The sequence below is a fragment of the Scardinius erythrophthalmus genome, assembly GCF_964197995.2.
Source record: "Scardinius erythrophthalmus genome assembly, chromosome: 12".
NCBI classification, from domain to species: Eukaryota; Metazoa; Chordata; class Actinopteri; order Cypriniformes; family Leuciscidae; genus Scardinius; species Scardinius erythrophthalmus.
Genome location: NC_138232.1, coordinates 39210863 through 39493143, shown reverse-complemented (window position 1 = coordinate 39493143; position 282281 = coordinate 39210863). Strand labels below are relative to the sequence as shown.

The 282281-nt window shown below is 37.8% G+C and overlaps 7 protein-coding genes and 1 long non-coding RNA gene across 26 annotated transcripts; 6 read left to right on the top strand and 2 right to left on the bottom strand.

The window, feature by feature from the left end:
* The first annotated feature begins 13584 nt into the window (after window positions 1–13584).
* On the top strand, window positions 13585–81853 carry sema5bb (sema domain, seven thrombospondin repeats (type 1 and type 1-like), transmembrane domain (TM) and short cytoplasmic domain, (semaphorin) 5Bb). Of its 3 annotated transcripts, none has more exons than XM_081380860.1 (22): window positions 13585–13695; window positions 35718–35791; window positions 46722–46933; window positions 50879–50978; window positions 51092–51137; window positions 57519–57581; window positions 57679–57991; window positions 58793–59078; window positions 59919–60054; window positions 60151–60358; window positions 60884–61091; window positions 63420–63537; window positions 65661–65845; window positions 68242–68385; window positions 68695–68842; window positions 68962–69190; window positions 69827–70045; window positions 70462–70632; window positions 71375–71521; window positions 71600–71638; window positions 71727–71935; window positions 79562–81853. In XM_081380860.1, exons 2-22 carry the CDS (start codon window positions 35772–35774, stop codon window positions 79721–79723), a joined length of 3363 nt encoding a protein of 1120 aa, XP_081236986.1. In that variant the 5' UTR covers window positions 13585–13695; window positions 35718–35771; the 3' UTR covers window positions 79724–81853. The 3 variants fall into 3 exon arrangements, with proteins under 3 accessions (XP_081236986.1, XP_081236988.1, XP_081236987.1); XM_081380862.1 differs by lacking the exon at window positions 79562–81853 and adding an exon at window positions 78652–78880; XM_081380861.1 differs by lacking the exon at window positions 13585–13695 and adding an exon at window positions 30971–31017 and having other exon boundaries at window positions 35733–35791.
* Window positions 81854–87163: 5310 nt separating this feature from the next.
* On the top strand, window positions 87164–105001 carry trim25l (tripartite motif containing 25, like). The gene is made up of 18 exons (XM_081380534.1): window positions 87164–87886; window positions 89162–89257; window positions 89516–89749; window positions 99330–99489; window positions 99566–99631; window positions 100307–100345; window positions 100427–100465; window positions 100549–100590; window positions 100799–100882; window positions 101693–101761; window positions 101848–101907; window positions 101992–102063; window positions 102147–102206; window positions 102585–102656; window positions 103359–103376; window positions 103486–103551; window positions 103912–103977; window positions 104079–105001. Exons 1-18 carry the CDS (start codon window positions 87239–87241, stop codon window positions 104651–104653), a joined length of 2466 nt encoding a protein of 821 aa, XP_081236660.1. The 5' UTR covers window positions 87164–87238; the 3' UTR covers window positions 104654–105001.
* Window positions 91925–94144, bottom strand: LOC308700251 (zona pellucida sperm-binding protein 4-like). The gene is made up of 8 exons (XM_081381782.1): window positions 93446–94144; window positions 93181–93368; window positions 93010–93107; window positions 92781–92938; window positions 92512–92704; window positions 92295–92442; window positions 92134–92206; window positions 91925–92055 (listed from the first exon to the last, which is right to left on the bottom strand). Exons 1-8 carry the CDS (start codon window positions 94098–94100, stop codon window positions 91979–91981), a joined length of 1590 nt encoding a protein of 529 aa, XP_081237908.1. The 5' UTR covers window positions 94101–94144; the 3' UTR covers window positions 91925–91978.
* A 726-nt stretch (window positions 105002–105727) lies between the features above and the next one.
* trak2 (trafficking protein, kinesin binding 2) lies at window positions 105728–139229 on the bottom strand. 4 transcript variants are annotated; one of them, XM_081381394.1, is made up of 17 exons: window positions 139118–139229; window positions 130063–130257; window positions 127379–127528; window positions 120100–120156; window positions 118521–118597; window positions 118293–118409; window positions 116617–116826; window positions 116464–116542; window positions 115513–115643; window positions 114167–114241; window positions 112982–113119; window positions 112132–112211; window positions 111851–112030; window positions 110447–110742; window positions 109529–110011; window positions 109345–109444; window positions 105728–108482 (listed from the first exon to the last, which is right to left on the bottom strand). In XM_081381394.1, the coding sequence occupies exons 2-17, from the start codon at window positions 130115–130117 to the stop codon at window positions 107711–107713; spliced, it is 3000 nt and encodes a 999-aa protein (XP_081237520.1). In that variant the 5' UTR covers window positions 130118–130257; window positions 139118–139229; the 3' UTR covers window positions 105728–107710. The 4 variants fall into 4 exon arrangements, with proteins under 4 accessions (XP_081237520.1, XP_081237521.1, XP_081237522.1 ...); XM_081381395.1 differs by lacking the exon at window positions 120100–120156; XM_081381396.1 differs by lacking the exons at window positions 127379–127528; window positions 130063–130257; window positions 139118–139229 and adding an exon at window positions 126003–126096.
* A 554-nt stretch (window positions 139230–139783) lies between these two features.
* stradb (STE20 related adaptor beta) lies at window positions 139784–154139 on the top strand. The gene is made up of 13 exons (XM_081380386.1): window positions 139784–140025; window positions 141015–141080; window positions 141210–141271; window positions 143218–143301; window positions 145840–145936; window positions 146276–146397; window positions 147139–147247; window positions 147322–147445; window positions 148870–149041; window positions 151317–151421; window positions 151505–151752; window positions 153173–153215; window positions 153293–154139. Exons 3-13 carry the CDS (start codon window positions 141260–141262, stop codon window positions 153452–153454), a joined length of 1278 nt encoding a protein of 425 aa, XP_081236512.1. The 5' UTR covers window positions 139784–140025; window positions 141015–141080; window positions 141210–141259; the 3' UTR covers window positions 153455–154139.
* Window positions 154140–156594: 2455 nt separating this feature from the next.
* On the top strand, window positions 156595–222748 carry nbeal1 (neurobeachin-like 1). 5 transcript variants are annotated; one of them, XM_081381432.1, is made up of 53 exons: window positions 156595–156859; window positions 157480–157856; window positions 166477–166568; window positions 170341–170502; window positions 171698–171779; window positions 172831–172958; window positions 174201–174283; window positions 177399–177484; window positions 179474–179816; window positions 180417–180523; window positions 184177–184260; window positions 185162–185260; window positions 188580–189154; window positions 189792–189924; window positions 190043–190162; window positions 191006–191392; window positions 192538–192627; window positions 192739–192913; window positions 193604–193737; window positions 193824–193983; window positions 194975–195077; window positions 195199–195355; window positions 196273–196431; window positions 197770–197929; window positions 198721–198809; window positions 199701–200246; window positions 201301–201476; window positions 203064–203352; window positions 204274–204585; window positions 204720–204869; window positions 205349–205506; window positions 205670–205794; window positions 205893–206016; window positions 207968–208116; window positions 208203–208336; window positions 208510–208611; window positions 208721–208816; window positions 209183–209307; window positions 209798–209938; window positions 210502–210632; window positions 211142–211251; window positions 211583–211700; window positions 212864–212961; window positions 213393–213509; window positions 213595–213684; window positions 214283–214392; window positions 214473–214645; window positions 214822–214916; window positions 215016–215132; window positions 216000–216161; window positions 216248–216396; window positions 218752–218887; window positions 220404–222748. In XM_081381432.1, exons 2-53 carry the CDS (start codon window positions 157806–157808, stop codon window positions 220503–220505), a joined length of 8094 nt encoding a protein of 2697 aa, XP_081237558.1. In that variant the 5' UTR covers window positions 156595–156859; window positions 157480–157805; the 3' UTR covers window positions 220506–222748. The 5 variants fall into 5 exon arrangements, with proteins under 5 accessions (XP_081237558.1, XP_081237557.1, XP_081237556.1 ...); XM_081381431.1 differs by having other exon boundaries at window positions 208510–208623; XM_081381430.1 differs by lacking the exon at window positions 220404–222748 and having other exon boundaries at window positions 218752–220388.
* A 731-nt stretch (window positions 222749–223479) lies between these two features.
* Window positions 223480–239384, top strand: rbm26 (RNA binding motif protein 26). Of its 9 annotated transcripts, none has more exons than XM_081380811.1 (24): window positions 223480–223702; window positions 223795–223889; window positions 224304–224422; window positions 224639–224775; window positions 225319–225407; window positions 225530–225783; window positions 226554–226814; window positions 226910–227149; window positions 227650–227790; window positions 229734–229868; window positions 229985–230096; window positions 230456–230615; window positions 230706–230870; window positions 232621–232740; window positions 232851–232916; window positions 233119–233241; window positions 233330–233404; window positions 235002–235169; window positions 235254–235358; window positions 236173–236376; window positions 236462–236548; window positions 236632–236745; window positions 237805–237855; window positions 238611–239384. In XM_081380811.1, exons 2-24 carry the CDS (start codon window positions 223831–223833, stop codon window positions 238698–238700), a joined length of 3075 nt encoding a protein of 1024 aa, XP_081236937.1. In that variant the 5' UTR covers window positions 223480–223702; window positions 223795–223830; the 3' UTR covers window positions 238701–239384. The 9 variants fall into 9 exon arrangements, with proteins under 9 accessions (XP_081236937.1, XP_081236940.1, XP_081236943.1 ...); XM_081380809.1 differs by having other exon boundaries at window positions 223564–223702; window positions 225316–225407; XM_081380810.1 differs by having other exon boundaries at window positions 223594–223710; window positions 225316–225407.
* A 126-nt stretch (window positions 239385–239510) lies between these two features.
* On the top strand, window positions 239511–266854 carry LOC308699791. Of its 2 annotated transcripts, none has more exons than XR_014031217.1 (3): window positions 239511–239644; window positions 239739–240131; window positions 240843–241776. It is a non-coding gene; the product is annotated as an uncharacterized lncRNA (long non-coding RNA). The 2 variants fall into 2 exon arrangements; XR_014031216.1 differs by lacking the exon at window positions 239511–239644 and adding an exon at window positions 264586–266854 and having other exon boundaries at window positions 239998–240131; window positions 240843–240879.
* Window positions 266855–282281: the final 15427 nt, after the last annotated feature.

The window sequence follows — 282281 nt, the reverse complement described above, 5'->3', positions numbered from 1 at the left end:
TTATTATTATTTTGATAATGCTGTTTGCTGGTACAATAATGTTTAGGAACAACAGATGGCGCTAATGTATAAGTCTTTCTTTCTTTCTCTCACATTGATATAACTTTTTCATCCATCATGCTCCATAACTTTTAAATGACCAAAAAAGCAAAAATGGCTATTGCAAATATAAGCAAAATTGCTTTTTAGCAATTCTGATAAATAATCCTAAAACAATACTGCTGTGTTCGCTTTTCAAAAGGGATGTTTTCTCCTGCAAATGCACAGCGTATTATATCATTGCTCTATTTTAAGTCTATGTCTCTAAAACTAAAAGCAAACTTTTAAAAGCAGTGAGCGGAGAATAGTTTTTATTTTTACCTGCAGATTTCTTGCAGGTCATTGGAGCGATGTGTCCATCACAGGTGCTCCTGCTCCTCTTTCACAGGCGTTTAAAAGCACAGCTTGCGGTTTGACTCATATTTATTTAATAACCACCTTCCACCTCATCATTCTTTTATCTCTACATTCTGTTTTCCTTCATTACGACCCTCAGATACTCCTATGGTGGATTGTAAAACACTTTGCACATCACTTGAAGAAAACAAGTGAACAGAAACAAGTTTCATTCATGCCATTTTAACGCTGTGGAACGCTGACAGTCTTGCTGGAGGGCATGTCATCATAAGGAATAAAATATTTAAAATTATAAAATATATATGGCAAAAACAAACATTCTTTTGAAACAAATAAGACTATAGGATAGACACCACAATGTGTTGAAAATGTGCTACAAATGTTGAAAATATAGTATAAAAACATTAAAAATACTTTCTGTTAAATCCATCTATTAAAATCCTTTTATATAAAAACATTTTACATAGGCCTACATAAAACACTCTGTCTCTCTCTCTCACACACACACACACACACACACACACACACACACACACACACACACACACACACACACACACACACACACACACACACACACACACACACACACACACACACACACACACACACACACACACACACACATAAAATGTCCCCACAAGGACAAGGTTTTTGGCTATTGATATTTTTGTCCCCATAATGTAGGGTTTACCTGGACCACACACACACACACACACAAACACACACACACACACACACACACACACACACACACACACACACACACATAAAATGTCCCCACAAGGACAAGGATTTCAGCTATTGACATTTTTGTCCCCATAATGTAGGGTTTACCTGGACCACACACACACACACACACACACACACACACACACACACACACACACACACACACACACACACACACACACACACACACATAAAATGTCCCCACAAGGACAAGGATTTCAGCTATTGACATTTTTGTCCCCATAATGTAGGGTTTACCTGGACCACACACACACACACACACACACACACACACACACACACACACACATAAAATGTCCCCCACAAGGACAAGGATTTTGGCTATTGACATTTTTGTCCCCATAATGTAGGGTTTACCTGGACCACACACACACACACACACACACACAAGGACAAGGATTTTGGCTATTGACATTTTTGTCCCCATAATGTGGGTTTACCTGGACCACACACACACACACACACACACACACACACACACACACACACACACACACACACACACACACACACACACACACACACACACACACACACACACACACACACACACACACACACACACACACACACACACACACACACACACACACACACACACACACACACACACACACAAATGTTCACTGGTAAAAAAACAACAACCATTTGGAACCTTTATTTTGCACTTATTGTTTTGTTCCCTTTGGTTCTTTTGGTCCAGACCAAAAAAGAAAATTATAAATTTAGTCCGGGTTCTAAGTCCTAAAGATAAAAAAAAACCACACCTTTTCAGCAAGCTCAGTCTACTTGTGTTTTCATCGAACCAAACCTGCCACGTGTGAACACTCTAAGAGTGCATTTGACTTATTTGTTAGCCTACATGTAATTTAAAGATCAGTTGTATATGCATGAGGGGACGTTTATTTATATTATTACCCACCGAAAGCATCAAACTGATTACGTTCATTAGCTCAGCCAAAATGAGAGTGTAGTTTGTTTTGGTGAGCTTAACATGCTTTCAAATACTTCAGAGCAAAGCAGCTCTGTGAAATGACAAGTGATGAATGGCGCATAAATAGAGAAGGATTTCCCCAGAGAGCAATGAAAATGAAAGAGTTTCAAGTGCAGAATGATGTAGAGTCTCACTTCTCCTGATGCTGTTTGCTTTGCTAATGAAGAGCAAACCTCTTAGATTAATTTAGCTGTTTTAAAGGGTTAGTTCACCTAAAAATTAAAATTCTGTCAGTAATTACGTACCCTCATGTTGTTCCAACCCCGGATGACTTTCGTTCATCTTCTGAACACAAATTAAGATATTTTTGATGAAATCTGAGAGCTGGCTCACTCCTCCATAGGCTTTCAGAGGGACCGAAACTTGCTGACCCAGAAAAGTTATTAAAGAGATTGTTAATATAGTCCAAGTGACTACAGTGGCTCAATCTTAAGTTTATCAAGCGACGAGAATACTTTTTGTGCGAAAAATAATTAAAAATGACGACTTTTTTCAACTCTTCATTTTCTTCTGTGTTTCTCTGAGTGAGTTCAGGTAGTGTAACAGCGCAGCGCTTCTGGGCTGTACGTCAGAACGTAGGCTCACTATTGGCCGACGCTGGTCATGTGTGTGATGCGTGTGATGTTGGCCAATAGTGAGCCTACGTTCTGACGTACAACCCAGAAGCGCTGCGCTGATAAGGCCCTTGCACACTGAGTCCGAAATTCGCGTCCAAAATTTTCACACATTAAAAAATAAATACGACCTCACGTTGTGTCAATCACGCTTACACACTGCCTCCGAAACTTTCATCCGTCATAAAAATATTTGGATCGGGTTCGATTTCTGCGTTTTTCGCTTCCGTAGCAAGCATTTTGAATGGTGTTTTGACAATTCAGAGCCACCGAATCACAAATACGGAAAAATGCATGTGAAAATTTCGGACTCAGTGTGCAAGGGCCTTTACACTACCTGAACTCACTCAGAGAAACACACAGAGGAAAATGAAGAGGTGAATAAAGTTGGTATTTTGTGTTTTTTTTGCGCACAGAAAGTATTCTCGTCGCTTGATAAACTTCAGGTTGAGCCACTGTAGTCACTTGGACTATTTTAACGATGTCTTTACTAACTTTTCTGGGACGGCAGAGCTCGATTACCTATCAGCCTATGAAGGAGTGAGCCAGCTCTCAGATTTCATCAAAAATATCTTAATTTGTGTTCAGAAGATGAACGAAAGTCATCCGGGGTTGGAACAACATGAGGGTGCGTGATTACTGACAGACTTTTCATTTTTGGGTGAACTAACCCTTTAATATGTTACAAACGACACTCGTTCTTGGATAAACAACGCTGTATTAAAACCACCCTGAAAATATGAAAATAAAACAGAACAAGTTCTACAAAACTTTTCTAAATGCTGCTTAATTAACTTTAATTCTTGAACAGGAATCTATGGAAGCTTGTTTCCGCCAATGAATAATAAATAAATAATAATAATTGCAACTTCTGACTTTTTTTCTCACAATTGCGATATATCAAGTCAGAATTGTGCCTTTTTTTTCACAATTGCGAGATATGAAGTCGCAATTCTGAGAAATAAAGTCGCAATTAGGAGATATAAAGATTGCGTGTTATAAAGTCAGAATTGCGAGATATAAAGTCAGAATTGCGAGATATAAAGTCAGAATTGCGTGTAATAAAGTCAGACTTTGGACTTTTTTTCTCGCAATTTCGACTTTATATCACGCAATTCTGACTTTATAACACGCAATTGCGAGTTTTTATCTCGCAATTCTGACATCTTTTCTCAGAATCGTGAGATATAAACTCACAATTGTGAGATATAAAGTCCAATTCTAAGGGAAAAAAAGATGGACTTTTTTTTTTACCACAGAAGTTTATCTCACAATTCTGACTTTATAACACGCAATTGCGACTTTATATCATGCAGTTCTGACTTTATTTCTCAGAATTGCGACTTTATATCTCACAATTGTGTCTTTATTTCTCAGAATTGCGACTTTATATCTCGCAATTGTGACTTTATTTCTCAAAATTGCGACTTTATATCTCGCAATTGCGTCTTTATTTCTCAGAATTGCGACTATTTCTCAGAATTGCGACTTTATATCGCAATTGCGACTTTATTTCTCAGAATTGTGACTTTATTTCTCACAATTCTGACTTAATATCTCGCAATTGCGACTTTATTTCTCAAAATTGCGACTTTATATCTCGCAATTGCGTCTTTATTTCTCAGAATTTGACTTTATATCGCAATTGCGACTTTATTTATCAGAATTGCAACTTTATTTCTCACAATTCTGACTTTATATCTCGCAATTGCGTCTTTATTTCTCAGAATTGCGACTTTATATCGCACTTGCGACTTTATTTCTCAGAATTGCGACTTTATTTCTCACAATTCTGACTTAATATCTCGCAATTCTAAGAAAAAAAGTCACAATTCTGACTTGATATATCGCAATTGTGAGAAAAAAAGTCAGAATTGTGAGATAAAAAGTCGCAATTATTATTGTTTATTTATTATTCAGTGGCGGAAACAAGCTTCCATATTATTCTGAAAAAAAAAAAGTCTGTCTTCTTTTTCCTAAGAATTGGACTTTATATCTCACAATTGTGAGTTTATATCTCGCAATTCTGACTTTATAACACGCAATTGCGACTTTATTTCACGCAATTCTGACTTTATATCTCGCAATTCTGACTTTATAACACGCAATTGCGACTTTATTTCACGCAATTCTGACTTTATATCTCGCAATTCTGAGAAATAAAGTCAGAATTGCGAGATGTAAACTCGCAATTGTGAGATAAAAAGTCGCAATTATCTTTTAAAATGTTTTATTCTGTGGTGGAAACAAGCTTCCATAGGAATCTAACGCAAGGCAGTGAAGAATGACTTCGTTCTCACAGAGACACATGAACATCATCAACAAGGCAGTTATTTTAGCTTGTGCTAAATTTACAGCACATTTAAACTCCAGAAATATAAATTAAAAGGCAGTGTTATTCCTTTCAGGCCCTCATGCCTTTTGAAATCATGTGATGGTTTAGCAAATCACAAAACATTAACAATCTAATATTTACTTCAATAAGAAAGAAAAATCCTCTGGAAATGGGGCCGACATGAGTCTTCTTGCTCCTGAAATCTGGAGTTGAGGGGGTTCACTGCTCCTGTGACTGTGATATTAATGTCGACACATGTTAAGAGCCTGTTTGATCACACAAATCCAGTCGCCTTTCATAGTATTAGGTGACTAAAGGAAAGAGAGGTGAAGATTAACCTGTTTTGCTCGTTTAATTCCCATGTCGACAGCAATGTTACGTCCCTTTACAGCAGCATGACTCGAGTTATGATTCACATCGTATAAAACAGCTCTCTTTTGACTTTTGACTACAGCTTTGTTTCTCACAAGGGTCAGAGACTGCTGTAGAAATCTGCGGACAGGCTAGAGAAAATCAACAAAATATATTTTTATATTCAAAAGGGTTCAGACATCTACTAGATGTCATAACATAATGTTATTATTTTTTATTTTTATGTTTTATCACATTGTTAGCATGTCTTACCAACTGCTAACATGTTGCAAGCATGTTTTATCACTTTGCTAGCATGTTTTAACACACTGCTAGTTTGTTTTAACACGCTAACATGTTTTAGCACACTGCTATCATGTTTTAGCATGTGGTTAACATGTTTCCGCACGTAGCTGATATGAATGAGCATGTTGCTAGCCTGTTTTAACACATTTCTAGCATAATTTAACATTTTGCTAGCATGTTTAAGGACATATTAATAGCATTTGTTATCATGTTCTAATACATTGTTAGCATGATTTAACATGTTGCTAGCATGAATTAGCACATTACTAGCATGAATTAGCACATTACTAGCATGAATGAGCACGTTGTTAACATGTATTACCACATTGCTAGCATGAATTTACATGTTGCTAGCATGTTTTAGCACATTGCTAATATGCGTTAGCACATTACTAGTATGATTTAGCATGTTGTTACCATGATTTAGCACACATTGCTAACATGTTGCAAGCATGTTTAACACATTGCTAGCTTGATTTAGCATGCTACTACTATGTTTTAGCCCATTGCTATGAATTAGCAAATTTATAGTATGTTTTAAGTTAACTCATTGCTAGCATGTCCTAAGCTAGGTGCTAGGTTTGCTAGTGATAGATACTTGGTGGATGAAGCTTAAATATACTACTCTTCAAAGATCTATGGGATTTTTCTAAGATTTAATTGTCCGTTTAACGAAAAACGTAAGTCCGATCAGTTAAGATATATCAACCTGAGTCAGAACAGTCTGAAGGTCTGATCCGAATTTGTTGCTGTAGCTTTAAAGCTTTGTAGGAGATATTGACTAAATTTAGTCGAAGAAGAAGAAATAGGATTTCAGTAAGCCAACATAACTATCCCTTTAAAAATGGCTCAGCTTTTGCATGCCACACCATCAGCTTATTTATATTTTCATGACATTCCTCTTTTAATTTTCCTCAGAATTACTTTCTGAACTGCTGACAGGCTCAGAACATTGACATTAGTTATGAAAATGAATAACAGAATATTTAATGGCTCACAGTCATCTGTCCACCCAGATCCAGAGGGAGGTTTGATGGATAATTCACTATTTGACTGAAAAGGAATGATCAATATGTAAACACTAAGAGACTGCTCAACATTGCTTGTATTAATCACAGTCTGTACAGCCTGGCCTGAGAATTACCCAGCAAACTCTTCAAAGTAGGCCTATGAGACTAGAGTTATTTGAGTTGGCAGTGGACTTCTGGCCTCTTGAAACACTGCCGGATTGACTTAGGCTAGTTAGTTACACACACAACCTATAGATATAAGTTGTTTCAGACATTGTGGCAAGGTATATTTACAATCATGTGAAAAAATAAGTACATCCCATGGAAAAGTTGGCTTTTTTGGCATATTTTGACAAGCAAACTTTCAATCCTCTTTGAAACAGTGCCTTTCAAAAAAGATGATACACTCTATCAAATGACATTTTGTAGTAATTTCACAATAATAATAATAATAATAATAAAGTGATTAGAACCTGGAACTGGTTTTATTTAAACCTTTCATATCTAGTGAATGGTGTTCCTTTTGCTATTGATGTGTGCGTTGTCAATATACCACAATCTAAAGAGTTCTGCAAGGCCTTCAGATTGGCTATGAGTCTAGCAAGGGATTTATGAAGATCTCCAAATTATTTTGAAACACAACATTCCACTGTGAGACAAATAATCAACAAGATTTCAAACGACTGACAATTTGTTCAGGATTGGCCGTCCCAGCGAATTCAGCCCAAGAGGAGAGTCAAGAGTCAGCACAAAGAAGTCTCCACGAACCCCAAAATTTCATCACGGATCTGCTATAAGTGCTTGCATCTACAATCAGAAAGAGATTGCACAAATTTGACCTGCATGGGAGGCATGCCAGGAAAAAGCCTTTGCTTTTTGGCATGTTTGGTTGGATTAAAACCAACCCTGGTGCGATTGCTCTTGAATAAGTGTGAACGCTGCCATCCGAACCCTAGTGCACACCAAACAAGAGGATCAAAGCTGAATTTTCAGCATCATTACTCCAGTCTTCAGTGTCACACGAGCTTTCAGAAATCATTCTAATTTCCTGATTTGCTCGAGAAACATTTCTGATTATTATCAGTGTTGAAAACAGACTAGAAAGTTCAAAAGAAGTCTGTCTTTACTGTCAAGTTTGATCATTTCCTTGATGAATAAAAGTATTAATTTATTTAAAAAACTAATTCAGAGAGGTAATGTAACTGTGGCAAAAGGAATCGATAGGTGTGTTTGACTTGAAGTGGTGCGACTCAAACCAATTGGTGTATGTACAGTATATGGAGCTGTCTACTCTCTATATAAATCACTAAATGAACTAAATTAAAGGGTACATAACATGCACAGTTTCACCTAATCTCATGTTAATCTTGAGTACCTATAGAGTAGTAGTGCATCTTTAATATCTCCAAAAAATGTTTAGTTTTATTATTTTTATAAAAGAAAAATACAGTTTTCCGATTCTCTCCGGAAAAAGCCGAGGTCCTGGAGGCGGAGCTATAGAGTCAGGCGGTAGTGCTTGATTTCCAGCAAGATACAGAAATCTGATCCAGTTGTACTTACATGAATGGGGTCTTTTATCACTGGGACCGCTCCACGTTTTAATAGCAAACGATTTGCAAATCCAGCGTCGACCTGGGCCTTGTTAATAAAACATTCGCCACTGAAATGACCAGAACACACAACCGCACTTGGTACACTCCGTTGCTGCCCCAGAAAAACAAACTGCATCCACTGTTCCTGTAACACTGGGTTCTTTGGAAAGCTGAACACGGTAAGCTTTCCCTCACATCCAAAAACACACTTTTTTGGAGACATTCTTGAACAAATCCTATGCAGCGCGGGCGCCGATGATTTCCTGTTGAAGCGCGTTGATGTGAGCGGTCTCGCTCTCCTCTTGTCGACGTGTGCGCGGGCGAGCTTTTCCGAGAGAAATGCTCATATAAGGAGTTCCACTCTCATCTACGTCATTAGATCCACGATCGAAAAAACCCAGCCGAAACTTGTACCAACCCGGAAGTAAGATTTTCGGCACAGAAATTCTCCGTTATTCTTACAAAATATTTTTTTTTAACTTTGCCCATGTTAGATAAAAAGCCAAGTCTAACTCGTTCATTGTAGCGGCCAAAGCCGTTTTAAACAACTGGTGTTCATCCAAAGCCATCTTGCAATGTTTACTAATGACTTCGACGTCACAGCGCTGTTGTCATCTTTAACTCGCCTCTGGCCCGCCTATATCAGATAACCCGATGTGATTGGTGCAGCTCGGAAACAAGGGCATATTTAATGAGCATCATTACTCGACGCCAGAGTAAACTCGCTGAGCAAATTCATCTTGTGCTCTCGCGAGAACTTTTCCAGGGTATCGTTTTGCTGTTATCACTGTAAAGCTGCTTTGAAACAATCTGTATTGTAAAAAGTGACTTGACTCTCTAATCGCTCTTGCGGTACTTTGACGTCACACACCGATCGGTCTAGTCGAACACACCTAATAGCATTTAAAGTGATGGTGAGCTGAAAGAAAATCCTCATTTACTTACTCTCATGTGTTATTGCTTCCAAGAAACACAGGAATACACAGAATATTCAAACTGTGTTTTTTCATGCAATGAAAATAAAATATATTAGTGAACAAGACCTGCCAGACTCCAAAAAAACTCAAAAAAGCATAAACACAAAAGTCCAAAATCTAATATGATAGTGCTTATGCATATTGAAAACTCATCGCCTCAAGTTCACCCAGAAAAAGCTTCATCCATTGAATGACTACTTATGAAGGCTAATTGCAAGGCACTGGCTGAATCATGTGACAATGAACTTTCATAAATCTCCATGTATTTCATGAGGTTAGAGAACAGTGGTGAACTGTGCCGAATACATTCAGAGGACTAACGCTCGATCTTTCGTGCTCATGTAATATTAATGCCATGTAAGTGCAGAGGAGGAGAGAATGATACAGTAAGTGCTGACCTCCTAATGACGCCTCTGTGCCCTACTTCTGCATACTGTCAGATCTAAACACCAACACATCTCTACACAACCATTTAAATCAAAAACATCCCTGGAGAGGGATCAAAAAAACTATTACAATCATATTTAGGAGCTTCAGTCCAAGAAATGATGAAGGAGGGGGCAGGGAAGATGAATTGCATCATTTCTCTTTAGAGAGTTTCTCTTACAGAGAGTTTGTCTGTATGGGATGGTGAGATCATGATATTCACACTGACTCCTATAAATTATATATTTTTTTCTTTTCTACTGGCAGTGTCACACGCTCATACGCCTCTGCCACTCATAAACATATTCCGGCTCCAATCCATCTGTGCAGTATTTCAATATGACATCTCTCTTTGGCTCTCGCCGTCAGCTCTGATTAAAGAGGCTAATCACTTCAACACTGGAAATAGAAGGGCATCAGTGCTGTGTGTGGGTGCAAAGACGGACATCCTATAATAATCATCCATCAGAATTTCTCAGCTAACGGAAATCTGTGCCTGTATGTGTGAATACTCTTAGATCTCCATTGACTATACATCAGCGGTTCTCAATCAGTGGGTTACAATCGGGAAATGGGTCACAGGTCTGGCAAATGCTCAAAATATAACAAACCATATAGTCAAAAGCTATATAGAAAAATAAATAGGCTTAAAGGGATGGTTCGGAGTAATTTCAACCTAGGATCCTTTGCACCATGACCTCGAGCCAAACACCCCCCAGAAGCTTTTTTTCCCTTGGTCGAACATTATTAAAGTTAGAGCTTATTTCGAGATATCAGCCGGATGGCTTAGTGTAGGCGCTAATGGCTCCAAGGTTGTATCTGGTAAATTACCGCACTAATAATGCCCAGAATGGTACCAAACTTTTACAGTAGTACAACTGTACTCATAAAACGAGGCATTGGGAAGTTTGTAAGTACATCAGGAGTTTATTTAAATAACACTTGCCTGATGGTTTATGCTATCGCTAACCCGGACGCCGAGGTCACTTCAGTGAGTTGGGAAAAGCTAGCAAGGTAAAAAACATTCTGTGTGTGTTGACAGGTTTGTGCACCCCAGTTTAACCTTATAACGTTACTCGTCAACATGGCGGTAACAAACTTTACCGTGTCTACACACACACACACACAGTTTTATACATGCTCAAAAAAACAACACATGATCATCAATCAGATATCAAAGATGAGCTTCAAAGCAACTTCAGATCTGTGATGAATTGTAGATAAAATAATGTAAAGACAAGCTCTGGTTGTCGATTGTCCTTTGATAGACTGTTCGTACAGAGATCTGTTTTTAATTCTGAAGGCTGAGTTTATTCTCACCCCAGCATGTGGTTTCCAGGTGTTTACTGTGAGTAAACTTCATCATTCAAAGATTTACTGCAGAAATGTGAGATTCAATACACCTGTGGAAGCCTACTGACAGCTCAATCTGTAACGTTCACTTGCATTTATGCATACTAATACTTCTCATTTCAAATTGACATAAGTGCTGGCACTTATAGTGACGGACAGTTGCTGATTTCTAATCTCCATTTTCTCAGATCTCAGTTGAGTCAACCTGTCAGACATTGCAATACAGTCTCATGTGCAAATGCAAATATCTTTTTTGTAATAACTGACATATCTCTGTTGATTGGCAGATTTTTGTTGTACTGTATTCTATGTTACAGCATGTTTTTGCCCGAGGGCATCACTTCCAATAAATGCATTGCACATGATTTCTGAGAGAGTACAATGAAAAACATATCTGTAGGCCTATACTTACACCTTCTCTCCGCAGCACTCATTGCCTACCCGGAATTTTTGTTCATGTAATCCTTTAAAAGCATCTGATTACACTGTAAAAGGAGCCTTGAAGACTTTCCAGTTGGCAAATTCCCTGTAATAGTGTTTGAACCCCACTATACCTGCCTCAGTTCCTGTGCCAAATACCACATTATCCAACCTCACATGATCTCTCAGCCTTTGAACCTGCTCATTCTTTGTCAAAGCTTTTTTCTTTTTATCACTGAATGCTGATACATGTTTTTATTTAGGATTAATATTGCCTGTCATTGTGAATTAATAATATGGACATGCATTTTTATGTTCAACATTTTAAGGTTAAATGTATATGGGAGTGTTTCATCAACTTGGGTTAGTGTAGCGGACTTTTCTAATATGGAGACAACAGTGTCAGTGAAGAGCAGACTTGAGATGAAGACATTTGAGACAATTATGAGAAATGAGAGATACCAAGAATTCAAAGCAAAATCAAGATAAAATATTAATTAGTCTATAAAGTAATACAAGTGTGAAAAATGTGTTTTAAAAGTACACTGTCAATTTGTAAAGTATGTAAAGTAACAAAATTTAAATAATGAGTCAATACATCATATAACCTTCTTGTTGCTGGGATTCTTTGACGCATTTATGGTGTGAGAGTGGCAGAGGTAAGTTGTCACGATGAGCGAGAAAGGTGAAGCCGCTTGAGATCCTTTCCATTTAAGCTAACTGGTTATATCTCCAGTGAATTAATAAAATATTGCATTTACATGCTCGGATGACATCATTTTTGGATTTCCTTGTGTGCCGCGAAAGATATTCATCTGCAATGTCACAGAACCGAAGCACAACCAAAACAATGTTCTTCCGCAAATTTTTTTTTTTAAGGGCCAAAATACTTGCATAGCTTGGAAGCTTGTTTCCGCCACTGAATAATAAATAAATAATAATTGCGACTTTTTATCTCACAATTCTGACTTTTTTTCCTCACAATTGCGAGATATGAAGTCAGAATTGCACGATATAAAGTCGCAATTGCGAGAAAAAAGTCCGAATTCTGACTTTATAACACGCAATTCTGACTTTATAACACGCAATTGCGACTTTATTTCACACAATTCTGACTTCATATCTCGCAATTCTGAGGAATAAAGTCAGAATTGCGAGATGTAAATTCGCAATTTTGAGATAAAAAGTCGCAATTATCTTTTAAAATGTTTTATTTTGTGGCGGAAACAAGCTTCCATATAGTGTACCTTTAAGAGAGTTAACTTTCTTAAAAGGATAGCTCACCCAAAAATGAAAATATTGTCATCAACCCTCAAGTTGTTCTAAACCTGTATGAATTTCTTTCTTCTGCTGAACACAAAAGAAGATATTTTGAGGAATATGGGTAACCAAACAGTTTATGGGGCCCATTGACTTCCATGGTATGACAACATTTATTTATGGAAGTCAAGGGGGTCCATCAACTGTTGGTTACCAACATTCTTCAAAATATCTTCTTTTGTGTTCAGCAGAAGAAAGAAACTCATACAGGTTTGGAAAAAATGTAGGGTGAGTAAATGATGACAGAATTTTCATTTTTTGTGAACTAGAGTTTATTTTCAACAGGTACAAGTGCTGAAGAAATGTCCATATGAATGGTTCACCAGCTTGTTAAATTGTTAAATAATCTTTTAGATAAATTACAAACATTTCAATAATAGTCAGTTTCACAAATCACAATTAATATGTCATTTATAATAATAATAATTATACAACAATTTATTTGTAATTAAATAGTTTAAGATAAATTATAGCCTGTTCCACCGAGGGCACTTTTATTTGTATCCTGACAGGGGTGAATTTTGTTTTCTTGTCCCAGAGGGGAATTTAGTTATAATTGTTTGTTATTTATGTAAATAAGCCGAACCGTAGCCATAGGGATGCTTCGAAGCAACACCAGCATAAAATCATTAATATTCATGAGGACACCTTCCTAATAGGCAAGTTACGGAGCAATGGCAGCACGACCTAATTAATATTCATGAGCCAGGCGGTAGCATCAGTAGTTGGTTCGTCCCGTCCCGGTGTGAGGCGGTGCTGTCGGCGAGAGCACATATGCCTTCACACTTACACACTCTTCTGAACATCACACACACCGAAACTACCCCTGGATTCACCTGGCTGAAGAGGTAAGATCATTGCTGTGGGTTTCCTTACAGCCAATGTGCAGAATGTGGCAATGTTTACGAGCAGAACCGCGTATTAAAGATAACTTACGCTCGTTACTGAGTTTGAGAAAAAGTTGTTTCAGGAGATTGTTCTCCTTGATGTGTTATAATTTTTTCATTGTTTTTAAAACGTGGTTGCCTGTGGCTTTGTCTGTTTTAAATCTGTTTATTCACGTTACAATTAATAACACTGATTGTTTGAAGATGTAATTGTTGTGGTGTAAATAGTAATGTAAGTCCAGATCACTAGAGGGCGATAGCGAGTCAACAGTTATTATAATTCTAAGCATTGTATTGGATTGATCTCCTGTCATGATTTATAATTAGTCTGCATTTGTTATGCTTATGTTTAATTTATCCTTAATAAACGTTGTACCCTGCATATAAATTATTTGTATTCTTAATTAAGTTTTGAAGTATTATGTAGGTGGCTTTTGGATGGTTTGAATTGGAGACCTTTTATAATGGCAATCAGTAATTCTCCATGGCATGACTTGCACACTGAAAATGTAGTTTTATCAGTATGTCTAGACATGAACGGGCATTTTTCATCTTGCCAGCATAAGCTGGTTTTAGTTTAGGTGATATGCAGAGTTCCAGCATCACTCTTTCATTTTCATACATCTGGACAAACCACCCTCATATTTTCATTAATAACAGCATAACCTCTGGCCTTGTCATAATTACCTCTGCATGTGATTTGTCCCCTGGCCCTCTTCAGCTCGTACTGAAGTTATTTGTTATAGTGCATTCCATCATGCTTAAGAAACCTTATGAAATGTCTTGAGGAGCACATTTTACTTTCCTGTTTACTATTCAAACGAGAATTTGGAGCCTTTAGTTTTTGTTACGGCCATTCCATAGGGTTTTTTATTGGACAGTTTATACTGTATATGTTCCCATACAGACCAAAAATATGATTAATCAATAAATACGACCTGTTTTCCAAGAAGAGAAAGACTGTAAATTTCAAATGCATTCATTTGCTAAACGGTGTGAATAAATTTTCTCACATAGCAAAAAAGATACAAATGAGATTGTTGACTTGCAGTAAGAGGATAGAGCTATAAATTAATGTGATTACAGCAGCTCAGATTTTTGTTTTCTTGGAAAATTTGAGCATATTTTGAGACATTATTGAGATCTCTTCTGAAACGCTATTAAAGACACGTGATATTCATGCACTCTTTTTTTTCTCAGGCAGGAGGAGACTTCATTGAAACTCTATTTTTTTTCCTCTCTATTTAATCTCATTGCTGTGTAGGAGACAGAACCGGTAATAAGGGATTTGTGATTTTTAATGAATAAAATCCGACTGAACAAAACACACTATCACATCATGTGTGTAAAACTTAGCTATTAGTATATGCTTTTCAAATGCTAATCGGCGGCTGTGGTTTAAAATGAATATGTGTGCATCTCACTAGTAATCAGCTGTAATCTGGGTTAGTACAGGGGTTACCCGGATAAAGAAAACCCCAGTTACCATATTCCCCAATGGCTGTGAGCACCATTCCAGCTGTTATCAAACATTTAGAGCTGCATTTTAAAAGTCTGTCACATGAATTATTGCTGCGGCAAGAACAAAATCATGAATGTTTCATGCTGGGATGAATGAACAGAACTGACCCAATAGTCAAGCTATCGAATGATGACAACAAACCTAAATTTACCCGCTTTAGGCTAAATGTCTTAAGAAATGTTCATGGTTAGTTTTTGATGCATTTAGTAAATGTATGCACTATGCAATTAATATTTAATGTTTTAATTCTAAACAAATATTTTTAAATTGATGTTAAATCATCATCACCCCATTCCTAGCCTTATTGTGAACAATTCATCAGTGCATATATTATACTCCAATCGATTTCTGAAGGAAAAAATTCAGTCCAACATTTCTCTTATTGAATATCAAGAAATATGTCACATAACGGAAGCAAAATAGGTCAAACTAGGCGAGTAAAATTTGTGAACAAATTTTGATTTTGACTTGAGAAAGTCTATAGCCTGAAAGTTTGAAGTAGCTTTAAGTGTGAAATAGTTTGAACGTTTAGATAGATTAGAAATACTAGATGTATAGATGGATTGATTGATTGATTGATTGATTGATTATTTGATTGATTGATTATTTGATTGATTGATGTATAGATGGATGGATGGAAAGATAGATGGATTGATTGATTGATTATTTGATTAATGGATGGATGGTTGGTTGTTTGGATGGAAATATGGATGGATGGAAAGATAGATGGATGATAGATGGATTGATTGATTGATTATTTGATTAATGGATGGATGGTTGGTTGTTTGGATGGAAAGATGGATGGATGGATAGATGGATGATGGATGGATTCATTGATTATTTGATTAATGGATGGATGGATGGTTGGTTGTTTGGATGGAAAGATGGATGGATGGATAGATGGATTGATTGATTGATTATTTGATTGATGGATGGATGGTTGGTTGGATGGAAAGATGGATGAATGGATTAATTATTAGAAATATTAGAAATAATGGAAGCTTACATAAATTTAAAGGGATTCAATAACACAGGTGGTTGCTGCTACTAAGCAATAGCGCTAGTGATGCTTGCCTTAATGAATCAATAGTTTCACAACTTGTTTCATTAAAGGTACAATATGTAAGAATTTTGTATAAAAAATATCCAGAAACCACTTGCACAGTGTTATATATTTCTTTCAATTGTGTACTTACATTATCCTAAATGTTTCCAATCATTTGTAAATTCAGAGAAATTCACAATTTTAAATAGTGCCGTCCCTTTTCACTTGTCGCCTGTAAATGACGTAATATCCGCGTTATCCCTGGTTTCCGCATGTACTGCTATAGTAGCCATTGCGACAGATGTGGGCAACTGCGTTACGTCTATAGCGGCACGCTCACGCTGTTGTTGTTTCGTTCAAACATTATGGATGATGGCAAGCAGACTTTGGGACAAAAGGAGAACTAAAACAAGGATCAATATCGGCGTGGCGTTTCCGAGATGCAGAGAGCTTCAAGGCGAACTTTGACTTGACAGAGACCCTGCTCTTGCATGTACTTTATTAGACAGGTGAGCAAATGTACATAAAACAAATCAATGTTATATAGCTCAACATGATGAAATGTTAGAATATGATCAGTATGTTATTCTAATGTTGATCTGGCTTACTGCTAGTCTCATACAGACAGACTAACTAACACATAGAATAACATTATAACTTTCAACACACTCAAATCCAGTTTAGTGTGATAGTGTAGACCAAGTGAAACAGCGCTGCGTTACCTCACAAGTTTAATTCGTCTAATAAACTGACACGTGTTGGTAGTAGGGTTGGGCGGTATTACGGTAATATCGGATACCGCGGGATCTTAAAATAGCACCGGTATCAGTTTCAATACCGTCATTACCGGCACTTATATAGCCTATAATATATATAATTTATTTATTGTCTAAAAATGCTTGTGTGGTTGCAGTTTGGTAATATTTTTGGTTCCAGCCAAATGAGAAGGGAGAGGCGGTAAATACTGACGAGGCAATTTGTAAATTGTGCCATAAAAAGGTGACCGCGAGAGATGTAAACACCTCTAACCTAAAGTCACATCTCCGAAACTACCACCCACTCACTACTGCCAGGATGCATTTTGTTCTCGAGTTCATTAAATAAGCGCATTAAGTTTCGTATTTGTTAAAATATTATAATGTTATTTTTTCCATCTTTGTTGATTATGAAAAGTGAACAGCACAAATAAGATGGGATGCATCGGGATGCATCAGACGATTTGACCACTTCAATAAATTTCGTTTTGTAAAAGGCCTCTTTAAAACGAATTTCGTTTTGTATAAATTGTATCTTAATTTTAATAAAATTTTCATCAATCAAATTGCCTGGATTTAATATAATCATGACATGATGGGCGCTGGCATGCCACGGTCACTTGCATTGAAATCTCATAAATTAACCAAAACTCAGAGATGGCGATCGTCAATTTCTTTAAACAAAACAATTCAAAACGAAAAGAAATATAGGGTAGGCTACTCTCTGATTAATCCATGATGTGCATTTTTCTCTATAGCGTTCACAGAGGTTCACAGACGATTGATGCCGATCGTCAATTTCTTTAAACGAAACAATTCAAAACGAAAAGAAAAAGGCCACTTTGATTATTTAATCCATGATGTGCATTTCTCTCTAGGCGCGTTCATACAGAGATGCGATCATCAATTTCAGTAAACGAAACCATACAAAACGAAAAGAAAAGAAATAGACTAGCCTACTCTCTGTAATCCATGATGTGCATTTCTCTCTATCGTTCACTATGGAGATGGCGATCGTCAATTTCTTTAAACGAAACATTTCAAAACGAAAATAAATCTGATTGATCAATGATGTGCATTTCTCTCTATAGGCGCGTTCACTACAGAGATGGCGATCGTCAACTTCATCTTTGCAGAAAAGTTTTATTAATAAAAATCAATGGACACGCGTCACCGGATTACGAAGGCACTTCTTGCTTGTTGCACGCACACAGATATTATGTTGAATAATGGTGGGCTCGGGCTCATAATAACAATGCCGTCGGCCCAGGGCCGGAGTGGGGCCACTTTTCAGCCCGGGAGTTTCAGGCCCAAGACCGGCCCACTTTTTCCATGGTGGAATTCCAAATTAGCACTTTTTTAAAATTGGATAAATGAAGCAACAGTTCAGCTCGTACTATTGTGTAGTTAGTATTAATACCATGGGTTAACAAATAATGTAAAGGTTAAATAATAATTCACTTAGACTTTATAAGAAGCATAAGAAGCAATTGCAACTTTTTCACACAATTCTGACGTTATATTTCGCAATTCTGACTTTATATTTCGCAATTGTGACTTTATAACACGCAATTGCTACTTTATATCACACAATTCTGACTTTATATCTTGCAGTTCTGACTTTATAAGCAATTGCGACTTTATTTCACACAGTTCTGACTTTATAATTTGCAATTCTGACTTTATAACACGTTTTATGATTTTATATCACACAATTCTGACTCTATATGCAGTTCTGACTTTATAAGCAATTGCGACTTTATCACGCAATTCTGACTTTATATTTCGCAATTGTGACTTTATAACACGTTTTATGACTTTATATCACACAATTCTGAGCTATATCTTGCAGTTCTGACTTTATAAGCAATTGCGACTTTATTTCAGGCAGTTCTGATTTTACATCTTGCAATTCTGACTTTATAAGAAGCAATTGCGACTTTATATCACGCAATTCTGACTCTATATCTCACAATTCTTTATAACACGCAATTGCAACTTTATTTCAGGCAATTCTGACTTAATATCTCACAATTCTGACTTTTTAACACGCAATTGCGACTTTATTTCAGGCAATTCTGACTTTATATCTCGCAATTCTGAGAAAAAAAGTCAGAATTGCCAGATGTAAACTCGAGATAAAAAGTCGCAATTATCTTTTAAAATGTTTTATTCTGTGGCGGAAACAAAGCTTCCATAGCTTACCTCCTGGCCTCTTCCTCCCATCCATCCTCCCTGACGCGTACCGTTACGGCCGGCCCAGCTATCAGTAGGCGCCGGCGGAGCCGCGGTAGCCTCTCTGAGAAAACGTTTTGAAAAGACGGGCTATGGACCCAACCATTTCTATAGGAGGGGAGGGGAGAACTCCCTCACATGGTACAACCCATGCTGAGTTGCGCGCTGTGGTGGCAGAATGCGGAACGTGTGTATCCTAATGTAACTAATGTGACATTGAAATGTAAAAAAAATAATAAAAAAAAATTCCTCGACCGGCCCAAAAGTGAAGCGGCCCACCGGGAATACTCCCGATTCTCCCGATTACCCACTCCGGGCCTGCGTCGGCCGGACTCAGACACAACGTGCACGGCTTGATTTTATTTTTTTTTTATTTTTTTTGATCTGGCATTCAGTTTCTGAACGGTGTAGGCACAAGCCAACAGTTTGGTGACGCCATCTGAGCCCATTATGTCATAATTTTTAATTAGTCACGGTAATACCGTATACCAGGTAAAATAGGGAGGAGGTTTGACGGTATCAAAATTCCAATACCGCCCAAGCCTAGTTGGTAGTAATTCAGCTCTTGCGGGTGAGTTAGTTCGGTAGAAGGAAATGTCCTCATTCCTTTATATCCGCAGGACTCGCATGTAGTGCTGATATCTGTCTCTATTAGCAATCACGCCCTGCTTCATACCACAGTCGTGTTAAAAAACATCAATGTTGTCGACACCGATAGCCTCGTGGTCAGCACGCCGACATATAGCGCCGTTGTGCATCGGGCAACCCGAGTTCAAATTCCGGCTCGTGGACCTTTCCCGATCCCGTCCCCCGTCTCTCTCCCACCTCGCTTCCTGTCCACTCTATACTATCCTATCACAATAAAGGCAAAAATCACCAAAACACACAAAAAAAAACATGAATGTTTTCACTCATCCATAAACATTATTAGATCCATGAGCATGACAGCAAGTTCCATGATTCCGCTTATTCACTGCGTCATCAATCTACACATTTGTTATTGTAAGAGGTTAGCGACCCCTAGCTGCAAATTGTTTTTTTACATATTGTAGCTTTAACGCAAGCGTCACTAGCAAGAACCTTTAAACTAAAAAGTTTACTTGGTGCTGTCAGAAAGTTGCTCTATGACCCTTGTAGAGTCTGGGCGATTCTGACAGGTCACCATTGAAATGTGATACCAAAGTAGAGAGTTCCCTCTGTCAGCTCAATTAGTCTCCTCGACATGACCCTTCAACCCCATTCTGTCAGCCCTCGCTCTCTGTTTCTCTCATGTCTGGCTTCGGCAAGTCACTAGAGTGGAGACTGTGTGCAATTTGAGAAACGCAAACCTTGCAGAGTTGGACAAGGACATGGAGGAAAACTTGCTCTCTGAAAGTGTTCGTAACCTCAAGGTTGTTTCAGAGAGCCAGCCGAACCCTGGTGTCTTGATTTAAATTATCATTCAGCAGCTGCCAGTCCATTAGCTGTCCCAGACACACTTATTTTATGTGGAATCAATCAGAAATGCCCTGAGCTCAGGGCACAAGACACAAGACTTGAGGAGAATTTCCTTGAAGTGGATGTCCACTCTTCTCAGGTGAATAGAAGGGAATCTGAATTAGAATGAGGTGTGGATTTGAAGGTATGATTAAAAACTGTAACACCATATATCGCCGACACAATATCTTGAGATTGTTTTCGCAGGAAACTTTGAAGTTGAACCTGCACCTCAAATTGTTCACTAAAATGGACCAGTCAACTTTAAGCTTGAAGCTAAACTTCAACGATAATGGTTGTTTTAAAAGAATATATATGTTAGAAACATTATATATTAACATTATACACTACCGTTTAAAATATTTTTTTACATTTGCCTCATATGCTCTCCAAGGCTGGCATATATTTGATCCAAAATACAAAAACAGTAAAATTGTGAAAAATTATTACAATTTAAAAACAGTTTTCTATTTTAATATATTGCATATTGATGTAATTTATGATCTGTCAGAAATCATTATAATATGCTGATTTGGTGCTCAAGAAACATTTCTGATTATTATCAATGTTGAAAACAGTTGTGCTGTTTAATAGATATATTTTGGGGAAACTCTAAGTATAAAACTCTAAGTATTAAATAAATTAATTAAATTACTAGATGTATCTTCTTTTTCTGGTCATGTTGTAAAAAAATTAATTAGTAACAAAATATTTTCAAGAAAAAAAATTGTCTTTGTAATAATATGTCTATACTGGTCAGGTTTCACTTGGAAATAAATTACATTACAGTATTTAAATAGTTATAAACCAGAGACCAGAATACTGCTATATTCACACTGTACGCCTTAATGCTCATTTCTAGAAAAATGGCAGTAATTCAAAACATTTTGTGAAGTTTTGCTTAAAACATGTGAAAGCCCAATATTTCTGGTGCTGTCAATCTCCAAATATGACAAAAAAGCAACATAAAAGTATAATTTCTACTCATAAACCACGTAAATTTCTCTCTTGACCTCACACAGAGGATTATAGTTCTGTATATATAAATATAAAAGTCTTTCATGATACTGTTATAGTTCATTTTGCCATCATGACTTGCCCTGGTCACTTTTTTTTTTTAACTTTCATTGTATGGAAAATGGCTGTAATATCATTAAAAAAATTGTTTGTCTAAATAAAATATTCAGTAATCTCTTAAAAATGCTTTATGAAATGGTAGCTTCTGAAGTGAAGGACATTTAGGAAATTTTTCTTAAAAACAGGACAATTGATTTGAATTTTTGCAGTGTACATGAACGTGATCAGTAGTCAATGCCTCCGTGCCAACTCATTTATCAAGGTCATTGTTTTGCTTTACACTAAAACTACTAAAGTTAATGAATATGCTTCCTACAGAACTATGCATGAGTACCCTGGTAAATATTCATGTGGAACAACGTAGAGAATGATTATGCTTGGGACTCAAAATAAGGTATAAGATGTGATCAGTGCAATCAGAATGTATTATTCATTCAATTGTTCAGCTAGATGTGCAATTATCAAGAAACTTGAGTATACGAAAAAAGAAACCGCTAGAGTGCACTTACGGTACCAGCCCAACATTACCTGACTGAATCTGTGTTTCTCATGATCTTAAAGACTTATGCCTAAATGTTTGAAATTAGCTTTGTAGACAAATATAAATTGTGGCAACATATAAATAGTTTTACGAAACTACAATTATTATTATTTTTGGACAAGGAATTGGACAAGATTTGTGAGTTTTGCTAGACTTATCTCTGCGTTGAACAGTTATGTGTGTGTGTAACATAGCAGGTGTGCTTTTAATATAAAGTAGTTAGTGCATGATTGGGTTTAAGTGAAGCTGCCACAGTAAAGGTTGAGGTCAGGTTAATCAAGTCAGTGAAGACTGAACCAAATTAGAACCATAATTATCCTAGAAATGGTAATTTTTGTTGATTACAGTGGGGGAAAAAATACAGTAATTCCACCATTTAATTAGCCTATAGGCCTAAGCTTAAAACAAGCGAAAATATCTGCGTAGAACAAGACAAAATACGTTTGGTAAGATTTGATTTAAAATGTAAGACTTTTTGGTGAACAAGGGCTGTTGAGCTCCAAAAAAGAGGAAAGTATAAATCAATGAAAGAATTAGAGTAAGAAGTAAGGAATAATTGATGATTGAGTGTTTGGTAGCAGCGTCTTTACTAATAATAGCTGTTAACTCTTCTACTGCTAATAATTTCTACTAAATAAAAACGAAAATCGAAGGTAAGGTAAGGTAAGGTTTCCATTAGTCTTCAAATTGCGCAAATTGAAATTGCGAATTGAAAATGCGCTCAATGGAAACACGTCAATTTCGCAAAAACTCCCATTTATCGCAAAAAAGTTTTTACACTCGCATGAGGTGGTTTTTCAGGCAATTCGAAAAATAAATATTTTGCAAAACTGCAATGGAAAACTGCATTTACAGTCACCTGACGTAGACGACGCGGTATGTTTGGACTGAATACGACACAGAGTTCTTTATTAAATACATAAAAGACAGAAGAATTACAGGAATACTTCTAAACCTCAAAGAAATGCCACAATCAAGACCTTGAAGCAGATATGCTCTCAAGTATAAGGGTCTTTCCTTGCCATTAATGATTGGATAACAACACACATAGGCCTACGTCTCCTTTGATTAATAATAATGGCCAGTGCGGTGGCTGAGATATACATAAACCTACCAATGTCTGTTGCCATGATTATTGGTATGACTTATCGCGCGAGAAAAAAATTAAGTTTAGTCGCATAACATCGGTTAATGGTAACGCCGTCATTTCACAATAGTTTTTTGTCGACATTTAGAAAAAATCGCAAATTTTTTGCGCAAATCTGTAATGGAAACGCGCCTACTGATAGGCCACGCACGGACACGGGCCGTAAACATTCTTAGAAACGTTTGGGATAATGTAAGGACACAAATCAACAAAATATACAACATTGTTCTAATGGTTTTTGGATATTTTAATCCAAAAATCTCAGTGTGCCTTTAACTGTTTTACTGCTAATAACAATTCTACAGAATAAGTGTGTGTATAGTGTCTAATATACCCTCTCTTGCTTCTCTTCCTCCTCACCTGCTCTTCTTTCTTCCAACCTCAGCATTCTTTTACAGTAATCTAAACCACTAGCTGAGCTCTAAACCTCAGGTTAGACCGAAAACACATCACCCTATACTAGCGCCACTGTTCTCCACTTCAGCTGGCATCGCTTGTGGTCGGGAAGTGGAAGGAGGATGGAGAAAAGATGGATTGGGGAAAAACTGGATGGAGACCCACACCTGTGATGAGGAACTGGGGGTTTTCCATATATCGGTTGAGACGGTGAATGCATGAATTGGGCCGGAGGATCTGTGTTGTTAGGGGTCGTTTGTGAGAAGCTGATTGGAGAAAACCACAGAAGCTCTTGCAGCGAGACACTGCCAAGCTTGTGTGAAATGGCTGGGTCAAGCTAAATGTTTTAAATATTAAAGCAAATATTGCTGTTCCCAAGGCCCCGGCCGCACAGTGACGCCTCTGTCCGGCACAAGAGAGTCATTGATGCCTCTGGCCGAGGTGGGGTGTGTTGTGTTTTATGGGGGTCTGTGCACCTCGATTCTGGGTTAGTCAAACAAGCAGGTCTTTTTCAAGAGGAAAGTGTTTATGTAAGGCACGGTAGCTTTCTTTCTCCCTATCTGTCAATCCATTTGGTTAGTGTAGAGGTTTTTTTTAAGCTACTGCCTTAAATGGGAAATACCAAAAATCTAATTTGCATATAAAATTTTGGGGGGACCTGCTTGCTTTTTGCACTTTCCATATGCATGTGAATCTTAGAGTGCATGTTTCCTGTGAAGTGTTATGTAAACATTTGTTTTCAAGGGTGCTTTACAAATGAAGTTATGCTACTTACCCTATTGGGAGTAGCTAAAAAAAATCTATAATATATATGTTAGAACGTTATGGGTAATTATTAATTACGTTTGCTTAGGCAGAGTTTTAACAAACCCTTAAAGGGTTAGTTCACCCAAAAATGATTATTTTCATAATTTACTCACCCTATCGTTCCAAACCCGTAAGACTTTCGTTCATCTTCGGAAAACAAATGAAGATCTTTTTGATGAAATTTGAGAGATTTCTGAACTTAAGTTGGAGATGTTGGAAATATTTTTTTGCGCAAAGCACTCGCATCACTTCATGAAATTGAGGTTAAACCACTGGAGTCACATGGATTACTTTAATGATGTCTTTACTACCTTTCTGGGTCTTGAAAGTGGTAGTTGCGTCAATGGAGGGACAAATAGACGGTCAATGGAGGGACAGAAATCTCTCAGATTCATTTGTGTTCCGAAGTTGAACGAAACTCTTACGGGTTTGGAAAGACATGAGTGTGTAAATAATGACAGAATTTTCTTTTTTGGGTGAACTAACCCTTTAAACTTAACTCTAAGTCCTTAAAATCCCAGATTATTAGTGCTATGATGGACATATCAAATTGTCTGACACAAGGCCTGTTCACACCAAGAAAGATAACAACAATGATATTTATAACGACAACTACATTAGCGTCAATAACATTCAGTTTATTATAACCATGCGCTGCAGTTTTGCCGTCTGCCAGTCTAAATGTTTGAGCTCTTTATTGTCAGGTGGATTCTGATTGGCTGTCAATGTTTTTACCGTTAATCAGATGGAAAAAATGCTCTGAAAGTGATTCCAGCAGTATCGTTCCTCGGTCTCATTGTTGGTATAGTTGTGACTTCTCTATTCTATTGTTACAGTTTATCATCCCAGGTGTGAACAGCCCATTACAAATTTCATCATCCACCAGGTAAAAAATAAATAAATTCCCACAGATTTATATTGAAGTAGCCTATGTAAACAAGCCATGACCAGAATACCATAGATATGCCCTAGTAACCAAACCAGAACACCCTAGCCACTAGTAGTACTACCTGGAAATATACTAAAGGATTTAAAACACCTTCTGGCTTAATATTTGCCTCATCGAGCTTTATATATTGCCTTATTAAGTATTTTATTTGCACTGTAAGTGTTGTAGAGCTATAGTTTAACTCTAAACGTGTCTAATGCATTCCTTACAGATGTTATCGACTGCTGTCAGAGTGTGAATTGCAGTGAAACTTTCGACTCTGTGGTCGAGATTCACACTTTTGCCGTAGGTATTCCCATATTAATTTGTGAGTTGTTTTGACATTGTGGTGGTGTGTGATGAAGCCACAGAGATGAGTTGTGTTTTCTAGCAATGTGAAATAAATAGTTGATTAAGAATTTCTTGCACAATGAACATGCTGCATGAGATTTAAATTAATATTTTATCGTAACATGATTATTCTGGCATCATTTTTATTTATTCTGTCGAACAGACTGTTATTTTAATATCACTGAGATTTTGGTAATGTTTTGAATTAGTTTTATTTTTAAATTTTCTGATTTATTTTAATTGTATTGTAAGTTTTAGTAACTCTGTTGTGTGTTTTTTGTCATATTTATTACTAGTTTTGTTTTAAATGTCTATTATTACAAAAAAAATCCATTTGAATTTATTTTAGTATTAAATTAAACAAAATGAAAATAGGAAATGTGTACTTGGCAATCATAGCTGAAATAATCTTTTTAAAATATTTTATGAAATGCTTTTCCCCCCATTTTAGTTAACTATAATAACTAGAGATATGTCACATCTGCTAATTTCCTGACGTTTGACGTCATCGATGTCAAATCTTGCATATCTTGTCTACACAAAATAATTTAATTATTTATTAAAATTCAGTTTATTTTACAAATCTACCTCAAAAGACTTGAAATATAGTGTTCATGTTATATGCACTACTTTTATGATACTTCTGTGGTGCTTGACAACCCCTGGTCACGGTGTGTTTTCATTGCACAAAAGAGTCGTGTAAATGTTCTTCAGAGCATCTCCAAAGAAAGTCATATGAACTTTGAACGACATGAGGGTTAGTAAATGATGACAGAATTTTTACTTTGGGCGAACTGTTCTTTTAAATAAGATGTGAATCATACTCCCAGGCCATTTTTTCCCTTCCAAATGTGACATAAAGTTTCCTATGTGCATAAGAACACTAAGTTTAGTGTGAGCGAGGGCAGGAAAACTCTGCATCTGTTTTCATTGGGAGGAAAAACAGCGCTGTATTCATGACGTTCAAATAGCCCCAAACATCGTGAGTTCGATCCCAGGTCATGTGACCCATGAACTGTAGAGTTTCTGAAATCTCCAATCATTGTAATGCTCTTAATTAAGGCACTTAACCCCAGCTCGCCCCTGGAGGGGACGGTCCCTACTATTAGTGTACCCCAAATTGCTCTGAATGAATAGTATCTGTGCAACTGAGGTTATTTTGCTTGCTCTTCACCGCACGTTCACCTTCCCAGTCCACATTTGTCTCAATCCTACTGAAATTGGTTTAACATAACTCTTTCTACTGGGGCGTCTCACTGTTTTGTCTGTTTTTGGAGCGTTGCAAAGGAAGATGAATGGTGCTCTGGCTGATGGCTTTAAAGGTTAAGAAAATGTCAGAACAGCAGAGCTATTAGTCTCCCGGGCTCTGGTGGACCCTTGAAGGGGCCGTCGACTTCTTCCTGAGATGCGGGGTATGATCTATGTGCGCGGGTAATTGCTGTCATGTTTGTCGTGTCCGACAGGTCAGGCTGGGCCTTGTGCTCTTTTCTCCCATCAGCCATCTGGTTTCAGGACTGGCATTTCACTCTGTCACTTAGTTGGTGCAAGAACAATGGTGCAGGGCTGACACTAGTGATTATTTTGATAATCGATTAATATGCAGATTATTTTTTTGACAAATTGATTAATTGGATGAAAACAGCCATGCCGCTCTCACACCACACCATGTTCTCACACAGTGGAAATACATCGCGGAGCAGAGAGGACACTGACAACGCGCTGACAGACAGGACAGACCAGGTTACTTTTGATATGAAACAAAGTCTCAGCTTTGAAATTTGGTTATTTTTTAAAGAAATTTAAACAATAAATACCGGTTTGTGGCTCTTTAATGTGTCTGATAGATCGCTGTAGAGCCTCAGTTAAAGCTGCTCGTGAACCGATCATCTCTTCCTTCTAGGTAATTTATAGCCTCAAATAAACATTAAAGAACAAAGAACAAAGTTTTTCAAGTTCAAATCCTCCAACGTAATCTACTAACTGTCCTGACTGCTTTGTCAGACAAAAATGGCAGATTATGATTGGTCAGATCGCCTGTCAATCAAACTCCCTGCGAAGGGTCAATTCCACTGAATCTCTTTCTTTTTCAGAACATTGACTTCAACACCGTCTGAACAAGCCCGACATAGAAGTTACTCACCATAGAAGAGCACCAAAAAATAAGTTTGAGAACCACTGCAATTGACCCAGTTCATTTGCTGGCTTCCATGGCTGCAATACCCTGTGTTCGACCAACTGACTACCCGAGGTGTCGAAACACTATTGGATAAACTGGCAGTGGGCGGGATCACACAGACCTTCCGACATTGAACGCACATTTCAAAGTAGAATAATTGGCTGTAGCATTGCTTTTCTGAGAATCAAGTTTTTGAAATTAGCGTGTTTCCTAAATCTCTACAAACAAATCATGGTATTTTTATGCTTTAGTACAGTAAAAAAAAAAAAAATTACATACAGCACCTTTAACTCTTTCCCTGCCATTGACGGATATTTCCGTAATTTATGAGACAATGCTTCCCTGCCATTGACGGAATTTTCCGTCTATCCTTGTTTTCACTGTTATACGGGAAGCTATCACGCAACTTCTGAATGAGTACAGAATCTCCTGATCAAAACACAGGCAAAGAAGAAACAGAAACAATCGATAGAAGCATTGCTTATGCATGATGTAGTAGTCTTTGAATAATAAAAAAAGTTTTTTTGTTTTTTTTTTGTTCAGAATGTTGCTTTTTTTATGAAATTACCCACATTCAAGTGTGATAAAAAAAGAATGCATAGGATAAAACTAAAATCAGAGGCTTTGCTCTTTGGTTTTATATCTTGCATGTTCAGATATTCATACAACAAAATATTCAGGGGGCCATGAAACTCTGATGAAAATGATTAAAAACCCTGGCGGGGAAAGAGTTAATGTCTAACAAGAAATATTTTAGTCATAATTATTGCTGCCGTCTGGTTGCATGTACATGCTGAAGTCTGTGAAGGTTAACGGAAAGTGGAAATATTTGTGGACTTTTAAACATTTACAGATAAGGATACAACAGAGGAAATCGTGTCTCAAACGCATTAAACGGCACATGCATCCATCAAAGCAAATGAAAGGGCAAGTTGCATAAAACTCGACACTTTTAGTTGAGGTGCTTAATATGACACTCAAGTTTAGGGAAACGTTCTTGCCCTTTTCCCGCTGTAGCTCAGTGTGTGTTCTCCACCATATTTCAGAAATGTTTTGTCCATGGAAATGCGTCATTAAAGTGACATGACCGTTGGATGTTTCCCGTGCACAGTGAACAGATGCAATTAATCGATAATCAAAACCATTGTCGATTATTGATTATCATCGAATTTGTCAATGTTATGTTGCAGCTCTACATTGGTGGCAATGCATATTAATGGACAATCTGGTCCTTGTGTCATTATTATTGGCCTACGCAAAATATTTGACATGTTTTTGGGACGTTTGTTTGACTGTGTATGTTGTGAATACTAGTGCACAAAGAAGCCTTGATTCAGGTTTGAAGTCGTTGATGTTTCATGTCGTCAGTTGTGTAACACGTGACTGATCAAGTTGGGATTTCAGAGTTACAGCCCAGGAGAAAATATAAACTTAAAGTGAATAAAAAGTTAAATTAAGGTCTCATCCTGTTTCTCTTTCTCTCTATTTGGATTTAATGTACTTTATTAATGCTCTTGTGTGGAGATCAACCACTCTTTCTGTTTTGTCTGACAGGGGAATCTTCATTCTTGTTATTTTCTCTCATCTTTTTCTTCTCTCCTGTCTTTTTCTCTCCGCCTCGGAGGAATCATAGGCTGTAGTAGTAGTTACCACGTGAACATCTCTGTGTCTCAGGAGAGTGTTTTCCTCTCTGGCAGAGAGATCAGACCTGACTGAATCCCACCTGAGGCTTGAAGGATTCTCTAAATCGCACCATCATTCACTTTCTCCTCCTGTTTTTGTTTTGGTCGCTCTCCGGAGGATGATTTTATTGCTCAACAGTTGCTCTCTCACAGGAGACTTAAAGGAGATCACAGTTTTATTTACGTATCTACTTTATTTGGGATGTTTCACCTTAGGGGAAATAAATATAGATGCAAATGAGACAATCATTGACATTCAAGATTATAGATCTATAAAATCAATGCACTGCAAAAACTGTTTTTAGTCTTGTCAGTATTACTCTTCTTCTTTTATACTACTAAATGTTGTTGTATTTATTCATTTTGGTTAGAAACTTAATAGTAGGTATATTTTCTAAAAACAAATCTGTAGTCAATAATTTATGTCAGGGATTCCCAAACTTTTGTCTGCCAAACCCATTTGACCTACTTGAAGTTCCCCTGAGAGTTAAGGTTTCAATAATTCAACAACATTTGTTCATAGTTCTCTGATGTTGGTTAATGGTCAGACAAACAAATACAATATTTTATCTTTTTCTATCAAGTGTTTTAATCTTGATTTGCATTTATTCAAAAAATTCTCATTTTGCATTTTTAATGATTTCATTTATTATTAGCTTTTCATCAGTGCTCAAACCCCCTGCAGTTCTTTCATTCACAATGGATTTTAAATAATTTTTTCTTTTTTTAATGATGTTTTGATGAGAAAACAAGACAAAAATACCAATTTGAAAATGATTTCTAATAATGCGAAACGTCAATATGCAAGGTAATGCATATTGAGATCTCTGTAATTTTTATTGATCTCCTCTGAACCTCTAGTTGAGAAATGCAACTAACACATCTAAGCATGAAACTTCAACAAAACTCTTCATTTGCTCTCCCTTTAATCTCATTGTTGTCTTGAACACAAGTTATTTCAATTGAGTTATTTATCCCATAATATGTATTTTTTTTTCACCTTGCATATGGGTCTTCATCATGAGTTCCTCAAAGAGGAGATGGACTAAACCAAGTGGTCCCCTGATGCTGTCTTGTGGACTTCTTGTGATCGCAACCATCAGATTAACCACAGGAGTTCGGGAATGAACAGCCAGTCCTGTGAGGTGCACATAACATGAGCTAAAATAACCCAAAATACATAAACCAAAAGACCTCTGTACTCTTGTCCTTGAAAAACGGTGTGCTCAAACACTGCGACTTTATATTTGACAGAAATAATCTTTTTATTTTTAATTCATTTTGAGTTTGACTTGGCGTCCCAAAATTTTTACCTCATTTCCTCAATCCAACTTTCTTTCACAAACACCCACATTCAGTGCCTGCAGAGAAGAGTATGGCACATACCCAGCATACGACATGTGTTTATAAAGAATGATTTGTAAGAATCAAGTTAAATCATTGGGAGAAATAGAGAGTAGAACGAAAAAAGTGTCCAGAAATGTGTGCTCAACTGAGATGATTACAGTATAAGTCATGCATTTCACAATGAGATCATGTTGGCTAAATCTGTTTTGTGTTTCTTCATCCAGTGCTCTAGCATGACTTAAGATACTGGCATCTGTTCAGGCATGACATGTTCACAGTGAACCCCTCGAGAGGGAACACACCCGCAAGGGGCGGAGCAAGCACTAATTAACACCAGACTACCTTGATTCTGAACGCTAACATACTGTACAACTCTTTTGTTTTAATAATATTCCTCTTCTTTGGGATTTGATAAGATAAATTAGTTGGTCATTCTGTATGTATTTCTGTTTCTCTATTCTATTTTATTGATGTATTTTTGTTTCTCTCTATTCTATTCTATTCTATTCTATTCTATTCTATTCTATTCTATTCTATTCTATTCTATTCTATTCTATTCTATTCTATTCTATTGATGTATTTTTGTTTCATCATATTGTTTCATATAAAACAACATGAATTTCCATGCAGGTTCAGGGTGATTTCTGCTGATTCAGGTTAGTGCTGATTTGTAAATGGTTGATGCTGGTTAGTGTTGTTTTGGCACTAGTTCAGGCTGGTTTAGTGCTGGTTAATACTGGTCTGGTGCTTGTCTAACTGGTGCTAACCAGCCTAATCATTTTGTTCACTAGAGAAACAGAACAGGTGAAATTGGTCAACTATCGTGATTGATTAAACTAGTAAAGCAACAGGTTCTTGCTGGTTTGAGTTTGTAAGCTATTGTGATTTTGCTGGTTTATTCTGTTTCAGGGTTAAGAAGTACTGGTTTGGTGCTCGTTATGTCTGGTTAGTGCTGGTCAGGCTGGAGGACGAGCAAAGCTAAGCTGTCCCACAACAGAACAGCATGGTGTTCCTTGTCAAGCTGGTTGACTTTCTGGTTAAACCAGTAAAGCAGAAGGTTCTTGCTGGTTAAGCTGGTCAGCTAAGGTTTTTTCTTTTCTGGTTTAGAAGTTTGGTGGATGGTTTATGTTGGTTAGTGCTTATCTGGAGCTGGTTTATTCTGGATTAGAGTTGAGTAGTACTGGTTTGGTGCTGGTCTAGCTGGTGGACAAGAAAAGCCAATGCTGTCCAACATCAAAAAAATAAATAAAATAAAATTCTTGTCAAGATTAAGCAACAGGTTCTTGCTGGTTAAGTAGTTAAGCTATTGTGATTTTGCTGGTTTAGAAGTTTGGTGGTTGTTTTATGCTGGTCCATACTGGTTTAGGGTTAATACTGGATTGGCACTGGTTAGTGCTAGTCAAGCTGGTCAATGACCAAAGCCATGCTGTCGCACAGAAAAACATTATGGTTGTCAAGTCAAGTCAAGTCATCTTCATTTATATAGCGCTTTTAACAATGTAGATTGTTTCAAAGCAGCTTTACAGAGATAAGCGTATAATTTAAGGTAAGATTGTTTTGGCTTTATAGCGGTTCTTTAATAAAGTTATTTTCCAGCTAAAAAAGGTCAAGTTGGTTGACTTTCTGGTTAAATGAGTAAAGCAGAATGTTCTTGCTGGTTAACCTGGTCAGCTAATGTGATCTTGCTGGTTTAGAACTTTGGTGGCTGGTTTATGCTGGTCAGTACTAATATGGAGCTGGTTTATCCTGGTTTAGAGTTGAGTAGTACTGGTTTGATGCTGGTTATGGCTGGTCAGTGCTGCTCTAGTTGGTGGAAAAGCAAAGCCATTCTGTCTAACAGCAAAAAGAACATGATCTTTCAGGTCAAGCTAAAGCAACAGGTTGTTACTGGTTGAGTTTGTCAGCGATTGTGATTTTTCTGGTTTAGAAGTTTGGTGGTTGGTTTATGCTGGTCCATTCTGGTAGGTTTAGGGTTAAGTAGTACTGGATTGGGGCTGGTCAAACTTTTGGATGAGAAAGGCTATGCTCTCCCACAGAAAAACATTATGGTCTTCCTCGTCAAGTTTGTTGAATTTCTGGTTAAATGAGTAAAGCAGAATGTTCTTGCTGGTTAAGCTGGTCAGCTAATGTGATCTTGCTGGTTAAGAACTTTAGTGGCTGGTTTATGTTGGTTAGTACTAATCTGGAGCTGGTTTATTCTGGTTTAGAGTTAAGTAGTACTGGTTTGGTGCTGGTAATGCCCTGGTCTTGTTGGTGGACAAGCAAAGCCATTCTGTCCAACAGCAAAAAACAAACAAAAAAACATTGTCTTTCAGGTCATTCTAAAGCAATGGGTTCTTGCTGGTTGAGTTTGTCAGCTATTGTGATTTTGCTGGTTTAGAAGTTTGGTGGTTTGTTTATGCTAGTTCAAGTAGTACTGGATTGGTGCTGGTTAAATCTGGTTAGTGCTGGTCAAGCTGGTGAACGAGCAAAGCCATGCTGTCCAGCAGCAAATCATTATGGTCTTCCTCGTCAAGCTTGTTGACATTCTGGTGAAATCAGTAAAGCAGAAAGTAGTGATTTTGCTGGATTAGAGATGAGAGATCTTTCGACTTTGTTGACTTTTCATGTTGTGGATCCAGCACAACTCCTGCATAAAATATCATCCTTTCCCTCATTCACCTCAGAGAATAAATGAATGAACATGTAATTTCAGTCTGCTGAATTAAACGACGAGTTGAATGGAGCTACAAATGAATGGATGAATGAGTGAGTGAATTGGTTGGTCTCAAGAGGAAGTCGTGCAAAATTTGAATTCGAAATCAACCGCCCCATTGCGTATTGTGTTGGAGATGGAGGGAAACGGAATAATGATAGAGGGAATTGAACATGTTTCTTGATCTCTTTTCACCTAGTATCACTGTGAAATGTCAAATCTGAATTGACTGAAAAGAAAATTACAGCTGTATTATGGGATGTCGTGGGGGGAGGGGTGTTGTTGCCACAGAAACCAGACCACTGCTTCTCAAAAGTGCTGTTCTCAGCTTATGTGTGAGCAAAGGTTTCATGTTAAATTGTCCCAAAAAGACACCGAAGTCACACTTTAACATTCCTGAGTGGAACTGCATTAAATAACGAAGTACTAACCCAAATGGCATTTATTTTAAGGAAAAAAGTATGCTTATTAAGCAGAACATTTACCAGATATTTTTTGTGGAGCTTAGTCAGGGAAGATGGCATATGTAATTTGACATGCATGAAAATGAGCTGTGATGGATAGACGTCTGTTCAATGGGTTGTAATTGCGTTGTTTTGAGGTTTGAGGTCACTTTAGACAGAGTTAAAGACATTTTATGTTTAGACATTTGAACAGACTGTGCTTCTGTACCGGACAGCCTTGCTTTTTTATTCATGTCAAATTATGTAAATAAATACAGCATCTAAGATTGATATATTATATAAGGCTGTTAAATATTCACTAATTATTCACAAAGATTTTTGCTGGCCATGTAAAATAATGCAGGATTCTTCTGAATATAGTGATGATGGACGACTTTTTGGGTCAGTGAGATTTTTTTTAAGGAAATTAATATTCATCAAGGACTCATTAAATTGATAAAAAGTGACAGTAAAGATATAAAGATTCCTATTTCAAATAAATGCTGTTCTTTTGAACTTTCAATTCAGTAAAGAATCCTGAAAAAAAATTGATCATGGTTTCCACAGAAATATTAAACAGCACAACTGTTTTCAACGTTAATAATAAAAAGAAACCATTAGAATGATTTCTGAAGGATCATGTGACACTGAAAACTGGAGTATTGATGCTGAAAAATCCGCTTTGATCACAGGAATAAATTACATTTTAAAAAATATATTCAAATAGAAAACAGTTTTTACTGTATTTTTAACATTAAAAAATCTTGCAGACCCCAAACTTTTAAATGGTAGTGTATAAATAGGACATAGGACACCTGTGGGATCTTAAGGAGACTTGATCTGGTGTGGTTTTTAGTCTTTTTTTTTTAGATTTTTAGTGGATTTATGAAAAAAAAGTGTAGCGTTCGAGCACAGTTTTGTAACGAAAGCAGTGACATCCAGACATTTTTAAGTGTAGCATCAGTGTTCAAATGCGTACCGAGGCTGCTGTACGCATCCGAGGTGCACCAGCCTCAGTTTGGGAACAGTTAGAGGAATTTTAACCCTTTCTGTACCCGCGTCTGCTCGCCACAGATGCCGCACACACACACACACACACACACACACCCTCGTGCACAGCCGTCGTGCCCCCAGCAGCCTCCCTCCATTGAGAAAGTTAACAGTTTGTTTTTCACAGGGCTGAATGCTTCACTGCACACATTACCGAAGCCCCTTCATCTCCCCCTTTACTCGTCCGTGAGAGGCTGACTAAAATTATTCTCTCTCTCTCTCTCTCTCTCTCTCTCTCTCTCTCTCTCTCTCTCTCTCTCTCTCTCTCTCTCTCTCTCTCTCTCTCTCTCTCTGTCTGTCTGTTTGTAAGGATTCTGTTAAACAGATCTGAAGTCTATCGGATGCGCTCCTCTGGAATGAGCCCATGCTGACACCTTACTCCTGGTGAGTACACTCTTTTTTATTTTTTCTAATGTATCCATCCGTGGTGAAAACTATCCACTTATGTGAATCTTTTCATCTTGTTGCACTGTGCTTTCCCTTCTTCTTTTTGTCCTGGAAGCAATTTTGCCCACATGTCTTCCCTCCCCTCGTGTCCTCCTGTATCTTTTCCAATTTCGTCCTCTCTCCGCTCCATCCCGTCTTCCGTCTCTCTCTGTCCCCTCCCTCTCTCCGTGTCTTTGTTGAGGTATTCTGATAAACAGTTTGGCCGTCATCTCCAGACCTCCCCCATTGTGTGTCCAATTCTCTTTGTTCTCTCAGCCTGTGGCGCTGGCCTCTGAGTGAGTGTGTGTGTGTGTGTGTGTGTGTGTGTGATTGACCACTTCAAGTGTGTCTGTGTTTGTCTGAATAGATGGAGCTGCTATGCAAGAATTTATCCGTTTTGTCCATATTGTCACTGACTCACTGCATTTTGATTCTTTGTGTCTGTTTGTCTGCCTGTCTCCCCTCTTCTGTCTATTTCAGTTCTGTTAAATTCTGTTCAATTTAATTTGTTAATCAGTTTTTGTTGTCATTGCAGTCTCCTTGTTCTGTTTATTTCTCTCAACTGATTTCAGATCAGGTTTTTTTTACTTGTCTTGAAGTATTTTTTTTCAATTTCAGTGTAATAAAATTAGTCTTTGTTGTCATGACAATTAATTTTGTTGTTCTGTTCCGTCTGTAATTCTCAACTAATTTCAAATCAGTTTCATTTTAATTGTTTAATTTTTTTATTTAATCATATTCATGTTTTTATTATGTAACTTTGTGGTCTTCTAAATCAAATTAAATTGATTAAAAGTGACATTAAAGAACTTTATAATGCTACAAAAGATTTCTATTTCAAATAAATGCTGTTCTTTTGAACTTTATATTCAGCAAAAAAACCCTGAAAAAAAATGCATCACTGTTTTCCACAAAAATATGAAGCAGCACAACTGTTTTAAACATTGATAATAATCATAAATGTTTCTTGAGCAGCAAATCATCATATTAGAATGATTTCTGAAGGATCATGTGACACTGAAGACTGGAGTAATGATGCTGAAAATTCAGCTTTGATCACAGGAATAAATTACATTTTAAAATAGATTACAATAGAAAACGGGTATTTTAATTTATAATAATATTTCACAATAATATTGTTTTTTATTAAATGCAGCCTTGGTGAGGATGACAGATTTCTTAAAAAAAAAAACAATTAAACAATCTTACCGACCCCAATCTTTTGAACGATATTGTATATATACTTTTAATATAACTTTAAATGTATAAAAATATATTTTTTTACAGCATTTATTAATCTTGGTTGATGATAATTTGATAAATGGCATTTCATGCGATTCATTAACTACAACATTTAATGTTAGGAAGTTAACTATCGGTATATGTGGAAACCAAGTTTATTAAATGCTATAAAAGTTATGTTCATCATTGGATTAAACTGACTATTGCATTAACTAACGTAACAATGTAGTTTTTCTTTTGAAATGCTATAAATATAAATAAGTGGCTGTAGGATTTATTTCACCGCACAGAATTAATTGCTAAAAGAAAACCTAAACAACCATGATAATGAAAATTCATGGATCTGCACGTCCATTATTCAGGGCCGGCCTTCGATGTGCAACGATTCAGGGACAAATATGCAAATATCATACAGCTGTAAGCAGTGAGTTTAGTTTCAAGCTCCCGAAGTTAATTTAAACCTTCCTTTTCCATTTTATATCTGTTTAACACACCAATTCTGTTTAGACAGATGCTTCTGTCACAAATCTCACGTTGTTGACGGCACAAAGAGAACGAGAGATGGACGGAGAAAGGGAGAGTGAGAGAATGAGTGAAACGTGAATGGCGTGAGGATGGACACAATAAAAGGCCGGTCTTGTTGCGGCGCTGTTTAAGATTCTGCCCGGTGTCGGGTCCGTGGTCAGCGCTGAGGGAGAGTGTGCTCGCTCACAGCGCCTGTAAAGCTCAACGGACTTCATTCACGTGCTAAAGAGCCTCTGCTTTGGCAGATAGTTGGCCGGTCTCACAGAGAAGGCTTTCACGCAGAGACAGCGAAGGAGTGGAAGGTTTTGGGGCAAAAAATAGCAAACAAGGGACACATCTGAAAAGGCAAACACTTTCAGAGATACAACAAATATCCGTGGAACTGCTTGATTGGAACTGCTAATTCACAGCTTGGATCGTGTATCTCAGGTTGGCGTTGGCTCTTGGTTGGTAAAGGTTGCTGGCCCGTCTTAGTGCCCTAACTAGGGTAGCGCACGGACCTCCAGCTGTGTGAATGGGAATAGAGTTCATTTGGGGTCTCTTTTTGGGGATAAAGGTTTTGGTTGTGGGACCCCTTTCAGCGCTTAGAGGAAATGTTGGGGATTGTGGCCGGACTCCCATTGGCAAAAACATGTTCTCTATAGGCGATGTCAAAGGGCATGTTTGTTGAGGAGAAAAAAAATCTCTTTTTTTTTATTTATCAGTGACAGTGAGTCAGACAAACTAGTGTAAATTGCATGCACTCTGCAAATGATGAATTTTAAGTCTAGTGCATCTGCATATTTGAAGGCAGTTTTTTGTTTTCTGTCATGTTGACGACACTTGTTATCACAGGCTACGCATGGACTTCATTCATGACATGCAAGCAGAATGAATTTCTTATGGAAAATGTTGCACTGAATGGATAATTACAATTTACACAAGCATGGTTTCACAAGTGAATTATACAGAAAACTGTGCTTGGATTTAATGAACGAGGCTGTAGATGCATCGATTGTCGTTCTCCTAACAACATGGTCTTGCAGTTGTTTTAAAAGAGCCATTGTTTTCTATGCTAGACGGACATCTTTGACCGTTTCACTCGCATCTCGCTACAGAGAGCCGCATGTAAAGACATGTAAAGTTAAAAGAAGGTTAACTTTTTAAAAAACATGTCTCAAGACTTTGTGAGGGTTTTGCCATTCCATTGCATCTCACCATATATTTAAATGCAAAAAAATAAATAATCGGGATCGGCACTCTTTATATTAAACTATGCATAAATACAAGATGCTGTTTTGTATGGAAGCTTGTTTCCGCCACAGAATAAAACATTTTAAAACATAATTGCGACTTTTTATCTCACAATTGCGAGTTTACATCTCGTAATTCTGACTTTATTTCTCAGAATTGTGTGTATAAAGTCACAATTGCATGTTATAAAGTCACAATTGCAAGAGATAAACTCACAATTCTCACGCCACAGAATAAAACATTTTAAAAGATAATTGCAACTTTTTCTCTCACAATTGCGAGTTTATATCTTGCAATTCTTACATATTTTCTCGTAATTGTGAGATATAAACTCACAATTGAGAGTTATAGTCAAATTCTAAGTAAAAAAACCTCTCTATTGCAACTTTTTTCAAAAAATCTTTTTTGTGCAAATGACCAAAACAGTAGCTTATACAAGGTAAGAAATCAATGACACATATTCATACAGGAGAGAGAAAAACAAAAACAAAGAGAGAGAAAACAGATATCGATATAGTGGTGTATGCAGGTACATCGCTATTGCAACTTAACATAATGTAATTCTGAGATGTAAACTCGCAATTATGAGAAAAAAAGTTGCAATTACCTTTTTTATTTTTTATTCTGTGCCTGAAACAAGCTTCCATAGTTTTATTCATAATTGTTTATGTGATTTACAAAATTATATTTGATTTATAAATGTTATTTTAAACGTTAAGCACTTTTTTTTTTTGGTACAGACAGTCATGTTATTTCATTGCTTTGAATTTGACTAAACAATTTTATGCAGTACATTAATATTTCCCTCAAAAGGTTTTTCCTCCTAACTGAAATTATGTCTTTTAAAATCACATATAATTTGAATATTAGTAATATTTAAGTATAAAATTTGAATACAATTTTTCATACATTTTGACAGCCCTAGCCACTCAAAACAACTGCAGGAATTAAACACAGTCAATTTTGATTTCATATGATTTCTTTAATTATCTTAATCAGCTAGACTTTCTTGTTCAACCAAAAAATGAATGAGACCAGCTCAGTTGTTTTTGTAACATCTGAACTAAACTGACATCTGGACTTTCCTGAGTTTCACCTTGAAATGTCTCCTGCAATCACAGCTGCTCATTATCACCTTACTTGTCTTCCTTTATACCTTCCCTCCCACTTGCTTTTTTTCCTGACGGAGGACAATTAAAGATGAATAGAGTCCATAAATCCTCAGTATCAGCATCCTGATGCTGCAGTGGCTGTAAAGCAGTGTCACAGGGAGACAGTGTTATCTACTGTGGATTAGCATTAATCCTTGTGTTTATTCCAGACTGTTTACACAGGTCCGTCATGGATTAGTTGTCTTCCAGTAATGTGCTTGAGGAGAGCATCTGTGATCAAGATCTGACTTTTGGCAGACTTTTCGTTCAACGCCCTTTGTATATTTGCACTTTCACTCATTGTCCTTGTTTCACGCGAAACTTAATATCCAAGGAATTCAGTTGTTTATACATTACATAATCTCAGGAATGTAGCGTGTTGAAAACAACTTCTATCAACAGCATCTGTGTTCTGCTTGTGATAACCACATCATTTTTGGCTCGTCCCTCAGTTTGTCGAAACAAATTTACATCATACATCACTTACGATGGAAGTCTGTGAGACAACAAACAGGATCATGAAAGCTTGTATTTTCTGTGGAGTCTGTATAAAAGTATGTGTTTGCTGTAAATTCGAATCGCATCTCGCATCGAAGACTAACGTCGTTGTTATGCTTTACTTCTGTAGACACAGTTTGCTTCATTTAAACAGTACTTTGTGGACGGTTATTCTACTTTTCAAAGATTTTTTTAAAGAAATAAATACTTTTATTAAGCAAGGACACTTTAAATTGATCAATAGTGACAGTAAAGACATTGATATGTTACAAAAAATATATATTTTGAATAAATGCTGTTCTTTTGACCTTTCTATTCATCAAATAATTTTGAGGAAAAAAATTTATCACGGTTCCAACAAAACTATTAAGCATCACATCTGTCTTCAACATTAATAATAATCAGAAATATTTCTTGATCATCAAAATCATCATATTAGAATGATTTCTGAGGGATCATGTGACACTGAAGACTGATGCTGAAAATTGAACTTTGATCACAGGAATTATTGCATTTGACAATAAATTCACATAGGAAAAAGTTATTTTTAAATATTTCACAATATTTCTGTTTTTACTGAATTTTTATGAAATAAATGCAGCTTTGGTGAACATAAGAGACTTCTTTGAAAAACATTGATTCTCTCACAAACTGAGAGAACTCAAGATCATGTTCTGTGGTAATTAACAACATCGTATTGACCGGAGCATTGCTTCTTTTTACACATAAATCATTTAGGACACACACGCACAAACACCATAGCGGTCATTTTGGGCTCACGTCTTGAACTTTGAACCTTGCGACACTGCTTTAGAGGGAGCCATGGGTGTCCAGGCCAGGAGCCGCCGGTTCAGTTTGTAATTCCACATAAAGGCCTTTAAATCTTTTAGTCTGGATTAGACTGGGCCGACAAGACGACAACACAACACATGACCACAGAGAGCTCCAGGACCTCGTCCTGACAGTCACAACCTTTGTGTTTCGCTGAGCTTTAGAGCGACAGAGAAAGAGGTGAAGTCATTTTGGTCTCCCATTAGATATTAAAGAGCTACTTTGACTAAACCTGCGTGTGGGAGAACAGAAACTGAGGTGGGAAAGCATCTGCAAGACTTGAAAGTACAGTGTGTCTTATAAGATTTATAAGTCAGAATCTGATACTGCCTTTGGTGACACTTTATTTCACAGTGTCCTTGTTACATGTTACATGCAGTTACTGTTGTAATAACTATAAATTGTGCATAATTACATGCAACTAACCCTATAGTAAGTACATTACTCAATACCTAAATGTATAATTACACTGTAACACGGACACCTTAAAATAAAGTGTAATGCTAAATTGTACAATTCATTTTTGGACAACTGGATATAACATGAAGACAGCTTTATTATATGAAGTGAATTTTCAGCACCATTACTCCAGTCTTCAGTGTCACATGATCCTTCAGAAATCATTCTGATATGATGATTTGCTGCTCAATAATTTTTGCTCCATATTTGAAGAAACTGTGATAAATGTTTTTCTGGTTTCTTGAACAGAAAGTTAAAAAGAACAGCATTTATTTGAAATAGAAATCTTTTGTAACATTATAAATCTCTTACCTGTCACTTTTGATCAATTTAATATGGCCTTGCTTAATAAAAGTATTTTTTTTTTTTTTTATCTTACTGGCCCCAAACCTTTTAACGGTAGTTTATGCATTGATATATATTGACCAGACAGCCAAAGTGTTTCGACAAAACCTGAGTAAAAGTGAAACCTCATTTCGGCTAGTTCATAATCTCATGTTCAAATCAGTGATTGTTTTGATGGGTTTTATAATACTTTGCAGAGGCAAGAAACAAACTCCCTCTAAACCAGACATGACCTCATGCAATGTCGCAATGTTGTGTAGAAACAACACGGGGACATTTGACGTTGGTCTGAAAAATTAAGGTACCCTTTTGAATTACCAGCAAACATCTTAAAATATCTGGAGTAACACGCATTGTGGGAATTGTTCACTTAGTCTAATCTAGTTAGAAGAGTTGTCAGTTCATTATTAACCTGTTCTGACCCCATGGATATCTGTGTGTGATTGGTGCTTGTGTGTGTCAGCCATCTTTGACCTTATTTATTCATCTTCTTCTTTCATATCTCGTCTTTTAATAAAAAATGAATTGGCCCAGACGGGCCGTCAGCGGCCCACCTAGTCTGCCCATTGTGTGACCCGGGCCTCCCCTTTGGTGCATTTGTCACTGCCATCATGGCTTTCATGGGTCTCCATCTCTCTCTGTCATCCCTCCACCTCTGTGGCCTCTGATGAGTCTGAGAAGGTGGGCATGAATAGGGTGCTGAGGGGTATTAAGGGGGATTTGGGGGATTGAGGGTCTTTTGCTATTGAGGTACATTAGACATGGTCGGCAATGAAGTGTCTGTTGCACAGCGTCACGCTTCCCGAGCCAAGAATAAGAGCCTGGATCCTGCTGCCAGGGAATTACACAGAAAACTATACAGATTTACAATGAATTCAAACACTCACCATTAACACAATTCTCCCCCATCCACTTGCTGTCTGTTTTTCCTTATTAACTGGATTTTGAGAGTTTTGAATAAATGTTTTACAGCTGAAGTGTGCAGTTTCGTCTCCACTAATTGGTTCAACAAGTGGAACTGCAAAAAAAAAAAAAAAAGGGTTTCCCAAACACTCTTCCATTGATCAGAGTTACTCATAGCCCCGCCCCCAAGTCATGCCATTGGCTGAGCCAGTGTTGCTGGTCAGGATGCATAAATAAACAAATCACAATGTGTATGTTTTCATTTGTGATCAAATTAACCCATGAATGGCTTATTTATAGTTCCTTTCTACTTATTAAATAGGTATATGAGAAAGTATTTAACCCAGAACAATTGACACAAATCAGCTTATTAAATAAAATATAAAATGTAAATATATTTGACCTATCTTTAATGTAATCAATTTCAGCTGAAAGTTTTCTCACAATATTTTATTTTGAATATTTCCATATTACTATTTTTTGGGGATATAGTATACTCCCCTCCAACCCAACCCCATCTAATAATAACATTTTGATAGAGTTTTGAATAAAAGATTTTTGAAAAATAGGTAAAAATTTAAATGATTTTTGGGTTATTTTAGTATTATAATTATTAACTATTTTAGTATTTATTCATATTTCGAATTAGAAAGGTAAAATGTTAAATGATGATTTCAGCATTTATACTTAGTAATTATTTTAGTATTATTGATATACTAATATTTTGAATGAGCTTTTATTCTTAAATTTCATTTTTTATTTTCATTTTAGTTCATTTTTGGTAACTTAATTATGTGATTTTGTCATTATTATTATTATTATTTAACTATTTCTATTTCACTTTAATTACATCTTTTTAAGCATTAGTTTTAGTAATTGTAGAACTTCTTAAACTTATTTCAGTTGCCAAGGAAACATGATTAAAAAGGTTTTTACGTTTACGTTTTTTTTTATTAAATCTTATTTCAGCTTTGTATCCGTTACCATAAATGCTCTTTAATAGTTTAAAATTAAAAAGTTTTAATTTTAGTTTTACTCAATTATAATAATATCACTGCATGTTTCAGTTGACTGAACTCCAATGAACACAGTTTTCCATATTTAAATAGTTGATTCAAGCAATTTTCCAAATATACTAAAGTATCACCATGGCAACCATGATATTGGTTGAATAACCTTGAAATATTATGTAAATACCATGGTACATGAATATGGTAATCCTTCAGTACCATGGTACATACACAAGAAGACAGACTATATAAAGGAGGAGACTTGAAACACTAATGTGCGACAGTCAATATATGGCAGCTTTAAGACTAGCCAAGAGCCAATCATCTGCTAAGAAAAAGCACAACCTGATTTACGATGTTATTGATCATAGTCTTGACACTTTTGGACATGTTGGTCTTTCCTCTTCAGTGTATTTGTATCCTGGAAAATAGCTTTTCGGGGGTGTATTCAAGATGATGTGGACTGACTAGAAAAGTATACGAGTTTTTCCAATTGATGCTATCATATGGTATCAAGTTTAAGTGAATCAGTACAAAAATGTGGAAAAAAATGTGCTTAGTTACAGGACATCAGACCACCTCTCTAGTTTATACAGATTGGGTAATGTTTGGTGTTTGTGTGTGTAAAGCCAAGACAGATGCTTCAGTGGTTTCTCTGTGACGCATCAGGAAGTGTATGTTTAAGTGTGATTGAGTATGTGTTTGTGTGTGTGTGTTTACTAGGAGGCTAACTGGGAAGTGTGTGTTAGAGTGAAGCTGTGTGTGTCTTAGATGAGTGTTTACACGTCGGGTTTACCTGAGCCTCATGCGCTGTCACACACCTAATGGAAAGATTAACTGGGTGAACCGTCCGAGATCACAGAGACCCATTGTTTCCCATGACAGGCTGAAAATAGATCAAAATCCCTTCTTCAACTTCTAATTAAACTTTTAATGATCTGCTGCCTCATCGTCCACAGGCTGACAATTACAGCAAAATCAATGTTGTGTTTTAGAATAACATTATGTGGAACCGCTGCAGGTCTTGGAAGAGGTCCAGTCATTTACAATGATGAGAGATGGAGGTTAATTAGATTAGAAATAGCAAAACTAACACATCAGGAGAAGATGAAGCGGTCTCTCTGCTGCTCACTGTGTATCTGTCTTTTTATCTGGATGTCCATCTGTTTTCTAAAGTTTTTTAAATCTGTTATCTGTATTTCCATCGTTTACTCTTCCATATGTAATTCCAAACCCAATTTACTTTCTTCCCTGCAACGCAAAAGGATTTTTTCCCCGAAGAATTAGGCCTGTTCACACCAATAACTGTAATGATTAGAGGTGTAACGGATCACAGTTGATCCGTGATCCGTACGAACCAGGCCCCACGGTTCGAAACGCATGTGATTAATTGCATTTAAAGATTATCTAGTGAAAGTTTAATATTTGCACGTGTTAGCCAATTTAAAACACTCAAGCGTTTTTACACAATTCAAATGCATGAAGAGGCAAAAGGGATATCGATTTGTAATCGCACTGTGCACACACACGCTCACTGAGGCGCTTTTCAGATCTCAAGATCAAGCTCTGTTTCGCGACTCCTTGATCTTGAACGGACACATACACACACAAAATTATCCACAAGTATTCTTGTGTACAGTCGGTTATAGTGAACGTAAAGTTGATAAAGAAATCGAATGTGTTTCATCATATTGGTTCCGTGCATTTACTGACTGCAGTCTAAAAATAACTACTATGTAATTACTTGTAAAACTGATGAATGAAAAAAACATTGTCAACCAATCAGAACCCATCTTTCTTTAAAGACCTCAAGCATTTAAAGTAGCAGACCACAAAACTCCAGCGCATGCTTAGAATAAACAAAACAATATCGTCTTGATGGTGAAGATGCTAATATAGTTATCGTTATAGTTATCGTCCACAGCCTTTATACTAGTCGCTCAGTTAAAAATAGAGACTGAGGCTTTTAAGCTTCAAAAAGTCCATATTTTTTCCAAGATTACAATTTTAAAGGGGTGGTTGAATATGATTTCACTTTTCTAACTTTAGTTAGTGTGTAATGTTGCTGTTTGAGCATAAACAACATCTGCAAAGTTACAACGCTCAAAGTTCAAAGCAAAGGGAGATATTTGCTTTTAAAGAAATCGCTTTTTAAGGACTACAACAAACGGCTGGTAGAGACAACACGACATTCCTCCCGGGTTAGTGACATCACCAACCCTAGAGTTTACATAAACCTGAACACGATTTATAGATTATCATGACAGAATATGCTAATAAATGACTAGAAGATAACTACACATAAGCTACGAAAATTAATGAACTAACCATTCAGAAATGTTGTCTACATGTTGTCACTTCTTCTTGAGTCTCTCCATCATTGTCTGACTCGGGTTTGAACATAAAAGGCTAAAAGATTTTGACATTTTCAGTGCGTGTCTGTGTGAGGTAAAAGGACACAAGCTGTTGAAGCTCCACCCTCTGTGCCGGGAGCAGCAGCTCATTTGCATTTAAAGGGACGGACGCAAAAACGGCAAAAAGTGACAATTTTAACATGCGATATAAAAATATCTGTGGGGTATTTTGAGCTAAAACTTCACATACGCACTCTGGGGACATCAAAGACTTGAAAATGGCATTATACCACCCCTTTAATAACATAATGATTTTTTTCATCTCTCGTCATGTCAGGACCCTCTCACTTTTCCTAAGTTCGGGAGTGGTTGCTGCGGGAACCATGACAGGACCACTGTTCTTCGCTGGACTTGTCATCTTCCGCCTCCTCTCTCTGCCTCTCGTCTCGTCCCAGACGCCATCACTCCCAGCGACCTCTGACCCCGAGCCTGTGCCCTCTCTGCCTGAAGAGTGCCGGAGAAAAATGCACCCTGTTACCTCCTACACAGGTGGGTGTAAAATACCTCGCTCTCTCCTGCCCTTTTCATCACTCGCATTTGCAGCCAAAGGTTAAAACGATAAGCTTTTGAATTATTTTCCCCCAAACATCTCTGTGCAGTGTGTCGAGCGTGTAAAACTGCTTGTGTTTGCATCCAGACCAGAAGAGTGAAAGTGCAGACAGCATAAGGAGGATAGAAACAGAGAAATTAATGGGAGAAATCATATTGTTCAATTTGGCGGCTGTAACCTTCAGATACAAGAGCCTTTTTAAAAAAAGTTTTATTCTACACAATGCATACAGTAGACCATACTTATTCACTGGGAATGCATTATATTAATCAAAAGTGACAGTAAAGAGATTTACAATGTTGTAATGAAAAAGATTTCTGTTTTATATAAATGCTGTTCTTTTGAACTTTTTTTTATTCATTTGAGAATAATGAAAAAACACCGGAAATCTATGTATGATATGAAGCCGCACAACTGTTTTCAACATTGATAATAATAATAAGAAATGTTTCTTGAGCACCAAATCAGTATATTAGAATGATTTCCGAGGGATCTGTTATTTTCAAAATGTTGAACTATAATGATATTTCACAATATTACAGTTTTTACTGTATTTTTGATCAAGTAAATGTGATGGTAAATGGCCTTGGTGAGAATAAGAGATTTCTTTCATAAACTTTAAAAAATCTTACTGATCCCAAACTGTTGACATTGTTGAATTTTATTCGTTCTACATTCAATCCGATATAGGAGATGTATTAGCTTGATATTGAATCCTGACAGGAACTTAAAAACGTGTGCGCTTTGTCTCTTGGAAAGTGCGCAAAGCCAGTCAACAGAGCTCTCTGTTTTGAGAAAACACCCTTTGTATGGATAATACATCAGTCCGTTCATTAATGGTCTGTTGCCGATCCAGCGTATGTTTTCATCTGAGACTAGTTAACAGCCTGCAGCTTTCTTTTAATCATATGCTGCCCAGATGTTAAAGGTTAACACAGCTGTGTGTAATATCAGGAGTATGTTCACACACCCTGCAGTTTCAATATCACACATTAATCGACTCAGTCTGCCCTGCTAATATGCAAGGCTACACTGTGTTTACGTCTCATAATTCCTCCATTACACAAGTGTTAGTAAATCGCACTAGTAGCTGATGTACTATTGAAGACATTATGAGACCCATAGATTAACATACAATCCCCCATCCCTTTAAAAACATGCTCTTTCTCCAAAAGACAAGCCAATGTCAACAAACCAGAATGCACAAACTTATTGCCAGATAGAGAGCGTTTCTAATTGGCTAAATGTTCTGATTGGCAAATAAGCACTGGTGTGATATTCCAAAATTACCTTTAAGTGATCAAATACTTTTTAGGCCTTTTGTATCTTCTCCTTTACCACCAACAAGAAGCACAGCAGCCAATGGCATTGTCTTCACTGACGCTTATTGAAGTCAAAATGTTTAGCGATACAAGTACAGATCATTAAAACGTTTCGAAAAGAAGTAGTGTGAATGGTTTCTAAGGTTGTATTTAAAGTTTAATAAGAATTTGCCAGCTATTCCTTCACCTCCTCACTGCCTTTCTGTATGTGGGTTGTGTTGTTCTCTCATTTGTGGCTGATGTTGTGACTGGGCGTCTGGTTTCATTGGCATCACACCTCATTAATGGTCCAGTGTGTGTGGTTTGGACTCCCAACCGTCACTTTCCCTTGTGTCTCTCTCAATGTTTCTCTTAAACAGGACAACATATATTAAGTATCTTCACACACACAGCTGGAGTTCACCAGGTTGCTAGCAGCTGTTTCTGCCTCTGAATGCACGACTGTTGGTGGGCTCTGTATCTTTAAAAAAATCTGATTATTCACTACAGTCCAAAAGTCAGGGTCAGCAAGGATGCATTACATTGATCAAAAGTGAGAGTAAGTACATGTATTAATGTTACAAAAGATTTCTATCTCAAATAAATGCTGTTCGTTTTAACTTTCTATTCATCAAAGAATCCTGAAATATATCAGTTTCAACAAAATTATTAAGCAACAATGTTGTCATCAATCCAGCAATGTTCAACATTGAAAACAATAAGAAATGTTTTTTGAAAACAAAATCAGAATATTAGAATGATTTCTGAAGGATCATGTGACACTGAAGACTGGAGTAATGATGATAAATTCAGCTTTGATCACAGGAATAAATTACATGTTACTATATATTCACAATTTTATTAATATTTAACAATATTACTGTTTTTACTGTATTTTAAATAAAATAACTACAGCTTTGGTGAGCAAATAGCTTCAAAACGTTAAACAATCTTACCAAGCTAAACTTTTGAACGATAGTGTACAGTAGATGTCAGTAACTAAGATGTCATTCAATAGGGGTGGGGGAAAAAATCGATTCTTAGATGAATCGCGATTCGGGACGTGGACGATTCTGAATCGATTCACAAATGTCAAAAATCGATTTTCTAAAAAAAAAAAAAAAAAATTCTAATAACGTAACATTGACGGAACGCAAAAGGCGGAACTCTGAAGCGGACGTGCACGTGCGCGGACAGTCTGTGGCGTGCACATAACAGAGACGCGCACATAACGGACGCATGATGGCTAATGTGCGCCAAATGTGCAATGCCAGTCACAAAAAGTTACATTTTGACTGTAAGTTACTCTCTGCAGATGTTCATTCACTTTCTTTGTATAAGCTGTTTTTGATTGTGGTATACAGCAAACATTTCAAGTCATAACTCTTTATTATTTAGTTGTGTACTATAAGTCAAGAGCGACTTTGTATGTTACTAATTATTCAGAATATGCATAAGTCCACAAGCATTATATGTTATGATAGCTTCTGGTACATAATTCGCTATTTTTGAACGAAAACTGTTTGTGAATTTGCTACAGCAAAATGTTTTTTTTTTTTTTGTATGAAGGATTATATTGCTAATTGGAAATAACAAGAGGATGTTGGTTAGAAGTCTATTATTAAATGCTACTATGCTAGAGATTCAGAATATGCTGAAGTTTGTATTAATTTACTACAAGTATGCTGCTAGTACAAGCACACATTTATTTTCCTGTTGGTTCTCAGCAATGTTGGGACATATGCTGGCAAATGTAACCTTACAGTTGACTTGCCAAATCACTTCCATTTGTTTTATTAATAAAATTAATATAGGAAGTATTAGAAGTAAGTTCGTTATGGGTCATCATAAATACTTTGCTTTAAAAGTACCAAGTAAAAACATTTTTTCAATGTTTTTGATAAAAGGCATTTCCCTGAGAATTGAACTTAATAAATGTGAAAAAGACACTTTAATGTCTGTCATTATGTTTGTCATTCTGTATAGCAAAGCAGATGAGAGTAGATCATGATCAGAAACCTGATTAGAAATCATTATGAATAAAATCGAATTGTTTTGAATCGAAAATCTTTTTGAATCGAAAATCGATTTTGAATCGAATCGTGGCCTCAAGAATCGAAATCGAATCGAATCGTGAGATGGTAAAAGATTCCCACCCCTATCATTCAATCACATTATGCAGGGAAATGGCGTGTTTGCATGTAAATGTCATCAGTGGATAATGCATCTTATCATGAACAAGATTATTAATGCATGAATCAGACTCACTTACAATCTTCACAGTTTGCTAAACATCAACACTGTGTGTGTGTGTGTGTGTGTGTGTGTGTGTGTGTGTGTGTGTGTGTGCAGAGACAAATCATACAGAACAGTGCAATCGCTCGCAGCAACATGAAGAGGAAATGCTGATAGTCGCCACTCGCCACATTATCATTTGCATAGAGTTAACCAGTGGGATTAGTTTAGCACATGTTCACCAACATCTGTCTAAAAACAGTGGAAAACAGCAGCTAGACAACAGATCGCACGTCCCGGCTCACAGCTAACTGTGTAAATGTCACCCGTGGCTCTTTTCTGCCGCAGCTTTGAGCCCGTGGCTGTTCTCTTTCTCTCTGCCTGGAGTGAATGACTACTCGCCGCTCGCACTCGACCTCACCAGGAACCAGCTGATAGTGGGAGCCAGGTAACACACACACACGCACACACACACACACACACACACACACACACACACACACACACACACACACACACACACAAACCTATCAAACCTAAAATATCTCTCTCTCTTTTTAGGAATCATCTCTTTCGATTGAGTTTGAGCAACATCTCTCTCCTGCAGGTATTACTTTCTCTTTCTCTCTCTTCACACTCCTTCCCATCTGTACATTCAATCATCTTGACATCTCTAGAAATGCAGAGCCAGCACTGTCCATTTAATTCTTCTCATGCCAGACACGCACAGACTCAGTCTTTTATTATGATTGTCCACATGTTCAAAAGTGCTGATGCACAGAAGCTGAAATATCACACACACTCACACACACCTTCAGTAGCATGTTATTGTGCAGATGTTTGAGAAGCATTGACTTCCAAGACAGCTGCGTCCTGATTTGACCTCCATCTCTTGAAAGGAGGAATCTAAAATAATATACAAATATATATAAAAAAAATTATTATTATTTTTACTATTTAATTTAATTTTGTTCTTATTGGAATATTTTTTTTTTTAAATCTGAAGTCTAAAACATTATAATTTTCTTATCTTTATGCAGAGTATGTTCATAATGATCAGACATAGGGTAGAAAATGTTTGGGACCAGGGTAATAATAAAATATATTCATTAAATATTTTATTTTATTTTATTTTTTATATATTTTTTTAGTTCTTAATATGTTTATCAGGAATATTTGGATCAAATTCAGTGTGAAAATCATGAAAAGCATTCTTTTTGGTGCAAGAAACCTTCACTAGCAAATAAAGTGTAGTAGAATATAGTCCCGTCAGCATGCAGACATCTGTACTCGTGTGTGTGTGTGTGTGTGTGTGTGTGTGTGTGTGTGTGCTGCTTCAGGCTGTCTGCGTGTGAGGTGAGAATCCGCCAGTAGACAGCAATCTCATCTGGGAGTGGATTCAAATTGCCGTTGTTCATCTTGAAGGATGATTCGCGTCCACTTACTGTGTAACCACAGCTGCACCTCCTGTGTGCTGGGAACGCTGGGATTGTGTTGCGCTTGCGTGACATGCCTGTTGAAAGCTTTGAGCGGCTGTGTGATATTTAAGAATGACTTTTCTGGTGTTTGTTGAAGACCCTGCTGGTGAACTCTATAAACGTTCACCGTAACCCTGAGAGGGGGTGTGATGCCCTGGAGGAAGATCGCTAAAGAATCTGTCAGAACCCAGTGATTTAGGGTGACCTCATGACCCTGTGTCCACAAGAGTGACCCACAATCACCCCTCGAGCTAACACACACTCAAACACACACATGGCAGTATGACAAGCTCCTCACTGCGGCCCTGTACATCTCTCTTCTGAAAAAAATCATTCAGAATTTACTTATTTGAATGACTTATTACTTATTTACCTTGCCTTGCCTCACCTTGCCTATGATGATCCTATGATTTCATTTCTCCATCATGAAAAAATTTCATTTCCAGTCTCCATCTCAAATCATCATTCATTCCGCAAATGACATTTAAAAAAAATAATTAAATAAAAAGACATAATCCTTTGCTAGCTTTTTATGTATCCTGAACTCACACAATTAAAAATGAATTAAATGTCAAAATTACAGCTTGAGTGGAAATGACACAAAATGTAAAAAAAATAATAAAAAAAAATGCTAGACTAGCTGTAATTTTGCTCAAAATTATTGTATATAAGTATTGACTTTCTTATCATTTTTTGTTTATCACTTTACTTTCACCACCTATAAACAAATATGAAAAGTCCAATAATATGAAGATCACTGATTAAAGCTGAAGTTTCGAGATGCAGCCGTATTGAAGATGTGTGTAATCTGCAATCTGAGTTTAGAAAATAATGACTTTTCTAACTGATTTTCTGGAAACTCTCACTGTATTCCATTAGTCAAACATACAGAGCACCAAACTCATCATTGGATTCTCCTCCTTCTCTTACATACATCAGCCACGTCAGTATATGAAAGATATGATAACAAGCAGTGTTGTGGAAAGTTACAAAGTAAAAGTTACAAAGTAATGCATTACAATATTGTGTTAATCCCCTAAAAGTAAGTAATTGCATTAAGTAATGCGTTACTTTACTTCAGTCTAGCGCTACAATAAGCATCATGCTCTGAACTTACTCACGATTTCTCTCAACATGAGGACAGGAGAGCTGTCAGTCAATAAATAAGAAAACAAAGTTACTTGCATTACTGATTTGAAAAAGTAACTCAGATATTTTGTTGGATATATAAAGTAATGTGTTACTTTACTAGTTACTTGAAAGAAGTAATCTGATTACTTGTAATGCATTACCCCCAACACTAATAACAAGAGGTTTGGATCTGTTGGATCTCATGTTCATTAATGATTTATTTGTAAATTAATGATTTATTATGTCTCACTTGAAATATATCTGGTGTAATGATGGCTCTGCGTCAGCCGCTTCACTGTTGAGAGGAATAGATCACAGAGAGAGATAGAGAGAGCAGATAACAGTGTTTTAGCTGAGGTCAAATGATCGTGACTGGTAGGGAAGACGAGGATGAGAAGATCTTGAGTAAAAACACAACCCCCTCAACATCCAGAGGTGACGTGAGTCTGACCCCTCGAGATCTTTTCAGGGTGAATCCTGCTCTTCAAATGAAGACGTCTTTCACGTGTTGTTCAGTGACCGACTGCAGAGACACAGTTAGATTGATGATTGCTTTCTGAAACCTCTCTTTGTTTCGCTCTTTCTCCTAAACAACAAGAATGAAATGTAGTCTGCTGAAGTCAAATGAACAGATGCAGTTTGTCAGAAGATGTGTAATCGGCTCCTTTGTAGATGGGTTTGCTCATCAGAAGCGCCTGGTGCTTTTCAAGAGTGTGGAAGCACAGATGTCACTTATCAAATATGTACTTCAACCTCATTTTTGAAAAATGTTTTTTAGTATATGCAATGTTGCTCTTAAAACTTCTCAAACTACCACTAAACAGTGAAAGCACTTAAAGTCCCCCTGTAGTCAATAATTGTATTCATTAAAACTCATCTTTGATCACCAAAAAGACATATTTAAAAATTTTTTCATGAAAAAAAAAAAATCTTCATGCGTTGAATAGCTTGAATGTAACTCTACACTTTTGCTTCATTTAGTATGCGTGGTTCTATGAATATGCAAATGAACCCCGCCTCCACTCACTCACTCAGCTCAGAGATCCACTCGTTGATCTGATTGGTTACAAGGTAGTTTGTGACGTCAGAAACACCAGCGATTTCAAACCATGTTTTTGAGACTGTCTTTGGTTCACTGCAGTTTTGAGGAGAAAATACTCAGCAATGCTGTCGACTTATGAATTTACACATGGTTTGTCATAAAGCATATTAAAAACACCACATAGACTTATAAACAACTTTAAAAGCTTGATTTTCATATAATTGATCCTGCTCAGAATTACATTTTTACAATATTTGCAGATGGCAATTGGAACAAGATTACGATACTGTCAAACTAAATTGCTTCCATTAGTGTGTCAGTCTCTAAGCGCTCCGTCTACACTTCTGTTTTTACATTTCTAGCTGTCAATCATGTGTATCACGTCAGTTATTGCCTGTTTGCTGCTAAATTGTATTTGGAGCCATCAAAAATATCGCAGTTGTAACGATTCTGAGAATTTTACTTTTTCAGAATTTCGCTTTTTCCAATTCTCATTGGACTAATTATTGTAATAGAGTAATTATTTTCTATATTATGGTCAAAATGACTGTAATACAATGGTATTTAAATATAAATCAATATAATTCAACATACATAGATCTTTACAATTTAAATAATATACCTTTTTTTTCACTTTACAGTAATGATATTTACCTTTTGTCATTTAGCAAGCATTTTTATCCAAATAAATTGTGAATGGATTATTATTATTTTATTTTTATTATTATTATTAGTTGGGGCTTAATTTTCATGGAAACAATGCAAAAATAGACTTTTCTTATAATTAAATATTCTTAAAAATATATATTTTCATATTTCTACACTACCATTTAAAAGTTTGGGGTCAGTAAGATTTTATGTTTTTGAAAGAATGTTTTATGCTCTCCAAGGCTGCATTTAATTGTTAAAAAATACAGTAAAAAATTGAATTTATTGTTAAATGTAATTTATTCCTGTGATCAAAGCTGAATTTTCAGCATCATTACTCCAGTCTTCAGTGTCACATGATCCTTCAGAAATCATTCTAATATGCTGATTTGCTTCTCAAGACACATTTATGATTATAAGCAATGTTGAAAGTATCAAGATCACATTTGATCAAAAGTATTAATTTCTTTCAGCAACAAAAAAAGTCTTACTGACCCCAAACCTTTGACCTGTGGTGTATATTTTGATTTTGGGATGAGTTTTGACCCGGTTCACCCTAATGTGTGAAAGTGTGAGTTTAATAATCTAGATCTGGCTGTGATTATCTTCCCCCGTTAATCTGTGAAGAGCTGTTTTATCTGGGACCTTTCCACTCCTCTCACTCTATTCAGGCTCTGCCGGGATCCTCACAAGGGTCACATACAATACAAAATCATCGTTATTATTTCAATCTATAGTGTGTGTGTGTGTGTGTGTGTGTGTGTGTGTGTGTGTGTGTGTGTGTGTGTGTGTGTGTGTGTGTGTGTGTGTGTGTGTGTGTGTGTGTGTGTGAGAGAGAGACTCTGGTCTACATCATTATTTTTGAGGCAATGACAACACAGATAAACATGACAAAGCAGCCTGTGAAAGGAGAGGGAGGGAAAAGGAACAAAAGAGAGGAAGAACGTATAAAACCAGTGAAACAACACATTCAAGGGTTTTCGTTTCAGATAAGAGAACGAATGCGATTAGGACAGACCGTCCAGTGTTGCCTAATTAAATGTCACACAATTGCTCTTTCACACATCTGCCTCGCCATGGAGTCATATTGTGTATTTGCAGCGAAACCTTCCATCTTCCATCTCTTTGTCTTCTTTTATTGTGTGTTTTGTACTTTCTTGACATTAAGGAAAGAAGCTGAACGAATGGAAGAGCTTCCCACGACTGAATATCTTTCATAGTTTTACTGCATTAAGAGGATGTTCTGTTATTCTGCTTCCTTAAATGTAAATCAAAGCCATAGTAACTGGAGATGTGTTGTCATGGCTGTTTAGGTTAAAGGCATGTTCACTTTAGCGAGTTTGTTTGTTCGGACAGTTCGTTTAAATGAAACTGGCACAAGTAAATAATTTACAAATTTGTTTGAATCATCAGTAGACAGTAGTCCTTGTGTGACCTTTAACAATTTTTGTAATGAAATCAATATTTAAATGCAGTTGTTTATTAATGTGTTTATCTTTCCAACATGTCACCCACATCATTGATTCATTCGAATCGTTGAAAGGATTCCAGTTTTCTGATTTGCACAGGAAAGCTTGACTTTTAAATGTCAGGGTATTTCTTGTACATCCTCATGCAAACACGCGCTGCTCTGCTGTCTTAAGCAGACGCTCATGCTGATGTTGCTCTCTACTGTGTTAATGTGCTGAGTCCAGCTCTGTCTACTCTATAACGTCTCCAGCAGTCTGCACTATAAACAGACAAAGTGGCTTAACAGTCACTGTGAGTTGTGACTGTTACAAAGTGAATAGTTTCTGTAACATTGCTGCAAAGTGCTAATGTTATAGGTGTGCAGAAACCTTCAGATGCATCCAGAAATGTTGAAGTGCTGTTTTATCATTTAAAGCAGGGTTTCCAAACTGGTTTTGTCAGCTAAACCATTACATTTTTGATGTAAAATGTTTACTCTAATTTCAATAACACCTTTGCATGTTCATGCTAGGGTTATTATAGTTAAAACAAAATAAAATCATAAAAAAGAAATGTTTACTTAATAAAAATCAAATATAAAAAGCAACATTTATATTAACTTAATGTAGTAAATTAACTTAAAGTAAAACTGAAATAAAAATAATGAAAAACTATATCAATATATTTAAAAAAATAACAAAAATATATATATAAACTTCTCATTACTGTACTTTGAATATATATACTATAATGTATAAATGCTTTACAATTTAAATAATATATAATTTTTTTTTATAAAAATAAAAAATATTTTTTTTTAAGCTTCTGTCATTTTGCAAACATTTTTATCTAAAGAAATTGAGCATTAAATTTGTTTTTGAGTATTGAGATGGGGCTTAATTTATGCAAATAGACTTAATTTCTTATAATTATTTAATTTCATATTTCTACACTATGCGTCTATGGTCACATGACAGGCAGGTAAACAAATAAAATATTTCATCTTTTGATTTATTTTCATTTGTTTTTGTTTTAAAATGACTATTTCATTTGACTTTTATATTTTATCATTTAATTAATTATTAGATTTTCTTCAACTCACAAACCCCCTTTAATTCCCGTGAGAACCCCAGTTTGGGAAGCCCTGAGTTAAGGGATGTGTGAGTATTGAGCGCAGGACTGGATGCATGTCTCGACAGCTTATCTTCTTCCAGTAATGTTAATTGTCTGTTGATTGCAGGCCACAGAATGGGCCGTAGACGAGACCACCAGGAGGTCCTGCCAGAGCAAAGGAAAGACAGAGGTGAACCCTGGGATGAAAGATCTGTGAATGAATGAGTGTATGTTATAGAGTGTATGTGTGAAATGAAATCTCTCTTCTCTTCCTCTTCTCCTCTCAGGATGAGTGTCAGAACTATGTTCGTGTCCTCCTGTTGAACGGCAGCCGTTTGTTTACCTGTGGCACTAATGCTTTCATGCCCATCTGTACGACTCGCCCCATTACTGACATGGCGAGCGTTCTGGAGTCCATCAGTGGGGTGGCGCGCTGTCCCTATGACCCTCGGCACAACTCTACGGCTATGATAACTGAGAGTGGAGAAGTCTATGCGGCCACTGTGACTGATTTCTCCAGCCGTGACCCTATTATTTACCGCAGTCTGGGGAACATGCCACCCCTGCGGACCGCCCAGTACAACTCCAAATGGCTCAGTGGTACAGTGGGACGACACACACACTTATCAGAGAATCTGACAAAACCTGTCAAGAACACGTCCATTCCAAAATCAAAATTCCTGTATACGTAATTATATTCTGCTAAAAGAAAATGAAGCTTTTCTGTATTGTGAAATTATTTTCATGATGATTAAGCTCATTTTGACCTACAGTATATTCTCATCACTGCAAAAATAATCATTCTTAAATTGTATATTCTTGGTAGTATTTGTTGTTACCTTTTATATTTATATTAGAAATAGCTTATTGTATTTATTGTAGCAACAAAATACTGTATTAGAGAATTCACCAATGAAAAAAAAGAAAGAAATTAATCAAATTTAAAAGCTAAACATCTGGTGACATTATGTTTATGATTTAAAAATGCCTTTTTTAAAGAATTTATTTAAAAAATATATAATTAGCTGATTGTATTTACTGTTATGCATCATAAAATACTGTATTAGAAAATTCACCAATAAAAAATGAAAGTTAAACATCTAGATACATTGTTTTTTACGAATGTTGTATTAAATATTGTATTTTACTGTAATAAAAAAATCTGTATTACAGTGATAAGTGATACATTGGTCAAATTTAAAGTCAGTCATGTTAATAGCGTTAAATATTCTTCAATTTCTTTAAGATACAGTATAAGAAATACTTATATCTTCTGATTTTGGGGTGAAATGCGACTTGGACACGGTTTTGTGAGTCACACATCTATTTATGGCTATGTATTGAAGAAAAGTGTTTTGATAGTAATATATTCTATCATCTTCCTTTCCTTTCTCTCCACAGAGCCTCACTTTGTCTCTGCGTATGAGGTGGGCCGCTTCACATACCTCTTTCTTCGAGAGAACGCAGTAGAGCAGGATTGTGGGAAGACTGTCTTCTCTCGTGTGGCCCGCGTGTGTCAGAATGACATCGGTGGTCGTTTCCTGCTGGAAGACACATGGACCACCTTCATGAAGGCTCGACTGAACTGTTCCCGCTCTGGAGATGTTCCCTTCTACTACCATGAGCTGCAGAGCACCTTCTACCTCCCTGAGCAAGACCTCATCTATGGAGTCTTCACCACCAATGTGTGAGTGGATTCTTCATCGCTTACTGAGAATGCAATGCATAGAAGACCAACAGTCGCACAGCAGGAACTTCTGTAGTCCAGCACAAGTTTAAAAATGAAAGTTAATGTATTATAATGATTTATGTATTATAATGATATATATATACAGAGAGAGAGAGAGAGAGAGAGAGAGAGAGAGAGAGAGAGAGAGGTTAGTAAGATTTGTTTTTAAAGAAATTACTACTTTCATTCAGCAAGGACACATTAAATTGATTAAATTGAAAAGTGTCATTATACATATATTTATAATGTTACAAAAGATTTCTATTTCAAATGAATGCTGTTCTTTTGAACTTTCTATTCAGCAAAGAATCCTGAATTCATATATATCATGGATATAAATACAAAAATATTAAGCAGCACAAATGTTTTCAAAATTCATAATAATCAGAAATGTTTCTTGAGCAGCAAATCATCATATTAGAATGATTTCTGAAGGATCATGTGACACTGAAGACTGGAGTAATGATGCTTTGATCACAGGAATAAATTATTTGATATTTTTATATTTCACAATATTGCTGTTTTTACTGTATTTTAAGTCAAGTCAAGTTTATTTATATAGCGCTTTTCACAGCACAGGTTGTATCAAAGCAGCTTCACAGTATTAAATTAAAATAATACATCAATCACATAAAAGCAGGTGAGCACAAGAGACTTAAAAAGTCTAAAAGTCTCAGATGCAAAGAAACTGAAAAAAAAAAGTTTTACTGACCCCAAACTTTTGAATGGTCCTGTTTTTCTATTCAAGATTTTTAATGTAGAATTTGGTTCACTTCCCTCTCTCGTTTCTCCTTACAGGAACAGCATTGCTGCGTCAGCAGTGTGTGCGTTTAACCTCAGTGCCATCACACAGGCCTTTAACGGACCCTTCCGTTATCAGGAGAACCCTCGGACCAGCTGGCTTTCCACTCCCAATCCCATCCCAAATTTTCAGGTGAAGGAAATTAAATGCTGCAGCATTTTTTTTCTTGAAGCCTTCTGGCACCAAATACAGTACTCAATTAGTTTTTTCTCTCTTTCTCTCTGCCAGTGTGGGACAGTGAATGATTCGGGCCCAGGCGGTAATCTAACGGAGCGCAGTCTTCAAGACGCCCAGCGGCTCTTCCTCATGAGTGAGGTGGTTCAGCCCATCTCCACAGATCCTCTGGTCATGCAGGACAACATCCGTTACTCCAGGCTGGCTGTGGACATTGTTCAGGGGAGGGACACGCTTTACCACGTCATGTACATCGGCACAGGTACAGGAGGCAAAGAAATCCGACGTGCATATCCTGCAAAGAATTCAAAGCATGTCCTCAATTGTGTTCTCCAATCTCTGCTGGAAATCCAGCCTATATCAGCATGATTTCCATGTTGGTCCAGGCTGGGTTATGATGGATAGAGCTGGTGTAGTGCTGGTCTAACTGGTTTTCTCATGCTGGGAACCAGCATCCCATCCCAGCAAGCCATTTTGCGTTTAAAAGACGTCTAATAGCCGCCCAAACACAGCCCAGACATCTAAATCTAATCGATGTCTAAACCATATCCCAAGAATAGACTAGAAACGACTAGTTTTTCACTGACAGATTTTCAGTGACATCCCAAACTTTGTCTTGTTTTAGACGTCTGGGCTTTGTTTGGACGGCTATTAGACATCTTTTAAATGCAAAATTGCTTGCTGGGATGCAAAACACACCTTATGCTGGTGACTGGATTTTTCAGCAGGGATGTTTAGAAGAACTTGCGCTTCTAATTGTAGCTGTTTTCTTTAATTGACCAATCAGAGCACGGCACCATCATTAAGGCCTTGTCCACCAATAATAAGAGTCTGCGTGGATGTTACTTGGAGGAGATGAACATTCTTCCAGAAAACATGCAGGAGCCAATCCTAAACCTACAGATTCTGCACAACGATAGGTCGCTTTTCGTGGGACTTCCCAGCAGAGTGCTGAAGATCCCTCTGGAGAGATGCTCCAGCTACAAAACTGAGCAGTAAGTTACACACATACACACACTAGGACTCAGACTCATGAGGTCAGAGCATCCTAACCTTGAACATGATTGAGCTGTTACTTTCACTATTTCAGAACTCCTTAAGCCACTATACTCATTTGCCGTCGTTTTGATCTGGTCACACATGACATCTAAATGAACACATGCTGTTAAATTACGGCAAAGTATGATGACAGAAAATGTCCTTCCGAGCGTCTAATGCCCTTGGAGTCAGACAGGAAGTGAAGCTCGAGGAGGTGAAGTGAATGACAGTACTTATGAGTAGTCAGAGATATTATTATCTCGTTCATTTTCCACCACTGGCCGAGAGGCAGATGAATGATGATCTAGGTCATTTAAAAAAAAAAGAAATCGCTGTATCGTGTTCTCCGTCAGTGCTATGAATAGAACACCTATAAATTGTCGAACATCATTAAAAATATATAATGCATGCATCACTCCTCACAGGAAATGACTGCTTTTTTACAGATCTAATTAGATATCAGATCCATAAAGTACTGTCCTCCTTCTGGACTCCACATGGATGAATTGGGCTTCTGAGCTGGATTTGTAAGGCCTTTTTTGTGAATTTGTACCCTAAAACATGTTACATTGGGTTTTAAAATCAAGCAAAACATTGTTTCCGATCTGTTAAACGCCTTGAAGCTCTGATGTAGCATGTCACTGTATTTAAAATACACCATGTTACGTCAGTTTTTCACATTCATCCAGCATGTCACGTCAGGAGAAGTTTTGCACGTGATCTGTCAGTTTAGCGGCGTGTGTGTGTGCTTATCATTTGAGGTGGAAGTGTGTCATTATGTGAGGACTGTGATGCCTTGGACTCTCTCCCTAAATTCCTGCCGCAGATGTTGTTGCACAACACTCAGAGTTACACAAGACAGAAACATTTGATATTAGGTGCTGTTACTGGACATGATGAAACTGTGTTTGTGAAGCCGCTCAGTGTTTAACATTCTGATGCGGTTACAGATTCTTCACCACACACACACACACACACGTACACACAGGTGGCAAAAGGTCAGATCTCACAAGGTTGTTGCAAATAACTAATATTTTATACCAATGTTCATCTATGGAGACTGATTGAGCTGCAAGTGTTTAGTCATTATCATTTTATCGAACCTTTAATGAATGTAAATTTATTCTCGGAATGGCTTTTAGCATCTCCAGCACGATTTGCAGTTTTCTCTTGTTGCCGGTGTGAAGTAAACGGATGTTCAGTTTGTTAGTGAACTCTGAGACATATTGTTATGTTTGATTTTTGTCTAAAATATGACATTTTTTAATGTTTTTAAAAGCCACCATGGCTGCATTCATTAGATTAAAAATGCATTAAAAACTGTAATATTGTGAGATATTATTAGAATTTAGAAGAACTGTTTTCTATTTTAGTTAATATTAATTTTAAAATAAAAAAATTAATTAAAATTGTAAATATTAATTAACATTCTATTCCTGTGATGTAAAGCTGAATTTTCAGCATCATTACTCCAGTCTTCAGCGTCACATGATCCTTCAGAACTCATTCTAATATCATGATTTGATACTCAAGAAAACATTTCTGATCATCAATTTTGAAAACAGTGAAACGGTGATAAAGTTAAAAGATAAAAAAAAATCAAAAATAATTTTACTGACCTCAAACTTTTGCAAGATAGTGTAAATATGCTGGTATTTTACTGGTAACATACGTTGCTTGATTTTTTAATACTTAATGTCCTTCTTAAGAATGACACATCTTTAAAATATTGAAACATGCTTCTGAATTAATAACACTGCTAAAGGACACAAGGAGAAAAGGAGAAGTCTGTTAGCTCTAATAAATCACCCGAGGTGCTGTCAGATATTCTTTATCTCCCAGAGCAGGATTTGATGCTTATTGTGTTTTCTCTTTAGTTACTGTAACAGTCAGATCATATCACGTCTTTGATCAGATGCTTAGATTACATTTACACTTGATCAATCTCTGACGTGGATCTCGACATAATAAATGTGTAGATATGAGACACAATTTGCAAAATTCATTATTGATTCAGTGTTCATTATCTGAGAGTCATCCAGTATTAGTGAGAAGGGCAGAATTAGTTTTAATAATTAATTAGTATAATGTATTTTCTTTGTTTTTTGGAAATGTATGCTTGAATTGCACTGAGATTTATTCCCTCATTATGAAGCTGTGCCGTATCCTGTAGAATTAAATCTCTCTTGTTAAGTTCTCACGACACACTCTTCATGGCTTTATGGTGGTAGTTATTAAGATGTTGTCATTGATTTGTGACTGTATGCATGTGTGTGTTTCTGCAGGGATTGTCTGGGTGCCAGGGATCCGTACTGCGGATGGGACCGGAAAGAGAAGCGCTGTACGACGATTGAGGACAGTTCCAACATGAGCCAGTGGAGCCAAGACATCACAAAGTGCCCTGTAAGACCAATATCTCATCACACAGAACAGAAAAAATCTGCTTTTAATTGGTGGAATTGGTGCCGTTTCATAAAGTTAGCGCACCAGCCGGTATTCACGCACTTGAACGGCGTTGCAACGTCTGCTTTCCGTTATTGTTTTTCTGCTGAACCCCACACTTTGAGAACCACTGGAGTACATGTTTGATTGAGTCTCCTGGGCCTGTATGACAGAAACATCCTAAATTAGAATCATATCCGATTCCAATCTGTCTAGGAACCATGGAACTTTTTCAAATCTTAAGTCAAGAATTAAGAGTGGAAGTTTTTGAAAAACAGCCCGTCACCCTCTGTTCTGTTCTATTCTGTATTTTGTTCCATTCTATATTAACCAAAAATGTTCTCTTCTATACTATTATTTTCTGTTCAGTTATATTATATTTAATTATGCTCTATTCTGTTCTATTCTTTTCTGTTCTGCTGTATTATGTTCTATTTTGGTCTATTCTATTCTGTATTCTGTTCTATTTTATGCTCTTTTATTATTTTCTGTTTTGTTCTATTCCATTCTGTTCTAATCTATTCTTTTGTATTATGTTTCATTTCTATTCTGTTCTAATCTATTCTATTCTGTCCTGTTCTATTCTGTATTCTGTTCTATTCTATACTCTTATTTTCTGTTCTGTTCTGTTCTATTATATTATATTCAATTATGTTCTATTTTTTTCTGTTTTGGTGTATAGTGTTCTATTCTGGTCTGTTCTATACTATTATATTCTGTGTTCTGTTCTATTCTATACTCTTTTATGCTCTTTTACATTTCATATCATTTTGTTCGTTTCCATTCTGTCCTATACTACTCGGTTCTATTCTATTCTATTTCGGTTCTATTATGATCTATTCGATTCTGTCCTGTTCTATTCTATAATCTTATTTTCTGTTCTGTTCTATTCTATTCTATTCAATTATGTTCTATTCTGTTTGATTCTTTTCTGTTCTGCTGTATTATGTTCTATTCTGGTCTGTTCTATACTATTCTATTCTGTATTCTGTTCTTTTTTATACTTTTTATTATTTTCTGTTTTGTTTTGTTCTATTCTATTATGTTTCGGTTCTATTCTGTTCTAATATGATCTATTCTATACTGTTCTATTCTATTCTATATTCTGTTCTGTTCTATACTATTACGTTTTTATTCTAATCTAATATTATCTATTCTATTCTGTACTGTTCTATTCTGTATTCTGTTCTATTCCACACTCTTATTAATTTCTATTCTATTCTATTCTATTCTATTCTATTCTATTCTATTCTATTCTATTCTATTCTATTCTATTCTATTCTATTCTATTCTATTCTATTCTATTCTACAAAGATTGTATTTCCAGCTCAGAGATTCTGAAGACCAGATTCATAACAACGTTCTTTGAGTACACCAACAATCTCTTATGAATTTTTGAATCAAGAATCAAGTTTGTGCTGAAGAGCCTGAAGGTTAACCCAGCTGATCCAGACTCGACAGTGTCAATTACACGCTGGTGTTCTGCACGACGGCTGGCCAATGTCACTCCTGGTCCCTCTCGACACTTCATTAGGTCCATAATTAGACATCACAAATTTCCTATTATCTTTGATGGTTGGTGTCCTCAGAGGAGCAATAATAAACAAACCTCATTTTCTACCACACTGGAAGCTTTGGCTTCGTCCCAAGTTGAATACTTGTACTTTGCACTAAAAGTACTTTCTATCATGCTAATAGGCAATACCCACTGTTTCCATAGTTACGACTTAAATGACTTTGATAGTTAGTAAGTGTTTTCCCAAACTTTTGCAAACTTTTTGTTGGCTGCAGTGCAGAAATCATTCCTAGAGTCCCGCCAGGCTTGATCATTGATGTTACTGTAAAAATAAGGATATGCAAAATGGTTACAAAGCCTAGTCGTGGTGTAAATCAACACTAACGCCATTGAACTAAACTAAATATTAATGCAAGCTTCTGATCAGGAATAACATGGAACAGATACAATTACAGACATGTTTACGTTTTAAACATAACATTTCAGAAAACTTGTAATACAAAACAGTTGTCCTAATGTACTGTAATAAATCAACTATGGAAGCTGTGGTTTGCGTTTAACTTCACAGGAGCGGAACCTTACCCAAGATGGTGGATTTGGCCACTGGTCCCCATGGCAGGCTTGTAACCATGACGACGGAGGGGAAGCCACCAGCACGTGTCAGTGTCGCACTAGATCCTGCGATAACCCTCGACCCCAGTGTGGAGGGATGAAGTGTGTCGGGGCCAACATAGAGGTGGCCAACTGCTCCAGGTACACTTACTGTACTACACCGTACATGTGATCATCAACCCACCCAGCCTTTATGTAATCATCAGACGATCTCTTCTCAGTGAACCGTAAGCCACTGATATAACAATAGATGGCAGTAATGCAGAAGTTTAGTTTGTGATCCAGTAAGAAGAAGACACTGCGCTTCGCCAGGTTCGTCAAAGCGAAAAACAGAATGTAGCATTGGTCACGCTACGCCGCTACTTGCTGGAAAAAGTAGTTAGCTCCTGGAAAAGCTACACTGTTTTAAAAGCAATTGAGCTTCTGTCAAGCAACTTGTACGTGGCTACTCCCCAACACTGAGTCATATGGATATGGTGATGCATCTATGTGATTTTTCAAGTTTGATAGCATCCCCTTATTCATTGTCATTCCACAGAAAAGAAAGTCATAGGGGTTGGTAAGCGTATGAGTCAGTAATGTAAATGATGGCAGATTTTTTTTTTTTTTTTGGATGAACTAGCCTTTTAAAATCTGGGACTTCTCATATTGAAGTGGCAGGTGTAAACAGTGTGGCCAGAGTGATGTATGAGAGCCAGAGCGATCAGCCTGAAGTCTTCAATCACGGACAATCAAAGTGTCAAAAGCTTTTATTCCCTCTGATTCAGCTCTTCCGTGAGAGAAAGGAACCACCCAACGCTAACAGCTGCAGAGCCTGAGACCTCGAGTCCATCAATCCCGAGCACTGATACAGACGTGCTGCGTGTAACGTGCGGATTTATTCATTAACCACGAGATGCTGACGCCACAGTTCTGGCGGAGCAGCTCCTTCTTTGCGTGTCCCATTATCCTGCAGTCAGTGAATCAATGTTCCAATTATTTCTTCACCTAGAGAGCTTGTTTAAACACACACATCACCGGGTCTGGGTGCAAGAAACTAACAGGACGCAATGTTTCAGTATAACACAAGAACAGCAGCTGTGGCAGATATATGATAAATGACAGTTTGAGTGATGAGCTGCTAATACATCTTTGTCAGAGTGCCACTGTTAAGTTTAATAAAGCCGATGTTACCTAACAGCTCTGAAGTTGTGATCACAATCCTTCAAAGTCATTATCGGGCCTTTAGAAGAAGTCACTTGACTCCAGGCAGCACCAGAGTGACTCTCATTGTTATAAAGGTGGTCATTTAAAGGAAAACTGGGGTTTTCTTGCTCTTTTGAAATGAATGCTCTAATTTTGCAAACTTTGCAACTGTGCAAAGAGCGTGTCCTGACCCTACGCTTCATATCGTTTCAAACCCGTATGACTTCTTTCACACAGGATGAAAGTCTTGGACCCCATTTACTTTCATTGTATGGACAAAAACATTTCCATAGATGAAAGTGTAAATGCTGTTATTGTTAAAGTCTCCCTGTGGTGAAAATCAGGTTTTTACTGTTGTTTATATGTCTTTGTGGTGTTTTTAATATGGTTTAAGACAAATGTGCAAAATTTTGCAAATTCATTCAAGTATTTTCTCCTTAAAACTGCGGTGAACCAAAGACAGTCTCAAAAACACGGTTTGAAATCACTGGTGTTTGACATCACAAACTATCTTGTAACCAATCAGATCAACGTGTGTGGATCTCTGAGCTGCTGTGAGTGAGTGGAGGCGGGTATAATTTGCATATTCATAGAACCGCGTATACTAAATGAGGCAAGGGTGTAGAGTTACATTCAAGCTATTTTAAGGCATTGAGGTTTTTTTTTTTAAGGAAAAAACATTTAAATATGTAATTTTGGTGATCAAAGATGAGTTTTAAGGGATACAATTACTGACTACAGGGGGACTTTAAGTAAAACTAAAACTGTTAAAACCGTTTTTGGTAGTTAAAATAAAAGCTAAAATAAATTATGAATATTAGATGAAAAACTACCATACTATACCATAAATACTAAAGCTTAAACTTAAAATGAAGGTAAAATATTAATAAATACTGTAGTGGTATATCAATAATACTAAAACAACCCTGGAAAGTATGGACAAAAATAATTTGTGTTCCACAAGTCTTGTGTTCCAGAAGTCATGCAAGAATCACTTACAATTTCTTCACAAAAATCTAGTTGAAACAACTACAAAAGCAGTTTGATCAGATACCATCACCGTTATGACATCACAACCCTGCTCACGTTAGCACACAACCACTCACTTTACATATCAACTCCTATTCAGCATTTAGCAGCTGCCGTGATGAACGATATAATGAAAGGGTAAATGTACACAGAGGTTGGCCAATCATAATCGAGGTCATTTACATATAGACATCTTATATATACACTACCGTTAAAAAGTTTGGGGTCTGTAAGATTTGTAATGTTTTTTAAAGAAGTGTCTTATGCTCGCTTAGGTGTGTTTTATTAGATCACTCCTCTAACTCCTGCTTCTGTGTGTTCAGGAATGGAGGCTGGACCCCCTGGTCGTCCTGGGCCGAGTGCAGCACCAGTTGTGGCATTGGATTTGAGGTCCGTCAGCGTTCCTGCAACAACCCAGCACCCCGACACGGAGGACGCGTATGCGTAGGTCAGGCGCGAGAGGAGAGGTGAGGCCAGAAGAGAGATGGACAATAAGGCTGTGCTGTATGCTTTTGATTTGATATGATTTAATTTGCCACAAAAAACACTCTTAGTGCTGGTTCACACAGAACACGTTTTTTTGCAGGTCAGTGGAACGGAAAAACTGCAACAAAAAACAATTACTTGAGTGTTTGTGGAAAAATGCATTCTGTGTGAACGGCCCCTTGAAAGTATTTTTTTAGTGTATTCCAGCCTTAACTATTAAAGAACCAACTTCATAAGTGTAGACGTGTTTGTTTGAGGTGAGATGTTCAGTTCATATTTGTGTGATTCAGATTGTGTAACGAAAAGAATCCATGTCCTGTTCCGGTGTCCTGGGTCTCCTGGAGCGCTTGGTCCAAATGTAGCGTTGCCTGTGGTGGTGGAGTCCAATCCCGCGTTCGAACCTGCGAGAATGGCAACACGTGTCCTGGTTGCCCTCTGGTAGGGTCTTCAACTAGTCATATTAAATCAACAAAAACCCTAATATAAACATGAGAAATGAAAAGAGATTTATTTGAAAGACTGTCATTAGCATCTATCATGTGTGTTACTGCATCCAGGAGTACAAGGCGTGTAATTTGGACGCGTGTGCCGAGGTGAGGCGCACCACGCCGTGGACCCCCTGGTACGCTGTTAACGTGACTCAGATGGGTGCGAGACAGGAACAGAGGGTCAGGTACACCTGTAGGGCTCTCCTCGCTGACCCTCACGACCTGCAGCTCGGCAAACGCAAGATAGAGACCCGCCTCTGTCCCACCACTGACGGAGCTGCTGTCTGTGAGACTGACGGTACATACACACACACACAGACGCACACACATATATATCACACACACACACACAGCCTCAGACACATATGCACACTCCTCCTATAAGCACGATTTGGGAGGAAAATCTATAAAAATTCTGATTTAAAATGTGATTAAAAAAAATCCATGTTTTGCTTGTTTGTAGGGCTACATAATTTGTCCCAAATTTTTGATTATATATTAATATGACAATAAAATAATAATTAGAATTAATTAACTAAAAGGAATTAATTAAAAATACTATTATAATTCTATAGTTATAAAATACAATAATATTTCACTATCAAAAACAGAGTATTTAAGAAAAATAATATAATAGTGATAATAAATAAAATTAGTAAATTAATTAATTTGTAAATTATTATTATTATTTTTGCAGTACAACTGTAAAATTGCAATACCAATATTTACGGCTGTCTTAATTTCTTCCTTTTCAAACATGAAACCATTAAACTCTTATTTGACGGAAAACTCTTCCGCTGGTCTATAAGGACTTCCCATCACAAGTTTGGGAAGATGGCTGGTGCATGTTGCGTTCCCAAATGCACGTTAAACCGACCCGAAGTGATTTTGATTAGTTGTGCAGCCGTCCTATACAACACTTTTATGTTTGTAGGTCTAGTTGAGGACTTGTTGAGAATGGGTCGACCCGTTACACGAGTGCAAGGAGCCGCCTGGTCATCATGGGAAACGTGGTCTGCATGTTCCAAAGAGTGTTCCAAAGGCTTTCGCACACGCAAGCGCTCCTGCGCCACTCCTGATGGGAAGAGCACGCCGTTCGCCTGCAGCGGAGCGCCCGTCGAGTATCAGGACTGCAACTCTCAGCCATGCCCAGGTCAGGGATTTTTCAGTTTCCGCGGACATATCTCACTCATGTCCTGTTATTAAAGGGTACACACACACACAGTTTCTCATGTTAATCTTGAGTACCTATAGAGTAGTATTGCATCCTTCATATCTCCGAAGAGTCTTTAGTTTTATCAGATTTGTAAAAGACAGATATGCTGTACTGATTCTCTCCAAAAACAGTTCATTTTTTTTAAAACTTTGGCCATGTTTAGCATATGAATCCAACTCTTTAACAGTGTAAATAAGTCAGAATGCATGAAATAGCATTAGACATCCCCTTTAAGTAAGGGATAATGTACATCCAGCTGACCAATCAGAATCAAGTATTCCCGAGAGCTGTGTAATAACTGACTTTAAAAGTCTTGCGGCAAGGAGTAGTGTGATACAGGTGTTGTGTTTCAGTGAAGGGGGCGTGGTCATGCTGGTCTTCCTGGTCCCAGTGCTCTTCTTCCTGTGATGGCGGTCACTACCAGCGCTCTCGTTCCTGCTCTAACCCCACGCCTGCTCATTCCGGAGATATCTGCATTGGTCTGCACACGGAGGAAGCTCTCTGTAACACACACGAGTGTGAAGGTGAGAAAACACTCGCAGCGATTTCTCTTAAAGTCCCCCTGTAGTCAATAATTGTATCCCTTAAAACTTATCTTTGATCACCAAAATGACATATAAAAAAAAAAATTCATTCTTTAAAATAGCTTGAATGTATCTCTACACCCTTGCCTCATTTTGTATACGCGGTTCTATGAATATGCAAATTAGCCCCGCCTCCACTTACTCACAGCATCTCAGAGATCCACTCGTTGACGATCACACGTTGACCTGATTGGTTACAAGGTAGTTTGTGACGTCAGAAACAATTCAAACGATTTCAAAGTGTGTTTTTGAGACTGTCTTTGGTTCACTGCAGTTTTAAGGAGAAAATACTCAGCAATGGTGTCGACTTATGAATTTACACATGGTTTGTCTTAAAACATATTAAAAACACCACATACTCATATTAACAACAGTACAATTTTAACATTTTATAGCTTCACTAATGTTTCTTTTAGTACTTTTTAAGAAATAAATATATGGAAAAAAGAAAAAGTTGGCATTTAATAAAATTAGCATTTGAACAAAGAGCTTAGAAAATTGTGTTATTGTTAAAGACTACGTCCGGATCGGATGCAGAACAATGATCAAAACATAAATGCGAAACATAATAAACATGGATTGCCGGAAAATTCCGTCAATGGCAGGGAAAGAGTTAAATACTCGTTATGACTGCATTCATGATAACTAATGATAACACGTGTGTTCTGTTGATGTTTCTCAGGTGTGTCAGGTGGGTGGGGGGCGTGGTCAGAGTGGGCGGAGTGTAACGAAGAGGGGCAGCAGCTCCGCGCTCGTATATGTGAAATAAACTCCTCTTGCCAAGGAAACTCGACAGATCAGAGAATGTGTCGGCCCAATGAGAGCGCAGGTTCGTTCCTTTCCCTCTTCTCCTTAAATCATGCCCGCCATCTCAGACAGTAGTTTCACATCGTTTTCTTAATTCTAGTGCTGTCAAAGGGACAGAGGAGGAACTCAAACTGTGGAGGTAATTGAAGCTTCAAAAAAATCAAACAGCATTGAGGTTTTCATGTGGCTATTGACCGTCGGTAAACATTTGTTTTTGTCTCCTGCAGGGTTTTCTCTGTTCCACTTGGTGCTGACCGGCGCATGCTGTTTTCTGGGAGCTGTTTTGCTGTCCGTCCTGGTGTACGTGTACTGTCAGAGACTCCGCAAACCTCCTCAAGAATCCGCAGTTATTCATCCCAGCACTCCCAACCACTTACACTATAAAGAGAACAGCTGTGCGCCCAAGAACGACTTATACACACCCATGGAGTTCAAGGTATCCCATCATGCCACGGGGTCTCTCTGTATCTATTGTGCAGTGGTCCTTAACCTGTGGTTTGCAACCACAACACTGATCAGTGCAAATAATAAAATGCTTTTATAATAGAAAATATAGAATATTCTATATTGTTAATATAGAAAAAGAAATAGGCTTAAACCATTAAAGGGAAGTCCTATAATTCAAGGAACCAACATTTTTAATTGTGCATATTGGTCTGTGAAGTTCTTGATAAATATATGTATTTATATATATTGATCTATCTATCTATCTATCTATCTATCTATCTATCTATCTATCTATCTATATATATATATATATATATATGAAGAGTTCAGATGCAAAAGCCTCTAAGTGCCATCTGAAATTTTCTTCTTGAATGATCATTTTTATCAAGCTCGTATATTTAAGTTCAGTAATTTCAATGAAAGCGTAAGCGAAAGTTCTACTAGAAAGACTCTACTGTCACGTCATTAATTCACAATTACACGCTACCAATCACAGCCTGACATCAAATATATAAGACTGTTCTTACCGCCCCATTTTGTTGCCTGCAGGTGTCGTAGTAAAGTTTCAGCTGCCAATTACGCTTCCATTCAATTCGCAGAAACAGACGTTCACTTACTCGCGTTTCGATTCCAATCATAACAACACAAGTCATATCGTTGATTTGATCTCAGCTCTCAGCAACTTTCGCGGTGCGCGAGTGCGACACGCTTGTGTAGGAAACAAGGACGTGGCGGCTGAAATTTCACGAGAGACGATCTCTTCACAGGGTAGTTCAAGGCTTTTACGTTGGTAGGCGCTTCCAGCGGCCACTGTTTACATGTTCCCATTACTATGATTAAACTTCATTCAGGTAAGTATAAACTTGCTCTTCTGCTCCCTTCATCAGTGGTAAAGATCAAATGGTGACTATGGTGAAGTGGTAGTTTTCTTAAACTGCCGATACATGTAGGCTACAGCAGTCTGCAACGCAACATACTCACTATAACGCTTTAAAAAGTAGGGCTGGATAGCTCGCTGAATGGGTTGTAGTAAGTGTAAACAAAGATTCACGTAACTGATTTCCTCAGCGAGCGCAGAGGTAATCTGTTTTTAGCGTTGTCGATTCCACCCACTCATGGGTAGTTGCAAAATTCTAACAACTGGGTTGCTGAATAGATTTAAATTAAGCTTAAGAGCAACTAAGTTATTAAATCGGCTTTATGTATGCCATATTCACAGTCCGCGCTCCTCATCTGCTCATTCACCACGTGAGAGTGCCTTCTATCTTAAAGGAGCGGTAACTGTTTTACGCCCTTCTCTGATTTGGTATTGCTTCGGCATTTATGAGATGTTTTAGCCAAATCACTTCCCGACCGCCGGGAAAGTTATTATTTAAAAAGGGTTGTAAAAATTTGAAAATGAAACATATAAATATGTCCATATCATAAAGAGAAGCTGAACTTTAAAGCAAGTTGGTCATTGGATATTATGCGTATGCCGTTGTAGACATGGTTATGAAGGGTAGGAGTTATATGTTGCAGGAGTATTTAATACATTGGAAGTAAGTGATACATTTACGGTGCTCTACAACTGTTCTACTGTTTTCTTTTTCATATCAAGATCTTTTAATACTTATATTTAAATTATTCACTTACATAAATATGGTACAATCGCTGTAATACAAATTTTCTCGGTGTCTACTTAATCCACCGATATGTGTCATAGAAATATACATTTATAGGTAGTTGATATTAAATGTACAAAGGCAGACTAGGATTCTCAGGTCAAATGTCACAGACTAAAACGTGCTTAACACCGTAGAACTATCCGTTACAAGTTTAGACCATACAATTCAAACCAATAGCCAGACAAATCACAGTCAAGAAGACTCGAGTGACATTATATTTACTCATCTGTATGATTTAAATGTTCACTTATTTTTCTGTTCAAGGGTCTCCCTTGGTTGCCATGGCCAGTGATCTCTCGGCTGTGAATAAAACTTCACTCATACAAGAGCAACTAGAGAGTAATGTCAGGCGTGCGCTGCACAGCTGAGAAATACATTCTACGCTTTAAGTCAACAACAGAATATCTAGAGTGATTGAGGTTGTATTTTATCGGTATGCATCACCTTACTTCAGGTAAGTATCGAACTAATATTAATAAGAATACGATTTAATGGTTATTTAAAATGAGTAAAAAAAAAACAAACAAACAAACATGTATCTCTTCAAGGCAGGCTCATCTCTCATCTGTTATCACTGGCACTCAGTACTAATTAAGCGATCCGATCAGTCGCTTTGCTTAATCCAGCTAGACCGTATATATCAGAAGATTCCCTTATTTCCCATCCTGATCACGGCCAGTTGTTCCAGTTGTTGCTCTACAACTACAAAATCGATGTGTGGTGGGTACTTCAGTGTCCCCAGGGTGCGTGTGAGGGGTTTTGCTTGGAATGCCCCTAAGATATTTTAATATACTGTTCTGGAATTGTCATTGCATTCTGTTTTGATATGCTATAGATCATATTCCGGGAGCTGGATTTATGTGACTTCGGGGTTTGTGATGCCACTAATCCAGAGGGAGTGCCGCTCAGTCTCTCTTAGCGTTGTTGCAGCCCTTTAAAATCATCCTCTTTAAATTAAGTCTTCCATGCTTGAAGTTTGAGCGTTGTAACTTTTCAGATGTTTATGCTTTAACAGCAACATTACAGAAAAGTGAAATTCATTTAACCCCTCTTTTATTACTTCCCATCCGTTATGGTCTCTTCTCTTCCTATTTTCATATTCAGATTGTAGCCTACTAAATGCTCAACAAGCCCTCTCAACCCAAAATCGAGGTTAATTTCTTCGCTAGCTACTGGTGGTGGTTAACGATCCATACATTTATCATACTTCCGCTTTTCGCTGCTAATTCTGTTTAGTTATACACGCAGTCAATTTCTTTATCTCGTTCTTTACCGTCATCTCAGCCCATAATTGATTAATGAGTATAGCTTTGTAAAAATACCATAATAACAACACTCCAAGGTTATTCGTATCCCTGCTTGCTTATGTCTATCATGACTTTCTTTTGCTTGCTTTCTTCTTTGGCTTTCTTTGGCTTGCTTTCTTTCTTTGGCTTTGGCAAGCCTTTGGCTTGCTCAGTTAGGGATATTTTGGGGATATTTAATTAGAATTTTATCAGTCAATAAATTTCACTAAAAACAAACCTTGTTGTATTATTTTAATTTAATACCATGAAGCTGCTTTGATACAGTCTGTATTTGAAAAGCGCTATACAAATATATTTGACTTGACTTTCGTTTCTGATATCTGCAATAATTCTAAGTCTATCGCGGCTTCTGAAATTCTACGATTACTGTTTTTTTTATGGCCAATCGTGGCCTATTTCATTAATGCTATCGAAGCTTTCGACTTAATTTTGTTCTCGACGCATGAACTCTGCCTATCGAGGCATCACTAGTATGAGCTTTCATGATTGTACTCTAAAGGCAAATATTTCATGGTCGATCGCGACCTTAGTTCATAAACGCATATCGTAGCTTTCCTGATTGTAATCATCTTAATGTCATATCTCTGCCTATCGTGGCTCCTCCGAAAAGTCGCCCTGGCTTCAGCCTTTATCATTATAAATGTAAGGTCAATTATGGACCTATTTTCCGATCACTGGTTTTGTTTCATGGCTAAACGTAGCCTATTACATTAATGTTATCAAAGCTTTCGACTAATCTTGGTTCTGATGTATGGCATCGGCCTATCGGGGCATCGGCCTATCGGGGCATCGGCCTATCGGGGCATCGGCCTATCGGGGCATCGGCCTATCGGGGCATCGGCCTATCGGGGCATCGGCCTATCGGGGCATCGGCCTATCGAGGCATCGGCCTATCGAGGCATCACTATTGAACAAGCTTTTATGATTGTACTCCAAAGCCAAATATTTCATGGTCGATCGCGACCTTAGTTCATAAACGCATATCGTAGCTTTCCTGATTGTAATCATCTTAATGTCATGTCTTTGCCTATCGTGGCTCCTCGGAAAAGTCGCCCTGGCTTCAGCCTTTATCATTATAAATGTAAGGTCAATCATGGGCCTATTTTCCGATCACTGGTTTTGTTTCATGGCTAAACGTAGCCTATTACATTAATGTTATCAAAGCTTTCGACTAATCTTGGTTCTGATGTATGAACTCGGCCTATCGAGGCATCGGGCCTATCGAGGCATCGGCCTATCGGGGCATCGGCCTATCGGGGCATCGGCCTATCGGGGCATCGGCCTATCGGGGCATCGGCCTATCGAGGCATCGGCCTATCGAGGCATCGGGCCCATCGAGGCATCGGCCTATCGGGGCATCGGCCTATCGGGGCATCGGCCTATCGGGCATCGGCCTATCGAGGCATCGGCCTATCGAGGCATCACTATTGAACAAGCTTTTATGATTGTACTCCAAAGCCAAATATTTCATGGTCGATCGCGACCTTATTTCATAAACGCATATCGTAGCTTTCCTGATTGTAATCATCTTAATGTCATGTCTTTGCCTATCGTGGCTCCTCGGAAAAGTCGCCCTGGCTTCAGCCTTTATCATTATAAATGTAAGGTCAATCATGGGCCTATTTTACGATCACTGGTATTGTTTCATGGCTAAACGTAGCCTATTATATTAATGCTATCGAAGCTTTCGACTAATCTCGGTTCTGATGCATGTACTCAGCCTGTTGAGGCATCAGCCGTCGAGGCATCACTATTGAACAAGCTTTCATGATTGTACCCTAAAGCCAAATATTTCATGCTGATCGCGGCCTTCATTCATAAACGCAAATTGTAGCTTTCCTGGATGTTATCATCTCAACGTCTTATATCTGCCTCTCGTGGCTCCTCGGAAAGTCGCCCAGGCAACAGCCCTCATCATTTATAGATATGGTCAATTACGAACCTATTTTATGATCACTGTCATTGTTTCATGGCTAAACGTAGCCTATTATGTTAATGCTATCGAAGCTTTCGACTAATCTCAGTTCTGATGCATGAACTCAGCCTATCGAGGCATCACTATTGAACAAGCTTTCATGATCATCGCAGTCAATCATGGCTTCTTGCTTTATTTCGATCTTTACGTCAACTCAGCCCATAGCTGATTAATGTAGAATAGCTTTGATGAAAATACCATATTTAACGCTTCAAGGTTATTCGTATTCCTGCTCGCTTATCTTTATCTTGACTTTAATTTTGATAGCTGCAATATGTCTAAGCCTATCGCGGCTTTTGAAACTCTACAATCATTTATTTATTTATTTATTACGGCCAATCGCGGCCTAATTCATTAATGCAAATTACATTTAATCTCGGTTCCGATGTATAAACCCAGCCTATCGAGGCTTCAGCCTATCGAGGCACTAACCTATCGAGGCTTCAGCCTATCGAGGCACTAGCCTATCGAGGTACTAGCCTATCGAGGCACTTGCCTATCGAGGTACTATCTTATCGAGGCACTAGCCTATCGAGGCACTTGCCTATCGAGGTACTATCTTATCGAGGCACTTGCCTATCGAGGCACTTGCCTATCGAGGTACTATCTTATCGAGGCACTTGCCTATCGAGGTACTATCTTATCGAGGCACTTGCCTATCGAGGTACTATCTTATCGAGGCACTTGCCTATCGAGGCACTTGCCTATCGAGGTACTATCTTATCGAGGCACTTGCCTATCGAGGCACTAACCTATCGAGGTATTAGCCGATCGAGGCATTTGCCTATCGAGGCTCTAATCTATCGAGGCATTAGCCTATCGAGGCATCACTTTTAACGAGTTTACGATCGCATTTCAGTCAAATATTCATGGCCAATCACGGCTTTACATTAACGCACATCGTAGCTTCCGTGATTGCATCATCCCAATACGTTATCTCGGCCTATCGTGGCTGCTCTTAAAGGACAGCATTATCATTTATTAAGGTAAGGTCAATTGTGGTCCTAATTTTAAGTAAGATGGGACTAATGCATATGCTATTGAAATTTGTTCTCATTTATATTTTATTTCTCTCTTGCTTCATACCTCGGATGTAGGCTATATGCATCTTAAAATCTCAGCCTATCGAGGCTTCATTTAAAATCTCCACCACAAGTTTCGCGGCCAGACGTGGCTTTTGTTCTTGGTTTAAAGATGATTAGCTTAGTTCACATATAGTGTCATTTCCACACTCGATCTTGGTTAAGTTACTAATCAATCATCTTTATCTCAGTGTATCTCGTAGTTATAATTTCTCACATATAGATATTCACATTAAATAAGCATTAAAGAAGTTGTCTAATTGTCTTTCCTATTTTACTAATTCTCCTGCATGCTTTTCAGAATCCTCATAGGTACGTACGGAATTCATCTCATATTTCTTTTTTTGGGGGGTAGGCTCCGCCCCTGCCTCTATCATCAGGCAGGACCTACAAGCTAACTTTCAGACCCGGACGGAGGACGGGGCCTACGCCAAAGAACTGAGACGGAGCTTGTCGTGCATCTATTTTATTTTGTCTGTAAAACCTTTCATAAAATAAATTCTATCTCATTCGAGAATCCTCCTGAGTCTTTTTGGTAGAAATGAAAGCGTAAGCGAAAGTTCTACTAGAAAGACTCTACTGTCACGTCATTAATTCACAATTACACGCTACCAATCACAGCCTGACATCAAATATATAAGACTGTTCTTACCGCCCCATTTTGTTGCCTGCAGGTGTCGTAGTAAAGTTTCCCCCCATCCTCCCCACCACCACCAGAATGGCTCCCGTCCACTCGTCAGGGGGTAGGCTCCGCCCCTGCCTCTATCATCAGGCAGGACCTACAAGCTAACTTTCAGACCCGGACGGAGGACGGGGCCTACGCCAAAGAACTGAGACGGAGCTTGTCGTGCATCTATTTTATTTTGTCTGTAAAACCTTTCATAAAATAAATTCTATCTCATTCGAGAATCCTCCTGAGTCTTTTTGGTAGAACTTAAATGGCAATGAAAATTACCTATTAATTGTCATTTAAGTGAAATTACTAAACTTAAATATACGAGCTTGATAAAAATGATCATTCAAGAAGAAAATTTCAGATGGCACTTAGAGGCTTTTGCATCTGAACTCTTCATATATATATACACACATTATATTAATTAATATATATTATTTATTTAATAATTTTAAGAATAAAAGTTTAAGTAAAAAGACAATAATTTTTAAATTAAATATAAATAAATAAATAAATAAAAAAGTAAAAAAAAAAGCAATTATATTAGTTATAATTTTAAATAGTAATATTTTTATATACATTATATTATTATTATTATTATTATTATTATATTTACTTTTGTTCAATAAATAATTCTGGTCTGGTCTCATGACATATTTGCTGTAAAATCAGTATCTGAAGCAGTTGAGATCCACGACTCTCCCTAATCTGTCTCGGAGGAAATGGCTCTCGTTCCATAAATCCGTCTTATCTTTCATTCTTCATTTTCCGGTTGCATCTCTTCCCTCGGAGCGTTGACATCAGAGGATCGCTGCAGCATGATGCAAAACACGCCGTGGCCTTTGAAATATTGAAGAGACTTGTCCAACATCCGTGAGCTCACTTTTTGTGTTTTCCCTCTGTTCCCGCAGACTCTGAATAAGAACAACCTGCTTCCCCCGGATGAAAGCTGCAACTTCTTCCCATCAGCCTTGCCACAGACCAACGTCTACGCCACCACGTATTACCCGTCTCCTCTGGGCAAGTACGACTTTCCTTCCATGGATCCACCTTGCAGCTACATGCACAGCTGATGCACAAAGACACACATCATGCTTTCTTAGGGGTGTGCGACCACGGTTACACACCCTTATCCGTCCATGCAGACGCATTGGAAAATGCATGGATCCACAGGAAGGTCGAGCGCATAACCTGCATCTCAAAAGATGCAGGAAAACGCAAAGGATTGTTGTTCGGATAAGACGGGCCCATGTAGTTTTCTTGTAGCATTTCCTTTCCTAAATGTCATCTCAAACCGGAAGTCACGGGTTCAGTTGATCACACGCGTTGTAATAACTACAAACCGGCACTCACAAAGCATGCACACTTCCTAAAGCGCAGAGGAGCGAGAGGAATTCTGGCATCTCTGCTTCTCACGTAAAGCTCAAACTGAATGGTGACGCACTGCTCTGTGCGCTGGCGTCTTCAGCTTTTGTGTTGTTTTCCACACTAGAAAAAAATGCAACGCAGAACTCGTTTTGAGTCGAATGGTTCCTGGCAGCTGTGATGTCTCACAATAAGCCTGAACATCTGTTTCCCGTATCTTTTCCTGGTTTATGTCCTTTCGGCTCCAGAACTCAAGCGGTGGATGTGAGATACATGGACTCAGGATTACTGGTGATGCGACTGGTTAACGTCACGCCGGTCGATGAGCCGCGTACAGTGCAGACTGTTATCTTCATCGTCCAATAAAAGACTTGAGCTCATGGATATATGGCCGTCCACACACTCTTACACATGTGTTCACCAGTGTCAATGTCTGTCAGGCACTTTTTAAAGGGAAAGTTCGCCCAAATGATGACAGTTCTGCCATCATTTACTCACCCTCATGTCACTCCAAACATTCACGGCTTTTTCCCAAGGCAAGACACTACAGGTGAGGTCGGCGGGATATAAACATAGTCCTGACCCTATCCCTATTCCTAAACTTATCCCTAAAATCAGTGGGAAATGATAATGATGTAGAAGCATCTTGTTGTAAGCCTAAACTTATAAATCTGACTGGTTGATTGGAATGTTGAATGCAGGAAAATGTTCCAGGTAATCACGTTCACACTACAGCTGAATAGGGTAAAACATTTAATTAGATAATATAAATCAGAAAATACTGTAAACTGCATATTTTTAGGAATTAAATGCTATATAAAACATGTACATGATATATTGAACAAACCTTTCTGTGAAAACCTTCAGAATACAGATATAGATACAACAGGAAAGTTTGCTTTGAGAAAACAGGTATATATTATAATTGAAATCTACACATGCAAATAGATGTAATGAAACACACTTAAATGTGTAAGGATGTTGCTGCTCTTTTCCATACAGTGAAGTATTCCTGTCAAGCTCTCTAATGCACAAACCACCACTATAAAAGTGTCATGAAAGTAGTCCACTATAATAGTACACTATATTCCAAGTCTTCTGGATCCATACAATAGATTTGTGTTTACTGACTGATTTTTTTTTTAGTATTTCATGCATATGTATTTGAACGTGGAGCATGAAGATTGCATAAAAGAGCGGCTCACACATTCTGCTAATCTTTTTTTCCTGTTCCACGGAAGAGAGCAAGTTTTTCACCAACATGAGGATGGGTAAATAATGACAGAGTGTTTAATTGGTTAATTATTCTTTTAAAATCAATTACTACTGGAGCATGGCAGTATGAAATAGTGTTATTGAACCTAAAGGGATGTACGTTTATAAGTATGTATATTTGTAGCTGGCATTATATATTTATACACAAATGATGATTTTTGTTGTTGATGGAATCGGGTGTTTTCTTCCCCTGCTATAACTCCACAGCCAACATAAGACAGTGAAAGAAGTAACTTGTGTATGACAGCTTTTTCTTCTTCTGTCCAGCGGTGAGTGCGTTTAAATGAAAATATACGTTTTATTAAATATTTTGTTAATTCTTTACTATGAGCCCAGATGAAGTTTAATGTAGCGCTGGACACTCGCTGTTGCGCTCTCTTTCTTTCGCTGATGTTGCATGGATGCTGCACTCTCTCAGTGCAGAACGTTCTCTATGCAATAAAAAAGAAAATTAATTTACAACACATGATCACTGCCTTTATACACTGTGAACTTTTCTATGTTTTTCTATGTTGTACATTGCAAAAAATAAATAAAAATCCATCTGGGTGTCAAAACACCACAATAGACTTTCTTCTATCTGTCTGTCTATCCATTCGTCCATCATTTCTATCTATCCATCTATCTATCTATCTATCTATCTATCTATCTATCTATCTATCTATCTATCTATCTATCTATCTATCTATCTATCTATCTATCTATCTACATCCATCATCTATCTATCTATCTATCTATCTACATCCATCATCTATCTATCTATCTATCTATCTATCTATCTATCTATCTATCTATCTATCTATCTATCTATCTATCTATCTATCTATCTATATCCATCATCTATATCCATCCATCTACATCCATCCATCTATCTACATCCATCCATCCATCCATCCATCCATCCATCCATCCATCTATCTACATCCATCATCTACATCCATCTATCTATCTATCTATCTATCTATCTATCTATCTATCTATCTATCTATCTATCTATCTATCTATCTATCTATCTATCTATCTATCTATCTATCTATCTATCTACATCCATCATCTATATCCATCCATCTATCCATCTACATCCATCCATCATCTACATCCATCCATCCATCCATCCATCTATCTACATCCATCATCTACATCCATCTATCCATCTATCTATCTATCTATCTATCTATCTATCTATCTATCTACATCCATCATCTATATCCATCCATCTATCCATCTACATCCATCCATCCATCCATCCATCCATCATCTACATCCATCCATCCATCCATCCATCTACATCCATCATCTATCTATCTATCTATCTACATCCATCCATCCATCCATCCATCTATCCATCTATCTACATCCATCATCTATATCCATCCATCTATCTCCATCCATCCATCCATCCATCCATCCATCCATCCATCCATCCATCCATCCATCCATCCATCCATCCATTGTACACTGCATGATGTGACTTTTCATTTTAACATTATCAGGTTGATATCTGCAGTTGTGTATTGTGTGTGAATGGTAAAGGTGAATAACTCTGGTCATTAGCGGCCGTGTAGAGTTGATTACAGAGCGTCAGTGTTCTCTACGTCGTGTCCTCTAGGCCGAGTCTTCAGTCCCTCTGATGAATGATGTCTGCGGTTCTAACAGTGGGTAAGTGATATGGCTTTTTAATGAGCTGTTTGCTGTTTGGAGGTTTTCCTCTCTAATGGGAGGAAACCAAGCATTACCCAGCAGCTGGAGAGAGTTATCAGAGCAGACCTGTTGTGGCCTCCAGACACACCACTAATGAAAGCTGTTCAGAGGATACACTCCTGAACTAACACTCACACTCACATTCACACATGCAGCAGAGAGGGGAAAGCACAGTCAAATCAAAAGAAATAAGTTTCATTGCTGTGCAAAATAAGCATATTTCACCAAAACGCATTAAGACATTTCACTTCTGAGTCTTTGACATGAAAACAAGAAGGAATACCTGCCATTTCTTTATATACCCGAGAGGTGAATGTTGGATTTTTGGAGCAGTCAGGATGAGCATGTTATGTAGAAGTCAGCTGAGAAGGTCCCGGATGTGTTGATTGATCACAGCTGAGAGGTTTTGGAGCCACAGCGTCAACTTGACATGCATGACGCACCATACTCACACGAACAAGAAACTTCTCAAGAACATCACGCGGATTCTAAGAAATGCTGATTATATTGCCAAAGTATTTCGATTTCTACAGATGTAATGAACTCGCTCCACACACACACATAATGCTGGTGCAAGTAAAGATATCTTTTATAGTTTCTGAAAGTCCCTGAAGGACATGTTCGGTGTGATTTCATCAGTGTCAGAGAGCAGACTGACAAAAACTGAGTAAAACACGTCGCTGTGGGAATGAATAATCTCTGCACAGAGACTATTGACTATCTGACTCCTCACAGATTCAACAGACATAAAGTCTCATTAACTTGCCTGATTATTTATGGATTCAATTTATTCTGTGATATGTTGTTTGTGAAATGAGTAAACAGTAAATGCATGGTATAAATCTCCATTCAGAGCGCTTTATTAATTGCTTTGGAACATAATTTAGACTTTTTATTACAGGGCCCATCAGAAGCGCTCCTTATCATTTATCATAACACATAAACACAAAGAGTGTGTGTTTTAGCTTTTAATCTTCAAAAACACAATTCAAGAGCAAGGAGAGTGAATTTATAGGCACTCCTAAATTACATGGCATTGTCGTTGCTCAGTTTACCTGAATAGGTTATGCCTAAAATAGGTTATACCCAATACATTAGCATATTAAACAGTAACAGTCATGTTAGCTGCACAGAACATTAGTTTCATAAGAGTGTTTCGTAAAATCCCCATAAAAACAAAGATTTCGTTTTTTCAGATATTTTAACGTTTTAAATAACATTTAATCAAAGCAGTGATTCCTGGAAACATCATTTAAATGGTATATAAAAAATGTCATTACAAAAAACATAAATTATATATATATATTTTTTTTTATTGTAAAAGTGGAAGTGTAGAACAAATAACAGTATTTTGCAGGAAAAATGCTTTGTCTAAATTCATTGTTGAATTCAAATGTATGTATATTTTACATTGTTTTTCCTCTGTAGAATAGAAATGACTTTTACAGAGCTTTTTTTATCCAAACTGTGATTAAAGGGGTCATATAATGCCATTTTTGTACAAGCTAATATGATTCTTTAGGGTCTAAATTAAAAGTTTGTAATATACTTTAATTAAAAATTCTCATTAGTATTGTAAGAAAACACTAATTTTACCTGGTCAAAAACAGCTCTGTTTTCAGCACGCCGTTTCAGTGCATGTGTCTTTAAATGATAATGAGCTTTGCTCACCCCGCCCCTCTGTTCTGTGCGTACACCGTATTAGACATTCTCTGACCGTATCTAACACAATAACCACGTGTTATTCGTTATAAACGTGGGATTATGAATTATATTGAGAACGTCGTACATAGAAAACATGCTGTAATGTACCCTGAGTGTAAACCTTAGACGCATTCATCGTGAAGCCTGCAGCAAGGTTTGCAAATTTCGCAAAGATTAATATAAATACTAATATAAAGGTTAATAAAACATTACACTCACATCTTCTGGAGGTTCAGCAGGAACACGTTGGTGCCGATCCGTTTTTTCTCTTTGTAAAGCTGTCTGGTGTGAAATGATTCACGCAAACAGGAAAGCACAGATGATCGTGGGGAATCCCCGTGAGGGAATCCCCGCGTCAATCCTTTGGGCATATCGCTTCAAAAACAAAACTCAGCCACTGCTTCTTCAACGGCTCGGATTTAGGAACATCCAAATGACTGCTGTGTTCCTTATTACATCTAAGAACAGAACACTACAATCGCTTAGACGCCATTCTACTCCAGCATATCCACAATGGCGGACTACTATGACGACGGCTGTCACAGCTCGCTCAGGGCGGGTCTTGTGTTGAAACACAGCTGTCAATCACAATAGCGGGAGGGGCGTACGATCTTATGACGTCACAATATCGAACGGCTTGATTTCAGAGAGGGTCAAACATATAAGGAGATTAAAACAAAACCACTGGATGGATTTTTAGCATGATAGGATGGTTGTGTACAGGCACTGCCAACAGACATTTCAGTGCAATCAACTTGTAAAAGTGCATGTACCATTATATGACCCCTTTAATGGGTTACATGCTTAGTTCATTATACTCGTTGATATAGAATCATGGAAGGCATTTAATTTGCCAGAATATTTGTTGTTTAAATCATCTCACAGGCATGACTTTGAATGAACTTTTTGTGTGTGTGTCTCAAATCAAGCCTTTCATAAACATGCATATAAGATTCCTATTTAAGTATGTAACATAATTTGGAGCCGCTCCTAATTGGAATCAGATCCTGGATATACTGGAATTCCTTTTCCAGGATTGATGTTGCTGTTTTCTTTCAAGCTCTGACAAACGTCATCTGAGCCAGTAATACTGTCTCCTTCAGGTCCGGTGGGTGATGTTGTGGAAATGAAATAATTCATGAGAGATTCGAGGCTCGTTCCTCTCTCGGCATTGCAAGCTCAACGCCGCCCTCTGCTGGAACACTCTTACACAACAGTAATTCATGGCTTGTGTGATTGACTGTTGGTTCTGGGGAGAAAATAGACTGTTTGCTATATATTAACATGCATTTGTGAGTGAGAGAGACTTTATTAACATTTATTAGTAGTAGCCTATTTGAAAAATACTATTGCTGATAGTTAGGGTACTAGAGTATGAATTACACACTATTTCAATATCCTACAATTTCATAATCGACAGCTGGTAAAAATAAATAAATAAAAGTCCTTTGGCGGAAGTGGTAATCATTTATTTTTTTAACTATCTGAAAATGATCTATTTGCAGTTTTAAAGGGTTATTTCACCCTACAATTAAAAGTTTGTCATTAACTACTCATCCTCATGTCGTTCCAAACTCATAAAACTTTCGTTCATCTTCGGAACACAAATGATGAAACACTTTTTGATGAAATCTGAGAGATTTCTGTCCCTCCATTGACAGTCTATATACGCAACTACCACTTTCAAGCCCTAGAAAGGTAGTAAAGACATCATTAAAGTAATCCATGTGACTCCAGTGGTTTAACCTCAATTTTATGAATTTTACATTTCTCTTCTCCCTCTTGGTCCTTGTCATAATTTCTGCACAACAGCCATCTAGCAGTTTTATCATTGGCGGCCATAACTGTAGAGTAAAATATTTCAACCCAGTCATTTCAGTCAAATATAATGATGCAATATGTTACGGAGACAATAATACGGGCCACTTGCTGTAAAAATGGTGAGATAGCCTACTTTCTCTCACAAAAGTATTCCGTTCCTCAGAAATTTTAAGCACTGAAACAGCCTCAATGTTTTCTCCCAATGCACCATTTACACAAAAATAATAAACCAGCAGCAAATATTTAAAAGTTACCCAAATACTGGCTATTTCTCGACTCTAACTGACTGGACTTAAGATTTTCACCGGGAAAAAAGGAGCTCAGAGACTTGGGGAGGGACACTTTTGACTTAGCCTACCCTGGAAACCGCATAGCAACACCCTGGCAACAGTCTAGTATGACGCCAAATGTTGCAAAGGCAAATATTCTCCTCAGAAGATATAGGCCTATTATTTGTATTATACTTTATTTGGCTTTATTCTTTCATTTACTTCCTACATAGGCCTACTTGTAATGCAAATGAAGAGGAATGCACTGTACTCAGGCCTGCTTTTCTCCCCAAACCTGCTCAGTGAGTGTCTCACCCACAGCCAGTCAAACCGGAGAGACAGACAGACACTCTCACAGCTGGAACATTCACACTGAATCACAGGTGTGTGTGTGGAGTAGATTAGGTTCAGCTTTATTTTATTATAGCATTAATTTGAATTTACACCCTCGGAATGAGTGGTCGTGTGTGGACAGAGGAGCAGTTTAACTGCCCCGTGTGTCTGGATCTGCCCACTGACCCTGTGACCATCCCGTGCGGCCACAGTTACTGCAAGGATTGTATCGCGGATTACTGGGATAATGAAGGCAGGAAAAGCGGAACCTACAGCTGTCCTGAATGCCGGCAGGCCTTCAACCCTCGTCCCACTCTCTGCCGGAACACAATGCTGGCTGAAGCCGTGGAGCAGCTCCGGCGCGGGACCCTGAATCCATCCGGGCGCGAGTCCATCAAGAGCGCGCGGCGCGCGGCAACCTCCGCGTCAGAGCGCGCACGGAGCAAAGGAGCCCCGAAACCCCTGCCCGCCTCCGCCGTGCCCTGTGACCGGTGCACGGCGCCCACAGCGGCCGTGAAGACGTGTCTGGTGTGCATGGCATCGTTCTGCGAGACTCACCTGAAACCCCACGACATGCAGGACAAGATGAAGAGCCACGAGCTGATCGCGCCCACCGGGAACCTGAGTGAGAAGATCTGCCCCGAGCACAAGTACCTGCAGGAGTTCTTCTGCCGCTCGTGCCAGATGTACGTGTGCTGGCTCTGCACCAGTAACCAGCACAAGGGCCACGAGAGCCTGTCCACACAGGCGGAGCGCTCCGAGAAACAGGTGGGGGAACCACATTCACACACACAATTTTCACGTTTTATGGGGACTTTTCATAGACATAATGATTTTTATACTGGACTGTAACTGTATCCATAACTGTATCCATCCATAACTGTATATTATATCCCCTAACCCTAAACCTATCCATCACAGAAAACTTTCTGCATTTTTATATTTTCAAAAAAATATAATTTAGTATGTTTATTAACCCATTTCCCTCGTGGGGACCAACCAGCCAGCCACAATGTAGGTGATCTCAGGTTTTACTATCCTTGTGGGGACATTTGGTTCCCACAATGTAATGTAAATCACACACACACACACACACACACACACACACACACACACACACACACACACACACACACACACACACACACACACACACACACACACACACACACACACACACACACACCCACACATTCTAGTAAAAGGTTCATAGATGGGAGTCATTTTGGTACATTGATAACCCTAACATGGTTTCAGCATTTATCGTTTATGTTTTTGGCACTTTTATGCACAATACCATATTGGTCATATTGGTTTATAATTCTTTTTTTATAAATCTCCATTATAAAACCATAGTATTATTGGATATAAGTATAGTAAATAAATTGTATATGACAATGCTTTTATGCAAAGGAAATTTCAGGCCAAGTCACCTTTATTTCTATAGCGCTTTATACAATACTGTTATTCATTTCGGCTGTTGTTCAACTGAAGTCACTTCAGTGCTGATTCAGTTCAGTTGTAATGATCATCAAATATTAAATTAGTTCATCTAAAAGGCAGTTCTGCAAAAAATATGTCATCATTCAGCTCAGTTCAGTTCTCATACAACAGCATCAGTGCAGTCAGATCAATAATACTGGTGAATATTAAATGTTTATTGGTCACATTATTGTTTTCAAAAGCTACAATATACAAATATACAGGTTACAACAAGCCTCTCTTATTAAAGCAATTTTCTATAAGGTACACGAATGCCAAGCTTTTTCCATTTGAATAACAACCGCTTTGAGGACATTATATTTTTGACATGGGAAAATGATCACGTATGCAAGGAAGGCAGTGACATCATTCAGAATAATGCTCTTTCACTGCCACTGTATGAAAAACATGACTCACCTTTAACTCTGGAGTGCTGTATTTATGTGTAAGTGTGGTTTAGTATTCATGACCTAGTCTTGTTCTACTCCATATTCATTCCAGTCCACATTCCAGTCTATTCTGAACACTTGTTTTGTGCGTTGATCATTGTTGTTGAATTAGAAAGAGCTGGGCGCAGTTCTGTCTGAGAACCACCAGAGACTCCAGGACAGAGAGAGAGAACTGAAAGACATGAAAAAAGTCTTAGACACGCTCACGGTAAATATTTATGACACTCCCACAACAAAACAACATTATATATGCATATTCTGTTGGTTTTATGAGTTCCATTGCTCAAGATCACAGTCTGGATGATCCTCACTGTGTGTGTGTGTGTGTGTGTGTGTGTGTGTGTGTGTGTGTGTGTGTGTGTGTGTGTGTGTGTGTGTGTGTGTGTGTGTGTGTGTGTGTGTGTGTGTGTGTGTGTGTGTGTGTGTGTGTGTGTGTGTGTGTGTGTGTGTGTGTGTGTGTGTGAAGCGTTCCTCAGACATGGTGCGGGACGAGGCTGATTCGGTCCTGTCGGAGCTCCAGGAGTCAGTGCAGCGGATGCTGGATCTTGTCCAGGACGTGATGCTCTCCGCCGGGCAGGAGAAGCTCAACGAAACCCAGGATGTCGTGACCAAACTGGAGGCCGAAGTCAAACAGCTGAAGAGTAAAGATGGAGAACTCAAAGAGCTCATCAACTGCCAGGACAATATCTACTTCCTGAAGGTCAGATGATGGCTTAATCCAGTGGATCTCAACCTTTTTGACTTCAAGGCCCCTCTATTGTCCACAGCAAGATCTGAAGTTTGTTGAGAACCACTGGTTTAATCTATTTTGGGGACATGTGGGGTTTTCTAAAATCATTGTTTGCGGGTTTCCATAAATTTAAAAGACAGAAAGGCCACTTGCCTGAGGCGCTGTTTACTCCTGGTATCAAGATGCGTTTTGGTTGATCGGATCACAAGTAGACGAGGGAGACACATTCCTGTTTACACCTGGTGTTTTAATCCGTCTCTTTTGTCCACTTTCAACCACTTCTGTCCTGATTTCTTTAAAAGTCAATTTTTCCCTTTTGAACATACATAAAACCACATTGAGCTGAATTCAAAATAGTATGCTAGTACTATTTCTGCCATTCTGAATTCAGCCTTTTTTATATTAGATGTTTTAGTTATTCTGGATTGTTTTTTTATCTTTGAAACACATCATAGTTTTCTTATGGCAACAGGCCTGTATAATTTAAGAAAGTTTAAAGGGATACTTCACCTCTGGAACGATGAATGTGTATTTAAAATGGGTCATTTATGTAGTAGAAATGTGAAATTATTTTTGAATTTGGAGCCTTCTAGACTGAGAAAAGCCAGAAAATGTATTTTTGGCTCATGTGGATGAAAGACAACAACTCCCAGAATGCAATTGCTTCGCTGCCCTACGAGGCCACTCCCAAGCCACGCCTACCGGTAAGAGAGCGCAGTTAAACAACTAGGCTAGGCTACCAGTTGACTCAAAACTTAAAAGACGCCGTTTTATCGTGAGTCTCCGTGACGAGTCTGCCCGGGATTTCGAGATCTCCCAAAATGTCCGGGATTCGGCTTTTGCGTTCTACAGTCGCCATTCATTATGTTTACTGTGGCGAGCAGGACGAGGCTGAGGGGCGCGGGAGAACGGCGCGAGGAATTTTCTTAGCAATGCTAAAACGCACATCAACTGATCACTTGTTTAGCGTTCATGTAAACACTACATTCAGATTCACCAATCGGAATGAATTCATTTAGATTGAATGTGTGCATGTAAACAATGAATGGCGACTGTAGAAAGCAAAAGCCAAATCCCGGACATTTTGGACGATCTCCACGGCCGAAAAAAAAAAGGATGGTAACCCCTACTACTCAGCTTTCTCCACAGAACAAGAGCCTGATAGCTTAGCTTCTAAAGAAAGATGGCTGACACAATTTGTACATTCTGTGAGTGAGATCCCACCCCCTATGGGCGGGTTGAAAACATGCGGAACTAGCTCCTAGCACTGGCCGTAGTTTCTAGCCTCTGGCCAAAAAGTCCTCAGATGACGCAAAATGACGTTTTTTGCGTCATTGGAGGATTTTTTCCAGATAAAAAATACAAAAATCTCTCGTCTCAGGGGGATATGAGGGAGGGAAGCACAGTAATTCGAAAATACTACAGGTTTTCTACTGATAGCACACCCTTCAAATCACACCTGCTAGCACACTTAAATGTTTACGTACTAGGTAAGCAGTAGAGTACACCATTTTGTGGCTGTTCGAACGCAATCAACCACAAGCATCTACTCTATGAAAGCAATCTGGTCGAATGTGTTGGACTACCTCTTGAAGTGGCCAAAAACAAGCCCCTTTTTACACCTTCATTTACCACAGGCCACCTTTGAGCCAATTTACAAAAATGCTTCTTAGTACCAGGTGTAAACAAGGCCTTGGACAGCTACCTAGTTGGGATACAGTTAAGGGATTAATGCTTAAATGAAAGTCAAAGTAGTCTACATTACTGGGACTAGCCTGAAAAAAAAAAAAAGAAAAAAGCACTCATCCTTTATCCCAAGATATGATTCTATACTTGCATGACTGTAAAGCATTCCAAAAAGCCAATGAGTGACCCCAGAGGAGTTTGGGCATCAATATATGCAGTTATGCTAGTCCAGCCATAGTCATATGTAAAGCCTCACAGACAAGCTAAAACCTTATATGTGAAACATGAACAGGGGCCCAAGTTAATGACTAGAACTTGGCAAATAGTAAAGTTAAATGGCTTAGGCAGAAACTTGGCTTGTTTAGTTCAAGTCAAGAATCTCAATGCACAAGACAAAGGTTTAGTAGTGCAGAAGTCAAACTGAGAACAGTCATGAAACATCCAACGCCAGACAGAAATGAATACCAAAGAGAAACATGTTGAGTTTCATAAAGTTTATTAAAACACTTAAATTCACTTGACCAGGTTAACTTGTCCACTAGACACCACAGTTTGCCCACTAGAGATGGTCTTGACGTGCGTGTCTCTTCCTGTAAAAAGTGGTAGAAGCATGAGGGGCATTTAAATAAATTCTCAGTTCCTGAAGTCAACTTACAGCAAGCACTCACTTTTCCTAGTGCAACTTTGCTCACAGGAGCCAGAGGAGGGATGGCACACCGCTGTACTACAGTGGATGAAGATCTAACAGAGGGGGAAAGGGTTAAGCCATAGAATTCACTGTAAAAAAATGCACTAATATTAAGGGTTGTGGTAAGGCTGCAGAGCATACGGTTTCCTGCAGAGGAGCCAGTGATGCTGGATCTACAAATGTGAACATCTTCACAATAAAGCGCTTGTAGTGGGTTGGGAACTGAAGACCAGATGATCCAGCCACTGGAACCAATGTGGTCAGGTAACGATCATCCTGGTAAGGGCATCTGAAAGGCAAAGAGGCAGTCAGAAATGCCTTACAGCACACTAGATGGATAAAGACTGGCCTGACTCACCCATCAACCAGAAGATCCCATTGGGGTAGGCTGAGTGGACTTGGGGTTGATGTCGCCCAGCAATGTCCCAGCATCAGGACAATGTTGGGGTCGGTCCTCTCCAAAATGTGCACCTCAACATACACAGGCTCCCGCAGGACTTTTGTAACTGGATAATCAGCATCACTGTAGTAGGACGTGTACGCCTCGTCCCCTGAGGAAGAATGCAGTGTTTAACTAGAAACTGGAGTTTTAGAAAGGCTTTAGGCATACTTGGGACCAACACTTACCTTCTGCACAGCCTTTGGTGACACATTGACCATTCGCCAGTCTAAGCTCCACCCTGAGGGGTCCAGGAGCTGCTACTGGTGGAGGTGGAGGAACAGTGTTGACCTCCACAACCAGAGCTTCCACAGAGGTACCAGAGTACCTACACTGGAAGAGAAGCCTGGACAACAAACAGTGAGCTTGTAGCATTTGTCAATGATTCACATTTATGATAAATCATACATCACTTACTCAAAATGGCTGTCCCTTGTAATGGAACCAAGTGGTCCGATACCCACTTCATATGAGGAGGTCATTCTGTTTTCATACACCACATATCCACTGTCCTCCTGCAAATAATAACATTGTTAGCATCCAGTCCATTCTAAGCCATGCAGAACAAAGCCACAAGCAGCTACTCGCCATCATGCTTGTGCCACATGCAGTGACAGGGAACTGGTATATAGCAAAGAAAGGTGTGGATCCCACAGGACTGCAAGCTGGATCACTTCCTCCCAGGAGACGGACTGAATCCAGGCTCAATCGAGGCAGCGTAACATCTCTAGCCACCACTACCACAAACTGACCATCTCTTATACACTGGACAGTCACTGGAACAAGTTACAAGAGCAGGTTATTGCTGAGGATCAGTTTAACATGAATGCCTCTACATTGACTAGACTCTTACCTGCCTTCCCATAGTAACACTGCTGTCCGTTAAAGCAGCAGTTGATAGCAGCACACTCAGCACCACTGATACCAGGTGGTCCACATTGAATCTGCTCATAATCAGCTACAGTACATTTGTCAAGGGGCTCTGCCTGTGCCACTAGCTGCTTAGGCTGAACCTGCTGAGGAAACTGCTGACTACCTTGCTGTTGAACTGACTGAAGAAACTGTTGACTATCTTGCCACTGTTGACTAGCTTGCTGTTGAACCTGCTGAGGAAACTGTTGACTAGCTTGCTGTTGAACCTGTGGAGGAAACCATTGACTAGCTTGCTGTTGAAATGGCTTTTGAACCTGCTGAGGAAACTGTTGACTAGCTTGCCACTGTTGACTAGCTTGCTGTTGAACCTGCTGAGGAAACTGTTGACTAGCTTGCTGTTGAACTGACTGAGGAAACTGTTGACTAGCTTGCTGTTGAACTGGCTTTTGAACCTGCTGAGAAAACCATTGACTAGATTGCTGTTGAACTGGCTTTTGAAACCACTGGTCAGTTTGCTGGAACGTCAGAGCCTGAGGATTCTGGGGCAGATCACTCCACCTCGGAACAGCATGACTGAACGCACAGAACCAAACACAAAGTGCCAGAGACTGAACAGCACACCAACTTCCTGCCATTGTTCAATAGCTAGTCACACTGCTGAGGTGCTGCCCTTTGGTCTATTTGTACTCTACAGACTTTGGCTAATTAATGATAATCCCTCCCTCTTCATTAACAGTCATGATTCTCCAGACTTGCACGAGTGGGAGTTTATGCAACTAGGTGATTCTATTGTTTCTTAAGGAGAGGGTCTATGGGCGGGTAAATGTATGTTTTTTTTTTTCAGATCTTTTGATCTAATGGACAAAATAAGATTGCGCAATTTACATATGAACGTGACCGGAGACGACAGAAAAACATACAGAGAGCATCAGCTTTAGTTTCTGCTCTGACAGACACAAGGCCAGCCGAACGCTCTGTGAGTGTGTGTTAGAAATCAGGAATGGTGAGAGAACATTGTGCTTGGTACGTTTTTCATCTTCAAACCAAACTTGGATCTTGTTGAAAACTTTTTCTTCGTCGAAGCAAGGGACCAGGAGACGTTGGGGATCACGTTCAAACAAAGTTATTCTTTATTGAGGACTTCGCTGTACGCGGCTGCAGTTCTTCCCAAATCATTCTAACTAACATACTTCACATGGTTTCTTTATAGGCCTTTCAGTGGGCTGTCTTTAAAGGTGCTAAACATACACACAGCCTTAGAGGTAACCACTAAATCTAATCATCTAAAGACAATAGAGGTAATTGCCCCCAACTGACTTCCCCAAATGTTATAAACACAAATGGTCCCGAGAACTAAGACTAGGTAACATTCACACACAGTCCAACTCTTAGTTGGAAGATCAAAGGCTAACAAAACCCCTGACTATTACAATGTTTAGACAGCTGACTTAAAGCTGACTTCTGATCAGTAAATTGATGCCATCATGTTCACCTTGAATGCCCAATACAGTGTAATTCACCTTAGTTTTTCATGTGATGTTATGTAAGGAAGTAAGATCAGCAGATCTTAAACATATTCTTAAATTTGGATTCTTCAGTCCCCCATTTGAGAGTTCTTAAAAACTCTCACAAAATACAAATTTAAACACATAAAGTTAATTCTTGTAACTGGTGTAAGTTACAGGCACATCACATATGTTCATTCTTGTAACTTGTGTAAGTTACAGGCACATATAACTTGCTCTGTGTTGTGTCCTTGATTTACATGAGTGTCATAGTTCTTCTCAAAACCATAACTGTTGACACCTGCGACGCAGGGTGTAAAATGTCACATGATTACACAGAAAACCATGTAGCATAAGAGTGGAAGTCTTGAAAGTCCATGGCGCCTGAATAGCTGTGAAGTCTGTTTCCTGTAGAGTCCATTTGTCATGTAGAGTCGCTCTGATGACTCATGGCATACATCATGGCATACACACATACCTGCAACACAATAAAACAAAGAAACGGCAGACCAGCAGTATTCATGCATGGACTTCATTCTTCCATAAGTCGCACATGTTCTGTGTTGATTTTCTGTAATTGCATGTTGACACAGAAACGAACATGCGATTAGGGTCCGTGGTGTCTCTGCGCTGTGTATTTTTCATTTTCTTTTATGGTTGGAACTAATTTTCTCGTGAACAAGTTTCTGAACCATGAAGAATTATCTTCAGTCATCTGGGGTGTCATTTTGTTGAAAGATCAAAATTGCTTGTTGGTTAACTTGACATTAACCCGGTGCAGCACTCAGATAATGGTGCAGGCTTGTAGTCTTGATCATATCGATGGATGACTGAAGGTTCTTTATCTCTGCGTTGTGTATTTTTTTCTTTTTCTTTTGTGATTGGCTCGTTCAGCAATGGGTGTAGTTGTCTTCTTGAGGTTGTGGCTTCATATGCAGGTGAGACGTCATTGCATATGGATTTTTGGAACAGCCATCAAGTGTTTATCTGCACAGAGGAAGAAAGAAAACAAAACAGAGCAGTATTTCTTCAAAACACTACGGTTGTAGCAGTTTAACCACTATGGTTCTATCGTTTTCAGAGTCTACTGTTGTCGTTTCATTCTTTCCCTATTTCTTAATTTATTTGACACCTATGGACCAGTGAGGTAAGGATGGACTAAATGGGGAAAGGCCTATGAGGTTGTCTTCACCCTGGATTGGCCCCTGACGCCTGTTGCGTCAGTTCTTTCCAGGGCCCTCACTGAACCGTGTCCTATTCTGTCCCTGTTGTGTGCACACTGTACAGTGTGTGAGAAAATTGACACATCTCCATTCTCCAGTGAAACATCAGTCCTAATAAACATCATTAACAGAGGATGGTTGTCTAACTGCAATATTCTGTGGTATAACATTTTAAGGCTGTGAGTTTTCTGAATGTCCCCCAAACAAAGACTGTGACAGTCACTTTTCTTTTGTTCTATTAAACAAAAATAAGTCTTTCATCTTTGTTGTAAGTTACTGGGGAGATTAAGCAATCACAGCCCAAATTGTTAACACCTCAAAAAGCTTACCCACGAGTCCAGTGACGAGGGGAGGGGTTGCTTCAAAGTTGCAAACAAATGTAGTAAATGCTGCATAACATTGTTAACTTGTCTTAAGTTATTTTTATTTTTTCGACATTCTTTTCCAAAATGTCCGTGCTTGCCACAGTAAGAACAACTGGCTTCTCTAGGACTTTTGCGTTTCTTTGGCTTCTCTGAGTTAACCTTAAAGGATGCTGCTGCAATTTTTACTCTTGCCTTGACATCAAAGTCTCTTTCCCAAATAGCTAAACTGTCCAAGTTGTCTTGCAGGGTTCTATTTGACCATGTAAGATCTAAGAAAGGCAATGCATTTCTATGTTCTGACAAAAGACCATCGGACCATGTGCGAACTAGAGGACCATTATGACCTAACACTTTCTCTGGAGTGTCGGCAATTCCGCTGTAAACGGCAGCGATCTGACAGAATCGTTCTGTGTACTCACAAACAGTTTCATCCTTCTTCTGTACACAATTAGTGAGCTTTGACCAGTCCACTTTCGGTCCAACAATGTTCTTTAACACTTTAACAACTTCCTCTCTTAATTCATCTTTACTGGCCTGTTGCAGTTCAGAATTATTTACAGCACTTTCAAAATCATTGAATTCTGACTCAGTCAAGATCTGTGATATTAGCTGGGTGACTTCAGCTAGAGTCATATCATAGAGCCGCATTTTGCTGATCAATGCTCTTCTAAACTTAGAAAAATTTCTTTGCACTGATGGCAAACTTTCAGCAATTCTCTCAATCTCTTTAGGACCTAAAGATGTTTTGATTGCTTGTGGCTGCAATATGGGGGTTGCACATGGAACTGTATCAACACCTTTTCCCTGAGGCTTTTGTCTGGCTACGCACACTTCAACTGCATTTACATCTGCATTGACATTGTCCTCTATACTATCAAAAGACTGTAAATCAGGATAGCTTTCATCTGACTGTTGGTCTTCTAAATCACATTTGGTTGAGGCTTTGTTATGGCCCACCTTTGTCTTGAGACAGGACATGTGAGTCTGCAATTGTTTGTTCTGATCGTTTAACGTAGCAATACAACGAGCTTGTTCTTGTGCAATGGATAAGCTAAATTCTCGGTAACAACAGATAATAGCTTTCATATCGTTCTTGCGAATACTTGCTCCTAGTACCTTCTTACAATCTTCAATTGACCAAACTTTGACTGCATCAATGCCAAATTTCTTTGTTAAATTCAATCTGACTTCCTCAGTCACGATTGAGTCCATGCATTCTCCTAACAAGGACTTAAACTCATTGTCTGTCCATAACGGGCTAGCTAATCCACCTTTCTCTGTCGTGGGTATCAGCCTAGCATTCCTTCTAACCATTTTGTGACTTCCTTTGTTACTTAATCACAAAACACTAAAAAAAATTCTCTCTACTGTCTTGCAAACAGAGGGTACAATCTTATTAGCACATGAGGCTAATCTAATTCTAAAGCTAATTCTCTAGCTTACAGATAGGTCTTCTCTAGCAAGAGCATACACACAATATTAACATGTAACTGTTAATCTTCCCTGTCAACAACAGAGGATCAATTTCATCTCTAAAAGAAAACTTTTTAGAGGCTTATCTTTAGTTAACCAAACTCTACAGCTGTTTGTTAACTACTTCTCTGAACGGCGCAGAGGAAAACATTTGTACTGGTCTGCATTGGTTCTTTTAATGGAGTGAAACTCACAGAGTCTTTCATTTGTAGAGAAAGATTCCGTCTGGAAAAATTCAGTCTTTGAGATTTTTTTGGAGCTTGAAGTTTCAAGATGCAGTCTGGGACTCAGTCACCTTTGTTAAGATCTTTGAGCTTGAAGTTTTCAAGGTTCCGTCTGGAAAGTTCATTCTTTGTTGAGTTTCAGTTTCTCCATCCGGGTCACGGCACCAAATTGTTGAAAACTTTTTCTTCGTCGAAGCAAGGGACCAGGAGACGTTGGGGATCACGTTCAAACAAAGTTATTCTTTATTGAGGACTTCGCTGTACGCGGCTGCAGTTCTTCCCAAATCATTCTAACTAACATACTTCACATGGTTTCTTTATAGGCCTTTCAGTGGGCTGTCTTTAAAGGTGCTAAACATACACACAGCCTTAGAGGTAACCACTAAATCTAATCATCTAAAGACAATAGAGGTAATTGCCCCCAACTGACTTCCCCAAATGTTATAAACACAAATGGTCCCGAGAACTAAGACTAGGTAACATTCACACACAGTCCAACTCTTAGTTGGAAGATCAAAGGCTAACAAAACCCCTGACTATTACAATGTTTAGACAGCTGACTTAAAGCTGACTTCTGATCAGTAAATTGATGCCATCATGTTCACCTTGAATGCCCAATACAGTGTAATTCACCTTAGTTTTTCATGTGATGTTATGTAAGGAAGTAAGATCAGCAGATCTTAAACATATTCTTAAATTTGGATTCTTCAATCTTCATCCAACAAAGTTTAAATCCCGTCTGGCTAGAGCTCTTCCCATAATGTGTAAGCATTAGTTCAGTAGACGGAGAGTAGACGGTCTTTTGTGGCTGTTTGAACACATTCGATCACATGAGCGTTTACACTACGAAAGCAATCTGGTCTAATGTGTTTTCGACTCCCTCTGGAAGTGTCTGAAAGTGGACAAGCTCAAAATGTTTTAGACCCCGTTTATAGCTGTATTTAGCGTCTCCACTTGTGATCTGATCAACCAAAACGCATCTTAATACCAGCTAAAAAACAGGACCTAAGAGACGCAAATGAATAATCTCTTTATACTGTCTCTGATGCCGTGTTCTTCTCCTGGTCTCCACAGACGTATCAGTCTCTGTGCTGTCCGCTGGAGGGGGGAGAGCTGGGAGCTGTGACCGCCAACCCTGAAGCCACGTTTGATCCCGTCAGGAGCGTCATTGTCCAGCTCCGGGAGAAAGTGGAGGAGATGTGTGACCAGGAGCTGGACAAGATCAACAAGACAGGTACACACAAACACTGAACTAATGCTGTCAAGTACAGGGTCACTGGAGGGTCATTATTATCTGTGTTTCTTCTCAGTGTTCAACACCACATCGTTCACGGTGGCAGAGCGCAACGGCCAGAAAACAGGAGGCTTAATGAAGCGTAAGTCAATTTTCAAAAAAAAAAAAAAAAAAAAAATCTGATAGTTTTTCAATTTCAAAGTGGAATGCCAATACAACAATATAAATAACAAAAACAGAGACAGATAAAATGATGCCAGTCATATAAATAAAAATAATTATAAGAATACATAAAACAATACATAAAATACAGGTATAAATTCCTTTTAAATTGTTTAATTAAGGTTTATACATGCTAGTTTCCATGACAGAGTTCAAGATAAATCTTTCATTACTACTGGAGCTGCCAGTTTTCTAAGTTTCAAATGATTATTAAACAGCAAGTACAAAATCAGCCGCTCTTCCGGTGCACTCAGTGTCCGAATTCACTCACTCGTTTTCATTCACTCCTTCAAGTGAACTATATTAGTGGAGTAATCGAGGGGATAGTGAATGAGGGTATAGGGGGCGATTTCAAACACAGCCCATGTCTACATGCCTAAATGCATTGAGTTGCTGCCATGTGATTGGCTGATTAGATATTTGCATTAATGAGCAATTGAACAAGTGTACCTAAAAAAGTGGCCAGTGAGTGTGTATGTAACACAAAATTGATATTATAAATAATATGATCAACACAGTGTTTGGTTGAGTCCTAGTTTCATCTGTCATTTGTCTATAAACCTTCTCAGCACTTGACCTTGTTTCTGCATCACAGTGTTTTCTGGAAAAGGAACCAGAGCTGCTCGTGTGCAAGGTATGAAAACAATGAATAAAACCAATGCATTGTTTTTTGTTTTCTGTCTTAGAATATCTAATGTATGTGAATATGTTTCAGGACCCCCACCACTGCCGTCAGTAAGCACACGAGGATCTGGTAAAACTTTTAAGCTCCTAATATAATTAAATTTAGTCAAATATCAGGTGTGCCATAAGTTTTTTCTTTTTTACTTTCTTCAGTGAACACGCGTCCACAAGCCGTGAGAAACAGTGAGCCAAGAGGTGAGATGATATGATTTACTCTGACAAAAATGACTGAATGTAGGATTTTAATAGTTTTTATATTTGTACAGCAGTTAACAGAGGTGTTACAAACTCCCAAAGACCAGCCAGACCAGCGAGAGAGGAGAGAGATGACAGTAAGACACGCGTCTCACACACTCGTACTCCTGTCTCATGTCTGTGATCATCTGTAGTTTGTCATTTATAGTTTCTCACTCTGTAGCCGACAGGAGTCGCAGTTCATTGAGACCGAGAGAGACACAAAGAACAGAGGAAAGAGAAAACACTGAAGGTGAGAAGGAGAAATAAAAATCTGTTGAAGACAAACATCTGTCCGGTGTAGTTTTGATCACTGTGTGTTTGATTCCTCAGCAGACACCCGGAGTTTAAGTTCAGGAAGAGGGAGACGGAGAGGAGAAAACAGAGAGCAGGGTGGGTTTCATTGGACGAATCTCACAAAGATGTACATGTCATATCCTATTTTTTTTTTTTAAAGCCTATTTTTATAACATTAAAGTATTTTTCATTACATACTTTTTTTTTTAATGATAACCAAACACATGTTCTTCACGGTCTCATTATCATACTGTGTTACTAGATATATTTACTTTTGAATGATTCAACTATTATTTATTATTAATATAATACATTATTTATTTCCTTTAATATTAGACTATGAAAATGACTAATAAACTTTAATAAAATATATTTTTAGCACTTCATCATTGGCACCATGATCTTCATATGGAAAAACAATTCAAATACTTAAAAACTTTAAAGTACCATTTCAAATACTTTATAAACTTTAAAGTACCATTTAAATACTTTAGAAATGTAAATATTTAAATATTATAGATGCAATTTAAATAATTAATAAATTCATATACTAATACAAATGAGAATTAGAGGATAAAATATCTCAGTAAAAACTCTAGTCTAAATGGTCCCAGAAATACAATTTCTTTTTTCCCCCGTTTGATTCTAGAGTAAAAAAAAAAAAAATAACTCTGACATTTCCTACCATTCACCCTAGTGTCACTTCATGTGTTATTGTTCACTTTTGTGTTTTATCAATATGATTTTAGTCCTAATTCTGTTCTAGAAAGAGAAAATCAAAGCTCTCAGAGACGTCAGAGCACACAGAGCAGAAGCACACGTGATGAAGAGCAAGGTGAAATCACGTACAGACACACACTGTCATTTGGGTTTAAATGAAGGCTTTCATTGTTTTAAAGCTGTTTTACTCTCAATTCTCAGCGGACCGCTGGAGCTTGAGTTCAATCAGACCGAGACTGAGGAGAGAGGACAAAGAGCAAGGTGCCGTTTGATTCAGGTCCCATCATGGACATTCAACAGACTCCGTTGGGAATAACATGTTTATGCCTGTTTTCCTTCTAACAGTCAATGGAGAAAGTCCGAGTCCCTCACAGCAAAGCTCAAACGCTGCGGACCGACAGCAGCCGGCCAGACAATGTGAGTGACTCACACACTCTGCCTGGAATAAGTGTTGAGTTCAGGATTTTATTCTTAAATTTCCTCATTCTCTTCTTCATCAGCGGACAGATGGAGTCTGAGCTCTCTCTTACCCAGAAACAGGAAGAAGAGACAGGACACGGGTGAGCTCAAGAATACACACGTTTACTTTGCAGTCTAAATGACGACATATGATTTCTATTGCTGTAATATAAAGCTTACTAACCTCTGGGGACAAATGTGTGCCCTAAATATACCCACATAAACCCACACACAAAGAAACCTAGCTAAGGCTTGTCAAGAAATCTTTACTGGTCATACTGGTTTGTCTAGCATCCAGATGAACGCCTGTATTTCCTGCTTAGTCTCATGTGAACTGAGGTCAAATGTCAAGTACCTCAATGTCCTTATTTTGTCTGCTATGGTGTGTTGTTTTCAGGCACGTTTCAAACAAAGCAAAACCTTTCGACTAAATTTAGATTTCAAGCCTTTTAACATGCGTCACATTTGTACCATCACAGTGAAAGAGGCCACACCCACTATACAGGAGGCGGAGTCAGTGATGCCACGAAGCCCCGCCTCTTCCAGTGTCTGTAAGTCAATCAGTTTATGCAGATGATTAAAGAATTATTTGAAATTATACTTTACAGTTTAAATGCTTTATTAATGTGAATAATTAATCATTTAAAATACTTTATACATTTATAAATTATGTAGATTGTAAATTATTTGAATATATAGATTAAATACCGGTACTCTACATTGAAACAACAGTGAGAGGATGAAAATTGGTCATGGGGAAAAACTAAATTGTACTGTTTAAATAATAAAAAATTAATACAATTAATAAACAAATTAAAAAAGCATACACAATCGTTCAAAAGTTTGAGTTTCAAAAGAACACATTAAATTGATAAATGACTCAAATAAATGCTGTTCTTTTGAACTTTTTATTCATCAAAGAAAAAAAATGCATCAAGGTTTCCACAAAATTATGAAGCTGCACAACTGTTTGAATATTGATAATAATCAGAAATGTTAGAGCATCAAATCATGATGTTAGAATGATTTCTGAAGGATCATGTGACGCTGAAGACTGGAGTAATGATGATAAATTCAGCTTTGATCACAGGAATAAATTATATTTTACTATATATTCACAGAGAAGTTATTTTAAAGTGTAATAATATTTGACAGTTTTTAGTATATTTTTGATCAAATAAATGTGGCCTTGGTGAGCAGAAGAGACGTTTCAACAAAATGCATTTATAAATGTGTTTCTGTTTTCTCTGCAGGGGGAGAGCCAGCACAAGGTAATGTCTCATGGGTTTTGGGGTTGTAGCTTTTCCTATTCCATCATGATAAGGTTTGTTAAATTAATTACATGAAGGAAAACAACTGTTTCTGTCTTTCTCTGTGCAGTGAATCCCTCTCTTTTCCTGGACTCACCAACTGACAATTCCTTCATCAATCCTGCTTTTCCCACATGTGAGCATTTACAACGTTATCTTTTACAGTTTATGCTATATGCATAACGATGGATGGATGGATGGATGACAGACAGAAACACACACACACACACACACACACACACACACACGCAGGTAGGCAGGCAGATAGACGGATAAAATGACAGACAGATGATAGAGAATGACAGATGACACACTAGAAAGAAGACCGATCGATAGATAGATAGATAGATAGATAGATAGATAGATAGATAGATAGATAGATAGATAGATAGATAGATAGATACACACACACACACAGATGGATAGATATTTTTAAAAAATGTTTGAATGATCATATTTTCTCACAGCTGTTGGTTGTCTCAATCTTTCTTTACAGTGAGAGAAATCAGCATTGACAGTATTCAGGCCCCAGAGCCGAGGACCAGAGACGAGATCCTGCAGTGTGAGTTTATTCCTCCTCATGACGTCTGATTATCTTCCATCATCTATCACTAGCTTCAGTCCAATCTTTCTCATCTGTTTCTCGCTCTCGGTCTCCATTAGATGCTTGTGATTTGACCCTGGACCCAAACACAGCCCACCGGCGCCTGGTCCTGTCTGACGGAGACACTGTAGCCACTCTTCATCAGACGTCCCAGGCGCTCCCGGACCTCCCTCAGCGCTTCGACTGCTGGACGCAGGTGTTGTGTGTCCAGGTCCTCTCCTCTGAGCGCTGCTACTGGGAGGTGGAGTGGAGGGGGCGGGGCTCGTCTCTGGGTGTGGCCAGTGCCTCAATGCCCCGCAAAGGGGCGGCTCCAGGGGCGGGGCTTGGGTATAACGGCCAATCGTGGAGCTTGGAGCTGTCAGACACGTGCTGTGCTGCCATGCACGCCAATCAGAAGGAGGAGATCCCTGTGACCTACAGTCCCCGTGTAGGGGTGTTTCTGGACCGGCCCGCAGGAACTCTGAGTTTCTACAGCGTGGATGATGGGCTGCTTCCTCTCCACGTCTTTCACGGGTCGTTCCCAGCCCAGCTGTACGCTGCGTTCGGGGTGGGCTGTGGGGTCGGCGTCGGGCTCGACTTCGCCATGGGGCAGTTCAGCTCCACGTCAGACAGCATTAAAATCTGTCCTTTGTGAACGGAGCGAATCTCACAAAAAACATTTCCGGGGCATATTTCACCGCAAAATCAATAAGAAAAAAAAATATTTTGGGGATAGAGAAAATCAAGTCTATTGGTAAGAGAATTATTTTTTGGTCACACTTTAGATTAGGGTCCAATTCTCACGATTAACTATGACTTTTGCCTCAAACTCCTAATTACTGCTTATTAATTGTAAGTAAAGGTTAAGTTTAGGTATTGGGTGGATTAAGGGATGTAGAATATAGTCATTCAGAATAAGGCATTAATATGTGCTTTATAAGCACTAATAAACAGCCAATATCCTAGTAATATGCATGCTAATAAGCAACTAGTTAACAGTGAGAATTGGACCCTAAACTAAAGTGGTACTCATTTTTACTTTTTTAAAATAAATTCACATTACTGTAATGCTTCGTTTAATTTTTGTTTGTAATTCTAATTATACAATGATTGTTTTCATTACTGCAAAACAGCAATGATATTCATACTGTCCATACATAACTGTAATAGTAAAAAAAAAAAATCTTATTACTTTAATGTGAATTAATGTTTTATGCAATATTTTTTTACCTTATGGTAATTAGAATTGGTATGTAATTTTGCTTAATTGTCAGAAACAAATGCCACAATATAAAAATCGTACAAAACATGCTTAATTTTACATCTGCAATAATATAAATATTTAATTCCCATCACAATATTTTTTTTTTCATTATTCTGATTGGATTTGGGCTGTAACTTTGCTTAATTGTCAAAAATACAAATGTCAAAATGCAAAAATGGTACAAAACAGATTCTTTTGTATGTATTTTCCCAGTTTTTTATTTCTTTGTATGTTTATGGCAAATAATTACTAACATAATTTAACAATTATTAATATACATTAAAATCAATCTAATGTAACTTTTGCACAATTTAATAAGGGAAATGAATCATTCTGTTACTTCGATATACTTAAAACATAAAATGAACATAAATAAAAAGCAATTTTTCAGCTCTTGTGTAGTTTTCAAACTCCTTAGGATGAAATGTCAAGGACACCAAAGTTGATTTTGTTTGTTTTATTATTAAAAAAACCCAACATAATGATGCTGATACAGGGTTCTGACAGCTAAACACAGGAACACACACCAAGGCTGTGGTTACTAGGTCAACCGCACAAAAGAAATCATTTGGTGCTTTATGTCACAACTTATGGCATCATCTTCAAGCATTAACCTTTGACCTGAATGGCAGCCGAGAGCTTGATGACATCAACAGCAGGATGGAAATAAGGACACTTTGATACTTAAATCAAATCATGCGTTTAGTACCATACACTTCAGCTCAGGTTAGAGATAAAGCTAATGATGTATATATGCAGCAAGCATGCTGGTGTTAGTCTGTCGTATGATGTGATCCGAAACCGACGTTTATTTGAGTCACGTTTACTTTGTGTTCTTGTTCACTGGCATAGCTGACAGCAAGCTGATGCTTTTCCCCGCGCTGTCACTGTGTTTACTACAAAGCATAAAAGTCAGTTTACCACAAACACAAAACACAAGTTTTAGCTTATAAAATGACAATTCATATTTTAGTAAGACAAATAATTTTGGTTTAAACCCAAAAAGGCCTTTGAATCTTGAGTCCCTTCTCAAACTCCACCAAAAACACGAAATATATATTAATAATTCCTAAGTAAATCATATTAGATAGCGCTCAGGATAAATCTATTAACATACTCTAGGTTTACCTCATTGTTAGATAACACATGTAATGCCTATTTACTAAAAACACTATTTTAATGGGTTAAAAACGAAAAGTGCATAAAATGAGAAAAGAAGTGAGGATGACAAGGAGGAAGCACAATTGGAATTCATCCAGGGGTCAAAGGTCATGGGCAAAGTGTCAAGACCATCTCTAGGGCTATTTTAGTAGGGATTCTGTATTCACTAAAGATACAATTTGCATGTTTTATATTTAAGGGATGTAAACGCAAAAGAGAATGACAATAGAAAATAACAATCAAATGTATCCTACTCTAATAAATGGGAAACTGGAGCAAAAAATCAGTGATCAAAAGAATCAAAGAATAATTAATGTTTCAGTCGCATAATCGTCTTAAGCCAAACTTTAAAGAGTATAATCTGCAGTGATGCCTTCCAAGTGTACATATGGACAGATCACTCTTTCCCTTTAATACACAGTCCCTGAATAGCATAATTTAAATAATACAACATTTAGTATAAGGTTACATGTAACATACTCAAATCAATCCAGATGTGCTCTTTTGTGACAAACTTTCCTAATAACCAATTAATTCAGTGCAAAAAAAACCCGAGAAGCTTATGTCCATATACACTATAATGATGAGGGACACAAAATCTTCCACCTACACCTGCAATGATGCAAAAATACAGACAATAAAAAAGACAAAACAGGCAGGCCGATGTTCTACTAAACGTCTATAACGCAGGACAGACTGGCCAGAAACTCAGGAACTGCTGAATGAATCGAGACAAACTCCTAAAATGAGGCTGTGGAGACGCTAACATTCATTTCACTTGCGTATTCCATTCGTGTTTGTGTTCATCACCTCAATCTCGTTTATATGATTCACTAGGATGAATCAAAGTGACAGAAAATTCTAAATAAACCTACAGAAACCTTCATATTCCCAGAACTTTATAGCATTCTTTTAAACTTCCTTCCTTCCATCCAACATTCAACATCCTTCCACACGTACGTATTCCTTCCTGCTCTCCGCCACCTCACAGCTCCACAGCCTCATGAGTTAATGGACAGAACAGAAGTGCGATGAAGTGTTAATGAGAGTAAATAAGGATAAAGGGGTGAAGATGAACCATTAAAGAAAAGACGGGGAAAAAAAAATAGTATTAGAAGTCTGTATTTCCTCTTGAGTGCTATGATAAGGCCTTTAAATTCTTCATCAACACTTTCCCTTCATTTTTTTGTGCTTTAAAAACAACCTTAAATGTCTTTCGGCTTCTTTTGGTCTGTTTACGGGTGGCAGGAAGGGGAACTGACGGTTTTGACCCCTCCCACATCCTTATTAATTATGCAGGTGGGGGGGGGCCTGAGAGAGGGAGGCGGGTCTACGTGTGCGGCGTGGTTCGTTTGGGTTCCCCCATGGAGGAGTGGGAAGGGCCAATGAAGTCGGGTGAGGGGGCGGGACAGGAAAGGGCGGACTGGAAACGGATGCGCTACGGCGGCCAACCATAACAGGTAGACTTTGATTTCGCCTAAGCCCGTCCAATAAGCTGCCGCCTCCTGTTGCTAGGAAGGTGGCAGATTCCTGTGGATGGGCACCATCGGCATCAGACCCTTGGAGCACTTTTTTATCCAAGCCTAGCTTGCGCAGATGCTCCACGAGCTTGACGCCGTGGCGGTCCGGTTTGGTTGACTGGCCGTGAGGGGGTTGATCAGGGCTGAGGAGATCCGGTCGAGAGGCACGACCGAGTTTCAGCCCGTAAACGTCTTGCAGGAAGAGCTCAGCGGGACGGGATGCCAGAAAGTTGTCCGAAGAGGTGGATCGGGAGTCGAAGGGCACTGGGGAGGGGCATGGGGAGTGGGAAGGGGAGTTTGGAGGAGTGCTGGGAAGAAGACGGAGAGAAAGAGGCTTTTTAGGTGCCGCCTCAGCGACGGGACCCTGAGCAGAGATGCCCTTCTCCAGCAGGAGCTTGGCGAGACCACCAGGGGGCGCCGCAGGCCGGCGAACCGGGAAACAATCACCCAGACTCAACCTGCAGGGTGTCACTGGAGTACTGGGACCGGTCCGGAGAGAACTCGGGGTGTTAACGCTGACAGAAGGACTACAGGCAGAGCTGATGAACAGAAACAAAACACAGGAATACAATCAACCAGATCCATTCATAACCAGTGTTGGGGTAACGCATTACAAGTAACCTGGTTAAGTAATCAGATTACATTTTCAAGTAACACATTACTTTTAAATGACCATTTTCAAAAAAATAATGCAAGTTACTTTGTTTTCCCATATATAGACTGACAGCTCTTCTGTCCTCATGTTGAGAAATCATGAGTAAGTGCAGAGGCGTTGTGTGTGAACATGATACTTATTGTAGTTCTAGACTAAATGTGAGCAGGCGTTTACTCATCGCAGATGCACAGATTCAGTATTCCTCAGAATGAATACAAACAGTCAAATGCAAACTCAGAATATTAGCAAACCAATAATTAAATGTTAACACAAATATAATTTATGCTTTTAATCTCACTTTATTAAGCAATGTGTTTGCTGCTGACCATTGATGATCCAATTCGACCATACTAATAAGCAAAAATGACTAGAGTTTTTATTGCTGAAGTAAGTGTTGAACTCTCTTCTCCTGCATCCTATTCTTCTGCAGTTCAGAATGAGCGGCGCCCTCTACTGTACAGGTGTGAATTTATATTTCCTTCACCTAAGGCTCATTCAATTCACTTTTGGTGTGAAAGGGCCTTTACATTTGCCAAAAAATAGAACTTTTGTGTTTTTTGTGATTAAAAAACAATCAAGAAAGCCCAGCTCAGATGAGAAAAGGTTAGTAAAAAGTAAAATAATTTTTACCTATCTATCTTAGGTCAGCTCCTTACTTCAATAAACTGCACATTTTTACTTATGTCACCAAACAGAACAGCAAAAATAATAACAGTTGTTTTTATTAGGGCTGGTCGTTGTTTTACCTGTGTGTAACCTGCGTGCTGTCACTGGGATGCAGGATCCGGCAGGTAGTGAAGGTGTACGTGGAAAAAGTGGAGCTCTGATATTTCCCAGGGTTTATAGCTAAACAAACAAAAAAGTGATCATCAAACATGCATTATTTATTATTCAGGAACGGACACGTTGGTTGCAATGACAGCCGTTTACCTGTAGAGGACGCTTTAGAGACGACATTCAGGTCAAACTGCGGATCTGCTGATCCTGAGACTCCAGAACTGACTGTAGGAAAAGCTGTCTGGTTAACTGCTGTTGCTATGGAGACAACCGTTGCTATGGGCACAGGGGAGTTCCTGAGGGATGCAGGAAGGGGCGGGGCATTAGCTGGGCTTTGGACACGCCTCCTCTCGGTCTTCTCTTCCGGAGTGGATGATGACCGCACATGAAATGTGATTCCTTCCTCCTCTTCCTCCTCATCCTCTTTTGTTTTTGTGGCCTGTGTCTCCTCCTCTTTTCTCTTCTGTTCCCATGAGAGTTTTGCCTGGTCTTCATCTTCTTCAAGGTCATTCAGGTGATAAACGCTGTCCTGAGGGAGGGGGCGGAAGCCTTTGGTAACTACACCTGGATGGGGGTCTAGGATAGTGGCCAGGTGGGGTTTAGCCAACTGCTGCCAATGATGAAGAGTCAGAGAACCTGCAGATCCAGGACAACAGGGACAAACATTCATCATATTAGACTGATTTCTGAAGGATCATGTGACACTGAAGACTGGAGTAATGATGCTGAAAATTCAGCTTTGATCACAGGAATAAATTACATTTTAAAAGGTATTGAAATAGAAAACTGTTAATTAAACATTAATATATATTGATGGAACATTAACAATAATACATGCTTTTAGTTTATTTAAATTCAGTTAGTTAAACAATGCATTAACTAATATTAATGACCTTACTATAAAGTGTGACAGTAAAAATGACAAAATCCTTTTTCATAAAAAGAGAAATGTATCCAAATGCTCATAGTCCATACACTGACTATCTTAACGGACTGTTTGAACATAATCAACTAAGAAGTACATGCCGATTTCAGAAAAACATTTTTTAAGGCACGCTATCCTATCCTCACCTTCCATTGGTTTAACAATCTGCAGTTTTTCAGGAAGAAATGTCTTGAAACAGCTGGAGGAAAAGGAGAATTCTGATAGGTTGGTGAAAGAAGAGACGGTGCTTCCCATTGGTGAACTGCATCCGCTCGCGCCCGCGTCCGACTCCTCCGCCAACAGCTTCAGCTTACGCTCTCGCTCCGCCTGGAAGAACTGGCGCTCGCACACGAAGTTCTGCCTCCGCAGGGAGAGCCGGTTCACGGCTGACGTCAGGTCGTTTCCTCCGGGAGAACCGGGCCGACCTCGACGGGAGTTCTCTCTGCAGCGCACACACACGCGTATCAGAAACACACAAAAGCATTGTGGGTATAAATTAGGGCTGGTGCGGATGAATCCAATGTTTTGAGGAGAGCGTGCGGCTGTCAGTCGCCGCGCCGGTGTGGATACTGGCATTCGGGATCACAGATTCTACTTTTTTGGAAGTATGACCAACATAAGAATTTTCACCGGAAAATGTCTGAACAAGCAAGTAACATCCACTTTTGTTCTGACCAACTAAGGAAAAAAAAGCATTGCAGTAAATCGCGCTGATTAAATCTAACGATCGCTTATCATATCACGTCAATGCCACTGGAATTAAAAACATTATTACAAGCTTACTCTTTTGAATCGAGCTACGGCAAGCAGAGAGTTTTGAACACTGGCTGGTTATGTACTTGCTCAAACATTTATTTTGGATCATTTTTAACCCAAAAAAGTTACGGACTGCAGCTTTAATGTTAAGAGAAAAAAGTGCTGTATTGTCTCCTATGCCCACAAGAGAGTGCAAGCGAGCGCAATAAGCATAATATAAACCAAATCTAGCATCCCATCTTTTATTTAAATGAAATAACATTCACTTTTTAAAGTGCATTAACTTTTGAAACAATTGTTCTTAAATAAAATATAATTTCCTTAATGTGCGTGCAAGGAAAATTAGGTTACAATAGTGCATAAAACCTGAGAAACCTGAGTCTAAGTGCATCAGTAACCTGAGAAAACACGCTTCAGCAGACAGCATGATGATCTACAAAATAGAAAACTGCCATTCAGAAACAATCCAGTTCTACTCACTACTTCCACATATTGTTCGTCAAAAACACCAGTCAACTAGATCTGCAGCGAGTGCTGAGCGCTTTGTTGACAATGTATTTCAAATGAAGAACGCAGCCGCACCTGCTGTATACTGGATACGCTAACAAAACCATCATCATGTCTCGCGCGCCTCTTGACCTTTTACAGTCTATGCTCCTGACACATAAAAAATTTGAATGCACGGTTTTCGCATTTGAATGTGCAGGTTTTCTTTTTAAATTCAACGAATATTCGATATTAAAATTATTTATTTGACAGCCCTAAGTATAAATACATTCTCCAGTCCCACTCACTTGGTGACGTCCACATCTCCAGCTTCTTCCTCTGTGTTGTGTGTGTGTGATGGATAGGGCACTGGTGTCATGATCACGCCGCTGCGAGCGGATCCAGGGATCGGAGGCACAGCGGCAGCCGCTCTCATCACGGCCCGATTCACTGACTGTACCGTCTGGAACACACGCTTATGGGTCGACCTTCAAAGACAGAGTGGACGGGGTCAAAGGTCAGTACTGCTGAAGGACCACATGGCTATGGAAACGTGATGGTGTGTGTAAGGGAGAATGGTGAGTGTCACCTCTGGTCCTCAAAGGCGATTTCTTCATCTACACTCAACTCTCTCCTCATAGTACCTTCAATCTCAGCTGCCAAAGAATCCTGAAAAAAAAAAAAAAAAAAAAAAGAGAAGCAATGATTATAAGACCTGTTAACCCAAAGAGACAGAGTAAAAAACAAACAAACAAACAAACAAACAAACAAACAAACAAACAAACAAAAAAAACAACACTAAATGAAATTAAATAAAAAACAAAACAAAACCAAAACTGAAACAAGAAAAAAAAAACTAAAAAAACTAAACAAAAAACAAACAAACGGAATTAACTGAAACAAATGAATAACAAAAAAACAAAACAAAAAAACAAAGCAAAACAAAAACAAGAAATAAAACAAAATTTAAATGAAACAAAATGAAAAACCCCAAAAATTAAAACTAAAAACTAAATTAAATGAAATAATAAAAAACAAAAACTAAATTAAATAAAACATAAAAATAATAAATAAAATGAAAACAAAGCAAAACAAAAAAACGAAATGAGAAATAAAACAAAAACTAAACAAAATAAAACAAAAAACAAAATAAAAAATGAAATACAATGAAAATGACTAACAAAAAAAAAAAAAAAAAAAATGAAATACAATGAAAAAGACAAAACAAAAACTAAATGAAACAAAATAAAACAAAGCAATCACAAAAACAAAACTAAATAAAATGAGAAATAAAAAGAACAAATGAAATGCAATGGATATTATAATGCTTAGCATGTGTAGGTTACTGAATAAGTTTCTTTTAAGAACAGATGTGATTGTAAAAGAAGAAATGTGTGTGAGAGAGATGGAGGTGTGGAGCAAGAGATTGTGTTTCTCACCATGGGATAGAGTCCATAAGACAGGTGTCTGCGCAGGCCTGCAGACGGAGTGCTCTTACTGCGCAGCTCCTTAATCTCCTCCTGAGACTCGTGTAACATTCCCACACACTCTGCATTTCTGTCCGACAGCTCCTTCAGCTAACACACACACACACACACACACACACACACACACACACACACACACACACACACACACACACACACACACACACACACACAGACCGATGTTTATATTCCGCAGGCAGCTGGTGTGCCTCATAATACAGCAGAGTAGGCCTGTCATGAAAATGACTATATTGTATGATATATGGACATGATTTCGATCATTTTTGAGGAACTCGACATTGCCCATTGTGTTTACATGCTTGCTGTTTGTTAACATAAGAATGAATGTCACCAACATTTTAGCCAGTCTTGACTACATCCCATCCCAAAATGCCATAACCAATCAGAAAAAAGTGGAAAATATATATTCTTTTCATTTTAAGTCAAAGGATCATCATTTTCATGATCGAACATTTCTGGTACTCATGCGCATTCCTAGATTTATTTATTTAGGATATAAATTTTTTTCTAATTCCAATACCTGAATATTCTTAAGAATTAAAAATTGCTCTTTGATGCACTTGGGTGTACTTGCATTATTATGCTCTTATATATCTATATTTCTATATCGTCATTATATCAGTGAGACAAAATGGTCTTAAAAATGACAGTAATATTGTTGATTGCAATTATTCCTGGGACAATTTATTAGCCCAAAAAATGAGAGAGAGTTTGATATGCTGATATACAAAGAGATTAAAGACATTCTTGCCATAATACTTCCAGTGAAATGATCACAGCATTTCTTATTAACTAACACTGGCCTGTGACACATTATAACACGCCAGCATCTACGGTCATATTTCATAAGTTCAGCAAAAGTGCAATGATAAGACAGACACACCACATGCTGGATAAGTTTATGGCCTTTTCTAAATCACAGTGACTAAGCTGCTTTGCTGTAAAACTTTAAAACTGATATTTAAAATGCTTTAAGACCTTAAATCAAGCGGATTAATCCAAACAAGGCCCTTAACCTCGCATTTCTGTAAAACAGGGCTTTTGAACCGTCTTAATCCAGATTTGCAGACGGATTGGTTTACGGTTCATTACATCAGTATGTGTGTGTGGCTTTACCTCAGCTGTAAGTTGCCGTTGTGCTTCCTTTGAGGCTTGAAGGTGAATTCTCAGCTCTTCTTTCTCTAGCGCCAACTGAGAAAACCAAGACATACTCAATTATACATCAACATACACTATTGTTCAAAAATTTGGGGTTGGTAAGATAAAAAAAAAAAAAAGTTTGAAAAAAGTTTCTTTTGCTCATCAAGGCTGCATTTATTTAAAGGATAACTGTCGCCAAAATGTCACCTTGGGTCTTTTTTGTTAATCTACCCGAGGCAAACTTTCGTTTAAAAATTAGAATGGAAACGCCACTTTTAAGTTTGACCGTATTTTCGTTTTCGGTCAAATTGCCTTCTGAATGGGAGTGCTTGGGGCACGACTATAGCTGCATTTCCATTACTCTTCAAATTGCGCAAATTGAAATTGCGAATTGAAAATACGCCCAATGGAAACGTCAATTTCGCAAAAACTCCCATTTAGCGCAAAAAAGTTTTTACGCTCGCATGAGGTGGTTTTTCAGGCAATTCGAAAAAGAAATATTTTGCAAAACTGCAATGGAAAACTGCATTTACAGTCACCTCAGCTGACGTAGACGACGCGGTATGTTTGGACTGAATACGACACAGAGTTCTTTATTAAATTCATAAAAGACAGAAGAATTACAGGAATACTGGATTCTAAACCTCAAATAAATGCCACAATCAAGACCTCGATGCAGATATGAGGGAGAAACACCCAAAAACACCTCATATGAGCCGCTCACAAGTATAATAAGGGTCGTCCTTACCATTAATGCTTGGAAAACACACATACATCTCCTTCATTTAATAATAATGGCTAGTGCACTGGCTGGGAAATACATAATCCTACCAACGTCCTTTGCCATGGTTTTTGGAATGATTACTTACTTATCGCGAGAGGAAAAAATTTAGTTTTAGTCGCATAACATCAGTTAATGGAAATGGTGTCATTTCGCAATAGTTTTTTGTCGACATTTAGAAAAAAATCGTAAAAGTTTGGCGCAAATCTGTAATGGAAACGCACCTTATGATAGCATCAAAATCGCTATTTTTAAAACACTAAGAAGGCTCGACACAACATGAAACTTTGCTCGAAGTATCACCAGGGGCTCTACACATGAACTCGAGCATTGAGAACATTGTTAAATTATCAATGTTAAAACAGTTTGGAAACCGTGATACATTTCAGGATTTTTAATGAATAGAAAGTTTAAAAGAACAGCATTATAAATGGTCACTTTTGGTGAAAAAAAGCATTCTTAAAAAAAATAAAAAAATTCTGTCTGACCCCAAACCTCTGAGGAGTAGTGTAAAAGTAGATGTGGCGTGATGTATGCTGACCTCTTTGACTCTGTGCTGGAGCTCTACGATCTGTGTGAGGAGTTGGGCGATCTCCTCCTGATGTCTCATTAAATCCTCGTTCTTCAGGGAGAGCTCTTCCGTCAGTGACACCATCTGACTGTTTGACTCGCCTGTTAAACAAACACACTGAATAAACAACTCTAAATTAACCCACATCACATTCAATAGAATGTTTCCATGCACTAATTTTCATCAATCCGAATGAATCCAATCTGATTTCAGATTCTGAAAGTTCTGTTTACATGAGACCTATACGTTGCAATACGATTCACATAATCGTTAATGTGCATTACAAGTATTCCGAACAAAACCACAGCGCAGTCTCAAATATGAAGAATGCTTTTGCAATAATGTCAGCAGAGCAACCGTAAGCATATATAAATACATATATATATAAATCTGACATATACTGTATGTATGAAGAGCTTTTTTAGCAAATATTTTGTAAATATTCACAGCACTGCGAATGTGCACAACGTATGTTTGAATCCGATTGAGAAATTGGTCAGTTGAGTGGATTATTTTAGGTCTGTCTCACCCTTCCAATCAGTTCAAGCGCTTTCAGATTGATTGCATGAAGACGTTTCAGTCCGATTGAGCCAACAATCTGATTACTAATGGATTATTTGGATGCATGCAAGCATATCTAATATTTTTTTATGTGCTGAGGCTCTGTTCCAAACCCTAGAGAGACATTTTTAGGTATCATAGTGGTCTTTGAATGCAGACGCTGTTTTAAAATGCAGCTGCAAAATTGCATTTTGGCCAAAATCGATGAATGACTTTTTTGTGGAATCCTAGAACGCATCACAAAAAATGTCATCCAAATGGCAGACAAATTTAGTGTCCATTAACGAGGTTTAATTTGGTTTATGATGCTGCTGATTATGCAGAGTCATTTAAGTTGATTTGGATCTTGGAAATACTCACGTAGCTCTTTAACGCAGTCGTTCACCAGCTGCTGTTCTTTCTCCTCATAAGTGAAGGTCTCTTTCTTCAGGTGACAGGCCTGTAAAACACCAGAGGTCACGCTTTCGTCAAACCCTTCAGCTCCTGTAATATCAGGCAGAGCCCGTGCCGCACCTCAGATCTCAGCGAGAGGTTCTCGTCCTCCAGCTCCTGGAGTTTGGACTGAAGGGCCTCCAGCTGGCTGAGGGCGAGAGCGGCCCCTGAGGGCCCCTGCTGGCGTAACGGCGTGGAGCAGCTGGAGTCGGTCTCGCTCTCCTCGCTGGCGCTCGCAACCATCCGGAGGAGCTCATCCTTCTTCGCCAACTCATGCTGAAGCTGATGAACCTGATACAGAGAGTTTGTGTGTAGCTTATATAGGGCACTTTAAAATCGGTTTTAGTTAACAAAAAGCATATCTAATTAATTGAATGAAACTTGTACAATTTGACAACAACTTATTAAAAGTTTAACCAAAATGACATTTTTAGGACCCTATGAAATCGTTTTTTCTTTTTTCTTTTCTAAATTCCATTTTATTTTTCCCAAATTAGCTTTTCCCCCTCCTTTTAACTTTCCTGGGTTCCATTTTAATTGATTCAATTTTAATGATCTAAAAACACAACTAATCAATTGAATTCATAAAATAAATAATTTTTTAGCCACAATATGAACATTTGGGCCGATACCGATAATCCTTCATATTTGAAAGGCGATAACCGATATATTGGCCGATAAATCTAAATCCAATTTTTTTTAATCATTTTTGAGAGCATGATAACAAAAACAAAAGTCTCACCATTAAAAGGCATGTCTCAAGCACACAATTCTAATAATGTTTTCATTATAATTTGATGTAGCCTATATGACTTGAGCAGCACATAGCAGTATGAAAAACATTTTTTCACTTAGCAGTATTTTCCATTTTTTTAAGTGATTCCAAGCATATTTTAAGCAATTTAAAACCATCAGCTGAAGGAAATAATCCATTATTTACTGGCTTTAAAGGTCCCATATTGTAAACCTTTCTGAAGTTTTATTTGAGCTTTTGATGTCCTTAAGAATATATATTTGCGGTTTAAGTACCAAAAACCATCTCAATATATTTTTACAGCTCCTTTCTCAGGAGCTCTGCTAAGAACAGGTCGATTTTGGCCTGTCTACTTAATATTCATGAGCCTTCCTTCTGATTGGCCTGTTGTTTTCTGAGTGACGCACCATTGGTGGGGGTTGTGACTGAAGGCGGTGACTGAGTAGTTCTGACATCACACTTATACGGAAGTCACAACGGCACAGTGAAAAGGCACAGTTACTTTATGCAGGCTGTGTGCATTTGTCTGTGGATCGACTGTTTTGAAACTTATATGGTAGTTTCATAGACCCTAGCCCTGTGTTATCATGAAAAAAGCCAGGAAATTACAGTTTTGACAATATGGGACCTTTAATATATCGGCCAAATTTATCAAAATGATAACATTAAAAATGAACATATATCGGCCGACACTGATATCCCTATTTATTTTTTCAATAATAAGGCCTTATGAAATCTGTCTTTTGATTTTTCTGGATTTATGATTTAATACAAATGTACTATCAAAAACGTTTTTTTTTTTTTTTGTCAAATATATGCATAAAACATTAACGATTTAACACAGAGACAAACAGAACATACAGACTTCATATTTCACTAGCGGTCTTTTTGCGGTTAAATATTCACAGACACCAGTCCATATCGCAATTACCCTACTTTTGATTTATTCATCCAAATTCGAAACCCCACTTGTACATGTTTAGCCTGTGAAAGCGTGTTGTACCTGGTCTACAGCCTGTGCTAGCTGCTCCTCCAGAGATTCGTTTCGCTCCTGCAGCACATGGTTCCTCTGCAGGAGAGACTGACCAATCCGTGCGGCCAATTCCAGATCGCGATCCCTCTGCGGGACGACATCGTAATGCAAACAGACAGCCAATCAAGAGACATTACGATCAAAAGCAAACTAGACAAGGCACTTTATCACAGTTTGCTGAACGATCACATCACTCACTTCAGCCAGGAGGTGTGTGACCACGTCGATGTCATTGTAGGTCTTGGTCATCTGCTCCACCCGCTCAGCGCTGAGGACTACAGAGAGAGAGAGAGAGACAGGCAAAGAGTCACACAAACAAAATCCTGAAAGAAATCCTACAATTACTGGCAACTACACTAGCGGTGCACGGGAAAATAAATCGTTTTTTTTTCTATAAACAAATAGAAAAAAATAATAGTTCTTCTTGCTCTCTCGGCAAGACAAACCAAAATAGGAAGGTGTAGAAACACCCACACGCCATATGGCAAGCTCTACACATGCACCACACACACACTGCAGTGATGTCATGCACAAACCCAAAGTGCATTAAAAAACACATGTATTCAGATTCACTATTGATTGCATGCACTACACACTTTTGTAAGAGAGAAATTACTATTTGTATTTAGAAAGGATGCATTAAATTGATCAAAAGTGACAGTAAAGACATTTATAATGTTACCTGTTTTCAACATTAATAATAATAATCAGAATTGTTTAATGAGCAGCAAATCATCATATTAGAATGATTTCTGAAGGATCATGTGACACTGAAGACTGGAGTAATGATGCTGAAAATTCAGCTTTGCATCAGAGGAATAAATTATAGTTTAAAATATATGAGAATGGAAAACGGTAAACTTAAAATCTAATAATATTTCACAATATTACTGTTTTTTACTGTATTTTTGATCAAATAAATGCAGCCGTGGTGAGCAGAAGAGAAAACCAAATCTCAAACTTATGACAGTAGTGTACACGGATCGAAATCTAAAGTGAGTTTACTCTACACTACAGATGTACTGCTGTCTACTGCATATAAACACTACAACTTTAAAGGGGTCATTTTTTACTTAAGGCCAACTAATAATTTTTGTCAAAGTTGCACCAAATGTTATTTAACAGGGTTTCCTTTTAATTTCCTATTTGTGCGAGAACCTGAGTCCAAACCAGATGCACTGCAACAAATAGATAATCAATGAAACCTGGTTGTCCCCGACAGATTCAACAACAGCAAGACATTTTGTCGACCACCTGGTATCTAAAGCTGTTTGCTCAAAATTGCAAATTTTTGCAATTTTCAGGTTCGGCATTGATAGATAAATTGCTTGCTGCGACATGATTTGACTACTGTACCTTTAAGACTTTATGTAAATTATATCTATTACAGATCTGTGATTGGCTAACCTCTTCACATATGAAATGAGTAACAATGCCAAATTATGAATACCAAATACGTGTTTATGTGTTAATGTAGCTTTTCTTATGTTAATGTGCTCATAGTTTAGTTTCAATAAATGTTGTAAATAACAGATGTTTACATATTAAATAAGAGTTTTATCCACGGTTTTCCATGATATGACCCCTTTAATGTGAGTTTCAGATGGCTCTAGGACACTGCAGTGCATTTAACACACTAGACTACACATGCTGGTTGTCCGAGGTCAAATACTAGCTCAAAAATAGAAGCAGAAACTAGAAAGGACAGGCTTTCTGTAAGAATAGATGACAGACGAGTGGAAAATAGACAGATAAAGCATCAGACAGACAGTGTTACCTTTAGAGAGGCTGTTAGAGCCATTATGGGGGTAAGAGGAACCAACAGCTAGAAATGCTGCAGAAGGAATGAGAGAAAGAGAACGAGAGAGAAGGAAGAAGGGAAGCAAGGGAGAGAGAGAAGTATTATATGCTGAGGAATTCGGGTAAACATCCAGTGAGGGTGACAGACCAAATGAAAGACACCATCACCAGTGGAGAGAGAGAGAAAGAGAGAGAGATAATGGAGGAATAATGAAGCACATGACAGCAGTCACTGTCCCGTGAGCAATCCTGAATTAAAATAAATGCATTCTCATTAGGCTTAAACACACACACAGTTGTTTGACTATATTAGTGAGGACACTGCATAAGACTTCCATTGATTTTATATCAGGTTCATGATGTTTTCTATGGCCTTACTCAACCCATCACAGAAACATGTGCAAAACACTAGATTTAAAGAAAAACATGTTTTGGCTGATTTATTAGCCTTTAACTAGTGAGGACCAGTAAAATGTCCCCACTAGCTGGTTGTCATCACACACACGCACACACACACACACGCACGCACGCACACTGAAGTCCACTTGAAAAGTATGATTATAATGCCAGTGATCTTTGCTCGCTTTCTTAATTTTATATTATATATATATATATATATATATATATATATATATATATATATATATATATATATATATATATATATATATATATATATATATATATATATATATATATATATATATATATATATATAGATAGATAGATAGATAGATAGTGAAGATCGAGAGAGGACCAGGCCTGGACTGTTTTATTTGCTGTTGTTTATTTGATGTTTTATTTTATTTGATTTTGTTTTATTATGTGTGTCTTTACTTTCGTTTTTGTATTTGTTTATTTATTTTATTAAAAGTCTTTGAATGTTCGCTGGTTCTCGCCTCCTTCTTATATATACATATATATATATATATATATATATATATATATATATATATATATATATATATATTTTTTTTTTTTTTTTTTTTTTTTTACGCTGCTAACTATACAACACGATTGACAATGATAACCATAGCAATGTGCGGAACAAAACAATCTGATTATGTATGTCAAATTATTATGTTCATTAAGACTTGGTATAAACACAAAATAATATACCCGACACTTTTTTTCTATGAACTTTGTTGTTCACTTTTTACATATAAATGTACATAAAGTTAAAGTTAAATTTACATAAATAGTTCTAGGCACTTTGTTTTTATGATCTAAGTTAATATTACAAACTGTTTCTTTGCATTTATTTTGAATGTATTGTCAGTCTTGGGCTTACAGGTCACATGGGCAGAATACTTTGCACTGTTTGTGTGTGGATGACCGTGTTTGTCCGCCACCACCGAAGACCATTTTTGACCCAGGAAAAACCCTGTTGTTATACTATATTATAGACAATATTATCCTGTAATCAGAGTCATCGTCTGATCATTTAGATTGAAACACAGATTAAAAGATTATCTGGTTTATGGCCTACACTTAACTAGATTTAAACAAAATAAAACACACAGTAGATTTGCCTCCAAACTATAGCTAAGTTAAATTTGGTAAATATTTAACTTGTAAATATCCAAACTCTAACCTGACTCAAAACATCTTAATATCTAACCCATGTTACTTCAGCCTAACAAGAATGACTGTAAATAAACAAAAGTGCACACACTACCATTCAAAAGTTTGGGGTTGGTAAGATTTTTAAAATGTTTTTGAAAGTAGTCTCTTCTGCTCATAAAGGATGCATTTATTTGATCAAAAATACAGTAAAAACAGTGAAATATTTATATATATTTTTCTATTTTACTACAAATTTTTATAAAATGTATTCCTGTGATCAAAGCTGAATTTTCAGCATCATTACTCCAGTCTTCAGTGTCACATGATCCTTCAGAATCATTCTAATATGCTCCTCAAGAAACATTTTTATCATCCACATTATTTTACAGGCTTCTTAATAGAAAAGAACAGCATTTATTTGAAAGAGAAATCTTTTGTAACATTACATGTGTCTTTATTGTCACTTTTTCTCAATTTAATGCATCCTTACTGAAAGTATTAATTTCTTTCCAAAAAACAACAACTTTTGAACGGTAGTGTCCATCTCGTGCTTGTGTACCAAATTCCATTTCCATACATTCATTAAAATTCCAAATACAATCACTGGAAATCTGGAATAATCAATTCCCATTAAGGCTGCACGATATTGAAGAAAAATGCTATAACTCATTAAAATAAACTTAAATTATCTTTAAAATATATTTAAAATTATATAACCTACATACGTGTTTCACATTCTTTTTGTGACAAGAAAACATACAACTGAAAGTGAACAGCAGTGTTTTACTGAAGCATAAGAAGTGTTACTTTAACATCAGTGTAAACCACGGGGTTCAGGGTTTCAGGTTATCCTACATTAGGTTTATTTAACAACAGAAACTGAATAATCAAATGTAAAAATAAACACTTCTTAGTTTTCACTGTATAAATGAAATATATACTGATTGTTATTAAAGCAACAAAAGTTATTCAGCCGAGAGCAGCGAGTGATTTTCTCTTTGTCTTTTGTTCATGACCCCAGTTATTGCAAGCCGTTGTGATATGCATATCGCGATATATACATTTGCGGTATTTCAATAATTTCGATATATTGTGAAGCCCTAATTCCCATTCTCTAGCTCTCTCTAACAGACACACACACACACACACACACACACACACACATACCCTTACCTGATGCGAGATGGTGAGCTGGGATCTCTTCACTCAACTGAAGCATCATGGCACTACTTCACTGACATCAACACATACCGCTATCCCGACCCAAACACACACACACACACACACACACACACCAACTAAACCTCCATTCCCACAGAAACCTCAAGCCTCATAAACACTCCTCATGAGTCTGCAGTCCAGCCACAGATGCTCTGATCCGCTCGGTCAAGTTCAGACGTACATATATAAACTGTTGTATAACAGTGTCATGAAGAGCCTCAGCAATAAGTGACGCATTAGTTGTCAGACACAAGGAGACCTTTGATCTCCAGTAAGACATCAGATGTGTCAGTCCGGTCAGTTCACTTCCACTATCAGCGGCCCTTGCAAAACTGTTGGCCACAAATTTGAGATAAATTGAGAGCTCTGGGATTTTTGCATAATCAACAATGACAGAGCACAACACAATAACACTGCAACGCGGATGTTTGACCTGGAATCTCGAATGAGCCGTCGTACTTTTACCGGTGTTGTTAATGTTAAGTAATGATAAACCGTTAACTAAAAACTATTAAAAAGCTGAAATAAAATAACATAAAATATAAATATTAGATGATAACCCTATTTAATGCAGTTAGTTATTTTAAGTTTAAGTTAAAGTGCTAAAATTAGCGAACAATTGAAATAAAAATACAGCTAAACAGAAATATTAAAAATGACAAAACCACATACAATTATTAAAACACTGAAATATATCAAATAATAGTATATAAATAATACTAAAATATTGCCTATTACAGATAGAAAAGGAATCTGATTTGACTTGAAATTGATTTAATTAGATAAACTTTAATTGCATAAGCACAGACTAAATTGGCTGATCTCCTATACAAAAAAAATGTACTGTAATGGCTATGGTAATTTTGTGAAAATCGCTAGTCGATTCATTCAATATAGTCTGAAGTGAGTGAGGATCAAGTTTTCACCTGCAATAGCAGCAATACTGTTTTTATAGTCTTACATTAATTAAAACATGGTAATGAGCAGCTATCCATGGTTTTGCACTCATCTCACTACACAAACACTAGGTTGGTTATGAAATAAATGTTCAATTTTCATCAAGACCTTAATAAATGGTGTACTAGGATCTTCTATTATGTCTGTCCCTCTATAAATATGACATTGAGCTCTTGTTCATGCACTCTCATGTTCAGCCCTCCGTTTACAAACCTGAAATAGCCTCCATCTGCCCCTTCTCAGGTTATTCTTAGCATCACATCATCATCCAGCTGGGAGAAACTAGGGCAACAAGTCTCTCCGCAGGACTCTGGCTGTGTGCTCCTCTTTTCAGAGCTACCCTAAACCCACACACCCTCACTCATACACATGGTGTATCGCTGAACCCACTGACTTGATGTTTCAATAGTATCCAACAGCAGAGCCACAGGTCCTGACTGTTTCAGGACAGCCGCACCAGGCCAGCTGTCTCAGACGGGGGATTATAGCCTCAGTAAGAGTAGGGTTAGTGGTGGGGTGAGGTTAGCCATTTGCTAGGGTGGAGTTTAAAGTTGTAGTGAGGTTAGGGTTAGTGGAGGGTGTGTATTATAGGAGATCGTCAGCTCCGCCCTAACTTCCGGTCTGAGACAGCTGGCCTGGCACTGCGGCTCTGCAATGTTTGTGTAGTTAAAGATACAGTCACTTTAGATACTTAAAAAACTGTTTCAAAACTTAGTGAGCAGAATTTCAAGTCATCACAGGAGTGCTCTCGACATGAAGTCTGATTCGGACAAATTTGTACGTTTATTTGGCATCACACACATCCTTCATCGAAAGGACGAGCACTGCGAAAAGTTCAGTGAAAAAAAAAAACGAAGCGAGAGAAATTGTGTTAAAATTTGCATTTAAAAAATGCATATGAAAAGTATCAATAACAAAAATATTTGTTCAGCATTAATAAAAATAGATCATTTCAACAACTATTGCATGCAGGGCTGTAACTAACAACTGTTAATAAATCGATGAATCTGTTGATTATATCTTTGATTATTAATTATTGGCACAGTGAATATTTATATCTTCGCAATTTGCAAACTATATTATTGCACAGGTCTATATATAATGTTGTATATCTAACTAACTAACTAACTAACTACATAAATAAATAAATATATATATATATTTATATATACACACACGCATGTAAAGCGTTGCTATATAGCAAATCTCTATCAACTGCTAGAGGTTTTATAATATAACATAATGTAAACTACTTTATTTCCCAGCTTAATCTGCCAAATGCAACTTAAGGAAGATATTAAAATATTAAAAACATTAACTTCATGCTTTTATTTAAAGCTGCTTTGAAACAATAGACTTAAAACTTCTTTGATTAATTGGATGAAAAAAAATAAATAAAAAAAAAATAATAAGAAGAATTTTAACCCATTATTTACAAAATTGTTATTCCACATCCTGGCCAGTGTTGTCATCCAAACAATGTGCAATTTAAAGATAATGAATGTATCAGTGTAAGCTATGTGCAAAAAAAAAAAAAAAAAAACCCTGGATTAAACTAACTTTAAAATCCATTTAAATGAACGGTAAGTTGAGTCTCCCCTGCATTTTCATTGTTGGCGACTTCTGAGGTTTTATGACAGCAACTTCCATGACTGTAGACACACTAGGTTTTGAAACAGAGCTAATTTAGCATGTAGTATGGACAAGTATAAATCCTGCAGGAAACACACAAAGCATGTCACGTCATGTCGGTCAGCTTAAAGATGACATCAGCACAACATGAACTCTCAAAGATGACATCAGCACACTTGGCTGATCTCAGAGACACAGAGATAGCTCTCACTTCATGAACACACTGCAGAATCGCGCCAGCACACACCCTCAACAAAACTGCCACAACAACAAAGGAAGCATTTAACAATGCCTGCATGCAACTATGCAAACAGACGGACACAACACACAATGCATTCATACAGAAACACACACGCGCGAGTTCACCCCACATGCCCTGTCCGTTATAGATGACCTTGAATTGTCAGAAGTCCTGTAGTGTCTGCACAAATACTTAAAAATAAAACAACACGCTCACACACCTCTTTATGATGAGTGCATGTACAAAACTCGATATCGTCTCACCTTCTGCAGCACATTGATCATAGAGCTCCTCATGTTGTATGTTTAGCACCGGCATGACCTCTTCTCTCTCTATTCATCCCTCCATCCATCTGCCCCTCTCCCACCCGCCCCGTGATGCTGTCAGCTGCACTTAAGAGACCTGACCACTGAATTCCTGTGCCCTTGCCAGGGACGGGCACACACACACACACACACAAAGCATATGCGCAACCGTGTGGGGCCGTCAAAGCAATGCAACTAACTTAACTACATGTTTCAGCTGTAGATTTGAGATAATGTAGATTTGCCACTTTTCCCCCCGAGGTGTCCCGATACAAAGCAACTATAAAATAATTATTCTGATACCATATAAGTATTACAAGTAATAAGTAATACAGTAAGTATTAAGTAATACACATTTGTGTCACACACAGCTTTATAGCAGAGTTGAAGTTAAAAAACAAACATTTCCTAAAATTCCCTCTCTCCATTGTGTAACATTGGAAGGTTTGATTGATTTTAAGGAATCGGATTGTTCTGGCAACTCATGTAAACGATCCTTTTTAAAAGGTTTAAATCTTCTAAGGAGCAAGGACAACATTAATTATTTACTCTTTTTAAATGAATTATAAAACTGTAGGACTGTATAAAACTGTAATGTACGATAATGTTTTTTATTTCATATTTTTCAGGGAATTTAACGGTACTAAATTATATTCATGCAGCAGTTATAGTCCATTTATTACCCGTTAACAACTATTTGAGCATAGACAAATGAAATTTCTTAATGTTAAATCTTAAATGCTTTAGAGCACAGAGTTAAGTTTGAAGAAAGACTTGGCAGATTATTGCTGCAGTGAAAAAAGCAATTAAAAAAAACTTAATGTTTAAAAGTATCAGAGTTTATTGTTCTGAAAAATGCACAGAAATACTATTTCTAAATTTTTATATGAAATATATATTTTCCAAAATGTGTTTTGCTCTAAAACGGCAAGTAAATCTAAGCAATAATTATTTTGATTTATTTGTGTTCAGTACCAAACGTTTCCACTAGTTGAAATTCGATTCCCATTCATTTCCAATGCAGTCGTTTTTGACCATGAGAAGTACAAGTGTGACTAATTTTTTCAGGCCATCTAACCTTTTTGAATCACATCCATGTTTTTTTTTCCCTTTTTTTTGTGTTCACACAAGAAAGTGGTAAAAACTTTACCAAGTTTCGTACCATTCCAATGAAGTAAACATTTTTTATAAAACAAAACGTAACATTTTTCGTTCAAAAATGCCTGAAGATCACCAGCGGTTAGCTTCCACAACAATGGCAATCCTGACAGACATAGCAACCAAACAGTCATGCACACGTGTTTGGCAGCAAACACACACTCAGAGTGACTTACTCATGTAGCGGAAAGTTTCCTCGGCCAGCATGGGTGAGATGGCGCTGGGTTCCTCTGGAGAGCAGGAGGGGGAGATGACCCAGTCCTGACCCTCGTAGAGATACAGCGAATCCCTGCTGACACCCCCGTCACACACCTTACTGCCCTCATCTACAGGACACACAGAAATAACACATTCAATCAGGGGTTCAATGAACTTCACAGGTCAGAAGAGACACGGTTGCACATTTTGAATCCATGCACGCCATCTGCTGTTCATTCAAGTCAGGATACACGTGGCCATAATTAGAGGAATCATAATTGCCTTGATATGTTGAGATAAAAAAAAAAAAAAAAACTTTCAGAACTCTAAACTCCCTCCACAGAGCGTTCTTCTGGCGTAATGTGCAAAACATGAAATTAATTACTCAATGGATTTACTAAACGACTAGTTCATTAGTCTGCGATGACGAAGCATTGTATAATTATTCTGTGCCATGACAAATGAATCATCCTGACCAATCCCTAGATGTCACTGCAAATGACCATCCACGTTTACATGTCAGTGATGCCTATCGGGTGATCAGAAACTTGTTCCGCACAGTCTAGGATTGTGTATGGAAAGGTTCACCAAACCTTGTGTTTTACCACCTGCCGCTCAGCATATCCTTCCAAAGAATCCCAATATTATAGACGTTAATTTATAATTTAATAATTAAAAGTATGATGTGATTTCAGGTCAATTACGACATCAGTTTCTTGAAAAGTAATGCATTTACAGCTATGCACAGCCTGAAATCTTTCTAGAGAAGATTCTCAACCACAAGATGGCTTAAAATTATTTAAAATGAGACAAAACTAATTTAAAATAAGCTAGAACACATTTTTATTCATTATTCTAATTTGTTCCCTCAACAACTATCATTTTTAGTTCTCTCAGTCTGGTTAAACCTGGAAGTCACAGACATTTTCATAAAGAATATACATTTTCCTAGTTTTGTCAAGCTCTAAAATATTTTATTGGGTAGAAATTTCTAATTGTGAGTAAAGATTATTTTTTAAAAACTCATGCTCACGAATGACTAGAAATGTTACTTAGCCTAATTGTTAATAATGAATCATTATAATAATATTAACAATACTTAATTATATACACAAGTATCTGTATATAATATAGTATATGTATATAATATATATAATAATGAATAATCATTTTAATAATTATATTTAAATACCCTTAAGTTAGTAATTAAATCTGACAATCCCAGATTCTAAATTTACTCTGAAATAACTCATTAGAGAGCAATTACATGTTATACTACAATAATGCTAAATATTCAAGTACACACATTCAGTCTGAACAACACAAGACAAAAAAAAAATACACAATATAACAATAAATGTCAACCAGCAAAACCACAATCAATGAAAAATTATCATATGACATATTGGACAGGTTGGAAATGTTGCATTGATTTTAAAATTAAAGGGGAAATTATATGGATTTCTATTGTTATTTCAATATGTTCCTTGATTATATAAGTAATATATTTTGCAAAAATGTTAATTTTCAACCCTCATTCTGATCCTCTCTCTGAAACGCTCTGGCTTGTCAGTAAATGGCCACTGCTGATTGGCTAATGTCATTGCATAAGAAAAAAGTATCAACGCCCACTCACTACTGCACAGGAATAAGTGTTTTGAAAACATTATCCATATGAAACCATAATTTACAGACAAAGCTATGGAGCTGCTGTCAGATCCAATACAGTTGCTGCTTCATCTTTCCCTAAATGTTTCTTTGCGAACTCTCTATTACACTGTGCCTCGTTTACAAGACAATCTGCAGTCAAACGCTCCCAACAAACATATAATCCTCAGACGTGATCTGGGACGCCATTAAAAATGAAAAACGCTGGGATTCTTCTGAAGTCTCTACTACAGAGATACAAGCGAGCTGTTTAAACGGACAGGTTAAAGACACCATGAAATCAAAATTGAAAATTATCATTTTTTTATGGAATATTGCAGTCTTATTTATCCATACACATCGTTTTTTTCTTTTTAATTCATGTGCTGTTAAATTCAGCAACATCTCTTCTCTGATGACGTGTTTACTGGCGTGAGGGCGGGGCAACCTGTCACTCACACGAGATCGACCAATAGCAAACCACAACCGTCCAATCAATTCCTCACAGACCAAATCAAGCCCCGCCCTACATTTTCACTCAGATATACGTCACAATAGGGAAAAAAAACACAACTTCTGTTTCATGTCGACTTTAAGCGACTGAACGCCAGTGGGCGGGGCCAATGGTGTGATGACGTATAACTATTCGACTGTTGTCTTGCTCCAGTGGCAATCATATGCAAATGTATTTGCCCATGTGATGTCACAAATCCCCACATGTTCAAATGAATTGCTCTTCTTGTACGGATGAGGACATTTTAAGTCATGCAATTTTGGAAGTTTTAATGGTACAAAGACCTCTTATTTGTCAAAAGATCAAGGCAAATTAGATTTTTATCATGTCAAGAGCCCTTTAAGTTTAATTTCCCTCTCTTCCTTTTCTTGTTGCTCTGTAACATATTTCCGGTTGGGTGAATATGTGGTTCAGTGGAGCAGTTTACTGTAGTAACTCAGCCTGATGTGACTTCCTCTTTCTGTGTCTCTCACACACACACACACACACACACACACACACCTGTTCCCGCAGCTGTGTCCTTCTTCTCAACGCTCATGGGCTTCACCTCGAACATTCTGATTGGTCAGCTGGGCGAATGAGGGCGGGGCTTCTCACTCATGCCCAAACCGCACGAGCAGAAGACGTGAAGGCTGCTGATGTCACATCCTGTTTTGCATTAAGACACCATGGAGATGCGCAGACTCCAGCCTATACCTGAAGGACACAGAAAATACCATGACATGTACAGTAATAATCATATGCACATGTGTGTTTTCATCCGTCCTCATTCTCTCTCTGCTGACATTTCAGTGTTTCTCCTCCAGCCGTTTGGCAGATTATCTCTCCGCTCCAGCAAGCCTGTACGAGACAATAATCCAGGCTAACATTTGAACCATTATGTCATTTGGAGAGCTATGTGAAAGGCTTCAGCTGTCCCTTACAAAAAAGGTTTAATATTTTTTTAATGGTGATTTTTTATGTTGAAGTATACAATACATGAAATTCAGAACCAATTTAATTAGTTTTATTAAAATTAAATTAAATATGCATAAAAATATGCATTATGAATAACAACAGCAACAACAATAATGATTGAATATTATGATTATAATTATTATTTTTATATTCATAATGCATTTTTTTTCTATTTTTTTGTTTCACATTATGTGATTATTACTGTATTATTACTGTTATTATTGCTATTTATTAATAAAAACTGTATGCATAATTCATACTTTTACTACTACTAATAATTAGAGATGCACCGATTACAATTTTCTGGGCCGATTCCGATTTCCGATTTTTCATTAAGTTTGACCTGCCGATACCGATTTTAGCCGATTCCGATTTCATTTTTTCTAACCACTTTACAGCACACACAAATATTTATTTTATATCATTTCTATAATAAAACATTTTACAATTTGCATAGTTCACACACATCTAAAGTGCAGTGTTGTGGAAGAACCATTTCCTTTTCACATTCAATATCCAATAATTTTTGTATTTATGTATTTAGCAAACGAAACGTCTGTATGAAAACAGGGAATGGCAATAAAATAATATATAAATAAAAAACAAAATAAATATAGCCTTGCAGTATTAAGATATTTCTCAAAGCACACACACACACAGGCCTATTGCAATCACTTGTACAAACTGAATAATAAAACAAGTTTAAATGGGTACATTTTCTATAAATATTAGTCTTTGTTTTCTTTTCTGACATAGCCTACTCCAGTTCTTGTTAAAACACGCAAATTCTGTGCATTTTGGGCACTTTTTTATGGGATGATTATAGTCTCAAAAAGATTAACACGTGTAAGCACACTTATTAATGAACTTGATACATGTTGCAGAAATGTTTTATCCATGCCTTTCAACTTGCGTGTGCAAAATTCAAAATTGAATGAATGTGAAGCAATTTGTACAAATAGAGACATTTTTGTGAATACAAATGTTTTCCTTTGTATTAGTGTATCATAGTTTGCGCATGCAACACAGAAGATGTGCATGTGTGGATCAGGTGACACGCGTGCATTCATTGACGTCTCCTCTGAGTCAATCTCATTTGATTCATTTGGATTTTGAGACTTTCTTTTCGCGGTTTTTAAGCATTTCACAACCCACACACAAACAACTACAAATGAATAGGCCTGGTGCTAATTATTAATGTGTGCACAACTACCCATCTATTTGACAAATTCACAAATGTGCGTCACTACATTTAAACTAATACAATACAACTTGTGTGTGCAAAATCCAAAATCACATGAATGTGCAGCATTTTGTACAAATAGAGACATAGCTGTTAATACAAAACCTCGATCTTGTATTAATGTAGGCCAGAATTTGTGCATGCAACAAGTAAGATGTGCATTTGTGGATCAGGTGACACGCGTGCATTCATTGACTCGTTTCTGAGTCGATCCTATTTGATTCATTTGGATTTTGAGACTTTCATTTCGCAGGTTTCGCCTCGCACGATCCACACACAGATGTCTGAGAAAACCTGCTACCACTAGATGGCAGTATTCTGCTAAAACAGACAACGGCAGCATAATAAAGCGTTCTTCCCCATTTAAGACGCTTAATGAGAGTGATATTGAAGCACCAAATTTAGTCCTACCTTATTAATAAAGCATACTTTATAGAGGCAAACAGATTACATCAGATTATGAACAACACCCATAGAAAACCACTATAAAACGCTTAACGTGCAATCGCGCGTTGCATGTTCAATAAGGTGTATAGGCTACTGAGTTTAAATATCACCGTCTTACTGCATTGACGTTAAGCTTTTTCTTTATAATATGCTCTATGGGAGGAAAACTATATAGCCTACAGACAAGCGCCAATGAACGCGACGCGCGGCGTTTCATGTTAATGGCATTTCCCTTCCTGAGCCTGTAAAAAGAAGCTTAACATGAAATTCTGCAGCGTTTAACTTTGCATGTGTATGGGAGAGAAACCGTCCGAGAGCGCAGTGAAGTACGTTTTAGGTTTGATATTCGCGCATTTTCTAAAGGGACCATCTGCAAATTCCACTCACAGTCAAAAAATATAAACGTCCAGTCATTCATTCAAATTAATACTTCCAAGGTTGTGGTAAATGCCTAGTGGGCAGACTGACTTAGCCTACTGTATGTCCAGCCAATATCCCGATTGAACAGTACGATTTTTTAAATTAGCCTACTGTAAATTGTTTTTCTATTCATGTTCCAAAGGTTGTAGTACGTTAGTGATAGTCAGGTGAAATGTTGCATTATTCACCTTTAGTAGGCTAAGTCACCAAAAACCTGTTTGGTTAATTACAGTAATTTTTGTTTAAAAAAATATTGTTTACTGTAAATAGGCAAGGGCGGTATTTGGACAATTTCACCTGTAGTAAGCCAGTCTAGTCACTAGGAACATAGCCTACTACAGCCATTTTGAACATGAAAAAACCCTTTTAGTGAATTACAGTATTTTTCTGCAGAATACAGGCTACATAGCCTACAGTACATGAAGTAAAGTAAGAAAGTAATTAAGTACATTTTATTTATAAAGCACATTTAAACATAGCAGGGCTATCCAAAGTGCTGAACAAAGTAAAAACAAATAGAATAAAGCATAGGAACAACCAAACAGAACAGGCAGAAACAGCATCAGGAGATCATTAAAATGCCAGGGAATAAAAATAAGTTTTCAATTTAGATTTAAAAATAGCAATTTAAAAATGAAGGGAAGACTTGTCCAAATTTTACTTGTAAATCCGTCTTACAGGAACCTTCTACAAGCTTTGGAATTTGAAAATGTCTGTTTTTAAATATTAAAAGTAATTTGAATGAAAACAAATTATACGTTTTAACGCAGTGGAATTGGCCGACGTTCCCTTGTGCATCACGAGCCGTGGTTAGCGCGTCAAAGCATTCTCATGTAGAAATATGCAGCTACACACGTAGGGCCAGTTGATTTTCAATTAATATTTCATGTCGATATACAATGGTTGCATATAGTTAAAACTAATCGTGCTATAGTAAGACTAGCCTATAATAATGGCTTAAGGGTCAAGGGAAAACAAATGTAGGCTACTGTGAAAATCGTCTTTAACATTTAAAAACAGACATTTTCAAATTCCAAAGCTTGTATACTATGTACATTATGTGTAGTCAGATAAAAAATAAGCATAATATGAACGCAACTGCGAAACATTTTTTTTTAACAGGAAGGAAAATGCCATTAACATGAAACGCCGCGCGTCGCGTTCATTGGCGCTTGTCTGTAGGCTATATAGTTTTCCTCCCATAGAGCATATTATAAAGAAAAAGCTTAACGTCAATGCAGTAATGACGGTGATATTTAAACTCAGTAGCCTATACACCTTATTGAACATGCAACGCGCGATTGCACGTTAAGCGTTTTATAGTGGTTTTCTATGGGTGTTGTTCATAATCTGATGTAATCTGTTTGCCTCTATAAAGTATGCTTTATTAATAAGGTAGGACTAAATTTGGTGCTTCAATATCACTCTCATTAAGCGTCTTAAATGGGGAAGAACGCTTTATTATGCTGCCGTTGTCTGTTTTAGCAGAATACTGCCATCTAGTGGTAGCAGGTTTTCTCAGACATCTGTGTGTGGATCGTGCGAGGCGAAACCTGCGAAATGAAAGTCTCAAAATCCAAATGAATCAAATAGGATCGACTCAGAAACGAGTCAATGAATGCACGCGTGTCACCTGATCCACAAATGCACATCTTACTTGTTGCATGCACAAATTCTGGCCTACATTAATACAAGATCGAGGTTTTGTATTAACAGCTATGTCTCTATTTGTTCAAAATGCTGCACATTCATGTGATTTTGGATTTTGCACACACAAGTTGTATTGTATTAGTTTAAATGTAGTGACGCACATTTGTGAATTTGTCAAATAGATGGGTAGTTGTGCACACATTAATAATTAGCACCAGGCCTATTCATTTGTAGTTGTTTGTGTGTGGGTTGTGAAATGCTTAAAAACCGCGAAAAGAAAGTCTCAAAATCCAAATGAATCAAATGAGATTGACTCAGAGGAGACGTCAATGAATGCACGCGTGTCACCTGATCCACACATGCACATCTTCTGTGTTGCATGCGCAAACTATGATACACTAATACAAAGGAAAACATTTGTATTCACAACAATGTCTCTATTTGTACAAATTGCTTCACATTCATTCAATTTTGAATTTTGCACACGCAAGTTGAAAGGCATGGATAAAACATTTCTGCAACATGTATCAAGTTCATTAATAAGTGTGCTTACACGTGTTAATCTTTTTGAGACTATAATCATCCCATACTTTTTTTGTGAAACCCTATAAGGCTATTTTCCATCAAAAGTGTGCTTTCCCTTTAATTGAGCGCGAGCAGTGCAGAGCAAATAGACTCTGCGCCGAAACACGCGCTTCACTGCTCGCGACGCTCCTGCTTGACGCTCACGCGCTGCTCCTGCTTCCGTTGTGAATGCACTCAATGATTAACATGCACGGCGAAAAAAAATACGCGCTTGCGGTCTGAACGGACGTAATTCACGAGGTTTTCTACATGTGCTCCGTGTGCACGTGTGATGCTGATGTTGCGCGATGCTAATCATGCGGCGCCCGAGTGCATTTGACCGGCATAAAATCGGCATTTGTCAGACTGACCGGCCGGTCGCCGGTTACGGCCGATCACGTGAAAATCGGCCAATTCCGGTCACCAGCCGATCAATCGCATACCTGTCAACCCTCCCGTTTTTCCCGGGATTCTCCCGTATTTTACATTGCTATCCCGCTATCATCCCGTTTAAATATTTTCCCGTATTTCTCCCGTATTTGTAATCTTTCTATAATTTTTTTTAAAAAATCCCAAAGGGCGCAAACCAGTTAAGCGGAAATCCCGCCCTGCAGCTAATTTCATTGGTTAAGGTTACAATGACGGGTAGGTTTAGGGGTCAGTGTTTGGTGTAGGCAATCAGTACTGTGATTCACATGACCAATAAAATCTTTAGAATCGGCTGTAGGGCGGGATTTCCACTGAAGTAGTTTGGGGGGAAAAATCGCGCAAAGATCAGCAGCATCCGAGGATGGATGAACATGAGAGAGATGGCATTAACACACGCAATTATGTCAAAATGTCCGTTTTGTCGAGTATCCTCATAAGAACAGTCTGAGCAGTCTATTAGTTAAAAAAAAAAGTCGTAAATGAAAGTAAAGAGTTGTGAGAGAATGAGACGCGTGTAAGATCCGTCAGCGACTGTTTTTAAAGAGACAGTAGCCAATAAAGCTTTCTGTCAGTAAAGTTAATCAAAGAACAAAGGTAACAGAGAAAAGCACTCACTGCTCTTGACTAAAGATCTTTTTTTTTTTACTTTAATAAGGATTAATCTATGTACAATTTAAATTGTATGCAGTGCAAACTGTTTTATAACTTCAATTTCTGTATATTTTTCCTACCTGTTAGACAAATATTTAAAATATACTGTTTTATGTTTTTCTACATTAATTTGGAGATTAATTGTGAAATTATTACATTATAAAATGTAAGTTTTTTTAATGGCAATTAATCGTGATTAATTAATGTAGTTAATTGTTGCAATTGATAAAAATAAATAAAGAAACATGAATAAGTCTTAGGCCTATGTTTATTTTAATTGGATAGTATGTATGTATTTATTTATGTTAATATCTGCGCAATTAATGTCTATTTAGCCTGCCTCTGCCATCCCCATCCCCCCCGCCATTCCCCCAAACCCCCCCACCCCCGCGCGTTCAGATTTCCCGTATTTTGGTATCCAAATGTTGACAGGTATGCAATCGGTGCATCTCTACTAATAATTATTATTATGATAGTGTAACATATACATAGTTATGAGTGCAGATTGGATCTAATGCAGTGACACTGATACAAGTGTGACTTTAGTGTCTTGATAGTTTTTGGTGCGCCTGTCTGTCTCTAAAGCGCGACTGTCTTCCTCAGGACAGGCCTCAGAGGGGCGAGTGAGGGGCACTTCCTGTTGTTCAGAAAAAGAAAGGCTCCAGAACGGTTTAAAGGAGTACACATGAACTTCCTGTCTTGAGGTCTGGAGAGAAGAAAATCCCATAGAAGTGTAGGCCTACATGATGAGGTGTACAGAACACGGTATTCATTTGGAAAACAAGGGTTGGTTCTATAACGGATAAAAGACGAGAGCCAAAAGTCTGCTTACACAAATGTACAATAAATCACAAGGCAAAAAAAAAATACAAATAAAGATAACAGAGAAGTAGGCTTTATTATATTCACATTCACATTCACACAGACCCTTTTATACAGCACGACTTACAAACAACCTCAGTGTGAGGTTTCACTCATGTTTGCAGCAGGCGATTCATGGAGCGAGTTGGTAACATTGCTTTTATGTTTTTAAAAGAAGACTAACACAGTATAAATGTTAAATATCTGATCCATCGATGAAGTTTTTTTGTATTCACATGGTTTTGTAACAATGTGCATTTGTTTGTTAAACTCAAATGTGTGTTTTTGTGTGTATAGAGAGATCAAAACAGAGCTACTGTACCACAAACAAAAGTGAAAGTGAATAGAAATGCATTACAATGTATTACATTTAATAATGGGAACAATTTAATATAACAAATGCCTTGTAATGACCATTACTTGGCTGATAAATTTCAAGTTAAACTCCAGCTTCAGAGTTTAGACATTTTATTTATATTTTGTCAATATTATACTGTAACTCTGTACTGCCCATCTCATCTGCTTTGACTTCCAACTAATCCTCAGATCAGGATCCCAAGCACTTAATCCTCAGTGCTGTACCGTCCCTCTCGTTTCCCAAAAACTATTTATTAAACCTGAAAACTTGATTTATTCTCTTGTTATAGTCAGGAGATAAGCAGCTGTGCAAGGCCTTTCTGTCAAATATAATTCCCAACAACGATATTTATATTCTTCCTCTTTTTGTCTTACTTCAGGAAGTTATTGTATCTTGGGAAGTGCAGAGATTGTGATGACAACCTCTGTTCTTTTAATATCGATCGAGCCTCATGCCCACAACGTCTGACCAGCCCATTACAGGAAACAGATATTCAAAACCATCAGATGGACACAGGGTTATTAATAATCTCAACCTGACTCAATGCAAAACCAGTATCACTGGAAAAACAAGCATATATCAACACATCAGACTGACGCATCCCAAAAGTAAAGGTATATTTGTGAAGGTGTGGTTCAGACGCTCCTCAGGACTTTGCCAGCATGACTTCCAACAAGCTCCATCTAAATGACACCTGAAATAAGCTATTACACGTCGTCCCATATATTCTCCGCCTCTCGGATGCTTAAGGGCGAGGAGAACCGTCAATAAACCTCCATTAGCATCTGTCCATCAATCTTCCCAATCTGCAATCATGTAATGGTTACAAACTACAACAAAAACCACGTGAGAGATCAGAGGGCTCGCGTTTAAGTCTGACATATGACTGTAAGGAAACTATTAAAGCCAAACACATGAGGCCTGATGTCTGCTACTGCAATTCCTGCAATTAATGTACGGCATCATTAAAGGAATCAAAATGTTATATAAACAAATTCATTTTTAGCTTACATTCTTTTATTTTAATTAAAGTAAGTTGTTAAATCTGTTGTCAAACAATAAACAAACAAACAGATAATACAGTATAAATGTGAAATATTATTAGAAACATGTAACGTTATTATTATGAGTTTAGCTATAGGTCTATATTTACTCTGGGTGTGTGTGTGTGTGTATATACATATATATACATATTATATATACACATATAATACATGCACACACACACACACACACATACATACATATATTTATACATACATATATATATATATATATATATATATATATATATATATATATATATATATATATATATATATATATATACACACACACACATACATATAGTGTATACACACACACACACACACACACACACACACACATATATACATATATATATACATATAGTGTATACACACACACACACACACACACACACACACACACACACACATATATATATATATATATATATATACACACACACACAAACACTTAATACTTAAATACATAATCGTAAAAGCACTCATGTATGAATTTCTTATAATTAAAAGTCAACAGGTCGTGTTCATAAATCATCAGATGTTAGATGAATGTGTTTAGGACGAATGTGATGGAAATCATGTATAACATCTGTACACAAATACAGCAGAGAGATGCTCTATGATAAAGCCCATTTGATCTGATGCAACAGATTTCATAATCCCTGCAGATGTCACACAGATTATCCAGATCTTTAAAACGCGCAGAATTAGAACAGAAAACACACCAACGCGTCTAGTGAACACTCGCTTAGAAACATACAGAGAACAATATGCGTTAAACTAGATGCATTGTTCTGCATCCTAACGGCCATATGAGCAGCAGCACATCCCGTGACCCGTCAAACTCATCCACTCATCCTACACACACACACACACACACCTCTGTACACCAGCTGTGAAAGAGCGGAAAATATCTCCCTCTCTTACCTTTAGTTCACGTAAAATCCGTTTATCCGAGCGTTAGTGGTACATGAGGCTCCTGTCAGTTCGAGCGTTTGAGACAATAGCGAACAGAGCGAGGAGGGAGGGGTATTTGGGGAAGAGTTGGGGCAAATCTGGCGTCAGTGATCCATAAATACGTCATATATTCCGCGACATTTATTTTGTGATAAAAGTCCTAGAGATATTTATTTATTTAGATATTTTGAATGGGTCACACAATTACAATAATTATTATACATTTTCAGTGTTTCATAAACAGCACATGTTAAACAGACACAAACAAATAAAATAATTATAATTATAATTATAATAAGATAATAGAGAAATTGTAAACATTAGAGGGGTCAGGAATTATACTATTTCTAAATATATATTTTATATATTTATTTTGCTTATTATTTTAGATTTATTTTGTGATAGAAGTATTATCTTATTATCTTAATTATTTACATATTATAGGTCCCATTTGAAAACAAATTAATTTAAGATCGCCTCTGTTTTTAGATCACTTCCTATTATTACAAAAATATTTAAAAGGTAGAGGGGAATTCATTGGATAGAGAATGTGCTTTTATTATGTATAGCCTTCTAGTTTAGTGGAATTATTAACAGACTTTTATTATATACAATCCTCTGGTGCTCATTTACGACATGTATGAAAGACCTTTATTATGTAAATATCTCCGGAGCGTGATCAGCTGGGACTGTGAAGAAAAGCTTTGGCAAGTCAACTTACAAATGTTATTAAATGTTAGAGGCGCCGCGTTATTCTATTTTACTCATAGAATAAAACTGTGATGTGACTGTAACTGCCCAGAAGTGACGCTCGCCGTCAAAACCAAGGGTACAAAAATCAATTTACAAATGAACCTCCATCTACATTCATAACAATGGTGAGTTGTTTTTATTATATATGGCTTTGAGCGTCACATCAAACCCAGCAAATTATTGCTATGCATGATATGATAAAACAATAGTTATGGTAGCACGTGCAAATAATGTTAAACGTGCATTATTACTGTCATAATTCCTTAGTACAGTCACCAAATGCACTAATGCAACATTATTTAAATTTATATGAAACAAGTTGGGTTTAATGTTAAAGTCCAGATTATTTTAGAGCCTTCTAGTAGTGCACCATGGCTCTTTCTTGACTATTGTTCTTTTCTTAACCCTGTTAACCTACATGCATTCACTGTCAAGGACTAGGAAGGGCACCATCAGTTGCTCTGATAATTACATTATTAATAATTAAGATTTCATCCAATTTGGGGATGTGGATCTATATGTCTGCTGCATTGTGCATCAGTATGCATTTATTTAATTTACAATTGCGATCTAACTAAGAAGTCTTTTGCTGTAAATATGTAATAATCTTTAATATTTTCCTTATTAAATAAATAAAGTGTAATCTGGCAAGCATGAACTCATTTCGATGCTGCTAATAGTTATTACATAACGACACAAAATGGACAGTAGTTCCCAATGTCATCTGTGGGCGATATCAGAGCTGATGCGTCTAGACAGATGTGACATCTTATCAGCCGAGATAACTGAAGAAGATGAAGAAGATGATGATGATGATGATGATGATGATGTCTGGAGCAGAGAGGAGATCAGACTCAAAGACTCATTCAAGCGGAGCAGACACTGAATCCGGCTGCTCTGTTCGTGGGCACGGCGCCGGTCCATGCGTGGATGCTGAGGAATTTCAGACAGGATATATTTGAAATCAGACTGTTGAGAAATAATCAGCTCGATAAGCTTTCGGTTAGAAAATAGTGTGCAATTCTAATGAAAGCTGCGGATTTGGATCATATGCAATGCTATTTAAGCCCTGGAAATCTGATATTTGCTTGAAAGCGTTTGGTTTGTTTCATAGGACTCTAATGGAGCAGCATGAAATGAGATGAAGTCTTTTTATGCAGTGAAATCCGAGCAAAGCCAGGTAAGCGGAAAAAACATTGTGCTTTTCATGCAGTTTTTTTCTTGCAATGACAAATGCAGCGTGGCACACTGGAAACAGCCACTGAAGTATTTTTTGCAGATGCACTGATTTTTTTTTCACTGTCTCCAGAATCAGATAAATGAACTCCAGTGAAGCATCAGCTCAGCCAAAAGCACCTCATGTCGTTTCTGGTGAGAGTCGAGTCTTTTTACACCCAGCTTGTTTGTGCTAAGCTCATGATTCATGCTTTCTGTGTTTATTTCTACAGGTTTTTAGGTATCAGAAATGTTTGGTTTTGATTCTGGAGTGGGTTTAGTATTCAGTATAGTAGGAGCACTTTAGGGATGTTTTTTATGGACTGAAGGTGTTCACTGAACAAAATCCATGGCCTGATTCTTCTGTAGTCCCTAGATATCGGCACATTTAATAATAAACGCCCTCATTAATATCCACCAATTCTCCACCTCACCTCTGAATCCAAGAGGATCGTGTCAATGTCTCACTCATGAAGAAATGTTCTACAGACTTTATTCAGAGCAGCGCCATGACAGGTGTTAGGGATGCACCCAAATGGAAATTTTGGCCGATACTGATAATTCTTTATATTTGAAAGCTGATAACTGATATATTGGCCGATAAATCAACATTTTTATATAATTTTTTGAGAGCCTGATTACAAAAACTAAAGTCTCACCATTAAAAGGCATGTCCCAAGCACTTCTCAAAGTTCTCATTATAATTTTATGTAGCCTATATGACAGACTAGCGCTGCACATGTTGCACTTTACTGTATTTTCCTTTTTTGAAGTGATTCCAATCATATTTCAAGCAATTCAAAACCATCATGTCCAACAGTGCGCATCTGAAGTGTCTCAGCTGAAGGACATAATCCATTATTTATCAGCTTTAAGATTCCAAGGGAAAGCAAGAACTGAGAACTGATAAGAATGTAAAATGTGTACCTTGAAATGCAATGTAAGTCGCTTTGGATAAAAGCGTCTGCCAAATGTAAATGTAAATGATGATATCGGACAAATTTTCTTATTAGACCGATAACGATAACATTAAAAATGAACATATATTGGCCGATACTGATGGTGTCTGATATATCGTGCATAATTAACAGGTATGAAAGCGAGGCTGTGAGTGATAGATAAACGTGTCGTGTTTGCAATCGGCTGTAAAAAGCTGTGTAAATCTCCTAAATCACTTATAATTTTCCACAGCTCAGGTTTTTTTGTCGACTGAAATATCTTGGAAAGCTATTTTTGCTGTGTTTCATCAGCAAAAACACAATTAAATAACAGTACTACCCACTGAAGAGTTGTACGTCTGTCCCTCACAGCCTCGCTTTCATTCGCTTGGATGAAAATCAAAGATGGCTGTTGTGAATAAGGTCTATATTAAGCATGACTTTTTCCTTAGTGTGTAAAAACACACAAAAAGCGTGTTTGCTGTAATACACTTACATTGGATCCTGTTTCACTCAGTAATACATAAATAAATAAATACTGTAATACATAAATAAATAAATACTGTCAGAGTGATTGAAAACGGATGTTAATTTGGCATCAATACAAAATGTCCATTGCATTGTTTTTAACTAATGTTATAAAAGAACATTTTGACATCAATTCTATTTTAAAAGAACATTCTGGGAAATGACCGTTAAGCGTTCTTCCACCATTATTCATAATAATCATAATTCCTAATTATATATAAATTCATTATTAATATCATTACGTGTCGCTCCTAATGTTCCGGATTCAAAACTGGTTCTACAAGCATGATTCGTCCCTCGGTTTGTAAAAGCGAACACAAATCAGGTTTAAAGTAATGCACTTACAATGGACAATGGATCACAAATATCGTTTTACTCAGTAATGCGTCACATTATGAAAGTAAAATGTATTTGTCTATTTTTTTTTTTTCATGTTGACTTTTTGCATTGGAACATTCCTGTAACCAAACATGGCTAGTTTGATTTCCATAATCATGTCTTCCTTTTGCCTCGTCTTGCTTTGCCCTTCAGCCCACCCTTTTAATGCATAGTCATACTTTGGATGTTCATATTCATCTCCATATTCATTTGTGGGGTGGGGGTTGTGTCTCATCTTTCCTCCCCTCTTCCCCTCAGGACTGCTCCTGTATCTCGTCCCACTCACACGTCCAGTCCATCAGCATAGAGGAGCAGTATGAAGACATCAGCCATCAGTGCTCGGTCAGTAGAGTCTAATAATAGATCATGATGGCTTCAGTGGTGTGTGTGTGTGAAGGCATCAGGCATTGACTTTCACTCTTGGGGAAGTCACACAGACCGTGATTACATTACTGCACTGTTGATCGCTAGCAGGACTGAGTCAAAATTGTACATTTAAGAATTGGCTCAATGTGAATTGAATTGGCCACAATTCACAGGGTGTTGAAATAGAGTTTACATGGGAATAACAGGAAGAGTAATGACAGGAAGTTGCAATTCTAAGAAGTGTAGTAGTCACACAGTGATTGTGTGACGAAATATGACTGATATATTTTTATTTATTTAATCTACAAGCAATACTGTCAATATTATACTGTATTAATTTGTGTATGTGTTTATATCTATCTGTCTATATATATTATAGCGCCACGGTTCTGGATAAATTAAGAATGTTATTGGTTTCATATAAAGATCACGATTCAACCTCGTTTCTGAACGGACAACTTAATAAAATAAAAATTTTCTGGTTCTGACAAATTATTAATTGCTGCAGGCTATTTAAAAATGTTTAATTAATAAACTAAATTGGTTTGAATGAATGATTTAATGACTCACTCATAAAGACTTCTCTAGAATGAAGGATTAAAAAATAGACATTTTTAACACTCATTTGAAGCATTATTTGAAGTGCCATGTTACTATCAAAAGGGGATTTGCTATATATTATATATATAATTTTTGTATATACACATACATATACATATATATACACACACATATACATATACACATATAATACACACACACACCCACATAATATTAATGCTCACCAAGGGTGTATTTATGTGCATAAAAACAGGATGCAGTTACAAAATATAAGGTGAAATTATATTTTATACCGTAAAATAAGTGTTTTCTATTGTAATATATTTTGGTAACACTTTACAATAAGGTTCATGAGTTAACATTACTGAACTACCTTAGTTAACATGAACTAAGGATGAACAATACTTATTCCTCATTTATTAATCTTAGTTAATATTAATTTCAACATTTACTAATACGTTGTATTTGTTAACATTAGTTAATGCACTGTGAACTAACATGAACTAACAATGAACGGCTGTATTTTCATTAACTAACATTAACAAAGATTAATAAATATTGCAACAAATGTGTTGCTCATTGTTAGTTCATGTTAGTTAATACATTATCTAATGTTAACTAATGAACCTTATTGTAAAGTGTTACCTATATTTTAAATCACATTTCAAACATTATTAATATAATCATGTTTGTGTTAATAATAATAATTCCATTTTAAATCTGTGTCCTGTTTGATACCTAAACATCCATTATGAAATTTTTAACTCAGCTTAACTTTGTCGCATTGCCAACGGCCTCTGTTGCCCACGTCGCTTCAAATCATCAACTCTTATTTAAAATGAATGACTTCCAGTCACTTTGTCGCTGCAGATAGTTGTCAGTGTGAAAGTCCCTGTCTTAGACACTATGTCTTGCGATGGACACGTCACTCATGCCTATTGAAGCGTCATTGGATATTCAGCACACGCTCCAGTGAGTTTCAGATTGTTGTTGTGCTCAAGTGTGTTCTGAGTCGATCCATTGTGTTGGGTGTCACAAAGCAGTTTTTCTGTCCCATCGATCTGGATGAAAGCTCACTTGTGTTATCGTCCCATGTCTTTGTCTGAATGTTGAAGGCGTCTGTGATTCCCCTCCTGTGACAGAAATATTTAGTCTTTTATTGCAGCCCTGCTGAGTCACTGTCCCGTTCATGGTCTAGAGTGATTATACATGGTCTACTAGTGTTATTCAATAATAAAGTTATGAGCTGAAGTTAGCTAAAGTATAAATTGTTGTAGTGTTGACATATTTATAGAAGCTATGTGAATAATATCAAATCTGGCTTAATTGCAAATAGATTTGAACATGACTCAATAACCCCTTAAAGTTCACAGTGATGCAATGCATGTTCTTTTTCTGCAACAAGACTTGCTTATGAAATTCAATATGACAGTATTATTCAAAGAAAGAAAAAAACCCAATGTTTAAGACTTGTACTAATGAGGAATTGAGTGAACTCTCATAAATCATTATGAATTATGTAATTAGTTACATAATGAATTTAACATTTTTTCATTTCTAATTACAAAGCACTACTACTGTAGCTCAATGGCAGTCGCAACACCAAGACAAGGCAAGATTTCTAATTTTGTTAAACTTTTTCATCAGATTCCATTAGATTTTATTTTATTTCAGCTTTACGTGTTTTTAATAGCTTTAGTTAACGGTAATTGCCCTGTTTCTCAGTCATTATACTATCCTGCAGGATAAAACTGATCTGAGACCTGTGAATATCTTCTGCTCGGTCCTCCTGCATCACATGAGTGTCATTCTCAGGACAGAAAGTGTCTCATTATGTTCTGCTGACATTTGAAGTCTTCACCAGAATTCCCTTGCGAACATCTAACACACGTATGTGTGACGTGTTTGTTCATATGTGGACGTGTGTTGCTGTCGTTTGTGTGTGTGTGACAGAGCAGTGACGTCTCTCCGTGTTCTGTGTTGACGGATGGAGATGACATCACAGATCTTTCTACTGACTCCGCCCACTATCAGCTGCTGACACAACTGGGTAGGGATCATGTCTTACTTAATAGTATGATATAAGTTAGGGTAACACTTTATTTTACAGTGTCCTTGTTACATATGTTACATGTACTTACCATAGTAATAACAGTAAATTATGCATAATTACATGCAACCAAACCCTAATCCTACCCTAACCCTATAGTAAGTACATGTAGATGCTTAATATTACTCAGTACTTAAATATATAATTACACTGTAACAATGACACCTTAAAATAAAGAGTAACCTAAGTTAGTTATTCCCTGGAATCTTGTTTATATCATGTATTACCATATGTCTTGCTCTGGTCTTAATGCTTATGTGTGTGTGTATTTTTGTGCAGGCCGGGGCTTTAATAACCTCAGTCAGGTGAACATGGCACGTCACACACCGTCTGGCCGGCTGGTGGCAGTAAAAAACACAAACCTGGACGAGTGTACAGAAGATGAGCTGCTGCAGCTGATGGTGTGTAGTACACTTATAGTCAAAAATATATAATTTAAAATCACATTGTCTATTGAAACTTTAGAAAAAAATATGTAAAAATATTTTTTGGTAATTTTCAGACTTTTATGGTATTGGCATTTCTATTGATTTAATCTGTTTTTGTTTATGAAGGGAGCTTTTAAATGTGAAATGTTTTATTATTATTATATAACATTATTAGAAAATAATATACATTTATTTATATTAATATTATTTTAGCATGAATGTTGTTGATGTAAAAATCAATGAGATTATATTAATGAAAGCAGACATAAAAAATACATATATACTGTAGTACCGGTTCACACTCTTAGTAAAATGAGAAAAAGGGATTTTTTCATGATCATTTTTGTAACATGAGGCTATTTTCATAGTGACTGTTGGTGTATGAAATAACCGTTAAGCTCCAAAAATGACCAAAAACATTATAAAAAGTAGCCCATAAGACTTGTGTATTATATTTTAAGGTTTTTGAAGCCATACCATGATTTGTTTGAGAAACGGTCTGACGTCATTATTCAGAAAAATAACAGCATTGGTGTTTGCAACAACACGAGAGCAAGAGAGGTTTTTTTTTGGCCCTGTTATGATGATTTTCCTCAAGTTGGTTGAAGAGGATTGACTGTAATTGTGAGGGCATTTTCAGATTTTAGACACACAACTTTTTCTCAGAAAAGCCTATGTGCTTGTGCATTCATAGTTTGTGCATATTAATCGCAGAATGAGGTTCTGCTGTCCCGACGGTTCCGTCACCCGAACCTGCTCACGTCCAGACTGGTGTTCAGCTCCTGCTGTCAGCTCTGGGTTCTGTCTCCTCTCATGGGTTACGGTAAGAGTCCACACTCATCTGTCTCTTACCTTCTTTTTCTAGCCTCATGATTTCTCTGCACGTGTCTCATTCAGGTTCTGCAGACTCTCTGCTCAGGTCGTACTTTCCGGATGGAATGAGCGAGTCTCTGATGGCGTACCTGCTGTACGGAGTTCTCCGAGCGCTCGAGTACCTGCATCACATGGGCTACGTGCACAGGTGAGCGCATGAGGGCTCGGTTTCACAAAGGCTTGAATTAAAGGGATAGTTCACCCAAAAATGAAACAAAATGTCATGCCAAACCCATCAGACTTTTGTTCATCTTCAGAACACAAATGAGAGATTTCTGTCCCTCCTTGAAAGTCTATTCACCCAAAACTCTGATGCTTCAAAACTTTCATAAAGAGATTGTGAAATGCTGCATCCCAATTCGCCTTATACTTATAATACTTATACTATGCCCTAAAAGTATTTACTGTTTTTGTGAAGAAAAGTACATACTTTTGAGTGTGTAGCAGAAGAGTAGGCAAGCTTTGGGACAAACTACTTCATCAGAATTGTGTGTTTAACGGATCTCTCTGTGTATTAGTTACATGCATCCTGTCACCGTATAAACTGCCCTGTCAATCATCTCGTCACAGTTAAAATCCTCCATATCAGTTTAATCAAATTTCCTACTGTATCGGAGAGAAACGCATAATGCTGCATTTAAAAGTTACCGACCAAATGTATCTTTATAAAAGTTCACAATGCTGTTGCAGACGAAATATAATGTGGATAACATTGAATAAATATCTTTTCGTTAGGTAATCACTCAAACCCCTTTATCTAAACCTCTCTACTTAACTATCGGTCTCGCCCATCCGCCATGTTTGTAGTTTTTTTAAAACACTTATTTGTGTTTGTAGTTCTAATCGAATCCTCGTCCAAACCACAATTTGTTGTGGGTAATATTGGCCGTTAGGGTGAGCACGGATCAGGATCTGCACTTCGTATTTTAACCGGAAATGGTATCAATGTAATACACATTACAACATACTATGATTTAAACACATTCATTCTAATTTCTAATACTTTTTAGGATGGATAGTATGGGAATTGGGACGCAGCACAAGTCTTCTGAAGAGATACGATCGCTTTATATGATTCATTTAGGCTTGTATTCACGTATAAACATTGATCAGCGTTCAAATATGGTAAACTGAAGCTCAAGCATGCTTGCTTGATGCGTGAGAACCAATGAGGTTCATTCTCGTGTTTCACGCAGCGTGTTTGAGCTTCTGTTGATGTTCGCTGATCAATGTTTAAATGTGAATAAAAGCCTCAATTTAATTTGTTCATCATATAAAGCGATAGAAGAATTGGATTAAACTGCTCAATAAATATGAATTTATTGATTTTACAATCTCTTTATGAATAATTTGAACCGTCCGAGTTTTGGGTGAAAAGTCTTTCAATGAAGGGACAGAAATCACTTCAAATTTCATTAAAAATATCTTAATTTGAGTTCTGAAGATGAACAAAAGTCTTATGGGTTTGGAACGACCCATTATGGAACAACTCAGCATTTTTGAGTGAACTATCCCTTTAATCTGGCCTCGTCTCCTGTCGTCTCTTCTCATCTCATCTCTTTTCTCCTGCAGAGGCGTGAAGGCGAGTCATGTGCTGCTGTCAGCTGAAGGCCGTGTGTGTTTGTCAGGGCTTCAGAGTGTGTACAGTCTGATGAAGGATGGCAAGAGGATGAGAGCTGTGTATGACATGCCTCAGCACAGTCCGTCTCTCCTGCCGTGGCTGAGCCCGGAGCTTCTGCGACAGGTGACAATCCTGATGAGAAAGCTGATCCAAACAGCAGCATTATAGACAGTATAAAACAATAAACAATATATGAAAAAAAAAAGCATCAGATTATGACAGGAGCAATCTAAATGTAAAAAATGACCATGCACAATTAAATATCCAAAACTGTCTGATATACATGCTACCTTTCAAACGTTTGGCGTTAGTAAGATTTCTTTTAAAGAAATTAATAGTTTTATTCCACAAGGATGCATTAAATTGATCAAAAGTGACAGTAAATACATTCCTAATTATACAAAAGATTTCGGTCCCACTTTATATTAAGTGACTTTAAGTACTTACATTGAAATGAATAATTTTATACAATGGACTTATTGCGTACATACATGTTTTTACATTGTTCTTATGTTTTAAAAATACCTGCATGTAATTACAGCTGTAATTAATGTATGTAATTACATTTGTAATTACACTGTTTGACCCTTCCCATACCACCACACCTGTCCCTAACCTTACCCGTATCACACCTCAATAGCAGCAAAAGTGTTTTACAATACAACACAAACACAATTAGTATATTGTACATATTTTTCAATGAAAGTACATAATACTTAAAGCCGCTTAATATAAAGTGGGACCAAGATTTCTATTTCAAATAAATGCTGTTCTTTTGAACTTTCTATTCAGCAAAGAATTCTGAAAAAATAAAAATTAAGATTTACACAAAAATATTAAACTCTCTTTTCATCATTGATAATAATAAGAAATGTTTCTTGAGCACCAAATCAGCATATTCGAATGATTTCTGACATATACACTACTGGTCAAAAGTTTGGAAACATGAAGGTTTTTTAATGTTTTTGTAAGTAGTCTCTATGTGTGTGTGTGTGTATATGAGTGTACACTCACCTAAAGGATTATTAGGAACACCATACTAATACTGTGTTTGACCCTCTTTCACCTTCAGAACTGCCTTAATTCTACGTGGCATTGATTCAACAAGGCGCTGAAAGCATTCTTTAGAAATGTTGGCCCATATTGATAGGACAGCATCTTGCAGTTGATGGAGATTTGTGGGATGCACATCCAGGGCACGAAGCTCCCGTTCCACCACATCCCAAAGATGCTCTATTGGGTTGAGATATGGTGACTGTGGGGGCCATTTTAGTACAGTGAACTCATTGTCATGTTCAAGAAACCAATTTGAAATGATTCGAGCTTTGTGACATGGTGCATTATCCTGCTGGAAGTATCAGAGGATGGGTACACGGTGGTCATAAAGGGATGGACATGGTCAGAAACAATGCTCAGGTAGGCCGTGGCATTTAAACAATGCCCAGTTGGCACTAAGGGGCCTAAAGTGTGCCCAGAAAACATCCCCCACACCATTACACCACCACCACCAGCCTGCACAGTGGTAACAAGGCATGATGGATCCATGTTCTCATTCTGTTTACGCCAAATTCTGACTCTACCATCTGAATGTCTCAACAGAAATCGAGACTCATCAGACCAGGCAACATTTTTCCAGTCTTCAACTGTCCAATTTTGGTGAGCTTGTGCAAATTGTAGCCTCTTTTTCCTATTTGTAGTGGAGATGAGTGGTACCCGGTGGGGTCTTCTGCTGTTGTAGCCCATCCGCCTCAAGGTTGTGCGTGTTGTGGCTTCACAAATGCTTTGCTGCATACCTCGGTTGTAACGAGTGGTTATTTCAGTCAAAGTTGCTCTTCTATCAGCTTGAATCAGTCGGCCCATTCTCCTCTGACCTCTAGCATCAACAAGGCATTTTCGCCCACAGGACTGCCGCATACTGGACGTTTTTCCCTTTTCACACCATTCTTTGTAAACCCTAGAAATGGTGTGCGTGAAAATCCCAGTAACTGAGCAGATTGTGAAATACTCAGACCGGCCCGTCTGGCACCAACAACCATGCCACGCTCAAAATTGCTTAAATCACCTTTCTTTCCCATTCTGACATTCAGTTTGGAGTTCAGGAGATTGTCTTGACCAGGACCACACCCCTAAATGCATTGAAGCAACTGCCATGTGATTGGTTGATTAGATAATTGCATTAATGACAAATTGAACAGGTGTTCCTAATAATCCTTTAGGTGAGTGTATGTATACACAAAAATCATCCTATAGCAGTTCATTAAAAAAATGGGTTCACTGATATTTTGTCCATTCCTAATTATAAGGCCCGGTCAAGGTCAGGACCGACATCAATTCTAAACGTATAGCTTCATGAGTCATTATGATGGATTTTTTTCGTGTCTCTCTTTCTGTGGTGAAGGATCTTCATGGCTATGGAGTGAAATCAGACATCTACAGTCTGGGAATCGTGGCATGTGAGCTGGTCAGTGGCAGAGTGCCGTTCCAGGACATGCCGCCCACTCTGGTACTGCTGTTCTTCACGTGTGCCATCTGTGAGCAATGCAACTATGATTACTGAACACTCACTTCCTGTTTCTTCTTCTTCAGATGCTGCTTCAGAAGCTGCGGGGTTCTCACTGTTGTCTCCTCGACGTCCCCCCTTACCCGCTCGGAGACATGGGGGCGCTCAAGGTGTCTCGCTCTGGTGTGGATTCTGGGATCGGCGAGAGTGTTGCGACTGGAAGTTTGACTCGTACTGCCACTGCGGAGAGACCTCAAAGCCCCGCCCCCAAAAACCACTCGGTCACACTGCACAACCTGGTCCAACTGTGCCTGCAGCAGCAGCCTGAGCGCAGGTAGAGACCGCGAGACCCTTCGCAAACACACGACACTGCGGAGCTCAGAATGGACAGATCAAGCTTTTAGAAGAATGTCAACATGTTTTGGGTCTGTAAGATTTCTTACAGAAGAAGACTTCTGCTCACCAAGGCTGCATTTATTTGATCAAAAATACAGTAAAAACAGGAAAATTGTGAAACTGTTTTCTATTGTAATATATTTTAAAATATAATTTATTCCTGTGATACAAAGCTGAATTTTCTGCATCATTACTCCAGTCTTCAGTGTCACATGATCCTTCAGAAATCATTCTAATATGCTGATTTCTTCTAATTAAAAATGTTAAAACTTTACTAATAGTGTAAGGGGACTTCAGTGGAAAATTTACATAATACAAAAACCTAAACTTTAGGGTTATATTTTATTAGTATTGTGGACATGAATAACCCTTCTAAACCTGACATTACGATTACATTTTTGTAGTCAAATTGTCTATAAGAACTTTACACAAAATATGTCAAATATAATATATATATAATTTTTTTGTGTTTTTTGGGGTTTTATAGTAATTTATTGATCACAACATGATGTTACTATTCTATTACTGTGACTTTTTTTGCACAAAAACTTAAGTAACATTAGAAGTGGGAAAATGTAATAAAGTTTGATATGGCCCCTTTATCAACAAAAATGTACTCTCAGAAGTTTAGTTTATACAATGTGACACATTTATCTGTTGGGGTTTGCTGCAAATATACAAGGTGAAAAACGGGCGAAATAATTCCATAGTCATAACACAATATATATATAGAATTGTAATGAAATGTAAAAAATATATTTATTTATTTATTTTTTAAAGTTTTTTCTTTATTCACCTGCTATTGGTATGATGATAAAAAAAATGTTCACCTTGTCTAGAGCAGATACAGATATCTCTTCTACCTTTTTGGGACAGATTTACTAACAGCTTGCACAAGCGCAAACCCTCTTTTGGCATTAAAACGCCACTGTCAGGATTTACTAAAGACACGCTGTGAAGAATGAGCGCTGAAAGGCGTGGACAGATTTTGCGGCTGACTTTATTGCATATGCATTTGTAGAAGTTTCCCTTTCAGACACGAAATGTATGGGATGAGAGTATTTAAATGAATCGTGCAAGGTGATTTACTAAGGTTTGCGCGTGTCAAATTACTAGTATTTGCGCGACATTATTTATTTACCACCTAAAAAGCTTAAACCAGATGGCAATTTTGCTGCTCTTGGTAGATTGCGTTGTTCATTATGGAAATGTCTGTTCTTTAATTTACGCACAGAACTCTCCACTCCCATCTGCTCTTATATAGAATTGTGCTCTCATGCTAATTTGCCCTGTTTATGTGGCTAATGTGGCTCTTTATGTTTACTGAACCCCATGCATTGTGTGTGTTTGTTGTTCAGGCCGTCTGCGACTGCTCTCCTCAGCCACCCCTTCTTCAGACAGGTACATTCACCCTTTCATCAAGCTTTCACTAAGTCTTCAGTCTGAGTAATTCATGCATTGATCTGTGTGTTTTCCAGGTGAAGAAACACACGAGGGACTCTTTCCTTAGTTTGATGTATCCAGCCGTGCCAGTGTCCTGTCCTCCAGACACACCTCCATCAGGGACACCGACCCAGACCTGCAACACCCCGTCTCCCACCGACACCGAGCCAGAGGACGGCATGTGGGACTTCTCCTAAACCTCGCCGTCCCTCTCTAGTCCAATTCCTTTCTCACGCGAACCTTGACCCAGGCAACTAGCGATACATGTATTCCATGTTAATCCATCCTAACCAGCTGCTACATTTTGTCTTTCACTTGGTTTGCATACTACGGTAGCCCACCCACAGTGAAATCTCATTGGTCTAAATTCCCTCTCTTTTGTGGACCAAAATATTGATGACATCATCTTGCACTTATGGGCGTATCTAAATTTTTAGCCAATCAAATGCTCTCTAGAATGAGCACATACCAGCTGCCTAGACATTTCCTGACTAGCAATAGCAAGTATAAAATCATCATTGATGCCTATGACCTAAACTAAAAGCCTGTTATCTATGGCTGCACGTTTATTAAAATAAAACCCAAATTGTGATATAGTGCGGTTATCAAATCACAAAGGCTGCTATTTATTTAAATAAATATATGCACTGCATATGTTTCCGAGCGGCTTGGTTCGCAGTAAATTTTTCTTAAATACTTGATTTTTTTTACAGTGACATTACAATAGTAATATTTTGTTTAATATGTAGTGACATTATTATTATTACGGTATACTCATAATGATATATAATCACTACGTTTTTGGCAAAATTGTGCAGTCCTACAAACTAGCACAGCAAACTTAGTTTTTAAATTTATTCACTATCTCCGTTTTTATATATAAAAAAAAAAAAAAAAAAAAAAAAACACACACACAAGTAGATTTTATTCCCCTAAATCGTGCAGCCCTACTATTGGCTAGTTGGGACAAGCAAGTCCTTTTGATAAACAGGAAGTTAAACTGCATTCGTCAAGCCATTTGATGGGTCTTTAAAGTGTCAAATACTGTATGCTCAGATTGACTGTGATTTTTTTTTCACTTTATGCAACGTTTTTACTTTCATTATGGACAGGAAAATGAAAGAAAGACACGCCGTGACTTGTGTCTTATTCAATGCTGTGCGCTCATCTGTATGCTGCACATTCTGACTAATGTACTAGGTCACCTAAGTATTCTATGCACACTGTGCATATACTACAGTATGTACTGTTAGTATGCTATTCCCGTTAGACAATGGCTGCATCCAAAATCGCACACTCTCTTGAGAAGGTACTTATTTTTAATAAGTAATTATTTCACAACCGGTAAAAAAGTATGTTCTATATAGTATGAGTGTGTGTAGTATGAATACTACATTCGCCATGTTGTCATTAACATGTGACCTACCAGTATCAGTTATGTCACTTCACTGTCATTCACTAATCCTCTCCCGTGGCCTCATGGGATAGTAAAGTGTCCATCATATGCACACTTCAGAATCTCGCCGGAAGAAGTAGGTCATCCGGGTACTTTTTTCCTCCTCTTTTATGAGTACTGTGAATTCAGACATACTTCTTTTGTCACATACTGTTTTTCACCTACTATAGTATACTATAGTAGTATAGGAAGTATGCGATTTGGGATGCAGCCTGTGTCAGTGTGTGATCAGAGCTTCCTGTTTGATGTTCACAGCAGCCAATCACATCATGAACTAACTGCAGATCACTGGATTTGATCCAGCTCCTATGAGTGAGGTCATCAAACTGAGCCATGAATGCTGGGAGCCAGATGTCACGTATTTGAGTGTTTGTGTGTGTGTGTGTGTGTGTGTGTGTGTGTGTGTGTGTGTGTGTGTGTGTGTGTGTGTGTGTGTGTGTGTGTGTGTGTGTGTGTGTGTGTGTGTGTGTGTGTGTGTGTGTGTGTGTGCGTGCGTGCGTGTGTGTGTGTGTGTGTGTGTGTGTGTGTGTGTGAGAGAGAGAAGGTTATTAGTACATCACCCACTCAGCCTGTGACTGTGAAAGTGTGGGTGTGTGTACAGTGCATGTGTTTGTGTGTATCTCTGTGTTCAGATTTCCAAAACCCTCCTCCTCCTCCTCCTCCTCTTCCTCTCTATGAAGAAACTGCACATGTTTTAATCCTGTGAAGAGATAAACCAAACCATCAACGCTGTGCTCTTCAAACGGCCTTCAACACTGCCTCAACATGTGCTCTGGAACTCAATCATGATCAAACTGAAGGCCTGAGCAGTTTTACCTGTGACCGATATTGTATTCACTGATTTTTTTGTTTCTATGTTAACTGTAGACATATGATAAATATATTCTTACTCTGTTTCTTAACTCGTTGGTGTCCAGTCATTTTTTTCTCTTTGCATTTTCTTATTTCAGTAGAATCAAAGTCAAATTCTAAACTTAAAGTTCCTGCCAAATAAATAATAATGTCAGATAAACAATTACCGGCAACACTTTACAATAAGGTCTCATTTGTTAACCTTTAATTGTTCTTGATCATTTACTGACCTAATTTCCCTTGTAACTTTACTAGTTTATCTAATTTGTGTCATTTTTATTTTTCAGATCACAAAAGTAATATTTAATTTCCAGAAATTCGTGTTGCATTTGATGAACTGTACTGAAGTATTTCTGTGTTTGCGCTCTTTAGCCAGCAGGGAGCGCTCATATATCATATAGAGTTTCTGCACTTTTTCTTTTCTTTTTATTATATTAGGCCCTACTCTTGTAAGTGTGTATGTCAAAATAACTTAAACGTTACAAAGGAGTTACCGGATGAATTACTCGAATTTTAGAATTAAAAACAGCGACTAACTAAGGCTGAACGTTTTTTTTTTTCAACAAAATATACATGTAACATTTCGAAAGATACAAATGAATTACATAAGATACAAAAGAATTCCATAGCGTCATAAAACATTAATAACATGTTAAACATCAGCTATTGCATATGAGGATAACATTCATATCAAAGATATTAAAGAAAAGTATATTCACATACTTTTACCTGTCCTTCTAAATTGAAGGCATCTTATTAATATTAATTACGCATGGTCATATTTATGCAGTGAGCCTACTTGATTGGCCGGCGGGCAAAGCGTTCTGACGTTGGCATGTGGTCGCTAATCAGTTGAGGAATAGATAAAATAGTGATCATGAATATTAATTAAATTACGTAATGAACGCGAGTTTCAGCCACGCCTTTGCGACTCACATGAGCTCCACATAGGCAACGTAAAGGAGTACGGCCTGTCGTAAAACATCTACGAAGAAAAACATACACAGGCGCGCGCGCGTGCCCCCCCCCCCCCACACACACACCTTCAAGCTTCCCGAGCCCGTGCTGTGGCTTTGTAATGAGCCGTCGCAATCCAGTGCAATGATATTCGTCAAATGCACCCGGGCTGTCAGGCTGATCTGGTTACAAGATGAGTCAAAAGCCAGTTTGGGGTGTTTAGACTGACCGGGTTTAAATGTCAGTGGCGCTTTCGGTTCATGCAACATTCCTGGATTGGTAACCAGAACACAAGCTTCGGCTCGGGAGTTTCGACGGGCTGCTTTTGTCGAGGCAGGTGAGTTTCAGACTCATAGGAAACTGATGTATTAATGCGAAGATCTTACTAGTCTTGTATATGCCGTTGCCATTTGTTATTATGATCTAATGTTTATAACATGACAAGTCTTGACATTACTGGGGGTTTCATAAGTGTTACATCTAAATCTAAGTCAAGAAATATGCCGTTGGTCATATCTTTACAGAATTACACAAGTGTTGCATGTTTTGACACCCTCAAAGAGTCTAAATAGAGTATTTCTGTCTAGTATCTATAGAATACAATAACAACACCTAGAGTTCTAGATCAACTCTTTTACTGTTTGCACATTTTTGGGCATATATTAAATAATAACTGTACACATTATAGTATGATCTGATATTGGCAATGCTGGAGGTAAAATATAGTTTACATGACTTGCTCTTTCAAAGTCAGGAATATAATGTTGGCTCTGTGAACATGTTGAGTTGGCTTGAGATGATGTCATGGGTCTCTGTTTATTTTGGGATTTTTTTTTCCTTCTCTCAGAGTCATGCATTGCAAATTTACTGTTATCCGTGGCATGCAAATGTGCTTTTGGGAATTGCAATGCATTCATGCAGCATCTTGTTTTTAATGTGTGCTCTATTTGTCGACAGGGCTTGGAAGAGCAGAGGAATTTTTGGAATATCAGAAAGCTGCTGGTGGAAAAGTGCCGGAAACGCACAAGTCCAAGCCATCTGGGATTCGTATCGTTCACATGATGGATGAGATTTAACCGTGCACAGAGGAAATGACACGATCTGTCACCCTGGATTAACACAGACTACTATTCACCCATTGGTGGGATTTGTGATCCACGAGCGAATGTGGTTTTTGGGCAAACTCCTTCCGCCAGGATGTTAACACCATGAGGACTCGGGAATATTGATCACGTTATCATCAGGAAGGTTTCTGCCTACATGCTCACAGCTTGCAGTGCAGAATGGCATCGACCGAGAGACTGTATGAGGTTTGGATGCTGTACTGCAATAAGGTAAACGGCTTGCAGTGGATGCACTTTCACAGAGTTAATGCATTTCTTTTCTCATGCAAATGCACATCACTAAGCATGACCAAATAATCCCTTTGCACATAAGAAGGAGCGCGCTTTTATTTCTTTATTTCTTGCGCATTGCATGTGGCTGGTACATTGTGTCCTCCTATACAGTGTGTGAACGCTTGTCATGACATCTGAATGCCCTCTGGAGAGACCTCAGGTGGTTGTGAATGTTCAGTCCGTCTGATCATTGATGGAGATTCGACCAACTCCCTCTGTGATGTCATGTAATCAGATTTAACTCAAAATAATTCAGTGCATAGTGTTCTGGTTATTCTTCCTCGTTGACCCCAGATGCATTTCTCTTGGGTTGAAGAGAAAATATGTTGTTTTGCACTATATATAATACTTTCTCTGATCCCAGTTTAACTATATGTAAAGCTTTAATATGGCAGTTTCCCCTAAAAGTGACATTGGCTCAACCAATGCTGTGAGTTTGGGGGCGGGGCTAATTGTTGGGCTAACCAATGGCAGTGTTCAGGGGGAGTGTTCAGACAATCTATTTTAAAACATTCTTTTTGCAATTCCATTTTTGTTAGTGGTTCAGAAACTACACATTTTAGCTTTAAAGGTCCTTATATCTACTTAGAAAATTACTTTACTAGATAATTTGGACGTCCTCTGAAATTGTGGCACCCAGACCTCTTAAGGTACATATACATGACAACGCTGTTCTATAAATGGAAAAGGTTTTCCTTTGTGTTTTTTTTCGTAGAGGCAACAATGTTGTCAAAACGATCTCTGTTCACACTGAACGACTAAAATCGCTGTATTATTCATGCCAGGCCAGTAGTTGGCGATGTCACTTTGTAAAGAAAATTTGTGCATCTACTTTTTCACCCTTGAGATTGTTTTTGCAATATCGCGTCAGTGTTATTTTAATATTATCCATATATTATTATTATATATATTTTTTTGATTTTCAGTTTTCATGTTGTATTAGTTTTTATTTTATATTTCTAACTTTATTTCAGTTAAAGTAGTTTTAGTACTCCAACTTGAACTTAATTAATTCAATTATTAATTATTTTCCATTATTAATTTCTTAAATTTTTTATTTTTTTATAGAGTTTCTGCACTTTTTGATTTATTTTTATTTTTACATAAGACCCTTAGGCCCTAGTAATGTGTGTATGTCAAAATAACTTAAACGTTACAAAGGAATTACAGATTGAATTACTCGAATTTTAGATTTAAAAACAGCGACTGTTGAGTCTGTTGAACGAATTGTTGAGGCTGAACTCAAGTATTTTTAAAACGTTTACTTTTAACAAAATATACATGTAACATTTCGAAAGGTAGAAAAGAATTCCATAGCGTCAATTAATTCAATTATAAATTATTTTCAATGATTCATTTCTTCAAATTTTCTTTTCTTTTTTTTAGTTGAAGTGTAATCTAATATAATTTGCTTTATTTCAGCTTTATTTTAATTGCAGATTTGTAATTATTTTAGTTGTAACAATATCATCACTGTTTAGCTGCAGACTGATCTTTGGCGAGAAGTTAAACACAAAAGCACACTTCCTTGTCTTTGTGTTTTGTGTTGCGAGTCCAGTTAGAGCCCTGCTCGTATTGTCAGATCCTTGTTGTTATTGAGACTGTTGTGATCATCAGACTGCGACAACGTTAGGTCGCTTTACAGGACATTTAACACCGTAATGTAATGATGATCTAGAACAAATGCAATAATAACACACTTTCCTTTGCGTTATCATTTCCACCAGAGAGGACATTTTGCTTCCCTTAGGAGAGTCTGCTGTTGTCAGCAGTGTCTTGTGGGTCTGTCATGTCAGCGTAATACAGTGATTAGACCCTGAGCCCCTCCGAGCCGCTGCTGTCCACAGGGACTCAGGATTTATCCAGATGACCTGTCACATAAAATCTGAACATTAGCCTTCGGTTGTGGCAGCGGGCGTGTGATTTAGGTCTAAAAGGGATAAAAAAGCTGGAATAAGCCATGTGCACGTTTCACTGATCAATCAGGTTTTAAATGATTTATTTTTATATATGGTTTATTTGAATAGGGACAGAAGAAGATTAAGAAGTTTTATTTATATAACGCCTTTCCGTAGCTCAAGGTCGCTTTACATTTGTACATTACAATACATTTACACACCCGCACACACATTACAATCACATAAGGACACATATAGTCACAACAATATACATAGATAAAACTGAAACAACAGCCATCCAGTGGAAATATCATTAGTGATTGTAGCGAAGACACTTGTCCCTAAAGCTTAAAGGGATAGTTCACCCAAAAATGAAAAGTATTCCATAATTTACACACCCTCAAGCCATCCTAGATCATCCATCATAAAAGTAATCCATACGACTCCAGGGGTTAATAAAGGCCTTCTGAAGCAAAGCCATGTGTTTTTGTTAGAAAAATATCCATATTAATAACTTTATAAACTATAATGATTGGCTTCCGGTAATGGCCATACGCAAGTCTAGTGGTGCGTTCAAGTCCTCCTGGGAAGTTCGTACGTACGAGGTGGGAAGGCGTGCTTATAACAGCATGTGCGTTCAAGTCACTTTCGTCGGAGCAAAATGGCGAAGTACTTTCTCTTAATTAATTAGACAAAAATACAGTAAGGTTCTTAAACTCTTGTTCTAGAAAATGAAAAACAAAGAAATGTGCATCAGGTATACTTTGTATTTTTATGTTTTTAATTAATTTATGAAACCACTGCCAACACATCATTACATGTTGCATTGTTATATTATAATACTATCATATTCTGTGTTGGCGATTAGCTAACTGCGCTGTAAATAGAAAAGCCTGACAATATCACAGCTAAATACCTTTACGTATTGTGTATTCCGCCATGTTAATAACTGACACGCCCCCAACTCGTAAAGATCGGAGCTTAGAGAAAATCCCGAGCTCCCCACTGGTATTTACGACATTGTGGTGGCGTTCAAGTGCGTTCAACTCGTAAATACGATCTATACGAGATGACTTGAACGCACCATAGTTCTGGCGTAAGAGTGACCTCTGACCCGACGCATGACGAGTGACCTCTGACCCGACGCATCTGACCCGATGCATGATGTATTGACGTATTGAATGTATGTATGTATGTTTTGAACGGCGAAACAATTCTTAGAAAAAAAGTCAGAATTGCAAGATATGTAAAGTCGCAATTCAGACTTTATTTCTCACAATTGTGAGTCTATATATCGCAGTTCTGACTTTATTTCTCGTAATTCTGAAAAAAAGTCAGAATTATGCGATATAAAGTCGGGATTGTGAGAAAAAAGTCAGAATTATGCGATATAAACCCTGAATTGTGAGGAAAAAAAGTCAGAATTGTGAGATAAAGTTGCATTTATTTATTTACTTATTTGACACAAGCTGCCATAATATTCTGTGAACAACAGTTTTGTTTCAGTTTTTACTCAAATATTTGCGCAGTCTTGACGCGCTCACGATGAGATGTTCAACCCGCCAGCTCGTCCTTAAACATGATTTCCCTCGTGAGCTGATAGTCACAAGTCCAGTGATGTTTTGTTTGCTGCAGAAATGACCTTTGCTTTTGTTTATGGTTTCTGCTCTCATGCATTAACCAGCCTGTGATCTTCAGAACGCAGCGTGAAGTGACATTTCCTCTTAAGCACGCTAATGCAGCCTAATCATAACTTTTATATGTCTGTCAGATTTAAATTTATGCATGTCGAAAGACATTAATACAGCGGCTTTTGCTGTGCATTCTGGGACGTGTGTTTGGAGCACAACCTGCTCAGCCTCTATATGTTCTGTTTAATCTCTTCACAAAACGTAGAGAACATACATAGACACAGAGGAAATCAATAATCTCAGCCAGTACTGAAGAAAACGAACATATACTGGAGAATCAGACAGGAATTCAATTCAATCCAGTTAGTCAGAAACCAGCAGGCCATTTGGATCAGGTTATTTTCTCTTGGGTTGTGGGAGAAGAAAAACACTGATGTTTCCATTTCAGACAGTAATAAAATTGGCAGCTAGCACGTGTAAATAATAAAACGCCATTACAACCCCATAAAAACAATTATTGTCCAAATTGGGTTAGTCTCCATGGTCAGTGTTGGTGGTTTCGTGTGATTTAGCCTCTTTGCTGTCTGCCTGAATGACAAGAATGCCAGATGGGCAAATGTCGACACTGCAGATGAGTGAATGAGACAGAGTTGAAAACGATTGAAGGAAGAACCGGACGGACTGAAACTGAATGAAGCATGCATGATGAAAGTGCTCTTTTCATGTGGTCTGTTTACTCGAGCAGTTTAATAGAAGCTGGTCTTTGTGTTTCCTGGTTACAGTCGTGATCCCATACACACACCCTCTGAGATAATGATAGACTGCATAGAGTCACTGAACACACAGTGTGACAGCAGCAGTTGTCTCGTGAATGGGACGGAGCTACTTGTGTGCTGACCTTTGACCCAGTTAAGACCTGTGATTATCAGGGCTTGTCCTTCAGTGATGGCTATAAACGGCTTTTACAGGGCAGTGCGCTATTTATACACGTACACACTCGTACAGTACTCACCCATTAGTCCTATTTAAAGAGGCACAATTATGATTCTCTTCAACTCTTTCCAGTTGTTGTCTAACCTCTCTGAGATCAGGTCAGAACTTCTACACACTTGTGCTGTTGCTCATACAGCAGATGTTGATGAAGCGAATCCGCATGTAGATCATGAGCTCCATACTGTAAATCAACTTGGCTGGTTTATATTGCCTTGTTATCCTTTCGCCATCTCATCTGGTTTGCAGCTTCATAGGGCAATACACACACACACACACACACACACACACACACACACACACACACACACACACACACACACACACACACACACACACACACACACACACACACACACACACACACACACACACACACACACACACACACATTCTTCTACATCTATCTTTATGAGGACATTCATTGACACAATGCAATCTCTAGCCCCTTACCCATCACAACTAAGTGCCTAACCCGACCCCTGACCCTAAACCGACCCTTAACCTCATTATAACCTTATCCCTAAAACCAAGTCTCGACCCTCGAACAGGCCTTTAAAGGGCGATCTTTGTCCTCACTCCAATGGTCTAAAACTCAAACTGGTCCTCACAAAGATAGTTGTACAAGTGTGTACACACACACACATGGCAAGAGAGAGGGAGAGGAGATAAGGACAGCGGGATACAAAATTAAGTGTGAGAGAAAAGTAAGAAAACCGAGATAGTGGGGTGAGAAAGAGGAAAATGTGTGTGTGAGAGAGAGAGAGAGAGACTGGAAAATGCTGTGCCGTCTCACTCAAAATACCCTCTTTCCTCACCATGGTAACAATCCCTATACGATCCTCACAGGAACTCGAGTTCCTGTTGTAAAAGATTATTTGACTACTGAAATGAACATGTAAGATATTAGATGAGAAAGAAGAAACGTGGATATGTCTGTTCAAGTGACCTCAAGTCAGATAGGATTTAAAAGAATTGCTTCAGAAAATAATTTCTCATCTTTTAGGGTTTAAAAACCGTTCTTATGCATTTTATGCAAGTTATGCATGCATTAATATCAATTTACTTCATGTGAATTTACTTTTTTTTTGCTGGTGATGGCATGAATTGAAGAATATGGCCTAATTTTGCAACGGATATCGCTTGGGTCTCGTGCTAAAGCATGGAGGTTGATGTGTAGGTGTTATATGAAGTAGTCGCTTTGTTCCAAAACCTGAATTGAGCTGCCCACCTAGACAGCATTTTAAGGCCTTTATGAAGCAGTAAGCATCATAAATTGTGCTATCTTGTTTCTCCCAAATACGAAGGCAGTATGCATCCTTCATGGAGATACCGACCCCAGAATACAATGTAACCAGATCAGTAACAAGATACGATTTTATATTATAATAAAAGGAATATATATATATATTTTATATTAAGTGTAGGGAAGCTGTTTTGTCTGTGTTAGAGTTTGGCAGGGATGATGTCATTTTGTGGGCCAGCCCATAATTTGAAGAGCATCATCCTGGTTCCCTGGTTGGATTTTTCCATCTGCTCTGTAACCAACAAATTTCTCTGTAACCAAGATAAACTTCACAAATTAACACAACTTTTATGATTTTTTTGAAGCCTAAATATAATCGGCAGAAGTAAAAAGCTAAACGTAGGCTATAAACGAACTACACAGCACTTGCACAATGTCAATGTCACCGTAAGCTTACGAAAACTCTTTCGGTTTTTATTTAAAATGCATGTTGGAAAGTTTGGAAAGAGTGAAAATAATTAGCAAGAGTGCAATTATAAACAAAACGAGGCTGTAAAAATGGACTAGCAATTAGATGAGTTTAACTGTTTGCCTGATGATGTTTCATTTTCCAGACAACCTCTGTAGTCCCATTTAGACACTTGTTAGCATTAGCAATAGCAGACACTTTTTTAAGGCAAGTAAAAGCTTCATGAAAAGTATTACTGAATGTATTTAACGTTGTAGGATAAAACATGAAAAAAAAAAAAAAACATTGAGCTTGTGATAACCACAAACCATATTTCAGACATTTAATACCAAAAAAACTGAACCCGAACTCATTACTTTGGACTTATTCCTGCTGCACTCTGAGTATCTGCTTGTTAGCTTAGCAACCATGCTAACACAACAATGCCTTTAGAAGGCTTCTGCCTGTAGACAGCGAGTCAGGTTTGAGAGGTTTAAACCTTTGCCTAGTTGTTTGCTAGGCTTGTAAATGCATGTTTTTACAAATTGAGGGGTGAGGCAGCAATATTTTCTGTGGAAATATACAACATCTCAAGCTTGAGCATGTAATTTCTTGAAAGAGAGGATAACAGACAGGAGAGAGACTATCCTGCATACTAGAAGTCAAATTATGATGGCATGTCGAATGGACAGGATGTCTAGCCCATGTGATTAGAGTGAGCTCAGTGTTGTGGCTGTAGGTCATATGCCTGGCATTAGTGAGGGTTTGGATTGCCCAGTCTCTTTGCCAGAGTCTATGAATACATAACCATTTCTGAAAGAAGCCTTAGGGATGAGACTGTTAGTACTAAGTAGTCATTTATCAGATGCTGAAATTACAGTTATTAAAGTCATCATGAAATCAATTTGACAATTCTTAGTCTTTTATGGAATATTGCATTGTTTATAATAAGAGATTTATCCATGCACACATCATTATTTATTTTTTTATTCATGTGCCTTAATCAAAATAACTGCAAAAAGCATTATCTCTTTTCTTTTCTTTGATAATGAGGGCGGGACAACCTGTCACTCTCATGAGATCGACCAATAGCAAACCACAGCCATCCAATCAATTCCCCATGGACAAAATCAAGCCCCGCCCTACATTTGTTATTGTAAGAAGCCGTTCACTCGGATATACGTCACAATAGGGAAGAAAATATTATTATTATTCGCAACTTCTGTTTCTTGCCGGCTTTAAACTGTAATCTACACTGATTTTACAAGATGAAACAAATCAAGTAACAATATTATCATGCAGGACTCATTCGGGTGTGCAAGTTACAACAAAATACTTTCCCCCAGGGCGTGCAATACAGCATAAAAGTCTACTTCGAGTTAATGTTTAGTGCTTAAGGAAGAAAAAGCCCTTTAATTGTGAACTTGACATGCATGAGTAGGAGAATGTGACTGAATCGCCACACACCCTTCAGCTGGAGAGGGCATCAGGAGCGAGGCAGTGTCCGTTCTGTGGCGTGAGCTCTAAATAAACAGGGTGTGTGCACCTTTGGCCACATTCAGACATCTGTGTCTTGCCTCTGGATCCCAAATGACTATAATGCACATATTCTTTCTTTTCTCATATTCTCACTTTTTTGTGTTTTGAAGAGTCAAAAACTGACTTTTTTGTGCTGTGTTGTTCATGTGTCTTATTGGTCAGCTATTGCGAGTTGTTTTTTGGCATGGACTTGCATAGCTGTTCTGATGATCTCACCGAGAGGAATTTTTGAGCATGATTTCCTGTTCTGGATGTCTGAGTGTAACACAGCTGAAGCATTGACCTCACAAATGGCCACATTGAGTCGTGATACACTCCAGCCACATCAATTAGAGCGTGACGTGTTTCATAAATTCATTAGATTGCCGTCGGCTGTTGATCGAGATTTAATTCTGAACGGGGTGAACAGGTTTGTATGTGGACATTTCTAAGGAGCGTTGTTCTTGGTCAAACTACTCTTGTTTTCTGGAATGTAGGAATGTGTTCCAGGTAGAAATGTGGTCAGGCCAGTTATCCGTCAGGTATCATGTGTTACACCTGATATAATCCACCCACTAACCTCAAACATTTGGACACACCTTAGATAACTGTTGATAACCAAATGCATTCCTGTAAGTCAACGTCAACGTCAAGGTCAAGGGTTTGATTCCCAGGGAATGCATGGACTTATAAAATGTAGGCTATACCTGAATACAATGCAAATAACTTTGGATAAAAGTTACATCTGCCAAATTAATAAATGTATTGTATTTCAATGAATAATTCTTTAAAAATTTCTCTTTCTGTTGTTTTCTGAAACCTGTAGAAGGACCCGGACTACCTGAAACTCTGGCTGGAGATCTTCATCGGCTCCTATGAGAGATGCATCGATGTGGATTTCGAGAAACCGCCAACCAGGTAGACTTTACTGCAGTCCAGATACGTTCATCCATCAGTCTGAGGCACTTAAACCTATGAAGACAGATCAGGAATGGGGTTACGTATTAGTTCACAGGTCCTAGTCACCAATTGTCAGCTTTGTCTAGACTAAAATAAGGGCTAGAATCTTGCATGTCCAGATTTTTGACTGTTTGCATCAAGTCTGGTCCACCTTATTCAGGCAGTCCACTGACTACTCAGTTTTGAAAATGTGTAGTTTTGCATCCTGAATCACTTGGATTTTCCTGAAACTGTGCAGAAGTAGCCATGCGTGTCTGTGGATAATGACCCATAGTTAAAGGCACACTATGCAGTTTCCATTTTTGCCAAACAGAGTCGCTGTGGAGTACTTGTATTTAACGTTACTGTCGTAAATACCACTCACGCAAAGCCGTCTCTGCACTCTTCCGACCGCGTTTTCTTCGTCGACTCTGCCATGATTCACGTCTGAAATGCGTGCTAGTAATAATAATAATAATAATTCATTACATTTATATAGCGCTTTTCTCGACACTCAAAGCGCTTTACATAGAAGGGGGGAATCTCCTCAACCACCACCAATGTGCAGCATCCACTTGGATGATGCGACGGCAGCCATATTGCGCCAGAACGCCCACCACACACCAGCTTACTGGTGGAGAGGAGACAGTGATGAAGCCAATCAGTATATATGGGGAGGATTAGGAGGCCATGATGGACAGAGGCCACTGGGCAAATTTGGCCAGGATGCCGGGGTTACACCCCTACTCTTTCGAAAGACATCCTGGGATTTTTAATGACCACAGAGAGTCAGGACCTCGGTTTTACGTCTCATCCGAAGGACGGTGCTCTTTTGGCAGTATAGTTTCCCCGTCACTATACTGGGGCATTAGGACCCACACAGACCACAGGGTGAGCACCCCCTGCTGGCCTCACTAACACCTCTTCCAGCAGCAACCTGGTTTTCTCAGGAGGTCTCCCATCCAGGTACTAACCAGGCTCAGCCCTGCTTAGCTTCAGTGGGCAACCAGTCTTGGGCTACAGGGTGATATGGCTGCTGGTGATATGGCAACCAGTCTTGGGCTACAGGGTGATATGGCTGCTGGTGATATGGCTAGTGTCTTCCATAGAGGCTGCTTCATATGCTGTTGATGTATGTGACGTCGTGCCGTAAAGTAAGTCGTGATTCTCGCGAGATTTGTCGGGACGCCACCTCTCAAACCTGCATTGCTGGTTTTGCCAGCGGCGTCTCAGCCCCCTGCCACCACCCCCACCCCCCTGCTTTGCTATCGGGATGATTCGCCCTACTACAAGTTCGTTTACCATCGAAATGATTTTGAAGCTGTTATATTAAGGTACAAATCTTGCATAGTGTGCCTTTAACAGACGCCCTGCCATCATGGTCATGTTCTGATGCAAGTGAGAGGCAATACTGAGAATTCAGCCAGCCCAGTCTTTGTGTGTGTGTGTGTGTGTTAGTGTGTGTGCACATGAATGCATGGAAAAATAAGAGCGGGGAACTAGATAAAGGGTTGGGGGATAAGAGATTTGCAGAAGGACAGAAGGAGAGAGAAGGATTTATGTGGCGGTAGTGCAGATTGTGTGGCATGAGAAAATCACTCTGGCTCTCCCAGCTGTGGTCATGTGATCATGAAGTGCTTATACTGTCAGATGACATTACGTAATGCAGAGCGAGAGGAGAGCCAGGAACCGACAGACTGAGAGAGAGAGACTTTGGATTGTAATGGGTTTATTTGTCTCAGCGCTCTCTCTCCTTCAGCTGTGCTGCTCTCGCACAGATCTGCTTCATTACTGTACAGTTCTCTCTCTCTGCTGGAAGAACACACTCGTATAGTGCAGTACTTGCCTTTACAGTCACGATTGCAGAATTACAAATCCCAGAGGTGCTATAAAGAAGTAGTCCGCTCAAAAATTACTGTTCTGTCATCAATTGCTCATTCAAAACCAATATGCTGGTCTTTATTTTCCATGCATCTACTCTGTAAAAAATTGTTTATCACAGTTTTAAATTAAACAGATTATTAGACCATGTTTTACAAGAAAGTAATATTTCAGTCTTTCTTCAAAATTTCAAGTTTAATTCAATGTGTTACTTGCTGTTTCTTTGCATTTAATTGTAAATTTGTGAAAAGAGTGATTTTTTTTATTTTTTTTATTTTTTGGTAACACTTTATAGTAAGATTTGTTAACATTAGTTAACTGCATTAGTTAAGATGTAATGAAAAATACTTTGTAAATCATTTATTCATCTTAGTGGGTGTTAGTTTTAACATTTACCAATGCTTTATTCAATATTCAACTTAAATTAATATTATTTAATGGACTTGAGCTAACATGAACTAACAATGAACAATTTAATTTTTATTAACTAACATTACAAAGATTAATACATACTGTATCATATATATTGCTCATAGTTCGTTAATGTTAATTAATGCATGAATTAACATTAACAAATAGAACCTTATTGTAATGTGTTACCATTTTTCAGTCAAGCATCACAAAATGACACAAAGGCCCTGTTTACTCCTGGTATTAAGGCGTTTTGGTTGATCGGATCACAAGTAGACGAGGGAGACACATTCCTGTTTACACCTGGTGTTTTATTCCCTCTCTTTTGTCCACTTTCAACCACTTCTGTCCTGATTTCTTCAAAGGGAGGGTCTATGGGCAGGTAAATGTTTGCCGTTTTTTTCAGATCTTTCGATCTAATGGATCACACAATATACTTATGAACGTGACCGGAGACGACGGAAAAACATACAGAGAACATCAGCTTTCGTTTCGAGTGTGTGTTAGAAATCAGGAATGGTGAGAGAACATTGTGCTTGGTACATTTTTCATCTTCAAGCCAAACTTGGGTCCGACAAAGTTTAAACCCCGTCTGGCTAGAGCTCTTCCCATAATGTTAACTGATTAGTTCAGTAGACGGAGAGTAGATGGTCTTTTGTGTCTGTTTGTACACATTCAACCACATGAGCGTTTACACTACGAAAGCACTCTGGTCTAATGTGTTTTCAACTCCCTCTGGAAGTGTCTGAAAGTGTACAAGCTCAAAACATTTTAGATCCTGTTTACAGCTGTATTTAGTGTCGTCCACTTGTGATCCGATCGACCAAAACGCATCTTAAAGGGATATTTCACCGCTGGAAAGATGATGTGTATTAAATTTGGGTCATTTATGTTGTAGAAATGTGAAATTATTTTAGAAGTTGGTGCCTTCTAGACTGAGAAAAGCCAGAAAATGTATTTTTGGCTCATGTGGATGAAAGACAACAACTCCCAGAATGCACTTGCTTTGCTGCCCTACGAGGCCACTCCCAAGCCACGCCTACCGGTTACAGAGGGCAGTATCGGAAGAAATGACACAACTAGGCTACTAGTTGACTCGAAACTGAAAAGATGCCGTTTTATCGTGAGATCCCCCTATGGGCGGGTCGAACACATGCGGAACGAGCTCCTCCTACTGGCTGTAGTCTCTCGCCTCTGGACAAAAAAGCCTCCGATGATGGAAAATTACGATTTTTGCATCATCTGAGGGTTTTTCCAGACACACAATACAGAAATTTCTCGTCTCAGGTGGACATAAGGGAGGGAAGCATGGTCATACTACCAGGTTTCTACTGATACAAAGCTGAATGCTAATCGGTGAAGTATCCCTTTAATACCAGCTGTAAACAGGGCCTTAAGCACCACACTAAAAACATATGGAGCATTTAATAATGGCTGTGCATTTCTACTGGCTCTGCAGGTTGGAGGAGACGCCCCCCGTCATGACGCTGCTCCCTGATAACATCCTGCAGGTGTTGCGTCTGCAGCTGCTCCAGTGTGTGCAGAAAGCGTCCGAGGGACTGGAGCCCGAACAGCAGACCTTAGCCCTCCTGCTCCTCAAGTTCCTCATCGTCATCTGCAGGTCAGACTCTGAGACTCACACCAGTGGCCTGATGGGAGGGAACTGGGTGACGAAGAAAAAAACAGATATGGATCGCTATTTTGGTTAGAAAGGCAAACTAACTAAAGTCATTTTTAACAGTCTCTTATGCAAATACGAAGTGCTTTGAATCTCAGTGAAACAGAAACTGGACCCTCGTGGTCCTGCTGAATGTTTCATGAGTTCTCCGAGCACCTGCTGCTGAAGGTTCATGTGTGGTTTCCACTTTCAGCGACATCTCCAGACTTTTCAGAGTCTGACAGTGCGATTGCTCAAATGGCAGCTGCTGCTCATTTGCACACACACACATTTTTAAGGACATCTCTTAGACTTAAAAAAAGTCATTTATAGTGTTATAAAATATTTCTGTTTCAAATAAATGCTGTTCTTTTGAACTTTCTCTTCATCAATGAAAAATAGTATCACAGTTTCCACAAAAATATCAACATTGATAATCAGAAATTCGTACTAAATTTCTATTTCAAAGAAATGCTGTTCTTTTGAACTTCCAGTTTAGCAAAGACAGAATGTATCACGGTTTCCACAAAAATATGAAGCTGCACAGCTGTTTTTAACATTGATAATAATCAGAAATGTTTCTTGAGCAGCAAATCAGCATATTAGAATGATTTCTGAAGGATCATGTGACACTGAAGACTGGAGTAATGATGCTGAAAATTCAGATTTGATCACAGGAATAAATTATATTTTACAATATATTCAAATAGAAAACAGGTATTTAAAATTGTAATAATATTTCACAATTTAATTTGTTTTTACTGTATTTTTGACCAATAAATGCAGCCTTGGTGGTCAGAAGAGACTTCTTTCAAAAACATTAAGCAATCTTACCGACCCCAAACTTATGAAAGATAGTGTTGCTCCTGGGGCAAATTTCTCTTCTTCAGTAAACATTCAACATGCACGTCCACTCTGTAACACACACACACACACACACACACACACACACACACACACACACACACACACACACACACACAGCAGTCAGTGTGTGATGTATGATCATAGGGGTGGCAGAGGAATCTCTCTGACAGCTAGAACTAATGGTCCTGTCATACGGCGGTCTATCCAATACAGCTTCAAACACACACACACACACACACACACACACGGACAGAGTTTCTCCTCACTGACAGCTGTGTGATCTGTTTGACAGGAACCTGTCAAATGTGGAAGAGATCGGCTCCTGTTCCTACATAAACCACATCATCACCATGACGACGCTTTATATCCAACAGGTCTGACGCTCCCTCTAAACCAAGCTTTCTGTTTAACATTCTTCCATTTCTCTTTTCTTAAGCCCCTTTCACACAGAGATTCCGGAAAATACGCGGATAATCTGTCGTTTGATTTTGGTTCATTCACACTGCCAGTGATTTTCCGGAATCTGTGAGTGCGTTCACACACATCTCGTAAACATCCCATAAAGACGCGTGACGTCAGGATGTGACATGTAATGTAGCCTTTGTGTTCACACACTCTAGAAATTTTACGGCATTTTCCCGGGATCAACGCGCTGTGTGAAAGGGGCTCTACTGTGACCATTATTTGATGGTGGTCAAACTGTTCTATGTGTTTACCTCTTCCTCTCCCGCTTCCTTTTTCTTTTCTTTTTCCTCGCTTTTTTCTTCCTTTTTTCCTTTCCATTTCCTTTTCCTCTTCTCTTTTCCTTCCCTTTCCTGTCATTTCCTCTTCCCTTTCCTCTCCTGTTTTTTCATCCTTTTCCTATCCTTTCTTTTTTCTCCCCTTTCCTCTTCCTCATTTCTTTCCTTATTTCTTCTTTTTTTGCCATTCTGTTTCCTCTTCCCTTTCCTCTACTATTTTTTGCCCTTTTCCTGTCCTCCTCTTTTCATTTTCTCTTACATTTCTCTCCTCTTTTGTTTCCTTTTCATCTTTCTCTTCCTTTCCTTTTTATTTTCCTCTTTTGTTTTCTCTCATTTTCTCTTATTTTCCATCTGCCTTTTCTTCTTCCTCCTTCTCTCTTTATTCCCTTTACCATTTTCTTTTATCTTCCCTTTCCTCATCCTCATTTATTTTCCTCATTTCTTCTTTATTTGTTCTTTGTTTCCTCTTCACTTTCCTCGACTTTTTTTTTGCCCTTTTCCTGTTCTCTTCTTTTAATTTTCTTACTTTTCTCTCGTCTTCCTTTACCTGTTTTCAGCTTTCTCTTCCTTTCCTTTTCATTTAGCTTTTTTCTCTAATTTCCTCTTCGTCTTTCTTCTTTCTTTTCTTCTCTTCTTCCTCTTCCTCAGTAATAAAGTAAATCAACAATTCTGTCTCTGTATTTAGCTGAAGAGTAAGACGAAAGAGAAGGAGCTGGCTGATCAGACACAAGCCGAGGAGTTTGTCCGTCACGCTTTGTCCTTCTGTGAGAGTCTGTATGATCCTTATCACAACTGGAGGCATCGCATTCACGGGTGAGATGTGCAACCAATGCCAATGCCTCAATGGTTAATCCCTTTGTGCGAGCATGCGCTAATCCAGAAGTTTCCTCATACACACTGAATAGGGCATTATTGGGCTGCTAATCTGTAGAATAAACCAGTGTTGTTTGGAGAGCTGGAATGTGTCAAATAGCTGTGTTGAGTCAACGTTAAATGAAAATCCTTCCCTGAATAAGTAAATCATTTACTTTCTTAATATACATTCCTGGTCCTTTTGTGAATGATTTGTCAGTGCATGTTATTTTAAAGAAAAAAAAAGTTTGCATTTGTAATCTTTTATCAAAATGTTTGAACTTTTCACCTCTGAAATAACTTCATTTCACCACATACATTACATTGTCTGCAGTAAAATGCTTTGTAAATGTTGTTGCTTCAGTTACCCAACACTACAATAATGACAGGCCGGTGAAGAATCTGTATGTGAAGGTGTGTTACAAGTCATGGTGTATATGTTGCCAACCAGAAACACTCAGAGGCAGTTCCCTGTTATTCAGTAATATGACCCCGGCAGATACAAACCGTCGAATGAGGCAAACGCATATAAAGTGAAAAACACAGCTGTGTTTGACCAATAAACACATGTAGTCTAGTCTGGTTCTGCAAGTTCTGTGAAGAGCTTTTCTCCTTCCACTCTGTGTGTGCGTGCGTGTGTGTGTGTGTGGTTGTGTGTGTTTTAAAGGTTATTTGAGGGCAGGAGAAATTAACCTGGACTTGTGGCACACTGGCCACTTAAAGTAACAAAATATTGCATCTGTTTTGAATTAATTTATGTTATCTAACATTTTCTATCTGTCGTAAAGTTTTATTATTAATTAGTTAAAGTAGTATATTATGATTAAAACAATCAATATTTATATTTTTTAAATATTAAAATAATCCAACTTAATCTATGAAAGACTTTTTACACTTTTGCATTTATGAACGCTTTTGAAATGTTTTATTTGTTTACCCGCATGTCATGTGACCATTATCTGACCCTTATCTGGTTCATCAGAGAACTGTAAACATGCAAATCAAATGTGTTGTAAAATTATTGAAATATTACCTTAAAATCTCAGGATGGACTGTAAGTAAATGTTTTAGATCAAAGGGGTTCGTTTGGGAATCTTTGCTCCATGGCATGATTCATAATCGTGTGAAATGACATTGACACCAAGTGAAGTGTGAGTAATGGGTCTGTTTATCTGGTTTGTGTTTGTTTGCTCGCTCTTGCAGACAGCAGCTCAGTACTGTGGAAAGAAGCAGACAGAAATATAAAGCTGCACCGCTCACTGTAGAGTTTGTGCCCTTCTTCTACCGTAAGTCTATCTCTTTGGATGAACCCTGTGGGGCTTGTGGTTTGTTTAATGACTGATCAAATCTGCTGTTTTATCATTTGGCCTTCAGCGATGGCACATAACCAGCGCTCTCTAAACAAAGCAGACTCAGTGTCTTATAACCTCACACTGCTTATCTCTATGTCAATGGGTGAAGCCAGAGACATGAAGTGTCAGTGTGTTGGTGACAAAGGGTAACTCTCGCCAAAATTGAACCTAGGCTCTTTTTATTAATCTACCCGAGTCAAAATTTAGCATAATTAGAATGGAAACGGCACTTTTAAGTTTGACCTTATTTTCGTTTTAGGTCAAAATGCCTTTTGAATAGTTTGAAAGGTTTTGAACAACTCACTGTAGCTGTTGTTCTTCCCGGCCGCCGGCATTTTGTCAGTCAAAAATAGTCGATCTGTATCACTGAATCATTTCATTATTATATGAGGATCCTTTTTCAAATACAAGGTAAATATTGATTTTCACTAACGACAAAACAACAAATTATCCGTGAATTTATATGGAACTAAGCTTTAGGAGCTTTCCATCTTTCTTCTCCTCCCGGTTACGTTGCATTCGGAGATCGACTATTTTTGACTGACAAAATGACGGCGGCCGGAAACACTAACTGATAAAGTGAGTCGTACAAAACCTTTCTTTTTAGTAAACTTTGTGTACACAAAAAATCAATGCTGGAGTTCATGTGTAGAGCCCCTGGTGATACTTCGAGCACAGTTTCATGTTGTGTCGAGCCTTCTTAGTGTTTTAAAAATAGAGATTTTGATGCTATCATAGTCGTGCCCCAAGCACTCAAGTCAAGTCAAGTATATTTGTATAGCGCTTTTCACAATACAGATTGTATCAAAGCAGCTTCACAGTATTAAATTAAAATAATACATAAGGTTTGTTTCTAGTGGAATTTATTGATTGATAAAATAAAATTAAATATCCCCAAAATATCCCCAACTGAGCAAGCCAAAGGCAACAGTGGCAAGGAACCGAAAAACTCCATCAAGTGACCTAATGGTGTCCTAAAACTCCATCAGGTGACCCAATGGTGTCCTAAAACTCCATCAAGTGACCTAATGGTGTCCTAAAACTCCATCAGGTGACCCAATGGTGTCCTAAAACTCCATCAAGTGACCTAATGGAGAAAAAAAAAACCTTGGGAGAACCCCGGCTCAGTCGGGGGCCAGTTCTCCTCTGGCGTTTATGAACTAGAGGCCGGATTGTAGTTTGAACTGTAAGATTAAAAAATATTATATGAATGCCTGGCCAAAAAGATGCGTCTTTAATCTAGTTTTAAACTGGGAGAACTCCCATTCAAAAGGCATGTTGACCTAAAACGAAAATACGGTCAAACTTAAAAGTGGCGTTTCCATTCTAATTATGCCTTTACACCAGGGAACTACACTGCGACCAAAATGGTCGCATATGCGACCTTTTGAAATGCCATTGCGACCAAAATTTTTAATGGGTCGCAAATGTATCACTGATTATTTTTGTACCTATGTTTTAGGCAATGTGCTATGATTTACTACGAGCATTTATTAAAACAGAAATGTGTATTTTAAGAATACGTTTTATAACGTGCTCTGAGCATTCAACACATCAAGTTGGCTTCAGCCCCGCGACCGTTACTTAGATTAAAACGTACCATTGTATCTGCGCGACTCGCGAGCTCTCTCTCTCTCACTAATACGGACGCGCGCGCGCACACAGATAGAAGATAATTGTAAAATGAAAATTGACGGGCTATAGTTTAAATTTTGTTCTTGCTTGGGTTTTTTTCTGTCAAAATGTCGGAAAGCATATTGTATTATCCATCCGTGTTTTTAAAATTCGTTAAATGACGGACGTTTTACAACACAGCCCTCGTTATATGTCGGATTCGTCAAACTTAGCCTACTACTTGATATTATTTTTAGAATAAGTGATTCGTTATGCTATTATTGGACTCCATTCTATTCATTGTCAACTGTTTTATATAAATATGTTTGTATGGCTAACATTTATGCAGCTAATGCCTGTCCTGTTTAAAATGTGCAATGTTCAAATGCAAAGACAGCACGTCACAAATAGAAGTCCCTTTCCCTGTGCTATTTAGTGTCATATTTGGTTATTGGAATAATAAATTAAGTAGCCTATCTTTATTGTACACCTGTTTTGTTTTTTTTGTTGTTGGTGTTTTTTTTTTTTTCCTTTGTTTTTTTTACTGTTTTCTAGGGGTTTCTTAATTTTAGACCAGCACACATTATATGCAATGCAATGCAATATAATGCATGTGTGTCCTATGTGTGACATATTTTGCACACAGGTAAAGGTGCCCAACACAAGTCATTTCTAAAGTGTAAAAAAAAAAAAAAAAAAAAAAATGTTTTGGAAAATTTCTCTTTATTTGATTATCAGTCAATTTGTTTTCTATACAGAGATATCGATATCGGCCATAACAGCAATATTAATATCGGTTATTATCGGTATCGGCCACAATTTTCACATCGGTGCATCACTACTTAAGAGTTCAGGAGTCTGCCCATCTGTGCCAACCATAGCATGTTGAAATCCATTTTGCACTTTGTTGTGTACTGTATTTTCTATTGCAGTAAATCTATCCCAACCAATGTTAAAGAAAACAAAAACAAGAAGGCATGTGCTTTAAAAGATGGCAAGTAAAATAAAAAGCACATCTGTATGCAATACAGTTTCATTATTGTTCATTATTATTCAGAGCGGCTTACTATAAACAATTTGTGCGACCAAATCATGTTTTGCGCCAGTAACTGAAAAAGTTAGTAGCGCAAGTGCCACCAGTGGAAAAGGTTAGTGTAGTTCCCTGCTTTACACGAAAGTTTGCCTCGGGTAAATTTACAAAAAGAGCCTAGGTTCAATTTTGGCGAGAGTTACCCTTTTAATGCAGTCAATACTTCACTCTCTGTAGCGCTGAGGAATGTGTGAAAAACATTCTGTACCGAAGAGACCCAGAGTAGTAAAGTGTCACAGGATGCATACAAGAAAATAATTCAGCGTGTTGTTGTTGCCAGTTGTCATTTGCATAAAAAGCAGACACCTCTTCATTCATGCGTGTGTGTCTGTGTGTGTTTTTCAGAATGTTTTCAGGAGAGTGAGCACCTGAAGGACAGTCTGAAATGTTGCCTTTTGCACCTGTTTGGATCCATCGTCGCGGGTGGACAGGTGAGCTCATATCCACATGTGTACACCACTGCAGCAAAAGAGTAGTGTTAAAGTTTTAGATCAAATAATAAAGTGACTTATCAGTTATGGTGGTAAAATGAAATTTCCACCAATCACAATTTGGTATGCAAATAAATTTACAAAAGAAGACCAATTCCAAATTGAAATTCTGTATTTGGCTAATTGCAAGAAAGATGATCGGAATTTAGTACAGTCTTTTACAATTAAAATTGCAATCAAACGTGATTAGGGATAGGAATCGGATACTTCGATACATTAAATTTCCTCTTTTCGGTTCCTTTGTGTGCATTTTTAATATGAATTTAAAGGGGTCATATAATGGTACATGCACTTTTACAAGTTGATTGCACTGAAATGTCTGTTGGCAGTGCCTGTACACAACCATCCTATCATGATTAAAATCCATCCAGTGGTTTTGTTTTAATCTCCTTATATGTTTGACCATCTATGAAATCAAGCCGTTCGATATTGTGACGTCATAAGATCGTACGCCCCTCCCGCGATTGTGATTGACAGCCGTGCTTCAACACAAGACCCGCCCTGAGCAAGCTGTGACAGCCATCGTAGTCCGCCATTGTTGTTATGCTGGAGTAGAATGGCGTCTACGCGATTGTGGTGTTCTGTTCTTAGATGTAATAAGGAACACAGCAGTCATTTGGATGTTCCTAAATCTGAGCCGTTATAGATGCAGTGGCTGAGTTTTGTTTTTGAAGCGATATGCCCAAAGGATTGACGCGGGGATTCCCTCACGGGGATTCCCCACGATCGTCCATGCTTTCATGTTTACGCGAATCATTTCACACCAGACAGCTTTACAAACGAGAAAAAACGGATCGGTACCAACGTGTTACTGCTGAACCTCCAGAAGATGTGAGTGTAATGTTTTATTAACCTTTATATTAGTATTTATATTAATCTTTGCGAAATTTGCAAACCTTGCTGCAGGCTTCACGATGAATGCATCTAAGGTTTACACTCAGGGTACATTACAGCATGTTTTCCATGTACGACGTTCTCAATATAATTCATAATCCCAGGTTTATAATGATCAACGCGTGGTTATTGTGTTACAAACGGTGTACGCACAGAACAGAGGGGCGGAGTGAGCAAAGCTCATTATCATTTAAAGACACATGCACTGAAACGGCGTGCTGAAAACAGAGCTGTTTTTGACCAGGTAAAATTAGTGTTTTCTTACAATACTAATGAGAATTTTTAATTAAAGTATATTACAAACTTTTAATTTAGACCCTAAAGAATCATATTAGCTTGTACAAAAATGGCATTATATGACCCCTTTAAACCATTCAAGCGCAAGAAGACTCGCACGCTGTTTTCTGTGCTGCACACATATCCAAAGTGCACAAACAGAAAAAGTTATTTTAATTTGATTTTAAACCATTCAAGCGCAAGAAAACACGCACGCTGTCTTTTTGCACTTAAACGGACAAATACACACAAAAATATGTCAAAATATCCTTGTAAACACAGTCGGTTATGTCTTAAGTGACAAAGAAAACGCATAACAGTATATTGGTTTCGTGCAGCAACAAAAGACAAGGAGAAAATTCACTCGCTGTTCTTGACTGAATAACTTCTGTAACTATATTTTTAATGTTTTATTTATGAAGTGCAGTGTTATTTTCCATTTGATTACAGTTTCTGAATACCTGAAAATCTGAAGAAACGGTTTATTTCATTCGTATCTTTGTTCAGTTGTATTTATTTGTGCGATTGCTAATTTGTTTATTTGTTCTTTTTTCATTATTTTAAAGCTTGTTGATTTTTGTTATGGTATTCAGCTACAATTAAATATTTTGCAATAAAATCTAGAATAAATGTGAATATCTACGTAAAAAAAAAAAGCAATCTACCTTATTGGAATCGATAAGAATCAACATCGTTATAATTCAAACCCTAAACGGGATGTTTTCTATATCTCTTTTAATGTGTCTTTTGTCTCAACAGCGTAACGCTCTGCTGGCCATCTCGCCGGCCACTATGGAGGTTCTGCTGGGAGTGCTGGGAACAGGCGAGTGTCTGAGCGGAGGTGGAGATGGGGAGGACTGGGACAGCGAGGCTCCTGACAGGAAGGCTCTGTTGACTCTGGGCTGTTTGAGGGAGGTGGTGCACCGGCTCCTGGCCAGCAGCTCCGATCAGAGACAGGTGGAGATCAGCTCCGTGCTCGAGAGCTACTTTAAACTGCTCAACTCAGACCCCGCCGCCACAGCGCAGGTCAAAGGTCATCCGCCGCCGCCCCGCTCTCGGCACTGGGAGAGCCGCTTTGTCGGGTTACAGGTGAACATGCTTGGTGAGTAGATCGGTCTCTCGTGTTGTGTTCCTTAAAGAGCACCTGTTACACTCTACATATCCAACTTTCTCAAGTCTGCAATGTTAATGAAAGGTTACAAATCACGAAGTCCCTCCAGCGGGAGTTATTCTCTATATCAGTGTCACTGTTTCTGAACTCCTTGAAACGCCTCGATTGAAGTCTTGAATTTTCTTCTGGGAACGAGCATGTCACAATAATTTCTTATTTAAATAATTGATGCACAAGGCATATGCTAAAAAAAGGGGCGGGGCTTGGTTGAGTTAGTCAGTAGTGTGTTGAAACTCGCGGTTATTGTAAGGGGCGGGACATTTCCAAAACATGCTCTAAGTGGTTGACCAATCACAACACACTGGTCCAGCCAACCAATCAGAGCACGCTGCGCTTTTCTTCATAGAGACAGGAACTAAACAGAGAGTTACTGACAGACTGGGAAGAGAGGTGCTGCAACAATGTCAGTTGTGTGAAAAATAATGTAAACCTATTCTAGTAGACCCAATTTAAAAAGAAAAAGACTTCCTATTTTAATTGTCTGCACTTGACCGCAGTGCTGTTCTGAATCCTGTTCTCCATTTCACTCAGAAACCATTCAGGATATGTTTGAGTGCTCCGACCGACCAGTTTTGCAGGCCATCTTTCTCAACAGCAACTGTTTCGAGCATCTGACCCGACTCCTGCAGAACAGTAAGGTGAGTTCCCTTTTACAACACTACACTACATTACACTGCACAAATAGAGCTCATCAATAACTTAGTCAGGCCCCTTTATTTTGGAAGCATTCACTTTAGTAAAGTGTTATGAGTCTTGAAATCTTCTAAGCCACTCTGAGATGAATCAGTATTTGAAAATCAGAAAAAAAGGCCTGTGGGGAAAGACTTTGTACTTGGTGTCTTTTATGAGGGAATGAATTAACTACTATTCCCATAATAAGCCATTGTGAATACTTTATTATACAGGTTTTTGTGTATCTTAATATATTTTCTTATCAGAAAACACCTCTGCTGTCTCTTATGCTCTAATGCTACGACTAGCATCTCATGGTAACTATCACATTGGTAAGGAAGCTGCTGGCTAACATTACCTATAATACTATTCAAAAGTTTGGGCTCAGTCAGAAAGGTTTGTTTTAAAGAAATTAATACTGCATTAAATTGATCAAAACGACAGTAAAGACGTTTATAATATTACGATTTCAAGTAAATGCTGTTCTTTTGAACTTTCTATTTATCAAAGAATCTTGAAAAAAAAAAAAATGATTGCAATTTCCGCAAAAGTATTAAGCAGCTCAACAATATTTTCAGCATGGTTGATAATAATAAGAAATGTTTCTTGAGCAGCAAATCAGCTTATTATAATGATTTATGAGGGATCATGTGACACTGAAGACTGGGGTAATGATGCTGAAAATTCAGCTTTGCATCACAGGAATAAATTACACCTTAAATTAATTCAAATAGAAAGCGGTTATTTGAAATTGTAATAATATTTCACAATATTCCTGTTTTTACTGTTTTTTTAATTTATTAAATAAGTGTCTTGGTGAGCAGAAAAGACTACTTTCAAAAACATTAAAAACTTTGACGCCAAACTTTTGAACAGCCTCTATTAGCCTGCATAACAAGATACTATATAATTATAATAACTTATTATCCTTGTAAAAATATAATTATCTAACCCTAAAGAGTGAAACTACCCTAAGGGTGCAAAGTAATTCCCTAAGGGTACTTATTTAACATACTAATATAATATGCATCCTTTAGGGTTACAGTAAATACATACAAGCTGAAAGATACAATTTTTGCACTTTTTTTTCAACAGTGTAAGAATTCAGCAATTAAATGTGATTCTTTAAACGTTAACAACCTTAAAGATCTTGATTTAAAGATGGTGAATTTGAATGGGATTTTTCCAGAACCCAATTGTTGAGCTCTATTGACACTAAATGACTTTTACAGGATGTTAATAATGAATATCTGACCTTCATTACAGTGTTTGACAGGAACATCCGTCTGTTTGAGTGTGTTTTAGATCCTGTCAGAATCGATTGTCATTTAAATGATTGTTCAGTTGCAGGATTTTCTGTGTGTGTTTATGCACATGAGAGAATTCGTCTCGCCAATCATTTTCTTGTGTAAATGTTTACAATCCTGTGTTTGTTTTTCTTTGCCTTAAAGAACCGTATGCTTTGTGCAAAATTGTTTCAACTGTCTCTTTAGGATATTGCCATTACTGTGCTTATATAGTTACCACTTTACAGCATGTACACGTATCTAAACTGCAGCACTGCCTTCTATCCATGCATGTTTCTGTCCTTTAGCGACGGAACACTTAGGCACTTAGGGTCATGGCCTTTGACCTCCTACCGTTTAACCTTAACCCTTTGCCCTTTCCTCTCATCTGACCGGCTGTGCTTGCTGCGGTCGGCTCTGCCCTGCAGCTGGTTAACGCTAGGTGCACAGCTGCAGACAAGGACCAGAAAGATTTAACCAACAGGTTACTGACAGGAGAGAGTGAGATTCAGGTACCGCCCATGTGCTTCCTGTCACTCCCGCTCACCTACGCCCCCCGCCGCCCGCATGACCACTCCAGGACAAGACCACCCCCCCCCCCCCCTCTCTCTCTCTCTCTCTCTCTCTCTCTCTCTCTCTCTCTCTCTCTCGCTATGAGTCAGAAAAGTCACATATAAACTTGCAGGGGTGGGTGATATACTGGTTGAAACTAGCAGATTATTATTATTTTTCTTTTAATTCTTGGAACTTGCATCTTAATATAAAATAATATATAATACAAATAATATAGATATAAAATAATTTTAAATAATTACTATAATTACTATTATATAATATAAATACTGATAAATATTTGAAACATTTAATTCAAACGGTATATATAAAAAGCAGATATAATGTAAATAACATACTTGTAGAATAGATAAATATACTGTATAAATAAAAACATATTTAAATACTTCTTTGTAAAATATAAACAATAATAAATATATATTATAAACAATCCAGTTTAATAATGGAAAATAACATCTTATTTGTAATGTGCATTTAAATAATAATGAATTAGATAATAAAGCTGAATTTAAATAGCTGAAATTAAAACTAGCTTTTAGAAGTTGTACTAAAATATCTTTTAGAAGCTGTACTAAAATACAAACATTTTATGGAATATATATTCTGTTTCTGTTAATATATGTTAATTTGGCTAATATGCTGGTCTGTCACTAGTTTTAAGTTTAAATGAACTTTCTCAGTGGTTTTTGGATCAGTTTTCTATCAAATGTTTATATTGTGATATATCAACCAAAATGTTTAAGAATCTCGTAATAAATTTTGTATTGAAAAAGTATATGTTTTTGCTTATATTACCCACCCATATTGCATGCATTTTTCGTACTGTGGCCTGACAACACAGAGTGTCACATCTAAATCTATTGCCACCATACAGTAAGTGATCAGCCCTTTTTCACAAGCCATTCAGCACTTCCCTGTTTCGGTATCAAAACAATCATATAGAAGTCCATTTCTGCATTTAAAGTGCTGTGAATGTGGAAGCTTGTAATGGAGTGGTCTTTAGTTTATTTACTCAGTCATGCTTTCAGTAATCATCATTCAATCTCATTCTGTTTATTTTGCTTTGCTTGTTTCCCTCCCGTTCCGTTCCCCCTTCGACCTTTCCTCTGGTGGTATGGTTATGGTAACAGGGTTGAATGCTGTGACCTCAGCAGTCTTGTGTTGCTGGTGGAGATTATCGGCCTATAGCTGTGTGTGCTTATCGCTGTATAGAAGGACCTCCGTGATTTCATGTCTTATTCTGTTTATTGCTGTTCAGTTCGTGTTACTCTCCAGCCGGTCTTTGTCTTATTCTTATCTGTTGTGAACTAGCCAATTGCAACGAACATCACATGATTTTTGCAATCAGCCAATCAGGAGTCTCATGATAAGGCGTGGCTGGACAGAGTTCTTTTGTGTTGTGGAGGGGTTTTGATGTCTATGTATGTATATATAGGATGTGTGTGTGTTTGGTGATGGGGAGTTTTTAGTTTCAGATCTGAGCAGTGATGATGATCTGACGTCATCTTAAACTCAGAACTCAAACAATTTCACTCAGATAATCAACATAAATGATCATTTATGCCTGATTCTATTCCTGCCTATTCATGTAAGCATGGTTCTGGTGATGAACAAAGCTCCTCATCGTGGCTTTTCATTCATTATTTGCATGGCAAAGTGAACCGACAGGGCAGGAATAGAACAGGACACACGGCACACTGTAAGTCTTCAGCCATTGGCTGTACAGTATTTCATGATTGACTGCGTTTTCCTCCAATCAGGTGTTCCAAGGGAGGCTCGACTCTCTTGCCGTGGCAACGATTAAAACCCTCTCGACAGTGATGCACAAGTCTCCTGCTGCAAAGGTTTGTAATAATAGAATTCCAACAAATTTACATATTTCTTTATACACTACCATTCAAAAGTTTTGAGTCAGTATGTGTTTTTATGACTTCTTTCAAGCACAGAAGTCTCAACAAGGCTGCATTTATTTGGTAAAAAATACAGTAAAACAGTAATATTGTGAAATATTATTGCAATTTCAAATAACTGTTTTCTATGTGAATAAAATGTTAAAATGTAATTTATTCTTGTGATGGAAAGCTGAATTTTCAGAATCATTACTCTTCAGTGTCACATGATCCTTCAGAAATCATTCAAATATGATGATTTGCTGCTCCAGAAACATTTCCGATTATCATCAATGTTAAATTGAGATTTTATTTGTAACATAATTTTTTTTTGTTATAAATCTGTTATTTAAAACATGTAACATTATAGCACTTTCTCTTCTGTCACTTTTGATCTGTTTAATGCATCCTTGCAGAATAAAATTATTCATTTCTTTAAAGAAAAAAAGAAAACTGACCCCAAACTTTTTTGAGTGGTAGTGTAGTTATGCATATAATTAGCAGTAGAATAAATGGGACCTTTAGGACAGGATTTCCATGATCGTGAAACTATGTGGGATTTAAAAAAAAATATTCTAGGCCTGGAAATATCATTAACATTTATGTTGTGAATATAATCTTTTTTTCTGTTATAGATCTGTTATAGATCCAAGATTAATAACCATTAGGAATCTTTATTTGATTCATATTTGAATCCATTAGGATTCTTTTGGACTGGTTCCAGATTATTATTATTATTATTATTCTTTATTCTTTCAGGATATGTTGATTATCTTGAACTAGTGAATTTGAACCATTCAGCAACTAATTTAAACTTATAAAATAATAACTAAAAGCCAACTTTGTTTCCTTGTAGGAAGTGTTTAAGGAGCGGATTGGCTACACTCACCTGTATGAAGTGTTGGTGTCACTGGGTCAGCCGTCCAGACACTTGCTGAAGGAACTCATGAATATGGTGAGATGAACACTTCCGGTTTTCTTGTGAGTCAGTCACATGTTTTCTGCCTCTTTCTTTCTCATCAAGTCAAGTCCCCTTTACACAAATAAAGTAAGGTCCATCAGTAGTATTCAGGTATACAAATAAAAATAATTGTTCCCTGTATAAATATAACATAGATTCATCTTTGTTAAAGATGTGTTTTGTTCTGTAAGACCTAATGAACTGATCCAATGATCCAACTGTTTAAGTTCACTAGGTGAAGGTGCCCTAGAATGTGAAATTGAATTTATCTTGGCATAGTTAAATAACAAGAGTTCAGTACATGGACATGACATACAGTGAGTCTCAAACACCATAGTTTTCTCTTTCTTATTTAAATTCATAGACTGTAAAAAAATATGGACGTAGTGTCCGTGACGTCACCCGTAGGTTTCTGAAGAGCATTTTTGAAGCCTAAAGTGGGCGGAGCCGGCCGTCGCCATCTTGGCCTTGCGTCACTCCCGGATAACAGAAAATGGACAAACAGGCGGGGGGGCGTGAGTGGAGCTGAGGAGCCTGGCTATCTGAAATCACTTAGCTCGACGTGATCGAGTTAGCTGATGATGTAAAGCCAATTAAACGTTCCTATTTTTGCCCTTCGAAATATTATAATAGTTAAAAGACATGGCTACAAGTGAGACTGTGTATTACTTCGAGAGTGTTTGTGTGTGACAGTGATTTATGTCCATACATGTCCGTCACTCTTTCATGGTCCGTCAGCGCGGCATCGCTCAAGTTCGTAGAGAGCTTATTCAGTCCATTTTAAATTCTGATGTTGGCCGTCTCTCAAATGGGTTATGGTTTAACCGTTAAACCATAGATATATTGCCTTTGAAGTGCAAGTAAATGCGCTAGAAAATCCGCGCTCATTCACGGACGGAGAAAGCGCCGACGCCCGCATGATTTCATCTGACGGTAACCTAAATAAGCATATTATAATCCATCTGTTCCATGGGAGCAGAACGAACGAGCATTTATTGACGTTTTAAATTTGAAAACCCCAAAAAGCAACGAAATTGTCAGACATCCATTAGTGCATGTTCACAGAGGAAAACAACTGAAATACAGCGCTGGTTGTTCTCTCGAACGATAACGACGGAATCCAAAGACGTGAGCTTTGTAACGTTACCCAAGTATTAAAATTGTATGAAATGATAATCCCGAAAAAAAGCACAAACACTGCAGAGATGGCAAGTTCAGCAGCTAACATTGCTGAGGTGAAGTGACGGCTAGTAACAGCAGACAAACGGCTAGCACTGACAGCGGCAATCCATCTGTCACTCAAGTGGCTTGGCCACACCCTTAAATTTAAATATTAATCAACTAAACGGACGAGTTATAAAATAATTCACCCCCCTCACAGTTGTTATGAAGGGCAAAATTAGCTGTATAGACCAAATCCACATACAGACACCAGGCTTTAAACACGTTTTTTTCTGCTGTAAAGTTGGTCATTTTAACATGGGGGAGATACAGATTTGACTCACTTCTGACAACAGCCTCAAGCGGCCAGTCAACGAATTACAGTTTAACTCACTTCCGTGTTGGTTTCAAGGGAGAGACGGGGAGGTTGCCGCTTGTTTAAATCTCGTTTTTGAAAAACACCCCTGAAAAACAAGCGAATCTCCACATAACACCAACTGTGACGCAACAGTTGGGATCATTAATATGTACGCCTCTAAATATTTGCATAAGCCAGCCCATGCTCAGTGCCAGGCGAAACTGCACAGCCGAATCATCGGAAGTTCTGCAGCCAGGTGAAGAAACAAGCGAGGATCATAGAGAAAATGGCAGATCTATCTATAATCTATCTATAATCGGATACCGCTACAGTTTAATTCGAAGTTGTTAGTTGCTCTGCCCATTTCACCACGGACTGTTTTTCTAACCTGGAACAATATCAAGCAGCCAGGCTTCTCTCGGCGTCTCAAACGGACGAAGGGTGCAATTTCAACTAACGTTATATTCCCGCAAGCGGTAAGTAGTGATTTTATTAACGATAATTTACACTGTGTTATCTAGATCCAGCGCGATATTGTTTTTTCCTCGAGAGACATCGTGGCTTGCAGACGAGCGAACGAAGCATGGCAGTTGTTCAGTGTTTGGATGTAACTACAAATGAACACAAAAATATTTGTTTAGCTCCTTCATCCGAGCCTCTGGAGAACCAGTGGGTTATGTGAATTTCTGATGTGTAATTGTTCAAGTCCAGACAGATAATCTTTCTCTCAAAGTCGTTCAACACTGTTTATGCATCAGTAAATCGCGTTGCAGTGATAAGATCTTCATTCACGCGATCAACAGGCTGTCATCTGCTCAATGCTGGAATAGATCTAAATACTTAAAAAACTTATCATGATTCGTTAATCCCGATAGCTGTAATAGTAAAAACGTATAATCGTTGTAATAGTAAATGTTTTCCAGATAGCTCTACATGTAATGCCAGATATTTCATATGCAAGCATGTCAGCCAATCACAGCAGTGGGCGTTTACACTGAAGTCTCACAGCAGACACGCCCCTTCAAACAGAGTGTCCAGATCAGGGTATGAAATCAGGCTAGGAAATATGCCTTTTATTTCTAAATTATAACAAATTTTGATCTAATAAACATACTAACATTATAAGGGCACCCCAGGAAACATTATAAAATAATAAAATAATCCATTCTACGGCACCTTTAAGACAAAACTGACTGTGTTTATGAGAATACTTGTCGAGACGGGTATTATTTTAAAATCATTTTGTGAGTATGTGTATGTTCAAGGACAAGGAGATGCGAAATAATAGCTCAGATAACAGTGCGTGATTGAGTTCTCTTTTGCCTCTTCTTGCACTTGAACGGCTTGAATGTGTAAATAGGCAAGGCAAGGCACGTTTTTTTATACAGCAGATTTGATACACTATGGCAGTTCAAAGTGCTTTACACAGAAAGGAATTAAAATAATCACAAAATAAAAGCAAGGAAAATTAAAACAGCTATAAAATGAATTAAAAGAGATATATGAGCCAAAAAAAAAAAAAAAAACGTGCAAATGATAAACTTTCAGTCTGTGATGGTTAAACTTAGCAATTAATCCGCGAATCGCATGCGTGCCGAACCGTGGGGCCTGGTCCATACGGATCACGGAGCAAACCATTGCACCCCTACTGTTTACATTTGGTATTAGCATATGACTCGAGTGATCTGACTATTTATCACGTTGATGCCTTTAAATTTACCTTGAGTGGGCAGCCTACTACTTTTGGAACGGAGTCATCTCACGTCCTTTCTTTTCGTCCTTGTATTCCCACAGGCTGTTGAAGGTGAACATTCATCCGTGGGCCTCCTGGGCATCAGTAACGTGGACCCTCTCCTGCTCCTGATCCAGTGGCTTCCCGAGATGGACTCTGCCGAGCTGCAGATCTTCACTGCGGACTGGCTCCGGCGGATCTGCGGTCTGAACCGGCGGACGAGAGCCACCTGCGTCAACTCTTCCATGACTCTCAGATTGCTGTCGGCTCTGGAGAGGCACGAGAGGCTACACCGGGCCTGTGCCGAGAGTCTGGTGGGGCTGTTGGGTTCTTTAGGCAGTCAATCGCTGAGTTCCTCCGAGCTCCAGAATCTACTGCGACTCCTGCGACAGGACGAACCGGGCCGCGCTCACCCGTATGTGGGTCCGGTTCTGCGCTCGCTCCTGGGGATGGTGCGTAAACAGGGCATGGAGAGCGCCATGCAGTATTTTGATCTGTCACCGCCCATGGCTGGCATCTCCGTGCCGACTATCCTCCGATGGCCAGGCTACGCCTTCAGCTTCTTTGCTTGGCTGTCAATGGACCAAGATCAGCTGGACCCGTCCAGTAAAGGAGAGAAGAGGAAACAGTTGTACAGGTTAGAATGGAAATAAAAGAGATTACTGGTGTGATGGTGATTTTGGTGGGAAAGGAAACAAGATAAATTAGTGGGCAAAATAATGTTCATACAGTACCATTCAAATGTTAAAGTTAGGTTAGTTTTTGAAAGAAGTCTCTTATGCTCACCAAGGCTGTATTTATTTAATTAAAAATACTGTGATATTATTGCCGTTTAAAATAACTTTGAATTCTTCATATTCAAGATTCTTTGATCAGTAGAAAGTTCAAAAGAACAGCATTTATTTGAAATAGAAATCTTTTGTAACATTATAAATGTCTTTAGTGTCATTTTGATAAATTTAATGTATCCTTGCTGAAAAAAAAAATGTACTGACCCCAAACTTTTGAACTGTAGTGTATTTGCACCAAGAGTCAGTATATTTTATTTAAAAAAAAAAAAATTAACGTAAACATATTAAATATAATGTAAAATTATTGCAAATATTAAACAATCCAGTAATTGAAATTGTAATTGCTCATCTGTTTCAATTTAGAAACTTTTTTTTTTATTTGCACATCCTGTGTTTGCACCTCCTAAAATGTAATATTTAAATAATTTTCACTATGTGGACTGATTTGTAAAAGCTTGTTCTTATCTTTTTCTATGTGCATAGTTTTTTCACCCCGGGCGGCACCGGGTTCGAGGCCTTTATCAGTTCAGCTGGAGTGCTTGTGGTTGCCGTGTGCACTAAGAAAGAATATGTCACCGTCATGCTGCCTGACTACTGCTTCTGTGATTCGCTCTGGGTGAGTCACATGACCAAAGAAATATTTGTGTTTTTTGTTACAGCATGGACAACCCAGTTCTTTGTCCAAGAACAAAGTGAAATTGAGTTGTAATGAGATGTTTGTATCTGACCTGCAGCACAGCATTGGTGTAGTCCACGTGCCGGGGAAGAGGCCGTTTGGCCAGAGTCTGGTTTACATCTTTGTGGATGGACAGCAGAAACTATCAGCACCTTTAAAATACCCAACCATGACTGAGGTGAGAGAAACAACCAATTCTGTACCGTTTCTTATTGAAAAACCACTTAAAAACCACCCTAGCAGCATTTCAGAAAGTGAAGCGGAACAGGGGAGCTATTATACCCTTTTTCAGAGTTTTGATTTTGTTTTTGGCCTCTACTAAAATAGATTTTCATGCTTTATTTTTCAAATAATAAACGCTCTTGGGTGCGTTTCCCGAAACTATCGTTAGCCAACTATGGTCGCAAGTTCCGTCATTATCAGCATAGTTCAATGAGTCTTTGTTTCCCAAAACCATAGTTCCAAAGTTGTGTGGTTGGGATGACAGCTCTTCACCTGTGAAGCAGAGTTTCTGGTTTTTATGACATGTGGGCTTAATAAATCCTCATCTTGAGCAAAATAAGCAAGCTGACATTCAGTACAATCTGTATATGTTACTTGGAATACATGCAAATGTCATTTAAGTCTTTTAGTTTGTTAAGAGATTTAAAGCGTCGTTTTTGAAGAGTGTGCATGTGTGTACAAGCTCTAGTATGTAAGAATGAGTCTATGATTGAATCTGGAAATAAACCAAAATATCTTGAGAAAAATAAGAAATATTCCTCGGATGCCATGTCCGTAAGTCGGGAGTCATTAAAATAAGTTATTACTCCACCAGTTTCAAGGAGTTCAGAAACAGTGACACTGATATAGAGAACTCCCGCTGGAGGGACTTTGTAACTTTGCAGAGCTTTTTCATGCTCAAACAGCAACATTACACACTAAAGAAAGATGAAAGTATAAAAAAGCAAAATAGGACCTCTTTAAACTCTGTGTCTGTTCAGTCTATTCATTTATCTTTGTATCTCTCTCTCTCTCTCAGGCCTTCACGTCATGCTGCATTGGTTCAGCGGGTCACCGCACCACGACCCCTCCTCCCTCTCAAATCCCAGATCCTCCGTTTTCCGGAGGTAATTCCTCGGGACGCACGTCTTTGGGCGCCATCCTCCCGGGCTGGGGTGGGCTGCTAGGGACCAAACCTGAGTCCGTCACCAAACTCATTTCCGCCGGGACTCAGGACAGTGAGTGGGGGAGTCCCACCTCACTGCAAGGGCAGCTGGGAAGTGTCATGGTCTTCCACGAGCCCCTCCAAGCCAGCCACATCAAAGCCCTCTGTAGCGCAGGACCAAACTGTATTTCTCCCTTTAAAAGCCAAGAAGCTGAACTCGGAGACTTGGCACCTAAACTTCTGCTACACTATTCTCCAAAGGTGAGGTGTGCATGTAGGTCAACATCTAGGTCACCTAGGACTGAGCTGTACAAATTATGCACAATAGAATGTTATATTTGCATTTTTTTTTTTTTTACTTAAAGGGTTAGTTCACCCAAAAAATTCTGTCAGTAATCACGCACCCTCATGTTGTTCCAACCCCGTAAGACTTTCGTTCATCTTCTGAACACAAATTAAGATATTTTTTGATGAAATCTGAGAGCTGGCTCACTCCTTCATAGGCTGATAGGTAATCGATATTTGCCATCCCAGAAAAGTTCATCGTTAAAATAGTCCGAGTGACTCCAGTGGCTCAACCTGAAGTTTATCAAGCGACGAGAATACTTTTTGTGCGCAAAAAACAAACAAAAATAATGACTTTATTCAACTATGAATGAGTGAGTTCACGTAGTGTAACAGCGCAGCGCTTCTGGGTTGTACGTCAGAACGTAGGCTCCCTATTGGCCGACGCTGGTCGTGTGTGATGCTGGCCAATAGTGAGCCTACGTTCTGACGTACAACCCAGAAGCGCTGCGCTGATAAGGCCCTTGCACACTGAGTCTGAAATTCGCGTCCGAAATTTTCGCACGTTAAAAAATAAATACGACCTCACGGTGTGTCAATCACGCTTACACACTGCCTCCGAAACTTTCATCCGTCATAAAAAAATTCGGATCGGGTTCGATTTTCTGCGTTTTTCGCTTCCGTAGCAAGCATTTTGAATGGTGTTTTGACATTTCAGAGCCACCGAATCACAAATACGGAAAAATGCATGTGAAAATTTCGGACTCAGTGTGCAAGGGCCTTTACACTACCTGAACTCACTCAGAGAAACACACAGAGGAAAATGAGAAGTTGAATAAAGTTTTTTTTTTTTTTTTTGCACAAAAAGTATCCTCGTTGCTTGATAAACTTAAAGTACTGGGATGGCAGATATCGATTACCTAGAAGCCTATGAAGGAGTGAGACAGCTCTCAGATTTCATCAAAAATATCTTAATTTGTGTTCTGAAGATGAATGAAAGTCTTACAGGGTTGGAACAACATGAGGGTGCGTGATTACTGACAGAATTTTCATTTTTGGGTGAACCCATTTTTGGGTTTTATTTTCGCATCACGTGTCTCATTGTTCCCTTGCATACACAGGCATGTAGGAACCCAATTTGTCTGGATTTGTCCCCTAATATGCTGCATGGTCGCATGACAGGAAATAAAGTGGTCAACTGGGATATCAAAGTATGTATACCGTTCCCGTCCTTTATTAATTTTTGTAATCTATCAGAGTTCTGTCTGTAACTCTCCCTCTCCTTAAACACCTGCTCATACTCTCTCTCTCGTCTTTTGTAGGACATGATCAACTGTGTTGGAGGGCTTCCTGTGCTGCTTCCAGTCTTGGAACAGTTGACTCTGTTAACCCCTGATTTAAATCACGTCGACCGCTCGGGGTCAGAGTTCATCAGCCCTGACTCAGTCACACCCGCTGAGGGAGACTGGGTCATACTGCCTTCAAACAGGGCGTCCGGTGAGCACACGCTCATCATTAGACAGTGTTGTAACTAAAACTGTTAAATGTTCATATTGATTGACAGAAATAAAGCTGAAATAAAATATAAATATAGCATAATTTTTTTAATAAACTTAGTTAATTCAACTAAAACTGAAATAAATATAAATGAAAGCTAAAAAGTAACAAAAAAAACTAGTAAAAATGTCAAAAGCACATAGAAAAATTACTAAAATTAAAATGAAATGTGAAAATATAAAAATGAAAGCTAATTTAACCTTTGAACTGAACTAAAAAATAATATTTTATACTATATATTATATAATTATTATTATTTTTTTTTTTTTTTTTACAAAATAATTTGGACTCTAAAATTGCTAGAAATTCAAAGCCATTTGTCTAATTAATTTGTGTTCCAAATTTGAAGTTTTGTGATAAATTGTAATAAAAGAACAGTTTCCATTGCAAAGCAATGTCCAATTTCAGTGAATTTTGAGTGTTTAAGCTTATGATTATTACTAAAATATGTGAAAAGAGTATGTAAATAATCCTAGAATAACACTGTTATTAGCTGTTGGTGGACAGAATGAATGTGTTACTGATCTTTTGCATCTGAAAGATCTTATCACTTGCCCCTTTTCTGTATTTCTGATTATTATACATCTTAACAATGTTCTCGTGTGATGTTTATGGACATTAATTATTCAGAGGCCAGACTGGAGAAGAATCTCGTAGCGACGTTCTTGCTGGTTATCAAGCATTTCCTGCAGCGGCATCCCATAAACCAGGAAACACTTCTGCACTCGCACGGTGTGGCCACATTAGGAGCTCTGCTGCAGAAGGTAGCCATGATTCTCCCGCTCTTGAATTCTCAGACTTTCCCTCTGCATGTCTTGATTTCGCCGTCCGGTTCTGTGTCTGTGTGCAGTTGCCAGCGTTCCTGGTGGACGTGAGTGTGTTGGTGTCGGTTCAGCTGCTGATTGAGCAGATGACGTATGAGAAGAACTCGCAGCTCCTGCAGCAGCTCCACACACACCTGCTGTTCAACTTCAGCATCTGGAACCAAGGAGACTTCCCCCTGCGCATCGGTCAGTCTCGAGTCCTGTCCCACTATGCACTGCACTTACACTACACTATGTATTCAACCATGTAGTGTATGAATTTAGAAGGCTATTTTGTCATTCAACATCAGCGTCTGATAGCCCCTCCCCCTCTGCTATGTAATTAAAGCTGCGACTTAATTAAGTGGATCATCCTAGTATTTAAAGTGCACTTTTTTCTATTTAAAATTTTTTAGTGTGAACACACTACATTATCATAGAATAGTGTATAAATGTGAATTGGGACGCACATTCTGTTTGTGTGTGCTTAATTCATGCTGTAATTTATGTTTGTGCAAAATCCCATTCATTTTCTCCATAGCAAAATGTATTTTTTTATAACTTGTTTGACAATGCATAAAAAAGCAATTAGCAAATGTGTGTGTTTTTTTTAAATGCAATATACATTTTTTTTGTAATAATTTATGGTTTCTACTTTATGGTTTTATTAACCTACATTTTAAAACAGTTTTATACAGTATATGAAAAATTATTCATTCATTTAAAGTTTAATTATTTTATTTAACAAAATTTTAAAACATGTATAAGTTTTATGATGTCTATTAATTTGTCCATTTAAATAGTGATTTATTTATATTTATTCTTATGTTTGATTTATTACATTGATAACTGATTCCTTCATTTTATTTTTAAGTTCCACTCCTAGACCTCCTTAACCATTAGCCCTTGGGTTGCTTTATTTTATTTTATTTATTTTTATTTTTATAGATTTTATTTTGTTCAAGATATTATAAATATAATTCTGTAAAAGCCTCAAGTTAGTTAGTTAAAAATCATATTTAATTCCCCATAATCTGGAGGAGAGATTTGAAAACTCTGAAATCCCTATGAAGAAAATGAATGTGAGAAATACTAGGCTGAAAAAAAGTTGTCGGTCACTGTTGTGCAGTTATGATGTGTACGTTTTGTGAGGCTCCTGTACATTTGTGATGAGCATGATGTGTTTGTCGTGGTAAAGGTCACATCCAGTACATGTCCACCGTCATCAAAGACAGCAGGAAGCAGTTCAGGAAGAAATATGGAGTGCAGTTCCTGCTGGATACAGTTCGCCTTTACTATGGGTAAGACTACATCTCCCACAATCCCTCAGTCCTCTGCTGTGTCACTTTCTGTGATGTTATCACCTCATGACTGTTCTGCCTCTTTCTCATCACTTCATCCATTCTCTCTTTCCCTTTCTAGTTCTGGAAGTAAAGATACAGATCTGAGTGAGGACGACATTAAGACAATCAGAGCATCTCTCTGTGGCCTTCTGAAGTATTACATCAGCAAAGGTACCACCCAAGATGAGATCCAGAGCATTCTGGGATACATCGCTGCCATTGGAGATGAGGAACAGGTGAGAAGAGGAAGATATTAGCGGGATTAGGATTAGTGTGTCCTGAAAACAGTACACTACTGTTCAAAAGTTTGGAGTTGGTACAATGTGTTTTATTTTTTGTCTTGTGCTCACCAAGGCAATAAAAAATACAGTTAAAACATAAATATTGTGAAATATTATTACAAATTAAAATAACTGCTTTCAATTTGAATATATTGTAAAATATTATTTATAATTATATATAATAATTTATATAGCTGAATTTTCAGCATCATTACTCTAGTCACACGATCCTTCAGAAATCATTCTAATATGATTTGATGCTCAAGAATCATTTCTGATTATTATCAATGTTGAAAATTCTTAATATTTTTGTCAATATGTATTTTCAAGATTCTTTGCTGAATAGAAAGTTCAAAAGAAAATCATTTATTTGAAAAAGAAATATTTTGTAAAATTAAAACTGTACAATCTTATTTCATACTTAAAAAGAGTGTACTTTATCATCACCACTGCAGTGCATTATTTACATACTATAAGTTAAATAGAAAAAGACTTCATTTCAAAGCTTTGGATTATTTTGACTATCAATTTCTTAAGAATTTATTTTAGCTTTACTATATGAATTAAGATAGCTTTTAGTTATACGTGATGTTTGACTGTTTGTGTGAGTGTTTTGTGCATGTGTCCAGGAAAGAAGCACTCTCTTTTATTGCTATTGATCTGCCCTTTCTAATCCGTAGAGCAAACGTCTGTCTTCCTCTATTTTAATTATTCCTAAACCTCAATGTGCTTAACCACAAACTGGATTTACTGACCCGCCAATTCATTTAATCGATGACTCTTCCGGTTTCTCCTGCTCTTATCACTTACTAGCAATAAGCATTAACTAAACATGAAAATGAAATGAACGCCGTGCTTGTGTTGTGTTGTAGCTGTGTGTGATCCTGGAGCTGTTGCTGACTCTTCTTCAGACCAGCGCTGCACGGGACCAGCTCTTCCTGCTGCTGTTTGAGCCGGGATCGGCCGACTCCTGCTACGCCCTGCTGCTCAACAACAAACACTCCGACCGCCTCCGAGAGCACGTCTTCAAGGTGCGCTTAACACTCTCAGCGTCGGTGGCACACACATTATTATCAGAGGTGTTTGCTTCTCATGCTTGAGGTTAGAGATCCAAAAATAACGATAACGTATGTGCATCACTTGTTGTTCTGCAAGTGAAACCTCATGCTGTTAGATTTCTAACCATTCAAAACAGGCCCACAAATCCCATAGACTTACCCTGAAGAAGAGAGCTGAGCATGTCTAGAGACCAGAATATTCAGACTTGCGATTAGTCTTTTCGTCCCTGTTGTGATGTATATCTGAGTGAAACAGCTTCTCCAACGAGAACAAATGTAGGGCGAGACTTGATTTTGTCCATTGGAAATTGATTGGATGGCTGTGGCAGGTTGCCCCGCCCTCGTGCAAGTAAACACGTCATCAGAGAAGAGATGTCACTGCAAGAGGGAGGGGAAGGTTTAATGATTAAAGATTATGAGGCACATGAATATAAAAAATATAAAAAATATAAAAAATAATGATGTGCATGGATAAATCATTTAAAATAAATATTTTCCAACAAGAATTTTCCATTTTATTTCCTGACTTTAATGTTCATTCTAATAGTTTGAAAAGTCAGAACTTGGATTTAAATATATTTTGATATGTATTCATATTTGAATACTCAGCAACTGTAAATATGCTTTATTTTAAGGGATATTTCACCACGGGAAAGATGAATGTGTATTTAAATTGGGTCATTTATGTAGTAGAAATGTGAAATTATTTTAGAAGTTGGAGCCTTCTAGACTGAGAAAAGCCAGAAAATGTATTTTTGGCTGATGTGGATGAAAGACAACAACTCCCAGAATGCACTTGCTTCACTGCCCTACGAGGACACTCCCAAGCCACGCCCACCGGTTACAGAGGGCAGTATCGGAAGAAATGACACAACTAGGCTACTAGTCGACTCGAAACTGAAAAGACGCCGTTTTATCGTGAGATCCCCCTATGGGCGGGTCGAACACATGCGGAACGAGCTCCTCCTACTGGCTGTAGTCTCTCGCCTCTGGACAAAAAAGCCTCTGATGACGGAAAATTACGATTTTTGCGTCATCTGAGTTTTTTTTCCAGACACACAATACAGAAATCTCTCGTCTCAGGGGAACATGAGGGAGGGAAGCACGGTCATACTACCGGGTTTCTACTGATACAAAGCCTAATGCTAATCGGTGAAGTATCCCTTAATGCATAATGCATTATTTAATATTTGAGGATGAAGTAAATTAGTATTAAATAAAAATGTAAGATACTGTCTTATAGATGTATTATTAGTACGTATATTGACATTTGAACAGCTGCTTTAGTCCAAACTCTGTGTGTTTTTGCAGTTGTTTGAGCGGATGCTGAAGTGTGACCGTGTGTATGAGAAGAGTAAGCAGAGGTTGCGTTTGAGGGATGTGGGATACTCTGGCCTCAGTCTGCTGTTCTCTGAACTCCACCTCACTTCCACCCTCATCAAGTGCCTCCTTCACCAAGTGCTGTCTACTGGTCAGTCTGGTTAACTCTAATCCACACACCACCTAAATCCGCACACACTCTGAGTCCTTGCTTGGCTTGGGCGGTTCAAATATTGATGATACATTTATAAGAGTTTTGGTTGCAAAATAAATTGTTACACTTTATTTTGATGGTCCACTTTAGACATTCTACTGACTATAAGGAACTTTGCAACTACATGTCAACTAACTCTCATTAGAGTATTAGTAGACTGTTATGGTAAGGTTAGGGTGAGTAGAATAAGTTGACATGTTGTTGCAAAGTTACTTAAAGTCAGTAGAATGTCTAAAGTGGACCATCGAAATAAAGTCTTGACATAATTGACATATTTTCAATGCAAATACATAAAGTGTGTAATATATAAAATATATAATAAAATAAAAATAGTAATCATTGTTATATACTTAATAGTGCTGTCAAATCGATTAATTACATCTAACATAAGTTTTTGTTTTATACTATATGTATGTATATATTATATATATCTGTGTTACACACCCATTTATGAATGCATATATGTATATATGAGTGTGTGTGTGTGTGTCTGTCTGTATATTTACTCATGCACACACATTTAAAACTTTGATTTAATTATAATTATGAGTATATATAAATTATATTTATACATTTTAAAATTTAGATTTGATGTATTTATCTATATTGTCCAGCACTTATCTATGCACATGTACTTATAGAGAACGCAATTACTTGATAAGGCCACAGTGAATTTGTGATGTGAAATGTTGTTTTTCTTTTTTGACCTTGAACTCTTTGTCCTCCAGATACTGTGGTGAACTATAAAGATCTGATGGCTGTGATTCAGCTGACCCATAAATCTGGGCCCAGTGTTCGTCTGACCGTATGCAAGAGGGTTAGAGCACTTTCTCCAGTTCTCACATGTACATATCACAGTTATTAATGTTATTGGGTGGATAAAATGCATTAAAAGTATGTCATTTTTTTTATTGAAGCACAAAGCTTCTTTTTTCAAAATGGTTTCTTTTCCATATAAAAAGACTGAATACACTTTAGAAGTACCAAAAATAATCCATATGTGAACCTGGATCACAAAACCAGTCACAAGTCGCACGGGTATATTTGTGGCAATAGCCAACAATACATTGTATGGGTCAAAATGATCGATTTTTCTTTTATGCCAAAAATCATTAGGGTATTAAGTAAAGATCATGTTCCATGAAGCTATTTTGTACATTTCCTACCATAAATATATGAAACATTTATTTTTGTGAGTGAATGCAGCAGAATCGCCAACATAAATGGACAACTTTAAAAGCGATTTTCTCAATGTTTTGATTTTTTTGCACCCTCAGATTCCAGATTTTCCAATAGTTGTATCTCGACCAAATATGGTCATATCCTAACAAACCATACATCAATGGAGAGCTTATTTAATCAGCTTTCAGATGATGTATAAATCAAAATTTTCAAAAAATTGACCCAAGTGCCTGGTTTTGTAGTCCAGGGTCACATATGATACTTGAGCTTTACATTTAGGCTTTTAAAGTTGATGAATGATTGCCTAGTGTAAAGAAACAACCAAACATTGTTGTTGTTGTTTTTTTCTTCATACATGGGACATAAATATTTTTGGGTGAACTTCCCTTTAACTAAAATAAAAACATGAATTTGCAAAAGAACGAAAACTAAACTGCAACTCAAATGTGCACTAAATGAAAAAAAGGAGAAAATATTTATTTATAATGATCTCAATTTGTACACTTTTTGTTTCTTTTCCCCTCAGCTGTATGCGCTGTTGCAGTCTCATCAGGATGCAGCGCTGCAGATCTCCAAGCAGACGTGTTGGCAGGGCACTCTGATGCGCTTGCTCGTCCGGAGCCCCGGGAGCGACGGAGGATCTGGTTCGGGTCGAGGTGACGCGGCCAGCCTGGGGAGTTTGGAGCTGAGTCGCGGCAGCGGAGGAGTGCGCGTGGAGCCTCCTCTGGAGCGCAGGACTCTCGGCGGCAGCGTGAACGAAGAGCGAGACAGCGTGTCAGACAGCAGGTCCATAGACAGCCTGGACAACGGAGACCTGATGTCTCTCTCCGACACGCCAGGGGACGCGCCCACACCCAAACCCTGGGGCGGGAAAGCAGGGGTCTTGAGTTTGGACCTTTCCCATGTGCATCTGTTCGATCACGGGGACAGTGGCAGTCAGACTCCTGGTAGCATGCCTAGCACACCGTCTCCCCTAGAGAATAATAAACCTTTCCTCGGAGCTTCCTCTCTGAATGATGACAACTTCCTGTTCAGTGACAATGTGTCCCTGGGAGAGTCTTTTAACAGCGAGGTGAGTCTAGAGATCTGATGTGTGTTTCCAAGTGCGTAAGTGGAGCATTTATCACTTCCTCGTACGAATAGTGTTGTCATTTTTCATCCTCTGTAAGTTCTCAACAAGAAGTAACTATTATAATGAAGGTATCAAGCGATTCTAAAACAGAATTTATAGATGAGTCTCATTGAAAGACGTGGTACATTAATGCAAGAATGTGCAGATTTTACAAAGTTGTTACAGGGTGATTAACTAATTTACTTGGCAGAATGGTTGTTTTCCAGTGATTAATAATAATGCATTTACATTTTTAGGTAACACTTTATTTTACAGTGAGCTTGTTACAGTTGTTACATGTACTTACTATAGTAATAACAGTAAATTATGCATAATTACATGCAACTAACCCTAAACCAAACCCTAATCCTACCCTAACCCTATAGTAAGTACATGTAGTTGCTTAATTTTACTCAGGACTTAAATATATAATTACACTGTAACAATGACACCTTAAAATAAAGTGTAACCCATTTTTATTAAACATTTTTGTCTTTTATCACAGTGTTATTTCTGGTATTTTATACAAACTTTTTCTTACCTATAATGCATTACATTTACACTAACATTATAATTTATACATAATTCATATTTTTATTGAGCAAGGACTCAGTTGATTAAGTTGATCAGAAGTGACAGTAAAGACATTTATGATGTTACAAAATATTAAAAAATAAATGCAGTTTTTTAAAACTTTCTATTCATCAAAGAATCCTGAAAAAAAAGGATTGTGGTTTCCACAAAAATATTAAGCAGCACATCTGTGTTAATCATTGATCATTTTTTACCTTACTGTTTTTGATCAATAAATGCTCTGTTGAGCATAAGAGACTTTATTTAAACATAATTGTATTAAATATAATTTAAATGTAGTTGTAATAAAGTGAAGGACTTAGTAGGTTAACACACCAAAAATTTCTAATTAAATGAAATGGAAAAAATACCTTTATTAGCCAAAGCCAATGTTTTTTTTCATTTGAAATGAGACTGACTGATTGATTGATTTTCCACCCAGCGTACGGAGGAGGAGTTGTCTCGTCTGCTGTTGGAGATCGTGTTGTGTGTGATGTGGAGAGGTGTGGAGGGGTCAGATGACACTGCCTGGCTGGAGAGGGGTCAGGTGTTCTCTGCCCTCACCAAACTGGGCACTGCCAATGAGCTGCTGCTGCCCGTCGACCACATCAAGCTCAGGTTAGAATACAGATCAAGATCGTTTCCTTGCAAATGCTAATGATGCACAATATTTTTTTTTTTACTGAAACCAAAATTAAAGTTTTTATTTAAGTTTTCATTTATTATCAACAAAAACAGAAATACTTTATTTATTAATCAATTTATTAATTAATTAAATGTAACAGTTTTTTATATAAGCATTTAAATTGCACATAAGGCAGTTTAATATCAACTTTTTAATGATAGTAATAAATATAATTGTCTATTCCCCAATTAGTTGTTGAAAAATAAACATTTAAATGGTGGCTGTAATTGTTTTCATGACAGATTTATTCACATTTGATAATTAAATGACGCATTAAATAATGAAGTAAAAATAGAATTAATATGTAATATTGTGCATATATTGTGCTAAATTCTCTTCTCTAGAGTTTTTTTTCTAGCTGACTAACGAGTTTATGGACATTGAATGGCTTTTCTGAATTAAATGTAACATTACCTAAAATATTGTTTACAAGCTGTTTTATTGACGTCTTTCTGCAGTTAAAACACTGATTGAGCACTTACATGTGACATATATTATATTTATTATATTATATTAATTATATTATATTCGATGGGTTGTATTGTTTCTTTCAACAACTTCTGATGTTTATTTTGTGCTATAATGATGATTATATGAAGATGATCTGTTCATGTTCCGCTTGCACTGATGGCGATCCTTCACAAAACCACATTTATTGTTTGAATTTCATTTTAAAATTGACATTTTTTAAAGCTATGACTTTGTTTCATATCAAAAGATTACGATTATTAAAGTACAAATGTTTGGTGCAGTTTTGTTCATGCATCAACTGAAAACAGCAGAGAGTAAAAGCATAGATCTCAGTTCATCAAAATGAAGATTTTGATGAAAAATCTTCAAGATCTCGATTTAAATCTTCAAGATCTCGATCTTAAAGATCTCGATTTAAAATGAGAAACCGATATTGTCAGCCTAGCCCTAGCGTCCACACAGCTGACGTGTTTACCTGTCGTATCGTATCCACATTGTGTGCACGTAAATACACAGAAACAGTCAAAACCAAACGCACCATAGAAGCGCTAATTAAACGTCACCATTTTAGTCAGTGATTTCGGCCCTCCAAAAGCCTTTCAGCTGAAACCAAAATTTCCATTAAATAACATTTTTTGCTTCTCATTTTAGCACTCAGAAACAATCTATAACTAGAACTAGTGTTAAGACCCATTCACACAGAGAATGATGACTATATTAGCGTCCACACCAGCAGATATTGTTCTGTTTATTTTAAGCGCTTGCTGCAGTTTTGTCGTCTACCGCTTTGAATGCTCGAGCTCTTAAAGCAGGATTGATTCTGATTGGATGTCAATGTTTTTATCATTCATCAGCTGGAAAATAATTGTTCCGAAAGTGACTCCAATTATATAGTTTCTCTGTGCTGTTATCGCTATAGTTGTAGTGTGGACTCTCTCTGCTGTTCTTTTATATTCAGAACGATTTCTAGAACTATATCTTCATCGTTTTAGTTACCGTTCCTGGTCTGACTGGGCTTTTAATGCATTTGCTAACCTCTCTCTGTCCAGTCTGATGGAGAGGATGTTGGAATGGGCCGTAACGGATAACCGCGAGGCGACGACGGCCACGCTGCCACAGCACACAGAGAATGCAGTGCGTTTGCTTCACGTGGTGCAGGACTTCCTACAGGCCGAGGGTCTGGTGAATCCCGCCCTGTGGACTGAGAAGGTTCTGGATGAGACGGTGACTCTGATGGACGGGCTGATGGTGTGGTACGCCTCAGGGACGCAGTGGCTCCAGCTGTCTCAGGTGGGACTACGGCTGCTGCTCGGGTTCATGGCTCAGGAAGATCCGCAGGTGAGACCTCATTAGCCTCATAATTTTTGCTGAAAAGAACCTGTTGTACACACTCTTCAGTTACACTCGATTTTGATGGTCCCCTTTAGACATTCTACTAACCATAAGTAACTTTGCAACTACATGTCAACTAACTCTCATTAGAGTATAAGTAGACTGTTATGATGAGGTTAGGGTGAGTAGAATAAGTTGACATGTACTTGAAAAGTTACTTATAGTAAGTAGAATGTAAAAAAGTATTAGCAGATATTAAGCAGACAGTCTACTAATACTCTAATGAGAGTTAGTTGACATGTTGTTGCAAAGTCACTTATAGTTAGTAGAATGTCTAAAGTGGACCAAATCTTCTACATGCCTTCTGATTGGTAGTTCATATTTTTTTAGCAAGTAAAAGGTCTTATAGATGAATTTTAAAAACTTTCATCTTCAGGTCTTGGTTCATGATTTTTTAAGTCAACATAAGAGTAACTACTAGTATATTGTTAGTAATATTTCAAGATGAACATATTCTCGATGGAAGCAATTTAGGTTTACTTGATTATCCATAAATATTTTAACATGTTAAAATGTGAGTTTCCAATATGATCCATCAGGCTTTTGAGGTGAGGAACATTTATTTGTACATCTCTTAATAATCGTTGTATTGCATTGCATTATATACGTTTTTCTCCCACAATAAAAACTACAGAGCTTTGATCATAAAACTAAACATGCATCTTACTAAGACATATTATTGGGAGATATAGAGTGACACCTGGTATTTATATGTAAATAGTCTGCTCCAAACTTTTATCTTACTGACCCCACATTTTTGAACAGTAGTAATTATTGGTATTAGTACTCCTAAACATTTTCCAGTACCAATATCTGATACTAAAAATCTTTAATTAATTCACGCTGTTTGTTCTTCATTTCCGGCAGGAGTGCGCCATGGCTACGGCCAAACTGAATGGCATCTTACAAACCAAGACGGTGGACTCTCAGGACGAGGCCTGTTATCTTCTGGGCCGCGTGGAGGAAATCCTCAGGCGCTCCGTGAGCAAGGAACGGACGGAGGAGACCTACTCGTTTTTAGTGCCTCTTCTCCGTACTCTCCTGTCTAAAGTCCACAAACTCCTGTACATGGAGCTGCACCTCCCTTCCCTCCCGGACACCAACGGAAGTCCATCGTTCTTTGAGGATTTCCAGCTGTACTGCAGCTCGCCGGAGTGGAGGGTCTATTTGGATAAATATGTAAGAGCTGTAAATGAAGTTAATTGTGATTTCATGCCGGTCGAGCTCTCATGCTTATTTTCTGTTTCAAGTAGCATGCTCTTCGTCGCCCCCTGTAGTTTGTAAAGCTAAATTTTGTTTATCTGTCTCATCAGATTATCCCCTACATGAAGCAGTATGAGATCGAGACGTTCAGTCAGGGTCATGAGAACATGGCCCTCTTTTGGAAGGACTGTTATGAGGCGTTCATGCTCAATCTGCACCGCAGGGACCGAGAGAGAGGAGAGAGCAAGATACGCTTTCAGGTACCATAACATCTCCACACACATACAAAAGTGTTTTCATACATTTACATTCTATTTCTATTTCAAAGAAATGCTGTTCTTTTGAACTTCCAATTTGGCAAAGAAGTAGAATGTATCAATTTCCACAGCTGTTTTTAACATTGATAATAATCAGAAATGTTTCTTAAGCAGCAAATCATCATAATTAGAATGATTTCTGAAGGATCATGTGACACTGAAGATTGGAGTAATGATGCTGAAAATTCAGCTTTAATCACAGGAATACATTACATTTTAAAATGTATTCAAATAGAAAGCGGTTATTTTAAATTGCAATAATATTTCACACTTTTACTGTTTTTACTGTGTTTTTGATCAAATAAATGCAGCCTTGGTGAGCAGAATGGAGGCAGCGAACATTATTTCCCTTCAAATTGAATGCAGAATTGAATGGCTATTAGACATTCACAAACATTTTCATTATCCTCTAAAATCTTCAGGAGCAGTTTGTGGAACCGTTCAGTCGTCGAGGGCGTCAGGAGAACCTGAGGTACAACAGCATGCTGAAACAAATCCACACGCAAAACAGCGCCACCCTCAGGCAGTGGAGAGCAGCGCGCAGAGGACTCTTCTGTGAAAGAGGACCCTGGGTGGACAAGTGAGTGTGTAGATGTCGCAGAGTGTGCATGTGTATACTTTTAAAGACTATTAAAATGTGGTTTTCCCAGGGTGTAACAGACACCAGACAGAGCTATTGGCTTTTAAAAAAAAAGAACAAGAAAAAAAAAGTGGTCTGTAAAGCAGCTGTGTGTGTTTGGCAGGCAGCAGAAGGACACATACTGGAAGCTCTCTAGCGCTGAGAACTACTCCCGTATGCGACTCAAACTGGTGCGAAATTACAACTTTGACCCCCACAGGGAAGCCAGTGCCTTGAGAGACAACCTGGGTAAGACATACACACGTATAAAGATGGTCACCTGGAACTTTTTATGAGTCTTGTGACTGTATTTGGGGAAATAACTGGTTCTGTGTGTGTTACCTCAGGTGTGCAGCACCAGCAGGTAAACGCTGAGTCACTGTTGTTGGAGGCGGTGAAGCAGGTGAAGGTCAGTGATCTGGAGGATGACATCCTGGAACTCCTGGAGGAGGATCCTGCATCGGCCAATCAGTGAGTCAGGAGCAAAAGCCAATCACTTTTACACAATAATTGGAGATGGACATAAAAAAATAAATGTGCAATCTCATGGAAACACCTTGTAAATTGTTCTTTAATGTGTAAATGTGTTGATTTTAGCTTAAAATAATTGGTACAATTCATTTGGCTCTTTGCATATAAATGCCTTTGTTGCTGTTTAAACAGCTTAGTCTGTTTATATTTTGACATTAATTAATTAGATTTCTTGCATTAATCAGGTTACTGATTTGTATGTTCACTACTGTTCAAAGATTTTTGGAAGCTCCCCAAGGCTGCATTAATTAAAAAGCAACGACAACAACATTAACCCCCGGTTTTGCAGTCAAGGCTTAAAGGGATAGTTCACCCAAAACACCCTCAAGTTGTTCCAAACCTGTATGAGTCTGAACCCTAAAGAAGAAATTTTGAAGAATGTCGGAAACCAAACAATTGATGGACCCCATTGACTTCCATTGAATGGAAAAAATTACTATGGATGTCAATGGTGTCCCACAACTGATTGGTTTCCGACATTCCTCAAAATATCTTCTTTTGTGTTCAGCAGAAGAAAGAAACTCATACTCAAACTCATGGAACAACTTCAGGGTGAGTAAATGATGACAGAATTGTTGAGTGATATCCCTTTAAACCTAAGATATCTTAAAATATGTCAGTGCCATTGTTTTGTCTCGAGATGCACACCAGTAATGTTTATTTTTTATTTTATCTAAGGCACGTTTATAAAAGCTCCTTAAATGTTCTAATTAAACTAAGGTCTAATCCTGGCTTAATCTAAGCCCTGTCTGTGAAACCGGGTCTATTAATGTGAAATATTATTCCAATTTAAAATAACTTTTTTCCATTTGAATATAATGTAAAATGTAATTTATTCCTGTGATCAAAGCTGAATTTTCAGCATCATTAAGCCTTCAGAAATCTTTCTAATATGCTGATTTGCTGCTCAAAAAACAATTATTAGGGGTTCAAGCATGAAATGCTGAAACCCTATTGTAATTGTAAGGATTTGTAAAACGCATTGTGCAGGCCAAACCGTAAGGCCTAGAGACTTGAAACCTGGCCAGATGGTAGGCCTCAATTTGGGGACAACCTATCAGAGTATGACCCCGATTGGCCCATAGGTGGCGCTACAGCAACCAAAAGTTCAAAATCGCTCATAACTCTTAGACCGTTTGACCCAGACTCAAGTGTCTTACACCACTGTGATCCCTGGCGCAAGGCGGACAAAATGGATATCTCCAATTTCGATTTAGGTAGGAAAAATTTTCTGCTACGTCGAATTTTGTCCAAAACCTACTTTTGCGAACTAGTCCTAGGTTTTTCGCCCGATCAAAACCAGACCAATCTAGGACAGTTCTATTGACTCTCTAGATCAATAATTATCAAAAAAAGTTGCACTTTTGCATTTTTCGCATGGCTATAATTGGGTCATAAAGAAAAGGGGCGTGGCAAAATACACTCAAAAGCCTATAAATCCTAAACGAAAACTCAGAACTTCACGAAAGTTGGTGAGCATATGAAAATTTCATGGAGATCGGACCATAGGTGGCGCTATAACTGTCAAAAAGCTTTGAAAACCACATCTTTCCTATGGTAAATTGCCTGTATTGGCTGTAAATGGTCTTTTCCATCTATTATGTCAGTGGTTACATGCTTGCTAAATAAAACTTAATAACTTTTGTTGCTTTCATGCTTTAATTGCTTGAACCCCGATAAATGCTGCTTGCAGCTTTAATTATTATTATTCATGTTGAAAACAGTTGAACTGCTTCATATTTTTTGTTGAAACCATGGTTTTTTTTTTTAGGGTTCTTTGATAAATTAAAAGGTCAAAAGAACAAAAATTATTTGAAATGTCTTTATTGTCATTTTATTATGTTTTTTTGGAATAAAACGATTCATTTCACGCTCGCTGTCATTCTCTAAGGGCTGATTCAGAAGAGGCGGGTCAGAAGGAGAAGTTGGTGATCTCAGAGGACTGTGAGCTGGTCACTGTGGTCGACGTCTATCCGGGTCGGCTTGAGCTCACCACACAACACATCTACTTTTACGACAGCAGCGCAGAGAAAGAAGAAGGTGAGGAGGAACGGGGAAAGTGCAGTGTGAAGGTCAAAGGTCGTGCATGTGAGGAAAGAGATGGTGTTGATGTTCTCCATTTTCAGGTGTAGGTCAAGACTTTAAATGGCCTCTGTCTCAGATCAGAGAGATCCACCTGCGCAGATACAACCTCCGGCGCTCGGCGTTAGAGATCTTTCTCATCGACCAGACCAACTACTTCCTGAACTTCAAGAAGGAGGTCAGAAATATTTCAAGTCATCATGAAACGGAAGTTGCGATAATCTTTTCTTCTCCATTGTGATGTATATCCAAGGGACTTGAGTTTGTCCATTGGAGATGGATTGGATGGTTGTGGTTTGCTATAGGTGGATCTCGTGTGATTGACATGTTGTTTCTGTGTTTGATTGACAGGTGCGTAATAAAGTGTACAGTCGGATGCTGCTGCTGCGCTCGCTCTCTCTTCAGGCCACTCACTCACCGCAGGAGCTGCTCAAAGCTTCTGGACTCACACAGGTCACTGCAGACGTATGAGGCACTCTCAGTTTAGGGATTTGATGTTGTGTATGTAGACTGAACGTTTAGAGCTGATTAAGTACTGACTTTCACTTCTCTCTGTCATCAGAAATGGGTGAACAGGGAGATCTCAAACTTTGACTACCTGATGCAGTTGAACACTATAGCAGGAAGGACGTATAATGATCTGGCTCAGTATCCTGTGGTGAGTGACATTTACACACGCTCGTCATTCTCTTTCAACTGCAGTGTGGTCACGGGATTTTGCCAAGTAAGACATGTTCCTGGATCAACATATTTTCCTTCCTGTCTGAAAATTTTGTCCTAACCCTATCCCTAACCCTACCCATAACTCATCCCTAAAATCAGAGGGAAATGATATGTGAATAACGCTGATGTAGAAGCACCTAACTCTGGTTGTAAGCCTAAATTTGACATAAACTGCAAACTTGTCCCTCAAATCTGATTGGTTGATTATGATACAACGATGTTGTACTTGGTGAAATCACGTTCACTGTATGGTCACACATCAGCATTCATTCATTTCCTAAATGATCTTACGTGTTTTTAGTTCCCCTGGATCCTGTCGGATTATACGTCAGAAGAGCTGGATCTGTCAGACCCGCGTGTGTTCAGAGATCTCTCCAAACCTGTTGCAGTGCTGAACGAGAGGAATGCAAAAGCCGTCAGAGAGAAGTGTGTTTCTGTCTTACGTTTATGTCTCTGTCTTGTTCTCTCAGTCCTAACAGATCATATTTACTAAGATAGAAATATCAGTGTTTACTGCAGGTTTCACTGTTTAATGTATAATGCTGTTATGAACCAGTGTTATTTATATACTATTATAGTATTTATAAGTATTTCTAATCATTTTCAATTTTTATTTTAACTTTAGTTAGTTTTAGTAATTTTTTTATGTGCTTTGTTTTTCTATTTAGCTTTTTTTTTTTCATTAAAAAAAAAATTAAGTGCTGTCAAATCGATTAATCGCATCTAACATAAAAGTTTTTGTTTATATAATGTGTATTAGGTTCCATTTCAGTTGTAGGGACCTCGTTTAGAAGGAAGCTTCCTATTTAGACAGTGAAGCCGCTCACTAGGTTTTGGAAAAGAGCAAATGTTTTGAAAGTCGATTTTGCGGCAGCAATAAATGCAGTTGATAAATGTGCTTGTAAATGATCTGCAGATATGAGAGCTTTGAAGACCCCACGGGCACCATAGACCGTTTCCACTACGGCACGCACTACTCGAACGCTGCGGGAGTCATGCATTACCTCATCAGAGTCGAGCCCTTCACATCCCTGCACATCCAGCTGCAGAGCGGCAGGTCAGGCTTCTCTGCTTTTACCGCTGTTTGCCTTTTTATTCATTGTCAGCGTTTTTCTGTCTGTTCTCTTGTGTCTTTTGTCAACCAAATCACAACGTTTTTCTGTATGCTTTGAAAAGAAAAGGTCACTGAAGTGAAATTCATTTAAAGGCGTCATATTCTAAGATCTTCCCTGAAGTCAATATACTGTTAATCAAGTTTTCATGTACTAAAATCAGGATTGTTTTAGTTTTTCATGGACATTTTCCAGTCTCTCTCTCTCTCTCTCTCTCTCTCTCTCTCTCTCTCTCTCTCTCTCTCTCTCTCTCTCTCTCTCTCTCTCTCTCTCTCTCTCTCTCTCTCTCTCTCTCTCTCTCTCTCTCTCTCTCTCTGATCCTTAGAATTAAACAGCCTGTTTTTGCTACTGTACCTTTAAGATTGGCATCTGTAATGATTGGCTATTGATTGATTGATATTTAAACATGGGCAGTCATATGTAAATGTGTTTATGGCTTTCAAATCATATCTTCGCAAAATCCTATTTTCTATTAAATGAATAAAGTTGGTCTGATTGTCTGTGGCAGGTTTGACTGTGCTGACCGTCAGTTTCACTCCATTCCCGCGACCTGGCAGACCCTCATGGACAATCCCAACGATGTCAAAGAGCTCATCCCAGAATTCTTTTACTTCCCGGAGTTCTTGGAGAACCAGAACGGTGAGCAGAGTAAACATTTCCCAGAGAAACTTTGCTAAGAATTGCAAACTTTTTTTACATTTATTCCAACACAAGCTTCCATCCCAAAATCACAAGATTGGTTGAGCTAGTGTTCCCAGTCAAGCTGGAATAGAAGAAAGCTTCTAAACCCTCCTGTTGTGTTAAAAAAACTGGGTACAACTTTTCCGTTTCCATTGGTTTCCATGCAATTTGCCAAAAATTGCCAGTGTGAAAAACACTGAAGAGTCAATATGACCCAACACAAAAGTTGTAACAAAATTTGTGCAGCCTTTCCAAAGCACATCTACATGTCGAAACGTGCACATGAGCATGCTAATTTCTGACAAACATTTATAAATAGAAATAAATAGTTTAAACAAGTGTTTCAAGCTGTTTGAAAATTGACCACTCATTTAGAAAATAAAATGATACTTGTCTTTTAAAAACTTAATTTCAACTTACTAAGTGTCATGTTTCCCTTCATCGTCTCGTTCTCTCTTTCATTGTAGGATTTGACCTGGGTCGCTTGCAGATCTCTAAAGAGAGGGTAAATGATGTCATCCTGCCTAAATGGGCCAAATCTCCCGAGGATTTCATCTACAAGCACCGCAAAGCCCTGGTGAGCCCGTTTCTGATGACCTCATCACAGCTCTTCTCCACTAACCTCAATAGAGAGCCTCCAGGGAGGGATGTGTAATTGAATACGCTCCTCTCTTATTATCCGTTTCTCTCTTCTTCTCAATTCCTCTGTTGCTTCTGTCCTATTAAAGTGATAGGTTTGTGAAAGGTTACAAAACTAGAACGACAAAAGAGTCTTTCCCAGTCACCTCTCGGCTGCAGATTCCTCCCATAATGGCTGATGGCCTCAGGTCTATCCTTAGAGAAATAATGGTTTGGAAGCATAGCATGTGACCACTTTCTTGATGTGGATGTTGTGTGTGTCGGCTCAGGAATCAGAGTACGTGTCGGCCCATCTGCATGAATGGATTGATCTGATCTTTGGCTATAAACAGAGGGGCCCAGATGCAGTGGAGGCCCTTAATGTCTTCTATTACTGCACTTATGAAGGTATGAAGTCATAATGTCGATAACATCCTTTGCTACCAATTCTTGTGTAACAATGAGTGTGTTACCTTCTTAAACGCATGTTCTTAAACCTATTATGCGGTAGGGTAGGAGAAGAAATATATCACAAACTCTGACTTTTTCTTGACCCTAGAAATATAAAAATGGGTTCTCATCTCGTGCAGCCAAAGGTCAAGTGGCACAGTTGTAGAAACTTCAAATATGAGAGGAGAATGAGTCCTGCTGACATTTTGAACTACTCTGGGGTTTTTAATGTTTTATTTAACATCACAACTCACAATATAAAAATAGAATACTCTGAGGGAAATACACGGATGCTTGCATTTTGGCCTCACCACCGGGGAATAACCTATTGTTGTTGTTTTTTAGCACAGTCTTGTAACCACACGGTTAACTTGCATTGCCAGGTCATTGATTTGCATGTCAACCGGTAAATCGAGTTATTTCAATAAACTGAGTTTTGGTAGTTATCAGCATATTGGTGTGCGTGTAAACATGCTCATTAACTAGTAACCGTGGCAGTTTAGTGGATATGTTGTAGTTTAATTTTATGACAGACTTAATTTTATTACAGTAACAGTTTATTAAATGTTTAAACTACCATTTATACAACAATAAAAAAAAAATATATAGAAACCATAGTTGCATTGATCTAGACATGTTAAAAAGGCACCATTTATGTACAAATACCACAATAACTATGCTAGAATGATGTTGGTGAATGAATATTGTCCTTTAAACTAATTCTTAAAATTAATAAATGCTATGATACTATATAAATAATACTAAAATAACACTGTTAAACTGTGGTCTCGAATTTCATACATAGCTGTGCTAATTTCATGTCTTTTCTGTCTCTTCTCACATAATGAAATAATTTTAACATATCCATAATTTATGCACACTTATTAATTAATTCATTTGGTAAGTAGTCATATAATAACCAAAATAATGTATTTTCACAAAAAGAAAGTCCTTTAGGGTGAAATAAAACGTGTCTGTTTAACATCAGGGTCCTTATCAACCTGTTGGTGTCTATTTTGCGATAATGACTACAAATTATCACTTATGTTTATAGTGTAAATATAATTAATACAGTGCAACATTTAAATTGAGCAAAACGAGACTGTCTCTGGCTGTTCTAGGGGCTGTTGATCTGGACGCCATCACAGATGAGAAGGAGAGGAAAGCTCTAGAAGGCATGATCAGTAACTTTGGACAGACACCGTGCCAGTTACTGAAGGTACGACACTCCGGTGCTTGTGTTATTACAAGCTCAGATGGAGGTCACTGAACATTCGCAGCATCTTTAAAGAATTAGTTCACACAAAACATTTTAATTTACTTTGTTTTAAACTTGATTTGTGAGTAAATGATGGCAGAATTTTCATTTTTCAGTGTTAAATGGGTTTTTACAGTACGTGAACTTACCTCGTTTTTACAGTATACCTACCTAAGAAAGTGCTGGGCAATACAATGTAAGTACATGGGTTAAGGTTAGGTTTAGGAGTAGGTTCAGGGTTAGTACCTAGTTATTACCCAGTTATTAATACTATAATAAGTACATATTATGCACATGGGGAACAGGACTGTAAAATAAAGTGCTACCGTTAAATGCATAGCATTAGTGTACAGATGACATAAACATGATGCTCTGTGTTAATGTGCATTCAGGAGCCCCATCCCGCGCGTCTCTCTCTGGAGGAGCTGGAGAAGAGGAGAACTCGTCTGGACTCCTCTCCTCTCAACATCTTTGATCACCTCACTGAACTCAAATCATTCTTCATTGAGGTGACTGAATTAGAAGTCCTTCATTGAGCTGTTGTTCTGTTGAGTGACAGCTGTGGACTGATGGAGGTTCTTCTCTGTGTTTTAGGGTATCAGTGATAATGTGCCTCTGGTTAAAGCTGTTGTCCCTAAGAACCAATCACATTCATTTATCTCGCAGGGGAGTCCAGATACTCTGGTAAGTCTGGGCTTCATTGGCCTCGTCTTAAAGACAGGTTTAAAGACGCATAACATCTGAATTGACCCTTTTATGTAGTTATTTATTTTTGATTAAGGTCCCTTGTCTTATTGTGCACATTTAATCAGTGCATGTAGTAATACATTTACATACATTTATATGTACAAATAATTTTGACTCAAATAATTTATATATAACTTAAATATAATTTAAATAAATAAAAGTAAATATGTTTAATTATTTGAGTTTATTTATTTGGTATGCAGCCATGTATTAAGTGAGATAATGCACTGTGGGTCCTGATCACTCCAACATACATTTGTTTTATGATCCTCGCTCATTGTGGACAATTTATCAATGCACATTGTAACAAATTTAAAATGTATAATAGAAATATTTGAGTCAAAGTAATTTTATATTAATATAAATATCATTATTTTATATTATTTTCTATGTACTGTTGGAGTCCTGATCACCCTAACAGTGTTTATTTTCCAATAATGGCCATTTGCTAAATAAATGCATTGCAAATACCATTCCACATTGTCTTCTTTAATGCCCTTACTCTAATCATAAATAATGTATTTGGGTCATCAAGGTAACGCTGAGCCACAACTGCTTGATGGGAACTCATGGCTGGCTGCCCTACGACAAGAACATATCCAACTATTTCACCTTCATCAAAGACCCCACCGTAGCCAGTCCAAAGTGAGTCTCTCTGACGGTTAACGTCTCACATCCTGTTCCTAGCTTCCCTGCACTTCCTTTAAATCTTTCTCTCTCTGTAGGACTCAGAGGTTTCTATCAGGGCCGTTCTCTCCCGGGGTTGAAGTCACCGCTCACCTGTTTGTTGTGTCTCATGACGGGAAGTTGCTCTTCAGTGGAGGCCACTGGGACAACAGCCTGAGAGTGACGTCACTTGTCAAGGGCAAAACAGTCGGGCAACACATCCGCCACATGGGTAATGGAAACTCTCTGCTTCTCTTGACCTTCCTCTTCTTCCCCGCTTTCTTTCCGCCGGTCTGTTTTTATCATGAATAAACGCATCCAGATTGTATGTTCTCACTTTAACCTTGAGTTGCAGGAAAGAGTTCTGCTAACTTGTGCATGTTTGTGTCTATGTTTCTGTGTCGGCAGACATCATAACGTGCCTGGCCACAGATCACTTTGGGATTCACCTGATCTCTGGCTCCAGAGACACCACCTGCATGGTGTGGCAGGTGTTACAGCAGGTGCGGATCATTTGAGTCCTCTCCTCATATAAAGGGGTTTGTATTTCTACTGCTGTGCTGGGACTCTGTTTAACTTGGTGTGTGTGTGTGTGTGTGTAGGGAGGTGCTCCGGTGGGTCTGTCCTCTAAGCCAGTGCAGGTATTATACGGACACACAGATGAGGTTGTGAGTGTGTCTATCAGCACAGAGTTGGACATGGCAGTCTCTGGATCAAGGGTGAGACTCGTCTCTCACACAGTCACTCAAAAACACTTGCTGCGTCCCAGTTCGCCTACTTATACAATGCCCTAAAAGTATGTACTGTTTTTGTGAAGAAAAGTACATACTTTTGAGTGTTTAGCAGAATAGTAGGTAAGCTTTGGGACAAACTACTTCATCATAATTGTGTTTAACAGACCGCTCTGTTGCATAGGTACATGCATCCTGTCACTGTTTAAACTGCCCTGTCAATCATCTTATCACAGTTAAAATCCATATTCAGTTTAATTTAATTTCCTACCGTATCGGAGAGAAACGCACGAGCACGTTGATCTGCCAGCCGTGTGTCTTTCATGCAGCGACTCTCCTTGTGTTTGCATAATGATGCGTTTAAAGGTTAACGACCAAGCGCATCTTTATTAAAGTTCACAATTGCTGCAGATGAAATATAATGTGGATAAAATTGCAGTTCTAATTGAATCTTCGTCCAATGCTCAATGGGTTGTGGGCAATATTAGCTGTTAGAGTGTGAAATGATCTGCACTTCGGTTTCTAACCAGAAATAGTCTGAATAGACCATCTGGGTATCAGTGGAGTACTCATTACAACATACAATGATCTGAGACACACTAATTCTAATTTTAAATACTATTTAGGATGGATACGTGAATTGGGACGCAGCAACTGTTTACTTCTCACACCTATTCAGGATTCATAAACTTGACATCAACAGTGGCATTGTGTTAACCAATAATAATACAGCTCATTTACATATATAATTCCTTAAAGTATTTAAAGAAATTATCTGATTTTTTGGGCAGAAAATGGGATTTTAAGGAGGAAAAAAAGTAGAACCATAAAAATGAAGGCATTTGTGTGTCACAGGATGGAACGGTGATGATTCACTCTGTTCGGAGAGGTCAGTACATGCGCTCTCTGCGGCCGCCGTGTGAGAGCTCTCTGCCCATGTCCATCATGCACCTGGCTGTGTCCTGGGAGGGACATCTAGTGGTGCACACCTGCATAGAGGGCAAAGCCACCCTGAAGGTATCAAACGCGACTCAGTTCCTCTTCTCCCCGCACATATTTTTGTGCTCATGTAATGCGATCCTCTTTGTGTGTGGTGTTTGCAGGATAAGAACGCCCTGCACCTGTACTCCGTGAACGGGAAGCATCTGTGCAGCGCTCCTCTGAAGGAGCAGGTGACAGACATGTGTGTTTCAGGAGAACATGTTGTCATCGGCAGCGAGCAGGGCTTCCTGTCTGTCAGAGATCTGTACAGGTGAACTCAAACAAGCATCAGCTTTCTAAAACCAAGCAGTTTCAGCAGTTAAAGGATTACTTCACTTCAGAATTAAAATTTCTTGATAATTTACTCACCCCAACGTCGGTCAATATGTTCATGTCTTTCTTTCTTCAGTCAAAAAGAAATTAAGGTTTTTGAAGAAAACATTCTGCATATAGTGGACTTCAATGGGGTCCAACAGTTTGAAGGCCCAAATGTGAGTTTCAGTGCAGCTTCAAAGGCTCTACACAATCCCAGCCGAGGAATAAGAGTCTTATCTAGCCAAACCATCTGCCATTTAAAAAATAAATAAACATTTATATACTTTTTAACCACAAATTCTCATCTTGCTTTAGCTCTGCGATGCGACACGCATTACGTAAAGGTCACGCGTGACGGAGGCGGAAGAACCGACTTAGTGTTTACAAAGCGAACGTGCAAAGACTCATTCAAACGGCATTTACAAAATAATAAATAACAGGTAAAACAACGATGTCGGACGATTTTGAAGTTGGAGGAGAAAATGAGATGAAGTTTTTCGCCCCTACCCTACCTTTTTGAACCGGAACACGCGTGACCTTTCAACTTGATTACGTAATGCGTGTCGCATTGCAGAGCTAGTGCAAGATGTGCATTTGTGGTTAAAAAGTATATAAATATTTATTTTTTTATAAAATGAGCGATGGTTTGGCTAGATAAGACTCTTATTCCTCGGCTGGGATCGTGTAGAGTCTTTGAAGCCGCACTGAAACTCACATTTGGACCTTCAAACTGTTGGACCCCATTGAAGTCCACTATATGGAGAAAAATCCTGGAATGTTTTCCTCAAAAACCTTAACTTCTTTTCAACTGAAGAAAGAAAGACATGAACATCTCGGATGACGTGGTGGTGAGTAAATCATCAGGACATTTTAATTCTGAAGTGAACTAATCCTTTAAAGGTCCCATGACATGAAATTTTCACTTTCTGAGGTTTTTTAACATTAATATGAGTTCCCCTAGCCTGTATATGGTCCCCAAGTTTCTAGAAATTTCAATCGGTGTAAATCGAGCTTTTGCTATCTTTCTCTGCCTTTGAGAAAATGGAAGCTCAATCGCGCTGATCTTGAATCTCCTCCTTGTGACGTCATAAGGAGGAATGTTACCTCCCCTGTCTCTGCTTTGCCCGCCCAGAGAATATTTCTCGCCCATGAGAAAATGAGCTAGGAAGGAAGTAGGAACACGCGCGCGCGATTTTAGTTTGTCCACGAGAGATATCATGGCCTTTGAGCGAGCGAAGCATAACAATTGCTCAATAATTGGATGTACAAATGAACACGAAAGGGTCAATACAGAGCTGGGCTTGCTGAACGTCTGAAACTAAAGTCTGGATCACTCTCTTTGGCTCAGCTACACACCTCGGAACAGTAAGTCAACTAATGATATATAAGTGTGTTGCTTTACTGTTTATGGTTGCCTAGACTGTTACAAGTAGAATGTGGCTGTCACATTAGCTATGCAGCTATGCAGTTTATGTGTGTGAATACACACACTGTAACGCGAGTGTTGTACACTTCTTTGTTATTTGGATAACCGTTTTCCTGTTGGTTATACGGCACGCGCGATATCCGCATTTCAAGATCGCAGAGCTTGATGATGTAATTGTAATAAGATAAATTACAGATGTTACAGATCTCTCATGAAAAGGCAACAGTAGGTTCGCGTTAGCTACGTGATAATAACTGTAAACCATCCGAATAAAGTACCGTATCCAGACATAATATTTTAAACTAACCATTCGGAAATGTCCTGCTGGAGCCGCTGAGTTGCAACTTCTTCATCCGTTGCTTCTCCATCCGGATCAGATTCTGGGTCAAACTGAAATGCTTGAACGACTGCGTGTCTCCGTGCCATTGCAATATATCCAATGTAAACATGCATGGTCTACCGTTGCGCAAGATGGTCAAGGCCACACCCACCCTCCACCTTGCGCCGCCTTTCTCCTCCTTTCTCCTCCTTATTAGTATTTAAAGCTACAGACACCGAAACGGCCTGTCTGAAGGAAGCTCATTCTGGGACTGGCTTATAGTGGCTATAATTCTGCACTGAGGCTGAATTTTTGAAAAGAGATTTCAGATACAGTACTAGGGACCACTAAGGCCTATATTAAAGCCTACAAAAAATAGCATGTCATGGGACCTTTAAATTCCCTGAAGCCAGAAAGTAATGGCTCTTAAGTGTCATTAGGACTGTCACTAATGATTATTTTGGTAATCGAGTAATTTTGTTTGTTAGGTTTTATGATTGCTATCATATCGTAAGCATGCCTGTAACATGATCATAACACACCCTTTCTCCTGGTTATCACGGCAGCCTGACTCTGTGTGTGTCGCCGATGGCGATGCGGGTGCCAATCAAGAGCGTGTCTGTGACCAAGGAACAATCTCACATGCTGGTGGGACTCAGTGATGGCAAGCTGATCGTGGTGGGCGTCGGGAAACCCGCGGAGGTAAAAAACTCCTTCAGGAACTACATCACCCAGAGGATGGAGGGTTCGCCTCTCATGAACACACTGCGGGTGCGATCGCCCGCACGCCTGCTGCATCTCAGAGACCAGAACACGTTCAGCCATGACGTCATCTGAGACAAATACACACACTCACACACTTAGCAGGTGTCAAGTTCAGATACATTAAGTGCACATGTTTACCTAGCTATCTAAATAGGGACTACAGACTAATCTGAACCCAAAACCATAACTCCAATCTGCATTTTTAACATGATTTACGTTTTTTTTAAGACATGCCCAACAATAGTACTGTCAGATTTAGCTGATAACATCTGAACACATTTTTCAGCAATTTCATACCCAAACTATCAATCAGTTAAACATAACAAACATTACACACAAACATAAAAATGTAAACGTGCATTGAAACTATTGCCAATGATTTTTAACTTGAGCATTTGTTGTATAATCAGTGGTAATTGTGTAAATGTTGTTTACTTAGTTTTCTATTAGCAGTTGGAGTTGTAGCCTAACAGGAGATGATACTACTAACAATGCCAACGACAGCAGTAATAATAAATAACTCGTAGTGTCATGCTAATTCTAGAATAATTTTAAAACTGTAAAATCATTAGAGGAGGGTTTTGATGATTGGTGTTTTTTTTCTTTACGGACATTATTCGCTGTATTTGAATGCACAGGTATTCATGCCAAACACTGAAGCTATTTTTTAATATTTCAAACAATGCAAAGCGTTCTCAAGGATTTCCTCTTAAATATCAGTAGCTTGAATAGCAGCATTTGGGTTTCTGCATTAGATGAGTTGATTTGTTTTGATTGGAGAATACAGCCAGAAAAATTCTCTACATCAGTACATAATCACAGACGCTTCTATCTACGTTAACTTGATTTAACACATCAGTGATTTCCGAAATGAAACGTAACCCAGAGCATGTACGTTTGCCGTTCTCAGCATTTCCACAAGGGGTGCTATAACGGACATTAATACAAATGTTTACGTTTTTCATAGTGGAACATGCTTGTAGAGAATCTTTCTTAGCAAGGTTAAGTTAATCACACTTGATTTCCTTGAATTATCACACATCATTTGACGTTAACTCATTGATTTCTGAGGTTAGTTAAGGCAAATGAAGTCTCGGCCTCAGGCAAAAAAAATAATTCGCTTGAAATGGACCAACAGGACCATTCGCTTGAAATGCATTCGCAAAGCATTTCCGTCTGTGTTTGCGTACTTGCATAGAGTATATTTCGGGCCTTTGGGTTTGTATACATACATAGTCAGTACATACAATTATCATTTCCTTATCTCATCTTTTTTTGAGTTGCCTCACTTGAAATGTACCTTTTGATTTTGCACTAACCTCAAAGAGAATCCAGCACAGATGATCTCACATGCACTCATCAATCATCTTTTTCCCCCCACTGTTCACCTCCTCTTTCCTTTTATCCTTCACTGCCCCTTCCTCTCCTCTCTCCTTTCCTCTCCGTTCCTCAGATGCGTTCTGGCCAGATTACGAGGAAACTCTGGGGCTCCAGTAAGCGTCTCACTCAGATCTCGTCTGGAGAAACAGAGTATCACACCCACGAGCAGCCCTGACCCCGCCCCTAAATCACAGCCTTCCCGCCTGATTGGCCCACTGTCCTGTCAATCACCCAAATCCATTGTTTCAGTTCAGAGGATGGTTCTCCTCTCTCTGAATCAATAAGAAGGACCTTTTTAGCACCTGTATGCAAATCTGTGTGTTGTAGAGCCAACCGTATGCATGTTCCCTCGTAAATGTCGTATGTGTTGGCGTTAACGTGTAGTTGGACTGGTGCGGGCACCATCTGACTATGTGTGTCTGAATTCTGTGAAAACCCTAATGTTGACCCTCCTGACCCCGCCCTCTCTGTCTTTTTCCACCACGCCCACATATGCCCCACCCATTTTATGTTAATCACCATTTCCACACGGTCAACATCAGCATCATTACAACAATACCCGTCTATGTCCGGATATGCATTTTATGTGGTTTTTATTCATTTAGTTTCAGTGGCCTTTCATAGGTGATCTTTTGTATGTTCCTCGATTTGTTTTATCAGTGGACACAGGCATTATTTATTTGCACAGTCTTGCTTTGGCACAGACCTCGACAGGTGGACGATCATTTACACCAGTATAATTCACAATACGTGTGACGTATTCTGTTCCAATAGACCAACACATCATACACAGCTTAATTTTATAACAAAACTGATGTGTGTGGAGTGCTAAGGTTGATTTTTTTGTGTGTGTGTGTTTGCATAACTGTTGAATGCTCATTACTTGAATTACGATGTAGTTATTTCAATGAAGAATACAAGATTTGATTTCAATGTTGTGGATGTATATGCAGTACTACAGTTTGATTTGTTGCATCTGCAGTTATTTTTTTTTTTTTCGGGATAAAACACTACAAATACAAAGTGGGAGAAGTTCGAAGGGCTTTGTGAGACAGTAAGCAATACGGTTCGTCCCTCTGATGACACTTATTGAAGCATTCCACTGGTTAAACGATGCTCCGCAGTCTTCCTAGTATCCAAACCGAGCACTACATAGGGGAGCGGGGGTACTTGTGTACCACGGGACAGCTAGAACCAATGCCGTGTAATTCGACAGTCAGGTGAGATGCTGTTTCCCCTCCTCTTTTCTATTTCTAAGCCATGCAGTCTTGGTTTACTATGCAGGTAAACTTCCAGGCCTTCTAGAGAATTCACACTTACTGATTGACGTCTGAATTCTTGCAGTTTTTATTTCTTCACCGTAGGATTTGTGTTTTTGTTTCCCTTACATAGTAACCATAGTTTCTGGCAAAATGCCGTAGTTAATTATAGTCACAATGGTAAAACCATATGAAGTCTAAGAAGCCTTTTCATTTACATTGTGATAATAACTGAGGTATTTTGGTGGAGGCTATCTTTTCCATAGTGTGTTTTTTTTTTTTTTAAAGGGCTTAGTTTGTTTTAATTCTCATTTTCTTACACTTATGTCTTTCTAAATGACACAATGCATTCCTTTACTAAAGGACGGTTGTTTTGAAACGTATAAGTGATCAATAATATGAAGATATTAATGAAGATACTAATACCAAAACGCAGACGTCTTTATCAGGATGTTGGTTTTGTTTGGCGTGTGTTGTATGTTCTTCCATATTTGTGCTTTAGTTTGCAATGGTGCTGGAGTTTAGATTTGAAGTCTAAATCGGGATGTTGTTTGTTTTATTTCCTGTCACAAAGTGCTCCCTGATTCTGCTGGTTGCTCATATAGTTATACCGAGAGATCTAGATTGATGCTATGATTTCTTTGGATTTGTTCTTTTTTTTAAATCCTGCTTTTCTTAGATTCTCAATGTCTTTCTTTTTTTTAAACCGGAGATTCCCAAGGTGGCTGTTTTTATCCACACATCCCTTTATATGTGTATGTGTTTTTCTTCCTTTAAACGAATGGAGTGCCTTTTATTCTCTTTCGTCATGGACATTCGACTCCATGAGCTCAATAGCATGACCTTTCGTGACCCCTGTGGACAGCCAGACAAACTTCAGCAGCGACTCGTCCGTCATGTCAGAGCTGTGACTTACTGAGCTGCTTTTATTTTAGCCGTCACTAATGGATGTGTGTGTATATCTGTGCTTATTTATGAATCCAGTATGAAATGTACAGCATGAATTTTATTTCTGTCTATGAATTGTATTTTTTTTTTTGGCACTTTCCAGGTACGGCAAATTGTAAGAGATTTGTTTTAAATGTCTCCTTGATCTGTACAGAGAAAATGCTTTGTTATACGTGAAGATTTATCATTAAAGTCCTGTTGAAAACTCTCACTGATGTTTTTTAAGTTGTTTTTGAACTGAATGATAGTGAACTGAACTGATTATTTGTGTAATTTTACAACATCATTAGAATGAGACATTGTGAATCATTTATTATTTTATTTATCACAGAGTCACAGTGGCAAATCTTTAGATTTTGTTTTCATTAATGAGTCATATATGACATGACAAATATATTTTAGTGTGAAACAGGACTATGCATGATACAAAAATAATAATACAGACAAGAGTGTCCTAAAAATAAAGAACATTAGAAGAATACAGGGTTGCGTCACAAAATAAAATAGTTGTATTAATTGTAATAATTAAATACACACACATATGAGTTAGTATATACTTGTAAGTACTTCATATATATTCAAAAAATGAAGTGCGTGTGATTAGATTGTTACATTTCAAAATGCTCTTAATCAAACTACAATTATTTTTAAATTTCCTCTCGAAAGAAATCCTACTGCTCTACTTTAAGTACCCCCTGATATTTTAGCTAATAAGTTAGGTCAATAATAAAAGTTAGATAATACTGATAATTATTTTAATAATAAAATTAAGTTCACGGTTCTCTGATGTCGGTTAATGGTCGCATGCCATAGTATGTATGAAATAAATTCAAATGACACAAAAGTTGAAATGTTTTTTAAAGAAACATATTTCCACACAGTGTAGCAAATCTGATTTGCTGCTGCCTGCACCTTTAAGAAACTCTCTGGTAGTGACCGTGTGCGGCGGCGTGCTCTCGCGAGATCTGGCCGCGAGAGTAAACAGTCGCCATTTCTCGAAAGTAAGAAAGCAGAAAGTGTGGCGGACAGTTCGTTCACATCGGCAGAGAAACCAACCCCAACCAACTCTTAAATTAAACACCGTATCTAAGCTCTCAGTTACCGGCTGTCTTCCCTGACTGCTGTACAATTAGATGTGATATTCCAGCCGGAGTTTATGAGGGCGGTGAGTGAGTGAGTGAATGAGGCCTGACAGTACAAACACATTACTATATCCTGACTAGACCACAAACTCACTGTTGTTGACCACTCTCACAGGGGCACAGCTGCAGAAAAACAGCCCTCCCCTGAAAAATGATCATTGAAAACCTCGATGCCTTGAAGACATGGCTCTCGAAGACTCTTGAACCCATGTAAGTGATGCACTGTGCATTAAAATGAGCCTCGCACATTGATGCTGTAGAATTATTTTTACTGAAATCTTCCTGAATGTCAGTGGGTTCAGTTTTATGCGACTATAACTGACAAATGCATTGACTCATGATTTAACTCTCTTTTTGTATATTAGTTTTTAAGTTGTATTGCTGTTATATAGTAGTATTAACTATATGCTTGAATGCTAAATGCTTGAATCTGGTTTTCTTAGTAGTTATGAGTTACTAGCAGTTGATAGTTGAGTCTATTGTACAGATTATTTAAATTTGCTGTAAAGATATTGTAGGATGTCATATCAAGGACAGAACTGCATTTTGTACTCTTTATGTGCAGCTGAAGATCATTTAAGTGAAATCTTCTAACTAACTGAAGTATATGTATCTGTCCCGCAGATGTGATGCTGACCCTTCTGCTCTTGCGAAATATGTGGTTGCCTTGGTGAAGAAAGACAAATCCGAGAAGGAGTTGAAAGCACTATGCATTGACCAGTTGGATGTATTCCTTCAGAAAGGTACTGTGCAGTTCCCTAAGTGATAAAACCAGGGGAAGAACCCTAACTAGTTGGATCATGTCAAGGTGGTTGTTGTTAATAATTTTCTGAAGTTACTTTGATGATATTTGGCTGACAGCTGCTTCACTTCCATGCCACTTATTTCTGTGTTTATATTGCTGCATTGTCAGAGCCGAACCCTTGATGTTGTTAACGTACGCTTGATTTTGTTTTCAGAGACACAGTTATTTGTGGATAAACTTTTTGAAGCTGTGAATGCAAAGAGTTACCTACCTCAACCAGAGCAACTGACTTCCACAAGCAGAACCGAACCTCACCAGCGCACTGAGAAAGATGAATCAAAGAGAGAGGAGGTAACAGTCCTTAAACGATGCTACACTACCAGTCAAAAGTTTAGGGTCAGTAAGATTTGTTTTTACTTTTGAAAGAAAGAAATACTTTTATTCAGTACTAAGGATGCATCAAATTGATCAGAAGTAACAGTAAAGACATCTATAATGTTACAAAAAATATCTTTCAAATAAATGCTGATCTGAACTTTTTATTAATGAAGAATCCTGAAAAATGTATCACGGTTTCCACAAAAATATGAAGCAGCACAAATGTTTTCAACACTGATAATAATCAGAAAGTGTTTCTTGAGCAGCAAATCATCATATTAGAGTGATTTCTGAAGGATCATGTGACACTGGAGACTGTAGCAATGATGCTGAAAATTCAGTTTTACTATTTTTATTGTATTTTTGATCAAATAAATGGGTGAGCCTTAGACAACAACTTTCAAAAACATAAAAAAAAATCTTACCAACCCCAAACTTTTAAAGTTTTATTGTGAAATTTTACCTTAGATGTCTGTTTTCTATTGTGTTTGATGGTTTTGATTATTTTACAAGCAGCTCAGCCGAGATGAGGATCGAGAAAAGAAATTCACCCGGAGAATAAACCACAGTCCTCCGTCTAGCTCCAGGTACAGCCGAGACAGCAGGTGAGACTAACATTATACACATTTAACTTTCCCAAAATGCCTAACACACACACGCATATATTAAGCTGCCTTGTTTACTAACCTCATCTGTATTTTCTGTTCTATTTAAAATGAATGTACAGGAGAATAGATGAGCGCAAGAAAGATGACCGCACCAGGAAACGAGAGTATGACCGTAACCCACCCAGAAGGGACTCGTACCGAGAACGCTACAACCGCAGAAGAGAACGCAGTCGCAGTTTCACTCGGAGTCGTAGTCGCAGCTGGAGTAAGGACCGCACTCGTGACCGAGACCGAGAAAGAGACCGGGACCGAGACCGGGACCGCAGCAGATCGCGAACTCGCTCACGGTCTCGCACTAGGAGCAGAAGCAGAGGTGTGACGGCACTTTACTTTTGTGGTGATATTTATTTTCATTTGAATTTGTATGTGTACACTTGACATGAAATAGTGCCATCTAAAACTATTTTAAACAGCATTATATTTTGTAACTCGTATTGATATTGACTGCATGAAATATTTTTACTTAAATACTTTAACTAAAACCAGTAATTTTAGTTGAAGTGTTACGTAAAAATATTGCAAAAATGTTTTTGAAAGAAGATTCTTATGTTCACCAAGGATGCATTTATTAGATTAAAAATACAGTAAAAACACACGTATTGTGAACTACTACTATTTAAAAATCATTGTTTTCTATTGGAATATATTTTAAAATGTACTATTTTCCTGTGATCAAAGCTGAATTTTCAGCATCATTACTCCAGTCTTCAGTGTCACATGATACTTCAGAAATCATTCTAATATGATATGATTTGCTGCTCAAGAAACATTTCTGATTGTGCTGTTTCATATTTTTGTGAAAACTTTTTCCAGGATTCTTTGAATAGAAATTTCAAAAGAACAGCATTTATTTGAAATCGAAATCTTTTGTAACATAATAAAAGTCTTAACTGTCACTTTTGATCGATTTAAAGCATCCTTGCTGTATAAAAGTATTAATTTAGTACTGAAAACTGACTCCTTTTAAACTGTACAGTACTTACATAACTTGCATACAATTCTCACACTACAGAACCATTTACAGTGCTTGCTTTTTTTTTTTTTTTTTCACGCTCCTGTTGAATGCTCTTCTTGCCTTTCTAGAGCGAGATTCTGTAAAGGCAAAATACGACCACACCCGCCCTGAACGTCAGGAGGGCCCGACCACCGATGGCTACACCGCCACACCTCTCACACCCGGGACCTCCTCTGCTCATTTCCCAGTGCCCACCCTCAGTAGCACCATCACTGTCATCGCCCCCACACACCATGGGAACAACACCACTGAGAGCTGGTCAGAATTCCCACAGGACCACACACCGTTCAGAGGCGGCCCACCAAGGAAACGCTGTCGTGACTATGATGGTATAGAATTTTGAACACCCTAATCGGTGAACAGTGTTCACAGACTAACCTTCTTTCTTATGTCAGTAACATCCTGATTTTGGTTGCCTTGACAGAGAAAGGCTTCTGTATGCGAGGAGACATGTGTCCTTTCGATCATGGAAGTGATCCAGTGGTGGTGGAGGATGTTAATCTTCCCAGCATACTACCTTTCCAGCCTCCGCCTCTTCCTGGAGTGGATGGCCCTCCTCCTCCGGGTCTGCCGCCCCCTCACTCACTCCTGACTCCACCAGTGAACCTCAGGCCACCTGTGCCTCCACCGGGCACCATGCCTCCCAGCCTACCGCCTGTAGCAGGTGTGACACTATAGTAACACTTTACTTGAAGCCATTAATTTAGCTTTCTAATGCACCTAATATTGCATTGTATGATCTTATGAATAATTGCAACCACATTTATAATAATTTTCTATTTATCGTAGCCCTTTATAAAGTGTATTTCATTAAATGGCAAACAACCAATTTCAGATGTAACAAGGAATCTGCAAATGCTATAATGCATTTTACCTTTGGTTACAGTCATTTATAAAGAGATATAATGCATTAACATACATCATGAATGCCTTTATAATACCCCATTACACGTAAAGTCTTTAAGGATGATACCAAAATATTTCACCTGGTCTAGATATTTCAATATCAAATATGTGAAAAGAATGGTTTTTTTTTTTTACATTCAAGCATGGAAACCTATTCTAGTAGACCTCTACAATAAAATAAAATAAAGACTTTGAAAAAGGGCATAATAGGTCCCTTTTATTGCTGAATGTCATAAATGTTCTGTTCCTCTCTCTCAGGTCCTCCTCCTCCTCTTCCGGCCCTGCAGCCCTCTGGTATGGACGCCCCTCCGAACTCCATGACCAGCTCTGTGCCGACTATAGTCACGTCAGGGATCCGGCCTCCGATCACACAGCCTCCACCACCCCTGTTCACTTCAGGTTAGTGCTCATAGATGGGTCATAATACAGTGATTGCTTGACTCTGAAGGTGTTTATGTAGACTGTCATATCTTGAGCCTGAACTTATATTAACTGACCAATATGAGGATATATGTAAATTATGACTGGTTTTGGTGAAAGAAACCTTGATTAACACTAAGTTGATGGACAAATGGATGAGGAAAAACACAACACTACAATGCTGTGGAAAATCTCAGGAATAACATATAGCCAGCCTGCCTTCATTTCAAAATAAATTCTTTTGATTACGACTCTCTTGATAACGATCTATTGATTAAAGGTTTTTTTTTTTTTTTGTTGCTTTATAAATAGGTGTTTAATTGTGGTCAGCAGGCATGAAGATGGAGATTCGAAAACAAAACAGGCTTTACTAATAATCCAAACACTGAATGAACGTGCAGGAGAATAACGCAAACCACACAATGCATAAACGAGACCACGAACAACTGAAACACAGGGCTATATAAACAGGGTTGGAACAAAGAAAAGTAAAGTAGACATGTGAAACTAAAACATAACTATAGAATCAAACAAGGACATAATCAGTAACCAATGAAACCGAAACAGGAACTAAAGGAAACAAACAATGTCAAAATAAGGGTCCACATAACAGAACATAAAACTGACAATAAGCTTGTTGGTCTATTGTTATATGTATAACAGTTAGTTCCGATCCTCGAATCTGACTGGACCAGAGGCTTTCTAAAACTGCTGATATTTCGCTAGTATCAGCACTGCTCGTGCATTTAGACAGGTTGTCAGTTAGTGCAGGTTACATTATTACAGCAATAGGTGGCGGCAAGGGACTCTCTTGGGTTTGCACTTTGCAGACGGTCCCTTTGGACTTGTCTCTCAGCCGCCTGATCATAGAGACCAATTTATATTATAAAGCTCGTTTTTGAGGAAAATTGGGTTGTAGCTCGTTGTCTACGTTACTATGATTGGAAATAGGTGTCATTAGTGTTTTTACAGCGTTTAGCTCACGAGTTATTGATCCGGGAAGTTCGAATCTCTGTGAATATATTGCCAATTTTATTGAACTCCTTGAACTAAGCCAGTGTTCTTCAACCCTGCTCCTGAAGGTCTCCCAACACTGCACGCTCACAATGAGCTGATGAGTTGAATCAGGTGTGTTTGATTAGGGAGACAAAGAAAACGTGAGCAGGAGCAGGGTTGAAGAACACTGAACTAAGCACTGACCGCATGTCTTTTAATTTGAGTTAAGTTAAAACACTATGAACCGCTCCATTGTTAACATACGGAGCTCGAAAACATTAAACAGGAAGTGTTTGTCTGAGCTCACAACAGGTTTTGCGAGGGAACGCAAAGTTTTCCGGGGGAACGCAAAAGATTTAAAATATATATTTTTCTCCCATCCCATTTTTTCCACCACCCTGTCCCTTTAGGTGTTCTTGTTGGTTTCTTCTTATAATATCCATGCTTAAAACCGATGTGATGCATAATATTTTTGTGAAAACCATCATACATTTTTTTCGATGAACAGAAGGTTTAAAAGAGCAGCATTTATTTAAAATAGGAATCTTTTGTAACATTATTGCTGAACTCACAATTAAATAACATATTTCAAATCAGCAACAAAATCGTACATGAGCTGTCCCATAAATGTTGTTTTTATGCTCAAATAGTGCCAAAAAGGCTTATTTTTCAGGCTAGACCAGCTAGTGCAGTCCTAAGCGCAAGTTTCAGGTTTCGTTGGGAACCGGAGCTTTTAACGGCAGCTGTCAACCTTGGACATATTCCTCCATATTGCATGTTGCAGTTTCTCCCATTCATAAGTTATAGGAGTGAACCGTCTTCGCATATCCATAGTCTTTGATGGTAGTTTACATACTAAATAAATAAAGATGCTGATGATTGTTTTTTTTTTAATTATAGCTGTTTTTGTTGTTATATATCTGTAGACTCATTTGAGCCTGACGTGTATAATCCTGAAGCCCCAAGCATGACCTCGCGGCCCATGTACAGACACCGAGTCAACGCTCAGCGGCCCAATCTGATTGGTCTAACCATGGGTGAGGTGGATCTGCCCCACAGAGGTAACCGTGAGCACTGGCCTCTCTGTGTAACCCCCTCTTCATGAATATAATACACTTCCTATTAGATTTTTTTATCTTTTAACTTCCCTCTTTGTGTGTGTGTGTAATTCTTTCAGAGAAAATGTCAAACAACAACAGCACTCGGATAGTTTTAGAATCAGACTCCAGGAAGAGAGGAGCAGGACCGCATGATGGAGCAATTCTTGCTAAGAAACCCTGGTTTGACAAGTAAGTTGTTGTTATAAACATTATCTACATAAACAATTAACGATTTAGCATAAAACTAAGATGCACATATTTTAGTTTCAAAATGTAAATATCAGTCCATGATTGGTGCATTTATTTAATTAAATGTACCAATATGTTACCTCTGTAGCCTCTTAATTGCATATGTTGCTGCAAATTTACAGTGTATTTACAAAAACTCTCTTTGCAAATGCTTCAGTCCAAATCTCAAGTTTATACACCCAAATAAAATAATCATGATTTTTTTTTGGTGCAGTTTTTTGCATGTATGGGCTGTTTCATTGTTTTTTGTTTTTTGACCTTGTGTATATATTTTGAGACGTCTCCCTTTTACTCCTCAGACCAAACTTCAACAAACCCAACCACCACGGCTTTCAAAGAAAAGTGCCCTACTCTTTAATAAACACCAAACTGGCCATCCGTCAGATTCCTCATGAGCTCAACAACATCAGCAAACTTAATGAGCACTTCAGCAAGTTTGGAACCATAGTCAATCTCCAGGTACTTTAGATCAGATCAGCCTGTGGTTAGAAGTCAACAGTTGTGATATGTTGATGTTACAGGCTTATAGGCATATCTCCTCTGTTTCAGGTGGCGTATAATAATGACCCAGAAGGGGCGCTGATCCAGTTTGCCTCCCCTGAAGAAGCCAAGCGGGCCATGCAGAGCACAGAGGCGGTACTCAACAACCGCTTCATCAGAGTACACTGGCACAGAGAGGACACAGTGGAGCACATGCACACCACGCCACATCCGGTATGAAAACCTCCAGTAAACATACTAGGACTTGGTGTAATTGAACTACTAGAACTAGCGGTCGAGCAATATGGGGTTGATTAGTGACCAGTGCCACTAAAAATATGAATATATATTTATTCACAATTTGATTTAAAGATGGTACTAACTAACATATATTTATCACAAATTGATTTAGTAACAAACACACGTGCACACACACACACGCGTATAAATAAATACAATAAAATAAACACACATACAGTACCTGTCAAAAGGTTAAAACATTAAGGTTTTTGAAAGTAGGCTGCATTTATTTGATCAAAAATACAGTAAAAACAGTAATACTGTGAAATATTGTTACAATTTAAATTAACTGGTTTCTGTTGTAATATATTTTAAAATGTAATTTATTCCAGTCATTTATACAGATCAGTGCTCTGATTGGATCTTGGGCACAAAAAACTTGATATATATATAAAAAATAACTAGGGCTGCACGATTTGGGGAAAATGTCATATTGCGATAATTGCGATTACTATTGCGATATAATAAACAAATGGTTTCATGAGTCAACTTGCTTGGTTCTCGAGGAAAATAAATGCACACACAGATTAGTGATAATCAGCCTAAAGAAAAAAGTTCTTTAGTCAAGTGTGTTTTTCTCTGTTCCCTTTGTTCTTTGATTAACTTTAGCGACAGATTTTTTTTTTTTTGATTGCATTTTAACAAGACCAAAACATAATTTACATACAAGAGTACATAAAACCATACATGTCAGGGGTAAAGAAAAAAAAAAAAAGAATAACTTTAGCGACAGATGTAATTAGTGGCTACTGTGTACTATCCCTTTAAGACCAGCCGCTGTCATAGACGCGTATCTCACACGTGCCTCATTCTTTCACGAGTCATCACAACTCTTCATGTTCATCATAAGACTACTCTTATGTTATGAAGACACTCGACAAAAAGACATTTTGGCATAATTGTGTGTGTTATTGTTCGTTCAAGCTCGAAAGAGAACTGTATTCTGTCATGCTGTTTTGTGCGCACGCACGATATTAGCGCGAGTCTTTCTGTGTGTCACAGTCAGACATTCACAGGCAGCGCGTTCATTTTGGCATACATGTGTGTTGTTCGTTCTACCGCGAAAGAGAACTTGATACTGGCGCGTGTCTATCTGTGTGTGTGTGTGTGTGTGTGGAGGACATTCACAGGCAGCTCGTTCTTTTATGTAGGCTATTATCGCGCATGAATGGTTTAAAAGCATTTGCATTAATAAGTGCGTTAACAGCGCTAATTTGTTTATTTAATATAAAATCGCAACATTTTGCGTCATATAATCGCGTAGGCTTGACATCGCGATTGCGATACGATTAATCGTGCAGCACTAAAAATAACACATGCTCAATACATGCAATCACGTCAATACAATTCATATTTATTTGACAAACTAAAATCACTTGAAAATTTTAAAACCTTTTTCTGTAATCCTATTATAGAATGTTTTAGAATTAAAGAATTTGTTAAACACATCATGAATAAAAATTAAACTAATTAAACACTATAACGAACAGTTCACTTAGTTATCGTCCTTGGCTATATATTAATGGCCCATTAATTACAACCAAAGGGCAAATTCGTACAATATTGTCACATGATCTTAATGTGCCGGGCATGATGTTTGCCCAATACTCAGCAGTGGTGCTTTTAATAGCAGATGGTTGCAGCTGCAAAATCTGATTATAGAAGCAATGTTTGTTGTTTGTAGAGCGTACAGTCTCACCAGGAGCCTGCAGGGACCACACTGAAACAGTCAGTGAAAGACCGGCTCGGACCCCTACCCACAGCTCACCCTGAGCCCTCACAGGGTCCCAACGTCCCTCCACAGGTGATTGTGTTTCTGTTCATGTGGATTTGTCAGGCTGTAATGTTGTTGGATTCGCTTTGTCTTCCATGTTGTTTCAGATCTCAGCATGTCTGTTTTTCTGTTCTCTGCAGAATACAACCAAAGCTTCAGTGAAGGAACGTCTTGGCTTCGCTAAACCAGCTGGCGTTGGAGGAAAGGTTTGTTTTCGTCTAGTTTTGCACAGCCAGGCTTTGTACTGTTATTATAAAGTCTAGTCCACATTTCAGCTTACTTTGACATGTTTGTGTAGAATATGTTCTGACTGTTCATTTCAGATTGTGAACCACTGGCTTCTTTTGAGAAACTTCTAATTGTTTATATGCAATGTAAAGGTTTTTATTTTATTTGATTTCTTTACAGGTCATTTCCACATCACATGGCCTGACTAAGACTGTTTATAACCCAGATGCACTGAAAGCTGGCCAGAAGGGGGTGCCATATGGGACTAGGGTCAGCACTGAAGATAACCTGAAAAGAAAACAGGTTTGTTTAATTGTGCTTGTTAGTAGCTTGTTTTTGTTTGCTTGTTTTGGCAGTGTTTGTGAACTCTGGTTCTGTTGTTCTCCACCAGGAGGCGCTGAAGCTTCAGCAGGACGTCAGAAAAAAGAAACAGGAGATTTTGGAGAAGCACATTCAGACTCAGAAGGTGCGTCATTAATTGTTGCCCTTTTGTCTTGTTGTGCATATGTTATATTAATTAGTGACAGCAACCAAATATTTTTTTCTTTTCTGAGTTGAACAGCTGTTTTAATGATTTTGATGAAGTTAAAAAGTATTTTTTATTCAGCATGTACACATTAAATTGATCAAAATTTAACTTTTTATTCATCAGAGAGTCATGGTTTCCACAAAAAAAGGAAGCATCACAACTGTTTTCAATCTAACATTGATAATAATCAGAAATGTTAACTTGAGCAGCAAATCAGAATATTAGAATGATTTCTGAAGGTTCATATGATACTGAACCTTCACTAAACATACATTTCATTTTAAAATATATTCAAATAAAAAAAAAAAGTTATCCCTTACCCTAAATGGCAATATTTCACAATATTACTGTTTTTACTGTGTTTTGATTCAAACCAAAGCAAGGCTACGTTCAGACAGCAGGCAAATGTGGCCCAAATCAGATTTTTTTTCGCTCTCATGTGATTCAGATTTGTTTTATCTCATGACGGTGTGAACAGCTATCCTGGAAATCCAGACCTAAATCTGAAAGATTAATGGTCTGGCATCGACTAATGAAAATTGGCCAGTTCGAGGGACGGCACCAAGCATGCATTTGAAAATCTCAATGCACGCAATTGGATAACACTACGACCAATCACAACAAGCCCCATACGCTTAGCTACCAGCGGAGCTAACTGGTAGATTAGACTCTTTCCGTATCCAGTCGGCAAAACAGCAAAAACGCCCTTCTTGCAAAGGAACGATTCGAGCGGCGTCTTCTGTTCCTCTTTTAGAGAAAAAGCCAAGTCTAAGTCGTTCTTTGTAGCGGCCAAAGCCGTTTCAAACAACTGGTGTTCATCCAAAGCCATCTTGCAATGTTTACTAATGACTTCGACGTCACAGCGCTGTCGTCATCTTTAACTCGCCTCTGGCCCGCCTATATCAGATAACCCGATGTGATTGGTGCAGCTCGGATACAAGGGCATATTTAATGAGCATCATTACTCGACGCCAGAGTAAACTCGCTGAGCAAATTCATCTTGAATTTCAACTCTGGATTTCCAGGGTAGTGAACCGCACAAACCACATCTGATCTTTTCCATTCCGATTTGTGCCACTTCCATATGTGGTCCTGAATCCGTTACAGGTCGGATGTTTTGCAAAGCGACCGCAGCCTGAACGGTCACATCGGAATTCATGTGACTTTTACGTCACTCTAGAACAACATTCGTCACAATTCTGCGCTTATGGGAGTCACTTCAAAAGATTTTACATACCCGAACTTATCAAGACTATTGCGAAAGGTAGTCTTTATAAGGACAGTGATGTGTCAGAGCTCATAAGTATTACAGTGACAGCTCTATATACAAGCAAAACCGTATCATAAATGTTAAAAAACGCTCGTCTGCTCGTCTCTGTTTTTGTTTCTTGGCTTCCTCGGCAGATAACACTACACATAAACGTGTAATCACTTACTTTAATGTTCTCCATGTTTACTTCCGTATCACAGCGTGCTGCTTTTCGTCTTTTTTTGGCTGGGGTTTGCATTAGTAACTTGTGTGTGTCATATTCAGCTGCTGATATCTAAGCTAGAGAAGAACAAGTCCATGAAGGTGGAGGATAAAGCTCTGATCATGCAGACCCTCACCACCCTCACCAACAGCATCACCAAACTCCAGGAGGAGATAAAAGGACTGTCCAGTGCTCATGTCCTGAAGACCACGCTCAAGAGCAAAGCCCAGGTACACACACACTCTTAACAAAACATGATAATCAAGACATGAATTATCCTGCACATGTATATCCTGATGCATGTCCGATTGCAGGCCCAGAAGGAGCTCCTGGACACAGAGTTGGACCTTTATAAGAAAGTACAGGCAGGAGAGGATACTGCCGAACTCAAGATCAAATACACTCAGCTGCAGTTAGAGGTATTTCACACGGAGACAAAAACTCCATTCTTCACCTCACTTTTTGTTTTACTTCTTGTATTTATAGCTAAAATGTAAATCTCTGTATATTTTTCCAAGACAATATTGAAGATATATCTTGATACTTTTGCATTTGCTCTTAAAAAGGTATTACTTTTTTGCTCCTCATGAAAAAAAGACATGGTCTGGATAGAAGAGCGATTGTTACATAGAACTTAATTCTTTACTGCAAAATCAAAACGGTTAAAAATTAATCTAGTCACCACTTACTGCCCCCCCCCCATTTTAAAGGAACAATTAAAGTCATATATACTTGAAGGCACCACTGTACCAGTATAGAAAAAAAGTGCAATCTTTCTACAAACAGTGGTGTTTGTTGCAATAACAAAGCAAATTCTTTAATGAACAAAGAAACCCCTGAAGAGCAAAGAAGCACATCACACATTACATAGAACAAGTAGCAGGTTTATTAGATTGCAAGACTTAATTCACATATCTTTTTTGACTTGTAGTATCTAAAAAAAAAATATTTATTTTTTGTCTCATTGCAATGGTTATCAGTGACAACACATTGCATTTTCAAATTCCATTTTACATTTATATATGCATGTCAGTCCATAAACTTTGCAGTGTGTAGCTAGTAACATGAGAAGTAAAACTTTTATTCAAATTGTGATTTAGATTGTAAACAAAGCTGGCAAAGAACACTGGTTTTGGTTTATTTCTTATACTCATACTCAGACCTTCCACCGGGTGGCACTACAGTGCTACTTAAACTCTGTAAGCTTGTATTAGATCTTCTCTTTATATTCAGGCTGCCAAAAGGGGGCTTTTGACCTCAGGACGTGGGAGGGGGGCCCACTCCAGGGGTCGGGGGTCCATGAGGGGCCGCGGCCGAGGGATTCGAGGGCGCGGGAGAGGAGCTCCAAATCATGCAGTGGTGGATCATCGACCCAAAGCTTTAGAGATCAGCGGTTTCACTGAGGCAGATCGAGTCGACCTGCTGCCGCACTTCGCAGTGAGTATCTTTAAAGGGCACATTGCATCACACTGCTTATGAGAGATGTCTTTGACTCATAACCACTTTTCCCACTAACCTCCAGCAATATGGGGAGATTGAAGATTGCCAGATGGAGGATTCTAGTCTCAGTGCCATCATTACGTACAAAAGCCGCGCAGAGGCTGAACAGGTACTAACATATTCACACACATGCATATGTGCATGTGCATGTACGCCTTCATGTGGACTCTAAACTTCTACTCTGTTCCTCAGGCGGCCATCCACGGCATTCGGTTAAATAACCAGGAGCTGCGTTTGGCCTGGCACAAGCCCACGGCTTCCCTCAACACAACAGACCTGGATGAGGCTGAACCTGAGGATGAGGAGGTACGCCCTTCATCACTGTTCACTTGAAGTGTATTTGGTCAGTCTTTTTTGTAGCTGTTTGTATTTCTTTTATTAGGTATGAAAGTAATTCAACTGTATGTATTACAACATAATCATTTTTGCGTGAAATTAAGCAAAATTGATGTACACTACTGCTCAAAAGTTTGGAGTCAATAAGAATCTTTTGAAATGTAATAGTTGTATTCATCAAGAATGCATTTAATTTAGCAAAAGTGATGGTAAAGACATTTACAATGTTACGGAAATTTCAAATAAATAGCATGCATCACAGTTTCTTCAAAGCATGAGGCAGCATAACTTTTTTTAACATTGGTAATAATAATAATCAGAAATGTCTTGAGTATCCAATCAGCATTTTAGAATGATTTCTGAAGGATCATGCGACACTTATGAATTTTCAGCATCATTACTCCAGTCTTCAATTACATTTTCAACCATATTAAAATAAAAAGTATATTTTTATGCTATAAAAATATTTCACAATATTACTTATATTGTACTTGTATTCTATTGTTACCCAGCCCCCCAATGTTTTTGATCAAATAAATCCAACTTTATTGAGCATAAGAGGAAAAATAATTTCAACCCCAAACTTTTGAACGGTTGTATATATGTTGAAAAGTTCTGCGGTATACACATTTTTGGATTGTTCAGTAGCTTAAATACTTTACATACTGAAAGGTTCTTCATCTTAATTTTGTTGTTGTTGTTTGGAACTTATTAGTCGCAAACCAAAATGTCAGATTATTTATTACAAATGCATTCATCAGTGCATGTACAGCTTTATCTAAGAGAACTACTTTTATAAAACAGTTCTTATTCTTAATTCTAATTGGATGAGCCACATTTACGCCTGTTTACCCCGGTCACTTCATGGGTTTTTACTGATTGGATAGCTTGATTTGTTAAAACCGTTCCATTTATGCCACTTGGCCGCATAACTAATATAAATCCGAACTTCAATTTCCGCGCTATATGCAAATTTTAGTTCACGTCAACGAAAGCAACAGATATGAGCTGCATTTTATTTATCATCAGCTAATTTCAAGATCAAAGAGCGCAATAGGAGAGAGAGCGGCATCAGCACTGGTAAGATCATCTAGTCTCACTTCTGTTAATGAAGATGATTGTGTTTTGAGCGTCTGCGACTTCATTTGCGGCCGTTTGTGCGTTGGCTTGGTGAAGAGATGCTCAGCTACTCATCTGCACTGATGCATGTTACAGCAGCGCTGTCATATCTGGCTATAACATGTCATGTAGCCTAGAAACACGCTCTCACACGTTTATTTATTTTTTAAATTTTTGGGAGGAGTAAAATTTACAAATGTGGTTTCAACAACCAGATGCATTTGCACTCGTCCAGTTTCGTCTGGAATGCATCTCTAAAGCGTTTCGGAGGGCATTTACACCTGGTCTTCTCACGATCGGATAGCTATCCGATCAGAGAAAATGCATGAAGTGACCAGGTGTAAACAGGCCCAAATTAGCCAATACATGTCATGCACACCTGTGACCACACAACCTTAGAATTACTTTCTATTTTGGGAAAGTTGTGGTGTTTCTTAGCAACTGTAAACATTTTTGTATTGCCTACAACATGCTTTAATAAATACAGGACACATGTCACTGCATATTTTCGTATTACTCCTTGTTTCATCGTTGTTATTGAGTGTAAATAACAGTTCTGGTTACATAGAGCTCACATATAGAGTGAATGTACCCATGGTGTAAGCACAAAATGGTATGTAACGCCACTTAGACCAGCAATTTGTGACTGACCACCTGGAAAAGTTTCATCATTGAGCATGCATTTGGTTCTGAGTGCGTTTTCTGATTGGTTACAGTTTCCAGAGGATTCGCTGGTGGACGATTCCCTGCTGCAGGACGATGATGAGGAGGAAGACGATAACGAGTCGCGCTCATGGCGTAGATGAAGATGAAGTCTTCTGTCCAGTCCTGCTGCACTGCACCACTCTTGAGTTCTGTGTTTTTGAAATGGTTGTTTTTAAAATTCTAATTTACATTTCATTCGCTTTTTTATTTTACTTATCAAACCTGAGTAGCACATAGAGAGCATCTGTCAAAAGGCTGTGAATTTGAATAACTGAGTTGTGAAATTTCATGAGTGATTTGGTTTTTCACCCTCATCGATTGTTTTGTATCGTGTCAACATTGACTAACTTTTGCTCTTATTTTTAGTTTTTTATGGTCAGTATGTTGACCTAAATTTCTTTTGAACAGTTCTGGAAATGTTACAGTTTGAAAGTAATATGGAGAATGTTTCAATTTCAAAGACCACAGTAGAGCATTTTTGAAGCATTGTTATGAAACATGTTGTACGCTTTCCTTAGTATAATCAGCCTGATGAGGATGTAGCTTTTGTGTACATATTTTATGTATGAATTTTAATGGTTTGTATGAATTCTTTGCTTCTGAATTCATCACCTGAGTTTAATTTTGAAATGTAAAAAAATAAAGAATTGAAATGGTCTAGAAAAAATAACAGCTGCAAAAAAAGAAAAAAATATTGAGAGCTCTGCTGCAAAAGCAGCATTGAGAGAAAAAAAAAAAAAATCTGAACAGCTGAATAAAGACCATTTCAAACCCCCACCCCCAAATCCTCACAAAAAGAGCAAATTTCCTAAATTCACCATGCACTACAGTACCAGCAGGTATGTAGCATGAACAGCATACAATGAGGTAAGCAATATTATTTTTATATACTATACATTTCTTTTGAAATCTTTTTTCTGTTTTGGTGACTGACTGTAACTGTTGTGCATTTCTGCCCATTAGGCCATGTGTGATGATGCAATAGCAATACAATTATTATGGATGAAGGTTGAACTACATCGGATCACCGAAACATAACATGTCGGTATGGATTTCGTTGCGTTCTTGATGGCCTCTCTCTAGTTTTTGGACATTTCATTGTCAACTTATGATAAAATTGCCCACCTATTTTCCCACAGGGACACTAAAACCTGTTTTTACAATATTTGTTGACCCTTGATGCCATCGCACCATCTTGGTTACTTGTATCCGGCGCCCCCTACAACCTCCGAGCATCACATTTGCATAGTGGAGAACGAATTACCCAATCAGAGCTGTGGCAGTCGGTGATGTGGCTCTCCCACCTTGGTGCCTGTCATGGAAACTCAGCTAATTGTGAAGAATTGGATTTGCACTTGGAGTGTGCCATGAAGCTCAGCTTTACCCCACCAACTAAACCTCGCCCCGGCCCAGCAAGGGGGCCCTTAAGTGGACGCGATCCCCCTCCTACACGACCTCATGCTGCAATCTTCTCCCAATCCCCCCTCCGTCCATGGCCAGGACCTGATCTCTCACCAACGCACAGGCCTAAAGTGAGTGTGTGTGTGTGTGTCCCATTCCTCCCCTAGTTAAAAGTTGACCTTTGACCTCTATACCAGTGTAATATAACATTTTAATAAGCTTTGTTGGGTCAGTTAGTGTGTCGTTACTATGGAGATTTTCACGGTGTGAGGGATGTAAATCGCGATTCTTAAATAGAGCTATTTAATCTGAGGGACTCCCGCAGCCTGACTACTCTGTAATGAAGTGATGTATTTTTTAAACTGGGACTCATCGTGAGCTGCGAGTCCGTGAGGCGGATGCGTTTCCGGCGGGATAAACCACGTAATGTGTTTACCACAGGAAACGTGGGCTAACGAGTTTATAGCGTGTCAGAGAGCTTCAGCTAACGCGTTTACATTGGCCCCGTCATTTGTAAAGACTCTTTAATCTGTAATTTGTGTCAGTAAGACAAATGGGTTGATTTCTTAACCGGTGAAGTAAATTATGTGGTAGAATTGAAAATAAGGTGTGAAGTTGGCATCCAGACTTATATTGTTAGTCTCCATCTTGCATATTTAGGTCATTAAAGGGATAGTTCACCCAAAAATGAAAATTGTCATTTACTCACTCTCATGTTGTTCCAAACCTGTCTAAATTTCTTGTTTCTGTCGAACACAAAAGATATAATGAATGTTGGACTGTATATTTTAAAGAACAGTTGACCGTTTTCATTGACTTCTATAATCTTTTGTGTTGTTCAGCAGAAGAAAGAAACTCACACATGTTTGGAACTTAAGGGTGAGTAAATGACAATTTTCATTTTTGGGTGAACTATCCCTTTAATGTATGCAAAATCATAACTTGTCCTGCTTATGTGAATTTACATATAACCCACATTCAGTTCTGAAGTCTCATTTATTCGTTTGTTTCATTAAAATGTGCTCGTCTTTATGGTCTGCGATGGGTGACGGTGGCCTCCTCCTGCCCAACCTCTCTCGTACCCTCTGCTAGTGCTGAGAAAAAGTCTTTAATATTTTATGTGATCACGAGCCTCTATAAGCAAATTTCAGTCCCCAGCAAGTTCAGCCAAAACATGATTAATTTAGTGTTTATCCCCGACATCCTTTAAAAAAAACAAACCCCCTCGGCCAGACGTGCAGAGCTCAGTTTGAGACTAAATCTCGAACTCTACATCATAATACAGGCCTGAGGAGAAATCTATGTGGCCGCATTTTCTTGTTTGGATATCTGAGAAACAGGAAGACTGAGTTTCCCTGAACTGGGTTTCATGCTACTGGGCGGCAGTCGGTATAGACAAAACAAATGCCACTGCTTGCAAGAATGCATAATTTATTTTTTCTTTTGGTGGTAAAATGATCCAGTAAAGCAAGATGAATGGTAGACAGGAGTACTAGCCATATGCAACCATGACATCACTGATTTGACAAATTTAAAATGCTTAAATTAGATTAGTTTTATCAGTGTAAATTACATAAGTAATTTAGTATAACCAAGAATACATAGTATACTTAAACCTTTTAAAGGGTTACTTTGTCCAATGTCCTCATGTCGTTCTTAAATGTGTATATAAAGGTGTCCTTGTTAAAGTGTAATTATACAATTACAGTAAAAAACTGGCAGAAATTAACTGAAAAAAATATGGTAGCAACATTTAAGGTTTCACAGATTTATAGTAAAAAAAAAAAAAAAAGGTATTTCATTAACTGATAAAGTTAATATACCAACCTGTACTAATATTGGTCTTGTACCTTTGTAATACACTCTAATCACCACATTTTTCTGGTGGTTGTCAGTCACATGATTCATCACGTGAACAAGCAGCTTTTCCACAAGCCTAGAAGGTAAATGCTAATATATAGGTGCACAGTGTCGTATTTTTACAATATTTTACAGTTAAAATTATAATAATTTTTTACAGTGCAATATTAACCGCATGTTTCTACTATAAGATTAGGGTTAGTTGCTTGTAGTTATGCAAAATCTCTTATTGTTAAGGACATGTAACATGTGACAAGGACACTAAACTAAAGTATTACCATTTGTGCTCTTTCAAAAGTTCAATCTATGACGTTTACATACTACACTGTATATTGGTTTGCATATTCTTTCTCATCATATTAATTCGCAGATCACCACACTCAAATTTTTGTATGCCATTGAATGCTAACTTTGCAAGAGCTTTTCAGGTCTCCTGCAATTGCATGCGTATCATCAGTTTTTGACTCCAAGGTCCCCGTATGACCAAGACAATATTCAAGGCCCTCTTATTTAAGTTAGCATGTGCTTCTGTTGTATTAAAAAAAACAAAACAAATACAATATCAATTTAACATTGCATTGTGCATTCTTATTTTTAGTTTTTTTTTTTTTTTTGCATTTAAGATCAATACAACTAAAATGAAATATTTAAAGTAAATTATTAAAATGAAGTTGAGGGCACCCCTGGGCGTTTGCTGAGGCCCCCTAGAGGGACCACGGTAAAAGTAATTTAAGATGAATTAATTGCAATTTTACAGAAGTACTGTATAAGGAATATCAACACAGCGCTAGTAATGACAGATTACCGTAGTTGTGTTTTGCGCTTGCTTGACTTTTTTTTGCGCACGTCTCTCTCCGGGTGAGTTGTCAAGAGTCTCTCCATCTGTCTCACTCTGTGGCGTCGGTAAAGGTGCTGACAGAAGCTTTGGCTGTTTGAACTTTACAGTGGCCTTGTCATGCAGACAACTGCCCTCAGCTGAACCACAAATCCCAGATTCCCCAGCAACATGGCAAAATTAGCTCCATAAATCAGAAGGGCTTCTGGGAATAGGCCCTGTGTTGCCAGGGGCAATGGATCATCCCAGATACTGGTGTCAGGGGTGCGTGAGTCTCGGTGCCACAGGACACGAGACCGCGGGCAGATCCAGCCGTCGCTTGTGTTAAAAATACTCCAGTGAAGTCGAAGAGATGTCTGTCAGTGTAAATATTCACGCATGCGTTCATGCAAAACCCTTTTTTTAATTAAATATGCATTGGCTAGTGTGATGTCTTTTTTATTATAACTTATTAAAGCTCTTCAGTAGAGTAGATTTTGCACTGTTGTTGTCATTATGGCTACATTTGCAGTAGATCATCACTTCTTCCTCTAGTTCTTTGATTGATCTCTGAATGGCAGTGTGCTGCAAATATGCAGTTGTGCACAAACGTTTACATACCCCTAGCAGAATCTGCAAAATATTAATATTTTTTTCAAAATAATAGGCATCATAAAAATTGCATGTTATTTCCTTAGTACTGTCCTAAAAAAGGTATTTCACATAATGAATATTTACATATAGTCCGTAAGATAAAATAACTAAATTGGTAAATGGCCAGTTTAAAAAGTTTACTTGACCTTGATTTGTAATGCGTGTTGTAACCTGGATGATCCTTTACTTTGTGTGTGTGTGCGTGTGTTGTTCATGGGTCCTTTGTTCATCCTGCCCAATGTTCTTCAGAAAAATCCATGACCAGGGTAAATTGTTCTTATTTTGTCTTCTGGGAAATTTGTAACTATCTTCTGTAGATTCTGTAGAGCTGTTCTAAATGAATAAAAAAAGGGCCTTTAAACAAAATAAGAAAAAATGTGTTCAATCTTGGTCAAAAGTTTTCACACCCGGCTCTTAATGCGTCGTGTTTCCTTCTGGAGCATCAGTGAATGTTTGCAGCTTTTATATGTAAACATCCGTTATGTGAAATACCTTTCAGGACAGTACTAAATAAGAAATAACATGACATTTTTATGATGCCTCTTATTTTGTGAAAATTAACTTTATGCAGATTCAACAAGTGTAATTTCATATATTATGGAGCTTTAGCTAGAATTTTTTGTGAGTTAGATGTTTTCCTGCTCATTGCACAATACCCTGATACAATTCATCATTATTGCATCTTATTACATTGTAATTATTATGTAATAACATCAAACCTTTTGAACTAAACCTTTGCAGTTGATTTAGCTATTTTGCTGCTTTTATCCAACACTTTGATACTTACATGATCACATTTTATTCAGAAGGCAAAATAAGTACAATTTACCCTGGTCATGGATTTTTCTGAAGAACATTGGGCAGGATGAACAAAGGACTCATAAACAACACACACACACACACACACACACAAACAAAGTAGAGGATCATCCAGGTAACAACACAACACAAATCAAGGGTAAGTAAACTTTTTAAACTGGCCATTTTTCTCAATTTAGATATTATATCTTATGGACTATATGTAAATATTCATTATGTGAAATACCTTTTTTAGGACAGTACTAAGGAAATAACATGCAATTTTTATGATGCCTGTTATTTTGAAAAAAATATTAATATTTTGCAGATTCTGCTAGGGGTATGTAAACGTTTGTGCACAACTGCATATTTGCAGCACACTGCCATTCAGAGATCAATCAAAGAACTAGAGAAAAAAGTGTCGATCTAATGCAAATGTAGCCATAATGACAACAGTGCAAAATCTACTCAACTGAAGAGCTTTAATAAGTTATAATAAAATTACATCACACACTAGCCAAAGGATATATATATAAACCTTGTTGATTGTCCCTGTATGTGTACTTCACTCCAAGACTGTCTTGTGTGTGTTGTGCAGTTAATGTAAACCCAATGATGTATTGACATTCTGATTTGCACAGATGTGACAGGCTGTAACGAAGGTTAAAGATGTCAATTTAATTATGGGTCAAAGGTCACATTACATTACAAACACATTCTGGAAACAAGATGACAAATTAGAATGATCTCAAGTCATTTAGGTTCCTTATGTTACCGTAACTGGAAGATAAAGAATATGGAGTGATGTTGGTGAAATACATATTAATTTTTTGATCCTGAAAGTTGACCAGATGTGACTTGAATCCTCTCTAAATAACTTTTCTTAAAGCAATTAAATAATTATCCTGGTTATTGCAGCAAGTTTTCAATCACTTGCTTTGATTCCTAAGCCTGTTTTTGTCTGGATGCTATCTGCAAAAATAATTGGCCTCTGTTAAAGATCTCTGACCTTCTGTTGTTATAACGGTCAGTCCGACGCAGTTCGAAGGATCAATCCTGCTGCACTTCGCTGTTTTAAACTCCGAGTGGAAATAAAGAGACTGCATCAGGACCCCAGGGGCTATTCAACATCCCCCTCCACCCCCAAACACTGCTATCTGTAAATTAGCTGACTTTGTGACCCTGCCTGTAATTGCATTAGTTTATCAATGTAGCACACAATTTATTATCTGGAGCAATAACAGCACACGCACACAGGACTGGTCTCAGTACTCACCTCACACAGTAATTAGAGAGGAAGGATTTCAGAAGACATGCTCTAATGCTCGTGTTTGAGAGTGTGCTGGTATTACAGACCTGTGAGCACATGGATACACACACCAGACCTTTATTCACATCTATCTTTCTTTTATCAGCCGGGTGCCAATAATACAAATATTCTATCATCAATGGTATTTGTTAAAGCCAGGTTCACACTACGATTTTAGCCGTTTGAGGCCCTGTTTACATCTGGTATTAAGATCCGATCACACGTGGACGATGTTAAATACAGGTTTTGAGCTTGTCCACTTTCGAACACTTCCTGAGGGAGTCGAAAACACATTTGACCGGATTGCTTTCTTAGTGTAAACTCTCATGTGGTCGAATGTGTTCAAACAGCCACAAAAGACCGTCTACTCTCCGTCTACTGAACTAATGCTTACACATTATGGGAAGAGCTCTAGCCAGACGGGATTTAAACTTTGTCGGCTAAAGATCTAAGTTTGGTTTGAAGATGAAAAATGTACCAAGCACAATGTTCTCTCATCATTCCTGATTTCTAACACACACTCACAGCGTTCGACTGTCTTGTGGCTTTCAGAGCAGAAACTAAAGCTGATGATCTATAAAAGCTGGTGTTTTTCTGTCGTCTCGGGGTGCGTTCATATGGAAATTGCGCAAGGTTATTTTGTCCATTAGATCGAAAGATCTGAAAAAAAACACACGATTTATTTACCAGCCCATAGACCTGTTCCTCGAAGAAATCAGGACTGAAGTGGTTGAAAGTGGACAAAAGAAATGGATTAAAACACCAGGTGTAAACGGGAATGTCTTCCTTGTCTACTTGTGATCCGATCGACAAAAACGCATCTTAATACTAGGTGTAAACAGGGCCCGGGACAAATGTTGAGAATCCTAAAAGATTCCTCTGATCCTAGGCCAAAATCTGAAGTCTTTGATCGCTAGTTTGACATATTAGTCAACGGCCGATTAATGACCGTTGCGATCAAATTGTGGCAGTGTTAGAAGATTTGACGCGCAGTCCTGTAGTGTGACTTCTACGACAGCCGTCAAATCATAAACCAATAGGAGCGCAGAACCTGATGACGCAACTAGTGAGACAACAAACCACCATTTGCTCTTACTATAAGTTATGCATAATTAATTACATGCAACTAACCATAAACCAGTGCTAACCCTACATAGTTAATATTACTAATAACCCACAATTCTTTAAGAAAAACATCCCAGTATTTCCGACAAATAAAAATGTTCTGCGGGTCAGATTGACCCGGAACATAATATAAGGTCTAACATGGGCAAGTACCACACACATTTTCTTCTGAAAAGATGAATCAGTCTGTTTGTGTCCATAATTATTAGTTACATACTTAATGACCATAATTAAGCATGGTCAACATAGTTTTTCCTTGAATAGCAGAGTTACTACATTTCTTTTTACTTCATTGTAATGACAAAAGAAACAACAATTCTAAAAACGTGTAACACTCTTTGATGGAGATCATATTAATTTCTTAAGATTATACTGTAGAAACAATAACAGTGCTTACTATGATGTTTTGGCAGACACTTTGTAAAAGGCATCGATGCATCGTGGAGACAATATACTGTATATCTGGCAGATTATTACATAATCTAATCATAATAATCTAATTATGGTAACCAATACCATATACAAAACCCACCAACTTCAAATTTCCAGTCTAGTCCTTTCCATTACGCATTTATTTGAAGATTATTATGAACTAGACCAAAATAATTGAAACTGAATCAATTCCAACCAAACTGAATGGTTATAACAAGTCAGATTCTGTTAAGAATCAAATATTTAGTCATAAATTCTTGCAAAAGTATTGGAACACATTTATATTCTTTAATTTATTCTCTGCTTTACTCTTTGGGGTAATGTGGAGCCTGATACAAATGAAGAGCAGTTCCTGTACTAATACACCATATATTTATGATTTCTTATCACCATGCACCATCTCAGATGCTTCATCATGTCTTTCTGATCATGAATGGAATGACCTTTATCACTCAGTCTAACATCTTGTAAATTATCATGATTTCTTTGACTGCTCATGGGTGCATATTTACTCACCGCGAGTCGTCTGTTCACATCCGCCGCACGGAGATTCAATCTTTTCGTCTCCTGTCCCTGTTATATGCACCTTCAAGCTGTTTAATTAAAGCATGTATTATTAATCCGACTATATTTGAGTCGTTTTTCCTGTGCCTGCGCAGATATGACTGCTACATTACGGGTAAATTGTTTTGCAGTAATTCCCATTTAATGTTTCTCTCATAATCGGTGGCTTTAGTGCGGCAGGAGGAGCGGGAGCGAGAGGAGAGCCAGGACAGGGGAGGCCGTCACTGTAGCTTACCGTTTGATGTGCCAATCGCATATTTGGGGCCTGTAATTAGGTCTGTTTTACAAGTCAAATGCAGCGCCAATGACAGTCGCAAAATATGAGCTTAATAAAAAGTGCCAGCTGAGACGATGCTTCCCCCGTCCTCGTCTTTTTCTCTGTCTCTCGCTCTCAGAAATATCAGCTTCAGTGTAAGTCAGCTCAAGGCCAGTAATGATTCTTTCTGACTTCACAGTTGTTCATTCTAATATACGGCCAACCATATCTTGCAGATATTAAGATTATCAGGCCTCAACGCTCGTATATCTAGAGGTGCCGGAAGCCATATTGGTACCAGACATTGGCACTTGATTACTATACATTCATTCTAACTGAATGGAAATTGGAGTGATTAGTTAGTTGATGCGGTTTGAGTCGTTCTTAAGTGTTCAGAAGTTCACCAGGTCTCCTTTACTTCTAGAAGGACCATACAAATGTTTGTTATGGGCCATTCCGGTTTTGCATTACCTTTCAAACTCTACAACATTTTAAAAATGTGTATGTTTGTGTTGTCATTTAAGTGGAAGAATTTCCGTAAAAAATGCTTCAAGCTCAAACATGTATTTATTTACACAAGAAGAAGAGCAGAGCAGGATGGACATAAAGAGCCATTGCTCAGTTAATTATGTATTATAATAATAATATAGTTTTACCATATTTTGAAATATTGATAGTATGATTTTGATTTGTAATATTTTATCAAACAGGATGATGCAAACAACATGACAATTGATAATTCCCATTGCTAATACTTACTGATGTTTGTTCTGTTTTTTTCTCCAAACTGATGTCACTTCCTGTTGGATGATGTCATTATGGAACTGGCTCTTGTTAGTTAAAGGGATTTTACAACAATTCAGCTTATACAGAAAACAATGATGAATTAAGTTATTTTTATATTTTTGTAAAAATAACTAAAAGGTTAAAGTAAAAATAACTAAAAGGTTAAAAAAACAAAAAACTATTTAGTATATTGGCATAATTATTAATTTTTAAAAAGCAATGGAGAAGTTTGTTTTAAAATATTAATGTATAAAAAACAAAATATATATTTCTCGATAAATATATTGGAAAACATTTTAATTAATGGTTAAACCTCTTGACGTTTTACAAACATTCAATTAATACCTACAGAAAATGATTTAAAAAAAATTGACATAAATACAAAAATTACATTTCTAAGAACATGTCACATGCATTTTGAAACTGAAGATTTTTCCTTTTTTTTTTTTTTTTTTTTTTTTTTTATAATTTCAGGCATCCCGTTCATCATTGGCACAGGACTGTTTGCGGCATCACTTCCTGTCTTCATCATTTTGGTCACTTTAATCCTGTTGAAAGATCAAATTAAAGAATATTTTCAGACTCAGCTCACTGTACTCTCAAAAGTTTGTGGTCGGTAAGTTTCAGAAGGAGGTCTCTTCTGCTCACGAATGCTGCATTTATTTAAAAAAATAAAATAAAAATGCAGTAAAAACAGTATAGGCTAATATTGTGAAATATTATAGCAATTAAAAAGAACTGTTTATTTGAATATAATTTAAAATGTAATTTATTCCTGTGATGGCAAAGCTGAATTTTCAGAAATCATCCTAATATGCTGCACGCGCGCACGCACGCACACACACACACACACATCTGTTTGACTCTTCTGCTCTCCTCCATCTATCGATACTCTTGTCATTTATCTGGACGCAGCAGCCTCGTCCGCCATATTGATTCTGTACAGGCAATTTACTGGGAAATGGCAGTGAAGCAGGGATTTATTGTGCAGCCACTTCATTGTCAGATGATGGGTGTAAAATGTAATCGTAACGAGGGGAATGAGGTGGGCCACTCCGTCGTAAATAACTCTGGTCCCGGGTCCCGCTGTATTAGCGCTCTCTGATTCGGATGAGTATTCAAAGAGCCACAGAGGAAGATATTTAACCTCATGTATTCACATCTGTCATGATCAACTGGAGATAGATATAGTATTTCCCCCTAAGGGATAACTAAAAGAATATCTATTCCTAAAATATATCTTAACATATAGTCATAACCTGCTTTAACCTATGCCATGTTCTGTCGTCTGCCGCTTTAAATGCTCGAGCTCTTTAAAGCTGGATGGATTCTGATTGGCTGCCAATGTTTTTATCGTTCATCAGCTTTAAAAAAAATTATTTTCAACATGATTCCAATGACATCTTTACTCTGTGCTGTTACCGTCATAGTTGTGGTTTAGACTTAAATTTTTAGAACTATATATTTATTGTTATTTATAGGCCTAGTTATCGTCCTTAGTGTCTTTAATAGTAATGGCGATAACTGATTTAGCAAATACCTACTAAGGTACCTACCCTGGATATCAGAGTTCATATGTGCAGGTTTGATTCAAACTTGCAACATTTCCCAGTCTTTTTCCCCCAATATATTTTCTTTTTCTTTTTACTTACATTTATTGAGAAAAAAAAAAAAAAAATCAAGCAGGATATATTCCTAGATCAACATCCATTTCCTATCTACCAGATTTTAGGGGTGAACAATTCTTATTAACCAATCAACACACCAGTAGAGGAAGTTAAATATGAAGTGTGTAATTTCTGCACCACTAGTGGCAGCAAATGGAATTGCAATCGGATTGTTCGCGTAGCTTGACTGGACCTGATGCGCCCTTCAAGTGGAGTAGAAAATATCATGATCATGAATGAACAGGTGAAGTCATATTTACAAGTGGGAAATTCTAGATGATATGCGATTTGAGATCTTGTAAGAGGAGTGTCTATTTGATACATGGCGGAAACATTGATCTATAATGTAAACAATACAATATATCTGTAATTTATAGACCAGTGAGCGGAGAGCAAGTCCATAGTAAATGGATAAAGTACTCAACTTTTTCAGTTTGCTTTATGTAACAAAAACATTTCATTTTGATACCAAGTGATAGAAATTCATATTTTGCTGGTGAATAGTTAGCTGGGTTTATTGTTTTGTATTGTATTTCTATGTTTCTGACATGTCGTAATAACGAATTCTCGCCACTGTGGTACGAATTTCCCAGGTGCACTTGAAGGCAGCATAAGATTATCAGTTCAACCAATGGCGAAGACGACGAGTGTTTGAAACTTTCTGTTAAGTCATTGTTTCAATCCAGTGCCACACTTCACTTAATGCTAACTGATCATCCAGGAAAATCGCAATAATCAGAATGTATAAAGTCAGCTGACCAGCATAATGACCTTGTCCTATTCTTTGCTGGTCTAGCTGTTTTTGCAGACTTTTCTGATCTGAGAACATACGTGATTGTGTGCGCGAGTCTTGTCCTTGCTCTGATGTCGTCCGTGTTCACGTTGACGAATGGGCCGTGTGACTTATGGATGTCACATTACCGTGATCATGTCACTCGAATAGAGCCGTCAGCCGTAATAGCCGTGTGCTCCGTGCCGGAGGTGAGAGGGATTCGATGATGATGATGATGATGAGATCTCTCCCGTAATATCATAAAGCAGTGTTTAAATATTTTAATTTCATTTGTCAAGCTACCGCCTTCCCCTCACTCCATTACTCTGCTAACCATCCCTCATCAGCTGAATTAGTGCATTATTCATCAGCACTAATTATTTTCACATAATGTCTGCCCCGATATATTTAACCCTCACATTATATCTCCCCATAATGGCCTTGTAAAATTGAAGTGGCGTTGGAAAGCTCATTTAAAGAACATCAAAGAGACGGGAATGAGTGAGATGGGAGGCTGTGGAGTTAAACACTTCGGGTCGAGGGTCCCCACTGAGTCGGGACATTTGTTCCTGTCTGATTTGCATGGTGAAGGAGAGGAGAGGTCGATGGGAGAATAGTGAATGAGTGTGTGCTCTGGTCTAGAAGCCTACAGTGAAAAATGGTTCTTGATAAGAAGAGGGCTGGTTGTTGAAGCAGTGAGGCAGAAGAACAGTAGACATGGCTCTGGACTCTATAGTGATATTACAGTGAATCTTTTGGCTGTTAAAGGGACAGTTCACCCAAAAATGAAAACCGTCATCATCTACTCACCCTCATGTTGTTCCAAACCTGTATGAGTTTCTTTCTTCTTTTGAACACAAATAAAGATATTTTGAAGAGTGTTGGTAACCATTGACTTCCATTGCATTTTTTCCTACTATTGGAAGTTATTTGATTACAAACATTCTTTAAAGCATCTTCTTTTGTGTTCAACAGCATAAAGAAACTCGTACAGGTTTGGAACAACTTGAGGGTGAGTAAGTGATGACAGAATTAAAATGTGTGTGGGTGAACTGTCCCTTTAAAGGAGAACTCCGGTCAATTTTAACATTGAGCTCATTTTTTTGTACATTTGGAGTGCTGTCAATACAGAGAACAACGACAAAAATCGGTGTTGCCTACACCGAGTTATTCTATTTTTAAAATTTGCACCCTGTTGACTTCAATAGGGCAAGTACTAAACCTGCTTTTAGGCTCTTAACATCCTTGATGTGTCATTACAAGTGCCCAGCTAATGTTAGTGATTCCTTCTGAGTGAACACGAGTGAATCTGACTGCAGTAGATGTGAAAGATATGTATAAAAATAATGTTATTTAAGCCAGCGCAAATACCTGTTTACATCCTGTTTTTCGGTTGAAGTCCAAAGTAGTCGATTGCCGAGTTCACGCGCATAGGTTTAGTTACCTATGACCACGCGCGTGAACTCGGCAATCGACTACTTTGGACTTCAACCGAAAAACAGGATGTAAACACAGGTATTTGCGCTGGCTTAAATAACATCATTTTTATACATATCTTTTACATCTACTGCAGTCAGATCCACTCGTGTTCACTCAGAAGGAATCAGTCACATTAGCTGGGCACTTGTAATGACACATCAAGGATGTTAAGAGGCTAAAAGCAGGTTTAAAACTTGCCCCATTGAAGTCAACAGGGTGCAAATTTTAAAAATAGAATAACTCGGTGTAGGCAACACCGATTTTTGTAGTTGTTCTCTGTATTGACAGCACTCCAAATGTACAATAAAATGAGCTCAATGTTAAAATTGACTGGAGTTCTCCTTTAAGTCTTCAAACTTAACATCACAAATCACATCACACTTTTTGGAGAAAAAAGTTAGCTAGCAGCATTCAGTATGTGGATGGGTATCAATAATATATCAGAAAGTCATAAAATGTCAAATCAAGTCCAATCAGCTTTTTCTACATAAGAGTGTGCTGTGATTATATAGAGAGGATATTTAAAAAATTTGAGAATGAGACAAGCCCAAAATGGAGTAATTATGACATTTAAAGGTAGGGTAGGCAATTTCAGAGAGGCTAGCAATAGCAAGCTAGCTTTGAAAGCATAAGATCCCACCCTTCCTTTAGAGCGTCTCCAAATCCACGCCTCCTTCAAAACACGACCACACAGCCAGAGTCTGTAAAGCGTCACTAAAGATGACACGTAATTGCAAAGCACAAAAAATTAAAATAATAATGACCGTAAACAACTTCCAGAGCTCTAGTTGTACCACCTGACTGCTGCAGGTTAATTTCAGCGTTGATAGTGCTGATATAGAAACACAGAAGTCCGAGTCTGAGGACGTGAACAGCTCTGGTAGAACGTCACGGGTCGCCATCTTGTAATTACGGTAGTTATGACGTGGCATGAACGCAGTATAAGCTGGTTGTTTGGTTCAGGAGGAACTGTAAAAGTTGGCTTCTGTTTGGCCATGTTTTGGTCATGTGACTTCCACAGATGTAGTATGTACATTTTTTTTAATAGTTAGACCACTTCTATAATTGATTGCTATCAGAATGTGAAGAGCGTTTCAACCAGAAGTTTCAACCAGAATTGCCTTACCCAATACCTTTAACATTTGGAAAAGGTACAATTTAAAAATAAGATTATTTTGAAATTTTAAATGGTTCTTTTTTCATTATGGGTTCTTCAGATCAATGTTTTGGTTTCTTTAAATTTTTTTAAGAACTAGAATTATTTTAGAAGTATTAAAATGTGAATAAATTCGATAAGTTGTGAAATGACAACATTGGGTTTATACAACATAGGTTTGTAGTAAACTTCTGTTCAAAGATTGGGGTCAGTAAGTATTTTTTTAAGGAAATTAATTTTATATTTTTTTTTTATAAAATTTTAATAAATATTTTTAATATTATTTAATTTTATGGCTGCTGGAAATTCAGCGTAGCCATAACTGGAATAAATTACATTTTAAGATATATTCAAATAGAAAAGAGTGATTTTAAATTGTAATAAAAAAATCACAATACATATTTTACAAAATATTATTTAATCCAAAAAAATGCAGGCTTTGTGAGCATTATAAACTTCTTTCAAAAACATTGAAAACAAAACGTATTAACCGCAAACCGTAAATATGTATGTATGTGTGTGTATATGTATATATATATATATATATGTGTGTGTGTGTGTGTGTGTGTGTGTGTGTGTGTGTGTGTGTGTGTGTGTGTGTGTGTGTGTGTGTGTGTGTACTGTGTATAATTATTTTGTATATATAAATACACACATGCATGTATATATTTAAGAAATATTTGCATACATATACTGTATATATAATTTATATTATATATAAATATAATTTTTTTATATATAAATTACATTTTTCTTAAATATATACAAGCATGTGTGTGTATTTATATATACAAATTTAATTGTACACAGTACACACACATATATTATGTAAACACAAACTTTTATTTTGGATGCGATTAATCGCGATTAATCTTTTGACAGCCCTAATATATATACAGTACCAGTCAAAAGTTTGGAAACATTACTATTTTTAATGTTTTTGAAAGAAGTCTCTTATGCTCATCAAGCCTGCAGTAAAAAAAAAAACAAACAAAAAAAACAGTAATATTATGAAATATTATTACAATTTAAAATAATGGTTCTCTTTTTTAATATATTTTAAAATGTAATTTATTTTTGTGATGCAAAGCTGAATTTTCATCAGCAAGTACTCCAGTCTTTGGTGTCTTATGATCCTTCAGAAATCATTCTAATATGCTGATTTGATACTCAGTTATTATCAATGATGGAAACAGTTGTGCTGTTTAATATATTTTTTTGGAATACTTTTTTCAGGATTCATTGATGAGTAAAACGTTAACAGCATTTATTCATAAAAACAGCATTTATTCAAAATAAAAACATTTCTAACAATATAAATCGTTACCATCACCTTTTATCAATTTAACGCATCCTTGTTGAATTAAAGTACTAATTTCTTATTTATTTATTTTTTTTATTGCAGATTAACAAAACAGTAACACATACACGGTAAGAAATCATTGACATAAATACAGAAGCGAGGGAGAAACAGAAACAGAATAACAACAACGAAAGAAAGAGAGAGAAATTAAAAAAAAAAAAATAAAAAAAATAAATAAAATAAAATAAAAAAGAAAGCTCAATCTCATTTGTTGATATTGATAATCAATAATAATATATCAATATTAGTGGTGTTATTATTATCGATGATAATAATAATCATAACAATAGTAATAGTGTTAGTTTTAGTGATTTATAAAAAAATTATATATATATATATATATATATATATATATATATATATATATATATATATATATATATATATATATATATATCAAAAATAAATAAATAAATAAATAGTAAATAGTAATGATAGTATTAGTGACAGTAATAATAATAACAATAACAATACATTCAGATCAGTCCATAAGTTATTGTATATTTGCTCTAAACTCTAGGTCAGGGGCTGTTCCACAACTGCAAGTGAGCACAACCAGCATGTCCCCCCGACATAGACACCTCTCCTTGATCCAACAATCCAGTCCCCTCCCCCCCCACTGCCACCAGCGACACCCGGCCACAGCAATTAATCCTCTATGCTCCATTGAGTCTTCCTCCAATAAGTATGCTGGGGCACCATATCAGGCACCGCCATACCAAGCTCCCTTAGTCTGGTAGTGACCTGACATAACCAAATGTTATTAGTGGTTGGCCCTCTTGTCCCAAAGTTTTTTTTATTTTATTTTTTTTCTCCTCCTCCTCCATGGCTAGGACCATGGTGTGCACTGGTTAGCTACCCAGCCAGAGACACCATATCCAACCCAGGTATCAATCCAAATTATTTTACATGAGGGAGGGATTTGGCCGGAGGCAGTGAAAGGGGAAGGGTCAATTAGACCACTGAGACTACAATGACCATGACAACAGGGCATGCCAATCGGACCCACCAACAGCACCTAGAACAGACGCCCAACCCAGACGGTTTATATTATTAAAATATCTATATATATATATATAATAATTTAATATTTATACTTAACATTTTGTTATTTATATAATAAAGAGAGGACTGACTAATAATTATATTATAATATTACCAAAATCCCTATTCTTAATACCACCATCACAAATGGAAATAATTAGTAATAGCAATAATATGCAGATTTAAATAAAAGAAAAGTATAGCTTATTGAACATCATATATATCTATATATCTACACACATATATTGGGGGAGTGCGTGGATCCGGTTACAGGTTGCTGAATTATATGAAGATGAGTTAGGAATGGCTTCCAGATATCAAGAAATGTAGATAGAATATTCTTGTTAGTGTATGTTATTTTTTTCTAATGTGATGTATTCTATAAGAAGATTAGTCCAGTGATTGATATTTATACAGTTTTTGGACTTCCAGTGTTGCAAAATTACTTTCTTGGCGATAGTTAGAGAAATGAGGAGTGGATTTTTGTATTTAATTGGGAGATGATCAACTTCCATATAGTTATTGAGTAAACAAAGTGACGGAGATGGAGGGATTCCACAACCCATGATAACAGAGAGTTTTGTGGTCACTGATATCCAAAATGAGTAAACTGATTGACAGGTCCATAGGGCATGAAGATAGTCATCTGTGCTCCCCATTGTGCACTGTGAACAAATGTCTGTGTCCCTCAAGCCCATTATAAACATCTTTTTTTCTAATTTCTTAAAAAAGTACTAATTTCTTAAAAAAAAAATAGTTATTGTTCCCAAACTTTTGAACGGTAGTGTATATTGTTACAAAAGATTTCTATTCTAAATAAATACAGTTCTTTTTAACTTTTATTCATCAAATAATCCTGAAAAAAGTATCTCAGGTTCTAAAAAAAATATTAAGCAGCACAAATGTTTCCAACATTGATCATAAATCATCATATTAGAATGATTTCTGAAGGATCATAAGACACCAAAGACTGGAGTACTTGCTGATGAAAATTCAGCTTTGCATCACAAAAATAAATTACATTTTAAAGTATATTAAAAAAGAGAACCATTATTTTAAATTGTAGTAATATTTCAGAATATTACTGTTTTTTTTTTTGTTTGTTTTTTTACTGCAGGCTTGATGAGCATAAGAGACTTCTTTCAAAAACATTAAAAATAGTAATGTTTCCAAACTTTTGACTGGTACTGTATATGTATGGAAGGTTTTTTTTTTTTTTTTTTTACTGGATGGTTACACCACTCGAGTATTAGAACTTTAAAATAATGTTTTTCAAACACATAATGAAGTGTTATTTTATATATTTCAAACTAGACTACATTTGCACACCTTCAAATCTTTACTTACAAACAAGATCTTTCACGTCCCTCTGACCTCGCTGCTGTTTTCCTACAGCTTTACTTGTTTCTCTCCCTCTCCTTCACTTCCTTCTGCTTTACCTCGAGGAGCTCTGACATCTCTGACTGGGGTTAAAAGACCGAGTGACACACACACACACACACACACACACACACACACACAAAGGGTTTTATCTGATGTTTATTAATTCATGGCTTTGACATTCCACAACATGTAAAATTTAGACATGCACCTTGTTCTTGCTCCAGTTGGTTTATTTGTAGTGTCCCGTGAGCATTAACAGTGACCTTAACTGTAACCTCTCGCTCTCATCTCACACACACACACACACACACACACACACACACACACACACACACACACACACACACACACACACACACACACAGACAAACAGAACAACACACAGGGGAGAGTCAATACTCGGTTAACAGATAACTTCAAAACAACACTGGCATTCTACGAGAAGAGTCAGAGTGCATTATACTGATGATCATCTTATCTAAATACTCAATGCATTGTGAATGAACCGACAAATATGACAGAAGGAGATTATCCAAGACATAATTGTATTTAATGTAGATGACAGGGATATTTGAACTCAAACTAAATCTAAAACCATTAAAAAAAAAAAAAAAACGACACATTAAAAACCTTTAAATTTTATTTCAGCTAGTTGCCAAATGCAACATTTTCCATTTTCATTTAGTTTAACTTAATGAACTAAAACCAAATTAAAAATGTTTAAAAATTATATTGTCATTATAAAAATGACAAACACAATTACTGAAACTTATTTTGGAAGAAAATGGAAAATTATTTTTTATAAACTATGGTTGTGTTGAATTTTTGTAAGGGATGTTCATGTAATTTTCTGCTATAAGTACAGACATTTGTCATTTTTTAAAATATTAACTTATGCCTATATTCATAAACGGTTATGGAGCAGAAAATGACAACAGCTGGTATAAAGAGGAGGTTTACTGTAGTTTTCATCAGCGCTAATCATTTCCGGCTGTAATGAGCGACTCCTTCAGAGACTTTTCCAATTACTGTTATTGGGAACTCAGGGCCGTGACAAAAATTAGCATGCGATTCCAAAATGATCTCTCATTTGAAGAGGAGATGCAGATTATGAAATATTCAGGTTCAATTTTCCCCCGTCTGCCATCTGAAAGAGTCATAATTAGAGAAGGATTCACATTGTAATTCATTGTGTGGACAGAGCCTCCACGACACGCTCAATAATTCAGTGCGGAGCCGAGGGTCCCGGGCCTCTTCCACTGGCTTCATGAGGGTCATTAGAAGGAACACTTGGATTCCTGACTGGCAGGTTGAACTCAAAGTTTTTTTTTTTTGTAATAATTTTAATTTTTTTTGCTCAAATTCATTAATTCAACTATATTTTTTCATTCCTCACCAAAGTCACCTTTGGTTTACTGCAGTGCTATTTTAGTATTATTTGTGTACTATTAAGATTAAGCAGCATTTGTTGATGCCACTGGGTGTGATACTTTGTATCTGATGCTTTGAAATTCATATTTTGAATTATCTTTCATTTTTATCATTTTATTTTAAGTTTTAGTCAATTTTCATGTGCTTTTTTTTATTAGGTTTTTTAAACAATTAGCTTTATTTTTAAGTTTTAGTACTTCAACTTAAACGTTATTTCAGTTCGTTGCAAAGGCAACATTTCTACACTGTAAAAAAAAAAAAGTAATTTTACTGTTTAATTTTGACAGATTTTTCCTGTATTTTTTAAATCCGAAATTTTTTTACGTGTTGAGTGTAAAGTAATATGAAAAACATGTAACTGTGAATAAACAACATTTTTTTAAAGATTTTTTTTTTTTTCACATAAAAATACTGTTCATAAGACATTGCCACATATGATATATGTTGTTGAGATTTTAGCGGAAGTTTTTCATCTAAGATACATTTTATTTCAGTTTTATTTCAATTAATGAACATTATTAGTTTAAAGGAACTCCAAAGATTCTTTTGTACCTTAAAATGTTTCCAAAATGGTTTCCGTGGTTCATCGACTCGTCACAGGGTGAACGGCACTTCTGCATTCGCTTTGCGGCCCTCTATCGGCTATAATCGCACTATGCAAGTTTGCCAGATCGGGTGGCGGATCTGTAGTTCGAATGAGACATAAGAAACTACAAATTTGACTTGCTTTACGGCAAGCGTTACAGTAGCAAAAAAAAAGCAAGCAATGTCATTATTTTGTTTTTCTTCGTTTCTGATGTCTTAATACATCATACTAAAATCATGCAACATACTACCTTGTCTCTGGACATCATTATTTCCAAAGTCGGTGCTGGATAAATAGCGTGCGTGCGACGGTAGGCTAAATTATTTACGACAGCGGTACTGGACAATTCCACTTCCAACCTGTAGGGGGATCGAAGAGGAAAGTGCTTTGGTGTTGCTTTAAAGGAACACTCCGACTTTTTGGGACTTTAGCTTATTCACAGTATCCCCCAGAGTTAGATAAGTCCATACATACCTTTTTCATTTCTGTGCGTTCTGTAAGTGTTATTTGACGCACCCACCGCTAGCCTAGCTTAGCACAAAGACTGGATGTAAATGGATAAGGTAGCATACTAATCCCAATAAGTGACAAAATAATGCAAACATTTTCCTATTTACATGTTGTGATCTGTATAGTCACAGCGTGTACAAATAACAAGGCTATATGAGACAGAGACCATTTTTAATCGTATAAAAACTGGGAACTATATTCTCACTAGGCGTAGGAGCACAGCTACTTGGGCGGAGTGGCTACTTGGGCGGAGTGATTAGCGCAGCACACGAGACGCCCTGTGGTTACAGTATGGCTAATGTTAGTCATCTCAAAACATAACGGAACACTTACCGCAGCAACAGGTGATCCAATTTGTCCTGACTTTATTATCGATGGGATGGCTGTATCCTTTAGCACACGTTTCATGGTCCGTGTGGCAACTTGCATTTTTTCAAAATAGTCGTCTATAGTAAAATGTTCAGAGCAAACGAAATACTTCTTGATGCTGTTTACAGGTGTGTTTGGATCTATAACGTTACCCAGAACAAGTAGCCATCGATTCATCAGGTCAGCGTTTTTGGTTGGAATTCTATGAAACATCATAGTATTACCTGGTCTCCCCTGTTTATTGTCGCAGCTCTTTAAAATACAGCAAACACCCATGATTGTAAACTATAAATTTTACTATCTAGTAATTGCTGACTCTATTACTCCAACTCTGAGCGAACTCTCTGCTCCTCACCACAGGGCGTCTCGTGTGCTGCGCTAATCACTCCGCCCAAGTAGCTGTGCTCCTACGCCTAGTGAGAATATAGTTCCCAGTATCTATACGATTAAAAATGGTCTCTGTCTCATATAGCCTTGTTATTTGTACACGCTGTGACTATACAGACCACAACATGTAAATAGGAAAATGTTTGCATTATTTTGTCACTTATTGGGATTAGTATGCTACCCTTATCCATTTACATCCAGTCTTTGTGCTAAGCTAGGCTAGCGGTGGGTGCGTCAAATAACACTTACAGAACGCACAGAAATGAAAAAGGTATGTATGGACTTATCTAACTCTGGGGGATACTGTGAATAAGCTAAAGTCCCAAAAAGTCGGAGTGTTCCTTTAAGTTGCTATATATATATATATATATATATATATATATATATATTAGGGGCATAAAGATGAATATATTAAGGCATACTTTTCTATGAAGCTGCAAACAAAACTGCTAAATGAAGACCTGTGGAAATTTGATATTAGTACCTCTATTTTCTGTAAAGCTGCTCTGAAATACTGTACATTATATATATAAATGACTGACTTTTGGTGATCTTAGTAGCTGAATGAAGTTAGTTGTCCTCAAGTTCTGAGAAATCACATTAACTATGAATGTGATCCATAAACGATTAACAAACACAAAGCGACATCTTCTGACTTCATTTTGACAAAATATTCAAACTGCACACAACATTTGCTGCGATGTCATCAGTTTCGAAACTTCTCCCACTCCGAGACCCTGAATATGACAGTCCAGACAAACGTCCTGATGTGTCCTCGAGGACCGTCTCATCACACTTTAAAATCTCAACATCTGTCTGTTACGTGCACATAAAACACAGCGAGTTTATTTTAATGAGACACTCATGAAATGTGATCTGCAAGGTAATATAACATGACAGTCTTAAAGGGCAACATGTCACAACTGATTCTGCAGCTTTATGGCCTTGCGTTAAAAATTGAATAATGGGAAATTGAGTTTTCACAAAGTCTGAAATGTTTGCTTATCGCTTATCAGCTCGTAAAATACAGTAATAATTATCTGTGCACTGAAATCTACTACTGGATTACAAAAAGACAGCTGGGACTGTTTTATGTAGTTTGAGTAGACATAACTGAAAAATGAAAGAAAAATAACCGTGAGACCCACATATACGCTAACGTTCAAAAGTAAGATTTTTAATTAAAGAAGTCTCTTCTGCTCATCAAGGCTGCGTTTAAAAAAAAATCAAAAATACAGTAAGAAATATTATCATTACTCATTAGTCTTCAGTGTCACATGATCCTTCAGAAATCATTCCGATTTGCTACTCAAGAAAGGTTTCTTATTATAATCACTGTTAAAAACAGTTGTGCTGCTTCATATTTTTGTGGAAACGGCGATGCAGCTTTTTTTCAGGATTCTTTGATGAATAAAAAGTAATAATTTGAAACTTTTTTGCTTATTTTAATGCTTTCATGCTGAATAAACTTAAACTTAAATATTCATTTATTTATCCAATTGAATGGTTGTGTATGTACAATTTATATTTGTCTAAGCATTTAAGCAGAATCTTTTAGACCGTTTCCTGTAAAAACACAACGACAAAATGTATTATCACCTACAAACTTAAGCCTGACAGAGCAAAGAGACAAATCACAATATTTAAATCAGCTCGAATCATGAAGCGGGTCTAATTGGCAGGTGGACAGGCTTGTGTCTGTAATAATTCACTTCTAGTGTCCAAATGTGACTGCAGGATTCAGTCAGACTCATTTTATGCAGGAGCGCAGACGTAATAAAACCCTCATATGCTTCATTCTCTCACTGTGACTGCATGATAAATCAAACTGGAGATATTTCAGCAGAATTTAGCCCAAGGAGAGGTAATTTAAATAATATCTCGCGCCGAGCTGCTTCCGAATAAAAATTATGTCTCAGGCAATATTTCATCCAATATGAAGCCGAGAAAATGATTTTCTTCCTAAATAACAAAAACGCAGTAATTCAAATAGGCAACCTTTCTATAAGCAAGGTTAATTACGTCCCTCGCTGGAAGAGGAGATCGCTAACATGCGGAAAACAGATGCTTCTAGCTTTCAAAACACGATGCGTTTCATTACTCTTGTCATTATTGAGTGGATCATTTCATGCTATGGAGTTAGGAGCATTACGTTAAGTATCCCAGATAATACTGTCACTTATCATGTTTGCCATTATTTTGGAAAGGTATCTGACTCCATTCCTGACTAATAAAGGTTATGTAAGTCAGGAGAGCTTGAGTCACTGTCATGACGGCCACAGTTTATAGATGTGAGTATTACTGCCACTAATGGGACTTGATTATTAAACTGAATTATTAATCTGGAAGCAGCCTTTTGGTGGGGGAAAAGCAAAACGACTCTCGAAATGAGTTTATAATTGTGTGTAAATTGGTAAAAGTTGTTAACCTGCAGATCTACTTTAGCTGTGGGTTAAGATGGTGGACCACTGCGGCCTTTTTGAAGTAAAATGTAATAAAAAAAATGTAATTGCCCTTCTCTCACTAACTTCCATCCGTCTCATTCGCTCGGATGCGTGTCATTGCTTACGTTGCACGAGTGCCCACTACTGTTGGAACCCTCGAAATGTGTTTAAATGGAAACGCCCTTGATCACTTTTGGGTAAATTAAGTGTGAGCACCGAGATGCTGTTGTGACGTCACAATCGTGTGCATTGTGGTCTATGGATCTGCCTGAAGTGTACATACAGTACGAGTAGACTCGCTCCCTCAGTCAAAGTCGAGGCTCTGTCCAAATAAACTTCCCTCGTCCACTTGACAAAGTTGTTAGTTCAAGGGTTAAAGGGATAGTTCAAGGGATAGTTAAAGGGATAGTTCACTCCCCCCCACCCAAAAAAAAATCTGTCATTAATTACTCATCCTTTTGTCGTTTAAAACCTGTAAGACTTTTGTTCATCTTCGGAACACAAATGAAGATTTTTTTGATGAAATCTGAGAGATTTCTGTCCCTCCATTGACAGCTACGCAACTACCACTTTCAAGACCCAGAAAGGTAGTAAAGACATTGTTAAAGTAATCCAGTGACTCCAGTGGTTTAACCTCAATTTAATGAAGCCAAGTGTGCTTTGTTTGTGCAAAAACACATAATTTACCACTTTATTTCCTAAATATTAGTGATTGAAGCATTGCTTATGCCCACTGTGGTCTTTGAAAAAAAAAAAAAAAGAGCAATTTCCCCAGCTTTTAGTAAAAAATGTTAGCCACATTCATATTGATTAAAAAAAGGATGCAAGAAGCTAGAATAAAATGTTTAAAAGCAGAGGCTCTGCTATTTCTTTTGATATATTCAGATATTGATATATAGACAACATTTGTGGAAATTATCAAAAATGCTTGCGGTGACTTTAAAAAAAAAGTTGCCCTGGCTGGAAAGAGTTAAATTGAGGTTAAACCTCGGGAGTTACAGTTGCGTAGACTGTCAACGGAGGGACACAAAGCTCGGATTTCATCAGAAAGATCTTCATTTGTGTGAGGGTGAGTAATAAAGGACAGAATTTCCGGGTGAACTATCACTTTAAACACACAAGACTCAATTGTTGTTGTTTTTTTGCCCATTATGTGAAAGTGTTAAAAAAGGACCATATTATCTTACCGTTCATATCACATTTGATCTGTAGCTGTCATTCAGTTGATGAGTTGAACCTTGAGAAGATCAATTCCTGTCAATCATCACCGAGAGAAGAACCTGAAGATAGAAAGAAAAGGAGAAAGACAGACAGAGAGAGAGAGAGAGAGAGAGATGGAGAGGTGGAGGTTCATTAGTGTTTCATCTGTTTTTTAATTGGCCGTGTGTGTTTTCAGGAAGGTGACGTGATCTCTCCGGTGTGTCAGGGTCCGCCGTGCCCTGGAGAGGGTCTGAGGGTCCGGGACGGGTGTCATGGCAGATGAAGCCCTGTGTGGAAGTGCAGGTGTGAGACTCATGCTTTGATGGAGACCTCACACACTCCAGCTCCTCACACACTGAATACAGAACAGCCTGATCTCTACACAGTGACTTACACACACACATTTCACTAGATATGTTCAGTCAGTGTGATATACAGCTTACTACATGCTACACGTTAGTTAGTTAGTCAGTTAGTTAGTTAGTTTCTGTCCTTGATGCTGGTAAATAAAGACCAGTCTCTTCTGCTCACCACGGCTGCATTTATTTGAACAAAATTACAGTAAAAACAGTAATGTGAAATATTATTACAATTTAAAATAACTGCTTTCTGTTTTAATGTATTGTGAAACATAATTTATTCCTGTGATCATTACTCCAGTCTTCAGTGTCACATGATCCTTCAGAAATCATTTGAATATGATGATTTGCTGCTCAAGAAACATTTATGATTATTATCAGTGTTGTGCTGCTATTTTCATGGAAACCATGATACATTTCAGGAGAAAATGTCAAGATTTTTTGATGAAAACAGTTCAAAACAACACTTTTGTTCACTTTTGGTGAAAAAAGAAAAAGTGTCCTTGCTGAATAAAAGTATTATTATTATTTTTACTATGTTAGTATGCATTGTATGCTGCATACAACTTTGCATAGTATATATATATTTTTTAATATTAGGCAGTATACAAAGACATATTTCAATCAACAGAAGTCTACACGTGTATTGTCAGAGAACTTCATGCATCTGTTGTACATTCAGAAAACCACTTACTGCTAAACGATCTACTATATTTTTCTGCAGTTGATTTGTTTGAGCACAGTATGTGAATTTTCTGTTTGGTTTGCATGATATAACAGGATGACCTACTACATTTGCCAAATATGCTGTATACACATGCAAAGCACATTGCAAAAGCCACAATGCAATGCACACTACTTGACCTCACATTTTCAGTATGTTCTGCTGTATACTACATATTTCGGCAAATATACAGTGTGCATGCTTGCAGAAAATGCCACACACTATGCATACCAGTTCAGGTAGTACTAGTATGGCAATACCAGACATAACCCATCCATTCATTCTCATTTGTCCTTGTTTTTCAGTTCTCTTCAGGTTTGTCTCTAGGCTTTTGTGGGGATATTCCGACAGGCCCTAAAAGAGATGTGCTGTAGCGCTCCGGCCAGCCTGCCGGACTCATAAAAGAGCTTCTCTTTGCTGTTTCCTCTCGGCCTGCGAGCTTCCTCGCCGCCCAATTTGCGAGAGACGATTCACAAAACTTTAAAGTGTTTGGCTTGTCAGATTTCTACCCAGCGAGCAAAGAGAAGCTTTTATGGGCCTAATTAATGTCTGTGCGCTCCGTGTACAAGATTTATATCTGAGAAAAGCACGCCACGCTCGCGATACAGTGTTAGTTTGTAAAAACACAAGCAGAAACACACACCGAGTGCTTTGGGTCCAGGGCAGGTGAGATGAAAGAGATGTGTGTGTGGCGTGTTTTATCAGCGCATGAGAAAGATGGGGAGGATTTGTCTCTGTTAAAGGGATACACTGCTCCTTTATTAAAGCCATTTATCACCCTTTGAATATTCTCCTTTAATGGGCTCTTGCCCCTAATTACCCAACTTTGTCAACAAAGAGCAGAGCGTCTCCTGTCCTCCTCACATACATGTCTTTCATTCCCACAGGCTCTCGGTATCAATAAGCAGTGTTTTTCATGCTGCTGTTAAGATTAATTCAGACGCTGTCTGGAGGCTCTGGACTATTTGTGCATGTAGGGAACGCTGGATGTCTCAGCACAAATTTGGTTGTATTTCATTTCAGATGAAGGAATCTCAGATTAGATTTTGTAGAAATGCTCTCATCTAGGGCCGGGGTGATATTTTGAATATTCGCAGTAGTTTGCAATGATTTTATACCAAGTTTGCAATGGTTTTTTTTATTTGGCCGTTCAATTTCCTAGAGGCCGTGTGGTTAGACTGGTTTCACAAGACGAGGTTTTAATAGCGCCACTGATTTAAACGCAACATGAAATTAAAATGGACCCTATTTAATTATGTATTTTTTAATGGATGTTATTTTTATTTATCTTAATGTGCATGATTCTTCTACCCAAGTGATAAAGGAAAACTAATGATTGTCTTCATAAGCTTTTATTAAAATGCAGCTTTATGGTTGATGTCACTAAGTCTCTTGTTTGTCCTTTCCTGCATCCGCCTGGCTCCATTCTGATATGTAACGCTTACTTTTTACGATTCAGTCAATTCCCAAACGACGATATCTAGTCTCGTTAAAGCTTTTTGTCTTACTGAATACCCAGACAGCAACATAGTGTCGGCCCAGATCCGGCCCACGCGTGGAAACCACATGCACCGGATCTGGGCCGACACTATTTTGCTGTCTGGGAATTATATGAAGATTTCTATCAATTAATGAATAAATAAACAAGTAAATAAATATTATTTGTGATAATATTCCAATAAGATTGTTTAGAGAAAAACCTTGCCTTGATTTTTTTTTTTTTTACTTGATTTCTACGGTAACAGACTTACATTAAACATGTTGATTCTAATCGGCAACAAAGGCAATGGAAAATATATAAATAACAACATATTGGATATTGCAAAAAGAAAAATGATCAAGATCATTTTAGCTTTATTCATCACCCATATTTTCAACTTGTAGATGGAATAAAGGCTTTTTAAGGTGAAACTCACTCTGAACTGTTAGTGTGGGTCAGAGATTGTGTGTGTGTGTGTGTGTGTGTGTGTGTGTGTGTGTGTGTGTGTGTGGTTTGACCTACATTATGAGTACCCAAAGTCCTTATTTTGTGGTGTGTATTCAGGTTTCAGGCCACGCCCCTATGAGGACATGCTATCTGAAGAGTTTCCGGGTCCCTCCCTCACAAGCGTCCCGTGTCAGCCGTTATTGTGTTTGCAGTGTAATTAGCCACTTAACAAGCTGACCTGAATGAAGCCTGCGCAATAAAGAGTTTCCAAGGAGCTGAATGAGACGCGTCAAAGCTTTTGTTTGCCTATTAGACGACACAAAAGGTTCAGTACAGCAAGGTTCAGAGATAAAGAAAAGATATTGAGCAACATTTATTCTATCAGACACAAAAATCACAAATGGCATATCTTTGAAATGTTAATTATTCATTCTACATAGCAATGTGATTTAATGGAGAGCAATTGGAGTCTTCAGGTCTTTAGCTTTTAAGCTTTTAGCTTTGCGTTCACGACATAACTATCGTAATTTGGAAGAAATGGAAACCAGTGACGTTATACTTGGAGCGGATCATGACTCAAATGGCAACCCCAGACAGCAACATAATGTCGGCCCACATCTGGTACGCGTGGAATCCACATGCCCCAGATGTGGCCCGGATCTGGGCCGACACTATTTTGCTTTCTGGGACACTATCAACGCCGAAATGAATCTGCAGAGCAGTCAGGTGGTACAGGTCAGAGCTATCTAAGTTTTGTATGTTCATTATTATGTGTGATTTGCAGTAGACATGGTTTTGGAGACGCTCTGAGACTCTCTTTGGGAGGGTGGGATCTTATGCTTTCAAAACTAGCCTCTCCAAAATTCGCATACCTACCTTTAAATTCGGCAAAAACTGAAGTTGCGAAAGTCTTTTCTTCCCTATTGTGATGCATATCAAAGTAAAATGGCTACTTGAACAAGAAAAAATGTTGGGTGGGACTTGAGTTAGTCCAATAGGAAATTGATTGGATGGTTGTGGCTTGCTATTGGTCGAACTCATGCGAGTGACAGGTTGCCCCGCCCTCGCGCCGGTAAACATGTCATCAGCAAGAGAAGCATCATAGAACTTATTTTGATTTGAGGTCACATGAATTTAAAAGAAAATAATGATGTGCATGCACAGATAATTCATTTATAATAAACACTGCAATATTCCCTAAAAAAATGGTCAGTTTGGATTTCATGCTGGCTTAAAATCTCCTGAGCAACATCTGATCAAAACAATGTTCCTCGGGGAATGGGAATCTAAAGTATAATGACATCTACGTGTCCAACAAACCTGTCAAAACCTCAAGAAACAGGCTCTGATCTGACGCAAAAGCATAAAAGCAGCCTGTGTGTTCACTTGCTAACAAGTCTGAGCGCTAAACCAACAGTCATCGTGTGCCATAAATGTGGATCCTCAAACTGAGTGTGAACAGGCGATCTGAGAGCCGTAAAGATCAACCCCTGTGGATGTCTACAGTGCTGTGCTGTTGTCTTTATTTACCCACAGCTAAATTTCAAATAAACACACCAACACACACACACACACACCCTGATATGAGATCATTAAGCACACTGAATAACGGCTAGGCGTTTCTTTCATTTTGAGACTTTGGTGTAACATAAGTGTCTGCAAAGGTTCCCTGGTGTGTAATGTGGAAGTTGTGTGTGTGTGTGTGTGTGTGTGTGTGTGTTTCTCTTCTCGAGTACAGTTATTAACTCCTGTTTAAAGGAAAAACACAACACTGCTCCACTACTACTGTCCAGCGGCTGAGCTCAACCCTGACTGGTTAACAAGGCCACAGTCAAACCGAATGAATCAAACACATTGATCAGAAATACATTTTATGCTTCCATGAGCAATACTGAGATTTTAAGGATCAAAGAGCTTGTTAACCCAGTGGTTAAACCGTGCTGGATCTACATGAAGAACCTGTACGGTTTGAAACATGTCAATACTGTCACCAAAGCTGCTAATGAACTTTGCACATCTGATCTAGTGTGTGCGTGTGTGTGAGTGTATTTACACTGGGGTAACACTTCAAATCAGAAATGCCTGAATTAGATAAGCAATGGCTGATGTGTATGATTCATTTTTTTGACTTAATGTAGGTGCAATAGCAGATGATGTCCAATAGAGGCCAGTCTCTCTGTATTAGTGCATACAGTGCATTGAACACACAGTATCATTAAATATACAGATCAATACACTACATTTCAAAATAATAAAAATACTTTTATTTAATAAGAAATATTCAGTGAGCAGCAAATCATCATATCAGAGTGATTTCTGAAGGATCATGTGACACTGAAGACTGGAGTAATGATGCTGAAAATTCAGCTTTGATCACAGGAATAAATGACATTTTGCAATATATTCACAAAGAAAACAGTTGTTTTAAATTGTAATGATATTTCACAATGAACTGTTCTTAATGTATTTTTGATTAAACAAATGCAGCCTTGGTGAGCAGAAGAGACTTTACCATTCTGTAAGATTTCTTTAAAAATGTTTTTAGTGTATATGTTATTATTTAATCAATATCTTCAATATTATATATTAAATGTATTTATTTGATTTATATTGATTGGCTGTATTTTTATAATCATATTATATAGATTAAGGTTATTTTTTGTGATAATTCCCATTTGACTCGATGATTAAATTATTCAGTGAATAAAAACGCAAGCAATATTCTGTTTTAAAGCACACATCTTGTTATGGCACATTTGTTTTTCATGAACACAACCAAATTAATTCAACGAGGCGTTATAAAACCTAAACAGGTAAAAAAAAAAAAAAAAAAAATCAGATGCAAGATGTTTCAATTTGACAGTAAAACATTAAACGCCTTTGAAATCCTTAAATATTATGAAGCACAAAGTAAATCTCCTCATTATCTCTCAAGCCTGTGTGAGTGTGTTGATGAATAGCACACATTGCTTTTCACTTAATAGCTGTTGGATGTGATTTTCAGTATTGGCAGTAGGTGGCAGGATCCATACATTGATTTAATGTGGTCATCTCATGAGGGCTGAGCTGAAGGGGTGATGTCATTCGGACCAGAACCTCCACATGAAAACAAATGCATGCCTTATTAAGTGTACAACCTCTCACCAGAACCAATATATTTTAAAGCGCATAGCTCCAAATCTACATTCTGATTGGATGAGGCCAAAAGTGTGTGAGTCTCATTTAAAGCACGTTGAGTCAGGCTCAATTAAGCAGTGAGTAATTAGCAGGGAACTCACCGGGAGGCTGTGAGGGCCATTAAGGGCCCCTGGTTAGAGCCATAGTATCTGAATCTCTCTCGCTGACTGACACACTTCTGCTTTATCGGCCAATGTGAAATGCATACATTTTCTTGAATGTGAGTGTTTGCATGTATATACATTTCTTCAGTCTTTAGAGTTTTTGGCTGTTTTGCACTCTGACAGTCTTTCAGCTCAATAATGCAAAGCGCCATTTGCATAACAATACCACCACGAGCCATAATCAGGGCTGGGAGAAGCTTTGGCTTCATATCTGGCCAATGGGTCCATCCAGAATCAAAGACAGCTCCTGTTAGATGCACATTAAGACTAAAACGCCTCGATGGGATATGAAACAGAAGCAAAATGCAAAGAGTTTAGTTTGAAACATGGGCATCAGTGAGTCCTGCAAGGCATTGTGGTTAATTCAACTGGCTTTTAGGACACATCATACAGTCAGTAACATCATTTTATGCGGATAATGTCATGAAAAACATGTTTTTTTTTAATTCTGCAGCACACTTTGTCACACATCCCAAATGTTCCATATTCTTTTCATTTCTAATGTAAGCCTTTATCAGTTAGTTTTGCTGAAAATTGATGGGAGTCAATCTGTTATGCTTTACCTTTTAAGTGTGGTAACTTTTTTGTTAAAGAAGTTGTAATATATGTTGAATCGTTATTCATAAATGGTCAAGTTCAGACACTTAAAGTTCATTAAGTAAAGCTTTTTATTAATTGTTAAAATTATTTACACAATGGCAAGAAAATGAACCGGATGGAAATAACTTGCTAAATTCATTGCTTGATTATTTTAGCATTTAGAAATTTTGATATCATACAAATTTCAATAATTTTCTCAAACAAGACTGAATGTTCTAGCATGAGACAAACCAAATAAAACCACAAAACATCACAGAATTCATCAAATCTATTGCTAATACTGATGCTGTTTCCCCTCCAAAATGATGTCACTTCCTGGAGAATGATGTAAATACAGAAATGGCTTTTGTTTTGCTTCTTTTTTTTTGATTACACAAAAGAATAATCAAATAGATTGCAGAAAGATAGAGAGTACTTTTTAACCAATTTAAACAATATTCTCAAGATTTTTGTTTGGTTTGAAACACTAGAAATAGCCAGTTTTGTGTGCGTCCATCTCCTTTAAACCAAAGAATTGAAAATATTTCAAATTCATTCATATGGTCACTAAATTATGTAATTGTGATTCTGATAAAATACGTATAAAATATTTATTTATCCAACAACGTAAGATGATTATACTGCATTGTAGAAATGACTCATATGATTAAAAAGGTGGAACTAAATTGAGTAAGCGTTTTTGCTTACTGGCTAATGATATGAAATAAATCAAGAGATAAGGCGAGTGAAGTCAGTGTCAGGTTTCCACTAATAATGCAATTAATCAATGACTTTATCATTTATAATCGACCATCTATGATTTTCAAATTAGAGCACATTGCTAAAAACATTGCATTCGTAATCCAAATCAAATGAAGTACATTTCTAAATAATTCAAAAAGTTAGTTGAACTTCATTGTGTTGTATGCAAATATGATTTATTTGTCAAAGCTCTGCATGTCTCAGTGTGTGTGAACGTGTGTGCAGCTCAAACTCACTGAAATATTGAAAAGCTTTTGTTTTGCCTAGTTAACCATGCGCTGGTGTGACACAAACTGTGAACAATGCCATGGCACACGCACGGGACTCCTCAACTCTATTATTAATGACGGGAGGACAGCAGTCCAAACAGAGAGGGAACAGCATTCATCTGAGTTCAACACTAAACCGGTGCTTCCCATCCGCTCCTGCTTCAGGACATCAAGAGCTGACCCGACACAGCACCCCATCTGCTTATCACACAAGAGGAAAGAAAGAAAGGTATTCAACTTTCCATGAACTGCACAGTCCCAACAACATGCAAAATTATTAACAATTTGATTATCCACGGGTGACAGAATTTGCACCGAAACAGAATCAAGTCTGGTTTCAAAACCAAACAATGTGGGAAACATTTTCTTCTCCCTTTTATTAAAAATCCTGAAATCTGTTGATTTAACTATCCTAACTTTGGTGGTTAGTTGCATTTTATTGTTTGCATTAAGCACTGCTCGTCGGTCCTGTCCGTGACCTAATCAGAACAATCCCAGACAGCAACATATTGTCGGCCCAGATCCGGCCCACATCTGGTACACATGGAATCCACGCGGCCCAGATCCGGCCCACATCTGGTACACATGGAATCCACACGGCCCAGATCCGGCCCACATCTGGTACACATGGAATCCACACGGCCCAGATCCGGCCCACATCTGGTAAACATGGAATCCAGATCCGGCCCACATCTGGTACACATGGAATCCAGATCCGGCCCACATCTGGTACACATGGAATCCACACGGCCCAGATCCGGCCCACATCTGGTACACATGGAATCCACGCGGCCCACATCTGGTACACATGGAATCCACACAGCCCAGATCCGGCCCACATCTGGTACACATGGAATCCACACGGCCCAGATCCGGCCCACATCTGGTACACATGGAATCCAGATCCGGCCCACATCTGGTACACATAGAATCCACACGGCTCAGATCCGGCCCACATCTGGTACACATGGAATCCACACGGCCCAGATCCGGCCCACATCTGGTAAACATGGAATCCAGATCTGGCCCACATCTGGTACACATGGAATCCAGATCCGGCCCACATCTGGTACACATGGAATCCACACGGCCCAGATCCGGCCCACATCTGTTACACATGGAATCCAGATCCGGCCCACATCTGGTACACATGGAATCCACGCGGCCCAGATCCGGCCCACATCTGGTACACATGGAATCCACACGGCCCAGATCCGGCCCACATCTGTTACACATGGAATCCAGATCCGGCCCACATCTGGTACACATGGAACCCAGATCGGGCCCACATCTGGTACCAATCCACACGACACTATGTCGATGTCTGTGAAACCTGTCTGGTAAACCCTATTTGGGGTCCTGACTCGCCAGTTGAAATGCTTAAAACAAATTTGCATGCATAACGTAAGTCAAATGAGAGTGTGTACCAATTATGATTTTGCATAATGACTTTGATTGAAATAAAAACTCAGGCAAATGAATAAAAATAGTTAGAACTGCAAATTTTTGAGGGAGTCCAGAGCCGTGCGCCCTGAACCCTGCACCTGCACCTGTGCTGACCCAACTTTTGCCTGCGTGTAAAGTCAATCCGTGGCCGTGTAAAGCCAGTGAGTGGAAGTGTGTGGAGAAAAGGGGGGTATCAGCAAATAAAGCTCAGAACAGCAGTATGGCGCTCTTTCCCAGCCACTAAGCTAAGCCATGAATTATAGATGCCTCCTGAGGATTTTCTCTTTCCGCTCCTTCTTCCGTCTTTTCTTTTTAAAGGACAGAAAGGGATAGAAAAAAAACAATACACAGATAAAACAAATAGATGTGCTACAAGCCTATTTGGACTGTTATGTTGAAGAGGGATGTGCTCGCAAACACCCTAGAAACGATGTTAGAAGCATTTGTGTGGTTTCCAGATCATGTGAGAGTTGTTAGCGTTACAAATGCAGGCAGGTGCCGCAAAACGCCGTCATAAAAACTCCCACTGATTGTCAACAACATTTATTGGATACTAACCAAAAAAGCTTCCTGTTTCCAAACAGGCCTATCAAAAGCCACATTAACGACATGAAAAAAGGGAAAAGTGCCTCTAAATCGTGAAAAGAGTGAGTGCGAGGTGATGTAATGCTGTCTTACACTTAATGAATAAATTATGCGCCTGAAATTTCATCGTCATAGTAACTGCCCCATTTCTGTTGACGGCACACACACACACACACACTTAAATGCAGGTCACTGATAAACCTAATGTGAATGGCTTTATCAGACAGCATGCAAATGACCAGTATTTGCGTTTCTGATTGCAAATAAGTGTGTTAGAAGATGCATGTGTGTGTGTGTGTGTGTGTGTGCGGGAGGGAGGGAGGGAGGCGGCGAAGGATTGAGTCTCTATCCATGCGTAAGAGCTTGTGTGCGAGTGTGTCTCTGAAGGACATAAAACAAAACGCAGCGGGCCGCTGGGGCCTGTAGTTGGTAATTGCGCGGGTGGCATTTTAGCGATTCTTGCCGCACGGGGGTCAATTTTTCCCCAGGTCACTGACAGTGACATCATCAAACCGCTATTAACTCGCCAAACAATTTCGACTCCATCCAGGCCCGGTATCGATAACAGACCGTATCAAACATACAGAACTGGCCAAAATCTGCCCTCAATCTAAACCCTTCACCTTACAGCCCAGCACACACTACAACATCCATACACTCTCAAAAAAGAAACAAATGGTCTTCTCTATACAGAGAGAGAGAGAGAGAACAGAGGAATGGAGATATGAGAGGAAGGAAACACACTTCACCATCTGAAGATTTCAGATGAGAGTTCTTCTAAGACAGATCTCATGCACAAATGCCCGTACAGTGGATTTGCACAGTTAAGCCACACTTAAATATGTATGAATGGCATTGCTTTAGATCTCTAGTTCTCAGGGACCCAGATTTTACTGTATCAAACTCATAACCTGTATTTAATGTCATCTGGGTCATACATTCTGTTAAGTTTGAGGTGGGTACATTTTTTTTTTAAGATTTTGAAGTGTCTTATGCTCACCATTCTGATTTGATACATAAATACAGTAGCAATTATTGCAATTCCAAATAATATAATATATTTTAAAATGTAATGTATTCCTGTGATCAAAGCTGAATTTTCAGCATCATTACTCCAGTCTTCAGTGTCACATGATCCTTCAGAAATCATTCTAATATGATGATTTGATGATTAAGAAACATTTATTATTATTATTATCAATGTTGAGCTGCTTAATTGTGGTGGAAACCTCAATACTTTTTTTTTCAGGTTTCTTCGAAAGGTCAAAAGAACAGCATTTATTTTTTTGTAACATTATAGATGTATTTACTGTCACTTTTGATCAATTTAATGCATCCTTGCTGAATACTACTGATTTCTTTTGATTAAAAAAAAAAAGTATATTAATTATTTTAAACTTTTGAATGGTAGTGTATTTTCTTTAACCTAGTTGGTTTTCTGGGATAAAATGTTTTCTCATGCAAAAAATGAGCACAGAATATGATCAGCCACATTTTTTAAACAAAGGGATTTTCCCCCTTATTAATCTGGCTGTCACAAACATTTATAAAACCTTTTTTCCTATGAGATACTCTCCAGCCTATATTAATAAAATAACACTGTGATAATAATGAGCTTCATTCCACGCAATTCAAAGTGCTCTACAGTGGAAACTGTAGACAAAGACATAAAGCTGCGAGGTTTGTCACGAGTTTGAGAGTGTTCTGTCCTGGTCCTACTGGGTGAACTGTTCTCTATTGACTTACAAGCAGGAGGCATGTGTCCAAACGCACTGCACTATTTTCCTGTAATAATAGCCAGCAGCCATGCAGCTAAATTATTAATGGGCACTATTCAATACAAACAGGTAGACACACACACACACGCACGCACGCACACACACGAGTCTTTGCAGCCACTCCAGCCAGGTTTTATTTCACGCACAAGAAGTTCCCACCCACATGCTCACATCACAGCAAACGCCAAACGAGTGTTTGGGTTTTAGGAAGACCTGGAGAGACGTGCCGTTTTACACTAGCCTTAGACTAGACAGATTTATAGGATCTTGTATTACTGGTCTAGATAATTTTGGACAGTACCATGATGACAATAACAGGGTAGTTTTTGTAAGAGCAGTAATCCAAGGTCATATTAGGTCTTATATTATTTTTATTTTTTATTTTAAAGCTGTGGTTTTCAACTGGTCAAAGAATAGGAGAAAAAAATCTGATAAAATAATTAAATTACTGCAACTAAAAATACAGCCAACCATATAACAGTTTATAATATAGTTTGGACAGCAAAATAAGTCAAGAGAAAACACTTCGGCTGTTGACAATTGCATGTCCAATCAAACTCACTGAACAAAAATTATTGTAGGTTTACAATTTTCACTTTGTAATTATTTGTGAAATTTACTAGCAATTTCTAAGAAACGGAAAGTAACACATTGAATTAAATGTGAAAATCTGAAAGACTGAAAAATATTTTCTGGTAAAACTTACTCCAATAATCTTTGTTTAATTTACAACTGTGAATTCATCCATGCACTCAAAAGCCATGAATATATCTATTCTAAATATATAAGTAAATACACGTAAAAATAAACCCAGATTAAGTACAAGAGAGGATAAACTATCGTTTTGCCGACCACAGTTTATTTTTACAGTGAATTAATGGCTGCTGAGACCATGAATGCATTACAGCTTTCAGCTTTTCTATTCATGTCAAGTTAATAATTTTGTACATTATTGGGCCTATGCAGTAAATATTAATACATTGAAGTGTTCGATCTTAAAAACATTTTGTTTGCTTTTGAAAAGTTGTTTATTGTACAAACCAGAAGTTGAGATCCACTGATTTAATGTACTTTCCTGAATGTTGGAAGGAATTTAGTAATTAACAGTTCCACGGTAGTACTTTACTTTAACTGAGTGACCTTTTGCAGGAAATGGAGAGTCCATTCACCTAAAGGCAGAGAAATCCTCCCACATTCATGCCACACTGCCATTGCATTTTTACGTTTTAAGTTCCCTTTACCATCTGTAGGTGAATCGACAGAATTTGGCAGCGATGTGCAGCAGCCAGATGAGATTAGAAGGTTAAGGCTTGCGGATCATACCATTACATGATCAATAGCAGGGTTAGGGGGGAGTGAGTACACTGATGGGGCAGAACACATATACCATCAACCTCTCGACCCCCTCCACACACACACACACACACACACTCCACATCCTCCCTCCCCTCGATCAATTAGCTGCTAAGTAAAGAGATCTGTCCTGTGCCGCCCAGGCCACACTGTAAGAGATATGCCCTCCTCCCCTCCTGTCCTGTCCCGTCCGCAGAGAGAAATGAAATCCTCCCTGTGTTACTGCGGGCTCTTCTGAGATAAAGGCTCTAAATAAAGAGCGCTTACATCATCAGCCATGGCATCACCCATCAGAGGAGACTCGCACAAATCATATCACATCTACAAACCATCTCTATGATCATTAAAGCACATGAAAGGTATTGCAAAAGAAATATAGACTGTGCGACAAAAGCTCTTCAAATGAGTCCTGTGGTCGATTGGCCGTGCTGATCAACCAATCAGATAGCAGCCAGCATTAAACGGAAACTGTGATAATCTTTTCTTCCCTATTGTGACGTATATCCGAGCCAAGTAGCTTCTTGAACAAGAACAAATGTTGGGCGGGACTTGATTTGTCCATGAGGAATTGATTGGATGGTTGTGGTTTGCTATTGGTCGATCTCATGTCATGTGAGTGACAGGTGGCCCCGCCCTCACGCCTAATCAGAGAAGAGAAGAGATGGCACTGCAAGAGGGAGGGGAAGTTATTCTGATTAAAGATTATGAGGGCACATGAAAAAAGATTTGCAGGGATAAATCATTTATAATGAATACAGCAATATTCCATAAAAACAAGAATTGTCCGTTTTGATTTCATTTTTTAAAGATTCGTCTGAATTCAGGGTGTGTTGGGATAATTATACTTACAAGATGAGCACATGTGAATGCATTCATAAATTCATGTATTTTCTTTGAGTTAAAAATGGCGACAGTAAAGACATTCATAATGAGAGATTTCTATTTCGAATAAATGCTGTTCTATTCATCAAAGAATCCTGAAAAAAATGTCACATTTTCCACAAGAATATGAAGCATTTCAACATTTCAAGCATTCAGTGTTTCTTGAGCAGCAAGATATATAATGTATATATTACATTATAACATATAATAAAACAGTTATTTAAATATTTCGCAATATTGCTGTTTTTACTGTAAAAAAAGAGAGACTTCTTTATAAATAAAAAAACACTCCATATTTTTGACCTGTAATGTGTGTGTAGGCCGAAGTCAGGAAGTGATAAAACAGAACATGTGCATTTATGTTTGTTTGGAATAAAATGGACATCACATTGCAAAGCAATAAGGACTTTCAAACTCATATAGGCACTTCCCAGCAGGATTTGAGGACAACATTAGTCCTGCAACCGTGAACAAGCCGTCATACCTCAGCAGTGTGAGAGATGTAGAAACTGTCTGAACGCTTTCAGGAACTACATGACTCTGACCGATGTGGATGTGACACTTCCTGTTAGGAGCCACATGCTCTGATGATCCGCACTCAACACAATAGCCATAGACTCAATAATTAATCCAACACTAGTCATCATTCCTGATTCTGTGCCATCTGTGATTCACTCCACACTTTCAGTTTGGTTCAGTGTCTCACATCTTATTAAATACCATTCTTCACATCTCACATTCATGAGCACTCTTTGTTTTTGGCCTGTTTACATGGTAAAAGTTGACAGATCCTGCGGCGTGACGAGCTGCCATTCATTAAAAAAAAAAAACATTTTAAGAATTATACATCCAATGAACCTCATATTAATTGAGAGACTACAGGGAATATTTTCACTTTGAAAAACGCATTCATCAGTCTACCAGGCTACTGAAACTAAGTCATAAAAAAAAGCCTGCTGAAAACTTAGCTTTCATCACAGGAATAAAATACATTTAAAAATATATTACAATAGAAAACATTATTATTTAAAATTGTCATAATATTTCACAATATTAATGTTTTTACTGTAAATTTGATCAAATAAATGCAGCCCTGGTGAGCAGAAGACACTTTGTTCAAAAACATTAAAAAAATCTTACCGACCCCTTTAAACGGTAAGATTAAAAAAAAAGAATTGAATTGAAAGAATTAAGCACATTTTACTTTTAATTCAAGCAAAGTAATACCAGAATTCCAGATGTTTCAGGAAATTCACTCTTAAAGGGATAGTTCACCCAAAAATGAAAATTCTGTCATTAATCACTCACTCTCATGTCGTTCCAAACTTTCGTTCATCTTCGGAACACAAATGAATATCTTTTTGATGTCCCTCCATTGACAGCTGCGCAACTACCACTTTGAAGCTTCAGAAAGTTCATAAAGAGATCGGAAAACTAATCCATATGAATCAAGCGGTTACAATTTTCTAAAGAGACTCGATCACTTTATATGAAGAACAGATTGAATATTATCTTGAGGAGTAAATAATGACATAATTTTCATTTTTGGGCGAACTCTTTAAGAACGAAACCTTTCCATCCAACATTATCAGTTCATTCCTGAAATTCAAAACAAGCTCTTTATCCAGTGTTGTCTGGAATTCCATACGTCATATTATCCGCTCGATTAATTTAACGTGATACCCATTTGCCTGATCTAAACGCAATAAAATTTCACAGGTCCGGATGACGTTGCTTCAGGGCTCCTTGTACCGCACATCTGTCGGCACCTGCTCGACACCACACGGCATAATTACGACACACTGGAAAGGTGTGAGGCGTCATCCGGGGCCGCGCCGCTCCTGGCCCCGGGCCACAGCTCCTCACAGCGGTGTAATCAGATTGGGGCCGGTGAGAGACTGAACGAGCCTCTCCGGGCTGCTTGGCTGTTTGCAGAGAGACTGCAGGATCGTAATGCTCTAGATTAATAGACAGCTATAAGATCAGTGCTGGAATGTCACGAGCCATCTAGAAACAGTGCAAAATGTTGGACACAGTGGGAAAAGGGTGGTATTTCTGTGGATGGGAAAGACCATAAGTGATAGATTCTTATATTTCCCCTTTAAGGACATTTTTGTCACATTACAGGACAAATGCATTCATGCTCTAGGATATGTTTTTTTCCATAACTATTTTTCGTATGAAGACAGTGCAAGGCCAGAGTCCTGTATTATAATGGCAAATATTGGTCCAGTTGTTACAGAGACGTCCATCTGATGTGCAGCGACAGCCCTCCGTCTGGATTGAATTAGCTGGAGCACTTATCAAGAGAGAATGACGGGCAAAAACACTCAAAAGAAATATTTCATGACTAAACGTGTCAACAGACACTAGAAAGTTTCGGCCAGGATGTTGTTTGAGTGCTAGAAAGTACAACAATTAATAAAATAGTAGCAGACTGTGGCCTAAAGCAACAGACCAGATGATACTGACAAGACATAGTTTTTTAGTACCATTGATATTTTGTTGATATTTACATTTAGATTTTACTTTTTATATTTTGTTACCACTTTAATTTTAGTTAAAAATATTTAGTATTTTTTTTTTTAAATGTCTACACTGTGATAAATAATCACAGCATTTTTTTTTCAACACTAGAATGAGAAATAATGTGTTTTAACTTAAAGTGTGTTCTTGCTTGACTTAAAATATTAAGTTTAATTAACTTTAGTTAGATATTTAGGTTATCTGAACATATTTTTAGTTGTTATAACTAATTGCAGCAACATTTTTTACAGTGATATAGTTTTATTATTTTGTATTTATTATTTTTAGTTTATTTAGTTTTAGTTCAAGTTAAACTAAAGGAAAATGAGAAATGTTGCCTTTGCAATAGCTGAAATAAAATAAGTTTATGTTAATAAAAATGTATTTTATTTCAATTAACGTTTATTTTATTTTAAGCGCACTGTACAAACAATTGCTGCCTTAAGTACAATCAACTTGACTGTACAAGTAATTTCAACTTAAATTATATTACATTAATTATATTAAATTGACAATGAAAACACGATAAAATGAGTTGAATCTTGTATAACGTACCTTAAAGTTGAAAAGTTAAATGTAAAAACAAATGCTGTCATGACTTTTTGATCATATAATTTTTGACTGACGTGTGAGTGTTTTTTTATGGTTTTAGTTTTAGTTAATGATAATAAATCTGCAACAAGCATTTCTCTGAAAGTTCTTACTGATTTAATACTAGGGATGGTGGAATCTGTTTCCACACAATGCCTCCATAAAACCAAATCATAATTGCACTAACCATAATATTTGTCTACTGAATATAGACATAAAGTCTGCATATCACCAACGGTAATGATGTTCACATCATCAGTAAGAAAAGAGTCTTATCATACGAGCAGATAGTCTTTCTTGAGTATGTATTCTCTATGCACAGGGGAGCAATTCCAGTCTGTTTTCCTCTTATAATACTATTTGTTAAGTCGATAAGCATAACTGTTTACACATTATCACTGAACTGCTTTCTGAAGAACCATTGGAATCCAATACTGATACAAATTTGGTTGGCTAACAAACCGTGGTGCTTACAACTACACTGCAACAATAAAACCCAACCTTGACAACAGCGTCCATGCCATCCAGAAATTCACAGACTTTTAGAGACATTGCATTTCATGTTCAAATTTAAAGAAGGTGGTGTCTTTATATATATATATTGGTGATTAGGCCACAAATTCAACAGAAAGTTATGTAAAACACTGATGGGTTGTTCATGCATGATTTTTTGCATCATACAAAATTCATAATTTATCTTTGGCTGCATTACAATGATTTTGCAATGTCCAAATTTTGCATAAGTGGGCATTTAGGAGTTTAGCTAAGTA

Bases quoted from the DNA above. Each gene is read 5' to 3' on its own strand.
- sema5bb (XM_081380860.1), top strand. From the start codon at position 35,772: ATGCTGACACCTTACTCCTG. The intron at 51,138-57,518 runs GTATTACTTTCT...TGTTGATTGCAG, and splicing joins GCAACATCTCTCTCCTGCAG to GCCACAGAATGGGCCGTAGA. The intron at 57,582-57,678 runs GTGAACCCTGGG...TTCTCCTCTCAG, and splicing joins AGAGCAAAGGAAAGACAGAG to GATGAGTGTCAGAACTATGT.
- trim25l (XM_081380534.1), top strand. From the start codon at position 87,239: ATGAGTGGTCGTGTGTGGACAGAGGAGCAGTTTAACTGCCCCGTGTGT. The intron at 89,750-99,329 runs GTCAGATGATGG...TGGTCTCCACAG, and splicing joins ACAATATCTACTTCCTGAAG to ACGTATCAGTCTCTGTGCTG. The intron at 102,064-102,146 runs GTGAGTGACTCA...CTTCTTCATCAG, and splicing joins ACAGCAGCCGGCCAGACAAT to CGGACAGATGGAGTCTGAGC.
- LOC308700251 (XM_081381782.1), bottom strand. From the start codon at position 94,100: ATGGCAGGAAGTTGGTGTGCTGTTCAGTCTCTGGCACTTTGTGTTTGG. The intron at 93,108-93,180 runs GCGAGTAGCTGC...TATTATTTGCAG, and splicing joins CATGTGGCACAAGCATGATG to GAGGACAGTGGATATGTGGT. The intron at 92,056-92,133 runs GTGAGTGCTTGC...CACTTTTTACAG, and splicing joins GCAAAGTTGCACTAGGAAAA to GAAGAGACACGCACGTCAAG.
- trak2 (XM_081381394.1), bottom strand. From the start codon at position 130,117: ATGTTCGAGGTGAAGCCCATGAGCGTTGAGAAGAAGGACACAGCTGCG. The intron at 116,543-116,616 runs GTGCGGCACGGG...GGTGTTTTACAG, and splicing joins ACCTCTCGCTGAGATCTGAG to GCCTGTCACCTGAAGAAAGA. The intron at 110,743-111,850 runs GTGAGTGGGACT...TGTGCGCTGCAG, and splicing joins GGAGATGTGGACGTCACCAA to AGAGAACTCCCGTCGAGGTC.
- stradb (XM_081380386.1), top strand. The intron at 147,446-148,869 runs GTGAGCGCATGA...TTTCTCCTGCAG, and splicing joins CACATGGGCTACGTGCACAG to AGGCGTGAAGGCGAGTCATG. The intron at 151,422-151,504 runs GTACTGCTGTTC...CTTCTTCTTCAG, and splicing joins AGGACATGCCGCCCACTCTG to ATGCTGCTTCAGAAGCTGCG.
- nbeal1 (XM_081381429.1), top strand. From the start codon at position 157,806: ATGGCATCGACCGAGAGACTGTATGAGGTTTGGATGCTGTACTGCAAT. The intron at 179,817-180,416 runs GTGAGTAGATCG...CATTTCACTCAG, and splicing joins GTTACAGGTGAACATGCTTG to AAACCATTCAGGATATGTTT. The intron at 216,397-218,751 runs GTGAACTCAAAC...TTATCACGGCAG, and splicing joins TCTGTCAGAGATCTGTACAG to CCTGACTCTGTGTGTGTCGC.
- rbm26 (XM_081380809.1), top strand. From the start codon at position 223,831: ATGATCATTGAAAACCTCGATGCCTTGAAGACATGGCTCTCGAAGACT. The intron at 225,408-225,529 runs GTGAGACTAACA...ATGAATGTACAG, and splicing joins AGGTACAGCCGAGACAGCAG to GAGAATAGATGAGCGCAAGA. The intron at 237,856-238,610 runs GTAAGATCATCT...GATTGGTTACAG, and splicing joins AGAGAGCGGCATCAGCACTG to TTTCCAGAGGATTCGCTGGT.